The sequence below is a fragment of the Dasypus novemcinctus genome, chromosome 22 (genome assembly GCF_030445035.2).
Source record: "Dasypus novemcinctus isolate mDasNov1 chromosome 22, mDasNov1.1.hap2, whole genome shotgun sequence".
Taxonomy (NCBI): Eukaryota; Metazoa; Chordata; class Mammalia; order Cingulata; family Dasypodidae; genus Dasypus; species Dasypus novemcinctus.
Window position 1 is genome coordinate 50,608,463 of NC_080694.1, and position 288,358 is coordinate 50,896,820.

The 288,358-nt window shown below is 41.6% G+C and overlaps 1 protein-coding gene and 1 long non-coding RNA gene across 8 annotated transcripts; one reads left to right on the forward strand and one right to left on the reverse strand.

Annotated features, from left to right (window-relative positions):
* Positions 1 to 8,668: 8,668 nt before the first annotated feature.
* RNF144B (ring finger protein 144B) lies at positions 8,669 to 229,574 on the forward strand. 7 transcript variants are annotated; one of them, XM_071210992.1, is made up of 9 exons: positions 8,722 to 8,832; positions 38,627 to 38,763; positions 159,374 to 159,573; positions 187,067 to 187,171; positions 196,965 to 197,025; positions 218,014 to 218,218; positions 220,040 to 220,184; positions 224,783 to 224,872; positions 226,040 to 229,574. In XM_071210992.1, the coding sequence occupies exons 3-9, from the start codon at positions 159,409 to 159,411 to the stop codon at positions 226,178 to 226,180; spliced, it is 912 nt and encodes a 303-aa protein (XP_071067093.1). In that variant the 5' UTR covers positions 8,722 to 8,832; positions 38,627 to 38,763; positions 159,374 to 159,408; the 3' UTR covers positions 226,181 to 229,574. The 7 variants fall into 7 exon arrangements, with proteins under 7 accessions (XP_058141278.1, XP_071067093.1, XP_071067094.1 ...); XM_058285294.2 differs by lacking the exons at positions 8,722 to 8,832; positions 38,627 to 38,763 and adding exons at positions 144,759 to 144,982; positions 159,182 to 159,281; XM_058285295.2 differs by lacking the exon at positions 38,627 to 38,763 and having other exon boundaries at positions 8,669 to 8,832.
* Positions 229,575 to 259,215: 29,641 nt separating this feature from the next.
* Positions 259,216 to 264,560, reverse strand: LOC131275337 (uncharacterized). The gene is made up of 2 exons (XR_009182770.1): positions 264,331 to 264,560; positions 259,216 to 263,237 (listed from the first exon to the last, which is right to left on the reverse strand). It is a non-coding gene; the product is annotated as an uncharacterized lncRNA (long non-coding RNA).
* Positions 264,561 to 288,358: the final 23,798 nt, after the last annotated feature.

The window sequence follows — 288,358 nt, forward strand, 5'->3', positions numbered from 1 at the left end:
AATATCTGGGAAAGGAAGGAGGAGGAAGCATGCCTGGGCAGAGGAAGAAGTTCACCTGTGAAGCAGACCCAACAAAGCCTCAGCCAACCCCAGGAGGGAGCTCTGGAGTGAGCTGCCCTGTGGAGTGTCCTGCCTTGGGCCTGAGTGGCTGGGCTCTGAGGGCCTCCCCTTGCCCAGTCATGGCCTGCAGGCTACCCCAGGAATGGCAGGGCCTTAGGTGAAGTGACTCTACAGCTTTGGCAGACCCCGAAGGAGCTGCCAAATGGAGGCCGTCAGCTGACCGCAGTGTCTGAGCTCAACACGGGCTTTTGTTGGCTCACCTCCATGGCCACCACAGAAGATGAGAGGAGGTGGGATCTAGTGCACAGGCCTTGGGGTTGTCCTTAGATGGGACAGTGGGCAGTTGCCACCTAGTTACAGGAGGAAGGCAGATGCTGGGACTGGGGTTGGCAGTGGGATGTAGGAGGAGTTTAAGAAGTTCTTAGTCCTTCTAAGATTTTCAGTGAATCAGGAGCAAGATCACTGACCGTGGGTGACTGTGGGAGAAGACTGTCAGGGTTTCAGGAGAGAGGAAACACGAACCAGTCATGTAGGAGGAAGGGAGATGAATGGATTAGCGAATGGGCAGCCACAAGGACCCACTGAAATTAGTGGCTATGAAGTCCAAGTGGCACCGGTCAGCATTGTTGTTTTTCTTGAGCCATATTTAGTGACCTGGGAGTAGTTGCCAAGAAGGACAAAGAAGGATCTAAAAGGCTGGACCTTTGCCAGGGTAATATGGAGAAAAGAGAGAAGGGGATTTCAGATAAAAATGATCCTGGCCCTTTTTCACTAAGTCTCACCTTTCTCATATCCTTACTTTCCTCCTCACTCAGCCCAAATTCTATGATCCATCATTGTATTCACTTGCTGAATGAATGAATACAAACCAAATAAATTCTTATGGCAAGGCAGAACCGTTTTTAATTAAGATGATGAGAAAGTGTATTAGGAAGGAGAGGCTTTTTCACTGACTTAACGGCAGTTTATTTCTTGCTCTATGAAGCCATCTATCAGTTCAGGGACATCTTCCAGGGCTGTTTGCTCTCAATTTCCTTTACTGGTTGCTCCAGGCTACTTTGGTCTGGTAGATCCACTGTCTCAGCACTGTCTTTCATGTTCCAGAAGGGAGCAGGAAGAGAACCCATATGCTTCTTATGGTGCTCCTCATGGGCCAGTAACCAGGTCAGCCATGGGACCCTACCTAACTGGAAAGAATCTAGGCAAGGGAGCAGGGAGGTGGCGGGCAAGGAGAGAATGCAATGATGGTCCCTGCCCTGGAAGGGACTGATCATTGCAGCCGTAGCTGGTGTAATTGGGACGCAGGCCGACTGTACCTGGAAGTGTCTGTTGGTTTCATTTTGGAAATTACTTAAAACCCTGGTTTTCAGAAGGGTCTTTGGGAAGTTTTTACAGACCCTGTCCACACATCTTATCTTTCTCCTACACATATCCAGCTCCTACGTGCACATATCTGTCTTTCCCAGACTTTCAGCTTCCGGGTCAGAGGCCATGTCCATACTGTTTATTACTCTCTCCCAGGGCTTGGCATAGTGCCTGAACACAAATAAATATGTTCCACATATTTAAGTGAAATGTACCCCTTTGGGTGCATAGACAGTGGCATGAGTCTGTTGTTTGGATGTTATTTAAAGAGTTTCCAGCAATACCAACTCAGTAAATTAACATAGTTTGAATAAGCCAAGGACCAGAATCTTTTTAAGACCTGGTCATAAATATAAATATAGTGACACATTTGGTTCTTCTAAAAACAAGATACCATACTCTATTTTGGTAGAGTTAGCCAACGTACGCGGTTTAGTAATTTGAGATTAGGTTTGAAAATATCAACACACAATAATATCTCGTTGGTTGACAGTAAGCTGGAGACACAACAAAACAGGGAGCAGAGGTGGCTCAAGTGATTAGGCACCTCCCTCCCACAGGGGAGATCCTGGGTTCAGTTCCGGTGCCTCAAAAAAAAAGAAGGCAAGCACATGGCAAGTAGACGCAGCAAGCACAAAAAACGTGGCGGCGTGGGGGAGGGGGAATAAACAAATAAAATAAATCTTAAAAAAAAAGATGCAAACTCCTAATAATGTATTTTTGGAAAAATACATTTGTTATGTCTCTCTTCCATCTTAATCTCAGTGTAATGCAGTAGTTTTCAAGAGGAGGGAGACACTTGCCCTCAGGAGACATTAGCCAAAGTCCAGAGACAGTTTTGGTTGTCACAACCTGACGGTGTGTGTGTCATCTAGTGGGTAAAGGCCAGAGATGCTGCTAAACATCCTACAATGCACAGGCCAGCCCCTCAACAGGGAATGGTCTCATTCAAACTGTCAACAGTGCTGAAAGTGAGAAACCCTGATCGAATGCAATGTACTGTCTTTACTATCCCTCCACTGAAACTGCTCTCATTAAGACCAACGATGACCACAGGGCCCGATGGAATGGCCACTTTGGAATACTCATATACTATTACTTGGTTTCTCTGCAGCATTTGACATTGTTTACCATCCTCTTCTTTCAAAACCTCACTGTCTTCACTTTCGTGATGTTGCTTTTCTCTCTGTTCTTTTCTTTTGCTGGCTGCCTTGCATCTGTTGAGCTCTCAAGTGTTCATGTTCTCCAGAGACCTACCGGAGGCCCCTGGTTCTTTCCTTACACGTGACTTTCCTGGGTGAGCTCAACCACACCAATGCACAGTACCAATGACCTCTAGATCAATTAAGTCTAATTCAGTGCCATCTAACGACTTAACTTCTCCTTGAGTACCATATTCCTGTCAACTTCCTCTTTGATATCTCCACTCGATGTCCTATCAGTGTCAACATACTAAAAAGCAAACCTATCATCTTCTCTCACGCATCTCTTATCTTTTTAAAAATTTTTAGCTTTGAAATACGTTCAAACTTACAGGACAGTTACGAAAATAATAACCCTATACAGAAAATTCCAACATACCCCCGCCCCTCCAGATACCCAGATCCACCAGTTTTAACAGTTTTCCCACATTTGCCATATCATTTTGTCTATTGTGATGATTATGCTAATGTGTCAACTCAGCCAGGTAATGTACCCAGTTTTTGGTCAAGCAATCCCTGGGCTAATTGTAATACAAGGGCATTTCATGGACTTTATTTTTTCTTTTCTTTTATTATTAGTTTTTTTAAAAAAGGATATTTAGATTACATGAATGTTACATAAAAAATATAAGGGATTTCCATATGCCCCGCTCCCCACACCTCCCCCATTTTCCTCCATTGACAACATCCTTCATTAGTGAGCTACGTCCACAGCAACTGATGAACGCATTTTGGAGCATTGTCACTAATCGTGGATGAAAGTTTACACTGTAATTTAAACTTGGGGAACAAGTGTAGCTCAGTGGTTTGAGCAGCTGCTTCCCATGTAGGAGGTCCTGGGTTCAATCCCCAGTACCTCCTAAAAAAATAAAAAGATAACAATTGTATATGAAAACTTCATGGACTTTAATCGTCAGTGAGTTGATTGCATATATGACTGGTTACATGTACAATCAACTGAGGAGATTGCTTTCAGCAACAAGTGATGTCTCATCCAATCAGATGAAGGCCTTAAAAGGAGGAGTGATTTCAGCATTCAGAGAGAGAAGTCCCATCTCTACTTTAGACAGCCCTCATCTCCTGGCCCTTCATCAGAGACCCTGGTTTGCAGCCTGCCCTACAGAATTTGGACTTGTGCATCCCCACAGTCTCATGACACAATTTTATAAAATCTCATGCTATTTATAGATATCCCCTGTCAGTTCTGATTCCCTAGAGAACCTTGACTAATATATCCATCCAGCCTTCTTTCTACCAATCCAACTGTCAACACATATTCTGAACAACTGAGTGTAAGTTGTATACATCATGCTCCTTGAACACTTAATACTGCCTTGTACGTTTCCTAAGAATAAGGATATTTACTTATGTAACCACCTTAACAGCACTTATCAAGTTTAAGAAATTTAGCATTGATATCAAGCCTGCAGTCTATATTCTAAGTTTTTCATATGTCCCAGTAATGTCCTTTTTTTTAACAAATCAATTTTGTTGATACATATTAATAAAGCATACAGTTTTTTGAAAGTGTACAATCAATGGTATTTGGTATAATCACATAGTTGTGCATTCATCACTTCACCAGTAAAGTCCTTTTGAGTCTTTCTCATCCCTTGTTAGATCCCATACAGGATCGTATATTGCGTTTAATTGTCACTGTCTCTTTCGTTGGTCTTTCTTCTTTTTTTTAATTGAGAACATATATGCAACATAAATTTCTCCATCTCATCCACACCCAAGCATACTATTCAGCGGGATTAATCACATTCACAATATTGCAGAAAACTCAGCACCTTCCATTACTAAAACTTTCCCATCTCTCCAAACAGAAACCCTCCACCATTAGCATGAACTCCCCATTGCCCTGCCCTCACCCTCAGCAACCTATCGTCTTATTTCATTCTCTATAAGCTTGTATATTCTTGGTATTTTCTTTGTAGTTACCAAGAAGCTTAAAGTTAAAATCCTACTGCCTGGCTCCTGGTCTGGCTTTCTAACACCCCCTTCAGACAGAAATGTATTTGAGCCCTATTTATAAACAACCACCCCCCTCCACACAGAACATCACCTGGAATTGCCCAGCACACTTTGGTCTGGAGCTGCTGGGCTGCCTGTCCGTGTGGGAGGAGCACTGTGCTTTGGTGGCTCCTGGGTAAAGCACCAGTTCTTTCTGTCGTCATTGCCTGGTGAAGGCTGGAGTTGCTCTGAAAGCAGTTTGCTTATGGATGATTATATTTGGTTTTTATTATTTTGGATCACCATTCTCCCTATCCCTTCTTGCCTCCCTCCCTCCTAAATATGTACAATAACTATACAGAGACTGCTACAAACTTGTATATAGTTTTTGGATCAAATAGCATGAGGAGGGGGAACCATAAAAAATTGGAACTCCTGCTCTCCTTTGCTTTGTATATTCAAAAGTGGGGGGTGGGGAAGAGGGATAGTTAAAATGTTTACAAAACTTTAAGCTCCCTCGGAACTTTTGCCAGTGTGGAGGAAAATAAAAAAGAACTTAAATAAAAAAAAAAAAAAAAAAAAAAAAAAAGTTAAAATCCTAAATCTATAAGTCTCATTTGCTTTGATACCAACTTAACTTCAACAGTGTATACAAACTATGTTGCTATCCTCCTGCTTCCCCCACCTTTATGTAGTTCTTTACACAAAATACATGTTTACGCCTTATGGGTCCATCTCCTCTACTTTTATTTACGGCTTTGGTGCCTGCATTGCTGCTCATGCTTGAATATTTGAAGTCGCCTTTGACTGCTCGTTCTTCCTCACTGTCTAGATTCTAAAATTCTCTCTCTCAACTCCACCCCATTTGCTCTCAGGCCATATCAGCTCTCTCCAGTGTTATAATCGCCTCCCTACTGCTCTCTTTGCCTGAAGGCTCATCCCTTCTCTTCCATATGAACTACTGGTTCATCAAACAATAAATCTTTCAAGTCCTACAGACCAGCTAGTGTGTTTTTCTGGCAAACACAACTTCATCTTTTAAGACTCAAATAAAACATTGCCTTCTTTGTTTTTGAGCTATTGGGGCCGGGGATTAGACTTGGGACCTCATATGTGGGGAGCCGGCGTTCAACCACTAAGCCACATTGTCTCCCCTGAGTTGGCTTTTTCATTTGTTTTGCTTGTTGTTTGTTTTTGTTTTTAGGAGGCACTGGGAACCAAACCTTGGAACTCCCGTGTGGGAGGTGGGTGCTCAACTGTTTGAGCCATATTCGCTTCCTCCAGGGTTTCATTTTGAGGTGAGGAAAATATTTTTGATCCAGATGGAGGTGGTAGTTGCATTGTGAATATAATAAGTATTACTGAATTGCTCACTTTAAAATGGCTAATTTTGTGTTATTTAAATTCATTTCAATAAAAAATGTTAAAAATAAAATGGAGAAGGGAACTGAAATATGCCTGCTATTAAATAGTAAGAAATTGGGGTGTATATGTGAAAGTGACTTCTGTTTGTGAAATTTTCCTTTAATTTATTCCACTGCTCAATTATAGATCAATACCCTTTTTATCCTTGCATTGTGCGAGGTAGAGTTACCATATAAAGAAAATATTCTGAACAAATAAAAAAATTAAAATAAAAAAACATAAATAAAGTATTCTGGGGAAAAAAGCCATTTTCTTTTTACCTTTAATTTCTATTTACCTCTATGATTCCAAGTTGATTACCACCACTGACTTTTCTCCCTGCACACCTTCCTTCCCGGAAACCTTGTGTAGGTCACACTTATTTTGGGATTGAGCTTAGATTCTTCAAAGGCATAAGGATCTGTAAATTGGTGTCCATTGATTAAGTGCTCTTTTAGAGCTCTTCTCTGATTTGTTGAGGTCATCCTCATCTCTTACCCTCATTTGTTCTCCACCCCCAGCCATAGTCTTTCTCAAAAATCTTTTCTTGTCTTTATCTAAGATTTTAATGCCTCTCTATTGTCCATGGAATAAAATGCTTAAAAACAACAACAACTAACCAGGCTTAGAAGGCTCTACAGGATCTGGCCTCTCCTTATCTCCCTCGTCTGTCTCTCCATCCTTCCTCCCACCCTCCATTTACTCCCCTGGGAATGGATCCTCCTGCCATAATGAACTTCTTTAAAATCTTGAATTGCCACGCACTTTCTCACCTTTGCTTTTTCTCCACGCTGCTCCCCTTATCTGCAGAACTCTGTCTCCCCCCTTCTCTCCTGTAGCCAGTCCAAGGACACACTCTTCAGGTCTCAGCTTAAAAGTCACTTCCTCTAGGCCTCGTGCTTACTGCCCCTAGACGCACCTGCTCGTAACAGCCAGTTCCCATGAAGCTTGTTGAAGGCAGGGATGTTGTCTTTCTTGTTAGCTCTTCTATTCCCAGCACCCCGCAGTGTCTTGCACTAGTGGGCATTCAACAAACTTTGGCAGAATGAGTAGGCCTGCCAAAATCTTTGTGCTACCCCAACTTGCCCCTCTCCTCCTTCACCTAGCCATGTCCATTCAGTTGCAGTAACCTGCTTGATCTATTTATCTTTCAATACCTACTTCCTGCCCAATATCAAAACCTCGCAGTTCTAGTAAGTGCCCATTTTTTTTTCCAGCCCAGTGATTATAAAGTCATCTGATAAAATTTTAAAAGATAGTGGATTACCGTGGAGTCTCTAATAGGTATTTGCGTTTTCCAGGGCTCTGCTATAAACTGGTAAAGAAGTTAATTCCTGGCCTTCTTTATATTATAGCATGTCTGACTAAGAATAACTGCCTCTAAGCTACTGGATACATACATATTGAATTGATGGGTAAATGAATGAATGAATGAAGTGCCATTTAACAATTCACCTTTCATATTCCCTGAGGGATTATGTGGCTCCCAGCTCCTGCATGTTAGAGATACGCTGATGTTGTCATGAATCCCTTCTCATCATCCTTAGCTTTTATGTTGTTTCAACGGTTTTGCCCATTGCTACTGCATTTTCCATTAGAACTCTCTTCTTTGAACAAATCGACCTGCTCCTCCCCGAACCTGGGCCTGAGGACTGGGTTTCTCGTACGTGAGGCTCCAGGCCTGCTCAGGAACCAATGCCAGGGGGCTAATTAATGCCTCTTGCATTCACCTGGGGCCTTGACAGGTGGCAGGTATCAACAATGCAGGCAAAAAAGACTTGCCCTGTCTTGTGCAGCTGAATATATCCTTTCCGAGGCCAATCGAAAATCCTAGCAACCTAAGTGTAACTAGTGGAGATGTGTACATTAAAATAATGGAAGGAGGTATAGTGGGATAATTCAAATGACTTGCAGGAGATTCCCAGAGCTCAGTGTTTACAAGAAGTGCTAAGTGCTCTTCTTAAGAGAAAAGAGGCTGGAGGCCAGGAACAGAGGTCAGTGGTGCCCCATTAAGAACCTCACTGGGCAGATGAAAGATTTTTTAAAAATTTGTCTTTATTTTTTTTAAAAAAATAAGACACATAGATCATAAAAAATGTTCCATTAAAAAATATAAGACGTTCCCATATACCCCACACCCCCCTTCCCCACTCCTCCCACATCAACAACCTCTTTCATCAGTGTGGCGCATTCACTGCATTTGGTGAATACATTTTGGAGCGCTGCTGCTCCGCATGGATTGTAGTTTACTTTGTAGGTTACCTTCTCCCCCAGTCCATTCAGTGGGTTATGGCAGGATATATCCAGCATCTGACCCCGCAATATCCTTTAGGACAACTCCAAGTGCAGAAAATGCCCCGACATCGCATCTCTCCTTCCCTCTCCCTGCCCCCAGCAAATCCCGTGGTCAGTCTCCACATCAATGCTACAATTTCTTCCATTGCTAGAGTCACAGATCAAAGCTTTTTAAAGAGTGTTCTCAAGCTGTCCCAAGACCCCTCGCGGTCCCTGTGCCAGGTAGATGGCGCCCGTGGGGAGGCGTGCGCGGGGGCGCGCCCCGGGAGGCGGGCAGGCGCGCGCGAGGGGCTCGGCTCTCCCGAGTCAGCAGCCGCGGGAGAGGAGGCGCCCGGGGAGGCGAGGAGCGGGGGAGCTTAGGAGCGGGGGGAGAGGAGGCCGGGCAGCTCGGGCGGGGGGCGGGGACGAGCGGGCAGCGACGCCCCAGGGGCCGGTCGCCAGGGGACCCGAACGCCTTTGGTGGCTGCAGCCGCTGCTCCCGGGAGCTGGCAGCCGCACCCCCGCGGGGCGCACGCCCGCGCCCTCCCAGCTCTCGGCCCTCGGGCGCAAGGTAAGGAGGGCCCGCGGTGCCACGAGCCCGCTCGGCCTCCCCTGGGCGGGCACCCCCTCCTCCCTCCCGAGCCCCTCTCCGCGTTCGCGGGGGCGCGGAGCTGCCCCTCACGGCATTCTCCTCAGGGGCGCCGGCCCTCGGCTGGGGTGCTCTCCACCCCGCGTCCCGGGGGCCCGGCTGCGGGGGCAGAAGGTCCCTCACCCTCTCCAGGTGCGCGGGGCGGCCGCCAACGCGCCGCTTCCCCCTGCGCAATCTGGGCTCGTTTCCAGGCGGAACTATCACAACGCCTCCCCTGCCAGAACATCCCTTTTATTTTCTTTTTTTTTCCGTTGCTCCCCGAACTTTGGGGGGAGAACCTTGCCTCTTGGCCGCGGTGAATGTGCCGTCTTCCCTCGTGTATCCGCTCGAGGCAATAGGTCTCCCCCCTCCTTAAACACGGTGGCATGTCGACAAGGTATTTGGGGAGACTGGGGTGCTGGAACTTTTATCACAGCTTTAGCAACAGCTCTTGCCCAGGTTCTGGAGGAAAAAAATCCGGGTCCCACCCCTGGGACCCTCATCCAGAAGCTCTGGGGGCTTGTGCCGTGCGTCCCTCCCCCGCCCCTCCTAACCTCTTGAAAGTATCTGGAAGGGTCCCGCGGCGGGGGGCACCCTCCAGTTGGTAAGCGGCGCCTGGAAAGGAACTGTGCGGAGCAGGAAAAAGGAGCGACAGGCAGGAGCAGTCCCCGCGGGCTTCCCCTCGAGATGCTGGGCGGGTGGCCGTGTCACTGCTCCTGGCGCTGCAATTTGGGGACTGGAGGGTTAACTCTCCTTAGAAACTCAGAGGGTGGTGAGCCAGGCTTCCGAGAGCCCCGGCTGGAGTCAGCGTTTGAACATCCGTGTTGTAAAAGCGAGAATTCCTTCCCGGGGCGCCGGCTCTTCGGAAGGACTGGGGCGCGTCCCCATGGGAACCAGAGAACCTCCCTCCTTTGTGCTGAGGACCTGAGGCAGACCCCGGGCGTTTCCACAGGTTGCTCGCTTTCAGGCGAAAGCCCCAGCCGAGTCTTGTCTCTAGGAACCGCGAGGAGGGACGATCCCCTTCCTCAACCGAGGTCCCGCTTACGCTTGGAGTAACTTGAACCAAGCGCCTCTCCCCTGCACAGGTAAAGAGCAGGTGCGGCCAACCCTGTCAAGTATGCTTCACACTGAACTGTGTGCTTCAGAGTGGCCAGATGGGAAGTGTGACCATGTAGTAAGAAGAGGGCGCCTGCAATCTATATGGTGTTTGGGTTTGCGCCTTGTCTAGATGTCCACCTGCTGCTTTTCACCTAGATCCCCGTATGTACTGAGCCATTGTGTGTGCCAAACTATCACAGAGTAATACCAGAGGAGCAGTTACTTTTATTTATCTGTATTCGGAAAAGTGAGGTGAAGAACTAATAAAAAAAAATGTATCATAAAGTGGGTATGATATTAAATCAGACATTGATGAAATGAGAATCCTATTATGAATAGGGATGACATATAGGGAATTCAAGACAACCAGGAAGCCGTAAAGCATTTTGAACCCTTAAGAAAAGAGTCACTGTATAGTTGTTGAGCCAACGTGGTGTGTTTTCCTGGCAAACTTTTTGTCCTTTCTAAAATTAACATTTCCCCCCCCCCCCCCCCCCAATCCGGGAAAAATAGTGCAGATGCACATGCAGTCAACCAAATCCAGAAAATTCTGTGTTGGAATTTTAAAGTGACTTTAATTTATCCCCATAGAGCAAGTCTTATTAGCCTATGCTACAAAATATGCAGAAATATTCATTGCTTGCTGACTTTTGCAAAGCATTGGCTTAATGAGGGTAGTTATGGGCAGAACACAAAATTACTTTATGGGTTTCACTGGTTTGGGCAAAACTATTATTATTTTCCTAAGGTTTTTGTGTTTGTGTGTGTGCTCTGAGACTTACATAATTATGTACATTTATGTAACACATGTTTTTAATAGGAACACAAACCCACAATATTTTTCTTTGTGACAAAACACTGTAAGCATTAGGTTTTGATTACTTTTTCATGGAAATTTTAATGACAGAGCTAAAAGCTTCAAGGAAATAGCTCCATAAAGATCTATTAGGAAATAGAAGGCCTTTTTAATAAAAAAATGTTTGAAGCCCTTAGCTTGTATGTGTAACCCATGTAGAGCAGTCCTTTGTGAGTGAACAAGGGTGGTAGATCCAGTTCTGGCAGCCTCAGACAGTGGGTGATTAGACCCTGCCACTCTTCTCCAGGCCTTTAATTTGGTTTGTAACTCGATGCTTCATTCACCCCATACTCTCCCTGCCACGCTAGCTCACAGAGGAATTGCTGGCACTCTAGGTTGCATTTTTTCCCCCGGGTTGAATTTTTTTCCCTTCCCATCAATTAGAACATCTTTGCACAGATTGCGGAAGGCAGTTACATTTTTAGCTCAGTATTCTAAGAAATACCTTTGGCCATGAACTGAGTAGTCACAGTGTAGCCTAGCTCACAAATTGCTTTATATCATTCTGCTAATGTTAATTTCCCACCTATTCAACTATGTAGAAATTGCTGGAGAAAACAGTGCTTACTGGAACATGGAGACTGATATGACCACAGGCAGAGAAAGAATTTATTGAGAAGCTCTCCCAACAGAGGGGGGTCTGAAGAACAGACTTCAGCCCCCCCACCCGCATGGTGGGAGTCTGAAGAGAGACTTCAGCCCACTCCTGGAAGGGGGGAATTTGAATTTATACAGAACTTTCCTAGGCGGGGAAATGATAGTTAGTGGGAGATGGTTGAGGGCTCGAGTGAGGTGCAGGGACCAATAGGAAGCCCTGGAGGTGAAAACTTTCCCTGATAATGACTAGAGGATAGTGGGTTAGGGAGTTATGGTTTCTTGGAATGCTGCAGGAGCAGATGTTTCTTTAATCTGTAGGGATTAAAGGGTTTCTTTATCTCCCTCTGGTATACAGGTAGGGAAGGTCTCCACTTCCCTTTACTCCCATCATTTCTACGTGGTTTCTTTGTGCTGTGTCCTTGGACACATAGGCTTATGGGGGATGGGGTTAGCCTTTCCCCAGTGCATATCAGGGGAAACTGAGCTACAGCTTGTTAATTACTGCAAACCTGTAACAGAAATAATAGAGACAAAGTATCAAAAAGGGAAGGTACTTTAGAAGTCATCTAGGTTCTAATCCTTTCTTTCTACAGATGAATATTGAAGTCCTCATAGCCACAATCCAAACTTTGAGAAAAGACGTTCAGTTTTATGTTCTTTCCAGTTATTGTAGTGATGAGAATTTTGTTCACTTGCTATGAATTTATGAGAGTGCAATAATGTAGCGATGGCAGCAATGTGTGTTGCAAATCGCAGCTAGATTTCCAGTGAAACAATGGGATGATAAAAGCAAGCAGGTCATTTATAAAAGCAGTGAATTATTTTACCCTACTATCCAAGGTTTCCTATTACATTAGGTGGGGACCACTTCAACTGGCTGACAATAAAAGGAGTACACTAAGACAGATGACTATAAAGAGAGGGCAGAGGAAAGTAAAGGCTTGTAAAGGGCATGACTTACTGAGTCAACAAATCATTCAGCATTGGTTAGCCTTCAGGCCCATCCCCAGAGATTTTTTTAAATTTTATTTTTTAATTTTACTTAGATTACACAAATGTCACATAAAAAATATAGGGAATTCCCATATGCCCCACTCCCCACACCTCCCACAACATCCTTCATTAGTGAGGTACGTTCATTGCAATTGATGAACACATTCTGGAACATTGCCACTAAGTGTGGGTTAAAGTTTACATTGTAGTTTGCCCTCTCTCCCACCCAATTCTGTAGGTTATGACAAGATATATAATGGCCTGCATCTGACATTGCAATGTCATGCAGGACAATTCCCACGTCCTGAAAATGCACTCCTATTACATCTGTTTTCTCCTCTCCCAGCCCTCAGAACCTCCAGTGGCCACTGCTTCCACATCAGTGATATAATTTCTTCCATTGCTAGAATCACAATAAGTCTATAGTAGAATACCAGTAAGTCTACTGTAGGCCATAGTTCATTCCCCAATTCTGAGGATTCTGGTATGGTCATGTCCATTCCACCTCTAATTGAGAGGGGGCTTAGATCCCATGGGGCCAATGAATGGGACTCTCTTGCTTGTAGTTGTAAACTTTCTTGGTTCCTTGGTATGGTAGTTGTCCATCATCATCTCCTTGTTAGTTGTCCTGCCCAGGTATTTTAATCTGAAGTACTGGAAACAATCTTTGGAGGTTCTAGCCCTCAAAGTTCTACAAGTTAGGCCTGCCTTTTGGAAGCCCCACTTCTGGATGCTTCTATCTTTCAGTGTCTTTTTTTTTCTTAGGATTTATTTTTTATTTACTTCTCTCCCCTTCCCCGCTCCCCCCTGCCCCAGGTGTCTGCTCTCTGTGTCCATTCACTGTGTGCTCTGTGTCCACTTGTATCTTTGTCAGCAGCACCCAGATTCTGTGTCTCATTTTGTTGCATCATCTTGCTGCGTCAGCTCTCTGTGTGTGAGGTGCCATTCCTGGGCAGGCTGTGCTTTTTTTCCCACTGGGCAGCTCTCCTTACAGGGCACACTCCTTGTGTGTGGGGCTCCCCTACATGGGGGACACCCCTGCGTGGCAGGGCGCTCCTTGCGCGCATCAGCACTGTGTGTGGGCCGGCTCATTACACAGGTCAGGAGGCACTGGGTTTGAACCATGGACCTCCCATGTGATAGGCGGACGCCCTATCCGTTGGGCCAAATCTGCTTTCCTCAATGTCTTTCTTGAAGATCTATCATCTACTATATATAGGCACTAAGAAGATTGAATCCAGTCATATAGAAACTAGAGAAGGGAAGCAGACATGCCTCAACTGATAGAGCATCCGCCTACCATATGGAGGGCCTAGGGTTCAATACCCAGCGCCTCCTGACCTGTGTGGTGAGCTGGCCCATGTGCAGTGCTGATGCGCACAGGAGTGCCATGCCACAGAGGGGTGTCCCCCGCATAGGGGTACCCCACGTGCAAGGAGTGCGCCCTGCAAGGAGAGCCGTCCTGCATGAAAAAAGTGCAGCCTGCCCAGGAGTGGCGCCACACACATGGAGAGCTGACGCAGCAAGGTGATGCAACAAGAAAAGACGCAGTTTCCCAGAGCTGTCTGACAATGCAGGTGAACACAGAAGAACACACAGCAAATGGACACAGAGCAGACAACAAGGGGGATGGGGATAGAAAGAAATAAGAATAAATCTTAAAAAAAAAAAAAAAAGAAACTAGGGAAGTACTCTTGCTTGTACTACAACTTGTTAGCATTTATCAAGGTACTTTATACACATTAAGGAAACATCTTCGCAGCTCTAACAGGTAGCCATTAAATATATAAATTTCTGAATTGGATAATTAAGCATCTTAAACAAGGTGACATACCCTTCAACACCCACACTGCTTCCTTAAGGAGAGCAAGTTGTTTAGTCTACAGCTGATGATATACTCATCTGGGAATGTCTGACAAATTTCCTAATTCTGAATAGACTTAAAAATTTTTATATTTCAACTTAAATGTATTTAGTGTGTGGAGCATTCTTTATCGCTGGTTTTAATGATGAAGTCAACTACTGCATTTAAAATATGTGTTCCAAAGTTGAATTAATCCTCAACAATCAAATCTTTAAAAACTCATTTTGGGAAGTGGATGTGGCTCAAGCAATTGGGCTCCTGTCTACCATATAGGAGGTCCAGGTTCGATACCCGAGGCCTCCTGGTGAAGGCAAGCTGGCCTGTGTGGCAAGCTGGCCCACGTGGAGTGCTGGCCCATGTGGAGTGCTGCCCTGTGCAGGAGTGCTGGCCCGTGCAGAGAGCTGGTGCAGCAAGATGACGCAACAAAAAAGAGACACAGAGGAGAGATAATAAGAGACGCAGCAGACCAGGGAGCTGAGGTGGCACAAGAGAATGATTACCTCTCTCCCACTCTGGAAGGTCCCAGGATCGATTCACAGAGCATATGAGAACACATGCAGACTCTAATGAGAATACAAGCAGACACAGGAGAACACACGGCGAATACACAGAGAGCAGAGAATGGAGGGAGGAGGAGAAATAAATAAATAAATAAATCTTAAAAAACAAAACAACAAAACACATTTTATTTCTAGTTTCATGAAATTTTGTCATTCACAAGACATCTTTGATATGACTAATTTGCTACACTTTTCCATTGCTCTCTGCAAGGGAGTCCTGACTGTACAGTACCATTTCCTTCTATGGCTTTTTGGAAATTTCATCCTCTAGTGTAGTCAGTTCTACCACAGCAGGTGTAAAATGCAATCTACTTTATTAGAATTTGTTTTCTTTTGTTCTTTATATTAAAGGTAGGATGTTAGATTTGTTTGGTTTAGAAATTATGTAATTCGGTTATATTTTTCCATGAATTTCATTTCAGGATAGTAAAAGGGTGACTTACAAAATATTTGTCATAAAAATGATCTTGAGCCTGTGTTAAAGGAATCTATGGTCACGTTCTGAAATAAAGGTGAGCATTGAGTCTGATAGGGTTGAGAATCATTGCTCTATAAAAGAAGAGTCTTATGGAATCTGAGACAAATATAACTAGGTAGCAGAAAAATCTTCAGTTTCATGAATTAATATTTAATGTGTCTTTTGGCTTTTGTCATTTAAACAGCTTGAGTAACATTAAGCCTTCTTACTTAAAGGTAACAGTTGTCTCATTAAAGTTGAATCTTGTATGTAGAAGCTTGGCCAGGAGAGAGTCATTTTTAATTTTTTATGTATTTTAATTAATTTTATTTAAAAATGTCCAAAATTTGCAAAACTGTACTAACCAAGCAACAACTCCCTATACTGCCCTTCCCCCTTCCCCTGGCAACCACTAACTACTTTCTGTCTATGAATTTGCTGTTTCTACATATTTTGTATAAATGAAATCATGCATGCATTGTTCTTAAGGTCCTTGCTTATTTCATTCATTATAATGTTTTGAGGTACAGCCACGTCACAGCATGACTCAGAACTTCATTTCTTCTTAAAGGTGGAATAATATTCTGTTGTATATATGTACAACCTTTTGTTTTTCCTTTCCACTGTTGTTGGACACTTGGGCTATTTCCACCTTTTGGCTATTGTGAATAATGCTGCTATGAACATTGGTGTACCAGTATCTGCTTGAGTCACTGTGTTCAGTTTCTTTGGGTGTATACCTAAGAATGGAGTTTCTGGGTCATATGGTAATTCTGTATTGAACTGTTCGAGGAACCACCATACAGCTTTCCATAGTGACGGTACCATTTTACACTCCCACCAGCAAGAGTACAAGGATTCCAATTTCTCCAAATGCCCCCCAACAATTATTGTTTTCTACTTTTTGAATAGTAGCCATGCTAGTGGGTGGGAAGTGGTATTTCATTTTGATATTGGTTTTGATTTCCCTAATGGTTAATGAGGTTGGACATCTTTTCATGTGCTTATAGACCATTTGTATATCTTCTTTGGAGAAATCTATATTTCAGTCCTGTGTCCATTTTTTAATTGGGTTGTTACTCTTTTGGTTGTTGAGTTGTAAGAGTTCTATATATATTCTGAATATTAAGTCCTTATCAGATCTATGATTTGCAAGTGTTTTCTCCCATTATGTTGGTTGTCTTTTCACTTTCTCAATAATATCTTTTAATGTCCAAAGGTTTTAAATTTTGATGAAGTATAATTTACCTCTTGTTTCTTTCATTGCTTTTGCCTTTGGCATCACATCTAAGAATCTATTGCCAAATCCAAGATCATGAAAATTTGTCCCTATGTAGTCTTCTAAGAGTTTTATGGTTTTTATCTCCTATATTTAGGGCCTTGATCCATTTTGAGTTAATCTTTGCATATGGTGTGAGATACGGGTTTAACTTCATTTCTTTTGTATGCAAATATCCACTTTTCCCAATATCAAGTATTGAAGAGATTATTCTTTCCCCTTGAATGGTCTTGCCACCCTCCTGAAAAATCAATTGGCCATTGTATTAGTCAGCCAAAGGGGTGCTGATACAAAATACCAGAAATTGGTTGGTTTTTATAAAGGGTATTTATTCGGGGTAGGAGCTTACAGATACCAGGCCATAAAGCATAAGTCACTTCCCTCACGAAAGTCTATTTTCACGTGTTGGAGAAAGATGGTTGCCGATGTCTGTGAGGGTTCAGGCTTCCTGGGTTCCTCCCTTCCAGGGTCTTATTTCTCTCTGGATTCAGGGTTCCTCTCTTCCTGGGGCTTGCTTCTCTTTTCTCTGTGTGCTTACTTCCCAGGGATCCAGCTTAAGGCTTCGGCATCCAACTCCAACATCAAAACTCCAACTTCAAAAACCCTCAACTCTGTCCTTTGCCATGTCTTTTATCTGTGAGTCCCCACCCACCAAGGGATGGGGACTCAATGCCCTAATGATGTGGCCCAATCAAAGCCTTAATCATAACTTAATCACGCAAAGGTACAGACCAGTTTACAAACATAATCCAATGTCTATTTTTGGAATTCATAACCATATCAAACTGCTATAGCTGTAAATGTGCTATTTCTTATATTTCATTGGTCAGTTCCATTGGAACTGCCATTATCCCCGTTCTACACTATTTTGATTACTGTAGCTTTGTAGTTTAAAAAAAAATCAATTTTATTGATAGATATTAATAAAGCATACAATCTATCCAAAGTGTACGATCAATGGTATTTGGTATAATTACATAGTTGTGCATTCATTAATTCAGTCATTATTAGAGCATCTTCCTTATTCCAGTAATAATAATAAAAAAGACCACAGACAAAAGAGCGCTGCCCCTTAATCACTTCTCAATCTCTCTATGCTTCCCCTGCTGTACATAGCTGCTATTCTGTTTCTGTATTTCTAATTTATTTGTGTTTATGTTTTGAATAGATGAAACAATATATAGTACCTTTTGTCTAGTTTCTTTCTCTTATAATATTTCTTTCATTTTTTTACCCTTAATGGAAGATTATTATTTAATAATATATTACTGTACACTACTGTCCTTATTTTGCTTTGGTTGTATTTTGCCTGATTTTAATATCTTGTAATGTTAACTTACATTTGTTCAATTTAAAAGAAAAGCAGTCTTATATCTGCAATATTACCCATATTCATATTTCACATGAGGTTTAACTGTGCTATAAAATCCATGTTATATTTTTTCAGTTTTCCTTCTAATATAAATGTACCTGATCTTTGATTTGTCCTTTCAACCACTGTCATATCCATGTATTAGCTCGGCTAGTTACAAACACCATGAGGTGCTTTCACCATTTCTATTCATTTCCAAAGATTTATGAACAACCTTTTTACCAATTTGGCACAGATGAACCCTCAGCTTTCCATTCTCTACCCTCCTTCTATTTTCTGGTGACCTATATTCTAATTATTAACTCCATGTGTTTATACAATGTACTTAGTTCATAATAACAGTCATACAGTATGTGTCCTTTTGTGTCTGGCTTGCTTCACTCGACATAACGTCCTCCAGGTTCATCCATGTTGCCATATGCCTTACAAGTTCATTTCTTCTTACATCTGCATAGTATTCCGTTGTGAATACACCACATTCATCAGTCGATGGACACCTGGGTTGTTTCTAACTTTTGGCAAATGTGAATAGCGCCACAATGAACATCAGTGTGCAGATGTTTCCAGGTATTCTTGCACAATTATTTATTAAGCAGTTTTATTGAGGTAATATTCACATACCATATGATCTATCCAAGGTATATAATCAATGGCTATTAGTACAATCAAAATGTGCATTCATCAGAAACAGCAGCTATGGACAGCAGGGAAAGCAGAGGGAGATTAAAAGGTGAGGAAATTTCTTGTTTGTCTGTTTTTTGTTTATTGTTTTTGAAACAATGAAAATGCTCTAATAATGATTGATGTGTTGAACGTACAACTATGTGATTATACCAAATACCATTGATGGTACACTTTGAATTAATTGTATGCTTCATTAATATGTATCAATATAATTGATTGGTTTAAAAAAAGTTGGGCATTCATAACAAAAAATTTTAGAACAGTTTCATTACTCAAAATGGAAAAACTCCACACCACTTAGCAGTCCTTCCCTAGCCCTAGATAACCACTAGTCTCATTTTTATAAATTGTTTAATATTTACATTTTATATAAATGAAATCATACAATATGTAGTACTTTGTGTCTGGCTTCTTTTACTTAGGATGTTTTTTTTTTTGGTCTGATATTAACATCTTATAGTATTAACACATATTTGTTCAGTTTCAAAGACAGTTTTTATATATGAAATTTTACTCATGTTCATATTTCACATGTGGTTTTACTACACTATAAAGTCCCATGTTACATTTTTTAGCTTTCCTCTTAGTAATAAACATGACCTTAGACTCTCCTTATTTATTTGTTTTTAAAGATTTATTATTTATTTCTCTTCCCTTCCTCCCCCATCTGTTGTCTGCTCTCTGTGTCCATTCGCTGTGTGTTCTTCTTTGCTTGCATTCTTAGCAGCAACTGGAATCTGTGTCTCTTTTTGTTATGCCATCTTGCTGTGTCAACTCTCTATGTGTGCAAAGCCACTCCTGGGCAGGCTGCACTTTTTTCATGCAGGGCAGCTCTCCTTGAGGGGTGCATTCCTTGTGAGTGGGGCTCCCCTGACACGGGGGATACCCCCGCATGGCAGGGCACTCCTTGTGCTCATCAGTACTGCATGTGGGCCGGCTCACCACATGGGCTAGGACGCCTTGGATTTGAACCCTGGACCTCCCATGTGGTAGGCAGATGCTCTATTGGTTGAGCCAAATCCGCTTCCCTTAGACTCTCTTTAAACCACTTTAATACCCACATAATAGTACTGCTAATTACTAACAATATGTTGGGTTTTTACCTTTTCTAGTCATTTCTGAAGAGTAACTCACATCCTTTTTACCAATTTGGCACAAGTTAACTCTCAGCTTTCCATTCTCTAATCTCATTCTATTTTCCGGTGACCCATATTCTAGTTGTTAACTCTATGAGATTATACAATGTTCATAGTAGCACAATCATACAGTATTTGTCCTTTTGCATCTGGCTTGTATCACTCAACATAATGTCCTCCAGGTTCATCCATGTTGTCATATGTTTTACAACTTCATTTCTTCTTACAGCTGCATAATATTACATCATGTGAATACACCACATTCATGGGTTGATGAACACCTGGGTTGTTTCCAACTTTTGGCCATCATCAATAAGGTTGCTATGAACCTTGGTGTGCAGATATCTGTTCATGTCACTGCTCTCAGTTCTTTTGTGTATATACCCAATAGTGGTATTGCAGGGTCTGGTGGAAAATCTATATTCACCTTCCTTAGGAACTGCCAAACAGTCCTCCACAGTGACTGTACCATTCTGCATTCCCACCACCAGTGAATAAGTGTTCTGATCTCACCACATCCTCTCCAACATTTACAGTTTTCTGACTTTTTAATAGCAGCCGGTATGGTAGGTGTGAAATGATATTTTGTTGTAGCTTTGATTTGCATTTCCCTAATCACTAGTGAAGTTGAACATTTTTTCATGTGGTTTTCACCATTAGTATTTCTTTTTTGGACAAATGTCTCTTCAAGTCTTTGCGCTCTTTAAAAATCAGATTGTCTTTTTATTGTTGAATTGTAGCATCTCTTTATATATCATGCATAATAAACCCTTATCAGATATGTGATTTCCAAATCATTCTTCCATTGAGTTGGCTGCATTTTCACCCTCTTGACAAAGTCCTTTGAGGTACAAAAGTGTTTAATTTTGAAGAGGTCCCATTTATCTGTTTTTTCTTTTGCTGCCTGTGCTTTGGATATAAGGTCCAAGAAGCCACCACTTACCACAAGATCTTGAAGATGTTTCCCTTCATTTTCTTCTATTAGTTTTGTGGTCCTGGCTTTTATATTTAGGTCTTTGATCCATTTCGATTTGATTCTTGAATAGGGAGTAAGATAGGGGTCCTTTTTCATTCTTTCAGTTATGGATATCCAGTTCTCCCAACACCATCTGTTGAAGACACTGTTTGATCCCAGAAATGTGAACTTGGTAAGTTTGTCAAAAACCAGTAGAGGTGAGGGTTTACTTCTGACTTTTGATCCTATTCCACTGATCAGTGTTTCTATCTTTATGCCAATACCATGCTGTTTTGACTACTCTAGTTTTGTAATATGTTTCAAGGTTAGCAGTGAGAGTCTTCCTACATCACTCTTCTTTTTAAAGATGTTTTATACTATTTGGGAGCCCTTTCCCTTCTAAGTGAATTTGGTAATTGCCTTTTCTATTTCTGTGAAGTACACTGTTGGAATTTTGATTGGTATTGAATTGAATCTATAAATCAATTTTGGTAGGATTGACATCTTCATGATATTTAGTATTCAAATCCCTGATCACAAAATGTCTTACCATTTGTTTAGGTCTTTTTTATTTCTTTTAGCAATGTTTCATAGTTTTCTGAATATAGGTCCTGTACATCTTTGGTTAAAGTGATTCCTTGGTATTTGAGTCTTTTTGTTGCTATTGTAAATGGAATTTTCCCCCTAATTTCCTCTTCAGATTGTTCAATACTAGTGTACAGAAACATTATTGATTTTTGTGTGTTGACCTTGTATCCTTCCACTTTGCTGAACTTGTTTATTAGCTCAAGTAGCTTTGTTGTAGATATTTCGGGATTTTCTAAATATAGGATCATGTCATCTGTGAATGGTGAGGGTTTTATTTCCTCTTTTCTGTTTGGATGCCTTTTTTTTTTCCTTGTCTAATTGCTCTAGCTAGAATTTCTGGTACAATGTTGAATAACAGTGGTGACAGTGGGCATCCTTGTCTATTCCTGATCTTAGAAGGAAAGTTTTCAACCTTTGCCCATTGAGTACAATGTTGGTTGTGCGTTTTTCATATTGGCCCTTTATCATACTGAGAAACTTTCATTCTCTTCCTATATTTCAAAGTGTTTTTATCAAGATAGGGTGCTGTCTGCATCAATCTAGATGATCATGTGTTTTTTTTCCCTTCAATTTGTTAATGCAGTGTATTTAACATGAATTGATTTTCTTGTGTTGAACCACTCTTGCATACCAGAAATATGTACTTGGTCCTGGTATATAATTCTTTTAATATGCTGTTGGATTCTATTTGCAAATATTTTGTTGAGAATTTTTTTTAGGAGGCACTGGAGATTGACTTCAGGACCTTGTACATGCAGAGCAGGCACTGAGTTACACCCGCACCACTGCTGAGAATGTTTGTATCTATGTTCATTATTAGAGAGATTGGTCTGTAATTTTCTTTTCTTGTAGTAGCTTTGGTATTAGGGTGATCTTGGCTTCATAAAATATGCTGGGTAATTTTCCCTCCTCTTCAAATTTTTGGAAGAATTTAAACAGGATTAGTGTTAATTCTTCTCAAAATGTTTGCTAGAATTCACCTGTGAAGTCATCTGGTCCTGAACTTTCCTTTGTTGGGGGAGTTTTGATGACTGATTCAATCTCTTTAAATGTGATTGGTTTGTTGAGTTCTTATATTTTTTTGTTGAGTCAATGTAGGTTGTTTGTGCATTCTAGGAATTTATCCATTTCATCTAGGTTGTCTGGTTTGTTGGCTTACAGTTTTCCATTGTATGCTCTTATGCTTTTTATTTCTGTGTGGTCAGTCATAACATCCCCTTTTTAATTTCTGATTTCATTTATTTTCATCTTCTCTCTTTTTTTCTTTGTTAATCTAGCTCAGGGTTTTTCAATTTCATTGATCTTCTCAAAGAACCATCTTTTGGTTTTGTTGATTTTCTCTATTCTGTTTTTTTCCCCCCTCAATTTCATTTATTTCTGTTCCCATCTTTATTATTTCTTTCCTTCTGCTTACTTTGGGAATGGTTTGCTGTTCTTTTTCTAGGTCCTCCAGGTGTTCAGTTAGGTCTTTGATTTTAGCACCTCTTTTTAAATACAGGTGTTTAGGGATGTAAAGTTCCTTCTCAGCACTGCCATTGCTGTATCCCATGAATCTTGATAAGTTGTATTCTTGTTTCATTCATTATGAGATATTTCCTAATTTTTCTTACAATTTCTTCTTTGATCCACTGATAGTTTAGGAGTGTGTTGTTCAGCCCCCACACATTTGCAGATTTCCCCCTTTCCTGTCTATTATTGGTTTCCAGCTTCACTCCATTATGATCTGAGAGGGTGCTTTGTATCATTTCAATCTTTTTATATTTATTGAGACCTGCCTAGTGACCCAACATGTGGTCTATCCAGAAGAAAGATCCATGAGCACTTGAGAAGAATGTATAACCTACTGTTTTGGGATGCAAAGTTCTGTATATGTCTATTAGGTCTAGCTTATCATGTTGTTTAGTTCCTGTTTCCTTCTTGATCTTCTTTCCAGTTGTTCTATCTAATAATGTGAGTGGTGTGTTGAAGTCTCCAGCTATTATTGTCTAGAGTCTATTTCTCCCTTCAGTTTTGCTAGAGTTTGCCTCACATATTTTGGGGCACTCTGGTTAGATGCATATTTATGACTGTTACTTCTTCCTTGTAGATTATCCCCTTTGTTCATAAGGACCTTCTGCATCTCTTATACATTTTTTGCATTTAAAGTCTGTTTTGTCTGATGTTAGTTTAGCTATAACTGCTCTGTTCTGGTTACTGTTTGCATGAGATATCTTTTTTCCAACCTTTCACTTTCAGCTGATTTGTATCCCTAGATCTAAAGTGAGTCTCCTGTTAGCAGCATATGGATGGCTCATGTTTTTAAAAAAATCTGTTCTGTCAGCTTATATCTTTTGATTTGGGAGTTTAATCCATTCACATTCAATGATATTATTGTAAATGCATTATTTATTTCCACTTCCAGCATTTATTCTTTGGCTTTCTTGTGGTTTTCATTGTCAAATATGGGTCTTTTATTTTTGTCTGTCTCTTTTTTCTTTTGGATATCCTTTCTTTTTTTTTTCCCATCTGTCTTTTTACTCTTTTGGCTATTCTTTTTTTTTTTTCTTCAAGTGTCACAATGTTTATTGATAGATAGAAGTATATAAAATATATAAAATCATGGCATGAACATAACTTGGTAAATTAAGTAGACAATTTCAATACTATAATGAGGAAGAATTCAAATTCTCACCATTTGTTTCACACCCACAAAAAACCACTTCAGTGGCATTAACAATCTCTCAGAACTGATCAGTTTTGTGCAAGTAAACTATGTTTCTTTTAGAAAGACTTGTGCACTTGCCCAGGCTCGAGAGTATTTTATAATCCAGCACATAAAGCACATCACTAGAGGTAGAAATACAGGCAATATCTTATTATGGCAACAACCATCAATTACAATTAAAATTTTTTCTGAAACAATGAAATGGATAATCAAATATTGCAAGAACTCAAGTATTCCTGAGCTAAGTGCATTTCTATAGTCAGTATTCACTTTTCTGATTTAAAACAGCCGAAGATAACTGGCAGCAAAGAATGTTCTTGCAATAGCCAGCCTCTGCTGAACAACTTATGATGTAATTATTGCATGCTGCTAATGTACTATCTAAATCGTAAAGATACTCCTAAAATATTTGATGGTAGACTCTGATTAAGACATTACAGTACCAGAAACCATATGCAGGAGGAAATCTTACTGATGTGTTTCTGCTTTAAATATTGTGAAAGCACTGGACTGAATTTTCACAGTGGTTAGGTCAAATGCAGTTATATCATGGCAATAGTATGTTTTGCACAATTTTAGGCGTTAGCTGGTTCTTTAGTCAGCTTCTTCCTCTGATTCTTCTTCAACCCCTTCTAAGCCAGGCAGCCGTCTCAGTTCACACCCTGGTAGGAATGTGGGAATGTGTTTCCTATAAGAATGTGAAAGAGGATCTTGCCTCCAGGCTATTCAAACCTTGCAAATCAAACTTTCTCAGAGACAGTTCTCCAACCTTTATGGGCAGCCCCTTTCCTTTTCCTGGGTAGAAATAATTCTACTCCCCTCTGTGTCCTCAACAACCAGTCCCAGTCAGTATGGAGGGTGCTTGAGAGAGTTGGATCTCTTTTGTCCCCTGCCACCTCCCTGGGCAAACAATGGTGCAATAGTGCCGCCCCACCCAGCCTGGCAGGGCTCCTGGGACACAGCCCTTAGGCTTCATCCCTCGTTCTCCCTGTTCCTGGGAAGGTAGACCCCTGAGGCCTCTTTTTATCTGTTGCTGTTGCTGGCCAGAGGCCAGAGAATTCAAAGCTGTCTTCTCCAAAGGGGGGTGGTAGTGGTGGTGGTGGTGGTGTGGTACATAGGCACTGGCAGGTGCAGCTGCAGTTTTTACTAATGGAGTTTTCTCATCAAGATTCATTTCCTTTGCCCTGATATCCAGCCTTCCCCTGATGCCTTAAACCCTAAAACATTTTTTTTTTTTTCAGGTCATTTCTGCCTGTCCTTCAGCTATTTTTCTGGGAGAGAAGTGAGCCCCATATCTCTCTAATCCTCCATCTTCCTGAAAGTTGTAATAAGTTTTGAAATCAGAGAGAGTCCTCCAACTTTGTTCTTTTTCAAAATTGTTATGGCTGTTTGGGACCTCTTGCAATTGAATTTGAAGTTCAGTTTTTCCATTTCTACAAAGAAGGCTACTGGAATTTTTATAGGTATTGCAGTGACTCTGTAGATTGCTTTGGGTGGTATTGACTCTTAAAAATAATTGTCTTCTAAGTCATGGATGTGAGATGTTCTTCTTTTTATTTAAGTCTTTAAATTCTTTCAGCAGTGTTTTATAGTTTTCAGTGTACAGGTCTTTCACCTCTTGGATATATATATTCCTAGATTATTTTTTTCAGATGCCATGGTTAAATTTATTTCTAGATATTTCTTTTAGATGCCACTGCTAATGAACTACTTTCTTTTTTTAAATTTTTTTTAATTTTTTTAATATTACATTAAAAAAAATGAGGTCCCCATATACCCCCCACCCCCTTCACCCCACTCCTCCCCACATAGCAACAATCTCCTCCATCATCATGAGACATTCATTGGATTTGGTGACTACATCTCAGAGCACTGCTGTACCTCATGGTCAATGGTCCACATCATAGCCCACACTCTCCCACATTCCACCCAGTGGGCCATGGGTGTCCGGTAACTGTCCCTGCAGCATCACCCAGGACAACTCCAAGTCCCAAAAATGCCTCCACATCTCATCTTTTCCTCCCATTCCTCACACCCAGCAGCGACCATGGCCACTTTCTCCACACCAATGCCACATTTTCTTTGATTACTAATCACAACAGTTCATGAATAGAATATCAGTAAGTCCACTCTCATCCATATTCTATTCCTCCATCCTGTGGACCTTGGAATGGTTGTGTCCACTCCACATCTATATCAAGAGGGGGCTTAGATTCCACATGGATGCTGGGTGCAATCCTCCTGCTTTCAGTTGTAGGCACTCTTGGCTCCATGGTGTGGTGGTTGACCTTCTTCAACTCCATGTTAGCTGAGTGGGGTAAGGCCAACAAACCAGAAAGTAGGAGCTGAAGTCTGTTGAGGCTCAGAGCCTGGCTATCATATGGTCAGTCCAGAGATTCAGATCCCTTGGGTATATATTAAACTCCAGCACCAACTACAGTTCTGGTAAAAGTAACAGGAGAAGCTTGTGAAAAAAGATCACATCTGAGTCCAGCTCCACCACACAGAAACACAAACTCCAAAGAAGGGCCAACTGACATGGCACTGAACTCCATCTGCCATGACCATAAAACCTCTGGGTCTCTGTAGCCCTCAGAAGAACCAATACCTGGGGTTGTATCTCCTTTATCTGTCTCTGGGACTCTGCTCAGGTGTGCATAAGGGCAACCCCTCTGATAACCTCCCAGCTCTTTTTCAGAGACTCATAGCCATATAATCTCATTTGTCCTTTCCATTTCCCCCTTGATTCAGGTCAAAAAGCATTTTTAACTCCTGGTATTATATGTAGACTGAGATATTCTGCTGGTCCCAGTTGACCTTTTTATTCAAGTTACATCATCAGCTGGTATTTGGTAGTAATCCCTCAGCACCAGGGAGGCTCATCCCCGGGAGTCATGTCCCACGCTGGGGGGAAGGCAACGCATTTACATGCTGAGTTTGGCTTTGAGACTGGCCACATTTGAGCAACACAGAGGCTCTCAGGAGGTAACTCTTAGGCACCCTGCAGCTCTAGGCTTTGTTCTTATTTCAGGTGTACAGGCTCACAAGTATAGTCATTAGTGTCAAGGGCTCATTGTTGGACTTTCATTCTTTTTTGGTCATTGTTGTTGCACTTGGGGGATTGTTGCTGTTCCTTTAGGGACTGTGATAGAGCTCCCCTGGCTAGGAACTCAGTACTCCCTCAGTTGTTGTTTTTAATTGTATCCAGTATGAAAATATCCAAACACTTTTTATGTGCCCTGGATATATGCCCTGTTGAACTCCCTGCCAACCATGTGTCCCCTGTCAATAACATCCCACACCAGTATTCCTCTGCTGCCATTGTTGAACCTTTCTGTGATCCTAAACTTCCTGAAAAGTGAAGCCCAATATATTGCCAGGTTCCCTTAATAGTAAAATGGAAAATAGTGATGAGTTTAAAGGTTAGATATAGAATACATATTAATTTGGAAAAATTAATGTAAAAATAAATTGGGGTATCAAAAAATTTAAAAATGCAAAAGCTTTGCTTTTATGTTTTGCCTTCCATCACTGCAATAAGTGTTGCCTTGTGTGCAAATTGGCAAGGCAACTACTTCGTCTTTTCCTCAGTGTCTACGTCCTATCTTTTTCTTTTTTCTAATTATTAAGCTTATCTTCACAAGAATTTTAGATCACAGTAATTCATATATACAATATACAGTAGTCCCACATTTCCAACAGAAAACCTTTTCCCTTTCACAGCAATAATCTTTTTACATATTCATACTATATTTACTGGAACTGATGTATAGATATTAAGACAATAGCTTTCAAACAAGGTAACATTTGTGTTTACATTGTGGTTTATATTTCAGACTATACAATTTTCTAAATTTTTAGTTGTCTTATGTTTTACATTATGATTTACATTTTAGCCTATCAGCCCCTATATATTTTTGGTGTAATTTTACATGCCTTATATCCATCCTTGCATACTCTTGTGGAACACTTCTATTGCCCACACAGTTACATTGGTTCCATCTATTCAATACCTCTTTCCCACTCCCTTTAGGGCCCACAGTGACAGTCAATCTTCATTGCTTGAAGGGCCATGTTCAGAGATACTTGCAACAGTGTTGAGGGCTTAATATGCTCAACTGCCCTAATGCACTGGGAGCCACTATTTCTCTTGAAAGATACAATTCCCTCTATTTGATGGCATCAGTCCTCCCCAGGATGTGGTTATACCTTCACTCTCATTATATGGGTCTCTATCCCATGATATAACCCGCTATGGCAAAATGAGCATTCACATATTCCCTAGGAGCCTGTCCTGCGTCAGATTATCCCCTTTAAGCATCTTAAACAGGTAACTTTCCTAATTATATTTTTGAAAAGGTTTTCTCAGCATTATACTCTCAACCAAATACCTGACAATCTCCTATGTTCGTATGTTGCCCCACCCTCCCCCCAATTTCTTGGACAATATAACCCATCCTCCCATCCCTAGCCCCCCTCAAGCCTGCAAAGCCCCACCCAAAGATAACTCTATGCCCCCATTTTATCCCTTCCTTGTACAAATACTTACCTCCAGCTTATCATAGATTTCTCCCATGTAGGTGTCAGCTTACATCCTTCCTCTACCCCCCAATTTGCTGTAAGCCTATCACCCAGTCTCTAGCTCTCTGAGGCAGCCTGGTTTACTTATTTCATATCATTGAGGTCATGTAGTATTTGTCCTTCAATGCCTGGGTTGCTTCATTCAACATAAGGTTCTCAAGATTCATCCATGTTATCACATGTGTTTGTAGTGTATTTGTTCTTAAAGCCGAATAGTATTCCATTGTATGTATATACCACATTTTATTTATTCATTCTTCTGTCGATGGGCATTTGGGTTGATTCCAACTTTTGGCAATAGCGAACAATGCTGCTATGAACATTGATATGCATATATTGCTTTGTGTCCTTGTTTTCAGTTCTATTGGGTATATACCCAGCAGTGGAATTGCTGGGTCATATGGCAAGTCTGTGGCTAGTTTTTTGAGAAACTGCCAAACTGTCCTCCAGAATGGTTGGATCCTTCTGCATTCCCACCAGCAGTGGATGAGTTGAACTACTTTCTTAATTTCCTCTTTAGATAGTTCATTGCTGGTCTATAGAGCATAATTTGATTTTTGTGTCGATCTTTACAACTTTGCTGAATTTGTCTAGTAGCTTTTGTTGGAAAGAAAGCTGCACCTGTAACAAAACAAAAGCTCACCCGATTGTGCAGGAGAAAAGAATTTTATTAATGATTTTGCAAGAACGGGCACATGACCTGGATAAAATGGCCGGCATGCCAAATAACAAGAAACAGTGATATTTATAACCTAAACCTAACATGCAGGTCCCTCCCCTGTTCCCCACTGATTGGGTACTTCAAAGGTAACAGCCTATCCGAGAGATCTAACTAACTTACGTGGTTCCGTTCTGATTCCCTGATCCTGTATTCCTTACACTCCGTCGGGCTGGGTGGGCTCTGCACCGCTTTTACTCCTGGCCCGCTTTTCAAATTTGGTGCCACTTTCACTACTGGCCCCACTCCCAGCACTCACCATTGGCCCTCCCTTGTTTCAGAGCTACTTTTCAAATTCTTAGTGGGCCAAAGCCGCTAGAACCCCTACCCTCCCTCCCTGAACAGCAGAGCGGGCTCCAGCTGCCCCTTTGTGAGAATTGAACTTAGCCCTTTCCCACTCTTTCTTGTGACTTCCTTTGGATAACTATTTATAGGGTTATGTTGTCTGTGAATAGAGATAATTTATTTTTTCCTTTCCAATTTGGAAAATGTCTTGGGGCCTGGAGAAGGCTGTGTTCCTTTTTGGTCACCATTCTTCCATTGTAGGTACTTCCATATTTCCAAAAGCAGAGGTTATTCTCTAAACTAGTAGATTCATAGGAAGCCTTTGTAAATATTTTGAAAGACTCCACTGGCAGGTCCAGATCATACAGCATTTGACCCATGGCCACACCCTCGGCCCAGCCTAGGTCCCAGTTTTGCAGCTTGGGAATGTTGCTTGCATACAACTTGGGCAGAATGTTTGCCCTTTCCATCCCTTCCCCTCCCTGTCCCTGAATAGTTTCTTAGAGAGTGTGTAATAAATGCCTTGTGGAATCTTGCTTTAAACTTTCAAGTAAGTTCTCTGTTAATACTTCTAACTGATAATACTTAGACTTTTTTTTTTTAAGTCAAACTTTCCATTAGCATCCTTCAGAAAGTTATCACAATTAAAATGTTTTTTTGGAAACCATGTGAGCAGAAAGAGGTAATAGTATTAGGCTTATCATATATAAAATTATTTATAAATATATTTAAGTTTATAAAAAGGCTTATTAAAAAGATTAATGGGTATCAGGCAACTGACTTATTTTACATTTTGATTTGGGAAAATACAGAGGAGTGTAAAGATGAATATCAAAATCATCTCTATTCTCACTACCCAGAGATAATCCCATCTAACATTTTGGTATAACTGCCTATCCAGTTTTTTTTTTTTTTTAACTATTTGTGTATCTATCAATTTTGCTGTTATAGAATTGAGGGTGTTTTCCCCCATGCGTTCTGTTTTAAAAAAGTTAACAGTATATCATAAGAATTGCCTATATATGCTGTTACACATTAGTATTATTTTTAGCTATCTGGACTTTTTTTTTTTGCCTTAAACAATAAGAATTTATTGGCTTACTGTTTTGAGGCTAGGAAAAGTCCAAAATAGTGTGATAGCAAGGCGATGCTTTCTCCCCAAATCTGTAACATTCTAGTGCTGGCCGCCAGCAGTCCAAGGACTCCTTGGCTTGGATCCCTGGCTCACATCACTTGATGATGTCCTCTCCTTTTTCTTGCAGGTTCGACTGATGCCTCCCCATATATCCTTCCAACTCTGGCTTCCAGTTTCTTTCTTCTTATAAGGCCTCTAGTGATCTGAATTAAGACCCAACCTCTTTCAGTTCAGCCATTCCTTAACTTAAAATAACACCTTCAAGAGGTCATATTTATAATGAATTCACACTCACAGGAAAGCAGATTAAGATTTAGAGCATGTATAAATTGGGGCCCATAATTCAATCTACCACAGTCCACCCTCTGGACTCCCAAAAGACAGATTAAATACATCCACCCAAACCCAATATCCCAAAGGCCTTACATCATTTCATTAACAGCTCTATGTTCAAAGTCTCATCAAAATAAATTATGGGTGTGTTATATCCTGGGGCAAAATTCCTCTCCTTCTGATGGGCTTGTTTGCTAGAAAAAAGTTATCTGCTTCCAAAAATACAATGGTGGGATAGGCATAATATAAACATTTCAATTCCAGAAGGGAGAAATTGGAAGGAAAGTAGGGGTCATAGGTCCAAACAAGTCTAAAACCCAGCAGGGCACATTCCTTTAGATTTCAAGTTCTGAGAGTCTTCTGTGGCTTGACACTTCATCTTCCATGCTTCTCAGAACAACAGCTCCACCCTTTCCAAGAACTGGCGTGGCAGCCACTGGCCCTAGGGCCCACCCTCTCTGGGGGCTGAACTCTCTGTACTATTTATTATTTGCTCATTTTCCATACAGTGGATTGAGAGGTAGATATCATATATTTTAAAATTAATTTATTGACATATATCACTCATACATAAACATACATAAACAATAAGTATATAATAATAGTTGTGAACTTATAGATATCATATTTTAAAAAATCTGCTACTGCTGCCTTTGTTTTGTTTTATACATACATGTGTAGTCACACACATGTATATACTTGTTTTCTAATCAGGGCTGGGAAGAAATTGTCATCTTACATGTCATCTGTAAGATGAGAAATTTGGCACATTTACTCTCTCTCTCTTTCTCTAGGTCTCCCATTTCCTAGTGTTTGAAGATAAAATTTAGGATTTTTTTTTTCTATTAATAAATGCTGAAATGCTTTATCTTTTAATACCTTATTTTTGACATTTTCTTTGACGTTTATGTCCTTATTCACAAATCTTATTTAGATTTAATTCTATTTAAGTTGTTCTACTGTTTACCACTATTTCAATACTATTACAGTGTCTGTAGTCTTAAATTCATATCTTAACTAATTTAAGTATATATTCAAGTAATTTTTTTTAGGAGGTCATGTATAGCTGAAACTGTTTTCAATAAATTTTCTTTCAGGAGCTCTTGTATAGCTGAGAATGTTTTTCTCTTTTCCTTGCTGTATATAAAATACTTGGGTCGCGGTCTTTACCTCAATGCTCTCTAGATATTGCTCCACGGAATTCTAGCAATTATGGTTATAGAATAGAAGCTTGAGATTTGCCTGGATATGATTCCTTTGTAGATAATCTGTTTTTCTCTCTGGATGCTTAAAGCATTATTTTCTTTTCTCTAATATGAAATGCTTTTACTGAAGTGTATAATGGTGATATTCTGTTTTGTTTTTCCAGGTATTCTTTGAGTAGTTTTGATTTGAAGATTTAATCTTTTTTCATTTCAAGGATTAACTTTTTTCCCTGATGATTTCTTTGTTGATATTTTCTTTTGGGATTTAATGCACACATGTATGTCTTCACCTCTCCTAACTCATCTTTTATTTAATAAATTTAATCTCCTATTTGCTCTTTGAATACTGGCGGAATTTCTCAGATTTATCTTCTATTTTGTCTAGATTTTTTTGGGATTTAATGCACACATGTATGTCTTCACCTCTCCTAACTCATCTTTTATTTAATAAATTTAATCTCCTATTTGCTCTTTGAATACTGGCGGAATTTCTCAGATTTATCTTCTATTTTGTCTAGATTTTTAGTCATGTCCAATCTGTTACTCATTTCTTCCATTGTAACTTTTTATTTGCCCATGATTTTTTTTTATATCTAAGTGTTCTTTCCTAACCTCAGCTCCTTCCTGCTTTATGATTACTTACTATGGTTTTGCACTATAATGTCCTTTTAATTCTCACTGAGTCCACTCAATAGAAAATTTGTAAAATCTTCTTCTGTGCAGCACCTTTATTTTATTAGGCATCATTTGTGGTAATTCTTTCGAAGGGTCTCCTTCTATTGAAGGAGTCTTTTTCTCTGCCTGGTGTTTTTTCTCTTTGCTCTCTCTTAGCAAGGTAATCCGTGTGAGCCCAGAATTAAGAGTTAAAGAGGTTGTTCGTTATGGTGTAGACCTGCACTTGACTACGTGGTCAGATGAAAGGAGAAGGGAAAAGTTTAATTATATTACATTCTCAAACACCTTTTTACGGTCTAATTTTATCCTTGAAACAGTTATTTTAGAGTCAAAGGAACATTGCCTTTGGATTCAGAAAGCCGTGAATTGAATATTTTCCTTAACACTAATAACATTTGTAACCATTTGCAAATTACTTTCGTTTTCTTGGTCCCATTTCCTTTACCCAGAAAAATATACTATTACCTCATGGAGTTGTAAAGATTACACAAGATAATTATATAGGAATTGCCAGAACACAGATGGTGGTAGAAAGCATGGATGAGCTAGCTCAGAGAGACTGTGGGGCAAGAAGAGGCTCCAATAATGAAAGCCTGAGGGACACCGAGGACAAGGCAACAAAAGGCGATGGAGAAGGAGTGGCGCAAGTGTAGGAGAAAGACCTGGGAAAGTAAAGCCGAGGAACAAAGGGAATATAGAGGTTTAAGATGACAGGAACATTCTTTCACGTGTATTAGGAGGACAAAGAAGTTCCCATTGGTTTAGGCAATTTGGAGGTCAGTGGTGGCCTCAATCCCAGTTTCAGTACAGAGATTCAGCAGAAGCAAAACTGCACTGGAATGATTAATAATTTTGGGAAGATAGGAAAGTGTAAACTGCTAATAAGAATGTTTCTCTTAATAACTTATTATTATTAAAGGGAAAGGAGAAAGATAGGTCAGTAGCTAGAGGGACAGTCAAGACAGGAGATTCTGATTTAAAGGAACAATAAAATAAAAAATAATTAGGGAGAAGCAGATGTGGCTCAAGCAGTTGGGTACCTGCCTACCACATGGGAGGTCCCGGGTTTGGTTCTGGATGCCTCCTAAAAAAACAGATGAGCAGACATGGCATACAATGAACACACAGTGAGTGCAAACAATGAGGAGGAGGGTAGAAATAAGTAAATAAAAGAAATCCTAAAAAAAATAATTAGGAATGGAAAGTTTGTCAAGTTTTAATTTTTTTTTCAAATAAGGACATTAAAAATATTAATACTCCCATCTAATATCTTATTTCATACAGGAAAGAAAATTTCAACAATTAAACATTTGAATCAATTTAGCTTTATGAGAAAGTCACTATCTCAGAAGTAAAGTTTTTCATTTCTACCTAAGATGTGCCTTTTCCCCTAGTTTCAAGTTTCCACCTCACCTTCCCTTCAGGGATCTGGCTTCATCAATGATCTTCTCTCTCAAATATTTTAAATCTCTTCTTCTCTATTGACTCTTCCATTAGCAAACAAACATGCTCCACTCTCCTATCTTAAAAAACAAGAGGCAAAATTTCATGAGGAGTTAAATTAAAGTGGTGGTAGAGGAGTTGAGAAGAGGAGCAAGATGCGGGGATGTTTTGTGAATAGCATTAAGAGCACTTGGTGATGGATTGGATGTGGCTTGTCAGGAAGAGGGAGGAGTCTACGGTAACTCCAGTCTGTGTGGTTATGTTGCGTGTGATGTCACACAGGAAGTGCAGGGCTGGGGGTGAGGACTCATGACTTCAGTCCAGTGTGTGGTAGGGAAGACGGGTTGTGTATTCTGAGTCTCTCCCCGAATCCTGCGCCAGTGTGCTTTAACCGGGCCCCCACCCCACCCTGACAACCCGCCTCGGCCATTGTCACTTCACCCCTTCGTGGTTGGCCCTTCAACCTTGAATTGTGGAATTATTTGGCTCTTGGGCACTCCAGTCTTGCTTCCAGGAGTCTGTGAGCCAACAGAATACAAATATTTCTACGAACCGATTGGTAGAAACACGAGTGTGCGTGTAACAGGATGTTAAAATGGAACCTTTTTAGTTTCGGGTTTTGCTGAGGCCCCAAGCAATAGGGGCACCAAGGTGATAGAAGCCACGCTCCAAAGTCTGATATTAGACTTCAGAGCAGTGCTTGGAACAGCAAGTCCAGGAGAACCTGTTTAGCACCGTTCCTTTGCTGTTAGCTCGCCAGCCATGGCTAGCCCATAAATGAGCCTGGGGATGTCCAATGAATAATGGTTAGAAGATGATTTTTAGAGAGCTGTTGGGGGGTTTGGGAATCCCCTCTGGCCTCCATGAGGGTGAGGTGTTAGGCACTTGTCCTTTCAACTCAAGTCTAGAGCAAGGGACTTTATGGAGGTCTTTTGGAATATTTTAATGTGTGGCCGCTGCCGATTGAAGGCATAGTGGATCAGTGATTCAGGCCATAGAAATGGAAAGGATTTACCTCTAAGTGATGAAATGCTCATCTGATAGCTAGCTCCTCTGATGGTGAAGCAAAAATGATGTCGCTGCATTGCCCCATCGTTTGAAGGAGCACAACACACAGGACTGTTTCCCAGGGACCAAAGTTGGACAGCAGGTTGGCCCGGGGTCATCTGAGGTCATGGTAAGGGAGCGAACTGGAATCCCAGTAGGGCCACTGGGAAAAGAGCCATAAATAACCATCTACGAAAAGGGCAGTGCAGGTGAAACATCCCCAGTGATGGGGGTGGGGTGGGAGGTTCTCCTAGGAATGCAGGGACCCCTTATTTCTCACCCCCCCCTCACCAAGAGAGTCAGCTTTAAGTACCCACCAATCCTGCAGACCACCGCATTGGCATTAGATAATCATGTCAGTATTTGTCAAGGAAGAACTTTCCTGCTTGCCTCCTCCTCCCTCCATGTCATCACCACTTGGGTACCAGAAACTGGGATAATCTAGATTTGCAGGCTGGGAAAGCGAGAGGGAACTTTCCATGTCCCTTTCCCAGGGTAAGTGGCTGGTGCTGTGCAGGCCATGGCCAAAGGAAGGCAGATATTTAAGTGAAATTAGAAGATCTTGAGTATTATACTAGATTTGGACTCATACATTACAGAACTGTGAATTTGGAGGGCTTAGAGTGACTTATGGTAACTTCATTATTTAAGAGTGATTAGAGGGGAGTGGATGTGGCTCTAGCAGTTGGATGCCTGCCTCCCACATGGGAGGTCCTGGGTTTGGTTCCTGGTGCCTCTTAAAGAAGATGAACTGATTCAATGAGCGGACACAATGAGCAGGGTACTGGATGTGGCTCAAGCGGTTGGGCATCCACCTCCCACATGAGAGGTCCTGGGTTTGGTCCCCAGTGCCTCCTAAAGACAACAAGCAGTCACAATGAGCAGACATGATGAACAGACAGACGAGGGAGCCACTGGGGGTGGGGAGGGAAGAGTGACTAGAAAAGTCATGGTAACTGCCCAGAATTTCATCTATGGACAAGGAAAGTCCCAATCAGCAAGATAAACTTAAAGAGGCAATGGTGAAAATGAAGTAATGATCTGATTGTATTCTCACAAGCCCTGTTTAATTCAATATATATATATATATTGAACATATAAAACCATCTGTTGTCATACAGTGATACATAATTGACAAGAGGATGGAAGGGATGGCAGAGACAGTTATTATACGAATTAAACTTATTTACAGAAATGTCGCAGTAATGATTTTCATTTCTTAAAGTGATTCTAGGAATATTTTAACTAATCAGTTAAAAATATATAAAATAGGGAAGTGGATGTAGCTCAAGGATAGAGCTTCTGCCTACCATATAGAGGACCTGGGTTCGATCCCTGGGGCCTCCTGGTGAAAAAGAAGAAGGGAAAGTGTGCCTGCATGGCAAGCCAGTGCCTGCGCAAGTGCCCTCATGGTGAGCTGTGTGCCCCATGCAAGTGAGTCACACAGCAAGATGATGACTCATCAAGAGAGAAAAGGGGAGAGTCAAGGTGAAGGGCAGCAGAAACTAGGAACTGAGGTGGTGCAATTGACAGGGAACCTCTCTCCCAGTCAGAGGTCTCCAGGATCGAATCCCAATGAATCCTAGAGGAGAAAAAATGAGAAGAGAAGACAACACAGACAGCAAAAACAGCAGGGCAGGAGGAGGGGAAGGGGAAAATAAATAAATAGATATAAGGTTTGCAATCTGTTCAACAGCTGGGGAAATGTAGACATCTGAGATATTGCCTGTTTATAATAATCACATAAGACATTTCCCACATCTGTATACAGAGAACCACAGAAGCAATAAATGCCTCGGATTAATTGGTCTCCATTTGTAATCAGTCATTGATCAATTAAAAAAAAAAACATGCATTCCTGTAAAACAATGAAGTGATGCCCATAAACCAATAAACTCTAGAATAAACAAGAATCCTAATGACTTGTCTTCTCAGCTTTGGGAAATTTTCAAAGGGCTTTAAACTATTAGCATTCCATATTGTCTTCCCAGAATTTGTAACATCGTTTAGTCAAAGTCGTTGAATGCTAGAGGAACGACAAGGGGGCAATCAAAATAGCATTTCTATTAATGTATTCCTAAAAGTTGAACAAGACAACCTGAAAAACATGTGTGAATTATGCATCACATATTGTAGCAGTTTGATATGGTTATGAATTGTAAAAATAGATACTGAATTATGTTTGTAATCTGATCTGGCTTGACTGAGTTCTGATTCGGGCTTTGATTGGGCCAAGCCATTAAGGCGTTGATTCCCTGCCCCTTGGTGGGTGGGGACTCACAGATAAAAGGCATGACAAAGGACAGAGTTGTGGGTTTCTGATGTTGGGAGTTTTGATGTTGGAGTGTGATGCTGAAGTCTTAAATTGGAACCCTGGGGAAAGAGACAGAGCCCTTTGCCTGAGAGTCTACAGCTGACCTTGTGGACAGAGGCAAAGCCTAGAGAGCTTCATAGTCTATAGCTGACCTTGTGGAGGAAACAGAGTAGCTGAGCCCAGAGGAACCCAGAATGCCTGAACCCTTGCAGATGTCGGCAGCCATCTTGCTTCCAACACGTGAAAATAGACTTTAGTGAGGGAAGTAACTTATGCTTTATGGCCTGGTAAGTGTGAGCTCCTACCCCAAATAAATACCCTTTATAGAAACCAACCAATTTCTGATATTTTGCATCAGCACCCCTTTGACTGACTAATACACATATTTACACTGACAGAGAACAAGTGCAGTTTATCTCATCGAGCAGAAATTGGACCCAGAGATAGGCTGTTGGACTGAGCTGAAAGGATGGTTCAAGAAAGGTGATGATTCAGCATGGGGACATATCTCAGTCCTCTTTGACTCTAGAGGAAACCCTTGCTGTGCCCTCAGGATCCTGGGGACAGTGTGCTGTGTTGCTCCAGCTCTCTGCTAAATACCATGCACTCTTTTGCATAATGCTAAGAGCAGGAAGTGGGAGACTTGAACCAGCTCTGCCTACCACTTACAAGTTGTATACCCTTGCTTATATCTTCTAATATTGCTTTTTCCCTATAGTAGGCAAAATTCTAAGATGTTCTCTAAGATTCCCTCTGACCTGGTATATATACCCTGTCTAACCTGCCTCCTCTTGGTTGTGGATGGGACCTGGGAAGTTGTTGGGGTGTCACTCCCATGATTATGTTTCTTTATGTAAGCCTCCTCCATAGCAGGCGGAAGAGAGAGTCTCCTGCTGGTTTAGAAGAAGCCATGTTAAAAAAAAAAAAAAAAGAAGAAGAAGCCATGTTGTGATGGATCTCGTGGCTAGAATCCCAGAGCAACCGCTAAGTTTGTGGTAAGTTGTTACATAGCTATGAAAAACTAATACCTTCCCCATTTTCTGTAGTCTGTCCTCTCAGAATTATTCTGAGCATTTGCTGGAGCTTCTCATTCTACCTTCTATATCTCTTAATTCATATTTTCCATTGTTTTGTTTTTTCTCAGTTTTGTGTCCAAGAATTTCCTTGGATTTATCTTTAATTTTATGGTATCTCTTTTCAGCTGGCTGCATTGATCAGCTTTTGCTTTGAAAATTCAGAGTAACCCCTTACAACAAGCCATATCTATTTCTTGCTCACAGTTGCATATTAGTGGCTATAGGTTGGGTGTGGTGTAGACCAAGTTCAGTTTTCCCTCTGTGCCTTCTCATTCTGAGATCCAGGCTGAAGGAAGAGGGAGCCCCTTTCTGGGATGTGAGGCTCTCCTTGTTCACAAGATGCCTGCCCGAGACTTGCAATGTTCCCTAGAGCCTCTGCTTTCACCTGCTATGTCGTCACTTATGCCACTGGCCCAAACAAGTCAATGGCCAACCTAACATCAGGGAGATGGAGAGCTGGACTCCTCCCAGGAGGAAGATGAAAATGAATGCTTGGAACAACAGTGCAATCTCTTACAATGGTCTACTTTTTTTTTTTCTTAACTGATGAAGGTTTTCATTTCTAAATTCCTATTTGGTTCTTTTTGAAACCTACTTCTTCTTTATTTCATAATGTCTCATGTACTTGTGTGTTCCATTCCTTCCTTGATTTTGTTGAGCATTTTAAACACATTATTTAATATTCTTTCAGAATGCTTCGTTATCTTTTCAGTAAATTCTCCTTTCTGTTTCATCTGCTCCTTCTTTCTCATGGTGGTCTGCTTGTTCATGTGTCTTGTTATCTTTGACTGTTAAGTTCATCATCATGTGCCATCCTTGTGCCTTGGGTTGTGGACGTTTTCAATGGGACGGTTTTACAATTCATTTGGTGAGGCTTGCATGTTTTCTCAGTTTTGGATCCAGTTTCCAATCCTGTATAGTTAGAGTGCATTTGAACTTCTTCCTTGTGCCTTGAGCAGGCTTAAATCTCTAATATCCCACAGGTGACTCTTACTCCATCCATAACCCAGATGGAGTGGTGGTCTTTTGTACTGCTTCATTTCTGAGAGGATGGGGTTTTTCCAGCCCTTCCTACCTCTTGACTTTGTGTAAGGTGCTTAATTCTAGCTCCACCACATCCTAAGCTGTGATAAAGATCCAAGGTGAATATCCTATTCTCATCTTCCTACTGGTGGTTTGAAAAAAAAATTCATTTTTCATTTTTTTGATTTTTAAAGAAGCTTTAGATTACATAAATGTTACATTAAAAAATACACATGCCTCAATCCCTACTCCTCCCACACTTTCCCACATTAACAACATCCTTCATTAGGGTGGTCATTTGTTACAACCGATGAACACATATTGAAGCATTGCTGTTACTGTGGATTATAGTTTACGTTATAGGTTGCACTCTGTCCCGCACAATTTTATAGGTTTTGACAAAATATATAATATCCTATATCCATCACTACAATGTCATATAGGACAACTCCAGTGTCCTGAAATGCCCCCATGTTACACCTATTCTACCCTCTCCCTCCCCTCAGAACCTCTGGTGACCACTGCCTTTATATCAATGATAAAAGTTCTTCCTTTGCTAGAATAATAGGTCTAGAGTAGAATAATAATAAGTCTACTTTAGTCCATTGTTCATTTCCCAATCTTGAGGATTTGAGGATGGTAATGTCCACTCTGTTGCCAATTGAGAGGGGGCTTAGATCCCATGGGGCAGATGGATGGCACTATCTTGCTTGCAGTTGCAGACACTCTCTGTTCCTTGGGATGGGATGTTGTCCATCATCATCTCCTTGTTAGTTGTCATGGGTGAGTCCAATGCACTGGAGAGTAGGTGATGCAACTCTGCTGAGTGCCAGGGCTCAACTGGCACATGGACAGACCAAAGATTTAAGCCTCTGGGACAAGTATTAGGTTTTAAATTCCTCATCAGCATTGTGGCTTTGCATTCTTTTTTGTTTCTGGAAGGTTTCCTTTCTTGCTTTCTGTCCAGCTATGCATTTAAAATAATTTATTTTATTTGATCTAGTACTTATATATGTTAGCAGAGAAGGGTGTAGGGCAGGGCAAGGATGGGGTGGGCGTCCCAGATCAGCTCAGCATGACTGGAAGTCCTTAAATTCATTTTGTAACCTCTTCTCCCAAATTCCTATTGAATTTTTATTGGGATTGCTTTAACTCTGTAGATTAATTTGAAGAAAATTTGTATAGTTACAATATTGCGTTCCTCCTTCTATGAATTTGTTGTAATTCGTGGATGTAAGTCAGTGGCTTAGTGAGTATAAAGTGACTTAAACTCATCAGAATAATTCAGATGTTTAACATTTCCGTTCCTGAGTTTTATAGTTCAGAAACTTAAAATACATTTTCATGAAAGTTACGTGATGCACGAAAGTACAGGTTTTTTTTGGAAACACAAGCAAAGATACAAAGTCCTAACATAACACTAAGCTAAATTAATATGTATGATTTTGTTCCTCGAGGCATGCCAGGATCAGGGTTTGTAAAATTATTGGAAGAAAGAAGGAAATTTTGGAACTCTGAGCAGATGTAAACCTGTTCCTAGACTTGGAGCTCAACTTCAGGCAACAGACATTCAATGAGCTGGGGGATCTGCATTACTAGGATATGGGGGCAGTCAAACAGACATGGTAAATTCCTGAAGAGGCTTTGCAGAGGAGTCAGCAGAAACTTTGGCAGTGTAAATAACTATATATCCCAGTCCCAGGCACCCTCAAGTTTTTAAGGATTTGGCAAAAAGGCTTGTGAACATTCATTGTTTCTTTTTCTAAAAAATAGATATCTGGCACCACATATCAAGTGATATAAACATCTAAGGAGGTACTCCCCTTAGATTGCCCAGTCTAAGTTTAGGGTAAATCTTAAAATATATTAGAGGATTCTGGACTACAGTATTCTCTATCTTATCTTTAGTTATTCTGGTATACTTTGATAGCACCCTATATTAAAATTATCTCAGTTTAGAAAATTACACCTTTGCTACTTATTTTTCTTGTTGTTTTCAAACGATAGGAAAACATTAAAAAAATAAAGTCCTAAATAGACATTTAATTATGATTCCACAGAACTATACTTTGAGCACAGTATAGAGGTTCTGGGCAATAAAGGCTCAGTTTGTGATTTACTAAAGGAAAATGCATCAAGAAAAACAAATAGGGTATCTATTATGGAGGTAGGAACTAGTATAAGATATTATCATTACAAATCAATTTCTTATTCATTAACTATACTTTCTTCACATTGAGCTGGTTGGTTTTGTTTTTATTTTTAACTGTCTCCCGTCTCCCTTGTTATATGGGAATGAAGAAAGAAAATGAGTGAAAGCAAATCTTAAGCTTGTCACATCTGAGTAGCCCGGGTGAACCTCTCTATATATTTGTATAATATTAAATATTAAATGAGTAACTTTCATATCTATATCCCATGTGCGTCTCATGACATCCCTGTGAAGTAAATAGCGAGGATATATTAGTTTTCCAACCTTACACACAAGACAAGCCAAGGCCCCGAAAGATCGATACTGAGCAAAAGCAGGTTCTTTTCTCTTGAGGCATCTTTAAAGCCAATTCTTGAGACACCAGGGTTTCGAAGAGAAAAAAAGGTTATTTGGTTGCTCAAGCCGAGGAGGAAGGTGGCCTTAGAGGGCCCAAAATCTGCCTCCGTGATCTGCAGAAATGCTAATATTTTATAACGTCAGGGTGCTGATGAATGATTGGGGTGGAGCTGGGCACAGGTTCCCTCATTAATAAGCCTGAAGGGGTTGAACAAGCTGCGCCTTGAAGCGACAAAGTGACAAAGTTACAATCATTTTCAGAGACCAAGGTTCTGAGATAGGAAAGTACCGAGTAGACAGAGGTCAGTCATGAGCTTCTCCATACACAGAGGAGGGCGAGTGGTTACTGTGCCAAGAGTAAGCACACACAAGTGTGAGCTCAATCTAGAGTTATCATCCCAATAGTCAGCATATACAAGGGTGCGGTTACCAGCTACAGTAACTTCAGTTATTAACCTTTGCTATTTTATAGTATCATCTAGCATCAATAGCATCTATGTAATGATTTAGTAATCATAATTATTTTTTAATTCTTAACCCTTGGTTACAGGATGAACTGACTTGCCCACTTATTTTAGAAAAGCGAAAGAGTCTGACCTGGAAATAGAAATGACTAAAGTGGTGTATGGTCTAGGAAATAGGAAATAAAGTAGGGTTTGTGGATTATCGAGTATAATATTTCATCTTTCCCATATCAGTGTAAGGAATAATTAAGAATTGATAGCTTTCTCTTTAAATCAACGTGTTTTACTCGCTTAATAATGTGTAAAGCCTTTTAAAACACATGGAAAGGCTCAATTTAAGAGAAGTGAGGAGACAGTAGGAGGAAGTGCAATGGGTTTGCAATTAACATTTACCTACAGTCAAGCCAGCGCTAGGAAGGTATGCGTGCAGGCAAGAAAGGAATTTTTATTCCCATTTTACACATGATAACACTGAGGCTTAAAGAGGGTAAAGTTTAGTAACTAGTGCAAGTTTAGTATCCAGTTACTAAGTGAAGAAGCAAGAATTTGAACTCTGACCAAAGTCTATCTCCTTTTTTTTTTAAAGATTTATTTTATTATTTTATTTCTCTCCTCCCCTCCCCCACCAGTTGTCTGCTCTCTGTGACCATTTGCTGTGTGTTCTTCTGTGTCTACTTGTATTCTTGTCAGCAGCACCAGGAATCTGTGTCTCTTTTTGTTGCATCATCTTGCTGTGTCAGCTCTCTGTGTGTGCAGCACCACTCCTGGGCAGGCTGCGCTTTTTTCACGTGGGGCAGCTCAATGCAGGGTGCCCTCCTTGTGCGTGGGGCTCCCCTAGGCAGGGGACACCCTTGCATGGCAGGGCACTCCTTGCACATGGCAGCACCACGCATGAGCCAGCTCATCACATGGGCCAGGAGGCCCTGGATTTGAACACTGGACCTCCCATAAGGTAGGCAGACGCTCTATCAGTTGAGCCATGTCCACTTCCCTATCTCTTTTTTATACAAGTTTATCTATGAAATAAACATCTAATATTAAGACTTCCCAGCAACCATACAAAAAAATGGAGACTATGCATAGTTCTTTTAGTACAATGCCACTATGTGATCAATAAATCATTACTGCTTACAGGACATTATTGATTGAACTATGTAGAGCTCTTTTCTCTTTGGTGCCATTTAGCAGAGGTGTAAGGGGCGTCAGGATTTAGAATTTACTAACTAAAGTTACATATCAGAATCCTTTTGTGGAACATTTTCAAAATACACATGCCCCCTTCTGATTTAGTAGATCAGGGGTATGGGTGGGTATGTGAGTTTGGAAAAATTTCCTAGGTAATCTGATGTATGCTTTTTAAGAATCACTTCTCCAGTCGAACCCTTTCATTGTGTAGATTGTCTTGGAAGGACAAAAAATGCTTCTAAGTTAAGATTTCCTTGATGAACACAGGTAGTGAGGAAATTAAAGCATTAATGATTCTGTTTCTCCAGTTCATCCTGAGCTCATATTTCACCACCATCAAACTGTAATTTAGTTGCTGGTTTAATGATTTGGGACTTTAGATAGACTTTTATTTTCAAAATACATCTCTCTTTTTCTGTAATGTAGATGAATGAACCACACTCTCCGTTGTGTTTTGGGTTTGGAAATTGTGAGAAGCTCTTTAATTATAATAATTCAAGTTTGTTGTAAACAGCCGCAGTAGGGAGACAGCAGAGAGTGCTGCTGTGTCAAATATGGAAAACCGTACTGAGGTTTGAATAATGGATAAGGAATTAGACATAGACTTAGACCTCGGCAGGAAAATAATTTTTAAAAACCTACTGAGTTTATTTTACATTCACGCATACCTGAAGTGATAATAACATGTATGGTTAACAAGCTGTTATCATTTTTCCTTTGGATTTCTTTAATGATTTTTCAGAATCAGATTTTGAGACATGGTTCACAAAACTTGAGGTTTATGCAAGTATGAAACTTTACTTTTCTGATGCGTAAAGTAGGCTCCTGCAGACAACTGGAAAGCAACAGTGTGCTTTCTTTACATTGAATAGTTGAGGCAAAAACCCACAGAGGAACCTGTGATTTGTGCAAGAGGAAAGAACATAGTTAATTTTACCCTTAGTTGAGACCATCCACCCTAGCTGGTTACCAGCTAACTAAGGACTCTTTTTTAATTCCTTAGGCCACAAATTCGGCTTTCTTAACAACACAGATGAAGATATTATAAAACAGAAACTGAATTAAAGTATTTGGGGTTCAAATGACTTGCCTCATAGTCTACCTTTTATTAAAGCTGATTCACTTCTTAAAGGGAGCCATGTCTCTAATTTCCTATATTTCTTTCTCAAAGAGGCAGACTTATGATATTCTGTCTTCATATTATGTAAAACAAAAAATTTCTTTTCTGCTGAGATTCTTAGTGAGCAGGAAAAAAATATGAATATCCATATCTCCTGAAGTGGTTGAACAGAATAAACTTAGTTCAGGAAGAATGTAATGGGGTGATACCTGTAAGGAGAAAGCATAATGCTACATTACTGCCTTGTAATATTTAGAATTCTCTCCTTCGTATTAAAAAGGGGACACATAGGTAGAGAGAATTTAGTAACAAAAAGGTAGTGCATCTAAGCGTAGTAAACTGTAGTCAGGGCCCAGAATGAATGTTTGCCTTTGGTTAGGGAAATTACTCTTAGATGTTGTATATTTGTGGAAATATCATGCATAAAATATATAAAATACAGAGTTCCCATATATACTCCCCTCCCCCCTTTTTCCTTGAAGTGCCAGGGCTGGAGATTGAACCCAGGATCTAGTATCAGGAAGCTGGCGCTCAACCACTGAGCCACATCAGCACCCCTGAGTTGTTTTTTTTGTTAGTTTGCTTGTTGTTTGTTTTTATGTTTTTAGAAGGCACTGAGGACCTCCCATGTGGGAAGCAGGCGCTCAACCACTTAAACCACATCTGCTCCTACCCTATTATTAACATCTTGCATCAGTGTGGCACATTTGTTATAATTCATGAAAGAACATTCTTATAAGTGTACTATTAACTATACTCCATTGTTTACAATAAGGTTCATTGTGTTATACAATCATAGGCTTTTTCCTCTTTTATGTTTTAGTTTTTTTCTAAATTTTTATGATGCCAGAATTTAAAAAAGGATATTTTACAATATTCTATTGAAGGGATAATCCAACAATATTTAACTTTTTTATTGTTACTCGTATTTTTTTTTCTGCTACTGGTTTCTCTATAATCATGATTACAGTCACTAATGATATATTTATATATGATAATTGTTATAGAACTTCTACCTTTTACATTTCAGTAGAAATTAAAAGTAAGCAAATATAGATTGCATAACAAACAAACATAAATAACAAAATGAATGGAACCTGGAAACTTTGTAGAAAACTGAGAGCCAGTTATGCTAGTCATGGCAATGAATGTAATTGGACTGTACTCTCCCATTAAAAGATAGCAACTTCTATTTGGGTTAAAAACCCTACTAGATGCTGTTATATTGATAATAACCTAAAACAAATAATGCAGAAATGAATAAATAAAACAAGTGAATAAAGTTTGCTCTGGTATCAAATAAAATGGAAAGAGAGTAGAAAAATTGAAATCAGATGGTATAGAATTTGCCCTGTCTACACCCTAGCTAAAGCTGGGTATTGTACAAATTTTTTACAAAGCCTTCCAGTTAACAGCCAGAAATAGTATATTACATTAATTATATATTTGTCATTAGTGAACTTGAACATTTTTTCATATGTTTTGTTAAGACTTTTAATTATTTCTTTGGTGATTTGCTTTCCATTTTCTTTCCATACTTTCATATTAGGGCAAGTTGTTTTTGTGAAAGAACTTTAAAACCCCTTATGTAATTATATTGCTAATCAATTGTCATATACATTATAATTTTACCCTTATTTGTCTTGCTTGCACATTTTTGTTTATAATAAATATACATTTATTAATAATACATTTTTCATATTGGTGCATTACTTTATTATATAAAAACCACTCTGTGTGTGTGTGTGTATATATATATATATATGATCTTTGCAACAACTTTAAGGGGAAAAGGAAATTATGTCCATTTTATAGCCAAATCATCTGAAAGTCAGAAAAATTCAGTGATTTTCTAATGATGTTCTAATCCAATATTCTAACTAGGTATTTCTAGTTTATTATAAATCCTAATTAAACTGATTAAGAGATGAGTTGAACATTTTAAAGATGTGAGTAAATGTCCTAGTGCTGAGATTGTCCATTGACTCTGCATCATCTTATTACCATTGTAAGTTTTTTTTCACATGTTTTCAAAACATCCACATGTGATTGGCTATTATTCATTATGCACATATTTTTATTAATATTTTTTGTGACCGGGAAATTGAAGGTTTACAGAAATACCATGCATAAAATATATAAAATACAGAGTTTGCAAATACCACCCTATTGTCAACACCTTGGATTTGTGAGGGACATATAATTCATGAGAGAACATTTTTATAATTGTACTAGTATATATGGTCCATCATTTACAATACAGTTCGATGTGTTTTGCAGGCCTATGTTTTTTCTTTTGATTTTTATTCTAGTTAACCATATTCACATATATAATTTAGTGATGTTAAATATATTCACAATGTGGTACTGCCATCACAACCACCCATTAACAAAACTCTACAATCAATCCCAATAGAAATTCTGTACAATTTAAGCATTAACTCCCCAGTCCCTATCTCCAACCCAGCCCCTGGTATCCTGTATTCTAGATTCTGGCTCTATAAGTTTAGCTTACTCTAATTATTTCATATCAGTGAGAGCATACAATATTTTTCCTTTTGTATGTTTGGCTTATTTCACTCAACATGATGTCTTCAAGGTTCATGATGTTGTTATATGAACCAGAATATCATTCCTTTTTAATACTGAATAATATTCCATTGTGTGTATGTGTATTTATAGACCATATTTTGTTTATTCATTCCTCTGCTTATAGACACTTGGATTGCTTCCATCTTTTGACTATTGTGAATAATGCCACAATGAACATTGGTGTGCAAATATCTGTTTGCATCCCTGCTTTCAGTTCTTTTAGGTATATACTTAGAGGGATTGCTCTACTTAGTAATTCTCTCCTTTGCTTTTGAGGAACTGCCAAACTCCTCCCCAGCAGCTGCACCATTTTACATTCCTGTAAGCAATGAATGAGTGTTCCTATTTCTCTGCATTCGCTCCAATACTTGTAATTTTGTTTTAGTAGTAGAAGCCATTCTAGTGGGTGTGAAATGGTATCTCACTGTGGTTTTGATTTGCTTTTCCCTAATAGCGAATGATGAACTTTTTTTCATGTACTTTTTTGTCATTTGCATATCCTTTTTGGGGAAATGTCTATTCAAGCCTTTGGCCCATTTTAAAATTGGGTTGTTTGTCTTTTTATTGTTGAATTGTAGGGCCTCTTTATATATTCTGAATATTAAATGCTTATCAGATATGTGCATTCCCAATATTTTCTTCCATTGTGTAGGATGTCATTTCGCTTTCATGATAAAGTCCTTTGCAGCACAAAAGTTTTAATTTTGATGCGATCCCATTTATTATTTTTATTGTTATTGTTGTTGTGCTTTGGGTATAAAGTCTAAGGAACCATTGCCTAACACAAGATCCTGAAGATGCCTCCCTATGTGTTCTTCTAGGAGTTTCATAGTCCTAATTCTTTATATGTGGGTCTTTTATCCATTTTTTGTTTGTTTTTTGCTTATTATTATTGAAATAATGAAAATGCTCTAGTCATGAGTGAAGGGATTAATGTACAACTATGTGATTATACTAAATATCTTTGATCCATTTTGAGTTAATTTTTGTATATGGTGTGAGATAGAGGTCCTCCTTTGTTCTTTTTTTAAAAAAAGATTTTATTTATTTATTTATGTACTCTCCCCCCCCCCCATCCCCATTGTTTTATGCTCCCTATCTGCTCTCTGTGTGTTCTTCTGTGTCCGCTTGTCTTCTCTTTAGGTAGCACCAGGAACCAATCCTGTGACCTTCTGGAGTGGGAGAGAGGTGCTCAATCTCTTGTGCCACCTTAGTTCCCTGTTCTGCTGTGTCTCTTATTGTCTTTCCTCTGTGTCTCTTTTTGCTTTGTCATCTTACTGTGCCAGCTGTTTGCAGGGCCAGCACTCCTGTGCAGGTCAGCACTTCTGCATGGGCCAGCTCTCCTGCATGGGCCAGCACTTCTGCATGGGCCAGCTCTCCTGCATGGGCCAGCACTCCTGCGTGGGTCAGCACTCTTCTTGGATCCACTTTCTCCTCAGGCCAGCTCACCATGCAGGCCAGCTTGCCTTTTACCAGGAGGCCCTGGGAATTGAACCCTGGACCTTCTATATAGTAGATGGGAGTCCAATCACTTGAGCCCCATATATTTCCCTCCTCCTTTATTCTTTTGCATATGGATATCCAGTTCTCCCAGCACTCTTTGTTGAAGAGACTATTCTTTTCCAATTGAGTAGACTTGGTAGCATTGTCAGAAATCAACTGGCTATTAATGTAACTCTCAATTGGATCCCATTGGTCTATATGTCAGTCCTTGTGCCAGTATCATGCTGTTTTCACCACTGTAGCTTTATAATAAGATTTAACATCTGGAAGTGTGAGTACTCCTACTTCATTCTTTTTCAAGATGGTTTTGGCTATTGGGGCCCTTTACGCTTCCAAATAAATTTCATGATTGGCTTTTCCATTTTTGCAATGTAAGCTGTTAATAATTTGATTGGGATTTCATTGAATCTGTACAATCACTTTGGGTAGAACTGACATCTTGAGAATATTTAGTCTTCCAATCCATAAACACAGAATGTCCTTCCATTTGTTTAGGTCTTCTTTGATTACTTTTATCAAAGTTTGTAGTTTTCCATGTATAAGTCCTTTATATCCTTGGTTAAATTTATTCCTAGATATTTGATTCTTTTAGTTGCTTTGTAAATGGAATTTTTCCCTTGCTTTTCTCTTAAGATTGCTCATTACTAGTGTATAGAAACCCTACTGATTTCTGTATATTGCTCTTGTACCCCACCAGCTTACTGAATTCATTTATTAGCTCTAGTAGATATTTTGGGACTCTCTCTATATAGCATGATGTCATCTGCAGATAGAGAAAGTTGTACTTCTTCCTTTACAGTTTATATGTCTTTTATTAATTTTTCTTGCCTAATTGCTCTGGCTAGAACTTCCAGTATAATATTGAATATTAGTGGTGATAGTGGCCATCCTTGTCTGTTTCAGATCTTAGAGGGAAAGCTTTCAGTCTTTCACTATTGAGTCTAGTGTTAGCAGTAGGATTTTCATATATGCCCCTTTATCATGTTGAGGAAGTTTCCTTCTATTCCTAGTCTTCTAAGTGTTTTTTTATTGAGAAGGGTGCTGGATTTTGTCAAATGCCTTTTCTGTGTCAATTGAGATGATCATGTGTTTCTTCCCCTTTGTTTTGTTAATGTGGTATATTACATTAATTGATTTTCTTATGTTGAACCACCCTTGCATGCCTGAGACAAATACCACTTGATCATGGTATATATTTCTTTTAATGTGCTGTTGGATTTGATTGGCTTGCATTTTGTTGAGAATTTTTGCATCTATGTTCATAAAAGAAATTGGTCTGTAATTTTCTTTTCTTGTAGTATCTTGCTTTGGTATTAGGGTGATGTTGGTCTCATAGAATGAGTTAGGTAGTATTCTCTCCTCTTCAATTTTTTGGAAGCATTTGTGCAGTATTGGTATCAATTCTTCTTGGAATGTTTGGTAGAATTCACCTGTGAAACCATCTGGTCCTGGGCTTTTCTATGTTGGGAGGTTTTTGATGACTCATTCAATCTCTTCACCTGTAATTGGTCTGTTGAGATCCTTTATTTCTTCTAGCATCAGTGCAGGTTGTTTGTGCATTTCTAGGAAGTTTTCCATTTCTCTAGGTTGTCTAATTTGTTGGCATACAGTTGTTATAGCATCCTCTTATGATACCTTTTGTTTCTGTAAGGTCAGTAGTAATATCCCTGTTTCATTTCTGATTTTATTTATTTGCATCTTCTTTCTTTTTTCCTTTGTTAGTCTAGCTAAGGGTGTATCAATTTTATCGATCTTTTCAAATAACTGATTTTTGGTTTTATTAATGCACTCTATTGTTTTTATTCTCTATTTCATTTATTTCTGTGCTAATCTTTCTTTTCTTCTGCTTGCTTTGGGTTTAGTTTCTATTTTTAGTTCCCCCATGTATGCAGTTGTTAATAGGTCTTTGATTTTACCTCTTCTTTTTTAATGTAAACATTTAGGGCTATAAACTTCCTATCACCTCAGTCTTCAGTGCACCTCATAAGTTTTCATATGTTGTGATCTCATTTTCATTCATCTCCAGATATTTGTTATTTCTTATTTGACTCATGATTGTTTGAGTATATTATTTAAGTTCCATATATTTGTGGATTTTTCACTTATCTGCCTGTTATTGATTTCTATTTTCATTCCACTGTGGTCAGAGAAGATGCTTTTCATTATTTCAATGTTTTAAAACATATTTAGACATATTTTGTTACCCAACATGTGGTTTATTCTGGAGAACCATCCATACACACTTGAGAAGAATGTATATCCTGCTATGTTCTGTGTAAGTCTGTTAAGTCTAGTTCATTGGTTATATTATTCACATTCTGTTTCCTTATTGATCTTATGTCTAGATATTCTATTGATGAAAGTGGTATATTGAAATCACCAGCAATTATTGTAAAGTTGTCTATTTTTCCTTTCTGTTTTGTCAGCATTTGCCTCAAATTTTGGGGCACCATGGTTTTGTGCATGTAGCAGTTTGCTATTGTTGATGAATTTCAAAAAGAAATATTGGATTATGTTTGTAAACTGATCTTCTTCTCTGGGCATATTACATTATATTGGATTCATAGGTTTACTTGTTTAAGTAATTATGTAAACCTCTTGTGCCAGTAGGGAATTGAGTCCCCACTTTTTGGTGGGTGGGGACTCACAGATAAAAGACATGGCAAAGGACAGAGTTGAGGGTTTTTAATGTTGAAATTTTGATGTTGGAGTTTGATGCTGAAGCTGGAGCCCCAGGGAGAGAGACAGAGTCGTTCACCTGATAGTCTGCAGATGACCTTGTGGAGAGAGGCAAAGCCTAGAGAGCCTCATAGTCCACAGCTGACCTTGTGAAGAAAACAGAGGAGCTGAACCCAGAGGAACCCAGGAAGCCTGAACCCTTGCAAACATTGGCAGCCATCTTGCCCCAACACATGAAAATAGACTTTGGTGAGAGAAGTAACTTATACTGTATAGCCAGGTATTTTTAAGCTACTATCCCAAATAAATACCCTTTATAAAAACCAACCAATTTCTGGTATTTTGCATCAGCACCCCTTTGGCTGACTGATATAGTGCATAAATATTTATGATTGTTATTTCTTCTTTGTGGGTTGGCCCTTCTATTAATATATGGTGTCCTTCTTTGTAACAGCTTTTGAATTAATATTTATTTTGTCCAAAATTAGGATAGCTACCCCAGCTCTTTTTTGGTTATTCTCTTTGTCTAAGGTGAGTCTTTTGTAAACAACATATAGTTGGCTCATGCTTTTTTTATCCTTTCGGCCAATCTGTGTCTTTTGATTGGGGAGCTTAATCCATTAACATTCCGTGTTATTACTGTAAAGGCAGTATTCACTTCAGCCATTTTGTGATTACCTGGAGTTTATATTACACAACCTATGTTTATAACCTGCTAATTTGAAAAAATTCTATAACATACACCTTCTCTGCTCTATTTCCCTTCTTTATATTGTGTATGTCCCATATTATCTCTTTATATTTTGCATGTCTATTTCAGGAAATATCACTTTTTCATGTTTGTGTTCTGACTCTTAGAGGGAGTAAAGAGAGGAGTTATATATTAAAAATACAGTACTATTCACTTTTGCATTTACCCTTTTAGCTACCTTTACTGAAGATTTTCACTTCTTCACACTATTCCAAGCCACTCTTTCCTGTCTTTTCCTTTCAGCCTGAATAATTCCCTTTAGTAATTTTTGTAGGGTAGGTCTTTTACTGATGAACTCTCAGTTTTGATTTAACAGTTAATATTTTAAACTTTCCTTTATTATTTTTTAAATTTTAAAAAACTTTTTCTTTATTTTGCGAGAAGCTTTAGATTACATAAAAGCTACACTAAAAATATAGTGGATTCCCATATACCACCCCCCCCCCCCCACTTTCCCCACTGACAACATTCATTAGTGTGGTATATTTGTTACAATTGATGAACACATGTTGAAGCACTGCTACTAATCATGGTCTATTGTTCATCTTATGGTTTAAACTTTGCACTGCCCAATTTTTTAGGTTTGGACAAAATTAATAATTGCTTCTATCACATTCTTTTTTTTTATTTTAGGAGTTTTTAATGGAAGTTGTACATAAGATTCTTTTATTCCTGCATCTTTTCAATTGTTTCTTCCTTATATTTGCCCTTTTCCTTTCCTGCTTGGTGAGATTTGGTTTTATGTTTAAGGATCTTTTTGTGGTCTTTATCCAGTTTTAACCTAGTGATATCCACCTTGCTGGGGTGAACGCCCACATGGACAGTGGTGCCATTAGCCTTCTGCTGCACCTGTTCACTGTAGATGACAGATTTCTTCCTGTAAACCTGGACACTTTGCCAATTTTCTGACCTTCATAGAGTCCTTGCACAACCTGAACTTCATCATCTTTTTGAATAGGCATGGGTCAAACATTATGTTTCTGTCTCAGCTCCTTGGAAAAAGGGGAAGACATAATCTTCCTCCAAATGTGGGAAGGTGTGCTGAAATGCCTTTTATGGTTTTTGCTCCAATCAGAAGTCACAAAGGGATTGAACTTCATTTTGGCTGCTGCCACTTCAGCAATGGCCAGAAAAGCCATTCTTTTAAAAAAGATTTATTTTTTATTTACTTTATTTTTCTCATATTTATCCCCCTTCCTTTCCTCAGATGGTTCACTCATCTGTCTACTCATAGTTTGCTCTCCTTCTCCAGGAGGCACTGGGAACTGACCCTGGGACCTCCCACATGAGGTGAGTGCCCAGTGGACTGAATCACATCTGATCCCTGTGGGCTGCAGTATCTGCTGGCTTGTGGTCTCTGCTTGTTGCTCCTGGGGTGGCTTCTAGATCGTTGTGGTGGGAGGTGGCTTTTAGCTCATTGTGGTGGAGGCAGTGTCTGCTAGCCTTCTTTTAGGAGGCACTGGGACCTGAACCTGGGACCTCCCATGTGATAGGCGGGCGCCCAAGTGGTTGAGCCACATCCACTTCCCTATCGCCTTCACTTTTGAAGGACAGTTTTGCTGGATAAAGAATTTTGGGCTGGCAGATTTTCTCTTTCACTACCTTAAATATATCATACAACTTCCTTCTTGCCTTCATGGTTTCTGATGAGAAATCGGCACTTGTCTTATTGAGGATCACTTGTATATGATGACTCATTTTTCTCTTGCTGCTTTCAGAGTTCTGTTTTTATCTTTGGAATTTGACATTCTGATTAGTATGTTTCTCAGAGTATGTCTATTAGGATTTATTCTGTGTGGAGTATGTTGCACTTCTTGGACATGTATATTTATGTCTTTCATAAAAATTGGGAAATTTTTGTCCATTATTTCCTCTTATATTCTTTCTGCCCCTTTTCCTTTCTCTTCTCTTGGGACACCGTGACACATATGTTTGTGCACTTTGTGTTGTCACTGAAATTCCTGAGGCTGTGTTCAATTTTTTCTATTCTTATTTCTATCTGTTCTTCTGACTATGATTTTAATTTCCGTGTCTTCTAGTTCACTGGTTCTTTCTTCTGCCTGTTCAAAACTGCTAATGTATGCCTCTAGAATATTTTTAATATCTTCTATTAGAACATTCATCCCCATAATTTCTATTATGCTTCTTTGTAAACTTTTTGTTCTTCTTTGTGACTGCATATTGTCTTCTTATGTACTTTAGCTCTATGCAAACCATTAGTTTATTTCTATCCATATTTTCTGTCATCTCATTAAATTGATTAAGGAGATTGGTTTGAACTTTCGATTAGCTTCAAATTTTCTGTCTCCTCCAAAGTTTTAATTTGTTCCCTTGACTGAGCCACATTTTCCTATTTCTTAGTATGGCTTGTAATTTTTTGCTGATCTTTAGGCATCTCATTATTTTAATGTTTTATCTCTGAAGATCAATCTCTCCCTCTTGCCTAGAGTTTTATTGTTGATTGGCTTTGTGTTAAGGCTCTTCTTTGAGATGTGGTCCAACTTATTCTGGACCTTTAGAGTAGCCTGTGTTTAGCTGTTCACATTTTCTCAGCACTTCTGAATATGATTCTTGCTCTGGATATGCAGTACAATTTTAAAGGGAGTGCCCTTTCTACGTGCAATTGTTTCACTTCCAGGAGAAAGCTTCTTTTCTTCTGTTCCTTTTCCAGGAATCTTAATATGTTCTGTTTGTTTTTTCACAGAATTCCCTCTCACTACTTCCCCCCTGCCCCAGCTATTATGATTTGCTTAAATTCTCTTCTTCACTTTGCATCCCCTTTTCATTATACTTTTTCATTCTGGGACCCATTCTGTCATACAGCAGTTCAGTCCCCTCCCCCCTTTTACTTTTTTTGTGAGGATTTTCTGCCTCTGGTTTCTTCTTCATTTGGGTACCCTGGCCCAGGCACCCAGATAGGGTCAGTCTAGAAAGGTCCATTTTACATTTAGGTGGTCCAGCAAAGAGATACTCTATGTACCTCTTGCCAACAGTTCTCCTTTTCAGTCTTTTTTTTCTCTGAGGGCATTTTTTTTTGTATGTGGCATTCCTCAGTCACTTATGTTCTACCCTGGGTCTCTGCAGATTTAGGTCCATGTCCCTGGATATGCCTGGAGCTCTAACTTGCTGCTGTGAGTGGCTATATAGTCTGCCTCTGTGAGAGAAGGCATCTGGGCCATGCTGCCTCTGTACAACTCCCATGCTGCAAAGGTCCAAGCATGGGAAAGGGGTCTGGACTCTTATGTCTGGAATGCAAATCTCCTACCTGATTTCAACACCCCCCCCCCTTTTTTTTTCTGATTCAGCACTTGTGGAGTCCCTCTTCAGTCTCTATTGTTCTCCAGAGATCCAAGCAAGTGGAATTTTATTGTTGATTTTGATGGAGAATATTTGCAAGGGATGCCTTACATCACCATGTTGTTGACGTTACTCAACCCAGTATGAATAACGTCAACAACAAAGGCCTGTATGACCTTTTGAAATTAAGACGTCTATATCTGAATGTAGCATTTTCAAGAGAAAATATCCTGAGTTTAGCATTGCTAAGAAGTCTTTTTGTACATATTAGTGATTTCATTAAATAAGGATTATAGGTATTATAAGCTTGTGAGACCTTAGAGGTTATCCAGTCTCAACCCCATTATTTTATAAATGAGGAAATTGATGTGGCTTGCTAGGGACATTTATTTGGTGGCAAGACAAAGGTTATTGCCTGAATTTCTTGATTCTTAGCGGCATGCTACTGATTTAAAAATTAGGTACTTAATAAAGTACTATATAAAAATTCACTCATAAAACGTCAAGAGTCAATATTTTGTTTTTCATGTTTTGGAAATATAGGTGAGCAGTAGACATTCATACTGTTCTCCCAGTATTTCTGGCTTTCTGCCTTCAGACACTGCATTTCCTGATGCCCATGTGGTCGGATGGGATTATGTTGCTAGTTTGATCAATGACTTGTGAGTAGAAATGTGTGTCTTTCTGAGCTGGAGTGTTTAATCCATGGTATGAGACCCTCTGGGGGCCTATCTGGTAGTAGTTGCTCTGTTGTCCTGTGTTTTCTGAATGGTGATGTACAACAACCCCTGCTGGCTCAGAAGAGGCTTTTAGCTTGAGTGAGAAAAATCTTATTTAAGCCACTGAAATTTGGGGGTTATTTGTAACTAAAGGCTGTTCAGTAGATTTGTTTAGTAGATTTACATCTACTAAACACCCTACTAAAGGGTGTTTTCTTATAAGGAAGAAAATGATTCTAATATAGGCTATGGCGTTAATGGGAAATGAAGAATTTACATAAACATTTGATAATTTAGAGCAAAGGGAGTGATATGAAAGTTTGCTTATTGACATTGTCCTTTTTTGGGGGGACGGGGAAGGGGAAGGTTCTGTATCATTATCTCAATTCTCAACTTCAGTTATTTTTTATGACCCAAACTATTAAGTTAAGTATGGAATGTCTGCTGCAACCAATCTAAAATTTTTTGAACTGTTGTCATTTAAATTCACAGCTAGAATTCAGTAAATTAACTAGGAATCAAGACCTCTAAGTCCTTCATGCCATTGCATGACCTTGTACCTGTCTGGGTCTCAGGATACTCATCTATAAATAGGTGTTGAATCAAATCATCTTAAATATCTTTCTAACTCTGTTATTCAGTAATTCCAGGAATCAGAGTAACATGCTGGTAGCCTTTTGGGTTAGGGATCCTATACCAAATTCTAAAACATAAGAATCAGGTTTAGGTATATCTTTAGTATAACAGTTCAGGGAATAATTGACCGTTAAACCATCTAAAATTCTGTCCCAGAATGCGATGTATTACACTTTCAGAGTCCTAGTTTTGTGTGTGTGTGAGTACTTTCTAAGATTTTTTAAAGATATATTTTCCAGATTTTTCTGACATTTTAATGTATTTTCCTAGTGTTTAGGAACTTTTTAGTCTTTAGCATTCAGAAAAAGTTTTCCAAGAATTTAGGGGGAGCCATGCCGCTGTTTGTTTAACTTGCTTTTTAGTCTCTCCAACATTTCTTGTAGAGAGAAGGTTGCCAAGATCTTTGCTACTTTTTCATGAGATTTTTCAACTTTACCTGAATTTACCTTGCTAATCCTGAGTTTTAAGACCTTGGAAAAATATCGATAGGGTCAGCATTAGCCTCTCCTTTTATGGAAGTGCAACAGTAGCTACATTTAAAAATTCAGCTACCAAGTCAACATTTTGTTTGTAGTCGACTTTGGACGGAAGATTCAAGCCTTTAGGATAGATTGCCATGTGTCCTAAATGGTGCCACGGGTGCCTTGCTCTGGTTTTTAGACAGTCTTCTCAGAGCCCAAAGCAAACTGACCATGGAACCGCAAAACCAAAGCTGCTGGCCTGCAGGGTGCTTGTCTAAGTCATATTCATTCCATTGCTGTCCTCTGGATTGCTAAAGGGACTAAGTGATCTATGAAAGCCAGACCAAATGTTTCTTTTATATTGACATTCTCTGGTACTGGATGGTTCATTTTTGCTTATTTTTTGTATTACAGTTAGCTAATATAATTAGTGTTACATGTGATGCTCTTTCCTTAGGGATATTTCAGATGATGGAGAAAGCAACCTATAATGATTGTCATTCTTGTAGGTTGAAAAATATAATTCTAAGAATCAGAAACTGGGGAGCTGGTGTAGCTCAGTGGTTGAGCGCCTGCTTTGCATCTAGGAGGTCCTGGGTTCAGTACCTGGGTCCTCCTCAAAATAAAAAGAAACTGCCTTCACATAAATTGTCCTGAGCCACAGGCACACTTCAACAGCAGATAAAAATCTTTTTAGGCAAAACTCATCGTTTAGGAAAGCAGAGGTATAACATTTTCACCGGTGTTACCTATTCTGAATTCCTAAAACATAATTTTCATTTTCTGCTTCCATGTGAATCTAAAATTAGAAACAGTTTTGGTGAATTTATCCAAAGAGTAAAAGCAACTTAAGATGATCACAAACCTCAGTCATGAGAATTCTTGAGTGAAGTGCTTTGAAATCCCTGGAAAGGGGGATCTTGGAAATACAAACTGATCATCTTTGCCTAGTTCTCTTCTCTGATCTTACATATTGGTTATTTACAATACAGTGCAAGAGTAGATGAGCCAGGATCTCCAAATCAGTGGACTTAGAGGAATGCACATGTCCCCAGGGCTTACACCATGCCCTGCATTTGTGAACCGCAATCTTGGAGGCCCTTGGAAGGTATGGGAGGTATGTAGGTGAGGTATTTTGCTGATTCCTTTTTGCTGCCAGGCCCACAGCAGTCAACTGAGCTCTGCCAGAATCCACATGTCACAGCTTGGGTGGCTTAACTGGTGAGCGGTGTGAAGGAGATGGAATGCAGTAACCCAGAGAATGTCCTGAGAAGCCTTCAAATCCAATGGTATGATTTGTACATTTTGCATGATTATTTTGGGCTGAACACTTGCTTTATTAGACATTCATTTTTAGCCTGCAAAAAAAACAAGTAGTGTTATTTTCCTAATATGTTATCGTAGCTCTTTCTCCAGAGCAGATGAGCCTCCAATTTAAGTTATTTGCAAATTAAATAGAAAGCCTGTGATTTTTATATATCAAGGTAAAATGTTTTTATGTAATGGTGGCAAAGAAAGGGCTAATTGGATCATTTGAAGATGAAAGCAAAATTATACCTAAAAATAATAATTTGTAAGAAGAAGATGTTGTGAAATAGACTTACATTTTCTTTATTGCTGGCTTGTACAACATGTTTATGTGAATGCAGAAAACTTTTGGATGTATTGACACTTCTGTAGTTTTACTCATAGCCATCTTCAACAATGTTTTGCCCCTTAATATCTGAAATGGTCATTTTCAGTTCTGAACATTCCTTCCTCTGTCTGTGTTATTGTACTAACAGCCATCCAAGGTGGAACCTTGACCCTGTCTTTGCATCTTCTCGCATTAACCCCAGAGCTAATCAGCCTCCAAGGCTGGCTGAGTCTTAACCTTATGCTACCACCCTGCTCTTGTTTGGGCTCAGAGCATCACTGCTGGGCTTTTATTTATATATTTAAAATTTTATTCTGGAGACATATATACAACATAGCCTTCCCCACTTTAACTTCTTTCAAGTGTACAGTTCAGTGTTGCTGATTATAGGCACAGGGTGGTGCTGCCATTCCCAAAACTGGACCTGTGAACTGCCTCCTCCTTGGGCTTCTGACTTTGACTGTGGCTCCTCTCCATTCCACCCTGCACTCTCCCTTCCTGGATCACTGTTCCCACCAGAACACTTCAGCGGAGGATGTTGGTGTAGAAGCGTGACTTAGAGGGCGCGCTCTGGAGTCAGACCACCTGCCTCTGCTGTTTCCTGCCTGCAGACCTTGAAAGGGGCTCCTTAGACCCCTTCTCCACAATGTTCTCATCTGTAAAACTGGAGTGATAATAGAACCTACCTCAAGGGGACGTTGTGAAGTTTACATCCGATAACACCTGGCAAGCTCTTTGCGTGTGCCTGGCACATAGTAAGTGCTCAGTAAGTGTTGACTTTGCTTGTTATTTTATTATTTCTGGGGGCTGTGGAGGTGGTCCCCACTAAATAACACCCTTCTTCCCCGCCCTAATTCTAAAGGAGTTGAGAAATAAAACGAGTGAATAAGGAGGCCCAAACCCCACATTATTATAGATAGAAGCCTACTGGGATGATGGAGCATAGCATGGAAATCATGTGATCTTGCTAGGAGAGCTCCAGAAGAGCAAAGCCTGGCCAGGTAAGGCTTAGGGCACAGAGCTACTGAGAACTTGTATTTCTCACAGCAGCCTGCATCCATCGTGCTCATTCTTCCTAATTTACCACGCAGATAAGTCCACCTGCCTCCCCAGGGCAGAGGGAGAAAAGTATCACCTCAGTGGAATTTCCTCACTCGGGAAGGAATTATGGAGAATAAAAAGGAATACCCCAGTGCATTATTGTGGTGGTGGTGCTATCATGGAAATACCTTGAACTGGTATTCAAGGCCCTCTGTAGTCTGGGCTCTGGTCCTAAGTTTATTTCCCAGTTCTCTCCAACCTGAGCTGGTGGCCCCAGCCCCGCTGGGCCTCTGCATTTTTTTCCTTTGCCCGTGCTTCTTTCATTCACCCTCTGAGAAATGCCTTCCTTCCTTCTACCAACTATCGAAACCTCACCCATCTTTGAAGACTTGGTTCCACAACCACCACAGAACTTGGCGACTTTCCATCTTCAGAACTCTTTCTACATTTACTTACCTCTGCCTTGTGCTACTCAACATTTCATAGGCATTTATTCATCCCACTCAAGATCCTTGACTGCAGGAATGATGCCGACATGGTGCTTTACGTAGAGTAGTGTTGCTGAGTATTTCTGAATTCCTCAACTTTTTTTTAAATTGACTTTTTTCCCCTCTTTTTGTTATGGCCAATTGCTTTTTTTTAAAGATTTATTTATTTATTTCTCCCTCACTGTTTGCACTCACTGTCTGCTCTTTGTGTCTCTTCTTTGTGTGCCCATATTTCTTTTTAGGAGGCACTGGGCAGTGAGCCTGGGACCTCCCATGTGAGAGGGAGGCGCCCAAATGCTTGAGCTACCTCTGTTCCCTGCTTGTTGTGTCTCTCATTGTGTTTCCTTGTTGCATCATCTTGTTGCATCATCTTGTTGTGCCAGCTCACTGCGCCAGCCTGTTACATCAGCTCATTGTCTTATTGTCATCTTTAGGAGGCACTAGGAACTGAACCTGGGACCTCCCATGTGGTAGGTGGGCACCCAACAGCTTGAGCCACATCTGCTTCCCTCCTTAACTTTTCAAAATAGGACAAAGGCAGCTTGGAGAAGATCCAATTCTGGAGTCAGGGAACCAGTTCAGATTTTGCCATTTACCTACAAATCATTTACCTTTATTTGCTTTACTTTCTTTTGAGTCTGGGTAAAATTACCCTGCCTGTTTTTCAGGGCTATTGAAAGGATGGAGAGAGAATATATAGGAAAGGGTATTGAAAATAATAAATTGCATTACAAGTCCAGCTGATAATGTTTTCAAAGTCTTAATAATTACATAACTCTGGCTTACCATCAATAAATCCGTAAGAGCTCACCAACTATTCTCAGAGGGAATGAGCTATATTCTTAAAGTACTTAGCGTTTGATCCAAGTGCAGATGTTTTTTTTTCACACTTGGCTTTTTTTTTGTTTTTCAGTGCTCTTAAGTAACTGTACCTGGCATACCCTAGGGGGATGTTGACAATGATAGGTCTGAGGTTTGAAGTCATCCAAGTAAAAGCAAATTAAAGAACAAGGGAACAATAATTTTCACATGTTTAAATCAACCTGTCTCTGTTAGGCAAGAGTGAGCCATTTCTGGGGTGGAGAGCTGAGTGCCTGGCTTGCGTCAGCTGCTGCTGCTAAGTGTCAGTTATGTGGGGCGCCTGACCCGCTTGCATTTCAGAACGGGAATAGAACCGACTATAGCATCAGGATGCAGTGTGTTCCAAAATATATTTATTCTGAAGTAGTAATCTCCTCCACATCCTGCAGAGCAACCAAGGAGGACACGTTTTTGCCACTTAAAATATTTTTGACGTTGGATTTGAAACTCTAAACCTCAATTGCTGAAAAAAAAAAAAAAGTTAAAAAAACCCAGTCTGTATAGAGCTCACATCTTATGGTCATGAACCCCGCGAGACCATCCAGGTTCTTTTACTGAATTGGACTCTTGCTTTGTTAAAATGTCCTCAAAATAAGGAAACCAGTTTTAGAGAGCTTCTTCTGACGATGGTATTTGCCATGTGGCCTTGAGTCTGTATCCACATCCCACCCGAGGCCAAATCATAAACTTGATAAAGGTCGCATCTATTTTCTTCGTTTTCCTTGCCCTTTGAATTTTCTCGCCTGCTCAGTATCCTTTCCCCTCATCCCAATAAACTCCCAGGATTGGTCAAAGCCCCTCCTTAACCTCATAAAATAATGATTTTCAGAAGGAATTTTAAAATAACGCACACAAAGATCTAATCTACCCATAATAATGAGTAGAAATGAGAAACCTCCAACTTTCCCTCATTCAGCAGGAGGGAAGTTTTTGTAGTTTATACAGAATTCAGGCCCTGGAGACCTGGTTCTGCTTCAGTCACTCTGCCAGCACTCCATCTTCCTCTGCTTTAATTTATATCTATTCCTTAGGGACAAATTCTGTGTCCTCCTGCAAAGGGCTGTAACGACTCTACGAGATGGTGGGCATGGAAAGGTTTCATAGCACGTAAAGCACTCTGCCAGTGTTAGTTTTGAACATTTGTTTTAAAATCACACTGAGGTTGGGAACCCTAAATGGGAAGTCCTTAATCTCTGTGACCTTGAAAAAAAAATCTTCTCACCTTGCAAGACCTGTTGCCTTGTCATAAAAACAACCTGGTCAAACCAGAGTATCTCTGTAGTCCCTTCCAACCCGAGGCATTTTACAATGACATGAAAGAACATTCTTTTTAGAGAAACCAGAAGGTGGCACAATTTGAACCAGGAGGGAAGGGGATGTGCAGGAATTTTGACTGGTGGAGGAATAAAGGAGGTGATGATGATGGGGGCATCAGGGTCAAGCCCCGCAGAGGAATGCCGATGGGCGCTGTAGAGCAAGAGGCAGTTGGGGTCAGGTGGATGGATTCACAGAGTTTGGGGTGAAGGTTGCAGGGATGTTTGGGAGCAGAGCGAATAGGGACTATAGGATTTTGGGGTGCAGTGTTGCCAGGTGGGGAGAATTGAACCCCCTTAATTGCTTCCCACCCTCCTCTAATCTATGGGCCGGTGAGAGTGATCTGCTTAAAATGTACTCAGATGACTTCCTGCCCTACTCGAAATTGTTTGATAACTTCCATTGTGTTGAAATTAAAATATAAATTTCTTATCATGGAGTTTTAGGGCTCCAGGGAATTGGTACGTTCTTTCTCTCTCTAATCCTAACCCTCACATCCCTGCCTACCTCTCCCATTTTACTCTGTTTCTTTGTCCCTGAATTCCAGCCACACAGATCTGCGAGAAGTCACAGAAGACATCCTGTACCAGGACCTTAGCATGCGCCATTTCCCCACCATTCCTCACCTCGTTTGCTTTGATTCTTTGAAAGCTTAGTTTAAATATCATTTTGTTCTTCCCATGGCCCGCTGGATGGAACGTGGGAGAGTGTCGGCTATGATGTGGACCATTGACCATGAGGTGCAGTGGTGCTCAGAGATGTATTCACCAAGTGCAATGAACGTGTCATGATGATGGAGGAGAATGTTGCTATGGGGGGAGTAGTGGGGTGAGGGAGGTGGGGGGTACATGGGGACCTCATATTTTTTTGAATGTAATATTAAAAAAAATGAATTAAAAAATAAATATCATTTCTTCAGATAGGCGTTCCCTGACCCATGTAAATAGTAATATTTTCCCATTGTCTAAGCCCTTTATTTGTTTCCCTGACAGCAATCACAATCTCTAATTATTTTACACTGCCACAGTATCTGACCAGCGAATTCTTTGTCAAATGATTGAACGAGAAATTAACATTCTCTTTTTCTCTTCTCTTCCCATATCTTCTCCCAACTTCCTATTTTGTCTTCCTCTTCTTTTTTTTAAGTCAGTATAGCTTCTATTAATTCTTTTTTGCTTGAAAAATATTTTATTTGTTGGTGGTGAGGGGGAAATAAGTGTAGAAGCACATATATAATAAATGTGATTCTACTTCCAAGTAGCTAACTAGAAAACAGAGTTCTCATCTACCTCCACGTAGTTTCCTCTATTGTTAACATACTAATTTTTTTTTTAAGATTTATTTTATTTATTTCTCTCCCCTTCCCCCCTTGTCTGCTCTCTGTGTCCATTCACTGTGTGTTCTTCTGTGTCTGCTTGCATTATCTGGCAGCACTGGAAAACTGCGTCTCTTTATTGTTGCATCATCTTGCTGCATCAGCTCTCCATGTGTGCAGTGCCACTCTTGGGCGGGCTGCACTTCTTTCATGAGGGGCGGCTCTCCTTACGGGGCACACTCCTTGCACGTGGGGCTCCCCTAGTGGAGGCACCCCTGAGTGGCACAGCACTCCTTGTGCGTGGCAGCACTGCGCATGGGCCAGCTCACCACACAGGTCAGGAGGCCCTGGAGATCGAACCCTGGACCTTCTATATGGTAGACGGACACTATATCAGTTGAGCCACATCTGCTTCCCAACATATTAATTTTTATAATTACAAAAGGAGTACATATTTATGCCAAAAATTAAATAAAAAAAAAAAGAAAGAAAATCCCTGAAATTCTATCACCCAGCAATGCTTTCAAAGCTTTTCAATGCAGGTAAAACACACACACACATACACACTTAGCTCACACACAAGATGTGTTCGTGATATATATGCTCTTTTGTAGCTTTTTTTTCCATTTAGTAACATATTTCTCTTATTAACTTTTTCCTTCTTTCAAGACTCATTCCTTTAATAGGCCACAATGGGAAGCTAAAGTGTATTTTATGATTCAGCATATTATTGAAATAAATATTTGACCAATAAATATTTATTGAATACATAGTTAAATATTTAAGCTATTATCCAATTTTAAAATATTGGATAAATATTTATTGAAGAGTTTTAAAATCTGGTTAAGACTTAAAATGTATAGCATTTCTATACAAAAATATCTGGTTTAAAAAGCCGTTGAGAACAATTTTTTCCCCCAAAGTGAAAGAACCCAGCTGGCTTACATACTTTCATTTTAAAGGCTCTCAATTTAGTCAAGTCTGTGTGTGCATCTGTCCCAGAAATCTTTTCTTCCTCTTTGCAATCAGAGGTATTTTTCTCTGCCTATGAGTTAGGCTGACCCTGCCTTTTTCAGGCATAATCTGGCATTTATGTTTGGTATAAAAAGTAACTGTTAACTCTTGTCTTTCACTCCGGCATTGCAGATGGGGGCATTTAAATGCCTTGGATTGTGTATTTGGAGAAGCCAACAGCTGCATGTGCTATTTCCAATGCACTTTAAGATCCACCCAGGATGTCACCATGAGAATGCTTGTCATTTGGGGGTGGGGGTGGGGGCCGATGAGGGGAATAGATGTAAAATTAGTGAGTGACACCCAGAAGTGAAAACTAGGTGAGCAATTGAACAGATTGTAGGCTTGCCATCTGATATCTGGATGCAAGTGCATTCCTTTGAACAGCTCTCACAAGGCTCATCCGGCTGGACTTGGAAGTACCATGCATGGCCAATACTCTGGAGAATCAAGTAACATCCATATTTCTAAAACAAACAGACAAACCAGCAAGCAAACAAAGTCCACTCTCTTGCTTTATATATATATTGGAGAACAGTGCTGTTGCATAGCTGGACAGCATGAAATAAAACAAAGCAAGTGAAAAACCTTGATTTTCCTCTTTATTTGGATCAGTTAGGGGGCAATGGGCAAGTTCCTCCCTCGTGTGGAACTGAATTGCATTTCGGGTTATTTGCGTGCACCCGGAGCTCAATCAGAAAACGATTCATTGGCAGTGTTTTGGGATCTGGTTAGGCTGAGAAATCCTTGCTATATTTTAACAGGTCCAATTTTTTGGATTTTCTCAAAAAAATATTTGCAGAAGTTTAACTTTAGTCTTTTTATATGTCCTTTTCTTATGTTAATATTAACATTATTTTAGGTATTTCTAGAAATAATTTTTGTTTGGGAAGGATTGTGTAAAATTAGAAAGTTTTTCCTTGGCTATCATGGTGGTTTGATATTATTTATGAATTCAAAAATAGAGATATTGATTATGTTTGTAAACTGGTCTTTTCCTCTGGGCATGATAACCCTTTGTATTAGATTCAGCTGAGACGTCTGATTAAATTATGTTAAGATTAGGGCTTTGATTCATCCATATCATTAGAATGCCACTCAGCTTTGAGTCCCAGCCCCCTTGGTGGACTGATAAAACAGACTCTCACAAGGAATTAGAGACACAGAAAAAAGAACACAGAGGAAGAGAGACAGCTCGTTACACATGACAGAGGCCCGGGGAAGAGAGAGGAGCCTGACAGTCTACAGCTGACCTTGTGAAGAGAACAGAGCAACTGAGCCCAGGAAGAAACAAGCCCTGGGGAGAGAAAAGAGCCTTATGCCAGCCATCAGCTGAGATCTGAAGAAGTTGGGACCACGGAGCCTTGAGAGGAAGGAGGAAGGCTAAATCCTTGTAGACATCGTCCACTGTCTTGCTTCAACATGTGGCCAATGACTTTGGGTGAGAAAACAGGTCCTATGGTACCTTGAGTGGGACTCTTTAGGACCTTGTGACTGTAAGCTATTACCTCAAATAAATACCCTTTATAAAAGCCACCAGAGTTCTGATACTTTGCATCTGCACCCCTTTGACTGACTAATATGGCTATAATTTCTTTTTTTTTATTCCCCCCTTCTTCTCCTGCAGCTTTTTGCATACTGTCTGCTTTCTGTGTCCATTTGCTGTATGTTCTTCTGTGCCTGTATTTTTTTTTTAATTTATTTTTATTTCCCCTCCCCCCTTGTGGCTTGTTTGCTGTCTGCTCTCTCTGTCCATTTGCTGTGGCTCTTCTGTGTTCTTGCTTGTGTCCTTTCTCTTTTTTGTTGCATCACCTTGCTGAGTCAGTGCTCCATGGTGCTTGCGGGCCGAGGGGCGCTCTGTGGCATGCAGGTGAGCCTGCCTTCACAAGGAGGCAACGGGACGTGAACCTAGGGCCTCCCATATGGTAGACAGGAGCTAAGTTGATTAAGCCCAGCCACTTCCCCTTCTCTATTACTTTTTAAAAAAAAATTTATTGAAGTATATCACTCACACATAAATATACATAAACAATGAGTATATAGTAATAGTTGTGAACTTACAAACATTTGTAACATCAAACAAGACTCTCATAACTCATCCTACCACCAATACCTTGCATTGTTGTTAAACTATTTAAACTAATGATTAAAGAGCATTGTCAAAATATTGCTACTAACCAAAGTATTTTCCCCCAACCCACCTATTTTATTATCTTTATATAATTTACATATGGACAGACATAAACAATAAGTGTATAGTAAAAGTTATACACTTACAAAGCAAACATGCATAATATCATACAGGGGTCCCATACATCAACCCTCCACCAACCCCTTGCATTGTTGTGAGACATTTATTACAAATTATGAAAGAATATTGTCAAAGTCTTACTACTATTTATAGTCCTTATCTTACATTTGGTGTGTTTTCCCCTCAACCCACCCTGTTATTAGTTTTCAAATATATTTTTTATGACAAAAGTTGTAAACTTATAAAACAATCAAACACATGTGCAGAATTCCCAAGCAACACCCCTCTATCAACACACCACACTGTGGTGGAACATTTGTTACAGATAAGATAATATCATCCAATGGTTACCACATCCTAGTGTGCATTTGGCTCACATTTTCCATACTGCCCCATTATCAACACAGTACATCTTTGGCATAGTTGCAAGAATATTATATTATTACTGCTAGCCACAGTCCATGGGTCACTCTAGGTATATTTTTCCCATGCTTCTCCATATTCCCTCTACCTTGCAGGAGTGATGTGCATTTGCTCTAGCTCACAAAGGACACTCTTGGATCTGTACCATCAACCACAATTCTCATCCACCTCTTAGTTTACTGTGCTATTCATTTCCTAGACTATTCTCTAGCATTCTGTCAATTAGCATTTACATACCAAATGACCATTTTCAGCCACATCCCCATTTATAAAAGAGCTGTTACTTACTGTTTGTGACTATCCACTCTGTACATTTCCACACTTTTACAGTAAAGCTAATTAAAACTTCTACATACATTAAACATCAATAGTCCATCTCAGTCCTCCTCTTATCTCCTTTAAGAATCCACCACCTACCACCAGGGCTTGAAGATATTTTCCTACAATTTCTTCTAGAAGCTTTATGGTTCCTGCTTTTATTTTTAGGATTTTGATCCATTTTGAGTTAATTTTGGGGTAAGATGTGAGACAGGGGTCCTCTTTCCTTCTTTTGGTTATGGATATCCAGTTCTTTCAGCACCATTTGTTGAATGGACTGTGCTGCCCGAGCTGTGTGAGTTTGACAGGCTTGTCAAAAATCACCTGACCATACATGTGAGAGTCTGTTTCTGAACCATCAGTTTGGTTCTATTGGTCTATGTGTCTGTCTTTATGCCAGCACCATGCTGTTTTTACCACTATAGCTAGGTAATATGATTTTTTAAAAAAGATTTATTTTATTTCTCCCCCGCCCCCATTCCCCCCATTTTCTGCTCTCTGTGTCCGTTCACTGTGTGTTCTTCTGTATCTGCTTGTATTCTCATTAGGCGGTCCCCGGAACCAATCCTGGGACCTTCTGGAATGGGAGAGAGGCTATTAGTCTTTTGTGCTACCACAGCTCCCTGTTCTAGTACGTCTTCTTCTTCTCTCTCCTCTGTGTCTCTTGTTGTGTCATCTTGCTGCACCAGCTCTCAGTGTTGGCTGTCACTCCTACGCAGGGCAGTGCTCCTGCATGGGGCAATATTCCTGCATCGGCTGGCACTCCGCTTGGGCCAGCTTGCCCTCGCCAGGAGGCCCTGGGCATTGAACCCTGCACCTCCTATATGGTAGACAGGAGCCCATTGGTTGAGCCACATCTGTTTCCCAGTAGGTAATATGATTTAAAGTCTGGAGATGAGGGTTTGCTTTTCCTTTTTAAGATGTTTCTGGCTATTTAGGACCCTTTACTCTTCCAAACAAATTTGATAATCTTGTTTTCAATTAAAAAATGCTGGTGGAATTTTTATCAGGATTGCATTGAATCTGTATATCAATTTGAGTAGAATTGGCACCTTAATGATACTTAGTCTTCCAATTGTGAGCATGGAAAATTCTTCCAGTTATTTAGGCCTTTTAAAATTTCTTATAACATTGAGTTGCAGTTTTCTGAATACAAGTGCTTTACATTGTTGGTTAAGTTTATTCCTGACTGAGTTTTATCTGTTATATTTTATTTTCACCATTCTTTTGACACATTTAGTTACTGTTACTGATATAAGCTTCATTTCTAGACTCTCTTCCAAGCCTCCCTCTCTTGTCTTTTCTTTTAGGTGTTAGCACACCCTTTAGTATTTCCTGAAAATCTTGTCTCTTATTTAGAAATTCTATCTGTTTCTGTTTATCTGTGAATATTCTAATCTTGCCTTCATTTTTAGAAGACAGTCTTACTGGATATAAGGTTTTTGGCTAGAAATTTTTCTCTTGTAGTATCTTAAATATATCTATCATACCATTGTCTTCTTGCCTCCATGGTTTCTAGTGGGAAATTGGCACTTAATCTTATTATGTATCCCTTATATGTTATACTTTGCTTTTCTCTTACTGTTCTCAGAATTCTCTCTGTCTTTGGCATTTGACAATCTGGTTAGTATCTGTCTCAGAGTTGGTCTAGTCAGATTTTTTTGGATGAGAGTATGTTGTGCTTCTTGGACATGGATATCTATGTCCTTCAATAGGGTTGGGAAATTTTCTATGATTATTTCTTCAATTATTCCTTCTCCCTCATTTTCCTTCTCTTCTCCTTCTGGGACACCCATGACACATATGTTTGCATGCCTTTTGCTGTCATTAGGTCCCTGAAACCTTGCTCAATTTTTTCCATTCTTTTCTTCATCTGTTCTTTTGTATGTTCACTTTCAGGGGCATTTCTTCAAGCTCATGAATCCTTTCTTCTGCCTCCTCAAATCTGCTATTATATGATTCCAGTGTTTTTTAAAAATTTCATTTATTACACCTTTCATTCCCAGAAGATCTGTTATTTTTCTGTGTATGCTTTCATATTCTTCTTTGTGCTCATCCACTGTCTTCTTAATATCCTTACTTTCTTTAGCCATCTCACTGACTTTATTAAGATTTGTTTGAACATCTATGACATCAATTCCTTTATGTCATCTGGAGGCTTATCTTTTTCCTGTAACTGGGCCATAGCTTCCTGTTTCTTGATGTGGGTTGTAATTTTTTGTTGGTGTCTTCGCATCTGGCTTACTAGAGTATTTTTTCTGGGCGCAGTTTTTCTCTTTAGTTTAAGGCTTCCTGCCTTTTCTCCCTTGCTGGTTGTGCAGTAGGGGCCAAGGATGTAGTTGGTGTTATATGCTGTGGAGGTTCAAGCTGCCCTCCTTGCACCAGGGACCAATGAAGCTTCTCCCAGCTTTCTCCTTTGCCAAGGGTAGGACAGAGTCACCCTGTGTGGAATAATCCAAGTCATGCAGGCCTAGACTGTAGCTGCCCAGTGATACTGATGAGGCTTGGCACCCCTTTCTCCCCTGCCTGGTGCAGGGATGGAGCTGTCATTGTGTGCAGCAATCTCTGCAGTGTGAGTCCAAGATGACTGCAGTTGCCTTGGTAGACTTTTTTATTTTTTTAAGATTTATTTCTCTCCCCTCCCTCCCCCTCCCCCAGCTGTCTGCTCTCTATGTCCATTCGCTGTGTGTTCTTCTGTGACCGCTTCTATTCTTATTAGCAGTACCAGGAATCTGTGTTTCTTTTTGTTGCTCATCTTGCTGTGTCAGCTCTCCATGTGTGCAGCGCCATTCCTGGGCAGGCTGCACTTTCTTTCGCCCTGGGCAGCTCTCCTTATGGGGTGTACTCCTTGCGTGTGGGGCTCCCCTATGCGGGGGATACCCCTGCGTGGCATGGCACTCCTTGTACACATCAGCCTTGTGCATGGGCCAGCTCCACATGGGTCAAGGAGGCCCGGGGTTTGAACCTTGGACCTCCCATGTGGTAAGCGGATGCCCCATCCATTGGGCCAAGTCTGCTTCCTTTGGTAGACTTCTGATTATTCAGTCTATGCCAGCCAAGGTTACCTGCAGTTACCTGTTTAGGCTGGTGCAGGGCCCGTCAGCCTCCGCCCTGCCAGAGGTGGGGCTAAGGCCTAGGCTAGGGTTGCAGGCCGATGAGGGTGAAAGAAACCCATTCCTACTGTCACTGTGATCTTAGGTCAGCCCTGCCTCCCCTCATGCTGGGGGCAGAGTCAAAATGGCGGCCACCAGCTAGTTTCTGATTTGGGCAGATTGACTCTCCAGTGGTTCCTAGCGTTATACTTTAGCCAAGTGAGTTGACTAATCAATAACTAGAGTCTATGGCTAACTGCCTCTCTTACCCTGTTTTTGGGAAATGGAGCTTCCAATTCCAGACACAGAAGCACTCCTGGAGCGGCTTTTGTTGCCAAAGTAGGATGATCACTGGCCTCCATGGCTTGGCTGGTAATTTCCTGGAGAGGCTGGCGCAGGTTCCCCCAGCTTCCTCCCCACCAGAGGTGGGGAGGGGGCCTAGCTAGAGCTACAGTCTGACCTGGATGGAAAGAAGCTAGTCCCCACTGGCCCTGTGATTTTCAGTCTCCCCCCTCATGCCAGGCACAGAGTTAATATGGTGGCTACCAGCCTCTTTCTGACTTTGACAGGCTCAAACTTTAGCTGTTTCTAGGATTATACTTTAGCCCACCAAATTTACTCATCAGCAACTGAAGTTGGTGCCCAACTGTCTCTTCCTCCCCTGTTTTTGGGAAGTAGAGCTTTCAATCCCAGCCATGGAATGGCTCCCGAGGTGGCTCATGCCTTCAGTGGAGGATGAGCACCAGCCTCTGTGGCATGGAGTGCTCTACTTATGACTCTTCTCTGTAGATGGGCCATCTCCTCCTTCCATTCCTTCAAGGATGTTGTAGGATGCTCTTCTGGTCTTCTGGAGCCCCCAAACAGGGGCTTCAGCTTGCTCCAGAGAGCTCTGGGCATTTACTGACTGCCCTGTAGCAGGAGCTGACTCTAGGAGCTACTTAATCTACTACCATCTTGCTGGTTGTCCCAGCTGTAATTACTTTTAAAAAAATTGTTAAGTAAAATAAGCCTGACACCAAAATTCAAATATTGTATGATCTTACTCTCTTGAAACAATTAGAATAAGGAAACTCATAGAGTCAGAATCTGGAATATAGGTTACCAGGGAATAGGGTGGGAGTAGGGAATGGGAAGTTACTACTTAAACTGTTCAGGGCTACTATTTGGAATGATGTAAATGTTTTGGTAATGAATGGTGGTGATGGTAGCGCAACATTGTGAATGCAGTTAACAGCACTGAAATATATATCAGAATATGATTTAAAGAGGAAATGTTAGATTGTGTACATGATAGCAGAAAAAAAAATCTGTGAAACTATACTACACAGTGCAGCACCCTAAGTTAAACCATGGACTTTAATAGATACAATTATAAAAATGTGCTATCCATTGTAACAAATATTCCATACCAATGCAAGGTGTTAGTGGTGGGGTGGTGTATGGGAATCCTGTATTTTAGGCTTTTTTGTTCTGCAAATCTACAACTTCTTTACTAAAGAAAAATATAAGTAACAAAACAAAAACAAAAATTTCACTGCTTGAGTTTGACTATTGTTTGCTTCTTCTGGTGGTGGTGGTGGGGGAGAAAGCAGTTGGCCTATTCAGCATTTGCCTAATTATTAGAGTTTATTTTAAGCTTGGAAGTGTATAGCAGATGCTGTTTGTGTAGACCAGGGGTTCTTAACATTTTTTGTTCTGTGGACCCCTTTGCTAGTAAGGTGAAAACCACAGACCCCTTACTAAGTCCACACTATACTGTGTATTATTTAATAAATATATCGTACCCACACCAACACGTCCCCACAATAATAATGCTTTTTTGAATTTCAATTCAAGCTTATGGACCCTTGTTAGGAATCCCTGGTGTAGACCTTATCATTCCACTGTGCTTCAGAGTTTCAATCAACAATATCTAGAAATTCTCAGGAATTAACACTGTCCTCCCAGAAGCTCTCCATCTATGCCTGATGAGAGTTGGGGTATAATTGTTTGTGGCAAAACTAGATGACCTGAGTGGCAGAGAAACCCAAACGGCACTCAGAGAGGTGAAGGGATAATTTTATTACATGCAGGCCCAGAGGAGAATCACTCTCCGAATTCTGAGCCCTGTCTTATAGTTTTCACAGGTTTATATAGGGTTTTTTTAAAAAAAGATTTTTATTTATTTATTTATTTCTCTCCTCTCCCTTCCCCCCCAGTTGTCTGCTCTCTGTGTCCATTTGCTGTGTGTTCTTCTGTGACTGCTTCTATCCTTATCAGCGGCACTGGGAATCTGTGTTTCTTTTTATTGCATCATCTTGTTGTGTCAGCTCTCCATGTGTGTGGCACCATTCTTGGGCAGGCTGCACTTTCTTTTGCACTGGGTGGCTCTCCTTACGGGTGAACTCCTTGCACATGGGGCTCTCTTATGCGGGGGACACCCCTGCATGGCATGGCACTCCTCGCACACATCAGCACTGTGCATGGGTCAGCTCCACACAGGTCAAGGAGGCCCAGTGTCTGAACTGTGGACCTCCCATGTGGTAGGTGGATGCCCTATCCATTGGGCCAAGTCCGCTTCCCTATATAGGGTTTTGTGTAGAATTAACATGGCTCTAACTAATTGGCTAGTGCATTGGTAGGCAAATTTTCTACTGTAATATGCATGCAGGGTTACAGAAGCAGAAAGCAAGAGTGGTCAATTAGATAATTTCTTGCAAGATCATGTTTTTCACGGGAGTTACAGAAGCTGAAGTCAGGAGTGGTCCATTAGATAGTCTCCTGCAAGGTCATGCTCTCCTATTTCTCCACATTCTCCCCTTTGATGCCCTTATAGTTTTTATAGAGTGTCACTCATGCTAAGTGGCTTATATTCTCTTAGGGCCAGAACTCTTGCTGTTGCTCTCTGGATTACTGTTGTTTCAATGAACCTGATAAGGGCATTGACTATGCAGGGGCCAAATGTGATTAACATGAGTAAAGTGATCAGGGGGCCTGCTAGGGGCAGGAGCCAAGAGGACCATTGTCCCAGATTCCAGCTCTATGAATCCTCTAGTTCCCTTTTTCTTTTCTGGATCTGGTCTCTCAGCTCTTTTACTTTGGTATAAACTATTCCTGATTGTTGACATAGTAACAGCATTCTTCCCTGAGGAAGATGGATGTTCCTCCTTTTTCTGCTGTCAATAGGTCTAGAGCTCTTCTATTTTGCAGGGCTACTGTAGCTAGCAAGTTGACTTGGCTCTGGAGGGAGATTAAGAAGTCTGCAACTCATTCTATGTCTTTGTTTAGTTCTCAGGAGAGTTTGTAACAAAAGTTGAAGGAAGAACCCAATCTTTTCAGTCCAGTTCCTACTCCTGTGATTATACCTGGTCCTATAAGGGTGGTGGCAAGCACAGCTCATCTGGCCCACTCTTGGTGCAGGCTTAGGGCTTGCTCTAGTTCATTTTGGTATATACCAATACTTCTGGTGTTAAGAACACCATGATGCATCTCCTTGTCCAGTTGGCTTCTAAGCATCTATATGCAGTGCTTCCACATAGGAAGAACAATCCTGGGAGGCTACACTGGATCAGGTTGTTTGCTAGGGTTTTATTGGCAGTACGTAGGTTTGCAGGAATGATCCTGACCGATTCTGATGTAAGATAGGAGTTTTTACACAGATAGCAGGTTATATTGTTTTTCCTGCCTTCTGAGAGAACTGGCTGGACATTGAGGGCCTTGGGGCCAATAGGGGCAGTTTCATTTTTAATTTTAGTTAAGGTTTGGTAGGGGTCCACCCTGGAGGAGATGGGGTACCTATAAAGGTTTTCCTCAAGAGGGGCAGGCATCTGGGTGAGCGTTAAGGAGGAGGATGTAAATGGTGTTGACTAGCCATTCCACCTGCCAAATGGGGATTATGAGCTGAGTAAGTTGGTGGAGTCCTGTGAGGTATACCCACTGATATTTGGAGCCTTTGGCTAGTCAGATGAGTTTGGCATGGACCTGTTCTAAAACTTTCTCCTGGGCTTGGTCCTGTACTCCTCCTCCATTGACATGCCTACTCGTGGGAGATAGGTCCAGCATACAGTCTCCTTTGGGTTACCCAAGGTTTTGCAGTTGTCCTAGTGTTTTATTGTGCCCATGAAGAACTTTTGCCCATTTTCTGAACATAGGGTAACAGTTCGAATATTATAACATTTTGCTGGCACATAGGTGTAATAGATAAAGTGGGGACAGGAGACTATTGTCCCTAGAGATGCTTTAGCCTCTTTATAGCAGTGTATATAATGGCCTTGTAGCACCCGGTACAGCGGGGGTAAGGGATGGTGGTGGCCCCAAGCCACATGAAGAAAAACAACTTAAGGTGGCAAAGCATCCTACAAGACACAAGTATGTTATTAAGATTAGTATATTTTCAACTACACTCCAGTCTCTGGGACTTGTAGCTGCTAGTCCAGTCCCAAACTGTAAACTGAGCAGTCCGAAGAGGAGCAGGAACCACAGGGAGCGGGATTCCATCTAGTTAGGTGATGGCGATTCTCGGTGGCTTTGAATAATTTGGACTTTCAAGGGATAGTCAGGTACAGGCTGGATTATCCAGTCATCTTGTTTTTTGTTGAAGTGTGCCCTTTTAACTCTGTTATGATGAATCCAAGGTGCTATACCTGGAACTTTGAGAGCAGTGGGGGTTACAAGGATAACAGTATGTGGGCCCATCCAGGTGAGCTGGAGAGGCTCCTTTTTCCAGTCTTTTACCCAAACTAGATCTCCAGGTAAGTGTTGGTGTAAGTGGTGTAAGTGGGTGGCCTAATGGGATGGGATCCTGAAATAGGACAGTTTTGTGTATTTGGGCTAGGGTTTTTCCCAATTGCTGGAGGGTGGAACTTTGACTGGTTTCTCCTAGGAATCCAAGATTTCCCTTGTAGGTCCGAATAATTGGGGGTGGTTGCCCACACAGAATTTCAAAAGGTGAATAGCCCAAGGGTCCAGGGGAGCATCTGACTCTCAGGAGGACTAATGGGAGCAGATCCACCCACAGGAGGCCAGTTTCTTGACAGAAATTGACTAGGGTGGTTTTAAGGATTTGATTTATGCATTCCACTTTCCCTGAGCTCTGGGGCCAAATGCTATGTGGAGCTTCCACTTTATTCTTAACATTTTTACTAGCTCATGGACAATGGCTGCTATGAAGGCCAGGTCAATTGTCGCTGCCTATGGATAAGGGTATCCCATGCCAGGGAATTGTTTCTTGGAGTAGAACTTTAGTTACTTCTCTTGCTTTTTCAGTGCAGGTGGTAAAGGCTTTGACCCAGCCACAGAAGGTGCACATTATTACTAGTAAGTACCTATACCCTTGACTTGGTTTTATTTCTGTGAAGTCCATTGTTAAGTTTTCAAAAGGGGAAGTTCCTATGTGTTGGACGCCGCCCAGGCCTGGGGACCTTGGGAGGGGCTGTTTTTAGTGCAGGTCTGGCCTCAGCTGCTAACGGTGGTGCAGAGTGAGGCCATCTGGGCAATGTAGTACTATTTCTCGGACAGGGCTCCTAAAGCAGTCTTTCCCAGGTGGGTGAGCTGGTGGTATTGTTAAATAAGGGTGTAGTTTGGCCACCCAGGAGTAGCCAGTTTCCCTCTGGGGAAGGAGGGCACCAGACCCCAGTCTTGGATGGGTCGATATCCCATCCCATCAGGCCTCTTTACGGCAGCAGCGGAGTATTTCAGGGCGACTGGCGTTTGATTAAGATCCCTTCTTTGCTTAGGCAGTTTCTGTGTTCGACCATGCCCAATTGCACCTCACGGGGGATTGGGTATTGCCTTTGTTGGACCGGTGAGGCCCCAGCTTTTAGGTCTATGATGAGAGGGGCATGGTTCTGGGCCATTCCCGGTGAATTTTTTTCAGCCCAGATCTCAGGGTACAGTTCTAATAGTCTGTCCAGATTTTGATTGGACATTTCCTCTTTGTGCAGTCTCCATTCCTTGCTCCGGGGAACAGTGACAAGGAGGGTGAGGTCAGTCCTGAGGCTTAAACTTGTTGACCCCTCAGGTCTAAAGGTGATCTGGGCTCCCAGTTTAGTTAGAAGGTTCTGCCCAGCAGGGGGACTGGACATTCAGGTAGATACAGAAATTTGTGGGTTACTGTGGCCACCCAACTGGCAGGTTCTGGACTGGCAGAAAGGCCACTGACTGGACTGATTTCCAGTTGCCCCCACAATGTTGGCTGCTTTTCCACTAAAGGGGGCAACTGATGTGGTTACTACTGAATATTCGGCTCCAGTATCTACCATGAAAGTCATGGCTTGGCTCCCAAGGTTTACTTTGACTGTGGGCTTGTGGGGGCTTAGTTCTAGCAAGCCCAGTCACCCCTATTTGGAGTCGAGTCCCGCGATCCTAATTAGGTGGTTTTGGGGTTCAGGCCGGTATTGTCCTCTGGGAGCATTTCCCTTGTTAGTCCGGCCTTTTTGTGGACATTCGTTCTTCCAGTGTCCCATTTCTTTACAGTAGGCACATTGATCTCTTGCCATGGGCGCTCTCTTGTAGGTATTCCCCCCTTTTGGGGATGGCCCTCCTCAATTGGTCAGGTCTGGATTCCCTAAGGCTGCTTAACAGGGAGACCTGCTGTTTCATTTCCTTTTTCACTTCCCTTTCAGCAGTTTCATCCTGATTGATGAATACTTAGCCATTTTAAGGAGCTGGTAAATGTTCATCCCTGAGAACCCATCTAGTTTCTGAAGTTTCTGTCTGATGTCTGGCACTGCCTGGGTGATGAAATCTGCGTTGACTATCCTCTGGCTTTCCAAGGCCTCTGGGTTGAAGGGGGTGTAGATCCTGAAGGCCTTACAGAGTCGTTCATAGAAATCTCCCAGAGGTTCTTTGCAATTTTGAGTGACAGAGGTCGTTTTGGACATGTTTGTGTTCTGCCTCACTCCTTCCGGTACCCCTCTGAGGAGGGTTTCTCCATACTGCTGAAGAGCAGCCTGTCCCTGATCTGTGTTAAAGTCCCAGGCTGGTTAGGCTTCCAGTGCCACCTCTTGGACCCATTCCTCTGGCTCCAAGACACCTGTGGGGGTCTGTTCTCCCAAACACTTTCTGGCCTCCATGAGGATCCAGCATCTCTCTTTCGTATTGACTAGGGTCAGGAGGAGTTGGTGGCAATCAGCCCAAGTGGGGTGGTGGGTTGGAAAATGGACCCCATAAGGTCAATAAGAGCCTGGGGCTTTTCTGAATATGAAGGGGTGTGGTGCTTCCAGTTTAAGAGATCTGTAGTTTTGAAAGACTGGTAAAACAGAATTGGCCTCCCAGGTTGGACTGTCTTGTCTGCCCCCATCTGGGCTGGACTCTGTGTTTCATGGAGGGGCATCTGAAGTGCAGGCTGTGCGGGCCGGAGTCTTTTTGCCAAAAGGGTCTCAGAATCCCCCATGGGGGAGGCTGATAGGCGTGGGGAGACTGAAGGTAGAGGAGTCTCTGGGAGATCTGCTTGCAGAGGCTCCAGGGCCTGTGTCCTGGAATGGCTGGAACATACAGCAGGGGTAATGTGTCTTCCTCTGGAGAACCTTGCAGAATAATAGGTTTTCAAGGTCTGGCCATCTGAGTACTAGGACCCTACTCTGACCCTTCCTTCCAACACAGAATCGAACCCAAGAGGGCAGGGTTTGGACGATTCATAACCAGGAATTGATGTAGGTAAACTGATCAGTGTGACCATGACTGGGGGTCCCAGTGACTACATGCCAAACTGCGCAAACCTTGGTTACATCTAGGGTCCCTTCTGAGGGCCAGTCAACACCAAACGTGGGCCACTCCAACTCGCACAAGGTCTAGAGAGTTCCAGGGGACATATGGGCACTATAATCCCTGGAAACGCCTTTCTTGAAGTCGTTTAACATACAATCTAAGATCATGAGTTTGGATTGTGATGATCCCATCCCTGAACCAGTGTTGCAGGATGAACAAAGGAGGGGAGCCTCTCACAAGGCCACTCGGATGCCCGCCTGTCCGTGTCTCTCGTGAGAACTTAAGCTCATCTTAGCTAAGGCGTCCATGTAGAGTCTGGACTAACTATTATGCCGTATGACATATCCGCAGCGTGCAGGTTGGGGCCCACTCGGACTCTGGTAGCGCAGCCTGTGGAGCCACAGACTGGATCAGCAGAGGCAAGCCCTGCAGTCCCCATTCATTCACTCAATCACTCAGAGGTTACACAGTCCCACCCAAGGAACTACCCTATCCTGGAATCTCAAATCTCAAGATTTTGGGAGGTGATTAGTCTCCCCTTCCATCCAGAGATGGGCCTGACTAGGATTCAGAACCCTGGGGTCTTACCTTTCCGGCGTCTTCATATGTTGTTCAATCTACCTCTCCACTGAGTCAGGCCAGGTTGGAAGGCGCAGCCCACAGGGATCCCTTCCCCAGAGGAGACCCTGTCAAGGGATCGGTGGCGCTGCCTTGTTTGTGTGCAGATCTCCGCCAGCTGCACCTGCCAATCCCAAACCGGAGGCTCAAAGGGCTTGCTCAGGTGGGTTTCCTGGTCAGGGAACCAAATGTTGTAGCAAAACCAGATGACCTGAGTGGCAGAGAACCCCAAATGGCACTCAGAGAGGCAGAGGAGCAATTTTATTATGTGCAGGCCCAGAGGAGACTCAATCTCTGAACTCTGAGCTTCGTCTTACAGTTTTTACAGGTTTATATAGGATTTTATGTAGAGTTAGCATGGCTCTCACTTATTGGCTAATGTGTTGCTGTGTTGGCAGGCAAATTTCTTATGTAATATGCAATTGGGATTACAGAAGTGGAAAACAAGAGTCATCAATTAGATAATTTCTTCAAGGTCATGTTTTGCAAGGGAATTACAGAAGCGGAAGGCAGGAGTGGTCCGTTAGATAGTCTCCTGCAAGGTCATGCTCTCCTATTTCTCAACATAATTACCTCAGCTCCTTGCCATCCCCCCACCTCCCCTTCTGGTCTTCAGAGTTTCCTGGTGGTGTTAAGTTCTAGTCATTGACTTTATAAGCCGCCCCCCCCCCCCTTATTAGATACCTTCCCTTTTTTGCTCCCCTACCTGATTCCTTTTCCTTCCTAATAAACTGTCTGCAAGCAGACCCTTTCTCAGGGTTTGCTTTGGGGGATACTTACCCTAAAACAAGCTTCTTATCTTCAAGCAGCATTTGAATCCATTGTCCTAGATAGATAAAAGATAGAAATTCTTGGTTTAATCTGCTTAGCGTGTCTCTTAGATATTTTCACTGTCTGGTGGCACATATTGCTAGTTATCTGCTAAATAATGCCTTTATTGCTATTTTTTCTTTTTAAAGGGAAAGGCTTTGGACATCTAAAACACAGTTTAAATAACTAACATACAATGAAAGCATCTGGAAAATAAGTACCTAAGTTATACATAACCATATTTTAGGAGTTCCCAATCTCAGTAGGGACACTTAAAGACAGAGCAGAATACCCACCAAGTGCTAATTCAGTGACTAAACTTATAATTATATTTCCATTATTGCTTTTCATAGCGTCTTCTGTGTTATAGGATAGCCAAAGACTTGTAAAGACCTTGTCATTTTAGCAAAGCCAAAGTCTGAGTTAAGATGCTATTTAATTCACATTAATGTAAAAGCCATAAATTGTGGGTCATCCTTAGGTGCCTAAGATACCATCCAGTGCAAAATGAAAGGTTTTGCAGGACTGGAAAATACACATGTGAAAGCCACTTGCGCCTTAAAAGACATGGGATGACTGTGACTTCTTTAGGTTCTGTTAAGCATTAATTGATTGGGATTATAGCTCTCATCTGGCCCCCTAAATGTGCCAGCCTCCTTGCAAATGCATGGCCTTGGCAATAGAATGATGGGTTAGAGGTCATGATGGGATCAGAGGTCAAATTCGTAACTGCAAGCACATTTCACCTGTAGGGGCCCAGTGGTGAGTCCTGTTAAGGTGTGAGGGAAGCAGCAGAACACAGAGACTGGGTAGATGGACTGACATGGGTTCAAATCCTCCCTCTGCCATTTACTCTGGCACCAGGTGGAGTCTTCTGCAAAGCAAAATTAACTCTAACTCTTCCCGTGAACAAATTAAAAAGTTTCTCCTTATGTGGATATATTGAAACAATGACCAATTATAGAATTTGAAAATTAGATCTTGGACATGATTTGAGTACTTATCATTTCATTTGTTTGACTTCTTCCTTTGCTTTGGTTGGGAAAAATTGTATTTTTATTTTCACTTTTAATGTAGAACTTTAAAATTAACTAAAAGTCACAATAATGTCAGATGCTTCATCTATACAGAATAAATTTTGGAAAGCTCTACTTTGCATAAATTGGATTTAAAAATTAGCAACATTGAACAGTTTATAAAATTCTTCTGCTTTTAATACCAGCATATTATAGCCTTTGCTTCACTTTTTATACATGAAAAAAGACAACTTGAAGTTTAAAAATGGGCAAAGTAAATTTAGAAGAAGAAATAATAGACGGTATTTATAGACAGTATATATGTATATATATAGACAATAATAGACAGTACTTCTTTATCCATTTTGCTAGTAGGGGTCTTTTGATTGGAGAGTCTACTCCATTAACATTTGATGTTATTATTGTAATGGCAGTACTTACTTTAGTCATTTTTTCTTTACATTTATATATATATCACATTTTTTAAAATTTCTCTTATCATACTTTTGGTTACTCTTGGTAATAATGTTCCTTTCTATAGTCTCCTCCTACCACCTCTTTCCTGTTTTTTCCTTTCAACCTGCATAATTCCCCTTAGTATTTCTTTTTTTTAAAAAAGATTTATTTATTTATCCCCGCCCCCTTTGTTGTTTGTGCTCACTGTCTGCTCTCTGTGTCTGCTCATTGTGTACTCTCAGTGTCTGCTCATCTTTTTTAGGAGGCACCAGGATCCAAACCTGGTACCTCCCATCTGGGAGGGAGGCACCTAATTGCTCCAGCCACATCTGCTCCCTCCTTTAGTATTTCTTGAAGTGCAGGAATCTTGTTGACAAATTCTCTCAATTTCTCCTTATCTGTGAATATTTTGAACTCTCCCTCATTTTTGAATGCCGGTTTTGCTGGATACAGAATTCTTGGCTGGCTTTTTTTTTTTTTTTTAGCACCCTAACTATGTCAATAGTTAATGTCTATAAAAGACAATAGTCAATGTCTTCTTGCCTGTATGGTTTCAGATGAGAAATCAGCACTTAATCTTATTATGTTTCCCTTGTACACAATGGATTTCTTTTGTATTGCTGCTTTCAGAATTCTCTCTTTGTTAAGAGCGTTTGGTAATCTGATGTGTCTTCGAGTAGTCCTGTTAGGATTTATACTGTTTGGAGTTGCTGGGTTTCCTGGACATGGACATCCATGTCCCTCAAAAGAGTTGGGAAATTTGGGGCCATCATTTCCTCAAACACTCCTTCTGCCCCCTTTCTCTTCTCTTTTCCCTCTGGGATGCCTATAGTGCTTATGTTTGTGTTTCATTTTTGTCTATCTGTTCTACCATCTGTGCAATTTTGGATGCCCTATCTTCAATTCTTTCCTCAAATCTGCTTCTAGTGTATATTTAATTTTTTGCATTGTGACTTTCATCACCATAAGATCAGTTATTTTTTTTTGTACGCTTACAATTTCTTCTGTATGTTCTCCCAGTGTCTTTTTTTAAAAAAAAAGATTGAAATATATCATTCATACATGAACATACATAAACAGTAAGTATATAGTAAAAGTTGTGAATTTACAAAACAAACATGCATGACATACAGGTATCCCATACACCACCCCACCACCAACACCTTGCTTTGTTGTGAAACATTTGTTACAAATTATGAAAGAATATCATCAAAATATTACTACCAACTATAGCCCATATCTTACATTTGGTATATTTCCCCCCCAACCCATCCTGTTATTATAATTTTTAAAAATACATTTTATTGCAGAAGTTGTGAACTTACAAAACAATCCTGCATTTGTGCAGAATTCCCATACAACACCCCTTCACCAACACATCACACTGGTGAAACATTTGTTATAGATTATGAGAAGTGTACATTTGGCACACTTTTTCCCTCCCCCCTCCCCATTATCAACACAGTACATCTTTGGCATAGATGCAAGAATATTACAGTATTGCTGTTAGCCACAATCCATAGGTCATACCAGTTGTATTTTTCCCACGCTTCTCCCCCCTGTATCTTCTTAATAGATTTATTTATTCCCCTCCTCCCTGTTGTCTGCTCTCTGTGTCCATTTATTGTGCATTCTTCTACTGTGTCTGCTTTTCTTCTCTTTAGGCAGCACTGGGAACTGATCCTGGGACCTTTGGAGTGGGAGAAAGGTGCTCATTCTCTTGCACCACCTCAGCTCCTTGGTCTGCTGTGTCTCTTTTTGTCTCTTCTCTATGCCTCTTTTTGTTGCATCATCTTGCTGCACCAACTCTCCACTCAGGCCAGCATTCCTGCATGGGCCAGCACTCCTGCAAGGCCCAGCTCACCTTCACCAGGAGGTCCTGGGAATCAAACCCTGGACCTCCCATATGGTAGTTGGGAGCCCAATCACTTGAGCCACATCACTTACCCCCCAGTGTCTTTTTAACAGTCTTTATATCTTCCTACATTTCATTGAGTTGATTATTTGTTTGGACATACTTGAATAGTTGTTCCACATTCTATAGTTCCCCTTGCTGTTTAGTTTGTTCATTAGATTGGGCCATGTCTTCCGGTTTCTTAGTATGGCTTGCAATTTTTTGCCGATGTCTAGACATCTGTGTATCTTGATGGGCTATTCCATTGGTCAGTTCCTCTTTTTAATCTAGGGTTTATTTCCTTGGGTTTTGTGTTGGGTCCTCATTAACACTTGGTTCCACTTATTCTATATCCTTCTATTTGCCTGTGTTCAGCTGAAAAAATATTAGGTCCACAAAAAAGGAAAGAAAGAGGAAGCACAAAAAGAAAAATAAAAAAAAGAAAGGAAAAGGAACAATAAAAGAGCCAGAAAAATATAAGTGAGTGAAAAATAATAAAAAATATAAAGGAATAAAAATTAAGAAGGTGAAAAAAAAAAACAGGAAAAAAATAAGATAATGTTAAAGACCAGAAAAATGAGAAGAAATGAAGACAAAACAGGAGAAGGCAGAAAGAAAGAAAAAAGAGAAAAGGAAGAGATAAAAAAGAGAAAGAAGAAGAAAGAAAACAGACCCCTGTCTCAGACCACCGGCAACCGTCTCAGGCTGCCTGTGCCCACCAATCACCCCCTTCCCCACAGGTACCCAGAGGGAGAGGGGACTAACTACCCAAAACATCTCCGTGTAGGTTCTGCTTGGTGAGGCTGTTGTCCCTTGGTGGCTCCCCTGCCCACCCACCGGTCACTCTCCCAGCTTCCCCGTCCTCTGGACCACTTGGGTGCCTGTCAGCCCCCGGTCACTCCCCAGGTTCCTCTCCCCGCTGGAACCAGCTGGGCAGGTGTCATCCTGCCCAGTCAACCTCCCTGCCCCGTCCTCCTGTGCCTCCTGGTGATCCCGCAGTTTCCCTCTTCCTGAGAGCCGGCTCGGTGCCCGCAGTGTGCCCAGTTGCCCGCGGGTGCCCTCCCCTCGATAGCCTGCAGGGCCCTGGCCACCTCACTCTCCTCGCTCTCCGCCACCTGGTGCTGCTCTGCCAGCCAGCTCACCTCCCCCCTGTTCCACTCCCCTGGAGCCGACTTGGTCCCCCAGCTTCCTTCATGCCAGGCAAGCCTGCCTACCTCCCCACGGCTTCTGGAGGAGTGCAGCCTGCCGTCCTCTACCCCCCCATCTTGGCTCTCTAGAAGAAGAACTGGATCTAAGTGTCACGAAATAATTTCCATGGTTGCATTTTCTAAAGGGTTCTTAAAAGAGGTGCTAATTCTTGATGGAAATGAAGCTTTGGTGGATTTGTGTCTCCAGGTTTTCATGTGATCTTTGATGCCACCTCATCCCCTGTGGCCTGGGGGGAGGGGGGGGTGGCAATGGTGTCATTTTGTACAATTTCATATCCAGCTTACCCACGAGTGGGCAATTCGGTACTTAATTTTTTGTTAAATATAAAATTCCAGTTTTGAGGTTGCATTTATTACGAAAGAGAAAACCTTACCAAAACAACGGTATAATGAATAGTGATAGATTTGCATCATGTGATAAAGAGTGTCTCTGTAGGCTCTGGGATAGCACTGAGCCTCTTTTCCCCATAAAGATTTCACTTACCCCTAATGCATGATTTCCCACGTTTTCCACTGCCCCCACCCTCTGAGCCTTGGCAGCCCCGTGCATCTAGAGGGCCCCAGCTTTGGCCGTGGCACCCCTAGCTTGTCAGTCTGGAGGTCCGCAGGACAGCAGTTCTCTCTCCAGCCCCCAGGACTGGGAGGGCTGCTCTCCCTGGTTTGCGTGCCATTTCCTTTGTAAGCCAGTGCCCTGCTGGCCTCGAAAGGAAGGTGTTAGTTACACCGTGTGGGAAAAGGATTGAGGAAGTAGAGGTGGGTCATCTCTGGTTATCTTTCAGATTTCCGTACACGTTAAAGTGAGAACTCGGTTCACTGTCATGTGTCTCACGCAGTGCTTGACCAGACCAAGGCAGAAGCTCAAAACCCAAAGAGCTCTTTTTATTTTTGTTTTTGTTTTTCTTTTATTTATTTTTTTAATTAAAAAATTTTTTTTTAGTTCTCTTTTTTTAAAATTGTTTTTCCTAGCTTATGTTAATGTGGCTCCCAGTAGTAATTCTCCACTAAAGTGGAAAAAATTGGGAAAAGGCTAACTCAAACAGGATGGCCACAATAGGCCTAATTATCCAAAAGAGAACTGCTGTCACTAGGAAGGCAGCACGCTATCTTGAAAGAAGTTTGCACACAGGTCCACCAGAGGGCGCTTGAGACTGTGATTCAGAATCCTTCTTTGATTTACACAACCGGGAAACTTCCTATACCAGATTGAACGTCATAGGGAATGGTTTAGAAAAACTTAGGTCAACCCGATCAAGTTATTCAGATATTCCTCAAACACGACCCAATTCAATACACATGTTTTGGGGTGTGTGTGTAGGTTTTTTGTAGATGCTGGAGATTATGAAAATCCTAATTTTTTATTTACTTCAGAATGCCTCTTTTATTTTCAAAGAGTGCCTTAAGGTTAGATAAAGACTGGACTGCAATTGAGGCTTTTGGGGGGTGGGGTGGGTGGGTAATTATTCAGGCAACTGAAACAATTGGGTCATCGTCCTCCTTTAGAGATGAGCCTCATGGCTTTTTTAAGGTACACGTGGCAGCCATTGTTCTTATTTTAAGTGTTGATAAGTAAGAGGCGATTGTTAAGGCAAATACTTCAGGGAAGCAGTGTGGCACAGTGGGAGAAAAGGTGTTTTCAGGGCATGGGGTCTGGAGCCTGTGCTTTTGGGTTTCTACCTCTGGGACCCTGGGCAAATCACGGAATCCCTCTGGGCCTGTTTCTTTGTAAAGTGATGGGGTTGAACTAACTGAGTCCCAAATCTTTTTCAAGTCTGAAAATCTAATTCTGACTCTTATGCTTAACTTTGATGAGTCCTATATTTGCATTTTCATAAGGGGGGGGTCATATCTAGAAATTTATCTTCAGATCACATCATGAAGTCAGTGACCTTGTGAAAACTTGATTCAGGAGAAAGTGGGAGGGAGGTGGTTTGCTGTTTTGAGGCCCTGATCAAGTTCTTTATAACAGCTCATTTTATATCAGAAACGGACAGTTCTTTGTCACCTGCTGTTAATACTCTTGCAGGCACTGCTGCCCAATCTCAAACTTCCCTTAAGGTAGGGGTCTTCACCTTTTTTGTTCCACAGACCCCTTTGCCAGTCAGGTGAAAACCAAGGACCCTTTACTAAGTCCACACTGTACTGCGTATTATTTAATAAATATATCACACCCGCACCAACACGTCCCTCAAGAATAATGTTTTTTGAAGTTCAATTCAAGCTCACGGGCCCCTTGTTAAGAACCTCTGTTAAGGCAAAAAACAATGGTCAAATGTTTTTGTTTCATCGACTTTCCTGCTAGGACTCAGACTAGATAAAAAGCAAGAGGCCAAAGATGATTAGGGATTTCAAACTGAAGCTCCTTAGTTTATCCTTGATAGACTCAAAATACCCGAGATAAATATTTGCCAGATATAAGTCCCATCTGCTCTCATGTAATTGGGGCCAACCTGTTTAGTGGTCAGGTGTTTGGTTGAATATTGTCACTACAGTTTTCTGACTCCTGAAGTATGCTCTGGCACTCTGAGTTTCTACTTCTAAAGGAAATGTATTTTGGAATGGTGTAGTCTCTACATGGAAACATATGTTAACAATGTACATCTCGGTTGGAAGGAAAATAATCTGGTTGACAGACACATGCAACTCCATGCAGACAAAAAGGATTTGCAGCACAGTTCTAAATGTGTTATTTTTTCAAGAATCCTTTGTGTGTCTCTGTGCTTGTCTGCGTGTGTGCGTCTTCATGTCTGCAGGTGTGCCCTGTGTGGGCATCACCTGTGCAGTCATTTACAATTAGTAACTCCTGGATGACACTAGTTTTATATCTTGAAAGTTTCTCCACACTTTACTGTTGCCCAGCTGTCATGGTGAAATCTGAATTAAGGCGATTGTGAAAGGACCTGCTGTCACATGACAATTCCTCTACGACGCGTGAGGTCAGACCTGAGCCTTGGTAGCAGCAGACAGAGCAGAGTCGGGGACAGAAGGACACAGAGGCTGAACCAACAGGGGAGGGTAGAGCAGGTGATGTGGGGTTTCTCATGCTAGGAAACTTGGGCGGGTAGGCGAGCAGCCCGTCCAGCCTGCTGGTTGACTGCAGGTAGACGTCTAAGAAGGTCAACGCTAGGGAAATTCAACTCATTGTCCATCTTCCCTCTCTTGAGTGCCTACTACATGCCAACTGCTGTGGTTAGTGAAGTGAGAAATGGAAATGGATGTGAAATTTTCTTCCCTCAAGCAGGTTAAGGAAGAGTGGGTGTATTAGACACAGAAATAAACCGGTACAAAATCGCAAATGCTAAATGTAGTGCCATGGGAATCCCAAGAGTTGAAGCTATGGGCAGGAGAAGGTCTCACTCGGGAAGTAATGCCTAGTAGCTTCCAAGGGAAATCAAGGGCTCCCCAAGTAGACAGCAGTCCTTGCCAGGTGGGAATGCAGGGTAGCCGCAACCCCCTCCTCTGTACAGTGTAGGAGGGGACCATGTGTGTTGGAGAAGGAAGGGCCCTCAGGAGATGGAGCTGTCGGTTCTTTTAATACTTATAAAGTCTTTGATTAATTGGCTGGTTTTAGTTCAAGATGGTACTTTCTAAACCCGTTTTTGCTGTTCTTGACAGAATCTTCATTTTTTTAAAGGAGTGCAACAATTTCCTTAGGCATTTATCAAAAATTTGTTATTACTCTTCAATAAAAATATGTCAAAAGTAACTTTGGGGGGAGAGAAAAATCAAATGACTGTCAATATTTCCACTATCATTTTTACAGATGAAAGCGATACCTGCTTGAGGTATTTGGTCAAGAACCAAATATCTTAGAGTTGAAATTGACCGGAACTCCATTCAAATTTAGGGATGCAAAAATGGGATTTGTCAGCTCACACGATCAGGAGGTCTCAGGGAGTGGAGGCAATAAAAAAAGTCCAACTCTGACAATGAGTTGTGAAAATTGAGTGTGATAAACTGACTCAGATAATAATAACAATTAACTTTAATTGAATGCTGAATACATGCTAGGGCATCTTTCCTAAGCCTTTCCTGTGTAACTCATTTAATTTTCATCATGATCCTATGAAATAGACACCACTATAATCTGTACAGATGAGGAAACTGAGGCCCTGGGAGTTGAGGTGATTGCATAAGTTCATACACCTAGAAAATAAGAGTTTGTTTTCAAAGATGTGCTCTTAACCATTATACTGTGCAACACAGCTGCATGGCATAATAATGAACGAATAATTTCTAACACTAATCCATGAGTAAGTGCTGTTTCACATAGCTATCAAACAAGGTAAAGGAGGAGAGAGTATCCCGTGACATCTTCATTCTTTTTCCCCCAGCAGCTTGCCTAATTGTCCAAATCCCACCGCAGCTCCCAAGGGTCTAGTAGAGTCTACTCAAGGCTGAGGTTAGGGATGGATTTGCCTGGGGCACAGCAAACCTTAATTGAAAAGAGTGAATGTGGGTTCAAGTTCACCCACTAATTCAGCCCTCAGGAGTTTGGCTGGGGATGGAATAGAGAACATGGAGAAGAAGGGGGTGGAATGGGGTCCCCTTCTGGAGAGAACAGGAGAAAAGCAAGGGGAAGGGACATGCTTGAGCGCTCATGGCAGCCCTGTCCTGGAGCACCAAGGCACAAAGTGGGCGACTGCCTGTGGGTCCCTCCAGCACCCTGGAGCCTGGCTGTCCTGGGACTCAGCATCCCTGGGTTGACAGCAGTGCCCACCCCTGGTGGAACCAGAGAATGGACAGACACTGAAGGGCCTGAAACTGGTTTCAGTGAGGGGAGGTAGTCATGAAGTTGTTCCCTCTTGTTAAAATGTGAAGAATGGAGAAGAGACGGCTGAGGTGGACCTGGCTTGAACTTCTTAGAGCGGGCGCGATTATAAGAAGTTGCTGTCCCTCTGCTGCTTCCTTGCCAACTTCCCATGGCCAGTAAGTGGTGTGATTCACCAGGCAACAGCAAAACAAAACCCAAACCTATCCCCACATTCCTTCACCAAACTGAGATGCGGGGACCAGGAGATGGACCTAACAGTGTAAAGGCCTAGAGGGTATGAGGTGGAGCGGTGCTGTCAATTATTCACGCTTTATCAGCATCATCGGATCCTTTCCCAGCGGCCCTAGCAAACCAAGTCAATAGAAAGGATGGAGTTGGAGTGGAGAGTAGAGAAAAGCTGATGTGTTGGAGCTCACGTACTGTGCAACAGGCTTACGGTAGCCAACACTGAATTCTGTGTGCAGCTGGGAGACAGGATGGAGCTTTCTAGGTCTTGTCAGCTGAGTCCCAGACATTTGGGGAGAAGGCGGAGGAGAAGAGAAACCCGCAAGAGAGCCGAGAAGGCTGAGGAGCCTGCCTTGCTCTTAAGGTCTTAAGCAGGGCCGACGGGAGATGCCCCCTCCCCACACCGTAGCTGTCATTTTCTGCCTTGAGGGTCCCTACCCCCTGGAGTTTTGAAGGCCGGGGAGAGAGCTGGATTTGCAGCCACCCTCCCTCCTTTACAGATTCTCTGGTGATAGAGAGGTGGAAGAAGTTTCCAAGGCTGGCTTTGGGTCCAGCAGTGCCAAACAGTGTTTCTTTGTAGAGCCTGTTTATGTTAGATTCGGCGGCACCCACATCCTCCCTCCCAGCTCCGTGACCAAGGCTGCGCCTGAAAAAGCTGCCACTTAGTTTACATAACCGGGCCCGCTCAGGAAAGGAAGGGTGTCCTCTCACCTGAATGTTGTTCTTTCCTAGCTGTTTGACGTTGGATTGGCTGAGGGAAAGGAAGGCGACATTGGATGCTGTGTGGAGCTGGGAGACGGGAAGGAGGTTTCTAGGTCTTTCAGTCCTGCTGACCTAATTCTGCATTATGTTTTCATTGAATGAGTTGATGATTATTATATCATTTCCTAAGTGAGTTACCATCATTACTTTCATTTTTTCCATGTCCCAACTTCCAGTTCTTTACCACAGTTTACATGCACTTGAAAATTTACTTCTCAGGCTATTTCTCAGGACAAACAATACTGTCTGCTTATGACTTGACCAACAGCCTTGCTGCCGGCATTATAAAAACTCTGGTCTTACACGTAATTTGTATGAGGAATAAATTAATAGTTGGTGTCCAGGCTTCATTGGAACAGTGTTCTTTGTGTTTGTTGCATTTTCATATTTAATGTACCGATGGAATCTTTTTCCTTAATCACCTTCCTTGGGTGATTAACTATGCGTCACTTAGACCTGGCTTTCACCAACCCTGACAACTGGCTCCTTGTTGAACACGTCAAAGTGGGTTACTTGTTTCCTAAAGTTACGTGCACCACACATTTTAGTGTTGCCTAGGGTGTTTCAAGTTCAATGAAAAGCTGCAGACAAAGCACTTTAAAAAACATACCTTCTCTTTGCATTTTGAAGCTTTAAGACGCATTGTTATCTTGTGGTTAGGTTGAGCATTCGAGAGATGTTCGAAATCCATCTTCCCAGAAATGATGGTTTCCTTGTTCCTAAAACTTGTCTAATTACGCCTGATTTCTACTGGTATGCCATAATAAAATCATTCCTTTGTCTTGTGTAAAGGTAATTTTGTATCCCTTTCCTATTTTTCAAGTAAACTTTGAGATTCTTTTCAGTCTGAAAAATGATGTGGCAATAGTAACTAGATTATGCATGGCTTTGGGGTGGGGTGGGGGGGCTTCTTTAAAAAATTTTACTGGTTTTTAAATGCTTTAAAAATTTTTTGTCCTTTTTTATCTTTATTTATTTTAAAAAATATTTATTTATTAGGTCAGCATTCTGCTTCTTCACAGTAAATGTTTTGCCATAGAAATACAGCACTACTCAAAACTTCCCATTTTAAGCATTTTCAAGTATACAAGGAATTACATTCATACTATTGTACTACCTGCATGCTTTTGAAAAATTTAATAAAATATTTCCTTTATATTTAATAGGACATCATTGTTTGAAAATTGTTTTTTTTTTCAAAATTAGGACCATTCCAAAAAGAATCACTTTTGCAGCGATATTAATCTCTCCATGTTACATGCATTGTGGGTGCGATTTATTTATTTATCTGTATGAAGACTATGTTAAATGTACATATGGGGAAGCAGATTGGGCTCAACTGATAGAGCATCCACCTACCACATGGGCAGTCCAGGGTTCGATACCCAGGTTCTCCTGGCCTGTTTGGTGAGCTGGCCCACCCATAGTGCTGCCACGTGAGAAGAGTGCCGTGGCATGTAGGGGTGTCCCCCACATAAGGGAGCGCCATGCACAAGGAGTGCGACAAAAGCATAGCCTGCCCAGGAGTGGTGCCACAAACATGGAGAACAGCAAAATGATGCAACAAAAAGGGACACTAATTCCCAGTGCTGCTGACAAGAATGCAAGCGGATACAGAACACACAGCAAATGGATGCAGAGAACAGACAGTGGGGGGAGGGAGGAAGGGGAGAGAAATTTAAAAAAAATGTACATATGTACATTTAGTAAATCCATAAGGGACAAATGCTACCTTCCCTTTGGTAAAAATACATCAAAAGTAACTTGGGGGGAAGAGAAAAATCAAATGACTATCAGTATTCTCATGATCTTTTTAAAAGATAAAAGCGATACCTGTTTAAGGTGATTAGTCAATTTCAGTTGAAATTGACTGAAACTCCAGTTAAACTAATGTTTGCAAAAAAGGGGACTTGTCAGCTCACTTAATTAGGAGGTCTCAGGAGTGAGGCAATAAAAAAAGTCAAACTCTGACAATGAGCTGTGAAAATTACGCATGATAAACTGATTCAAATAATAATTTGATTTTAAACTGAATTAGTTGAGGCTGCTACAAAGATGAACTATGTAATTAGAGCAATCTACACAGTTAAAGATTTACAACAGTAAAGAAATAGAGTTAAGGGCAGAGACCAAAACACTTTTCTTCTGCTTTATCCACTAATTTTTCTCTTTAGAAACAAGGAAATACAAATACTGTATACCCATATATTCTGCCCCCAAAATGGAAGACATTAAATGCTTTTTATATTATATTTCTTACAAAATATTAATTTTATCACCTGTAAAATAAATGTATCCTTCCCCCAATAGAAAGGATTAGTCTTAATCAGCTCAGCAGGAAGAACTGACAAAGTTGGGATACCCCATCTTTGACCTCAGCATAGCAGTTGGTCTTTGTGTATTGACTCTTTCCCTCCCCTCTGTTCTGTTCTTCCCATTTCTTCTACACATACTTTAAAAACAATTGGGAATGTTTGGCTGTCCTCTCAGCTTTGGAAATACATTTTCTTTGGGTTCAGTCCATTGGGTTCATTTTGTCCTGCTGTTTTCCTACTGTGTTCATCAGAAAGGCCTTAAGTGGGATGAAGCACATGAAGTATTATCTTGAGTTCCTTCTTGAGTCATCTCAGCTGCAGACTTTCTCTTCCTTTTGCTACTTAGAAAACTGGGGGCTTTGGAGGCAGGGATTCCCCAAGCCACAAAAGCTCCATCAGTGCTCAAAGCCCTGCAAGATCAACATCTTTCTACTTTCCCATGTAACGCCAACATTTGCTTTATGAGAGGAAGGGCCTCTGGCTTAAGAAGTTACAAGCAGGAAACTGTAAGCTCAAATTCCACAGCATAGCCAAAAGAGACCATAACTCTGTCCACTTGAAGATTTTTATTACGTAGAGAAACAAGGGATTGTATGTCTAAACCAATAGATACACAGATGATTTATAAAGAAGACATTTAGATCTACAGATGATTTATAAAGAAGACATTTGGAATGGTGATTCAGGGCAGAATCATTGGCAGTAGATAAACGTAGTTCAAATCCTGGCTCAGCCATTGACTAGCCAAGAGACCTGGACCTATTTCAGAGTGTTTTGTCTGTAGAGATAATATATAGTGTTTAGGAGGTATTATAGAATTAAGATACTGATAGTGTTATCTAACACAAGCTAAGTCCTCAGTAAGTGGGCCATTTATTCATAAAGGTATTTATTTTTTCATAAGTATTTTGTCATGTGTATACAGAGGGAGAAATAGATATTACAAATGTCTTTATGACTGTCTAATTGAAATAAGAATGATGGCCATTGTCTTCAATTTTAAATATCCTCATGGATAAGATAATTTGACATGACATTTACTCATTTTTTAAAAAAGATTTATTTATTTATTTCTCTCCTCTTCCCCCCCCCCACCCTGATTGTCTGTTCTCTGTGTCTATTTGCTGTGTGTTCTTTGTCCGCTTCTGTTGTTGTCAGTGGCATGGGAATCTGTGTTTCTTTTTGTTGCATCATCTTGCTGTGTCAGCTCTCTGTGTGTGCGGTGCCATTCTTGGGCAGGCTGAACTTTCTTTTGCGCTGGGCGGCTCTCCTTATGGGGCGCACTCCTTGCACGCGGGGCTCCCCTACGTGGGGGACACGCCTGCGTGGCAGGGCACTCCTTGCACGCATCAGCACTGCGCATGGGCCAGCTCCACACGGGTCAAGGAGGCCCGGGGTTTGAACCGTGGACCTCCCATGTGGTAGACGGACGCCCTAACCACTGGGCCAAGTCCACCGCCCGACATTTACTCATATTGATATACTGGAGGCAATTCTCCTGCGTCCTGCCTGGTGAACTCCTGATTGTCCTTTAAAACCCAGCTCTTTTTCACCTCTAGGGAAAGCGGTCCCTGACCCTCCAGTACTGAAAGCTCTCTCCTCTCCTCGGTGTTTCCCTCGTACTCTGGCCTCTGTTCTCTTAGTTCCTTTATCTCAGGTTTCCTGCAGTCTGCTCTCTGGATCGTGGGCACTTTGAGGTGCTGATTTTCTTAACTCACCACCTCAGTGTCTAGCACAGGGTCTGGCACGGAGGTAACTACTAGTTGGGTCAAAATGACTTGAATTTCATTGACTCATACACCTGTGTGGAAAACAGGTCCATACAAAATACTTTGGACTCCCAAGGCTGCTTCCAGCTCTGTTTGTGATTCCAGGAGGCAGTTTAGCAACAGATGACACATCACACTCCATGCCATCCAGGTCTGCAGTCACCATTGTCGACACACCCTGGGGCGTCATGCAGCTGCCAGCAGATGCCAGCTTTCCCGGGGCTCCACGGTTGGATTTTCTGTTTTCTGAGATAGGGGCAGCCAAGGGCTCAGTCTACTGAAGTAAGAAAAAATTGCCAGGGACAGTAGGAGTAAGGACTCAGAAATTGTGCTTCCTGGAGAGACTCGAATGGATTTAGTCCTGTGTTTTTAACCTGTCAATAGAAGCATCTCTTTATTTGTAGTCTTTCTTGATACACAGGTTTCCTTGGGCAGAACGTTCAGTGTGGTGCCCTTCAGAAATCTTTTTAATAAAATGGGACTGTTATTCTACTTGTGATGGCAGTCAGGAAGAGCACTGACGGTTATATCTGTAAGGATGAAAAGTATCCGTTTGTGCCATTTTTATGTACAAACTGTTATTTGAATTGCAGTTAAAGTATAGAGTTCTTTGGGATAGTTTGGTATTCTTGAAAGGAAGGTACACTTTAAATATAGGTTCTTCTTTACTCTCCTTTTAGTGAGTCTATATTTCTAAACTTCTTCAAAACCCTTTTTTCCCACAGCAGTGTCCTCGCAGGAGTGGTCTGCCCTGGGTGAATGCGATAAGGAGGTGGATTGTGTATTTATAATTTTAAAACAGTAATAAAACTAAGAGTTGGTCTACTTTTTATTATCGTCACAGACAGCAGTTCTAAACAAATGTTAGTGAATCCTCTTTACTGCAAAAATTCTTTTGTTGCTCTAAGTTCTAAGAGTTGCTGTGCTTACTGTTGAGTTTGTTTGTTTTTTGTAAATTTCTGCATAAAATGCAGCTGAGATTTTGATAGGGATTCTGTTGAATTTGTATTGATTTAGGGAGTATTGCCACTTTATTTTTTTTTTTAAGCTTATGGTATGTTTAAACTAGTTTTAATGCGAGTTTTAATAATACACATGTAAGTTAATAAATAACACATTCTTGTTACCTACTCTTTAATAAACAGTATTTCTCCATGGACGTTAATTCGGAGAACTTCCACGTATCCAGTTGGCTCCAAGACATATGTGCATTGAGCTACACCCAAACTTTTTCTTTTTTCTTGTCCCCCCCCCCCGGAGTTGTCTTTTCTCTGTGTCTATTTGCTGGGTGTTCTTCTTTGTTCACTTCTGTTGTCAGTGGCACGGGAATCTGTGTCTCTTTTTGTTGCGTCATCTTGTTGTGTCAGCTCTCCGTGTGTGTGGCGCCATTCCTGGGCAGGCTGCACTTTCTTTCACGCCGGGCGGCTCTCCTTACGGGGTGCACTCCTTGCACGTGGGGCTCCCCTACGTGGGGGACACCCCTGCATGGCAGGGCACTCCTTGCGTGCATCAGCACTGCACATGGGCCAGCTCCACACGGGTCAAGGAGGTCCGGGGTTTGAGACACGGACCTCCCATGTGGTAGACAGATATCCTAACCACTGGGCCAAGTCTGCTTCTGACACCCAAATGTTTTGAGAGTAAGTTCCTAAAAGTTCAGAATTGTTTGAACTCACTGGGGTGTAATTAAGTTTCCAACCCCTGTGGTATTACATAGTTCTGTATTCAAATGGTAGATTTGAAATAAACAATGATAGCACAGTGATGTACAGATAAAGAAACCAGCTGTAGTTATTTCAATTCTATCACTGTTTGTGATCATTTGGAGTTTTTATTTATGTTTAAAATTTTAAAGATTGAAACAATGCAAACTTCTGAAAGATGGAGTATTTTTATTTGTAGTGTAGATCATATATTTAAGTGTAGATTTCATACATCCATATATTTTATAGAATTTGAACATCATTCAAATTAATTTTTCGCTTTATATTCTTGTTTATTTTAAAAATAAGTAATGAACGAGCAGATAAAATAATTTCATCTGTAAGATTTAATAGTTAACAAAATAGTAACTTTTGCAGACATTTCATTTTTATTACAACTCACTTATTCAGTTACAATATTTTTCATTATATGTAGATAGGCAAATTCATACTTTCATTATTCATATATATATATAGATAGACCATTGTATTTGGACATTGTTTTTTTTCCCTTTTTATTCTGAAAATACATTAAAGTAATTAAAGGATATAGATCCATTACTTTTTTTTTCCTTTTTGAATGATGTGCTTGGTGGTTTGAGTCTGTTATGGACCCCAAGAAATCATGTTCTTAAAGCAAATCCAATCCTGTGCATGTAACCCGTTGTGGGTATAAACTATTGTTTGGACTGCTTCTGCTGGGATCCTTGGTTGGATTCCTTCAGTGAGGCGTGACCCAGGGTAGGTCTTGGTCCTCTTGCTGGAGTCCTTTAAAAATGGAAGACAGAGACACACAGAGAAAACATGGTAGAGACGGAGAAACCCTGAGAGGCTGAGGGAGAGGTCCTGGAGCCCAGAGGCTGGAGTCAGCAGAGTACAGAGGCACGGAAAGAGGCCCCTGAGAGGCTGAAAGAGACGAGGCCTGGAGGAGAGGGGCGAGATGAGCCATATGCCTGATCACCATGGCTGGGCTCACGGAGAGAGCTTCACTTGATGCCTTGATGTGGGCAGAGCTGCTGTTATGCCCAGCTGATCACCCACAGCTGAGCTGGCAGAGCAAGCATCTGTAGATGACACTGCCAAGTGCCCCACTGTTCTTGCTCTGGTTAAAATGAGCAGAGTTCCCTTTATCCCTGAAACAACTTTGTTCCAGCCTCAATGATTCTCCCTCATGAATTTCCCAAGTGTGTTTTCAGAAGAGCTCTTTTAATAGAACTCTGTAATTTACTTTAAAAAATTTTTTTTAATTTTATTTACTTATTTCTCTCCCCTTCCCTGCCCTTTCCCCTCCCCAGTTGTCTGCTCTCTGTGTCCATTTGCTGTTCTTCCATGTCCGCTTATATTTTTGTCAGCAGCACTGGGAATCTGTGTCTTTTTGTTGCGTCATCTTGCTGCATCAGCTCTCTGTGTGTGCGGCGCCACTCCTGGGCAGGCTGCAGTTTTTTCACAGGCCAGCTCTCCTTATGGGGCACACTCCTTGCACGTAGGGCTCCCCTACATGGGGGACACCCCTGTGTGGCACAGTACTCCTGGCATGCATCAGCACTGTGCATGGGCCAGCTCATCACATGGGTCAGAAGGCCCTGGGTTTAAACCCTGGACCTCCCGTGTGGTAGGTAGACACCCTATCCGTAGAGCCAAATCCGCTTCCCTGTAATTTACTTTTAAGTTCAAAATATGGAAAAGATACCCAGGCTTGTGGGGGAGGAAGAGAAGGAAGACAAGGGAGATTAGACAGTAAGAGAAGGCACAGTAGAGGCCAAAGGTAGTAGAATCAAAGGATATCTGAGCTTAAGAAGTCCTTCGAGCTGTTGTAGCACAAACACCTAATTTTAAAGACAAGGCAACCAGACGGGTGCAGAGCTGGAAGGAGAACTAAGTCTGTGTTAGCTGAGAAAGGTGCATGTTGATGAAAACAACCCCAAAGGATGTCCAACGTCAAAGTTAGTGGTGACTTAGACTCTGGAAGAATCTACCTCAAGGAATTTCCTTGGTGTAGTAAGCATCGCTGGTGGGCAGGAACCAGGGGTAGATAAACAAAGCACCTTCTACGAAGTTAATTTATTCATTAGTGTCTACCCAAATGGTTTGCCATCTGGATATCCTTGTCATACACGGGCTGGCCAGCCCTCCAGTCCTTTAAGGTCCCTCTGCTTTGTGTGGTGCAGGTGAAACCTCTTTGGTCTCCTCCCCCAGAGTCCCCTTTCTGCCTAATGATGGTAAGTATTCATCAGATACACTCATATGTGCCAGTGCATTAGCCTAAGAGTGTGTCATTGTCTCAGCCAAAACAAAGACACATCTGGAAGACAATTAAGGAGATGTGAATTTCAGGCTAGTGAGGGAAAAGTTGCAAGATATTTTCGGGGACAGAATTCTGGCTTCAGCATTAGAAAGATCAGGGTGTAAATCCGGAGTCCTTAATTTATTAGCTGGTTGATCTTGGGCAAATGACTGGCTTTTCTGAGACTCAGTTTCCTCATCTCAAAATGGGGACTCTGATACTGATTTGCATGGTAGTTGTTTGGATTAAATGGGGTAAAGGATGGTAGAATGCCTAGCTCATAGTAGACTCTGTGAATTGATAGTCATAATTATGATGTGTCCAACCATGTTTGGCATCTCTGAAGCTATATGCTGTTCATGAGTTTCTGCCTGAACAGCTAAAACTCTTAGTTGAAAATGGCACCCAAACACTTGGGAATTATTAATCTTGATGGCTTTTTTAATGATTTGCTTTGCGTGGGTTGTTTTATTATTCTTAAATCATCTCCCGTTGGGTTTATTGGCGTCCCTTCCAGTAGAAGTGCTGCTGATCTCAAAGCAATTTGCAAGTTAAAAGGGAAAATGCATTCATTTGGCGGCAGGAACTTCTCTTAAAAAGAGGGTCGGAATTTCCCTCTGAAATGTCGCCTCTCAGAAAGAGGCTCATTTTATGTATGGTCACAATAAAGGTGAGAAAATATTTTGGAGGAGTCTGTTAAATTTACATACCGATTATAGTGACCCTCCCAAGAGGGGCACACAATTATAACTTGATTATCTGTTAAAATGGTAAACCTCAGAGTTTTCAACCTAAAGGGGAAGAAAAGGCTGTTACTTTTCCTTAAATGAAAAACCCCAATTGAAATATTAAGGAACTGTAGAAGGTGAACTGGACGAGTTAACCTGTTAATCCAGTGTACTGCATTCCTTTGGGCTAAGGAGGAAAATTATTTTTGCTTCAAAAAAAGTAATTTCCACATCAGAAGGAAGACTTAGATGCTGGTATCTATTTATAATGAATGAACAGGAGAGCTGGGAAAGCTGTTTAATTTGCCTGAGTCACTTTCTTCCTCTATAAAATAAGGGAGTCAGGCCAGGTGCTCAGACCCTCTTCTGCTCTCATTTTCTCTGCTTTGTGGTACAGAGCCCAGCGAATGAACAAGGTGTGAACACCTTGTCACCCCATACCTTTTAAATGAAGGTTGGCTGAGCTCTGGGAGATTATACACTTTTAGCATTGGAAGGGAAAGAGGTGTTTGGATTTTTAGAAATGTGAAAAAAGGCAACGGGGGAAATTTCTGTTCTTCACCCATTTTGTTTTTCTTGCCTACCAGCAAGTCATTGCTTCTTCACTGGAGTTAAATTAATGCTTCCGTTGGGGATTTCTGCGCGGCTTCTCAGGGTTGTTGTGCTTTGGTCTGAGAGAATATGCTATGTTGAAAACTTTTTTTTTCTGCTCTGGAAATTCTTAAACTGTGCTCAATGCTAGCCACACCATACTGTTTTCTGTAGGTTTTGTTACAAATTTGCTTTATAAAACCTAGAAATGGAAGGCTCAAGTCACCAGGTAATAATGTTTAGTGACACTTAAGTTCAAACTTCCTATCAAATTTCACTTTCTCTGCTGTTCTTTAAATTTTTCTCAGCTCTTAACTAGATATTTTGGTAGTAACTTTGAAGAGGAACATCTACTCTGTAACTCCTCCCATGAATTTAAATCAAATTAGCACACATATAACTTTGATAGTTTTTTTGTTTTTTAAAGATTTATTTATTAATTCCCCCCTCCGCCCATTGTCTGTTCTCTGTGTCTATTTGCTGCGTCGTCTTTGTCCGCTTCTGTTGTTGTCAGTGGCACGGGAATCTGTGTTTCTTTTTGTTGCGTCATCTTGTTGTGTCAGCTCTCTGTGTGAGCGGCGCCATTCCTGGGCAGGCTGCAATTTCTTTCGCGCTGGGCGGCTCTCCTTACGGGGCGCACTCCTTGCGGGTGGGGCTCCCCTACACGGGGGACACCCCTGCGTGGCACAGCACTCCTTGTGCGCATCAGCATTGCGCATGGGCCAGCTGCACACGGGTCAAGGAGGCCCGGGGTTTGAACTGTGGACCTCCCATGGGGTAGACGGACGCCCTAACCACTGGGCCAAGTCCGCCGCCAACTTCAATAGTTTACAAGGTGCTTTACTCATATTTAAACTCATTTAATCCTGAATAAGCTAATTTAAGCCTCACAACCTGCTTTTAAAGTTAATAATTGTTGAAATTATCAAGTTTTTATAGATTGGGAAGATGAGGTTCAGGAACGCTAAGTAACTAGCTGGGCATGTTAATAAAGAAGACTATATCCTGAATTCAACTTCTGTAGTCTTCCCACTTCACTGGCTCATTTGAATCACCAACCATGCTATAACACACCTCTTTTTGCAGTTTAAGATGTTCTAGGAAGAGGAACCCAAAGAATGAATTTTTAAGGGTAGTTGTATTAGTCAGGGTTCTCAGAACCAACAGGAGATATCTGTAAATAGTAAGAGGTTTTATAAAATTTTCTCTCTCGACTGCGGGGATGCAAAAGTCCAAATTCCGTAGAGTAGGCTATAAGCCAGGGACTCAGATGAATTCTTGTTCCTTGTTGAATTCCAGGAGACAATGGCTGTCTGACGTAGAGATCAGGCTTCTCTCTCTGAATGCTGAAATCACTTCTCCTTTTAAGGCTTTCACTGATTGGATGAGATTTCACTCATTGCTGATTACAGTCTTCTCAGTTGATTGTAGATGTAGCCAGCCATCTGTGCAATCAACTCACTGATGATTAGAGTCCATGAAATGCCCTTGTATTACAATTAGCCCAATGCTTGCTTGACCAAACAACTGGATACCATTTCCTGGCTGAGTTGACATATGAGTCTAACCATCACAGTCCAGTCCTTGTCAACTTGGCAGCCATACACATTCACCTTAAACCATACTTAGTCTCTAAGTAAAATAATAACATATAAATAAATATATATATATTTATATATATTTTTCTGCTTAACAATACTCAACTCTCCTGCATATAACTAGAAACACATTAAGTTCCCCCAGAATAGGGTTCAAGTCCTTGGGTAATATTCCCTCTTTCACTCTTTTTTTTTCTTCTCCCCCCCAATCACCCCTTGTTGTTTTGTGCTCACTGTCTTCTCTCTGTGTCCATTCCCTGTGTGTTCTTTCCATGTCTGCTTGTCTTTTTTTCTCATCTTTCTCTTTAGGGAGTACTGGGAGCCAATCTCAGGACCTCTGGTGTGGGAGAGACGCACTCAGTTGCTTGAGCTTTCTCATATTCCTAGTCTACTGTGTCTCTCACTGTCTGTCCTCTGTGTCTTCATTTGTTGCATCATCATCTTGCTGTCCAGCTCTCCATGGCATGGGCCGCCAGCTCTCTGTGGCACAGGCCAGCTTTTGCCTTCACCAGAAGGCCCTGGGAATTGAACCCAGGGCCTCCCATAGAGTATAGAGAAGCCCAGGCACTTGAGCCACATTGCTTCGCAATATTCACTCTTAAACTTGACATCCTTAAATACTATGACATGAAATTAATACAATTTATGTCATATGATAAGGGGAAGAGATAGGGAAGAAAAAAGATATTTGTTTTAGGTACATATACAAACATGCTCATAACAAAACAAGGAAGAAATACTCATGGCCATTACAGTCCTTGTTTCTATTACTGGTTACATGATAGACGTTCATAATTATCACTACCTTCTTCCACTACCCAGTCCATATTTCCTTTCCCTCAGCAAATATGTCAGCTGGGCATGGTCCTTTGCCTGGTGTGGTGACCAAAGTTTCATTCCTGAAGATTCTGAGTCATTGTTAGTCCTGCTTGGATTGGGTTGTTACAATTTTCCATTGACTTTAATCACAGGTCATGGCAGTACTAAGAGATGCCCTAGAGGATCTCCTGTATTCCAGGCAAACTCTTCTTTATGTCCATTGTATAAGTGCAGTCCTATTTCCCCTTGATAGTCAGGATCAATCACCCCAGCCAATACAGTAATTACACCCCCCTTTTTTTTTTTTTAGTAATTCCCTTCTTTGTCTGTTGATTCAGAGGTGTGAGGAGCCCAGAGTGGCCAGGTGGCAATCTTAACTTCCAGTTCAATGGAATTGTTGTGTTCCTTGGTGGAAGCACTCCTCCTTTTGGCACTACCCTGTAGACTAGCAGAACTTAGGTTTTCAGGGACAGGAAAAAATTTTTTCCAGTGCATCACTAGCGATAATAGTGAGTGGTGTCACTCCCATTTCTACCCCTTGGTTCCTGGACCCATGAATCCTAGAATGGGAGAAACAACACCATAGAGTTGATGCTGATTTAGAACATACACAGCCTCTTGGAGAACTTTAACTTTAGGGTCCATATCATACCAACAGCCTCTTCAAAGCAATCTAGGCCTTTTCCATCAATCATCTCACAATTCCTCCAAAAAATACCCCTTACCCATTTATAAGCCATTTGGTAATTGTAGGCAGCATGACCCCTCTCCTGGTACCAACTTCTGTTTTAGTTTGCCAAAGGGCTGCCAATGAAAAGTACCAGAAATCTGTTGGCTTTTATAATGGGGATTTATTTGGGCTAAAAGTCTCCAGTTCTAAGGTCATGAAAAGTCCAGATTGAGACACCACCCGAGATGCTGTCTCACCAAAAGTCAGTTACTGTTGATCCTGGTTTATTGCCACATGGCAATACACCAGTAGGATGGCTGTGGATATCTGCCCAGGTTTCTCCTTCCCTTTCAGGCTTCCTCTCTCAGGTTCAGCTGCAAGCTGATGTAGGGCTTGTCTCTTAGCAGTCTCAGCTGTTTCGTTTTCTCCCCAAATTCAGCTGTATGCTCTCAGGCAAATGGCTTATCTCTCCCCATGGCCTCAGTTGTTTGAGCCTTCTCCTTTCTGAGACATTGCAGAATCAAAAATGACAGAGCTTTCTCTTCTTGTGTCTGTGTATATGAGTCTCTTTATATCAGACCCAGTAAGGGGGTAGAGATTCAACCTGAGTCAAGCTTTACTGAAAGTCAAATCAAAAGTCCTCAAGCAATCTTAACAGGTAATTTAACCAAAGCCCCCTAAACTGCATTTAATGCATAGTGTTTCCCACCCAGAGGAATAGATTAGTTTACAGGGAAGCACCGAGGCTTAAGTGATAGGGCCTCTGCCTAACATATGGGAGGACCTGGGTTCAATCCCTGGGACCTCCTGGTGAAAAAGAAGAAGAGAAAGCGTGCCTGCACAGTGAGCTAGTGTCTGCATGGTGAGCCAAGTGCTTGAGTGGTGAGCCAGCGCCCTCGCAAGTGAGTCACACAGCAAGATGATAATGCAAACAAAAGCGAGATGAAGGGGACAGTCAAGGTGAAGTGCAGTAGAAACCAGGAACTGAGGTGGCACAGCTGACAGGGAACCTCTCTCCACATCAGAGACCCCAGGATCAAGTCCCAGTGAATCCTATTTGAGAAAAAGTGAAAAAGAGAAGACAAAAAGATAGATACAGAAGATCACACAGCAAATGGACACAGACAGCAAACACAGCAGGGCGGGAGGAGGGGGAGGGGAAGGGGGAAATAAATAAATCTTTTAAAAAAAAAGATTAGTTTACAAACGTAATCTTTCTCTTTTTGGGATTCATAAAATAATCTCAAACTGCCACAGTAGAGTTTCAGTTATTGTGACACTTTGGACAAATGGACTTTTTCTAATTCTTTATATACTATGTAAGTCACTCCTCATTCTTTACTAAAGGGGGCCTGTAAAATACATATAATACCTTTTTAAAATTAAGAATTTCAACATGTTCAACTTGGGAGCACTCCATAGGCCAAATTCGAGTCATTCACTCAACAATTAAATTAAGGTCCACTCTTCTAGGTGCTAAGGGAACAGTGGGCCAGGGTGGAGAGAAGGACAATAACACAAAGACGGTGTCTTTGGATGGTGATATGTGTGCTCTGTAGAGAATTAAGGACTTGCAGTTTGTTTTTTTGAATTGTAATATATTGAGAACATAATCTTTGCCATTTCACCCTTTTTAAGTGTACGGTTTAGTGGCATTAATTATATTCATAATGTTGTGCAACCATCACCACTACCTATTTCCTAAACTCTTTCATTACTCCAAACAGAATCTCCATACTCATTGATCAATTAACTCCCCACTCTTCCCTCCCCCCAACCCGTGGTAACCTCTAACCTACTTTCTGTCTCTATGAATTTGCCTATTCTGGAAATGTTAACAAAGTACCCCTTGTGCCTTGCTTATTTCGCTCAGCATAATGCTGTCAAGGTGCATCCATCTCGTAGCATGTATTAGCACGTCATTCCTTTTTATTGAAGTATATTCCATTGAATATATGTGCCACATTTTGTTTATCCATTCATCTGTTGATGGACACTTGGGCTGTTTCCACCTTTTGGTTATTGTGAATAATGCTACTACAAACAGTGGGGTACCAGTATCTGTTTGAGTCCCAAGCCCCTGCTTTCAGTTCTTTGGGGTGTCTACCTGGTGGTGAAATTGCCAGGTCATATGGTCATTCTGTGTTTAATTCTTTGAAGAATTGCCCAGCTGTTTTCCACAGCGATGACTGTACCATTTCACATTCCCACCAAGAGCGTAGGAGGATTCAGATTTCTCCATAGCCTCGCCCACACTCGCTATTTTCCGTTTTGTTGTTGTCGATGATAGCCATCCTGGTGGGTATAAAGTGGTAAGGGTCGGCAGGTTTAAACAGCAGGACTGAGAAGATGACACTAGAGCACAGACCTGAAGGAGGGGGTTAGCCAGAGAGCTTCTGGATAATGGGAGAAGACTGCCTGATGGAGACAGCAAGCGTAAAAACCCTGAGGCGGACTCACTCCTGGCACATTCCACGAAATCTTTGTAAGAGAAGAAAAAGAAGCAAATGAAAACCCCCAACAGTGTTTGCATTAGGACTTTAGCATGTGCTAAAGAGTTTCATGATGCTCTTTGTGCAAAGAGGGGAGAGGATACCCATCCCCCCAGCTCTGACCTAGAGGATAGTTTTATTGCTGATTTTTGTCAACTCTTGTAGTGATTTCAGATGAAAAGTTTTTAGTGTATTTTCCTGAACATGCAATACATTCATAAAGTACAAAGTTCAAGGAAAACAGAGGATCCGTGTGTTAAGAGTATCCCTTCAGTACCCAACCAGTTCCTCCAAGAATAGACTATTGCTACTTCCTGTGGTGTCTAGAGACAATCTAGGGTCGTAGACACAAATATATCCCAGGAGTTGGTGGCACCAGCTTTGGAGCCAGGTTGCCCGTGCTTTAGTCTCAGCCTTGGCACTCACTACCTGTGCGGCCTTGGGAACATGTCTAAAGGCCTACATTTCCGCATCTTTAGAATGGGGGAAATAATCATACCAACCTCCTAGGTTGTAATGAGATAATGTATAAAAACACTTAGCACCACTTCTAGCAAATAATAAACACCCCATAAATGTTATCTATGGTTATTATCAACATAGTTAATTCTCACAGGGAACGTTTAAGGTCATCCCACTTGAGAGGTGAGAAGAGTGAGTCTCAGAAAAGTCAAGAAATTTCCTAGGAAAACACAACTAGTAGGCTATCGCCACAATTATGCTAAATGGGAATTCTGGTACTGCACCCCAAGGTATCCTAGACATGTGCCAGGAAGTGAAAGTCCCCTCTTGTGCCCTCTTTCCACGAAAAAAGGTGTACACAAGCCAGATGCATGTAAACATGGAAGTGCTTGCTTGAGAGCCTAGTCAAGTCAATATCTTTTAAGTAGCTGTAGCCGTGGAGTTCACAAATATACGCAAGTTTTGTTTTTACCTTAGGCAACTTACGTTGTTTTCCACAAACGTTTATTGAGCATCTATTGTGCTGCATGCACACCAGGCACAAAGTGTGAACAAAACAAAATCTCTGTGTCCAAGATTGATTACTGTTACAGGAGAGACATAGACAAATAGAGCTTTAAAATACCATGTGCTACTTGACTGTAACTGTGTGGAAATGGCTAGAGTTGAAGGTAACACATTATGGTGAGTAGCAGCTGGTTTATAAATGGGATTGTGGCTGAAAAGGGTAGTCTAGGATATAAATGTCAATCGAAAGAAAGCTAGAGAATAATCTAGTGACTGAATAACAGTCAGTGAATAAGAATTGTGGTTAATAGTACAAATGCAAAAATGTCCTTCTGTGAACTAGAATAGATGTACGTCACTATTGTAGGGTAGTGGGAATATGGAGAAGCATGGGAAAAATACAATGAATGTAACCAAAGAACTCTAGTTAAGAACAATATTGGAATATTCTTGTATCAAGGGCAAAGATGTACTGTGTTAATAATAGGAGGGAATGGAAAAAATATGCCAGATGTATGCTGTGGTCCATAGTTAGTGGCAATAGTCTGATGGAATTATCTCATAATCTGCAACAGTGTTCCACAATGGTGTGGTGTGTTGGTGAAGCGGTGTTGTATGCGAATCCTACACGTGTGCATGATTGTTTTGTAAGTTCTCAACTTCCATAATTAAAAATATGTTTTTAAAAAATACCAGGAGCTATTTTCTCCCCTAGGAATTTGTCCAATTTGGGGAAAGATTAATTTCCTTAAGCCAATAGATGTTTTAAAAACATTTTTTGATAATTCACCAGGTTTATTGCACATGGACCTACATCAAATGAGTCTTCGAAACAATCAGCTTGTTTTTCATTTGTTCTGCCTGAGAATGTACTAAACACTTGGTATTCTTTCTTGCTTTGAAGGTTCAGTGGGTGGCAAGCAGGTATTATATTGTTTGCCAACTGAGAAGTCATTATCAGGCTAACACACAAAGAGGATTATGACTTTATAGTGTACAAAGGAAAAACAATAGGCATGAATTTTAAATAGAACATATTAAAGGTGGGAAATGTGAGTGCTGTCTCCTGGAAACAATGTTAAATTATAAATGTTAGAAGCTATTATTTCTTGGATGGAGGAAGCCAAAGAAAACTTGAAGCATCGATTCTGGTTTGCCTGGTGTATTCAGTCTACTCAGCCCTGCATGCCCAGGGGAAATGAAACACATAGTGAACACTTCGAAAAATAATATACTCGTCAATCAGGCTTTTTTTTTTTGGTAATGCTTGTTTCACAAATTTGCTGATAAATCATAGTAAGGGTGCAATAAAAGAACAATGAAGTACAGAATGATTTAAAATATTTACTTCTCTTATTCTTACTTTTTTCTTTTCGCAGTACTGGGGTTGGGGATTGAACCCTCGACCTTATGTGTGGGAGGCTGGTGCTCAGCCACTGAGCCACAGTGGCTTCTCTGAGTTGGTTTCTTTAGTTTGTTTGCTTGTTGTTAGTTTTTCTTTGTTTTTAGGAGGCACCGGGAACCAAACCTGGGACCTCCCATATGGGAAGCAGGCGCTTAACCACTTGTGCCATGTCCACGCCCCTTTTAGTTTTTTGTTTTCAGGGAAAGTCATTGTATGGGGCTGCTTTTGTTCACTGGACCCTCTTTTAGGCATTATTACACACTGCCTCCTTATCTCCTCTCCTCACTCCTGTCATCTGTCGCTCACGTGTATCTACCTAACCTCTTCTTGGCCTTGAAATGGAGCACATCTCTTGTAGAAATCTTAGCATCTCTGTGTTTCAGTCATGAGTAAGACTCACCTGCAGAGCTTGGCCTGTCTTTAAGTTCCAGTTTATACCTTGGGACCCACAGCTGTCCAGAGCCCACTGTGAAAGACCGACGAGCTCACGTTTAAGAGAGAGAGCTGTACAATTCTGAATTTCCATGCAGATTCCTTGACAGTCTTCTTGCCGGCCTGCCTATACCTGTCTTAGCCAACCTCTCTGGACTTTATCTTAGTGTATTTGGACCCTGGTTTCTTTAAGACCCTTTCTGTTAAGCTGCTCTGCAGAGAGATCCAGTGCTACTACGACCTCATAGTATGAGGCTCATGGGCCTCATAGCTTGGCAAATAGCATCGGACCTTTGGAATTCTGTAGGCCAGGCTCATTACGTTGAGGTGGAACTCTAGTGTGATTTTCCTAGCCAGGTGCCATGCTTGGGACTGGCCATATGTGATGTCCCTAAAAAGATAAAGACAGGAAAGATGTGGCCCTTAGCACCTACTCACCATTGCTTTCCCTAAAGACACGGGCAGTCTCTCCAAGGCACTTGCCGAATGCTTCAAGTCCTCAGAGTTAAGGCTCTGGACTTGCCATCCCTTTTACCCTTCCCATACTACTATTCAGGGAACCTGAGGCAGGATAAAAGGAAATGCTGTTGTGTTTCCCTGCATGGGTTGGAGACCTGAGATTTTCTTCAAAGGCCTCCTCCTCGCATTCCCCAAAGTGGGTGGACCTCAGCCATTTGTCCTGACTTGTTAAGATTTGCCCAGAGAAGCGGTAGCCTGAGTGAAATTCCTGTCCCCTCCCAATCCAGGAAGCCCTCTCCTTTCTCTGAGTCACACGTCTCCCAGGGCTCCACTTTCTTCAAAAGTCCTTCCTCTTAAAATTTTTAAGGTAATATTTTTTGTGATCTATGTACCTTTTTAAAAAACAATTAAATTTAAAAAATTTTAAAAATAAATAAAATACATTTTTTAAGCCAAAAAAAAAAAAAAATCCTTCCGTAGCCAGCCGTAGTCACTCTCTACCCAGCCGCCTCTTGCCCCAACATGCATTTCCCACAACTGGCTCTTTAGTCTCCAGCCTGTGAAATCCACTCAGAAGATTTCCTTGGCTGCTTTATTTTATTTTATTTAATTATTTTATTTAATTATTTTATTTTATTCTCTTTTATTTTATTATTTTTGCATTATGTTCTACAAAGCGTTGACTCTTTCCATCACTGGGAAAAGTGGTGTAGTGTAGTGTGCCCTGACAATAGGCATTACATCTGACTCAGATTAAATGAAATGACAGACATACAGCCTCTCACCCAGCACCTGGCCCACGTGGTAGGATGCAGGAAACAGCTTTCTGGATTGTCTCTGTTCTTTTGCTGGTGCATCTTCAGCTTTGGCTTGGTGGGCAGCATGATAGTGTTATAGAGTAGACTTTGGTTCCTCTGCTCTTTGGGTTGACATTCATGCTCTGGGTGCCTTTGGACAACGTAGGCAATTTGCTTAAGTTCCATGGCTCAGTTTCCTTCTCTCTAGAGTTAGCCCTGAGCGGAGTTCCTAGTCATAACACTGTGGTGAGGGTTAAATAAGTTCATGTAAAGTGCGTGTAAGACCATGCGACTGGTCCATGGTGCTTTGAAAATGTCAGCTCTTACTAGTTGTAGTATTTGAGTCTGGGAGAAATATCCTGTTTTATGAGCAACAGGAGGAGGGCTGCAGAGGCATGACGGTGTAAAGCAGTGGGCTTTCGTTGCTGTGCAGCAGTCAGTGAGGTGAGTTCTATATGTATTTTTGAGGAGACCCAGGTTGGGTTGGGGCTGAACACAGGAACAGAACCTCTGAAGCTGGGGTCAATCCAACAGGAGCTGGTGTAGCTCAGTGGTTGAGCTCTGGCTTCCCACATTCAAGGTCCCAGGTTCAATTCCCAGTGCCAGTACCTCAAAAAATAAAATAAAATAAAATTCAAATTCAAAAAACCAATTTAAAAAGGTGCAAAGGACTTGAAAAGACATTTCTCCAAGGAAGATATACAAATAGCCAATAAGTACATGAAAAGAACCTCAACATTTTTAGTCATCGGGGAAATGCAAGTCAGAACCAATGAGATACTACTTCCCCCCGACTAGGGTAGCTATTCTTTAAGAGTGAAAAATTAAAAGTGTTGATGAGGATGCAGAGAAATTGGAACACTTATATATTGTCGGTGGGGATGTAAAATGGGGCAGTGGCTGTGGAAATCATTTTGGTGGTTCCTCACAACATTAAACATAGAATTACCATGTGACCTGGCCCTTCTACTTCTAGGTATTTACCCCCCAAAATTGAAAGCAAGGACTCTGACACATACTTGTACACCACTGTTCATAGCAGCATTATTTACAACAGCCAAGAGGGGGAAGCAACCCAAGTGTCCACAACTGAATGGATAATAAATGTGTTATATCCACACAATGGGATATATTTCAGCCATAAAAAGGAATGGAGTTCTGTTACAGGCTGCAGCATGGATGGACCTTGAAAACATCATGCTGGGTGAGCTAAGCCAGTTACCATGGGCCGGGTGGGGGCTTACAACGGGGAGTTATTGCTTAAGGGGTACAGAGTTTCTGTTTGGGGCGTTGAAAAAGTTTTGACAATGCTGGTGGTGATATTAGTACAGCATCTGTGAACGTAATTAATCCCTTTTAATTGTGTACTTGAAAGTGATAAAAGTAGGAAATTTTGAGCTGTGTATAATCTATACGTTACCACAATAAAAAGTTAAAAAAGCAAACCAGCGCAACCTGTTCAATGACTCACCCCTAACCGACAGGTATTTCAGAATAATGCTCCTCACTTTCTGTTACACTATGTTCACTCCTTTGCTGGAATCTGTATTCTTTCCCTATTTCTTGTTTGTTTCTACACAGTAAAAACAGATTGAATTAAAAAAACAACAACAACAAAAACGTCATTTGGAGCTAGTACAATGGGGATGGGAATTTTTGACTCAGCTAAATAAGCTAGACACATTTCTCAAGCTCAGTCTTAAGAATCACCTAGGGCACTTGTGGAACACGTAGATTCTAGGGCCTTGCGCCAGGTCTACCGCATCAGAATCTTCAGGGAGGGTCCTTAGAATCTGATGTTTAACAAACAACCCAGGCAAATATTACCACCTGGAAACACTCAACCCTAAATCACCAGGGAGGCTTTTTAAGAAACAGGAATGCCTGGATCCCAACCACTGGAGAGTCTGATTTAATTGATTTGGGGTCTTGGCATAGGGGAATTAGGATTTTTTTTTTTTAAACTTCTCAGATAATTCTAATGTGAGCCAGGGTTGAAAATCTATTAAATTAGAGAGACTCAGGCTTGAGTCAGTATTTCTAAGAGTCAGCTGGAGTGCGTGTTCAAAATGCAGATTTATCAGCCCCAGCCATGGCCTGCTGACTCTCTCTGTAGAGATCGGGGTGAGAGTGGGGTAAGGGGAGCGAGAACCTGGAATCTGTAGTCTAGACAGGCTTTCTGGACGATTATTCTGCAGGCTGAGCTTTGAGAACCACCCCACTGAGTAATATTTTCCCTTAATAGTCATGTGTGAAAGCAGCTAAATGCAAGAAATGGAATCATTATTTCCTTTTCATTTAATCCATATTGTTAGAAATGTGCTTATGCGTGGACTGTTTGTAAGTTTACTACATGCAGGTGGTTTCTAGGGAGTTGTCACATTTTTAATGTACTTTAACTTGCTCTGGCAGAAACTCATGGGAGATATTTCGGGGTTTTTGCATGGCCACATGAATGTAATGCCTTAGAACAGTCAACAATTGACTGGTTGGACTGGTTTTATTTCAGCATAGGGTGGCTGTGTCTTGGGCACAAAGGATCTGCACCAAGTTGTAGCTGATTAAAAGGAGAAAGTAGAACTTTATTGGATTAAATGGCTTATGTTGTTGTTCTAGAGACAGAAAACACCTGTGCCCCTTTTCTCAGCAGGTGACCAGACAGGAGGGTGGGATGCCACCTGCTTTTACTCTCTATTGCTCGGCTGGTGCCTAACCCGGTGTTTGGCATGTTATTGGAGCTCTGTAAATAGTTCAGGCATCAGTTCTTTCCACTAGGGTCTAACTGTAGCCTTTTCCTTTTGCATTAAGTCGAAGGGAACTAATCTTTGAATTTTACACACAGTGGGCTAGTGCAGAGATTTATCAAGACTCCTATGTTGGTAAAACCAGTTCATCAACTAATTGAAGGCATTTATTAGCACAAATACTGATTGTATTGTTACTCTCATGGGGGTGGGAGGAAGGAGGTTAGATGTGGGAGTACAGATAAGAGTTTCTGCAGCTACGTATTGGCAGTACTAGGCAAGTCTTGTCCAGGGGAAGGATGCACTGCCCAGATAATACAAGATAGTAGTGGTTGTATCTCTACTGAGGAAATCAGCACAACAGGCAACCAAAGGCTGTTGGCATTAAATGGCTAAGTGGTTGGCATCTCCCATAATCTAGTTCATACACAGCTCATTAATCAACTATTACTTTGGTTTCCCATGTCACTTGTTGAGACCTTTGCTCTTCAACGTGTGAGTTAGGGACCAGCGTCACCTGGGAGCTTCTTAGAAATGTAGACTTTCAGGCGTCACATGGCCAAGCCCAGACGGTTAGGTTTGCCTAACAATGCAGCATTCTGTGTTTCTATGAGGAACTCACAAGTTTCTAATTAATGTGAATCGGCATCCGTGAGCTTGATAAACCTCAGGATGCTGATGAGCCTGTAAGGCTGAGAGGCCACCCTAGGTGAAGGTGAATCAGCAAGGGACTGCCCCTGGGCAGGTGACCAGCCCTCAGATGATCTCCCTTGTTGTAGAGCTTTTGAAATGCAGCACTGACACCTGCTGCAAGGTGCCTCAGATAAGAGTATGGGGCTTGTCTCCATTTTGTCACGTCCCTCTTTTCTCAGCAGCATGACCATCCTTTCTCAAGGTACTTTGCAGCCAGCTAGAATTTTAGCAGTTTCTAGGAATCTTTGTGGGTAGTGAAGAAAGAAATCTTAATCATTAAAATCCTACCGGGCAGGAAGCAGATGTGGCTCAAGTGATAAGGCCTCCACCTACCATATGGGAGGACCCGGGTTCGATCCCTGGGGCCTCCTGCTGAAAAAGAAGAAGAGAAAGCGTGCCTGTGCGGCAAGCCGAGTGCCCGCACAGTGAGCCAAGGTCCCATGCGGTGAGCTGAGTGCCTGTGCAGCGAGCCGAGTGCCCACATGATGAGTCAAGTGCCCACACAAGTGCCCGCATGGTGAGCTGAGTGCTGTGTGGTAAGCAAAGCGCCTGCATGGTGAGCCGACTGCCCGTGCGGTGAACCAGTGCCTGCGAAAGTGAGTCACGCAGCAAGATGACGACACAACAAAAGAGAGACAAAGGGGAGAGTCAAGGTGAAGTGCAGCAGAGACCAGGAACTGAGGTGGCGCAATTGACAGGAAACCTCTTTCTACATCAGAGGTCCCCAGGATTGAATCCTGGTGAATCCTAGAGGAGAAAGAAGAGAAGAGAAGACAAAAAGAGAAATAGATACAGAAGATCACACAGCAAATGGGCACAGATAGCAAAAACAGCAGGATGGGGGAGGGGAGAAATGTGAAAAAAAAGGTATATGATTGGAAAAGAAGAACTAGATGGTCATTATTAATAGATAACACGATTGTGATTGTTTATATGTAAAATCTAAAAGAATAATAAAAAAAGAAAATCCTATAGGGCACTTTTTTTTAAGATTTATTTTTATTTATTTCTTTCCCTCTCCCCGTTGTCTGCTCTCTCTGTCAACTCACTGTGTGTTCTTCTGTGCCCGCTTGCACCCTTGGTGACACCAGCAAACTGTGTCTCTTTTTTTGTTGTGGCATCTTGCTGCGTCAGCTCTCCGTGTGTGCGGCCCCACTCCTAGGCAGGCTGCACGTTTTTCACGCGGGGTGGCTCTCTTTGCAGGGTGTACTCCTTGCGTGTGGGGCGCCCCTGTGTGGGGGGCTGTCTCGGGGGCTGTGTGGCACAGCACTCCTTGCAAACGGCAGGTCTGTGCATGGGCCAGCTCACCACATGGGTCAGGAGGACCTGGGGATCGAACCCTGGACCCTCCCATATGGTAGACTGTTGCTCTATCAGCTGAGCCATGTCCGCTTCCCCCTATAGGGAACATTTATCTCTAGTTTTTTATTTTCTTATTAACAAAAGTCCAGATTTTGACTCCTTTCATGTTTACCAAATGACCTTTTTCTGTTTCAGGATCCCATCTGGGAGAACAGATTATATTTAATCATTAAATTTTAGTCTTCTCATGGCTAAGTTTTTCAGGCTTTCCTTGTTTTTGATGATCTTGACAGTTTTGAGAAGTCAGGTATTTAGTGGAATGTCCTTAATTGGGATTTGCCTGTTTCTCATGATTATACTGGGGTAATAAGCTTTGAGAAGGAAGACCACAGAGTTGAGCCATTGTTATCACATCATAACAAGGGTACATAATCAACACAATTCATGACTATGATGCTGACCTTGAGCACCTGGCGGACCTTGAGCACCTGGCGGACCTTGATACCTGATTGAAGTTATTTCTGTCAAGTTTCTTCTCTGCTTCCAGTTACTCTCCTTCCTCCGTCCCCCCTTTCCATACTGTACTCTTTGAAAGGAAGCTGCTTTTTGTAGCCCATACTTAAGGAGTGGGGAGTTATGTCCCACCTCCTCGAGGGCAGAGCATCTACATAAATTATTTGGGATTCAAACACATGGGAGATTTGTCTATTCTCCATCCTTTGTTTATTCAACCACTTATTTATATCATTATGGGCTCATGGATATTTATTTTATTCTTTGTGTTATAAGTTAATGCTACTTTATTTTGTTGCTCAAGTAACAGATTTTTCATGTGCATATCTATTAGGACTTGCCTTGGCCCCAGGCCCACCTGCACACAAAGTAGATAACTGCTTAACTGATATGATATCAGTGGGGTTTACCACTAATTCCAGCGTTGGTGCTCATTGAAACTAGCCCTCATCACAGGCCTTTTTTAAAAAAAATGTTTATTTATTTATTATTAAAAGATACATAGATTACATAAAATGTTACATTAAAAATATATAGGGGATTCCCATATGCCCCACTCCCCATAACTCCCACTTTTCCCACATTGACAACTTCTTTCATTAGTGTGGTACATTCATTGCAATTGATTTACACATGTTGGAGCATTGCCACACAGCATGGATTATAGTTTACATTGTAGTTTACACTCCCTCCCACCCAATTCTGTAGGTCACGGCAGGATATATAATGTCCTGTATCTGTCTTTGCAATGTCATTCAGGACAATTCCAAGTCCCAAAAATGCCCCATATTATAGCTCTTTTTCCCCACCTTCAGCAACTCCAGTGGCCACTGCCTCCACATCAATGATAAAAGTTCTTCCATTGCTAGAATCACAATAAGTCTATAGTAGAACACCAATAAGTCCACTCTAGTCCAAAGTTCATTCCCCAATCCTGAGGATTCTGGGATGGTGATGCCCACTCCACCTCTCAAATGAGAGGGGACTTGGATCCCATATGGCTGATGGGTGGGACTCTCTTGCTAGCAATCGTAGACTCCCTCGGTTCCTTGGTGTGGTGGTTGTCTATCCTCACCTCCTTGTTAGCTGTCCTCTGTGAGTCCAATGAACCGAAGATAGGTGTTGCAACTCCTCTGAGGCTCAGGGCCCAGCTGGCACATGGACAGCCCAGAGATTCAAGTCTCTTGGAACTACTAACTCCAGTGTCAAGGGCCTTTTGGATAAAGAACACATTTTCCCCACACATTAACTAGAAGGGGCAATCACTGGTTATGCTCTTTAGTTTATCTAGCTCAACTATGATCTCTGTGAGGCAACAGCATACTGCTCCCAGGTGGAACTGAGGCACTGGGCCTGAGGGGCAGTGTGGAAATCATTTGCTTTGCAATGGGAATACTATGATGGAGGACCTTCAACTGTGGGCAGCATGAGGTCACTGGGTGTCTGACTGAGAATGGAAGGAGTGAGGGAAGTTTTAGGGCAAGTTGCGTAAAGGAGATAGGGGCCCCCAAAATAGGAAGTTTGGAGTATCTCATGCCCTGTGCAAAAATGTTCTACCATTCTTGAAAAGCATCTTACTTTTAGTTGTTTGATCACACACATGTCCTTTAAGAATGGTGTCAGGGTCAAATATATGTAAGAAAATTGGGAGATTTATATTGCCAAGTATGGCTACCTCTTTGAATTGCTACTACTTAGTGTTAGGTAGGAGAATCTCTGTGTTCTTAGCTTCGAGTTCTGTTACAAAAGGCCTCCTGGCTTGATGCACACCTTGCCCAAAAGGAGGATGGATATTATATAGGGAGCACATATTCTTTGGTCCTATACTCAGCCTTTGAAGCTACCTGAGCTCCTCGTGACCTTATAAATAACAGATCCTGCTAGTGAACATATTTCCATATCTTTAGCTTATTAAATTATGGCAGAAGGTAATGTTGTTAAGTTTTAGTACTTCATGTTTCATGTCATACACTTGTCTTCTCAGACCGTTAACAACATGGTTGATTCTAGCAAATGATAGTGAGCTTAAATAGAGAGCGCCAGAACCATGTTGCTGATTCTTCTTCCTCTGCAACAGAGGCACTTCCCAGATTCCAATTTCAGCTTCTCCTTTAGCAAGAGAACTTCAGCCCAGTTAAAGACTATACTTCCTAGCCTCTTTTCCAACCAAGTGTGGATGCAGGATTAAGTTCCAGCCAATAAGATATGTGTAGAAGTTTTATGGGGACTCCTAGAAGATTGTTGAAAAATAGAAGATCCATCTTCTTTGCTCCTTTCTCCTTTCTTCCTTCTTCTGATCTCAGTTATGATGGCTGGATTTCCGGGAGCCATCTTGGAATATGAAGTGACACCAGGATGGGGTAGAGCAGAAAGAAGGTACTCACGTCCTGAATGACTTCATGCAGCTGCAATACATTCTTACTACCTGTAGACTTTCAAAAAATGATTTTTTTTTAAATTCAAAAGAGAAAAATCCCTTCTACCTTAAGAGATAGCTATTTTTTTCCTATTACATGTAGCCAAACCTAATTCTTTCTTATTCTTGGGTGTACATTAAAATAACTGGGAGGGGGGGGATTTATTTAAAATTACTACTTACCCTGGGTCCTGCACCCAGAGATTCTGATTGAATTAGTTTGGCATAGGACCTAGGCAAGTTCAGCTTCTGAAAAACATGCTAGGTGATTGCGCTGTATGGCCAGGGTTGGGAACCACAGTCCTAACGTGATATACCCCTCTCCTCCAAGTAACCACTCTCTTTCCAGAACTGTGGTTTCTTTTTTTTTAAAATATATTTTAAATTTATTTTTAAAAGATACATAGATCATACAAAATATAACATTAAAAAATATAGGAGATTCCCATATGCCAAACTCCCCATACCCCATTTTTCCCATATCAACAACCTTTTTCATTAGTGTGGTACATTCATTGAGTTTGATGAATACATTTTGGTGCTCTCCTGCACAATATGGATTATAGTTTACATTGTGTTTTACATGCTCTCCCAGTCCATTCAGTGGATTATGGCAGGATATATAATGTCCTGCATCTGTCCCTGTAATATCATTCAGGATGACTCCAAGTCCTGAAAATGTCCCCATATCACACCTCTTCTTCCCTCTCCCTGCCTTCAGCAACTCCAGTGGTCACTGTCTCCATATCAATGATATAATTTCTTCCATTGCTAGAGTCACAATAATTCTCTAGTAGAATACCAGTAAGCCCTCTCTAATCCACATTTTTTTTTAAGGTTTATTTATTTATTTCTCTCCCCTTTCCCCCACTGCTGTGTTCTGCTCTCTGTGTCCATTTGCTGTGTGTTCTTGTGTCTGCTTGCATTCTTATCACATGGCACCAGGAATCTGTGTCTCTTTTTTTGTTGCATCATCTTGCTGCGTCAGCTCTCCATGTGTGTGGCACCACTCCTGGGTGGGCTGCTTTTTTTGCGCTCTCTTGTGGGGTGCACTCCTTGCACGTGGGGCACCCCTACACGGGAGGAACCCCTGCATGGCATGGCATCCTTACACGCGGCAGCACTGTACATGGAGCAGCTCACCATATGGGCCAGGAGGCCCTAGGTATCGAACCCTGGACCTCCTGTATGGTAGGTGGACACTCTATCAGTTGAGCCATGTCTGCTTCCCTCTAATCCATATTTTATTCCTCCATCCTGAGGACCCTGGGATGGTGATGCCCACTCCACCTCTCACTTGAGAAGGGGCTTCAATCCCACATGGCTGATGGATAGGACTCTCCTGCCTGCAGCTGTAGACTCTCTTAGTTCCCTGGTTTGGTGGCTTGTCCATCCTCATTTCCCTGTCAGCTGACCTAGGTAAGTCCAATGAACTGAAGAGTAGATGAGGCAACTCCACTGAGGCTCAGGACCCAGCTGGCACATGAACCCCAGAGATTTAAGTCTTCTGGGCATACACCAATCCCAGCACCAACCACAGTTCAATAAAAGGGACAGAAGAGGCATGTGTAGAGAAGTCACATCTAAGTCCAACTCTATCACACTCAGGAACAAAAATTCCAAAGTAGGGCCCACTGGAAAGGTACCAAACTCTACAGCCATCTTCCATGACTGTAGTACCTGGGTGTCTCTATAGCCCTCAGGAGCACTGTCTATGAGATTCTGCTGAGATGTGCATAAGAGCGACCCCTCTGATGACCTCCTGACTCATTTGAATGTTCTTAGCCATATAAACTCATTTGTCCTTACTGTTTTCCCCTTTGAGTCAAGGTCTTTTTCCAGTTGCATCACCAGCTGGTGCTTCATAGTAATTCCTTGGTGCCAGGAAGGCTTATTCCTGGGAGTCATGTCTCATGCTGGGGGGAAGGTAATGCATTTATATGCTGAGTTTGGTTTAGAGAGTGGCCACATTTGAGCAACATGGAGGCTCTCGGGAGGTAACAGGCACCCTGCAACACTAGGCCAAGTTGAAATTTCAAGCACAACAAGTTCATAAACATAGTCATCAGTATCAAGGGTCGATCATTGGACCATTGTTCATTGCCCCTGCACTTGGGGGATTGTTGCTGTTCTGTTGGGGAATGAGACAGAGCTCTCCAGGATGGGAAACCAGCACTCCCTCAGTTGTCATGTGTAACTCTACCCACTATGTAAATACCCAACGAACATCCGAACATATCTATATACCCTATATGCATACCCAGATGAACTCTCTCCCATGCATCCCCGATCAATGACACCCCACACCAATGCTCCTCCCCTGTCATAGTTGAGCCCCTCTGTGATCCAAAAGTTCTTCAAAAATGAAGCCTAATACATTGCCAAATTCAATTAATAGGAAAATAATAGTACTGATAGGTTTAAACATTAGAAATAAAATACATAATAATTTAGGAGAACTAAAATTAAGTAGAAAAAAATTTGGGTATTAAAAAATGAAAAAATTATAAAACAAGTTTTTGACGTTTTGCCTTTTATCACTGTAATAGGTGTTGTCCTGTATATACAGTGGCACTCTCTTCCATTTCTTCCTTAGTGTCTTACCTTTTTTTTTTTTCCATTATGTCTTCGAAGAAGTTTTAGGTCACAGTAAAGTCACATACAGATATAGGGGACTCCCATATACCCAACATCCTCCCCCTTTTCCTTCTTCCCCACTACTGATCTTTTTACTTGTGAATGTTACGTTTGCTACAACCGATGTACAAATATTGAAACATAGCTACTAACCATGGTCAGTAGTTTATATTATGGTTTACATTTTAGACTGTACACTTTTATACATTTTTGGTGAAATTTAACATGGCCATGCTATCCATCATTGCACGATCAGGCAGAACACTTCCATTGCCCCCAATTAACCCCTCTTCCATCTATTCTATTCCTCTCTCCCTCTCCCCTTGGGGCCCACAGTGACAATCAAGCTTCACTGCTTGAAGGACAAGATTCATAGATACTTGCAACAATGCTGAGGGCTTGACACCCTAGTCTCTCCTCCCCCATTAGGAGCCACCCGTACTCTCAAGAGACACCCTCCCCTCTGTTTGAGAACATAGGGCCTCCCCAGGATGGGAGTACAACACCTTCCCGCTCATTATATGGGTGTCCACCCACTGATATAACACACTATGGCAAGATGAGCACTCACACCCTTCCTAGAAGCCTGCCCCAGGTGCAACCTGTGCCATATGCCCCCCATTCAACACCCTAAACCAGTAACCCTTCCTTATTATATTGTCAAAAGAGTTTTCTCAACATTATAGTTTCAACCATGTACCCACCAATCCCCCATGTACACCTCCTCCCTCCCCTAACCCTTCCCCTAGTTCCTTGGACCATCTGACCCATCCTCCCAACCCTAGCCCCTGTCAAGCCTGTACCACCCAAACCAGTAGTATCCCTATGCCCCCGTCACATCGCTTCACTGTACAGCTACTTACTTCCACCTTATCATAGATTTCACCAGTGTGGGCATTGACTCACAACCTTCGTCTCCTCTCCTATTTCCTGTAAGCCTATCTTCCAGACTCTAGCTCTCTGAGATGGCTTGATTTGCTTAATTCATATCAGAGAGGTCATGTAGTATTTGTCCTTCAATGCCTGGCTTGCTTCACTCAACATAAGGTCCTCAGGATTCATCCATGTTACCCCATGTGTTAGTACTGTATTCCTTCTTACAGCTGAGAGTATTCCATTGTGTGTATATACCACGTTTTGTTTATCCATTCATCTGTTGATGGGCATTTGGGTTGATTCCAACTTTTAGCAATGATGATTAATGCTGCTATGAACGTTGGTGTGAAATGTATCAGTTCGTGTCCTTGTTTTCAGTAGAACTGTGGTTTCTGATGTCACTGTGGTACTTATTCTATTTCTGTAGCTCTGCTAAGGAAGGGACTAGTGCTAGGGAGGGATACTTGAATAGTATGAAGGATCTCAACAGGTTTTAAGAACTCAGAAAGCATCAAAATGATAACGCTATCCATAAAGGCTGTCCAATAATAATGAGGAAATACATGAAATCCTAGTCTTCCGTGCTTCCCTTCCTACCACTAAATTAAAGTATACTTTCCCCCAGAGAGTATGAAGTGTTTAGCAGCAGAGGGCTGGGGAGGTGTATAAAGATGTTTCTCTTGTAGCTGAGATGGGTTGAGGGGGAACATGGGCAATTAGAAATCTTTTTCCCTACAAAAAATTTATATGTTTTTATTTACCATTTATTGAATACTTCCTATATAAAGCATAATCCCAGAAATAGAAGACACATTTTCTGCCCTTGTTTGCATTTTAGTATGGGACACTCACAAGTAAGCCTGTAATTAAAATATAGTAGAGTAAATGCTATAGTAGATTATGTAAAGGCTACCTTGGGAATATCCAGATCTCTGACCCCTTGCCCCCACAAGTGGGGGAACCTGCTGCAATACATTTCAGCGAGGGGTTAGCCTGGCTGGGCCCGGGGTGAAGGCAGATGCTCTCTTTTTGTGGGTGATAGTATATTGGTCCTAGGGGTGGATTCTGAAAGGTAGCAAATTGGAGGAAAAAATCAACTTTATCAGACTGTTCAATCCTTGGGAATTTATGGATGATGTTCAGCAGACCATAAACACCAGAAAATGTGTAAAACTTTGTACTTGTGTATATATCTTCTGACTATTCAGAAGTATGAATCTTCTGAAGTGAGAGCTCCTTGTGTGGTCCCAGGCTCAAAGGGGCCTTTAGTGCCCACTTGTATAAGGGCTATTGCTCTCATGTATAAGCAGATGGGGGAAGAGGGATGAATTGATAAAGAAGTGATCCTGTGGTTAGGTAGAGTTGCTGCTGGGGTTTCTCTTGGACTTTCCCCATAAATACAGAAGTAGCCTGTGGTAGATGATGCATGTAAATAAAATATTTAAAAATCAAACATTACTTGACACATAGTAGGGGAACTCATGACGTAAAGTAACAGGGGCTGAATTATGTTGCTCCATCAAGAATTAAGGATATATCTTTATATATTCATAACTTCTGGGTTTTGTCAAGGTATCTGTGGTAATTGCATTATTGCCACCGTGACTACTAATTTGATGAGTTCTACTGGGAGCTATCATTTAACTCAAGGTGGTTGTGAGCCACAGGCACTACATGGTTTTTTTTTTTGTTTTTTTTTGTTTCAATTTTCATAACTAGGGAAGCTGACTTGGCCCAAAGGGTAGGGCGTCCACCTACCACATGGGAGGTCTGTGGTTCAAACCCCGGGCCTCCTTGACCCATGTGGAGCTGGCTCATGCACAGTGCTGATGCACGCAAGGAGTGCCCTGCCATGCAGGGGTGTCCCCCGCGTAGGGGAGCCCCACGTGCAAGGAGTGCGCCCTGTAAGGAGAGCCGCCCAGCGCGAAAGAAAGTGCAGCCTGCCCAGGAATGGCGCCACACACACAGAGAACTGACACAACAAGATGATGCAACAAAAAGAAACACAGATTCCTGATGCCGCTGATAATGATAGAAGTGGTCACAGAAGAACACACAGTGAATGGACACAGAGAGCAGACAACTGGGGGGGAGGGGAGAGAAATAAAAGTAAATAAATCAATCTTTAAAAACAATTTTTCCTAACTGTATATGGCAGCTATTATCTTATTGTTATTTTATGTTTGTATTTTATTATTATTTTATTGGTTAGGAAACTAAGTCTCAGAGATGCTAGGAAACTTATATTCAGTGGAGCACAGCATTAGTGAATTCAAAGTCTATGTTCTTTTCAGAGCATGATGCTGATTTACTTTGTGATGATGTGGTTTAATCAAGGTTTTTCTGTTCAAATAAGTGAACTAAATTTGAATTATTTCTTGTTCCCTTGAACAAGAAAAGGGAAAATGTCATTATAAGGACAAGAAGTGTCTTGAGAAACCTAAGATAGGAATGCAGCTGGATCCTAAAAGGAACTGGAATTGAGAACTGGAAAAATGTATTCTCTTTCTGTGGCTCGTATCTCACCTCCTCTCTAGCACATCTGCATTATTGTTTTCTCTCTGGTTTTCTCTGCTGCTCATATAGATGATGGAACATGGCCATGGCATAGCTTTAACCATGGATTAGCTTCTCCCTAAATCCAAATTCCAAATTCCTGGGAGAGAGAATCTAATTGGCTTCACCTGAGATGGGCGCCCATGCTGGGTCCAATCAGCTTTGGCCAAGGAGGCAGAATTACATCATGCAAACATGGCTGCCAAGGAATTTGAAGGAGCCATCTTTGACTGGTAGGAATGTCTGACTCAAGTCTTCTCTCACATGTCTGATTTGGTCCCAGCCCACTCTGAGTGCTCTAATTGTTTTACAGAGAAGTTTAAGAGTTTCCCTCCAGGTTTGAGAGACAAGGACAGACTCTTGGGCAATACTTTGTGGTGTCAATGATTTCCCCCTTTTGAAGCACATCATCCTTGTCTCATTCCTTAGGGCTTCCTTGCCTTTACACACACAAACACACACACACACATTCTCTCTCTCTCTCTCTCCCCCCCGCCCCCCCCCAGAGGACTAGGATCACAATATCTACTTTGGAACTCAGCTTTTGCCTTGGGCTACAGGAACAACAGCTCCACTCACTCTCTTTGCCAATATAAAGTGATTAAAATCTTCCCCAAACTTGTCTTCATGATGATCTTAGGAGTTTTTCCCTCTATAGTCATGGCTTACCAAGAAGTGGGTCCAGTTTTTCTCATTTGGCAGAGAGGGAAGAGTAAGATCACCAAAGAGTCTCAGGAACAAATGGTGGTCACCAACTTCTTTCTCAAGTGAAGCACTTTCTAAGTAAGGAGAGGAAATCTCAGGACCCAGTCATTACATTTATATTCTATTTTCTTCTACAGCTGTGAAGTGAAAGAACCTGGAGAACAAGTTCGTTACATTTTTTTTATAGGGACCCAGCCTTATGAATGTTTGGTGTTCCAAAAGTTTGTTTACAAGTCAGTTGTTTAGAACTTGGAATTCATTTTACCATAGAAACAATACTATACCTGCTAGTTTAGGTTTCTAGCATATTACAAATGATCATTTGATCCACAACATAGATGAAATGGTCATTGTGACCTTGTAATTTTCCTCGCCCTTAAAACTGGAGTCTGAACTCTTCTGTGTCAAAGCCCCTACTTCCCTGGCCTCCTGTAAACTAATTCCTATCAGTTGCTCTAATGTTTGATCCTTGAGCTCCTGCAATACCCATTTCTCTTACTCTAAAGGAGGTACGGAGAAGCCCTGGAGATGTGTGGGCGGATGGTGGGTGTGGGCTTCAGGGATTGAAAGATGCAGGGGTGGTAGATGGCATCAAAGGGAGGGAGGAGTGGGGAGTCGTGAAGTTGATGTCTTTATTGATTCCCACAGGAAAGATAAGGAGATAGGGGAGGAAGGGGAGGGAGGGAAGAAGAATGAACAGCTGCAATTTTTAACAAGTACGTATTGCCATTGGTTAGTCAATGTTTGCGCTGAATGTATGAACTAATTGTTTTTTTCTGGTATACAGTTTTTTGAGTTGTTCTTTCCCCTCCATTAGCCTGCTGTAAATTAAGAATGAATTCCAGAGCATCTCCCGTTTGTTTAACTGGATCCCTGAACACCGTCTCCCTGGGTGAGGCATCATGACCGCAGAGAAGTTCAGTTAGGTAGCGGGTAGATGTGGACAAGCGCTCGTTGCACACTGTACCATGTGATTGCAGCGTGCCTTTGTGGAGTCTCTGCATACGTGGCTTTAGCAGATGATTTCATCTCTTCTGACATGGCTCCAGACAACTTTACATTCTGAGCAAGCAGATGGACAACAAGGTTGAACCAGGATTTGTACTGAAATAGACTTTGAGTCATACTGTTGACTGTTCATGCTTACAGGAAACTTACCCCTTTCTTCTTGCAGAAGACCAATGCTAAGAATTCAAAGTACTCAGCGTTGTTGGATTCTCTCCCCAATATATGTTTTATATTTTTCTTCTTGATCAAGACTGGGATTTCGCTAATGTAGGAATATTGTCTAATTTGTTTTGGCAGAACACCTGATCTCTTGTACTAAGTAGATGTTTAAAAATAGCATCAAACATTTTGCTTCAACCTTCTATTTTTGTCCTCCTTCCATAAAAGGTCCTGATAGGAAAACAGGGTGAGCTCGATTTCACCTATTTATTTGGGAAGTAATGGGGCTTTAGTGGAAATTTACTGGATTTGGTCCACGGAGTTCTAGTGTTTGTTGTCCCAGTAAGGGCCTGGGTCACTTCTGGAAAGTCAGTTCATCTATCATGCTCACTTTCCTCATCTGTGAAATGGGAATGGAAAAACCTAAACTGAAGTGCTGTGAGTATATAATGACATGATGTTTTTGAAAACACCCAGAAGTGGTCACATTGCTATCTTAATATAGATTTTGATTAGTTTTCAGAGATTAGACTGACCCTCATACAATGAATAAAGAGTAATTAGCTTAAAGAGTTACTTATTCTAAATCATGTATATTGTGCTTAAGACCTTTTATTCAGTCTGTTTCAGTGAGCTAATAATGTTCACTCCTTTGTAATTTCATCTCCCATTTTATTTTTTTAATGCAGTAGACAGTGTAGTATAACCCCCCCATCTTTCCTAAGAGGAATCCTTATCCTAACTTTTAGCACCATATAGTAGATTACCCTAGTTTTGATTTTATATAAAATGAAGCATATATAACATGCATTATTTTCTTTCTGGCTTTTTATCATTCCCATTATAATTGTGAGATTTGTCCATGCCAACCTGAGAGGCAGTAGTTTATTTAATTTCAATGGTGTATAGTATTCCTTTGGTAAAGAGACCAGATATCATTCATTCATTCTAATGCCGATAGCCATTTGGGCTGTTTCCAGATTTTAGTTATTTCATATAATGCCCATTCTAATATCTAAAAGAAAAATACAGTATAGAATAATTCAGACGATAGCACCTCTCCATCCTGCTCATTTGGGGATATTTATTAATTATCATGTTATCTGGTAGGAGGCATAAACTGGTGTGATATCAGAGGAACATCATTAGCAATCTGAACTGTTAAAATGAAACAATCAGCAGGAGATGGGCAGGTGGCCACCCAAGGTTTCAGTGTTCTTTGGAGGTTAATTTTGTCTGATTTCTCCTTCCTTCTCCCTCTCCTAGTTTGGTAGTCACAGGAATGTCCTGCAACTGTTATATAGGTTATATGTGTTGTCCAAGGTCCCATGCAAAAATTGTGCAAAAATTGCAGGTTGAAGAGATGGGAAACTTTTTCCTGCAGAATTTAAGTAAGACAATATAATAACGATGTCACTCAAAAGTTTTGTCTCCATTGGTCAACTGATCTATTGCATCTACCAAAAGAAGATGAAGTTTTGGATCAATTTCCATCATAACCTGAGTGTATGAATTAGGTTGTAAGAAAGGAAGACAGAGGGATCGCTTTGCACTAAGGGTTCCATCATTTATCTGGATTCATCCTCCCGTTCCATGGGGAGGTGAATATGTTCTCCTCCTCACCTCATTGCACAGTTTGCTCTGTTGATGACTCCCATGACTGAGCAATTTGCCTTCATTAGCCAATACTTACCAGAGTCATAACATACCCATTTTCTCTTTAGAAAAGTTTTGAAAGGTTTGTGTAGTGCTACACATCACTAATGTACCTCTTTGGGTTTAATAAAGCTCTAGTTATCAGTAAATAATTAGCAGTCAAGTTAGAGTTGATTTTCTGTGGTTGTTTTTTGCTTTTATTATAGCTTGAAAAAATTTATAAAGGATCAGTTTTAGATTTTTTTTTAATCAAATGCCTTAGTTGCAGAAAGCGTATTTTCTGTCATCAGCAAAGCTTACCTTTTTCCCTTCTCTCTGCTTTTGCTCTTGCCGTTCATTTTACCCCCGAGGCTCTTCAGCCCTTTAACCCATTAAATCCTCCGAGTCCCGTAGGACCGGGCAGCAAAGCTGCCTTCCTGGCTTTCGGGGTCTGGCGCTGCTCTCATTGGTTATACAACTTAAACGTCTTATGTTTCATTTATCTTTGTATTCCCAGCACCTAATAGAGAACCTGGGGATAATAGGCGCTTAATAAATGCTTGTTGAATGAAGGCATGAGTGCTGTAGCAGGATAAGAGCATGGTACGAAGGCAGGAAGCTGAGAAGGGGTGTTCCATCACATGGGGGACGGGGAAGGTGGGTAGGGGAAGCAGCCCAGAAAAAACATACCTTGAGTCACATTTTGGCAGGTGAGGAGCTATCAGTCAGGTGGAAAATGCGAAGAAGAATGTTCTTGGTGAATGGGAAAATTTGGGATACCTGACAAGAGTTTAGTATGGCTGGAACTAAAATGCAAAGTGAAAAGAGCAGAGAATGAATCCAAATAGGGAGGCAGGTAATATGTTACTTTGAATTTAAAATTCCTTTAGGTTATTAGCCAGAATTACCTCTGGGATGCACTGAACAATTGTATAAAGTCAGGTGGGATGAGATCTCATGGGATTGTCTGATCAAAAGAGTTTAAATATTTAATTAATTTTTATGTAACAATTACTTCAGAGTAAATGGATAGTAGATTGGTCTGTGTTTGACACAAAAGTTTGCTGATATCACAAACTGAAATCTTTGAAATTTTGAAGGGATCCTTCCTGACTTAAAGGTAAAAAATACCAGAGTCTCAATTTTTTTTTTTAAGATTTATTTTTATTTATTTCTCGTCCATTCCCACCCCTCCCAGTTGTCTGCTCTGTGTCCATTCGCTGTGTGCTCTTCTGTGTCTGCTTGTATTCTTGTCAGCAGCACCGGGAATCTGTGTTTCTTTTTGTTGTGTCATCTTGCTGCGTCAGCTCTCTGTGCAGCGCCACCCTTGGGCTGGTTGGATTTCCTTTCGCTCAGGGTGGTTCTCCTTATGGGGCACACTCCTTGCACAGGGGACACCCTCGCGTGGCAGGGCACTCTTTGTGCGCATCAGCACTGCGTGTGGGCCAGCTCCACACCGGTCAGAAGGCCTGGGGTTTGAACCCTGGACCTCCCATGTAGTAGGAGGACGCTCTATCCATTGAACCAAGTCCGCTTTCCGGAGTCTCAATTTAACTTTAAATCATCTATATTGTAGGACAACTTTATAACTGAAGCTATGTTTTAATGAGCCTCTTCTGGTTTATCATGTATTAACTGTTTAAAAATATGATACTTATAAAGAATATGTGAGTACACAAACTCAGATTATTTTCTACATTGACTACTCTTGTGAAGATTGAAGAGATACTATATGTAAAAACAGCACCAAGTTCCATTCCTGGCACACAGTAGGTGCTCAATAATGAAACCTCTTTCTTCCCCCAGCTCTTTAGAGCTGAGGAAGTTTGCACTTAATCATTATGAACTTTCTGAAAAACACTTTAAGAAAACAACGCCCTGGCTCCAAGTGTACCCTTGCTGAAATATCCGTCAATTCTTTTGTAAGAGTCTGGAATTTCCTTGGTGGTTTTAAACAAGATTTCCTATCTTCAGTGAACATTGTGTGAATCTTAGATCACCAAGGCTGATCTGATCTGAAGTACAGAATCTTCAAAGCCTCAGTTGGTCTAAATATTTCGGTAGCTACTTGTGTTTGAAATAGTGCTGGTCCCTTTCACCTCAGGGTTTCAGCGAATCATGCTCGGGCATTCTTGACCTGTGAGACAAATGTTTTTCTCTTGGATTTGCGGGGGGTGGGGGCGGGGCAGCAGGTCTGCTTTGGCTGCTACTGCCGAGGGGGTAGCAGAGAATTGAGATACCAGGTTGCAAAACAAAAGCTTAAACCAGGGTTTTCTGGGTACAGTTCAGGAGTATTACATGCCTTCAGTTTGTCTTGGATAAATTCCAAGGTGACATAATCATCTGGCTGTTAAAAATAATTAATTTTACCTTGTTTTCTACTTAGAGGTGGCAGGGTTCCAGATTTGCAGGCTAGAATGCATTTTGAAATGGGACAGTGAAACATGAGCAGTCGTGAAGATGATGTACTCTTTAAGCAGGCAGGGCATATCACCAAGAGGCACTTCAGAGAGCATTTCTTTGAAAATGTGCTATTTTCCAACCCCCAATACTAGAAATAATAGAACTATTAACACACTTGGCCAAAATAAAGCAAAAATATAACAAACTTAAAAAGAAGAAATTTGTAGATCACATTGCCTTATCATTATCCAATTATGTTAGAAATCAGTACTTAAAATATGACCAGAAAATAACTACTTGGAAATGAAGAAACGCTCTCCTAGTTAAACCACTGATCAAAGAACAAATCATGGAGAAATTTAGGTTTGGTAGAAGTCAATATTAAAATATATTTTGTGTCGAAATCTTTAGGGCATAGCAAAAACTTGATTCAGAGGAAAATTTATAACAGTAAATGCTTTATTATTCAACAGGGATTGAAAAATAAACTACGGCATTTTATAAAAAGATCAGCAAAACATCACCCTACCCTTTAAAAAAAAAAGTCAAAAGGCTAGGAAGAAGAACTGATAAAGCTAAAAGCTGCAATTAATGGAATAGAAGAAAAATAAGACTAGAAAGGCTAAGTAAGATAGACACAAACAAACTGGAAAAGGAGAGAGTAAAAATATACAAGATTAGGGATGAGGAAACAGACACAACCAGAAATACAGGAGAGGTGAAAACAATTATCCATGAAGACTATGGACAAATTCTATCAAAACAAATTTGAAAATATAGAGGGCAGGGATCATTTTTTAAATATACTTTTTAATTTTTCTAAAAAGGATACTTAGATTACATAAATGTTACATAAAAATTCAGGGTATTCCCATATGCCCTGCTCCCTCTCCCTCCCACGTTTTTCCACGTTAACAACATCCTTCCTTAGTGTGGTACATTGGTTACAATTGATGAGCACATCTAGAGCACTGCTATTAAGTGGGGATTATAGTTTACAATGTAGTTTACACTCTCTCCCACACAATTTTGTAGGTTATGGCAAGAGATATAATGGCTTGTCTCTGTCATTGCAATGTCATTCAGGACAATTCCCAAGTCCTGAAAATGCCCCCTTATTACACCTGTTTTTCTCTCTCCCTCCTCTCAGAACCTCCAGTAACCACTGCCTCCACATCAATGATATAATTTCTTCCATTGCTAGAATCACAATAAGTCTATAGTAGAAAACCAGTGTGTCTACTCTAGTCCATCATTCATTCCCCAATCTTGAGGATTCTGAGATGGTGATGCCCACTCACTTCTAATTGAGAGGGGCTTAGATCCCATGGGTCAGATGGATGGGACTATCTTGCTTGCAGTTCTAGATGCTTTCTGTTCCTTGGAGTGGTCGTTGTGCATCATCATCTTGTTAGTTATCCTGGGTGAGTCCAATGAACTGAAGAGTAGATGTTACAATCTCTATTGAGATTCAGGGCCCAGCTGGCACGTGGATAGCTGAAAGATTTAAGTTTCTTGGACCTAACACCTATCTACTTTAGCAATAACTATAGGTTCAAATAGAAGGGACAGAAGAGCCATGTGTAGGGAAATGAAAGGGACAATTTATAAGCCAAATACAAATGACTAAAGTTGACCCAAGTAGAAAATTCAAACAGAGACATTACTATTAATATAAAAGTCCCAGTCTGTGTTTGTTTCCATGTCCCAATTGACAATAGTTCTGGATTTTTTTTTTTACCTTAAAAAAATTTTTTTTTTGAAGTATATCACTCATACATAAACATACATAACCAGTAAGTGTATAGTGGTAGTTGTGAACTTATAAAACAAACATACGTAACATCATACAGGGCCCTCATACCTCGCCTCATCCTACCACCAATACATTGGTTATTGTAAAACATTTTTAACTAATGATTAAAGAGGATCCTTAAAATATTACTATTAACCAAAGTTGCTTACATTTGGTGTATTTTCCCCCAACCCAACCTATTACTAGTATTATTACTACTACTACTACTTTATCATTTATACATGAACATGCATAAACAATAAGTGTATAGTAAAAGTTGTGAACTTACAAAGCAAACATGCATAACATCATAAAGGGTCCCATACATCAACCCTCCACCAATGCCTTGCATTGTTACGAGATATTTGGTACAAATTATGAAAGAATATTGTCAAACTCTTACTACTAACTATAGTCCTTATCTTACATTTGGTGTATTTTTCCCCAACCCACCCTATTACTATTTTTTAAATATGTTTTTATGATAGAAGTTGTAAACTTAGAAAACAACCACACACGTGTGCAGAATTCCCATACAACACCCCTCTATCAACACACGACACTGTGGTGGAACATTTATTACAGATTATGAGATAATATCATCAGACAATTACCAGGTCATAGCTTCCATTTGGCTCAGTTTTTCCATATTCCCTCATTATCAACAAAGTACATCTTTGGCATAGATACATGACTATTACATTATTACTGTTAACCACCATCCATAGGTCACTCCAGTTGTATTTTTCCCATGCTTCTTCACATCACACCACCCTGCAGTAGGGATGTACATTTGCGCTAGCTCACAAAGGACACTCTTGCATCTGTACCATCAACCACAATTCTCATCCACCTCTGGTTTTACTGTGTTAGTCAGTCCTTAGATTATTCTCTAGCTTTCTTTCAATTGGCATTTATATCCCTAGACTACCCTTTTCAGCCACATTCAAATTTATAATATGAACCAGCTGTTACTCACTATAATGTGCTGCTATCAACTCCATACATTTCCACACTTTTATAATAAAGTTAATTAAAACTTCTGCATGCATTAATCATTAGTAGTGCATCTCAGTCCTCCTCTTATCTCCTTTAAGAATCCACCACCTACCACCAGGTCTTAAAGATATTATCCTACATTTTCTTCTAGAAGCTTTATGGTTCTTGCTTTTATATTTAGGTTTTTGATTGATTTTGAGTTAGTTTTTGGGTAAGGTGTGAGATGGGGTTCCTTTTTCCTTCTTTTGGCTATGGGTATTCAGTTCTTTTAGCACCATTTATGGAATGGACTGTTCTGCCCAAGCTGGGTGGATTTGACAGGCTTGTCAAAAATCACTTGACCATAGATGTGAGAGTCTGTTTCTGAATCTTCAATTTGGTTCCCTTGATCTGTGTGTCTGTCTTTCTGCCAGTACCATGCTGTTTTTATCACTGTAGCTAGGTAATATGATTTAAAGTCTGGAAGTAAGAGTCCTCCAACTTTACTTTTACTTTTTAAAACTTTTCTGGCTATTCAGGGTAACTTTTCCTTCCAAATAAATTTGATAATCATGTTTTCCATTTATTTAAAAAATGCTGGAGGAAATTTTATTGGTATTGCATTGAATCTGTATATCAATTTGAGTAGAATTGACGTCTTAATAGTATTTAGTGTTCCAATCTATTAGCATGGAATGTTCTTCCAATTATTTAGGTCTTTTCTTATTTCTTTTAACAATGAGTTGTGGTTTTCTGAATACAAGTGCTTTATTTACATCATTTGTTAAGTTTATTCCAAATTATTTGAGTTTCATCTGTCATATTTTATTTTCACAATTCTTTTTAAAATTTTATTTTTGTCTCTCTAAAAAAGATATAGATCACAAAAAAATGTTACATTGAAAAATATAAGAGGTTCCCATATACCCCACCCTTCACTCCTCCCACATCAACAGCCTCTTTCGTCATTGTTTCACCATTCTTTTGACACTTTTACTGATATAATCTTCATTTCAAGACTCTCTTCCAAGCCTCTCTCTCCTATCTTTTCTTTTTAGACTGTAGCACACACTTGAATATTTCCTGCAAAACTTGTCTCTTGGTTACTAACTGAGTTTCTGTTTATCTGAATATTCTAAACTTGTCCTTAGTTTTGAAAGACAGTCTTGCTGGATACACGATTCTTGGCTGGAAGATTTTCTCTTGCAGTATCTTAAATATATATACCACTGTCTTCTTGCCTCCATGTTTCTGATGAGAAATTGGCACTTAATCTTATTGGGTATCCCTTATATGTTATGTATTGCCTTTCTCTTGCTGCTCTCAGTATTCTCTCTTTGTCTTTGTCATTTGACATTCTGGTTAGTATCTGTCTTGAAATTGGTCTATTCGGATTTACTCAGATGGGAGTACATTGTGCTTTTTGGACATGGATATCTATGCCCTTCAATAGGATTGGGAACTTTTCTACCATTATTTCTTCAAATATTCCTTCTGCCCCTTTCCCCTTCTTTTCTTTTCCTGGGATACCCATGACATGTATGTTTGCATGCATTTTGCTGTTGTTTAGTTCCCTTTGAACTTGTCAATTTTTTCAACTGTTCCTTTGTTTGTTCATTTTCAGGGGCCATTTCTTCAAACTCACCAATTCTTTCTTCTGCCTCCTCAAATCTGCTAGTATATGATTCCAGTGTATTTTTAATTTCATTTTTTGGGAAACTTTCATTCAATACATTTGCTATTTTTCTATGTATGCTTTCAAATTCTTCTTTGTGCTCATCCAGTGTCTTCTTAATATCCTTAAAATATTGAGCCATCTCATTGAATTTATCAAGGAGATTTGTTTGAACAGTTAGGATTAGTTGTCTCAAATCCTTCATGTTATCAGGAGGCTTATCTTATTCCTTTAACTGGGCCATATCTTCCTGTTCCTTGGTGTGGATTATAATTTTTTGTTGGTGTCTTGGCATCTGGCTTACCAGATGCATTTATTCTGGGTGCAGTTTCTCTCTTTAGTTTAGGGCTTTCTTGCCCTTTCTCCCTTGCTGGTTGTGCAGCAGGAGCCAAGGATGTAGCTGGTGCTGCAAGCTGTGGAGGCTCAAGCTGCCCTCATTGCCCCAGGGGCCAATGAAACTTCTCCCAACTTTCTCCTTTATCAGAGGTAGGGACAGCTGAGTGTATTAATCCAAGTCATGTAGATGTAGACTGTAGTTGCCCAGAGAGCCTGATGAAGCTTCTTGCCCCTTTCTCCCCTGCCTGGGGCAGGGATGGAGCTGCAGGTGTGGGCAGCAATCTATGCCATGCAGGCTCATGACTGCAGTTTTCCCAGTAGATTTCTGACTATTCAGTCTGTGCCAGCCAAATCTTCCTGCAGTTACCCAGAGAGGCTGGTGCAGAGTTCACCAGCTTTCTCCCTGCTAGAGGTGGAACTGAAAACTTGGCTCGGACTGCAGGCCAATCTGGGTGAAAGAAATGGGTCTCTACCATCACTGTGATTTTCAGCTGGAGGTGGGGTCAAAAGCGCAGCCACTGGCCTGTTTCCGACTTAGACAGGTTCAAACCTTAGCTGTTCTTAGGGTTATACCTTAGTCAGCCGAATTTACTCATCAGTAGCTGAAATCGGTGGCCAGCCATCTCTTCCTCCCCTGTTTTTGGGAAATGGAGCTTCCAATTCCAGCTGCAGAACAGCTCCCAGGGCAGCTTGTGCTGCCAGAGTAGGATGATCACTGGTCTCTGCAGCGTGACCTGTAATTTCCCGGAGAGGCTGGCGCAGGTCCCTGCAGCTTCCTCCCTGCTGAAGGTGGCACTGGGGCCTAGGCTAGAGCTGTAATATGATCTGGATGGGAAGAAGCCGGTCCCCACCAGCACTGGAATTCTCAGTCTGCCCCGCTTTCCCCTCGTGCCAGACGTAGAGTTAAGATGGCGGCTCCGGCCTCTTTCTGGCCTGACAGGCTCAAACTTTAGCTGTTCTCAGGTCGATACTTTAGCCCGCTGAATTTACTCATCAGTGGCTGAAGTTGGTGCCCAGCCATCTCTTCCTCTCCCATTTTTGGGAAGCACAGCTTCCAATTCCAGTTGTGGAATGGCCCCTGAGGCGGCTTGTGCCTCCTTGGAGGATGGGCCCCGGCCTTTGGGGCATGGAGCCTCTACTCATGAGTCTTCTCTGCAGATGGGCAGTCTCCTCCTTCTATTCCTTCAAGGATGTGGCAGGATGTCCTTCTGGTCTCCTGGAGCCCCCAAACAGGTGCTCCAGCTAGCTCCAGAGAGCTCTGGGTGTTTGCTAACTGCCCTGTAGCAGGAGCTGACTCTAGGAGCTCCTTACTCCGCCGCCATCTTGCTGGTTGCCTTGCATTTTTTTTAGGGAAGCATTATTATTAAAATAAGATGGATGGTAGACCTCTACTTTGCAATACCAGATTTTACTGTGGTCTCGTCGGGTAGTGTGTGAAATGAGTATGTCATGTAAAGAGATTTAAATTTTAATGTGAGCTTGTATTTGCAAAAGGAGAAATACAATAACTCTTCTCTTTTCCCAGTACCCTCCAAAATCAAGTTAACTTCTCCCTTCAACATGCAGGGCACTTGCTGATAAAACAAAACATGCTTCAGCACTGGTGGCCAAGGATGGCTAACTCATTCCAGTCCCTATGGTACTGAGAGAAGCACTCCGTGCTGCTACCCCATCAGCTACTTGATGTTCCGGTGTCTTGTGCCACCGCCCCCATTGGAGGCTGCAAAAGTCTGACGCTGTCAGATGGACGGTGAAGTCAGTTGGAAGTGTGGGAAATCTGAATGCCCTTGGTATGGTGGTTTTGGCATTTTTGTGTGGTGTAAATCTGTAACTATTTATTTTGTTATTTAACAGCTTTAAAAATTATTTTGGAGTAATCCCCTTGGGCTGAAAATGAGCGAAAGAAGTACAAGCTTAATGAAAAATTAAGCACTGAATTTCTGTTTCTCAAGAAAATTGGTCATGAATGTATAATTCACAAATCTGCTGAAGCAACAGCACCATCGCCTTCCCAAGTGAGCAGTTCTTTTAAGAATACTTTCCCCAAAGGCGATTTAGCACATGCAGCCACAGAAGGTGTCATGCCATTCCATTCTCTGAAGCATGGCTTTCCATTTAGATCGAATACTCTTCTAAATTGATTCCACTCATTTTCGTTGTCAATCTGAAGTTTTCTTTCATGTATTTGAGAAGAAAAATAATAGCTGTTAATATTGACTCCATTAGCAGAAGAGGAGTTATGCTTGTTTTATATTATCAGATGTTTCAAGTACAATTTCAGTTAAATTTATTCCATGAATGGTTTGACATTTTTCATCTAATTCATGGAAAGTAAAGCTTTTAGAAATATCACTTTACTGTAGTTTAAATATTTAAAGTTACTGTGAATTCTCGTATAAATTTGGTTAAAAGGTTCCTCACTGAAAAGAAACAAATTTAACAGCTTGATTGAGATAAAGTTTATGTATCAGAAATTTCACCCATTTTTAGTGTTTGATGACTTAGTAAATTTACACAGTTCTGCAGCCATCATTACCATCCAGTTTTAGAACATTTCCATAACCCTGGAATGTTCTCTTGTGCCCTTTGCTGTCAGCCCTCACTTTCACACCCAGTCCCAGACTGAAAAGGATTTGTCTTTTTAGTGAAAATACAAATAAGAAATTTAGTGAGGCACAGTGACCACAAAAGAAAGGAATTACTAAAATAATAAATCCATGTGGCAGAAATCTGCTTAAGTAATTGCACATATAACTCATTATTTCTTTTGAACAAGCTGCAAGAGAAATAGATGCCAATATTTACAAATACTTTTTATGTACTACACGTAGCTGAACTACAAAGTGTTTGTGAGGAAGCTGATGTTGAATATTAAAAAAAAACTTTTGGTATGCAGTATGCGTTTTCTCTCTGTTGCTATGACCAAGTAGATTTTAGAAATGTTTTGAGTCTCTGAAGAATGACTCTGGAAATGCTAAAATTTGCTAGTGGTATTTTTGGAGGAATAATGGACAAAGTGTACTGTCTTACACAGCTGGTGGAAATGTGAACTGTTACAGTCTACGTGGAAGGGAAGTATAAGCCAAACCCTAATAAAATTAAAAGAACATAAACACTTTGAACCAGCAATTCCACTTGTGGGATTTATCTCGTACAGAAATTCAGTACTTAATTTTTTATTAAGTTTGTAAAAGCAACAGTACAGATGCCACATGTACTTTCGAACAAGTAGGAGAGATTGAATAAATGACAGCACAGCCACCATATACTGTTTACAGTCATTAAAAAGGACAGATATGCAAGGTGGTGATGAGTGAGGAAAGCAAAGCAACAAAAGTATGTATTATGTGATGCCAATTTACAAGAGAGTGCCAACCCTGTGTCTGTGTTCATGCGTATGTATGTATGTGTGGTTATGTACAGTACACATCAGAATGACTAAATGAGCACAGAGAAAAATGTTTCACGAGATGCCCTAGGCTGTGGGTGAGGGAGGGGCTGATGTAGGGGAAAAGTTAAAAAATAATATTTTGAGCACTTACCTGGCAGTCTGCTGAGGGAGAGAGACACGTAAATAATCAGATTACTTTATAAGTGCTGTAGTGGAGGAATAGAGAAAGGGCTGGTTTAGAGGGGAAGGAGGGAGAGCCTATAGATCTGAATAGAGAGGACCCTGGGCAGTAAGTATTTTCTTCACTACTGGCCTTAAGAGCTAGTTGGGGAAACGGATGTGGCTCAACCAATTGGGCTCCCGCCTACCATATAGGAGGTCCAGGGTTTGATGCCCAGGGCCTCTTAGTGGGCAAGCTGGTCCATGTGGCTAGCTGGCCCACATGGGAATACTGCCCCACGCAGTGCTGGCCGACACTGAGAGCCGGCGCAGAAAGATGATGCAACAAGAGACAGGGAGGAGAGAAAATAAAAGACATAGCAGAACAGGGAGATGAGGTGGCGCAAGAGAGTAATTGCCTCTCTTCCACTCTGGAAAGTCCCAGGATTGGTTCCTAGAGCCACCTAATGAGAGTACAAGCAGACACAGAAGAACACACAACAAATGGACAGAGAGAGCAGACAACAGGAGGAACAGTTGGGGGGGGGGGATGGGGTGGAGAAATAAATAGAATAAATCTTAAAAAAAATAATAAAAGGCTAGTTAATTACTTGCAACTAGTAACAGTGATCTTCATGAGAAAAAAAATGTGGCTATGCTTGTCAGGCACAATATGAGTTTAAAAATTATTGCAAGGCCCTTGGAAACAGGCACAATCCACAGATATGCCATGTGACTGCAATTGTTACTTATTAAAAAAGATTTTCAGGAATTTAATTTGAATATGATTCTTCTCCAGGGGCCAGTGAGTGCAGACAAGCGAATGAGAAGGAGCTACTTAAAGAACCACAGTTTGGAAGAAGAGTCTCTCTGAGATTCTGTTTTCTTGATGATGCCAACATTGTGGTGCACAGTCTTCAGACCTTAAAACCTGGCACAGTCCTGCAGGCTCGTTGGGCTGGATGGGGATGGGCACCCCATAGCAAGTGCTGGAGTAGAATAGATTGAGACAACAGCCCACAGTTTAAGACATCTTCTTGGGAGGACTTCACATGACAAGTGGTGGCATAGAAGGGAAATAGACTTTCCCAGTATAGTAGATTTCTTTCCTCTTGCAGACTAGAAAACAGATCTCTTACTCTCAAGGAATCTTCACTTCTCCATGCAACAGTGATTGTTCCTCTCCACTGAGCCATGACTTCCATGGCCCTAATTTTGTTTCTTTGATTGGTTGCCATTGGTGGCATTTGTCAGCTCCATCTGGCTCCTGGTTTCATTAGGGACTTTGTGATTCACTGTTTTTGGAGAAGACAGGGGACATGGAGAAGGGGGGCAAGGAAGAGGAAAAGAAGGGATCTGGCTTTCTAGAGCATAGAGAAAACTGAAGTTTTTCAGGTGCCTTTCAAAATAAAGATCCACTGGGAAATTAGCATCTATAGATTCCCCTCTATGAGTAATTTGGCCCCTGGAGGGAGTAGTCTTAATCCCAAGGTTGAAGTTCCCCATCCTTTAAGCCAAGACATATTTTGGACTTCGGATTCAGTTGAGTACTTTGTATTTATGATGTGGATGTAAATTGACACCTGCATTTCCTATAAGCCATGAGTATACTGTCTGGGATGACTACTGGTGGACCATTGTTTTGGGATTTTTTTTTTTTTAAATGATGGCCTTCTGCAGGAGTTTGAAGGAGATGGTGATATTAGTAGAATATTAATAGAAATCTTGCAAACGTAAGGATTCTTAAGATTCTTTCATTTTACTTTCTGGTGGGGAATCTTAATTCAGGACTAATGCAGTGCCACTTTTTCAAGAGAGAATTAGGTGATAGAGATGAGGAACTCCGTTTTCTCCTGGATGCCTTCAACCCAGCTTGCTCGTGCTGTTAAGCAGAAAATGAAGACTCAGCCACATCCTCTGGAGTCTTGCTCTCCTGTCCAGGTCTCCACCCAGAACAATTATGGGCTTTCGTGTGGCCTGGTGGAAGTAGAAGTTAGATTTTTCTCACCCACATTTTCTTGTTGGGGTCCGGCTAGTTTCTACTTGCTCTGTCAGGTGTTGAGATGCTTCTCATATTTATGAAATAGTTTCTTGCTTTGTAGAACATTTGTTATCAAGTTTGAGGTAACTGGGTGATCATTACTGTGTAATATTTTGAGTTTCCATCTAGTCTGAGCCTTGCCACCCTGAGCATGTCTTCGTATTGTTCTTACTCTTGTTTCTATTGTATCTTACTCTTATGTCTATCCTCAGTACCCTCAATGAAAGCTGAATGAATACGATGAGCCTCCTTAGATGCAATTGATAAATGCAGATGAAATGGTAGCAGCTTGGAAATGGGAAATGACCAAACTGCCAGAGGCAGGACACCATGACCTTTGCCTTATATTTTTTCCTGTGGAGAGAGAATTGCACCTCTTGCAGAAGGTGGTTTCCCAATACTCATGTTCTTCCATTTGCTTTTTCGTAACTAATCAAACCGTTTTTTAAAAATTGTATTTTAACCACAGGACGTAATTAAGATGTCAAGTTGAAGGTATGGGTTACTAGTTTACAGAGGAAGGAAGAGTGATTGCAATAGCACAAGAATGAATGTTGATTTTTCTTTATATTAATTAAAGAGAATAATTTTCTGAAGAAAAAAATCTACTTGATTTTCTTCTTAGGTAGGACTGTAGCACATTTTATATCTTATATTTTAGCAGTTTGATATAGTTATGAATTCCAAAAATAGATATTGGATTATGTTTGCAATCTGGTCTGTACCTGGGCATGATTAAGTTTTGTTTTTTTTTTTAAGATTTATTTTATTTTATTTCTCTTCCCCTCCCCGCCCTCTGCCCCGGTTGTCTGCTCTCTCGTGTCCATTCGCTGTGCATTCTTCTGTGTCTGCTTGCATTCTTGGTGGCACCAGGAATCTGTCTCTTTTTGTTGCATCATCTTACTGCATCAGCTCTCCGCGTGTGCAGCGCCACTCCTGATCAGGTTGAGCTTTCTTCGTGCAGGGCGGCTCTCCTTGTGGGGCATACTCCTTGCGTGTAGGGCACCCCTATATGGGGGACACCCCTGTGTGGCATGGCACTCCTTGTGCGCTGCAGCACTATGCATGGGCCAGCTCACCACACGGGTCAGGAGGCCCTGGGTTTGAACCCTGGACCTCCCATGTGGTAGGGAGATGCTCCATCAGTTGAGCCACATCTGCTTCCCATGATTAAGTTATGATTTGGGCTTTGATTGGGCCACGTCATTAGGGTGTTGATCCCCACCCCTTAGTGGATGGAGACTCACAGACAAAGACATGGCAAAGGACAGAGTTGAAGCTTTTTAATGCTGGGGGTTTTTGATGTGGGAGTTCTGATTTTGGAGTTTGATGTGGAAGCCTTAAGCTGGAGCCCTGGGAAGTAAGCTCACAGAGGAAAGAGAAGCAAGCCCCAGAAAGAGAGGAACTCTGAACCCAGAGAGAAGCCTCAGGAATGTAGGAACCCAGGAAGCCTGGACCCTCACAGACATCGGCAGCCATCTTGCTCCAACACATGAAAATAGACTTTGGTGGGGGAAGTAACTTATGCTTTATGGCCTGGTATCTGTAAGCTCCTACCCCAAATAAATACCCTTTATAAAAACCAAGCAATTTCTGGTATGTTGCATCAGCACCCCTTTGGCTGACTAATACATATCTATTATGAATTATATAGATTATATTATAGTATAATATGTTGTGGATTATTATAGAAGTATCTAGATTATATAGAATCTAGAGTCATACTTTTATATTAATTTTGGGGGCCTCATATTTATGGCAAATGGAGTATACTGAGATTTGTTTTTATTTTGCTTTTATCTGAATTTAGGCAGATTACAGATTAATACAATTATTACAAAAGAAATAAAAAATTAAAAAAATACAATTACTATGGTGTAGGTTATTTACCATTAATGAGAAGATTATTTGTCTTTTCTTTAGGAAAATCTCTAATGTATATTAGGTAGTTATTCTCCATCATGATGCAGTCGAACATGATTGCCTTCCCTGGTGAGCAATTTGTAATTTCTCAGAAAGAGGAAATCTGCTTGTAGCTCGAAGTGGCTGGATTTTTATTTCTCCTTTTGAGATACCAAATATTTGCATTCATTTTTGCAGTCTACAAGAAGCAGTTCCTTCTTATGCTTATTGGCGCTCTCCTTTTATCCACCCTTTAAATCTCCATCTTCTCGGGTTTCTCCCTTCTGACCCCTTTCTTTTCCTTCCTTTCTCAGAGGAATAACTTTGACCGTGCTCCTGTTGTGTATGAAGACCAGGGCAGCTCAGCAGCACCTTGCTGGCTGCTTTAGAGACTTCTTCTTTACCCTCACAACAACCTGTGAAATGAACATTAGCTTTCCTGCTGTACACATGGGAAAAATGAACTTTGGGTATGTAAGATCATTTGCTTAAGGTTTCAGCAAACGAGGGAGTGGTTGAATTGGTCTGGATCCCAAACTCCTGCTTGTCCATCTACACCACGCTCCTTTTTGTGGTTGGTAATCTCAGCCATCACTGCCACCGATGGTCATTCCCCAGTGACTCTGTCCACCCCAGGTCTCTGTTTATAGCCCACTAGACAGTTCTGCTGGTCTGTCCCAGAGGCACCTCGATTCTGCAGGCTTTGAATGGAATCATTTCCCCCGCGTCTGCTCCTGCTTTATTCCAGCTCTTAGAGCGTGGCATGGACAGCCTCCATCCCTCTGTCTCCCTCATCCCACCACGTTCAGTTCAGATACCAGGTCCCGTCAGCTCTGTTTCTGAAATCTCAGGTTGTTCCCTTCCTTTCCTGCCCGTCTCTGCGTCAGTGTAGGTCCACCTTCTTTGATTCTGCATGCATGCTTTCTGCATCATGGGAAGCACCCCCTGAAGTCTTCCACGCCTAGTGCTCTGCACTAGCTGTATTCTCTGCCTGGTTTACCCTTCTCCGCCTTCCCTACTTGGCTACTTAAAAACTCAGTTTTCAGTCACAGTCTCAGGTGTTAGAAAGAAAGCTGCACCTGTAACCAAACAAAAGCTCAACTGATTGTGGAGGAGAAAAGAATTTTTATTAACCATCTTGCAAGAATAGACGCCTGACCTGGATAAAATGGCCGGTGCGCCAAACAGCAAGAAACACTGCCTTTTATACCCTAAACCTAACATGCAGGTCCCTCCCCTGTTCCCCATTGATTGGGTACTTCAGGGGTTACAGCCTATCAGAGACATCTAACTAAGTTCCCGGATTAGCTCTCAGTCGCTGCTCTGGTGCTCTCTACACCCGGGTGGGCTGGGTGAACTCAGGGCTGCTTTCACTCCTGGCGCGCTTTTCAAATGCGGTGCCATTTTCACTATTGGTCCCGCCCCCACCTTTCACCATTGGCCCTTCTCGCTTTGACCCCGCCCCCAGCACACACCATTGGCCCTCCTGCGTTTTGGCGCCACTTTTCAAATTCCTGGCAAGGCCGCTAGAACCTCTTTCCCTCCCTCTTCAGCGGCAGAGCCAGCTCTGGCTTCTGCTTTGTGAAAATTAAACTTAACCCTTTCCCACATCAGGGAAGCTCCTTCCTTTAGTTCAGTTGTTCTCCCCAGTGCTCTTATAACACAGCTTGTTATATTATTTATCCTGGTCCCCTGATTGCTTGTCCGACTCTTACCCTGGACTGAGAGGTCTTTGAGGACAGGGGACTGTATCTAACTTCTCTTTTTTCTTCCCAGCACCTAATAGCTTGTGTGGTTAGAGATCAATAAATGAACAGGGAATGAATGAATGTTTACCATGGACTCCTTAGGCAGATCTGAAAGAGCTGTTTACATAATACCATATGTTCATTTCAATTCATTAAATGTCAGAAATTTAATTTTTATAATCTTGCACAGTTGAAAATAATCAGTGGTGACATTGTTCAATGATCCAAAATATTTTTTCTTCCCTCCTCGCCATGTGTGACACCTGGCGACATAATTATTGCTTAACCTATGTTTTCATTCATATTGGCGGCAGTTGCTTCTCTTATCCTGGATAAGAGATTATATTTTAATTGCATGGTAATTTAAAAAGTGGACTCTGTGTTGAACTTTGGTTCAAGGCACCCAAGTTTTGTATAGACACTAAAAAATAAACTAGTGTCTTAGAAGATGCTTTGTTTATCTATGCCTGGTTCCTGTCCATTAACAATGCTTACCACACCAAGGAAATTCCTTGAGGTAGACTCTCCCAGAGCCTAAGCCACCACTAAATTTGAAGGTGGACATCCTTTGGGGTTGTTTTCATCAACATGCATCTTTCTCAGCTAACACAGTTCTCATTCCAGCTCTGCCCCCATCTGATTTTGGCCAACCACTTAAATCTCTCTGGATATCAGTTTCCTTGTCTTTAAGATTAGGTGTTTGCACTCTGATAGCGCAGGACTTTTTAAGCTCAGATATCCTTTGATTCTATTCCCTTTGGCCTCCACTGTGCCCTCTCTTACTCTCTCAACTCCCTTGTCTCCTTGCCTTCCTCCCCCACAAGTAGGCTCATCCTCCTGCCGGGTTGGCCTCACAATGAGAAATGCACTGTGTTCTCCAGCACTTGGCTTTGACCTAGAGGTTTGCTTCAATGCGGAGAGCTGAGAAGCAGTCTGCTTGTGTCCCTTGGAACGGTGCCTCCCGCTGCTACTTCACTGGCAGGCACAGATCCCTTCCACAAAGGGCTTGTGACTCCCTTCCTTTTAGGAAGCACATTCCTGACTGTGGTTGCAAATGTGGAGTGAGCTTGCCGAGAGTAGTGATATTTCTAAAACGCAGTATCCGACAGATTTTGGAATCGAACTGCCAGTTGTGACTTACTGGGGTGTGGGGAGTGAACAGATAAGTAACCAGTTATAAATATCGAGCAAATTAAGCCTGCAAGGTTTTCGACTGAGGAAGGCACACCCTAGTACCACCAGTCTGTGGATTATTTTGGTACATTTTCTTCAGTTGAGGGTTCAGTAGCCAAGTTTCTGCCCGCGCATGTCCCCTCTTAATTTGTGGACAAATCACCTCCATCAGAATCATTGTCTCATAAAGCCATGGCTGCATTTTGTGAGAGAAAACTCAGGCTGTCCTGCTTTGATTTGCTGGAATTCTAATTTTACCATTAGACGCCAAAGGACACATCAGGTCTGAGGTGTTTCTGATGAGCCACGCTTTGGCAGTGTTTCTGTAAAAACAGTGTTCCGGGGAGGTGGGAAGACAGGTCTGGGCTGTTAGAAGTGGAAGCAAGAAACTGCCAGAGCAGGGAAGGAAGAGACAAGGCTGCGTGGGGATGTGCGCGGAGGAGCGGCGAGCTCTGCGGGCAGGAGGTGCCATTTCCCCGGGGTGGGCGGCGGGAGGACTGGGGGCGCTGCTGCCGGGGCGCCGGGCTGCGGGTCCCCGTGCTCGAGGGGGGGTCCGCGGCGGGCCGGGAGCCGGCCAGGCCTCCACCTGCCGCCGCAGGGCGCCCCACATGGGAAGTAGGAAGTGCGGCGCCCGGGCTTCCTGTATAAATACCCGCGCGCGCCGGGCGCCCTGCAGGCTCGGCGGGCCCCGCCGCCGCTCCGCCTCCGAGAGCCGTGGGTGCGGGAGGACGCGTCCTGCCGCCGTCCTCGAGAGGGTAAGGCCGGCGGGCGCCGGGGACGAGGGCGAGCGAGGAGCAGCGGCTCTTTGGCGGGGCGGTGCGGGCGAGAAGGTCGTGCGGGCGGCGGCTGAGCCGGGAGCCGAGCGCTGCCGCCCATGTAGGGAGCCCCGAGCCTCTCCAGGGGCTGCGGGACAGCGGTGGCGAAGAGGACGGGGGGACCATTGAACTGTGCCAGCAAGGTTTTTTTTTTTTTTTTGCTTTATTTTCTGCCTCCACTGCTTCAGCCAGACAGCATTGCATGAATTCTGAATGCCTTAAACACCTGTTAACTTTCAAAAATAGATGCTTTTGGAAAGGTAAAAAAGAAAAGTCATTTGATTTCTCCCAAAAGAGATTCTACAGGAATGTTTCATGAAGTTCGAGATGAAATGAAACCTCCCCGTGTCTTAAGAGGAGACCAAAAGTTGGCATGCTCTCAAATGTTTACCTTCCATTATTTGCAAATGCACATCAGTGTATTGACATGCCTAACAATGGATAACCATGGAATCTTGGCCGTGCCTGGTGGTGATTATTTTATCAGATAATTCTTGATAATGCAGAATGAACCTCTGATCCTCTACTGCTGTTTCAAATTTAATAATATGAAACTGAGTCTTAGCAAACATTCTGTTTCCACTGGGAAAGGTATCTTTTGTTTACCAGACACCTTCCTTTTGCTTTTCTTATTCGCTTCAGGGATTCTGCTGAATTCCACTCCTGAAGTCTTCTCACCTTCAGCTTTCTCAGAAAGGCATTCCCCTTTCCTTCTTAAAAAGCTCCCTTACTTCATGCCGCTGCCTGCCACTCTCAGTTCTTTCTGCCACACATGATTTATCAAAATATTGGCAGGGGCTCTTAATAGGACTATCAGTATTCTTCTAATTTGGCGTTTCTGGATGCTTATTTGAACATCATGAGGTAGGAATTAAAAGATGAAGTATTTAACATTTCTGAAACAGCAGATTGGGGTGTCTAGGCCCAGAGCAAAGTAAATCAACTTTGAAATGACTCAAGTTTTTAGGGTGTGGGTATGAGGCAAAAGGAACCTAGCCGGTCTTAACTGAGCTGCAGGCTGGTTAGGGTATCTGTGAGCTGCTGGCTGGTTAGGGTATCTGTGAGTTGCTGGCTGGTTAGAGTATCTGTGAGTTGCTGGCCGATTAGAGTATCTGGTGAGCTGCTGGCTGGTTCCAGTATCTGGTAGCTGCTGGCTGGTTAGAGTATCTGGTAAGCTGCTGGCTGGTTAGAGTATCTGGGAGCTGTGGGCTGGTTAGAGTATCTGAGCTGCTGGCTGGTTAATGTATCTGGGAACAGCTGGCTAGTTAGAGTATTTGGGAGCTGCTGGCTGGTTCTAATATCTGGTGAGCAGCTGGCTGGTTAGAGTATCTGGTGAGCGGCTGGCTGGTTAGAGTATCTGGCTTTTGCAGCTTTCACTGAGAGGAGCCTCTTAGTCCTTTCTCCTTTGACATCTAATTCCTTTGCTGCTCTCTCCTCCTCCTCACTCTGCCTTCCTTTCCAACCCTAGCTCTTTTCATGGCTGGCATTCCCTCTGGTATTTCTAAAACTAACTTGTGGAGGAGAGAGGGGGAGAAAAAGAAAATCTAGAGCTGCTCTACAAAGTCGTTTGGCGATAACTGTATTATGAAAGCCAAGAATTCTGCTCCACCCACCTCCTGCCCTGCCCCTGCACACCTTGGACTGGTATTTTATTCTTTGTGTTGGGCAGAAACTTAGAAAACTTGTGATGTAAAGGGAAAGGAAAAAACTCTGCTGAAAAGTAGGCTGATTAATTGAAACTGTCTTGAAGAGCCAACAAATGCCAGGTAAACATGCATAGAGAGTGTAAAAGAGATGTAGAATGGGAGAATGAGGTCGCTTGGGTTTTTATTAAAAGCAAAGAGAAAAAAACTCCACAAAAATCCCCCTAACCAATCACCCTAGATAACCAGCCTCTCCACTACTGTGCGGGAAGTAAGGTTTGAATGTGGTCAAACAGTGGCCATTTACCCAGGGTTTTACAAATATTTACAGTCATCGGTGCCAAATATCTTTGTGCTTAGACCCGAAGAACATTCTCAGCATTCAAAAGCCCCATTCTCATGAATGATTCCAGTTCATTAGCAATTTAAAGGCATCTGGGCTTCCAAACTAGGTCAGCTTAAGAAATGTCTTTTTAAAATAATCAGTTTTTGGTTCTCAGATTATGAACGACGTTTTAGGAGCCAAACTCCACAGCAGAGAGAAACATACGCTCTCTCTAGAAAGAAAGAAAAAAAGTGTTTTGTCTACGTAGGGAGAGCATTTAGCTCTCTGGAAAGTATCTTTCTCTTCAAAAATATCACACTTTTAAACTTTCTTTCTGGCAGAGTAGTTTTAATATTTGAGCTGTTTAGAATCATTTATAGTCAATGCTTCATTCATTGCAATCATTTCTCTGTGGCGGTTCTACTAACCCAGACTTCTGTGTTGCCCCTGGCCTTGACTTGGGACATGACTTTCTTGTTCAGTCGTGTTTGAAATCGCCAGTTTGAGGTAAAGGTCAGGAATCATGCTGAACCCAGATATTGGTGGCTGAACAAAGTCCAAACAGTTTTGGGACTAAACCTCCTTTGCCCAGCTCGGGAAAGGAGCCAAGCTACCACAGAAGCTGCACTTTCCAATTTGGGCTCTGGAGAGTAGGTGACTCAGCCACTCCTTCCAAAGACCGAGACTTCCCTCTCACCGCAGGGATGCCACCTTAATTTATAGAAGCTCCTGAGCTACAGAAAATTATCAATATTTTTAGTTTCTGAATTGATAGAGTGCAGACAGAAGAGAACCATGCCTTTAATAGGGTCTCTCCTCCCAGAACATTTGGAAAAGTTACTCCCTGTACTGGGCGAGCTCTGCTCTCCAGGCACTGTGCTGGATGCTGCGGATGTAAAAATATAGGACGTGGTGTCTGGCCTCAAGGAATTTGCATAAGCTAGATGTTGATTTACCCGAATATGAAAAATACTTTGACATTCGTCATCTCATTCATTTTTTTTTTTGAAGCGTTTCCCTAATATCATCTGAATATTAAGTAACTTGGAGAGGCATAACAGCACCCAAGTTAAGTTGGGTTTTTTTTTTTTTGGTCTTTTTTCATGTGTGTGTGTTATTTTACGGTGTGTTTTTTTTTTTACATTTTAATTTATTTTTATCTTTAGGCATTTGTCGGAGGTCCTGGACTTTTTTTTTTTTTAAACTTTGTGCTTTTGCTTGGTCAATGAATACTTGTAAACACACTGCATCATTCTGTAGTAGTTATTTTAAAAAACAGAAAACTATGCATTAACTATACACTAAAGAGAGCAAAAACGTTCATGGCATAACTGCTTCTGCAACATGGAATGAGAAATTTCTAACCTATGATCGATCCCTTTCTTGAATTGAAAACACAAAAATCTAAGTGAAGTGCACATCTCTTATTCATAGCTGGAGATAACTTCTGATTACATGGCTTGTAGTATCTATTAAAGAACACACTTTGAAAGCCATATCTGATTGGGTTCTAATTTCTCTACTGTCATGAGTCTGTTTCCTAGCTCTTAGTCAACTGATTTTTTGTCTTTCTTGGGCAGATAGAACAAGACATCTCATTTTTCTCTTTACTAGACTTGTGGCTGAAGCCATAAACCCACAAATTGTCATGTAACCATTTCTTGACAACCTCCTCATCTAGTTTACCCTGTGTAAGTAAGGACAGGATTTAATGTGTGTGGAATTAGGTTCTTCGTGGGGTGACTTTGTTTGTGGCATATAGATTCCTGTTATAAGAAATTGATTTGGCAAATACCTACCCTGCTCCTTGCTTGGCAGCGGAGGAAGGAGACTCCTCTTCCAAACTGGCTTTAAATTTGTTTCAAATTATATATTCTGTATGGAGCTTTTAAATTTGTCAGGTAGTAGTAACATTTACACATGCTTTGATTCACTTGGGGGAAAAACCAATTGATTTAGGAATTTGTGCTTTAGCAACTATAATTTCCTGATAACGCTGTGACCCAGGAAGCCAGCCTATCTCTTGGCTCAGTGGGACTTTCTAAAGTACCATTTCTCCTTGATCTCTTAATTACATCATTGTCTGACCTGCTTTTACGTGGCGTTCCTTCCTACTTCTGTGCTTTGTTGTTATGCCAGGTTAGGGGAAGAAAATTATTCATTAGGGCTCCACGAATAATTGTGGGAGGCAGGAGAACCAATGATTAAAAAAGGAGGTGGGCAGGAGCACTGTGTAGTTGTCAAGAAGGGAGCTGACACGATGACTGTAAAATCACAGTGCTGAAAACATTGAGCTGTTCTTCTCATATTCACTCCAACCTTCTTTGATACGTTTATAACGTTGGGGAAGTGCAAATGGATTTTCACCTCTTGAGTCTTACTTTGTAGTGATAATGAGAGCATGGAAAGAAGGCAAGAAAACAGAAAAGTCCTGTTGAGAAAAAGGAACAGCATTTTTGCAAATATTGAAACTTGTCATCCCAGATTTTTTTTTTTTCTAAATTCAGTGTAAAGTTGTAATATCACAAACCATATCCATCCCCTGTACTATATAGGGCTTAGAGCTAGCTTATCACAATGCCATTTTCTCATATCTCTCCCTGTATATATTTTTCAGGAAAAATTAGGTCTTATTGAAACAGTTGTGATAGCTTTTTTTTGGGGGGTTACGGGGAGGTCTGGGGATTGAACCCATGACCTCATACATGGAAAGCAGGTGCTCAACCATGTGAGCTACATCCGTTTCCCTGATAACTTTTATTCATAACCTAATTTCAAAGGGCAAAGAGACTGTTTAGAAAACAGTTCTTGCTAATATTTAAGATTCTTTAATGGATTGCGCTTTTCATGAGCAAAAAAGGCTGAGGGATATGTGTGTACATCATTTCCAGTTTTAGAAGGTAATGGCTCATGGTTGAAGTATCATAATCTTATTGCCATCCGAGAAACTACTGGGATTAAGATGGTCAAGTGAAGAAATTATAATCTGAAGTTTCTTTCATTTCTTGGTTTCCTCTGAAGGAGTCTGTGAAACCGTGAGAGGAGCATGGAACTTGCCTTTCCTAGCATGTGAAGTAAGGTAAACACGGGGACAACATTGCTACTGCACAAAGCCCAGCAGGTGGATATTGGATTTACTTCCACCACCTCTAAGAACCAGATATACCCTGTTTATTTGTTTGTTTTTCCTTGCTGGACAGTGTTTTCTCATCTGTTTCATGTTTTTGAACAATGATGAAGCATTCCCACGTGTGATTCCCTGTATGCACCATCAGTTGCTCATTGGCCTTAAGCGTTATTATTTTAAAAAAATAATTAATAGAAAATGTACTTGAGTGATTTCATCTCTCTGATTCCTAGTGCGGCTGCCTCTTAGGGCACAGATTAGAATTGTTTTTCCAATATTAGCAGCTGTCCTTGGCCCCTGAACGACCAGAAGCGCCATTCAGAGATGCAGCAGGGAGCAGAGGCACGCCCTGGCCGGAAGGGAGCTCCACACGGGCTCTTGCCTTCCTGAACCCCAACACTCAGCCTGGCGCCTGCTCCCGGCCATCAGGCCCATCTTCTCTTCCAGACCAGGATGGACCGTCAGTAAGTGGCTAGTGGCTGATGATGGTCAGCGCTTGACCCGACCCAGCCAGTGCCATTTGAGTCACTCCTGGCTTCTATTGAGAACGTGAACCAGCAGCCAAATAACTCACTAGAGGGAAGAATCGTCAAAGCCAACACAACATACTGATTTTCAGATAGTGTTGAGGGCAAGCTGATTGCCTGGAAAATCTTTCTGAAGCGGTCTATTTCTTAGAAGGGAGAACTTTCCGAACATGGCAGAGGTGGACCTTGATCTTGCAGTTGCTCTCCACTCTGTTAGACATTGGCTTCCTGAGAATAGCTCTCTGTTATAATAGGTATCACTTCAGTCTTCCTTCCTCACCATATTCCCTTCCTGAGAAAACTTGCCTCTGCTAAATCCCTCCTGTAGTTATACATCCGTATCTGCTAGTCCAGTTTCCCCACAGCGATGGCATGGTATCTTGCATGGATATGTAAACATTTTGAGAATAGTCATGTGTCTTCTGTTTTGTCCCTTGTTCTCGAGTAGCTTTAGATTTTCGTAGCATTGCCTGGAATTAAGGCCTCAGTACAGAGCAACTTGAGTTTTACTTGCACTGGTATTCTGTTACATCACTAATACCCAGTTGGCTCATTTTGGTCGCGTTCTAAAGTAGTGTTTAATCAATTTATCTAAATGTTTAAGTTTTTGCAAGATAGTGAAAAATTCCTAAATGACAGGATAAGTATCCTACTAAATCATTACCCTTTCCAATTACATTATATCTTTATGCAAAGGGATTTTAGATAGTGAAACAGGCATAAACTCCATTAGTTAAAAAATACTTCGAATGTTAGGCGCTCCCACTCTCTGCATTTTTTTTGGAGCAGATTTCTTTCTCAGGCTGCCAGTGGAATATGAAAATTCCTTATGTATCCTGTGCTTCTAGCCCAGCTTCTGAGGTGTTCCTTTCATTGGCAATTCTAACGAAAACACATGAGGGGAAAAAGTGACTTTCCTGTTCTTTCCTATCAGATAGTACTTGCTTTTTCTTCTATAATGAAGACTTTATAGTGCAACAGACACTCAGAGAAGGTAGAACTGCTGGTTGTCCTTTCCTGGGAGTGGAGTGCCAGGGCGATGCTTTCCAGTGGCTTTCCTTCCCTGCACCCCCCAGCTGTCCTGAAATACAGTTAGGTGTGTGTGTGTGTGTGTATAACTATATATATTTTTATATATATATATTTTTTAAATTTATTGAAGTGTATCACTCATACATAAACATGCATAAACAATAAGTGTATAGTAATGGTTGTAAACTTACAAAACAAACATACGTAACATTCTACAGGACTCTCATAATTCACCCTACCACCAATACCTTGCATTGTTGTGAAATATTTTTAACTAATGATTAGAACATTGTCAAAATATTACTACTAACCAAAGTATTTTCCCCCAATCCAGTCTATTATTATCTTTATATCATTTATATATGAATATACATAAACAATAAGAATATAGTAAAAGTTGTGAACTTACAAAGCAAACATGTATAACATCATACAGGGGTCCCATACATCAGCCCTCCACCAACACCTTGCATTATTGTGGGAAATTTGTTACAAATTAAGAAAGAATATTGTCATAATCTTAGTACTAACTATAGTCCTTATCTTACATTTGGTGTGTTTTTCCCCCAGCCCACCCTATTATTATTTTTTAAATATATTTTTTATGATAGAAGTTGTAAACAATCATGCACATGTGCAGAATTCCCAAACAATACCCCTGTATCAACACACCACACTGTGGTGGAACATTTGTTAGAGATAAGATAATATTATCTGATTTTTACCATTTGACTCACATTTTCCACACTGCACCATCATCAACCCAGTACATCTTTGGCATAGATACAAGAATATTATATTATTACTGCTAACCACAGTCCATGGGTCACTTCAGTTGTATTTTTCCCATGCTTCTCCACATTCCCACTACCCTGCAGGAGTGAGGTACATTTGCTCTAGCTCACAAAGGACACTCTTGGATCTGTACCGTCAACCACAATTCTCTCCCACCTCTTGGTTTACCGTGCTATTCAGTTCCTAGATTATTCTCTAGCATTCTGTCAGTTGGCATTTACATACCTCGACTACCATTTTCAGCCACCTCCCCATTTATAAACTAGCTGTTACTCACTGTGTTTTACCATTCACTCTATACATTTCCACATGTTTACAGTAAAGCTAATTAAAACTTCTACATACTTTAAACATCAATAGTCCATCTCAGTCCTCCTCTTGTCTCCTGTAAGATCCACCACCTACCATCAGGTCTTGAAGATAATTTCCTGCAATTTTTTATAGAAGCTTTATGGTTCTGGCTTTTATTTTTAGGTTTTTTACCCATTTTGAGTTAATTTTTGGATAAAATGTGAGAAAGGGGTCCTTTTTCCTTCTTTCAGCTATGGATATCCAGTTCTTTCAGCACGATTTGTTGAATGGACTGTTCAGCCTGAGCTGGGTGTGTTTACCAGGCTTGTCAAAAATCACCTGACCATACATGTGAGGGTCTATTTCTGAACCATTGGTTTGGATTCATTGGTCTCTGTGTCTGTCTTTATGCCAGTACCATGCTGTTTTTAACACTACAGCTAAGTAATATCATTTAAAGCCTGGAGACAGGGGTTTGCTTTTCCATTTTAAGATGTTTCTGGCTATTCAAGATACTTTACCCTTCCAAATAAATTTGATAATCATATTCTCAATTTTTTAAAAAAGGCTGGTGGGATTTTTATCGGGATCACATTGAATCTGTATATCAATTTGAGTAGAAATGACATCTTAATGATATTTAATCTTCCAATCCATGAGCATGGAATGTTGTTCCAGTTATTTGGGCCTTTTTAAATTTGTTTTAACCTTGCATTGCAGTTTTTTGAATACAAGTGCTTTAGATGGTTGGTTAAGTTTATTCCTGACTATTGAGTTTTATCTATCATATTTTATTTTCACTACTCTTTTGACACTTTTACTTACTTTTATTGATATAAAAGTGCTCTCTTCCAGCATTCACTCTCCTGTCTTTTCTTTTCAGGATCTAAAACACCCTTTAATATTTCCTGAAAATCTGGTCTCTTGCTTACAAATTTCTGTTTATTTGTGAATATTCTAATCTCACCCTCATTTTTGAAAGACTTTCTTCCTGGATATAAGATTCTTGGCTGGAAGTTTTTCTCTTGTAGTATCTTAAATACATCAGACCACTGTCTTCTTGCCTCCATTGTTTCTGGTGAGAAATCAGCACTTAATCTTATTGGGTATCCCATATATTTTATGCATTGCTTTTTGCTTGCTGTTCTCAGAATTCTCTCTTTGTCTTTGGCATTTGACATTCTGATTAGTATCTGTCTCAGAGTTGGTCTATTCGGATTTATTTGGATGGGAGTACATTGTGCTTGTTGGTCATGGATATCTGTGTCCTTCAATAGGGTTGGGAAATTTTCTACCATTATTTCTTCAATTATTCCTTCTGCCCCTTTTCCCTTCTCTTCTCCTTCTGGGACACCCATGACACAGATGTTTGCACGCATTTTGCTGTCATTTAGTTCCCTGAGACCTTGTTCAATTTTTTCCATTCTTTTCTTCATCTGTTCTTTTGTATGTTCACTTTCAGGGGCCATTTCTTTAAGCTCATCAGTCCTTTCTTCTGCCTGCTCAAATCTGCTATTATATGGTTCCAATGTTTTTAAAATTTCATTTATTGCACCTTTCATTCCCATAAGATCTGCTATTTTTCTATGTGTGTTTTCAAATATTTCTTTGTGCTCATCCAATGTCTTCTTAATATCCTTAATCTCTTTAGCCATCTCATTGAATTTATTAAGGAGATTTGTTTGAACATCTATGATTAGTTGTCTCAACTCCTTAATGTCATCTGGAGGCTTATCTTGTTCCTTTAACTGGGCAATAGCTTCCCATTTCTTGGTGTGAACTGTAATTTTTTTTTGAAGTCTTGGCATCTGACTTACTAGAGTATTTATTCTGGGTACATTTTTCTCTTTAATTTAGGGCTTCCTGTCCTTTCTCCCTTGCTGGTTGAGCAGTAGGAACCAAGGATGTAGTTGGTGCTATAAGCTGTAGAGGCTCAAGCTGCCCTCATTGCCCCAAGGACTGATGAAGCTTCTCCCAACTTTTTCCTTTGCCAGGGGTAGGGACAGGGTTCCAGCTGTGTGGAATAATCCAAGTCATACAGGCCTAGGCTGTAGTTGCCCAGAGAGACTGATGAAACTGCACGACCTTTTCTCCCCTCCCCAGGGCAGGGATGGAGCTGCAGGTGTGGGAGCAATCTATGCAGTGTGGGTCCAAGATGACCGCAGTTGCCCCAGTAGACTTCCAATGTTCAGTCTGTGCCAGCCAAAGGTATCTGCAGTTACCTGGATAGATGGTGCAGGGCCCGTCAACCTCTTCCCAGCCAGAGGTGGGGCTGAAACCTAGTCTAGGGCTGCAGGCTGATCTGGGTGAAAGAAACTGGTTCCTACTGTCACTGTGATTTTTGGTCAGCCCAGCTCCCCTCATGCTGGGGGCAGAGTCAAAATGGTGGCCAGCGGCCCCTTTCTGACATGGACAGATTCATACTCTAGCTGTTCCTGGTTATACCTTAGCCAGCCAAGTCTACTAATCAGTAGCTTTAATCGATGGCCAACTGTCTCCTCCTCCCCTGTTTTTGGGAAATGGAGCTTCCAATTCTAGCCACAGAACAGCTCCCAGGGCGGCTTATTCTGCCAAAGTATGATACTCACTGGCTCCTGTGGATTGGCTGGTAATTTTCTGGAGAGGCTGCTTTTTGAAGCAGATCCCCCAGCTTCCTCCCTGCTGGAAGTGGCCCTGGGGCCTAGGCTGCAGCTGCAATCTGACCTGGATGGAAAGAAGCCGGTCCCCACCAGCACTGGGGTCCTCAGTCCACCCCGCTTCCCCTCGTGCCAGGCGCGGAGTTAAGATGGCGGCTCCCAGCCTCTTTCTGACTTGGACAGGCTCAAACTTTAGCTGTTCTCAGGACCATACTGTAGCCCACTGAATTTCCTCATCATAGCTGAAATTGGTGCTCAGCCGTCTCTTCCACACCTGTTTTTGGGAAGTGGAGCTTTCAATTCCAGCCACAGAACAGCTCCCAAGGCGGCTTGTGCCTCCTTGAAGGAAAGGAGCCTATACTCATGAATCTTCTCTGCAGATGGTCAGTCTCCTCCTTCCATTCCTCCAAGGATGTGGCAGGATGCTCTTCTGATTTCCCGGAGCCCCAGACAGGTGCTTCAGCTAGCTCCAGAGAGCTCTGGGTGTTTGCTGACTGCCCTGTAGCAGGAGCTGACTCTAGGAGCCCCTTACTCCACCACCATCTGGCTGGTTGTCCTGATTTCCTCAGTTAGGTATTTTTAAGCAATTGATACTTTTGTAATTTGGGTGGTGTCTGGTTATGCAGCTCTCATCTTCACCACCCACCTGCCAACCCTGTCACTGACATTAGAAACCTGAAAGCAGCTGTCAGGTTTCTCTTCTTCCCAATAGACACCTTTCATTTTGTCAAAATTCTCTTCATTCATTTTTAGAAGGTTCATTGGTTTACTTTGCTCAGAGTGAAAAACCATAGCGCTGTTTTTCAGATTGTGCGTGGGGGAACCTGAGGCCTCTGTGCCCATGCCTGGGGGACTGCTGGGGACAAGGTCAGGAGGACGTGGCCCTGGGCCGCCTGCTCCTGCTGCAGCCAGCACTGGTCTGTGTTATCTCTTTTAGACAGTGGGGGTTTGCGTAACATTTTGTGTTCATTCAGAACTTTCTGCTTTTAAAAGTTTGAAAGCCACCACTTTAGGGAATCAGTGTTATTGTGCTCAGAAAAATAAATTGCTTCTTTTCAGTTTTTTATTGTAACATATACAACATAACATTTCCCATTTTAACCACTTTCAAGTACACAAAAACGTCACTTCTTTTTGAAGAATCATTTTGGATTGTTCACATCTCAAAGAGATGAAATATGTAACTTCTTTCCTCTATCCCACTGAGTCACAAGTACTGCCTGAGCCTAATGCTCGGAAGCTTTTTTTTTTTAAAGAAAACAAAGTGGACCACTGCTATGTAAAAGGTTTTTATGTCATAAAAAGATCTTTTTTTTTAAAAAAAACCACAACTTTGATATCATAGTCTATAGGGATGTAACTCACAAACGAAGATGTGTAAACTTATATATAAGGCAAGAGACAAAATTATGTTTCAGATAACATCGATTAACTCAATTTTTAGTTCTACCATCAAAAGAAGACAGGATATCCAGTTATGTCTTTGTGTCTTCAAATTTGGCCTCTGTTATGTGTCCTTCCAAAAAATAACATGGGTTGAGACAATGAGAGAAGTATTTGACTGCCTTGACCAATATGCCAGTCTGTTGTCGGGTTGGAACAACAGGGTTAGCTTTTTTGCAGCAGGTACCTGCAAGCATGCTCAACCTCAAAGGTGTAACTGAAATTTGTGAAGTGTAGATGGCTCTGGCCTGTGCTACTTCCTTTTTCCCCAGTGAGAAAGCATCTTCTGGCTACATTACTTCTCATTTGAATTGTGAGTTCTCCTTTTTGTGGGGGAAAAAGAACTCAGAATATGTTGTCTAGACAATGTTGAGAAAATACAACAAGAAGAAGCAACAGAGGAGGTTGGGGCCGTGTGAACTCTGGAACTGGGAAGTCTTGGAGGAGAAAACTAGTGGTAGTTGTGTTAAGCATAAACTGGGAGAAGGGAAGAGGTAAAATCACTCACTTCTACTCCTCCTACACTGGCCCTGAAAGAACCCTGAAGAGGGTTTTTTTAAAAAACCCCAAATCCCGAATTGGATGTACAGGTTGATTTGAATTGAGTTTGTTCTTGGATGATAATTCATCAATAGTTATTCAAATAAAAGGCCTGTGGCGTGAACCATATTGGGCTTTTGCCAAGAAATATCATTAGCCTTCCATATTGGAAGACTGAGAAATGATTCTGTGTAATGCTTCCTGTTAAATTTTAATTCAGCTTTTTACTACTTCTCAGGGAATAGATGGAAAAACCTCAAATACTTCAGATTACTAGACTTAGTAACTGTTGACTCTTCCAAGGTAGTTTGGGAAAACTGACAGGCAAAAATCTCATATATTTTTTTTTCTTTTTCTTTCTGTCTAATTCGGTGCTTTCCCCTTTGTTTTAGTACTTGATACCTATGTACTGAGACGTAAGCCATTGTGGGGCTATGTGGCAAGTGCCATACATTTATAGTAATTTCTTTTGTCTAAAAATGGGGAGGGAAAGAATTTGGTTCTTGGAAATGGGATATTTACAATTAATTCTATGGCAGAATTTATTAGAATTGGCCAGTCTTTTGAAATTAGTAAGAACTTTAGGATCTTGCTTTTATTTAATCTGAACGTGTAACTTCCTGATGTGGAAATTCAAATATTCTGAACAAAAACAATCTAATGGGAGGGCTTCAGTAGTAATTTTAATTTTTCTGGATAGGAAGATCTTTTCCTGTAGTCACGTTATGTGAGGAGACAGGTTTTATTCCTGTATAGCTTCAGTGGTTTTTGGGATGACTGTAGCCTTCGGTGTGAACTCTCTCTCTCTCACTCCTCCTCTCCCTTCTTTCTCTCTACCTGCTCCAGCCGTCCACATAATATCTAATTTTGAGAAACCTCTGGCATATTGGACTCGGCACTGGGGTTGACCTCAGAAGATGGGGATTTGATTTCTGCTCTGCCATGTATAAGCTCTGGGAACTTGGGCAGCTTCTTTAATTTCTCAGAGCCTCAATTCATCTATACGATGAAAAAAATAATCATCATTGACCCCCTGCTTATGAATATTTGTTGAGGCGAGGTGACTCCTAGATAGAATGTTTGCTCATAGTGGTTTTTCGATTCCTATAGCTTATATGCTATGAACCAGGGTTTGAAGTCAGCTTATATATCAGGACTCCAGGAACACACTGCCAGTGTGGCAGCCTTTATAGTCCGTGGTTCATTGAAGGTGAGGACTTGCTCTTCTGGAGTGCAGACGTATTGGTTAAACAAGGGCTACATCAATGTATGTAATCTCTTCTGCTTTGGACTTTTCTATAGGGATTGAGGAGCAAAAGAATTATCCAGAGAGGCGGATGGGCTCCGCTGGTGGCCTCCACTATCTCACCATGACCACCGGAACCCCGACGCCTGGAGACCTGGCTCTGGCCCCCCTGGTCACTTGCAAACTCTGCCTGTGTGAACATTCTCTGGACAAGATGACTACGCTCCAGGAATGCCAGTGCATCTTCTGTACAGCTGTAAGTCCTCCTCGATGCTTTCATTGTGAGGAAATACAGGGAGATGAATTGTAAACATCCAGGATACATTTCAGGGGCCCACTGAGAAGTTAAGGTTGACTGAAATGGGGTCTGCTTGGTGAAGCAATCCCACTTTTGGATCTGTTTCCGAATAATACCTTAAATGGTAAATCAAATATTTCCTGGTTTTGAGCAAAGTGTAATGTGTGTGTGAGTATATGTGTGTGTGCATAAAATTTAATTATTGGTTAAATAAGCAGAGTCTCTTCCTAAGATTCTAGCTAAGGAACAAAATAGAGGACTTTCTAACGTGTCTGAGTTAACTACCATCTATGAGATGTTCACCAGGTTTGTTTTTTTTAAAGATTTATTTATTTATTTCTCTCCCCTTCCCCCACCCCCGCCCCAGTTGTCTGTTCTCTGTGTCCATTCGCTGCGTGTTCTTCTTTTTGTCCGCTTTCTGCTGTTGTCAGCGGCACGGGAATGTGTGTTTCTTTTTGTTGCGTCATCTTGCTGTGTCAACTCTCCGTGTGTGCGGTACCATTCCTGGGCAGGCTGCACTTTCTTTCCTGCTGGGTGGGTCTCCTTATGGGGTGCACTCCTTGTGTGTGGGGCTCCCCTATGCGGGGGACACCCCTGCGTGACAGGGCACTCCTTGCGTGCATCAGCACTGCGCATGGGCCAGCTCCACACGGGTCAAGGAGGCCCGGGGTTTGAACCACGGACCTCCCATGTGGTAGATGGACGCCCTAACCACTGGGCCAAGTCTGCTTCCCCACCGGGTATTTTGAATGATGGAGAGATCAGATAGCACACTGAATTTTCTTTTCCATACTTGCTTATGTCCTACAAAGCACATGGTATACAACTATTTTACTTTATCATATCTGCTTTTATTATATATTCACAATATTCTGAGTGCTTCTTAGTCTACATAACAAAGAGGACCCTAAAGATCTCCAGGAGTGAGTTTGTCTCGTTTATTCTGACATTTGGTATCAACACCCATGCCCTTTAGTACCGTTTCCCTGAAGATTGGTTGGTTGGGGTATAAAGATAGGAAATAGCCTGGTGAGATCAAAAAAGGCTGCTAGATACATGAACCATGAATTTCCTCGTGGCCTTTATTTAAATTTTCATTCAAATATTTATGGAGGGAAATGACGTGGCTCAACTGATGGAGCGTCTGCCTACCATATAGGAGGTCCAGGGTTCAAACCCAGGGCCTCCTGGCCCATGTGGTGAGCTGGCCCATGCGCAGTGCTGCCATGCACAAGGAGTACTGTGCCACACAGGGGTGTCCCCCGCATAGGGGAGCCCCACACGCAAGGAGTGCATCCCACCAGGAGAGCCACCCCACATGAAAAAAGCACAGGCTGCCCAGGAGTGGCGCCACACACATGGAGAGCTGACACAACAAGATGACGCAATAAAAGAGACACAGATTCCCGGTGCTGCTGAGGGTGCAAGCGGGCACAGAAGAATACGCAGCGAATGGACACAGAGAGCAGACAACAGGGGGGAGGAGAGAGAAATAAATAAAATAAATTTAAAAAAATTTTTTTATGCAGTTCCTACTATGTGCCAGGCACTTTTCTACGTGTTGGGAATGTAAAGGGGAATAAGCTGCTTCTCTGTAGGGAAGATGGACACATGGTGGAGTTGGTGCTGGCTGCACGTAGCAAACGACAAGAGAATCTCACTGACTCGGGTGGTGGGAAGGGGGCTTCCCGGGGGCAGTGATCTCCAAGCTGCGGCTTTAAATTAGGGATTGCAGACTGATGGACCATAGGCTGAACTTGGCCGCTAAACACTTTCGTCTGGACCCCAACTGGGTTATTTCAAATGATGAATTTTAGAACTTCCTCTTGAAAAGTAGGGCTGCTTTCCCACCTGGTGAGTCTTAAATGGTCCTGCGTGACGTGTGCCCTCTTTGGAAGGGGGCATCCACCCCGAGGCTCACCCTGATCCCCACCACCCTGCTGTCTTTGCCTATTTTTAAAACCTGCCTTCCCCCCAAATGTATTTGAATTAACTACACTTTAAGACTGAGGATGGTCTATGGTGGAGGGGACTGCCTGATGCCTAAATTGCAATAATCACTACTTTTCTCTACTTTGGTAGGCCTTGTATGAGCAGACTGTTAATACTTATTGTAAAATCAGTACCACAATTACTGGACAAATGTGGGTTTAATGCCCTGACCATTGAAAGAAGTTGAAAAGCTTAGTTACAGTGATCAGTGCATAAATCGAGGGGACTGAGGAGAAAGGAAAGAGACAGGAGGCAGAATCATTTATTGTTTTTTAACAGATAACAAGTGAAGGTGAAATAAATTCAAACTTAGCCTTTTGTCACTTAATTTAATCACGTGTTACGTTTTCAAGCTACTTTATATCGATATCCTTCCTCTTTTTTGGATTAGGATTAGGGTGGGGAGAAGCCTTGGGATGATTTCTTTGTAAAAAGGAAAGCGATTAAAAGCCTTTTCTTACGCCTTGAGCCACGGCGTTCAAAGACGGCGATGAACAGCTTCGTTTGTCCATTCATTCAACAAATATCGTTGAGCAGCAACCATGACCCAGAATTATTCTAGGCACCTTAGATTTCCCGTTAAAGAAACAAAACCCAACAAAGGCCCTTGTTCCTGTGGCGTTTGTAATCCATCAGAGGAAGAGACACAATAAACAATAGACATGATAAATAGGGGAATTACAGCATTGGGTAATGGGGCGGTAGAGCAACAGTGGAGCAGAGTGTGGGGCTGAGCTCAGGTTGGGGGGCAGGCTGGACCGCCCAGCACTCCTTCCTCATCTTGTGTCACTATAGGAAGTGAGGAAATGGCCTAGTAATTGCACAGCTGCTTGCGTTTCCTTCGGGCTTGCTTGGTTTCTGAATGCTGTGTCTCCAATTGTTATTTACCTTTCTCACGTGTTTAGGATCCCTGCTAATCCTTGAACCAAATGAGGCGGAAGCAACATTTGGTTAACATTTTTGGCTGAGGTTACTGGTGTTTAAAAGTAGGATAGAGAATTCCATCTTGGCCCTGAGATTTAGTAGTGCAGCATTCAAGAACGTGATAAAGGCAGTGTGTCAACTTTGGTAAAGAATACACAAGCACCACTGGGTTGTATTTCCTAGTGAGAAGGGGCTGACAGGCCTTGATGTCCTATTGTTGAAATAGCTCTTAGTTCCTAATTAAAAACAGCACAACTGCTTCTCATTTCTCAAAGGCCAGCACTGTGAGAGTGGGAGTTGGTACAATTAGATTATTCTGTCATCTGGGCTCATACTTCCTCACGTTTGGGGGCTGCTCAAAAGCAAAAAGTTAAATGGCATAGTATTTTTTATATCCTTCCACCTTTAGACTAAAAATATTAACCTTCCCTGGCTCCCTGTTACCCTCTTACCTATTATCTGCCCAAATAGTAAACTTGCCTGTTCAATTACAGGGATGCCTGCAAATTCGCATTTGGAATGAGACTCACCTGAAATACAACTCTCTTATTTTGTTAGAGCATCTTTTTCTTTTCTCTTTTCCTTTCCTTTCTTTTCTCTTTCCTTTTTCCTTCCTTTTGAAACCTGTTTAATTCACTCCCCCCCACACACTTTAGTTTGCATTTGAATTAAAGATATCAAGTGTGTTTTGGGTTTTCAAGGCTGAAAAGGAATTTGTAATATTTTCTGATATGCCGTATACTGGCCTAGTTTTAAATGTGACTGGATGACGCTCCCCAGTATTTGGCTGAGAAAGCCTCCTTTATATTGCTTATTTGAAATGGTTTTGTTGAGGTAGCTTTTGTGTTCCTCCGGGGGGGAAGGTCTAAATGTAATGGTCCTCCTGCTTCCGAGTTGCTCAGCTGGTTTATTGTCATAGATTTAATAAAGCTTTTTAAACATTCCGTCCTTGTCCTCCCCATGGTCATATTGCTTAAGCCCTTCTGGTTTTCCAGTTCACTCAACTCCAGGTCCAGCTCTGCCACAGCCCAGCTGTGCAGTTGGGCAAGTGATTGCATTTCTCGGGGCCTCTGATTTCTCCTCTGTAAAATGAAGGTGCGAGCACCCTTCCCAGTACTGCAGGTCTGTGGTGCAGTGGGCTGGGGGCGTGCAGAATGGACGGTGTTGGGCCTCTGATTTAACCCTTGACTATTAGCCAGCTCACTCCCAACGTAAGGGACGCCTGGCCTTTACGGAGGTCCCCCCCACCCCACGGTGCTCCGTGGGACACTGGCTACGTGGAACAGAGGTGATCCTTGAATAACGTGCTCCATGTCACGTGCGCTGCGCAACTGCTGTGTTCTCTAGGCCTGTCTTGGAGGGATGCTTGTTTCTATTTTAGAGGCACCACAAATCCTGTGGTTAAAAGGAAAACGGGGAGACCCTATTTCACTTCTCCTGACAAAGCATTTCCATTTGAGCAGCCACCCTTTCCCAGTGGAACACCTATTAACCCCTGACCACCAGTGCTCCAAAGAATCCTGCTTTAAATGATTCCATGTAGGTGATTCCTGATTTAAGTGGCATCTCAAGAAAAGAAGGTGAGGGAGCAGACGTCGCTCAAGTGGTTGAGCACCTGCTTCCCATGTGCAAGGTCCTGGATTCGATATCTGATACCTCCTAAAAACAAACAACAAACAAACAAATGGAAAAACCAACTCGGGGGGGGCCAGTGTAGCTCAGTGGTTTAGTGCTGGCTTCCCACATACGAGGTCCCAGGCTCAATCCTTGGCCCCAGTACCGAAAAAAAAAAAAGGAAAAAAAATGTGATGGGCATTGCTTCAAATAATTCAAGTGATGAAAATATCTAGTTTCTTGTTAAAGGAAACCTAAAACGTTTCATTTGTGAAAATGGTTTCTGTTAGACCTCTTGGGAAACTCTAATATACAAAAGAAAGTATAATATAAAACAAGGGAAGTTGAATAAACAGGTTAAAAATGGTATTCTGGAACTATTGTGATTAGTGATGAAAGTAAATGTAGCATTGATGTGGAGAAAGTGGCCACGGTAGCTGCTGAGGGCAGGGAGAGGGAAGACGAGATGTGATGTGGGGGCGTTTGCAGGACTTAGCGTTGTCCTGGGTGGTGCTGCAGGGACAGATGCTGGACATTGTATGTCCTGCCATGGCCCACTGGGTGGACTGGGAGAGAGTGTAAACTATGATGTGGACCATTGACCATGGGGTGCAGCAGTGCTCAGAGATGTATTCACCAAGTGCAATGAAGGTCCCATGATGATGGAGGAGGTTGCCATTATGGGAGGAGTGGGGTGAGGGGGTGGGGGGTATATGGGGACCTCATATTTTTTGAATGTAACATTAAAAAAATAAATAAAAACAAAAAAAAATGGACATAGCTCTCACTAGCATGACTAAAATCATAGGTCACTGGGTATGTTATGGAGCCAAAGAAGGTGTTACACAATTACTTGTCCTTTTTTTTGAGGTACGTGGGCTAAGGACTAAACCCGGAACCCCGTATGTGGGGAGCCAGCACTCAACCACTGAGCCCCATTAGCTCGCCTGAGTTGGTTTTTCGTTTGCTTTGCTTGTTGCTTTTTTAACATTTTTCTGGGTGGCACCAGGATCCAAATCTGGGGCCTCCCATGTGGGAAGCAGGTGCTCAAGTGCTCGAGCCTCATCTGCTCCCACGTTTTCAATTCTGAAGGTTAAGTATCTTGGGCTGTGGTCTGCTAACTAAAGCTGTGCAGGTGGTTTCTGTCTCTTTCTGTCTTTTGCCCATAGAATTACATAACCAAGTAGGAAAATTCGAACTTTCCTTTTCGGCTTTTGTAACCCCTCTTTCAGATGATACCACACAATTGTAATTCAATCGAAAGAAAAAAAAAATTCTCAGACGTCGGTTATCAAAGCAGTAAAAGCTGGTGGGTTTATTTCCTTGTGAGCAGTTTTTGTCTCTCTGATTTATTTTGGAAGCTCTTTCTGTCAGTCATGAATTAATGAATCATGAATACGTGGTTGTTGCTTGTTTTTATAACCCAGATAATTTCACCTGGAAAAAAAACTGGTATGTTGAATGTGGCCTATTTACCTTTCAGGTTAAAGACAGGATGTGCTGAGCAAAATGAAAATAAAGTCCAGCCGTATCCTTGCCCATTTTTCCATTGCGATTTGTTGGCTCTAAGTAGTTAGAACTCCCTTTACAATTTTTTTCCTCTGAGCCAAATGGGTTTTCCAATGTTTTAAAACTGAGAGGAAATATAAAACTTTTTAGACCAAGCCCTTCTTTCCCTTGAGGGCTGTTGGGTGACCTTTAAGAAAAGCTTACAGGCCGGCGGGGAAGGCATGGGCTGTCGGGGAAGACTGCAGTTGTGTGTGTGTGTCCGCAAGCACGCACCTTCACGCTCGGTTTAGAAACTTGGAAATGAAGCAGAGAAACTGCAGTGGTTCTTTCCTGGACTCTCACTGATTTCCGCAGTAGGAAAAAAGAAAGTCTTTTCCTTGCAGTGTAGCATAGTGGCGAAGAGCACAGATGTGGCGACAGGGACACCCAGGCTCCAGTCTCGGTGTGGCCACTTAGCGATGTCTCACTTTAGACAACTTCCTAAGCCTCAGTTTCCTCGCCTGTAAAGTGGGAGGAGAGGTTGACGACGATACTTCTCACGGAGGGTGCTGAGAATACTTGTCTCTGAATTCTTATCCTCTCAAATGAGAATTCCAGTAAAGCATTTAGCCAGAGTGCCAAACCCACAGTAAGCTGGCATTATGAGTATTCCTTTCTTTTCTAAGTTAAATGAGTATACTGAGCTATTCTAGTTTTCAAATATGTTGCAGAGAAAGGAAATCCTATGAAGTCCTGCCTGGCTTCCTCTTTAATGTTTTATAAAAAGATGATTATATAGGGGACTTGAGCCCCCCCTACTTTTCTGGGACACGCACATACTAGCAGTTAGAATAGAGAGAGACATTTCTTTGTTGGATTTTCCCAAAGTATGGCTCCAACTGGATGCTTAAAGCTCTTAAAAAAAAAAAATACAACCTTGAAGTTAAATTGATGAGCACATTGATGGTTGAAAAAGATTAAAATCGAAGAGTATTCTGAAGCTATTATTCATTTAAGAGCTTCTTAAATGAAGAACATGGTAATGTAAGCTCTTGTTGGGTTGACATGTTTAGTTGTATCACTTTAAGTACCTTTTACTGAGAACTCTCTGAAGCTGCAAGAACTAATGAGGCATCTTACTTCAGGCCAATGTCCCAGAACAGTTTTCTGTGTCTTCTGGTGTCTATCTTGCCATCCTTTCCTTGCTTGAGGCTTTCAAATTCTTCAGGTCTCTGAATTCTCATTTCAAGTATGTAGTCTTCTATTATTAATAAATGCACAGAAATAAATTCCATCAGTTCAAAGCCTTCTACTACCTTTTGGTTTCTGACATTAAAATCTACTGTCTTGCAAGGTTAGTTTTATGCTTTCCCTTTCCTTTGTCTTTGGAGATCAATAGTGAGTCTGGGAGCAGATGTGGCTCAAGCAGTTGAGCCCCCGCCTCCCACATGGGAGGTCTCAGGTTTGGTTCCCGGTGCCTCCTGAAAAAAAAACAAACAGCAAACAAAACAAATGGAAAAACCAACTCAGGGGAACCAACGTCGCTCAGTGGTTGAGCACCAACTTCCCACCTATGAGGTCCCAGGTATATCCCTGGTCCCTGGTACCTCAAAAAAAAAAAAAAAAAGTGAGCCTGTGAATTTGTGTTTGTGAAATGACTTCACCATATTCACTGCTTATTATTTAAAGGCTTTAATGATGAGGACTGTGACAACATTCGTATTTATCAGGCCAGTCACTGGTCTAAAAGGCCAATTTCGAGACGATGTTTTTCCACTGACAAGCGAACTGCTGCAGGGTCAGAAGGCATCTGAAGAATATAATATCAGCATGAGAAATTGATTAGCAATGACTCAGGGAGGAGCTGGCTTCCTGGACCTGTGATCTCACCCACGCCTTATGCACACCACTGACTAATTCAAGGAAAGTAGTAAATGTGGCATGAGAGACAGGGGTGGCAAAAGAGCTGCACTGCTGTGTAGCACTGGAGTTCTGGAATTGGAAGGGACCTTAGGTCTGCCAGCCCCGACTCTCCTCGTGAACGAAGGCCTTTCCCCGATGCCAGTGGGGTGCAGCGTCTCAGAGATGGGTCTCGCGTCTGGCTGCTGGGCCTTCATTTATTTAGTCAGTATTTACTGTTTCACAGAGGGGTCTGGTGGTCTGGATACAAAGGTGAACAGTCAGATCAGAGCCAGGTTTGCAAAGAGTGTCTGTTCCCTGCACTGAAATTGAAACTGACAAGTCAATACGGAAGTCAGATGATGAAATGTTCTGAGAAAAGAGGGCTGTGGGGGGTGCTGATGGTCAGATGGTCAGGGGTATCAGATGGTCAGGGACTGTCACTGATACGGTGTGCTCTGAAGGAAGTGAGGGAGCAGCCATAGAGATATCTGGTAGAAAATGTTGTTAGGCAGGGAAACGGCTATGGCTCAAGCAGTTGGGCTCCCGTCTACCATACAGGAGGTCCAGGGTTCGATGCCCAGGGCCCCCTGGTGAGGGCAAGCTGGCCCACGCGGTGAGGAGGCAGAGTGCCGGCCCACGCAGGAGTCCCCCCCTGCGTGGGAATGCCACTCAGCGCAGGAAGGCCGCCCTGTGCAGGAGTGCAGGCTGATGCTGAGAGCTGGTGCAGCAAGATAACACAACAAGAGACACAGGGGAGAGAAAATCAGAATACATAGCAAATCAGAGAGTTGAGGTGGTGCAAGAGAGGAATCACCTCTCTCCTACTCTGGAAGGTCCCAGGATCGGTTCCTGGAGCTGCCTAATGAGAAGGCAAGCAGACACAGAAGAACACACAGCAAATGGACACAGAGAGCAGACAAAGGGGGGAATGGGGGCGGGGGGGGGGAGAAATAAATCTTAAAACAAGAAAAGAGCATTCTTAGGCAGAGAAAAGCAGTATGGGGGGCTGAGCTGGGAGTGCGAGTGGTGGGTTCAGACACAGCACAGAGGCTGTGTGGTCGGAGGGCGTGTGGAGAGAGCAGGGAGCAGAGAGGAACCGCCCCTGAGCACAGAGAGCCTCGTGCGGCCGCTCTGAGGAGGGTTTTGCCTCTCGAAGTGGCCCCATCTGACAGTTTTAAGTGGATCAGCCTGCCTGCTGCATAGACAACAAGCAAGGACGAGAACAGGAAGTCAGGGATGGAAACAAGAAGACTGGTTGGGAGGCACATATGGTGATCCAAAGCAGAGACGATAGCAACTCGACCAACAGGTGGTAGCATTAATGTCTTGGAGCAGCGTCTTCCAAGGGGATAATCATAAATTATCATAATAAGTCAATGTCATCTCACAGCTCATCCCATTCTGATATGTGGTTTGAAAAGTTCAACTTCGGCAAAGGTATACTTTTTAAAAAGGGGTCTTTACAAATGTCTTTACCTAAATAAATCATCTCACAAGGTTATAGAGAATATTCCAGTAGCCTAGAATCAGCTAGCGTACCTAGCTCCACTGGTTTTAGAGTGACCCTCCAACTTTTGCTTGAAAACTTCCAGAAATGGGGCATACCATACACTGGCTGTTCAATTATTAGATGTTCTAATTCTAAGCTAGCTTTCCTTCTACTAAAATCAGGTTCATTTAAAGCCTGCTTCTATCTAAATTCTACTTCTTAGTGCTACTTCTGCTCTTGAGTACAAAATTGATTGAAATCTATTTTTAATTCCCTTTACTAGCTCTGTAATATTTAAACTGATTTGTATTAATAGGCATTAATTTGTGATAATTAGATTTATTATTGAGGTATAGGTTAGTGTTAATTAATTTGTATTAATTGAAGGCACAGAGCCTAGGAAGAGTGACATCCTGAGGAACTAAACTAAAAGCAGTTCCTGGAGCATGTTGTTGGAAGTGTGAGGTGTACTTGGGAATGAGGCTGGCAAGGTGAGCTGAGCCTGGGTTGAGGACCTTGGGGGCCTAAAAAGCACTATGCAGGGAAGTGGTTGTGGCTCAAGCGATTGAGCTCCTGCCTATCACATGGGAGGTCCCTGGTTTGATTTCCAGTGCATCCTAAAGAAGACAGTGAGCTGGCATGACAGGCAGACATGGCGAGCTGTTGCCAGAAAGAGACATAAGAAGAAAAACATAATGAGAGACACAACAAAGCAGGGAATGGAGGTGGCTCAAGTGATGAGGCACCTCCCTCCCACATTGGAGGTACTGGGTTCGGTTCCCAGTGCTTCCTAAAGAAGCAAGGACAATGAACAGACACAGCAAGTACAAACAGTGAGGGGGTGGGGAGAAATAAATAAATAAATCTTAAAAAGCATTATGGAGCAATCGAGAGGGTTTGCTTGGGAGTGGGCTAAGGGGGATGGCTTTGGCACGGGGTGGAGAATGGACTGACAGTGGGCAAGACAGCAATGGGATGGAGGCAGGGAGGGTGGGAGAATTCGGAGAATTGTTTACTGGTGCAATAACATTTTTGGATTTGTGCTTCCAGATTTTGTGGCCCACTCAGCCATGCCAAGGAAATCATTCACCTAATTGCCAGTTTCTAGAATTATTTGGGATAGCCAGATCGCTACTCCAGTTTAACTAAAACTGTTTCTGCAAAGTTCGCAGTAACTGAAGAGTGGTACGTGTAGGATTCAGTCCTCTGTTTATCTCTTGGGAGAAATAGGAAGCCAAAGACAAGTGAAAGAGCCCAAGAGAAGAGTTAGAAGGAAAGGACACCCGGCTGAGTTCTTTCTTCCCTTCAACTGCCAACCCCAAATCATTTTTGGCCCCAGACTGGCTTTGGTTAAACGGAAAATTCTGGGTGGCCAATTTCATGCACACTGATGGGGGGTTGAAGAGTTCAAGATACAGTGAAACCTCAGTGACCTGTTTCTCTACCTCTTTTCCCTTTGACCCAAAGCCTGGTGTTTCTTTTTTTTTTCCTCTCTCCTTTTTAAAGACAAATTTTTAATTGCAAATGGAATATAGGCTGGCTTTAAAACAAAACAAAAGCCCTTCAAAAATACTGAGTTTATGGATAGTTTGCCTATCCCCCTGCCAGAGTCTTTAGCTGTATATAAATAAACACTTAAACACGTGTGGACATATGTTAATACACAATGCTCAATGGAGAAATGGGATCTTCATCAGGAGACACTTTTCTTTAGCTCGAGTTTTACAATTTAACGTGTTGTGGGTATGTTTCTATGGAAGTATATACAGCTCTAACCCTTCCTTTTTAAGTGTGGTATAGTGTCCCATGGTATAGTTGTAGCAACATTTATTTAACTAGACTCCTCCTAATAATGAGCTTTAAGGTTGTTTCCAGTGTTTGCTATTCTAAATGAAAAGATCTGTACTTGTATAAATGTGAAAATCCCTCTCTAGAATGAATTTCTAGAAGTAGAATTGCCTGGTTGAAAGCTACGTGCATTTCAAGTTGCTGTGTGTTGACAAACTGCTCTCCCAGGTTCTTGCACCGGCTACAATCCCAGCCGCAGGTAGGAGAGCTTCCTCTCTTGGCAATCTCGGCGTTTTCAGACTTTGTCACCTTCTCTAATCTGACATGTGAAAAGAACATATCTCAGTGTTCAAACCATGCTTCCTCTTTTAAGGAGGAAGTAAATGGTAACAAAACAAGCTCATCTCATGAATTTATCTTTAAAAACATACGGTCTGTCCGATGCTAGTGTAATTTAAGCTGGTCTTAACACCTTAATATTCACAGAACTAAGAGAAATGGGTCACATCTAGAGCAGTATGCTACACAAAGTAGATGTGACTCAGTTAATAAATAATGCTCAGAATCATGGTTCTAAGGCGGAGAGGGATGTTTCATCACGTAAAACAATTTATGTTCTGTGACAAGATGTTACTAAGCCAGAAAAGGAAATTCAAAACATTTATGTAAGTTGATGACAGACAGGATTTGAGTTAACTAAAATTTTGTTTAACTTCTAACATCCCATTTCCCAAACATCTGATATCACCACGGTTCGGTTATGTATGGTTTAGGTTGTGGATTTCATAGGTGCGAGGTACCTCTTTGAATGAGGTTAGACATAGCCAGTGGTCCGTTTCCAAAGAAATTGTCTGTGTTAACCAAAATCCTCAATGGTTTTTAAAATTATTTCCCACCCCTCAGTGAGGAGGCTCTTTCGGTTTGACTCTTCTGGAAAGTGCGTGCAGATTACTAGCTGCATGAATTTAGGGTGTTCATTCAATCTCTGACCCTTGCTTTACTCATCAATTTAAAAAATTAAGGCAGGGAAAGCATTTCAGTATTCACCATGTAATTAGACAAGGAGCCTAATTTTTTTTTTTCCCATTTACTCTTACCCTCCATTATACAAATAACCAGGTGCTAAGTTGTGTAATTGGCCCAAGATCTATGCTCTTGATTCCCGTAGCACAGAGTTGTTTGGATGAAACAAGACTAACCTTTGTCAAAGTGCATAATGTGTCATCTAGGGCATAGTATGTTGCTCCTTAGCTGTCAACATGAAAAATGGATGATGGCCTTTATTGGGCTGTTATGGTCCTACCTGTTGTTTTCTAAAGCTTGGCAGTGAATGGACCATGTAAATGCAAGACTAACAACTGGTTATTGTTTTTATGCATTTGAAAAGAAGATGTAAGGACCAACTGATGAAGAAAATCCAAGGATTCCATGGAACAGAGAGTGTGTAATCTGAAGATCCTGGTGGCATGGCTGAAATTGAAGGGAATGAGCATCTACTATGTGCTGTATATTTTTGACTGTGTGACTTCAGGCAAGTTATCTGAAGAAACTAAGGCTAAGAGATTAAAAGGTCTGGTTCGCACAACTAGAAGCTCCCAGTGTATATTCAGATTTTGATACTGAAGCCAAGATTTTGGCTGAGGCCCCAGTCGATGCTCTCTTGAAATCTGCTCCCCTCACTCTCCACATTGGGTTTGTGGAAGTTACTGATGTTCCCAAGAGGACCTTGGTTTGGGAATTGTTTCCACGGGGTTCTTAGGTGCTGTGGGTAATTCACGGGTGACTCTGTAGCTTAGAGACCTTTACTGCAACTGGAAAAAGTGTTTTTCTAACTGTCGTGCCTGCTTTTCCTAGGTAGTGTTAAATATGGGTTGTTGTAATATGGAATGTTGTCTAGATTTTGAAAAAATTTTATGGTTGATAGTATTGATAACCTTCAGAAAAAACAGTGTTTTCAGTTTGGAGATTCTAGGATTTTCTCACGCTTTAGTTCTAGCAACATGGAAATTACTGTGATATATTGGGAAAACAAGCAAGGGCTGTGTCTCAATTAAGCTTTGGTTTAAATCCCAACTTCTATATTTATTAGTCATGGGAACTTAGGACAAGTTACTAAATTGCTTTGTGTAAAATGGGGACAATACCAGTCTCAGAGATGTAATGAGATTAAATGAGATCATTTAGAGACATACACCATAGCCATCATAGAGCTTGAAAAATGTTTTCATTTCCATCATCTTTCCCCCTCCCCTTGCTTCCCATATAATGAATATTTTAATTTTAGGTCAGCGGTTCATTCTCAGAGTGTGGACCTTAGACCAGTAGCATCAGCACCTCCTTGACCTTGCTACAGCTATTAGACCTACTGAGTCAAAAACTCTGGGGATGGGGCAGGTGTGGTTTAGTATCTCCTCCAGGTGGTTCTGATTCACTGGTCTAGGGTATGTGCAGAGCACTTTATTGGTGAAGCATATATTAATTGCTCACTCTCATGCATTTTGAAGTACGTATGTTCCCTCTGCTCTTCTAACAAAGAACACACTTGTGCATCAGCTGGTCACATGGATTTGATTTATGATCTTTGCCTTGGTACTCTAGTGTATTGGAATATGGTGCTATACGAAAACATTTGGAAAGTGGCAGTTCAAGGCTAGTAACTAGGTTAGATTTTAACGAGAGAGTCAAGAGTAGCCTCGAATAAGTAAGCACATGGATTTGCTAAAAGAAAGGGAAAGACTGGCTCAAATTATGGCAATTAGAATGAAAAAAAAAAAAAAAGCACCACCTGTAAAGCCCCCTGATTTGTAGGAACTTACTTTTTAGGAAATGTCCAAAAAATAAACATTTTTGGAAGAATAAAACTCTTGGAGGAAAACCACGAAGTAGGGAATAATCTCATTTTGTTGCCCTCTAAACTGTTTAAGTAGAAAGATATTCTGACTTTGCTATGGAGTTATTGAATAAAATTATTTTATTTTATTTATTTATTTAAACATTTGTTTATTTATTTCTCTCCCCTCCCCCCCACCCCGGTTGTCTGTTCTCTGTGTCTATTTGCTGCACCTTGTTTCTTTGTCCGCTTCTGTTGTTGTCAACGGCACAGGAATCTGTGTCTCTTTTTTTGTTGAGTCAACTTGTTGTGTCAGCTCTCCGTGTGGGTGGCGCCATCCTTAGGCAGGCTGCACTTTCTTTCGTGCTGGGCGGCTCTCCTTACGGGGTGCACTTCTTGCACGTGGGGCTCCCCTACGAGGGGGACACCCCTGCGTGGCACGGCACTCCTTGTGCGCATCAACACTGCGCGTGGGCCAGCTCCACACGGGTCAAGGAGGCCCGGGGTTTGAACCGTGGACCTCCCATGTGGTAGACGGACGCCCTAACCACTGGGCCAAGTCTGTTTCCCCCTGAAAAAAATTATTTTAGATTAAATTAGAATAAAATAGGGCTCCTCATAAACAACTTTTCTATTTTTTTCAGAATCCATGTTTCTTAACTCTAATAGATTCTCAAAATGTAGCCATGAAGGAAGTCTGTTTGAGACTTAGGTCTATTCTAAACTGATAGTCCTCGTTCCTAACCATCATACAAGGTAGAGGAGCAACTGCCACTTGAGGAAACTGTAACAGCATCACTGTTGTACAACTTTTGGTTCATTGATGTGAGATGTTTTGTATGTTGGCTTTACAGGTTCTATCCCTTAGGGGAAAAATGTACTGTATCATGAGTTAGCTTCCTTCTCTCATTTACACAGTGTATATATACTTTTAATTCAAAAATTTAGATTGTAATGAATTAGTATTACTATCATTAGTTTTGATTAATAAGATTTTATTTTGCTGTAATATATTCAGATCCTATCGTTAGTAATTAGTATGATTTTTTAAAATTATAATTTATTAAAATACTAGTTCATGTACTATTTCTGATACTGGGATTTTATTTGAAAAATTACAGAGATGAGTCCTGCTTTAAGGAGCATAAAATCTGAGATTTGGTGAACGGTGTCTTTTTTTTTTTTTTTCTTTTTTGTTTTGAAATACCTCTGAAAGTTTTCCATGAACTTTTTCCAACCTAAAGCAAAAAGTGAATGAATTTTATAGTGACTATCCATAAACTGACCACCTCTTAGATTCATAAAGCATTAATTTTTTACTCTCCTTTATCACATATATCCATCTATTTAACCCACTATCTTTGCATGGTGTAGTGCTGACACTGTGAATTCTCTAGTAGACTGTAAGTACCCAGTGTGTTTGATTAGATTATATTGAATGGTTGCATTTTTAAGCAGATAACTTGCATAGCCCTAAATCATGTCTGGAGTGTCTTGACCCTTTATTAATTTGGGTTTTGTTCCTTTCTATCTTGCTGAGACTCTGCATGCACTCTGAGAGATTCAGAGGGGATAGCTGAGAATTCAGCTAGCTCTCCCTTTAGGTGTACCAGGAGAGGAAGTAAATTCAGTGGACCCTGCCTATGCTTAATCTGCCACGTGCATGCTCTCCCTGCCGGCGCGGGACCTGTCTCTTGGGGCCACGGTGCCAGCTGAGTATTAGCAGTTCTCAAGTCTAATCTTTCTTTGGAGGAAAGGGAAGGATTTGAACCTGACAGCCCTTCTTCTTTTCTTTCTCCTGGAACATTGGTTGCTTTTCGGGGTCTGATAGCACCTGGCAGATGGGTCTCTTTGGGACTAGTCTGAGAATTGCAGCCTCTCTCTGTTAAAAGGCAAAGCCCCTGAAAGGTCAGTAGAAGAGCTATTGAATTGCTCATGTTGGAGGCAGAGCTTTCTGATGCTGGTGCCTGTTCACGGTACTGATTGAAATGGTTTTCCAGTTTTGCCAACTTACGTGGGTGTTGTTGTGAGAACTGGACCAGGCCACAGCGTCTCCAGTGACTCCCTCTTCGGAGCTATTTCTGTCACTGGGTTTCTGAATTTAGATGTTTCATGATCACTTGAGATAAAGATAGAAGTGTTTGATCCCTCTTGCTTGGGAGAAACTCGAGGTACTTTTGATGGGGGCCCAAATTTAATCTCCCATATTGAATGACTGTTTTCAAACTTACAAGTTGGACCTGAGTACCCTTTTCCAGAGAAAGTAGCAGCAATATTTTGCATTAAAATATTGAAAGGCTCTCATTCGGCGCTTTAAATTTTGTACACATAATTTACCCAAAACTTGCTTTACTATATACCTCTTCAGCAACTGGCTATATGCATTTATTCTCTATATAGCAATATTGGTTAGAAAAGAATCCTACTTCCTCTGGAGCTCAGGGTGGTTCAACATTAATAAATGACTTAAAAGTCAGTGATGATAGACATAAAAGTATCTTCCCTGATTAAAATTGAAGATCTCAATTATGTATTCACCTAGTTCTTCTTGTACTTACTTGTACATTAAAATCACTTGGGTAGTTTAAAAATAGGGATGGCAGTTTAGCAAGGTTGCAGGGTACAAGATCAATATTCAAAAATCTATTGCATTTCTATATACTAGCAAGGAACAATGTAATAATGACACGAAAACATTCCATTTATTGTAGCATCAAATAGAACAAAGTGCTTAGGGATAAATTTAATGAAAGAAGTATAAAACTTAAACTGTGACAACTATAAAACAATGTTGATATAAATCAGAGAACTACTAAATTAATGGAAAAACATCTCATGTTCATGAATTGGAAGACTTACTATTGTTAAGATGGCAGTACTCCCCAAATGGATCTGCAGCTGCAATGCTATCCCCATCAGAATCCCAGCTGAGGGAGCAGTTATGCTCCTGTCTCCTGGGTTTGGTTCCTGGTACCTCCTGAAAACAAAAACAAAAACAAACAACGAGAAAAACAAACAAGAAAAACCAACTCAGGGAAGCCAATGTGGCTCAGTGGTCGAGCGCTCGTTTCCCATATACGATGTCCGGGTTCAATCCCTGGCCCCACTACCTAAAAAAAAAAAAAAAAAAATTCCCAGCTGGTCTCTTTGCAGAAATTGAATTGACAAACTGATCCTGAAATTCATCTGGAAATTCAAGGGACATAGCATAGCCAAAACAATCTTAAGAAGAACAAAGCTGGAGAACTCACATTTTCTGATTTCCAAATTTACTGAAAAGCTACAGTAATCAAGACCATGTAGTACTAGAATAAGAATAGATCAGTGGAATGGAATTGAAAGTCCAGACATGAAATTTCACATTTTTTGTTAGTTGATGGGGAAAAGAGTCTTTTTTAAAAATAAATCTTGCTTGGGCAATTAGATATCCATAATCAAAATGAAGTTGGACCCCTACCTCATACAGTAGACAAAAATTAATTCAAAAGGATCGTAGGCCTAAATATAAGAACTAAAACTTTGAAGAAAATACAGGAATAAATTTTTGTTGACTGTGGATTAAGCAAAACTTTAGATAAGAATGTAAGAAAATCTTAGAAAAGAACAAGTGACAAAATAAAAATAAATTGACCTTCATCAAAATTAAAAATTTTTTCTTCAAATGTAAACTATCAAGAAAAGGAAAAGACAATCTACAGAATAAGAGAAAATATTTCCAAATCATGTATCAGATAAGGGGCTTATATCTAGACTATATAAAGAACTCTTACAACTCAATAATAATGAAAGCCCAATTAAAATATGGCAAAGGATCTGAATAGACATTTTTTCAAAGAAAATATACAAATGGACAGTAAGCACAGGAGCAGATGCACATCATCATTAGCCATCAGAGAAAGGCAAATAAAAACCACAGGGGATACCAGTTCACACCCACTAGAATGGCTAGAATAAAAAAAGATAGGCAATAATAAATGTTGACAAGGATGTGAAAAATTTGGAACCCTCATATACTGCTGATGGGAATGTAAAATGGTTCAGCTGCCTTTGGAAAACAATCTGGCAGTTTCTCAAAAGGTTAAGCGTAGAATTACTATTGACCCAGCAGTTCCACTTTTAGGTGGATAGCCAAGAGAAATGAAAACATACCCATGTGAAAACATATACACAAATGTTCATAGGAGTATTCATAATAACAAAAAATAAAAACAACCCAAATGTCCATCAGTTAATGAAGAGATACATAAACTGTGCATACCCATACAATGGAATATTATTCAACTGTAAATTGGAATGAAGTTCTGATACATGCTCCAACATCAATGAACCTTGAAAAAAAAATGCTAAGGGAAAGAAGCCAGTCACAAAGGACCACATGTTGTATGTTTCAGTTTATATGAAATGTCCAGAATAAGCAGGTCCATAGAGACAGAAGGGAGATGGTGGTTGCCTCCGGTTGGTAGGGAGAGGGTTTAGGGGAAATGCATAGCGAATACTAGTAGGTACAGGGTTCCTTTGGGGGTTGATAGAATTTTCTAAAATGATTGCATACCTCTGTGAAGAAACTAAAAACCACTGACTTGTCTGCTTTGAATGGGTGAATTATATGATATGTCGATTATACCGCAACACAATTTTTATATACAAAAAATTACTGTTGATTGGGTCCTTCTCTCAGAGAGTCTGGCCTGGAACAGGGCCTGGGAATTGGACTTTATAACATCTCTCCAGGTGATTGTCTTGTACAGCCAATATAGAGAATCTTTATCCTAGATCTTGCTACTCAAAGTGTGATCTTTATGCCAGTAGCATCAGCAAGATCTGGGAGTTTATACAGAATGCAGAACCATAGGCACCACCCCAGATCTACTGAAACAGATCTGCATTTTTAGCAGTGATCCAACTTCACATCTGAAAAGCATTGCCATACACAGTATAGTTAGACAGGTGAGTGCTACCTTTGATGTTAGTTACTGTTCTGTTTTTGCGTCCCCTCACCCCACCTACCCAGGGCTCCCCTGTAAGCCTGCCCTTCCCAAATAGTGTTCACTAGTTTCCAGCATTTTAGATCTAGAAAAACATATCTGTCTTATATTGCTATTTCTCAGGTCCCTGCCCTCTGCTAAGGAACCACTAGCCGATTTAACTAAACTATATCAGCATATTTTCTTACTATAATTACTTGTGGATGGTGATAGGAACTTGCTTAGAGGCAAAGTTTTAAGAAATCAAAAGTTTGAAATTTATGGTTGGGGAAAGTGTGATTTGGAAGGGTACATAATCATGTACACTATTTAACCCCAATCATAGTAAGTGCTAGAAAGGAGAAATAAAGAAAGAGTACTTATAATTATGAGGAGGTTTCGAGCATTTGTGAGAATGTATCAGACTGAGATTTTTCAAAAAGCTCCTTCTGTCTGTAAGGTGGAGAATTAATTAGAAAGAGGCAACAATAGATGCAGGACAACCAGTGAATGGGCTAAGGCAAGAGGTAGTGGCAGTTGGGTCTAGGGTGGTGGCCAAAGAGGCAGTCTTAAGCAATATTTAGGAAATGGGATTGATAGGACTTTTTCCAAAAAAACAGAACCAACAGAATATATGTGTGTACATGTGAATAGTAAGAGATTTATTGTAAGAATTCGCTCATGCAAATGTGGGGATTGGCTGGTCTGAATTTGGTGGGGCAGGCTACAAGGATTGGGTAATTGATGGTGCCATTTACTGAGATGGCGAAGCCTGAGGGTGTGGGAAGCAGGTTTGATAGTATGTTGGGGAAGGTGGAATCAAGATTTCTGTTGCAAGATATTTTAGGGCTCTGTGCCCCCATAGAAGCTTTGAACAACTAGCAAAAATGGGCAGACACGTCTTTTCTCAAAGTTCCAAAGAATATTTAAATGACTACAGTAACAGGGCAAGTGCTGAATCAAGAGAATGGCCACTTAGAAGTGGTAGGATCTCAAGGTACCCTGGCTGGCCCCTCCACCGCCCCTTGCTGGCTTGGCACAGAGTCAGCTCATGCTCGGTGCAGGTCCCTGGTCCCAATTCCAGAGGGAGCAGAGTAACCCTTGTGCACATACTGGGAGCAGGTACATCTGGACTAGTCTGTCTGGTGCTGGCCTGAGGAACTCATTGTCCCAGAATTAGAATCCAAAAAAAAGTGGTCCTAAGAGAATAGGTGCAACATGGGGGCATTTTGAGGACATTGGAATTGTCCTGCATGACATTGCAATGATGGGTACAGACCATCATATACTTTGTCAAAACCTATAAAATTGTGCAGGGCAAAGTGTAAAACATAATATAAACCATAGTTCTTGGTTAGTACAATGCTTCAATATGTGTTCATCAATTATAACGAATGTACCACACTAATGAAAGATGTTGTTAATGGGGGAAAGAGTGGGGGAGGGGTAAAAGAGAATTCCCCTATATTTTTGATATAGCATTTATGTAATCTAAAGCTTCTTTAAAAATAAAAATAAAATTAAAAAATTTTAAAAAGTTGCCCTAAATATGTTCAAAGAGTTAAAGGAAAATATGGGCAAAGAACTAAGGGAAATCAGGAAAGCGACAGATGAGCATAAAGAGAATAGCAGCAAGAGAATTAAAAAATTCCCTAGAGTGTTCAACAGCAGATTGGAACTGGCAGTTAAAAAAATCAATGAACTTGAAGATAAGATGGTTGAAATCACCCAATCTGGAATGAAGGAAGAAGAATGAAGAACAGTGAACAAAGCCTGAGGAACTGTGGTACACCATCAAGCATAACGTATGCATTGCGAGAGGCCCTGAGGAGAAGAGAAAAGAGAGAAGCAGAGAGAGTGTTGAAAAAATACTGCCTGAAAACTTCCCAAATTGAACAGAAGACATGAATATACAAGGCATGAATATATAAGATGATTAACAAACTCCAAACAAGATAAATTCAAATAGACCTTTACTGCACCATGATATAATCAAACTGTCAAATGCCAAAGATAAAGAAAAATTAAGAATTCTGAAAGCTGCAAGGGAAAAACAACATGCTACATACAAGGGAACCTCAATAAGATTAAATGGTGAATCAGAAACCATGGAGGCAAAAAGGCAGTGGAAAGAGATATATTTTAAAGTGCTGAAAGCAAAAAATTGCCAATCAGGAATTCTATATCCAGCAAAATGGTCTTTCACAAATGAGGGAAGGATTAAGACCTTCCCAGATAAACAAAAGCTGAGGGGCTTTGTCACCACCATACTGGCCCTACAAGAGATGCTAAAGGGAGTTCTGCAGGTAGAAAGGAAAGGACACTAGACAAATGAATGAAGCCACATGAAGAAACAAAAATCTCCAGTAAAGATAATCACATGGGCAAATATAAATACACTACTATTGTAACTCCACTTTTTTACTTCCTATATCATCTAAAAGGCAAATGCATAAAATGTAAAGTTATATCAGTGGTTTTGGACTCATAATGTATAAATATGTAATTGGTGACGAACTACATAAAAGTAGGGAAATGAAGGGGTTTAGGCACATAGTTTTTGTATGTTTTTGAAGTTAAGTTGCTATCAAATCAAAGAAGGTTGTTTCAGATATGAGATGTTAAATTAAGCTTCATGGTATATCAGAGAATATGCAAAGTCATAGAGAAAGAAGGTAGAGTACAGGTTACCAGGCAGAGGGAGACAGAGGCAATGGAGAATTAATGCAAAATGATTGCAGTCTTTCTGTTAGGGGTGAAGGGAAAGTTCTAGGAAAGGATGGCTGTGAGAGTACTGCAACATTGTGGATGTGATTAATCCTACTGAATGGTATGCTTGGGGATTGGAATGAGAATGTTATGTTGTATATATGTTCCCACAATTAAGAAAAAGAAAGCGCAACTAATGAGATAACTAAAGAGATACTGACAATCAAATGTGATACATAATTGTTCTAAGAATGGAAGAGAAGAGGCTTGAAAAGGCATAACTGGGACATAAGAAAAAAATTGAAATATAGGATATAAACTTTATACCAATGTTACATTTCTTGAACCTGGTAACTGCACTTAATGTGATGCCATAAGTGAATATCCTTGTTTGTAGCAAGGGTTCGTGTATTCAAGGATTATGATGTGTCTAACCTGCTTTCAAGTTTTCAGAGAATAGAAAGACAGAATGATGTGGCAAGAGTGGCAAAATGTTAAAATTGGCACGTCTCAGTGTCTGGAAAGATGGGGGTCTGTATGGGGTTTATGTTATTTTTGAAGCTGTCTTCTGAATTTGAAAGTATTTTAAAATAAACAGTTAATTTTTTAAGAAAAGCTCCATCAAGACCGGTTAAGTTTGACATAGTTATGAGACAGCTGGCAAAGATGTCTAACAGGCATTTATTGGATGTAGAGGGGGAGGAGACAGGGTGTCAAGGATGACTCGCAGTGTCTGGGTTTACCGCTGGGAGGATGGACTTGCCTTTCATGGAGATAGAAGAGTCAGGACAAGGACTGGATTTGGAAGGGAGGATCGTGAATTCAGTTTCCTGTTTAAGGTTGGGGTTCCCGTGAGCCATCTCAGGGTAGGTCTATCAAGTAGCCAGTTTGAAGTACAGATTTGAAGCTCATGGGAAAGGCTTGGCCTGGATGCATAAACTGCAGATTCACTGACATATCGACTGGGGTTCAGCCAGGAAAGCAGAAATCACTCTGGGTCTTTTAAAAAGGAAGTTTAATATAGGTGATTGGCTACAATGATGGAAGACTGAGAAGTCAAAGAGAGCAGTGAAGCACCTGGATGTTAGCAGTGATGGGAAGCCACTACTACACCTGGAAAGAGTCCATTGTCCATCATCATAGGCTCTCAAGGTTGGAAGAGACAGGAAAAGTCATCTGGTCTACCAGGTTAAACCCCCAGTGGGTCTTTGACACTTGTGGAGTGGTTTTGAGGAACAATTCTTGTTAGATATGACACTGCATGACTTAAAAAAAGTCCTCCTGTTTTCTTCAAACAAATTAAGTAAAATGTTGTTCAAAAGCAAAAGTATTTCTTTCTCTCTAGGATCATCTGGATTTTTGAAATGTTCTCTTTGAGACATTTCCCTCAGAATTTAGTCACTGTTATGAAAATTGCATATTTAGGTATCTTTTTAATGCTATGTTTAAATGGAATGTAATTGTAAAATGTTATATTATGGTATTTCACTTTCCTTCTCTCTCTCTGTTCCTGTCTTTAGGTATAAGCTAGATGCTACTTTCTCTGAGAATTGTTAACCATCTATCTATGTTTGGTGTGTACAACATGCATGGGGATTGATGGGAATGTTTTCAGATCTTTTGTGCTTTAGCCAGCGGTATTGAAGAACAGGGGGAGGGCTTGAAATTAAATTTTTTAGTGGAAGTTCATGGAAGGCACATAATGAACCTGAAGTACTTGAAAATTCAATAAGAAGTTATAATTAGGACCGGTTGTTTTCCCAGTTGCCTTTGAATAGAAATGTATACCTGTAATGAAGGGCTGCCAATGTGTGTGCTGTAACATCACTTAGCAGTGCACACTTAAGAATCTGTATGTTCAACCAGTGTTTCTTAGAATGAAAAACAGAGGGTGTATATACTCAAACTCTCTAGTTAATGTATACTGCTCTACTTATCTACCCAAATTGTGTGCCACATAGCATTGGGGCCAGGAAAGTGTGGGAAGCTTCACAATCCATTAGATTTATCAATTGAGGTTTGACTATATCAAAGAGCATTACTTTAGAAATGGAAAAAACATGCAGACTCTTGGAGAGACTTATGATTTCAACTTTGCAGATTTACAGTATAAGTGGAGATGAAATTTTTTTGCCTATAAAGACTCACAGTCTCTTTAGTTCGTATTAACTCTAAACTTTTCTGTAGACCCGAATTCCAAGGAGACGCTCAAACAGAGGCATGTGGAATGTTCTGTCTACACAACTCCCACCCTAAGTGGCTTAACTGGTTCCCTGCAGGAAGTGGGCAAAAAGGGCTACTCTCAGAAGGCCACGGATTAACATTTCCGGACTAAGTCGTTGATAAAAATTCTAAGATCAGGTGAAGTGGAGTAAAGATATGACCTAATGCTCTGCAGTTTGAGAATTAATAAAGGGCTTCTTTATAAAAAATTTCAGATGTATGTGTGTAAGAGTTCAAAACCTTCGTGAGGTAACCCAAACAGGTATGTTTAATCCCATTTAAAAAAAAACAAAACAAAAGGGAAAGAGCCTGGATCAGAGGTTAAGTAATTTCTCCTACTGTCACCTGACAGAGTCGAGCTGGCGGTAGAACTCAGATACTGGGATTCTAAATTCACCGCACTGCCCATTTGTTTCCCTCAAGCCTAGAGACCCTACCTTTTCAGAGTCGTCTTTCTGGTGGTAACACTGGAACCAGAAAGAAGGCTGACAAGTCCTCCAGAGTGGAGCGGGGTGGACTGGCCCTCACACTGTTTATTCCTTTCGCCCTTGCTATGCCACTCCTTTTCATGAACCTCTTGTACTATCCTCACGTTTCTCTTGCCAGCCACACTGCTTCTTCCCCGTTCCCTCATTGCTGTTCTTTTCTCCCTGGTACCGCTCCTGGATTGGAGCCAATGCCTGCTGCAGCACGTCTTAGAGCAAGTGACTGGTCACCCATCTTTTGAACAAGAAAGTGATAATGTAAATGTCTGTATTGAGGTCAAGCATCAGGGAAGAGTGACTTAAGAGGGCCCCTATTCCCAAATATCCTTACCCTGCACCCCCCTGTTCATGCTAAATCATGAGCATTTTCCCAGGTCTTTAAATAGCATTTGAAAACATCTTTAATGAATCTGCAGCATTCCATTTCTGAATTTTGTATGATTTAAGTGTTCTTCTATTTTAAGTTATTTTCTACTGTTTGTTGTGATGCACATCCTGGAAAAACTTGACTCCTGGGAGAAGGGAATTGCTAGCTACTTGAAGAGATGCAAATCTGGTTTACATGGTTTGTCCTAGTCATTGATATATCAGTATATTGCAACAGTCCTTTCAATCAGATAAATACATGCTTATTTTCCTGAAGCAATGCCATAGTGATATTATTTTCAGATCGGGAAGATGAAAAAAGGTGATCAGGGAAAGGAATAGATCTCACACTTATGTCATCAGTACTCTGATTATAGACTTTATTTACTGGTTTAAACCTTTATAAAAAGGCTGATGCAACAGCAGTATTTTTTGTTGTTGAGGTATTGGGGATTGAATCCAGGACCTTGTACGTGGGAAGCAGGTGCTCAACTGCTGAGCTACATCCACTCCCCAGTGAGAGTTGTTTTTTTCCATTTGTTTTGTTTTTAGGAGGTACTGGGGATTAAACCTGGGGCCTCGTATATGGGAAGCAGGTGCTCAACCACTCAAGCTACATCCGCTCTCCATCAGCAGTATTTTTTTGTTAGATTCTTTTTTCTTCTCCTCCCTCCCTCCACCCTGCTGCTTTTTGCTGTCTGTGTCCACTCACTGTGTGATCTTCTGTATCTATTTCTTTTGGACTTCTCTTATTTTCTCCTCTGGGATTCAATCCTGGGGATCTCTGATGTGGAGAGAGGTTCCCTGTCAGCTGTGCCACCTCAGTTCCTGGTTTCTACTGTGCTTCACCTTGACTCTCCCCTTTGTCTCTCTTTTGTTGTGTCATCATCTTGCGGTGTGACTTGCTTGCACAGGTACTGGTTCACTGTGTGGGCATTCAGCTTGCTGCACGGGCACTGGCTCACCACGTGGGCGCTTGTGCGGGCACTCAGCTCACTGTGCAGGCACTCGGCTCTTTGCATGGGCACGCTTTCTCCTCTTCTTTTTCACCAGCAGGCCCCAGGAATTGAACCCGGGTCCTCCCATATGGTCAGCGGAGACCCTATCACTTGAGCCACATCCACTTCCCAGCAGTATTTTTACTCTAGCAGTTTGATACATGAACTTATCCACTGAAAAATATGAACCCAATTGTAAATAATGATTACTCTGTAAGAGTCATTACTTTTGTGATGAGTTAATATATTTCTGGTGGGGTATACTTATATTTGGGCTAAACTTTTCTGCATCAGGCATACAGAAAAGAGCCTACCAATTATCAGTGGAAATTGAGGAGCCAGCTTCTGTGTGTCTTAGAATTTTTTTTTAAGATTTATTTAATTTTATTTATTTCTCTCCCCTTCCTGTCCCCCGCTCCCTACCCCAGTTTTCTGTTCTCTGTTCTGTTTGCTGCATCCTCTTTGTCTGCTTCTATTGTTGTCAGCAGCACAGGAATCTGTGTTTCTTTGTGTTGCATCATCTTGTTGTGTCAGCTCTCTGTGTGTGCGGCACCATTCCTGGGCAGGCTGCACTTTCTTTCGCACTGGGTGGCTCTCCTTACGGGGCGCACTCCCCGCGTGTGGGGCTCCCCTACGTGGGGGACACCCCTGCGTGGCAGGGCACTCCTTGCGCGCATCAGCACTGCACATGGGCCAGCTGCACACGGGTCACGGAGGCCCGGGGTTTGAACTGCGGACCTCCCATGTGGTAGACGGACGCCCCAACCACTGGGCCAAGTCCGCCGCCTGTCTTAGAATTTTGTCTGCTGGAACTGCTGCCTTCAGTTTTCCTGTGGGACTTGGGGGTGGGCTGGGAGGGAGACGCTGTCTGTTCCTTACCCACCTTCTAAGTCAGGCTGTCGATCCACAAGCTGCTGAAGACCCAGGCGGGACCCGCAATGAGTAAACACAGTCTGTCGTTGGTGTCCTCCTCCTTCTCTCTGGGTTCTTTTTTTCTATCCAATTTCTTCTTTCACCAGGTGACCATTGCCTTTTTTCTACTCAACCCTCCTCCTCATGGCACCCGCAAAGGCCCCTGTTTTGGGGAAGGTCTCGTTCTCCCAACTTGTCTTTGCTGTCCCCAGTCAACAGACAGTCGCCCGATCTTCCCGGTTTGACTTGATCTTTTCCAGGAGCATTTGCCTTTTAAGAGCGTTCCTAGAGAAGACATGATAGAATATGTCACCGCCGTAATCTTACTTCTGCTTGGCCAGCCAGGGTGAGGGTCCCAGAATTCTATTTTATTTCCAGACACACTCTGAAGGGGATGACCAGTGGGTAAAAATGGAACTGGGAAGTCACCTAAGTTTTTGGCTGATGTTTACAAAAGGGCCTTTGCCTTTAGTGCAAAAGAGGGTTTCTTCTTTTCCCAGTCTATGGTGGAGGAAATTTTAGCAGGCAGGAATTTGACTTGTTGGCTTGAATAAACTCAGGAGGAAATCATATACATAGCTAATCCTCTGTGACTGTCTTCTTTCCAAAGAGGTGGCTTTGGTATTCACTCTTGTGATACTTTATGTTTCCTGAGCTCAGGACTGTTGGTTAAGGAAGCAGAGGCAGCCGTGGTTCTGGTATGTTACGAGCCTTTGTGCTCCTGAACTGTGGTGGTAATCATCTGTCCTTTTCTTCTTTCCATCTAGTGCCTGAAACAGTACATGCAGTTGGCAATCCGAGAAGGATGTGGGTCTCCCATCACCTGCCCTGACATGGTGTGCCTAAACCACGGGACCCTGCAGGAGGAGGAGGTATGGAGAAACGCTACCCTCCACCTTCCCTTCCTCCCCGTTGACTCCGCACGTGCCTGCCAACCAGGAGTCCGAGACAAAATACAGAGGTTAACGTGTTTAAGGGAGTATTTTATTGCCGCTTACCTTTGGTACATCTCTACCTCTTGATACAGATGGTTAAAGCTGTTATCTGCCTTGGTTCTGTTTATAAATGCTCTCTCAATGTGGAAGGAGCTCTAGAATCGGTGACCATGCTTGAAATCAAATTTACCAAAGGTGAGGTTTGGAGGCTGAATGGTGAGGGGTGATCTTTAATGTTTTTAAGTGATTCATGGATGAAAAGAAATTAAAGTGAGGAAAAATTAGGTTAGCTACAGAGAACACTGCTGATCTATGCACCTTTAAAATGGTTTTTAAGGGGAGCAGATATAGCTCAAGTGGTAGAGCACTTGCTTCCCATGTGCAAGGTCCTGGGTTCAATCCCCAGTACCGCCTAAAAACAAACAAATGGAAAAACCAACTGGGGAACAGATATAGCTCACGTAGTTGAGTACCTGTTTCCCATACAGGAGGTCCCTGGTTTGTTACCCAGTACCTCCTAAAACAAAACAGAAAACTTAGCTAAAATGGTTTTTAAAATGAGGCTTAGGTGTCAGGAGCATTTCTCTATGCTCCTTCTGGGAAAGATGATTTTTTTTTTTCTCACTTCTCTGATGTCTGATGGGTCGACAGGTGTTTTAAGAATACACAATATGCTTTTTAGGCTGGGCTAGAGAGGTGAATTAGTCAGACCCAGTGCCTGTCCTCATAGAGTTTCTGTTCTAGCAGAGAGGCATTAAACAGATGAGGCAGATAATTATAAAAGCGAAAAGTACGAGATGGGCCAGGCAGCAAGAGCCGCGTCTGGAATGAAATCTTCTTTAATTCATGCATGCAAAATCTGATCAACACAAATGAAATGAAGAGTTTGGGAAAGTTTCAGAAGAAGCCTTTGACATTAACTGCACTCTTGTATTCTGGAACTGGGCTCTCCCAATTTGGTAGCCACTAGCTGGAAGTGGCTATTTAAATTGTGATTATTTAAAATTTAAAATTCAGCTCTTCTATTGCACTAGCCACATTTCAGGTGCTCAGGAGCCACGTGTGGCTGGTGACTCCTGGGATGGACAGGACAGAACAGAATGTGTCTAGACTTAAATAAATGGTAGCCACGAGCCGCTGACATTTTGGATATTCAATGTTAGGGTTAGTGTTCACCAAGCAGGTGGAGACAGGCATAGTTTGCCTCACCATTTTTTAGGACAGAGTTTTCTAATTTTCTCTGTATGGACATGTTTCCCCTCCATTTCTCTCTCCTTTTTCCCCTCTATCCCTTTCCCACTGTACTCATCCCCATATTCTCACCCACACTTTTCTGGTTTCTATGTGCCCAATTTTACTTTAGAAATAATTTTACTTTCAGGCTGTATTAAAGCTAGCCCATCAGAGCCCTTTAAACATTACAAAAATATATTTGAAAAAAATATTGCAAAGATGTATTCCAAATAGAACTAGAGTATTTCTTAAATCCGCCAAAGTCTGTTTTCCATTACCTGAGTAAGAAGACACTGCAGGGCACTTCTGTCCTCTTTGGCTTTGCTAAGAACCCACTTAAGAATGTGCATTAATGTACAGCAATCAAATTTCTTAACCAACTTGCCACCTTTTTTTTTTCCAGAATAAAAAAAATGTGGTAGGTAGTGGTGATTTTTCTCTCATTTCAAACTGAGAAATTAATAGCAGGTTATTTAAAAAATATTGGTAGCTTCATCACTTTACTGCAAAAAAGGGACTACTTGCAAAGCAAGTGATACACACATGAACTGAGCCTCTAGTATCTAGTATCTGGCTTACTTTACCTTAGGTTTCCCCCATCTGTAGTTGTGGTTATAATATGTAGCTTTTAATTGCGGTATTATTGAGTTTATTACAGTGGGGTATATACACTGTGTTTGGCTTGGTTCTATCTCTATGACTACTTCTTCTGCCTTTTAAAAATACATTTAATTACGGAAGTAATTTATGAATACACTCTGCTTATTAAAGATATTTCTGAATGAAGCTAAAGTTCCCTTTGAATTGCTGTGGTTTATGTCACAATACATGGCTCTTCATTGGTTGTCTCATAAGATGCACTGACACATACCATTTCTTCATCTTCAAAGGAAACCAGGAGCTGAAGCTCTCTGCTCCTAGAGCTTTTTGCATCGGTCTAGCTCAACAGTTACCTGTGCTCCATGTGTCTGCCTCCTGCTGGCTTTGGGCTGGACCTGCCTTTTTTTTTTTTTTTTAATTTTTATTTTATTTAATTTTTAAAATTTTTAAAATTTGTCTCCCCTTCCCCCTTCCTGCCCCAGTTGTCTGTTCTCTGTGTCCATTTGCTGTGTGTTCTTCTTTGTCCGCTTCTGTTGTTGTCAGCGGCATGGGAATCTGTGTTTCTCTTTGTTGCGTCATCTTGTTGTGTCAACTCCGTGTGGGCGGTGCCATTTCTGGGCAGGCTGCACTTTCTTTTGCACTGGGCGGCTTTCCTTACGGGGTACACTCCTTGTGCGTGGGGCTCCCCTATGCAGGGACACCACTGCGTGACAGGGCACTCCTTGTGTGCATCAGCGCTGCGCATGGGCCAGCTCCACACAGGTCAAGGAAGCCTGGGGTTTGAACCGCGGACCTCCCATGTGGTAAATGGACGTCCTAACCACTGGACCAAGTCCACTTCCCTGGACCTGCCTTCTTGATTATTCCAAATTGGTTTGGCTGTGGCTCTGCCCCTTGCCTTTCATTTACCAGGAAGGGGCCTTGTCAGAGAAGCATGTAAAAGCCCACTTTAAATACTGTTTGCCTGTGTGGGAAACAACAGAGAATGGTAGCTTCGCCTTCAGTGTCCCAAAAGCTGGTAGGAGAGAGTGATTCTCTAGACTGTGTGACTAGAGGTGAACCTGCCACGAGCCAGGGAAAAGTAAAACGTTCCCTCATGGAGTCAGCGAGTACTTGCAGCTGTTGCTTTGTAGAGCTTTGCCAATGTACTTGATCCAGGGATCCTGTCCAACATGGGATTATGAAAAGCAGGACACAGATTGTATGACTTTAGACAAGGCCCTTGCTTGCCCGAAGTTAGTTACCCTGCCGAAAAAGGCACAGCCAATTTTAAGCTGCTCCCCTACAGTGGTTATGGAAGTAGTGTACCACCACTTACTGCAGGGAGCTGGAAACACTGGTCATGGGTGTGAAAACATTGAGTGGTGAGCACAGAACCCATTTGAATAGTACCTACCATTGCACAGCCCAAGAAATTGACCGTTTTCCATGGCCAGCAGGCCGTGCAGGGCAACAGAGAGCTTCTCACCCACCAGCCACCCTTCCCAGAGCTGGGGCACCAACGTGACCAGCTGGGCCTCTGCTGCTGCCACCGCAAAACCTACCAGAAGAAGGGTGGTTGCAGATGCTTTTGCCAAGAGTGATGGTTCCAGTATTTCTATGGGAGGGGATTTAGGTAGTCTGGAGGACTGGGGTATAGGGAGAGGGGGAATACTATGTAATTTGAAGCTGTGTTTGCAAAGTAAGCACCGTTTTCACTTAGCTTGTGTGTTTATGTAAGGTGACTTTGTGAAAGGCTGCTCAATTAATGGGGATCTCAGTGGCCCCCCAAAGCACCCCTTAGCTGCCTTCACTTGCCTTTTCTTCCTTTAACACCCTTCCTTCCCATGATCACAGCCCGAAAGATAATGGAAAGATGAGGATGTGCAAGCAAGTGGCCCTGTTTCTGTTGTTGTGGCTTAAGGTTCTGGAAGGGAAGTGTGTATGGAATAACCTTTGGCTGGAGAGTAGTCCAACTTAGGGGTAACAAAAGATAGCCTGCTAAGCCAGAGTGAGTAGATGATTTTGAGGTTCCCAGATCAATTTTTTTTTTAAAAGATTTATTTATCCCCCCCTTCCCGCCCTGCTGTTTTTGCTGCCTGTGTTGTCTTCTCATTTCCTCTCCTCTAGGATTCACTGGGATTTGATCCTGGGGACCTCTGATGTAGAGAGAGGTTCCCTGTCAATTGGGCCACCTCAGTTCCTGGTTTCTGCTGGTTTCACCTTGACCCTCCCCTTGTCTCTCTTTTGAAGCATCGTCATCTTGCTGCGTGATTCACTTGTGTGGGGCACTGGCTCATTGCGCTGGCACTCGCGCAGGATTGGCTCACTGTGCAAGCACTTGCGCAGGCACTGGCTCGCGGTGTGGGCACGCTTTCTCTTTTTCTTTTTCACCAGGGGGCCCCAGGGATCAAACCCATATGGTAGACTGAAGCCCTATCACTAGAGCCACATCTGTTTCCCTCAATTTTGTTTTAAAACTTGTTTAAAATGTTGTTTTACAACTGCTTACGAGTCGAGAATATTTCTGAGCTGCTTTTTAAACTAAAGGCAAATTTAAGAAAACGAAGCAGCAGTGGGTTGACTGCGCCCCGTGGGCAGTCACATAGATGAATCAGGGAGATAAGGCAAAGGATGACCAAAGGAGATGATTCCGGGCTACGTGACCCAATGAGGTCTCTGCAGAACACGTGAAAACAGAATAGCAGAAGCAGCTGTTGACGAGCAGCAGTGACCTTGGCATTGTAGTTCTCCCCTGTCTTTCACTTCCTCAGTGGACTCTGCCTTCTGGTCCTTGAATGGTGATGGCTCTCTTTTTTTTTCAGCCAGGATTTTTTTTCTCTCATATTTAGGTGATGAGACTTTAGCCTGGGCTATTTCACTCATGCGAATGTGCTGGGACCCTACCCCCACTCCCCGTAAGAAGAGGAGGTCTTGGGTGGTGGACTTGGCCTAGTGGTTAGGGTGTCCGTCTACCACATGGGAGGTCCACGGTTCAAACCCCGGGCCTCCTTGACCCATGTGGAGCTGGCCCATGTGCAGTGCTGATGTGCACAAGGAGTGCCCTGCCACGCAGGGGTGTCCCCCGTGTAGGGAGCCCCATGCACAAGGAGCGTGCCCCATAAGGAGAGCCGCCCAGCGCTAAAGAAAGTGCAGCCTGCCCAAGAATGGCACCGCACACACAGAGAGCTGACACAGCAAGATGACGCAACAAAAAGAAACACAGATTCCTGTGCCGCTGACAACAACAGAAGCGGACAAAGAAGACGCAGCAAATAGACACAGAGAACAGACAACTGGGGCGGGGGGGAGAGGAAGAAATAAATAAAGAAATAAGTCTTTGAAAAAAAAAAGAGGAGGTCTTGTTTTCTGAGTTGAGATAAAAAACATTCTTAGTGTCTGTATTTCATGCATTGAGTGAGAGCCCTATCTAAAGGCTTGTACTGTTTCTTCTGGCTTTAATTTTGCAGGTCATATCACCTAAAAAAATGCCAAAACCTTGACATGCTCCATGATCTAGTGGTCGGGGCCATCTGTGAAAGCGGGCTCTACTGTCCCCTTTCTCCTTTGTTTTTGGGTTTTTGGTAGGGTTTAGTCTCAATGACTTTAGATCTCTGTAGGCAGTAGGTGTGTTTGCTCAGATATCACGGTCATACTTCAATAATGAAAAGCAAGCATGTGCTTCAGTTTTCCTAGGTGTGGCTGTTAGGTCCAGCCACCTGGCTGTTGCGTGTAACGATCTCAGCACCCATGAAGGGGCATACTCTGCCTCGCCCAGTTGTGCTTGGCAGACGGGTCGAGTGGAACAGCCGAGTGGAAACTGGGTATTTGATGAGTATCCCCAGGCTCAATTTTACCAGGAAAAAAAAAAATGCAGTGATTATAGGCAATTAGCAGCTTTTTGTTGTTGTTCTAACATTATTGTTCTTGTTCTACTAAAATGAAACTGAATTTATTTTCTCTTTGAATTAATTTTCTTCTTTTGGGGAGGAGGGGAAGAACTTCCAGGAGGATGGTGAGAAGGAAAAGTGGTCTGTTATGCTTGGATTAGAGGAGAAAGAAATTTCTGTTTAACAGGTAGACTAGCACAAATTTCGAGGAAGAGAGGGGAACAAATTTACGTTTAAATCAAGTGAAGGACTTTGTACTTTTTCCTAGTCTATTAGGCAAGAATCATCGATGGGTAAAAAATGAGTGGGCAAATGTGAAAAGCAGGATATTTGTGAATCTCAGTCTCAGAGTATGTCTCTGTGGAGCACGTATTGGTTACAAAGGTTCGAGAAACGTGGCAGAAGCCCCAAGTTAAAAAGTTGACATCACCAGTGAGGAGACACGTCACACCTTTTTAAAGGTTTATTTTTCATTTATTTCTCTCCCCTTCCCTGGCTCCCCCCTCCAGTTGTCTGCTCTGTGTCCATTCGCTGTGTGCTCTTCTGTGTCTGCTTGTATTCTTGTCAGTGGCACCGGGAATCTGTGTCTCTCTTTGTTGCATCATCTCGGTGTGTCAGCTCTCCGTGTGTGCAGCACCACTCCTGGGCAGGCTGCACTTTTTTTGCGCTGGGCAGCTCTCCTTACGGGGCGCGCTCCTTGTGTGTGGGGCTCCCCTACGCGGGGGACACCCCTGCATGGCATGGCACTCCTTGCGTGCATCAGCACTGCGCATGGGCCAGCTCCACATGGGTCAGGAGGCCCGGGGTTTGAACCGTGGACCTCCCATGTGGTAGGTGGATGCCCCATTTGTTGGGCCAAATCCGCTTCCCTGCTGTGGTATTCTTATCAAAGATGCCCAGTCTCCATGGACTCATGAGAAAGCATCTGACAAACCTGAATGAGGGAACGTTGTATGGAATATCTCGCCTGGGCTCATCAAACTTGCCAAGGTAATGAAAGGCAGAGAAAGACTGAGGAACTGCCCCAGGTTGTAGAAGATGAAGGAGACGGGACAGGTAAATGCAAGGCGGACTGCATTGGATCCCAAAAAGGACACTTTTGGGACAATGTGGGAAATTTGAATAAGGCCTGCAGATTAGTTACTTGTGCCTATTCCTAACTGTACTATGGTGAAGTACGATGTTAACCTTAGGAGAAGTTTGGGGGAGTGGCAGATGGCAACTCTTCACAAATGCTGCAACTTTTTAAAATCTAAAATTATTCCACAATAGAAGTTAAGAAAGAATGCTGTGATACTGTTTTTAGGTTTTTGGAATTTCATTGTTGGCAGAAAGAGGGTAATTGTTTAGAAGACATTTCTTTATAATCTCCTATTTTTCTCTAGGATTTTCACTCTAGCAGTCAGTTCTTGATTCCTTGTGATTCCTCCAAGCAGGAAGTGTAGCCCTTATAACTGTAGCCTGACTGAGCTTTCCAATAATCCTCCCAACACAATTATTTCAATTTCATCATTGTAGAAATAAAGGCCTTGATCAATAGCAACTTTGCTCCATATACTAGTGGAACCAGGAATTTACTATTTTGGATCATCCTTTTGCCAGGTCCAGCTTTTTCTCATTGAAAGCCAAAAGTATGATAGAAACATTTCTGTAAATTAACTCTCATCTGTAAAAGCCAGCACAGGACAAGATCAAGGAGTGGGGTTAGGAGTTTTTCTTAAGCTCATTTTATTTATTGCCCTCCCTGTAGTATAATTTCCTCGAGGGCAGCTTCTTTGTCTCCTACCTCATTGTATCCCCAGGAGTCCAGCCAGTGCTTTACCCATTACGGGCAGTCAACGAGTAGAGACTGGTGTTCCCCGGGGGTAATCTTAATGCTAAAGGGTCAGATGGACTGAGATGGGATGTAAGTAACTTTATTCGTAATCACAAATGTCAGTAGAACAATTATTTTACTTAATTCCATCCAAATGTTTGACCCATAAAATAATAAATAGGAAATTCAAAGGACTGTAAGGGAAAAAAATATTTCAGAGACCTGTGGCTTCCCTGTCTGCAGTAGTCTGTACTCTGGTAAAATTTATATTTCTAATTTAAAAATTAAACATCCATCTCTGCTGTTGTGACTTTTTACTGCATTAATTTCTGTCACTTTTTTCATCAGCATTTCGTCTATGTCAGAGTTGTCTTACCTCCTGCTTGCTTTGTCTCCCATAAAACTGGGCTTGGCTCTGCTAGTTTATAGATTGCTTGTCATTGACCTTAAATCAGAATTCCTGGGGGTTAATTTTTAAGTGTTAGAAGGTCTTCATCAGTCCAGAAACTCTTTTAGATGAGGGCGAGTGGGTTACAGGATTGTCCTGTGTTCTCTCAGAGGGTCAAAGACCTCAAATAACTGTTTCTTGTTTTAATTGTTAAAGTAGATTTCTAGAACATCACTGAGGTCTCTGGGGCCTGATGATATCATCCCCAAGTCACCTTGGCCCAAAGGTTGAAGTCACGTTAGGTTATTTTCCTCCACCCACAGTGAATCAGGGATAAACTCAAGGACTGAACTCTGACTCCTTAATGCTTCCTATCTCTTGCCTGCTTCTACTTTCTGTCTCCAACTCTGCCTTTTATTTATTAGACACCTTTGTCTTTCAAAAAAGATGTCCAAGTAGGATCATAACAGACGCAACAAAGCTGACTTTCAGTATAATAAAATTCTAGCCATGTATGTATTTTTTTATAGTGATTGCCAAGGATTTTTGGTATTTTTTATTTATGGTACCAGATGACAATGCAACTTCCTTCCCACACCCCGCAAGCTGGAGAAATGTTTTTAAATTAAATTCCATCTGTGTTTCACCATATTTTACTAAGAATGGAGAACTCTGAACTTGCCTGTTTTGTGGTTCTTCATACCTTTTAGCTAACTTCATTTAATGCATTTGCAAAATTTAAAAATGATTTTTTTTGTGAGGGGGGTTTAGACAAATATATTTTTAAATGTATTGGTTAAATACAACTTTAGCTATATATTTTCTTAGTTTTATCAAAGCAGATACCTTTTCCTTTCATTAGCTACAAGAACTTCCATCTAGATATATTTTATGCCCTGCCCCACCCCCAAAAGAGTATTACTTTAGAGTTGGAATTGTCAAGGCAAAGATTGTGTAGTGTACCAACTTGCTCAATGCCTGGAAGCCTAATAACAAATCCTTTGATTTTCTCAGTTGAAAACCTTTTAAAGAACATTAATATACTTACATCTTGACGTCAATGGAAAAAGTATTTTTAGAATGTCAGTTTAAGAACAATTAGCTTTTCCTGCATCTGCCTTTGAAAGCCATTTTTAGATTGATTAATCCAAAATGTCATTTGGTTAAACATGAATCACTGCTGTATACTAATAAATCTTAGGTTCACATCACCATCACAGGACATGGAAATGCAGCCTAGCGGCCGAGAAATGTATTTGGTTTCCTTTTTCTACCAGGGCATGGAATGCCGATGCATGATAACCAAGACTTTGGGGCCCTACCAAGTGATTTTTGTCAGAAGAAGTCATTTTTATATTGCTTAAGAAGATACTCTTTCCTAGATGGCATATGGAGTTTGCATCATTCCTAAGGCACTGTCTAACCTAATTTGAGTTTTTAAGGTTCTAAAGCTAGAGCTATAACCTGTTCTAAGGTTTCTTAAATGAATTTAGAGAGAAAAGTTGCTTCTTTGATATGCGTACACAGATAATTTGGGAAGTCCAAGTCTTGAAATTTGGTTGTCTGGTCACTGATAAAAGAATGGAATGCAAGCAATGACCTGGTGACTGGTGTTTGGAGCAGTGATTCCCATCCATGGAATAGGGATGGAGACGATGTGGGAATTGCTTCCGGTTACCATATGGATGGCATGGAGCTAGAGAAGTTTGCCAACCACTAGTCTAGAGAGGACAGAGTGAGCAAAACAAGGAGAACCTTAAAAGGCTGGTAACTCAGGGCTATATGGTTACTGAAATCTCACCTTTCCAATGTCTCTCGTTTCAGATTGCCTGTTTGGTGCCCGTGGATCAGTTTCAGCTTTATCAACGGTTAAAATTTGAACGAGGTATGTGCTCTTCTCTTTATCCTGATGATTAATGTGATTTTATCTGTGTCTTTACACTAGCCTGCGTGGAAGAGTCAGGCAGCTGTGGGCTGTCAACAAAGCCACCAGGCACCCTGAAAGGGGAAAACTGTAATTGCAACATAAAATTTCAACTCTCAGGCACTGCCAGAAAAAAAATGCAGGCTAACAGGAAATATAACTTTCCTATGTTTGTTGTTTTGTATTTTTAAATTGGCTCATGTGAGCGAGGTTCTGCGAAAGATGGATAGTTTCACAATAACAATAATACAAATGAAGTTGAGACTCAGAATGGGTTTTACCCATGATTTTCCCATGTTCAAAGATTACTTCAAAACATTAACCAAGCCAATACGTTTTTACTGGTCTTTATACTATTTATCATTTGTCCTCATGTTACTACTATTAAAATCATCATGATGGTTGCGAGAGTTTGGATGCTATGTCATCCTAATGCTATAAATATGCTATTTATTACACTGATTTCCTTTCTGATCTTGGACTTGGGGTAATTTATATAACTTTTCTGTTCATAGCACCTATTTGTGAAAATTAGATTTTTACTTCTTTTGGCCTCAAATTGATCTTTTTAGGAGCCCTTTCCCTCCTGCCACACTCTAGTATATTCTTGAACTAAATGTTCTATTTTTTAGGATCTTAGAAGTAGAAGAAATGTTTCCATCAAAATTCATAGGACTGCTGTAGTCTCATTGATTATTAAAATGAACTCTAATTTAGCATGAGCATAGTTTTCTGTTTGCTAGCCTTTAAATCTGGTGTAATAATAAGTCTAGAGGTAAGGATAGGAGAACAAATGAACATTTAACTATCCCGTGCCAGTGACTTTGGTAAGCACAACTACATTTATTTTTCTTAATCCTTGTAAGTACCTGAAAGAATTCTTACAGGAAAAAAAGAAAGGAGAAAACCATATAGAGCGGGAAGAGGAGTTGAGTAGGAACACTCACAGGGCATTGAAAGCCGACTCATTTTTTTCAGCAAGGCAAAACCAGATTCATCTCTCATGGGTGTATCACTTTACACTCCCAAGATTGATATGTATGGTTGGAATGTATTTCTTAAAAAATCCCAAGCTAGATTACTTGAATTTCAAGGGGCTAGTACATTTTTGCCCTATAGGAAAATCGAGATGGGTAGACAGAAACAGAATGCTTGATGAGCATGGCATCAGAACCAGTGGAGTCAGGTGAATTTTAGGTATCATGGTTGAAGAAATTGCCTGATATATCTGTCCCCTTCCACATCCACCAACCCCGGGCTGGTTAGATTGAGCGTGGGAACACCAGGCATTTATTTACTGGATGTATAGACAAAGATGATAAGAGCGTCAAGCAGCTGCCCTGCCATTCTTTTTATATTCTCCATTTTAAAAATCAATTGTTATTGGAATAGAGACATTCTAAGTATTCACCCTACGAATGGCTATGGCTGCTGGTAAGTGCAGGCTCTTACTACGGGAAAGCTAAAGGAATTAGGTTGGTTTGAGACTTCTTCCTAAAATCTGCTTTACTGGGCCTGCTCGGTAATTGGGGCTCAGTCTGTTTATAGTATCCCTTACCCCGTTTTTGTACCTCTCCTCTCCTGTGGCCCCCCACCTCCACCATCCCATGCATCAGCAGCAAGCCTCTTTCCTCATGGTGTACATTTCAGGAGACATAATTATTAGCTCAAATGCCTTTTTATAATTAGACAAATGTTAATAGTAGTGGAAATTAGACCTTCCTGTGGGTTGGTCCTTACTGATGAACATAAAGTTTCAATGTAATTTAAAAGTTAATGGCCAGGGGAGCAGATGTTGCTCAAGTGGTTGAATGCCTGCTTCCCATGTACAAGGTCCTGGGTTCAATCCCCAGTACCTCCTAAAAAACAAACAAACAAATAAAAAAACCATCTGTCATTGGGGAGCAGATATAGTTCAGTGGTTGGGCACCTGCCTCCCATGTACAAAGCCCTGGGTTCGATCCATGGTACCTCCTAAAAACAAGTAAAAACAAGTGAAAAAAACTATCTCATTGGGGAGCAGATGTAGCTCAGTGGTTGAGCGCCTGCCTCCCATGTGCAAAGTCCTGGGTTTGATCTCTGGTACCTTCTTAAAAAAAAAAAAGTTCAGGCTCCAGCACTAACCAGCTGAGTGACCTCGGGCAAGTGACTTGATATGTCTGTACCTCGGTTTCTTCATCCTAAAAGGGGATAATAGTCCCTATAACATAGGGTTGGGATGAGGATGAAATGAATTAATATGTATAAAACTCTTATTGAAGCTTCCTATGTCTCAGAGAGAGTTCAAAATATTAGCAGTTGTTGGCAATAAAAATGCTAATAACTTAAGAGTAGCACCTTTTACCCTAAAGCAAGAACAAAGTGTTCTTGTTCTATCCCTTTTTTTCCAAAATGAGGTAATCATAACATTCTTTAGGAAATACACTCATTTTGAAACAGATACTGTGATTGTCTTGCTGCCAATGGGACCAGACCTCTTGGAGTTAGTTGGGTCACATCCATCTTTACAGTAGAAATAACCTTGACATGGACAAGGGAAAAAAATGACATGGAAAAGGTCATTGGCCAAGATATTCTTTCCACAGTAGTACTTGGATGGATGTTACCAAACTTTGCTTTGTGACTCTGACGTTTTGAGGTTCCCTTAGCGTGCAGCCCTACTTCTGACTGGCTTCTTTCTTTATTAGTTGTGCTAATATAGTCAATCTGGTTATAATTAAGTTGGACAGGCCTCAGAGCCAGCGTGATCTTGTACATCTCTGCTCCAATTCATTATATTAATAATTTGATTGAATAGTCTTATTCATTCATGGAATATAATTTTCCTCACTTAGACATCCCGGGCAGATGCTGCACTGTAGATGCCATGAACTGACCATGGGTTTTCTTATTGCTCTTTTATAGATGAAGAAACAGACTTGGAGAAGGTTGAGATTTATGTCGGATCATGTAGATCGTGTGCTAAGCTTCCTCATCTATAAGAGTTTTCCTCTGTTTATCATTTAAATACTAATTTAATTAGGCCTTTTACTATGGTTCAGCACTGAAGTATGTTAAATTCGGGGACCATTTGGTTGTTCCTTCTAGTATTAAAAAATAAGGAAACTGAGGCCCCAAGGTTTCAGTCTTCGGCAATTTTAGAAGGCAATTTATAATCATGTGCTTCTTCATTATTAGCTGTTATAAGAATTGGTTATTATTGAAAAATAGACATTCCCAATAGGAGTAAGTTTAAGTTAAGACAGTGCTATAAAATGAAATTTTCTGATTGGGGATAATCTGTATCTAAATTGTATACCTTAAACTCTGTACAATAGAGTTTCGATCTACCTATCACACTTCTACTAGCTAGATGACAACGGGGTTTATACCATGAAAATATTTTACATGGAACTATTTATGAGGGAAGTTTGGAATGAGCTAAATGCTCACTGATATTGTGAATGGGGTAAATGACTTAACTGATTAAAAGCAAGTCTCACTGGCTGGGTGCTGAGACAGAGCTGAGAGACTGCCCTCACCCTGGGAACATGTGGACTCAGACTAGAGAAAGCCCTTTGTCTTAGTTACCAAAATTATCCCTTCAGTTTTGTCCAATTCTTATTGGCTCCGACATTCTTTTTCTCCGTGTTAATTGTTCCTCTGCTTTATGTGACTTACATCTTTGATAAGATTGCATTTATATCTTGGTCTTGTCTGAGACTTGGTGGGGAAAAATGTTTCGAATAGGAATGGGCCAAGATCATTACTGCTAACCAAGCATTGGTCGGTTAATCCATGATTTCACTTTCTTCTGTCCTCTGTGATTTTCCCTTCGCCTACTTCTATGTTTATGGACTTTCTCTTTCTCTGTCAGTCTTCCAATATTAACAAAGAAAAGGGAGTGCTACGTTTGGCATGTATTAGTGACCACTGCTTCACTTTCTAATAGTTCTCAAAGCACATGCTTAATGATTAATGCTAGAATTTTGCTTGTCTCTTGTTTCCAGAATCTACTGTTTCAAAATAGTTTTTTGAAAATTTGGGTTAAGGTTATCCGTCTCTAGTTCTTAAGCACTTTCCTATTTTTCATGACTCTCTTTTACTTACTGTAACTGCAAGTTGCTTCACTTCCCTGGTAGATCTGTTCTTGGATATTTGCATGACCAGGTAGTGATTAGGAACTCTTACGAATGGCACAAGTATTGTATTGTTCTCCTTATTAAAAAAAGTGAAGAAGACAGGATATTTTCTTGTTGTTACCTGCGAATCCTCCTGCATTCATTCATGTTTGCAGTATATACTTATGTATGGACTGAGGAGCTGTCGTGTGCCAAGTGCAGCTCCGGGAGCTTCTTCAAGCTCTGGTTCCATCTTTCTTTGTCTTTGGCATTTTTCACTAGCCTCCCTTTATTTTGGTTCTTAACATTTATGGTTTCACTCTTAGAGTTTCTCCTCAGTCTTTTATTTGTCCTTGGTGAAATGCTCCCCACCCCCCACCCCGTCCTTTGCAGGGGTGGTTTGATCTTACCAGAGCTCCCTGCATAACTATTCGGTTTCTTTACATGGTACATGATCATGGGTCATCTTCCCTTCAGAGTTTCTAATTACAAACCTATTCTCATCATCTGTAGTTGTAGGTTTTATTTGTGTGTTGGTCTTTTGAGCCTGCTTTTCTGGTGTTTTGTGGTAGATGTATAACTAGGTTTCCTTCCTAAGCATTTTTTCATCTATAAGAACGCTTTCTTCTCAGATTCTTGCTTCCTCTACCAGCCAGATCTTTTTTTTTTAGAGATTTATTTTGTGCAATGAATGTGGCATGAAAATCTTTAAGGGGAATTATTTAATTAATTTATTTATCCTTACCCCCTTGTTGTTTGCATTTGCTGTGTCTGTTCATTGTGTCCTCGTCTTCCTTAGGAGAAACTGAACCTGGGACCTCCCATGTGGGAGGGAGGCACCTAATCGCCTGAGCCACCTCCACTCCCTGCTTTGTTGTGTCTCTCATTATGTTTTCCTTCTTGTGTCTCTTGTTGCATCATCTTGCTGCACCAGTCCATTGCGCCAGCCCGTTGTCTTGCTCATCTTTAGGAGGCCCGGGAGCTGAAACTGGGCCTTCCCATGTGGTAGGTAGGAGCTCAATTGCTTGAGCCCCATCCACTTCCCCAGATCTTTCTTGTTAATCAGTTTTAATCTAAAAACAGCACCCTCTAGATGCTTCAGTTTCTCTCTGGAAAACTAAAGTATCTGCAGGATAATTTATCAGCAGTTAGAGCAAGATTTTCAAAAGGGACCCAAGTGACAGGCACAGTGGTAAGTATGTCTGCCTCTCCCTGTGTGGAATTCCATTTCCTCATCTATAAATTGAGGATATTACTGGAATGCATGCTTACCGTAGGGTTGTTGTAAGGAATGAATGTGTTAATATTATGTGCCCATCGGAGTGTGTGCTCAAAAAATATCACTGCTCTTATTATTATTGTCACTTTATTATTCATTACCACTATCACCAAATCTTACTTCTTTCCCATTTTTCTAACTTGTGTTAAGAAAGTATCTTTCAGAATGTAGTTCATACTTCGGGCTGAGGGTTCTGTTATAGAGCATGATAATACCATTCTTGTTTTCTTTTCATCTCTGCCTACATATTTTCCCCTTTGTTTCCACCCTCATTGTCGTAGGCACTTGATAGGCGGTGCTCAGCCCTTAACCCATCACTCAGTTTCCTTTACTACCGTCTATACCCTTCCTCTAAGGATGAATCCAGCTTCTCTGACCACCTCCAAGGAGATCGTGGCTTGCTGATTGGGGGCATCCCAGGTGGCTGCTCTAAAGAGAAAAAATTCCCATGGCGATCGTGGAAATGGAAATGCGTTTAATAGGATGATCCTGTTTTAGCACGGAGAATGCTATTCTAGGAGTGAAAAAGGCCTGATCCCCTTGCATCTCCCCTCCCAGTCCATGCCTCACGCAAACTCCTGATTTCTGTGGACCTCAGTATAACAGCGCTTTACTAGATAACCCTGAAGATTGTTTCCAGCTTAGAAACCCTGTGCTTGGAAAGTATTGTCCGGCTGTCTTGAGAGCTCTCCCTCTGACGGTGGCCCCCTCTGTAGGGTGTATTTGCTACAGCAGATGCTAATCCTGATCAGTTTAGTCTAATTGCATTTTAACTATCTGCAGAAGACCTTTGTTCTTTGAAATATCAGGAAGCAAATTAACTTTGGCATAATTAAAAATGCAGTGGGTCATAAAAGTTAACATGGTTTGATTTATTTCAGCTGACGATTAAATTAGTTCAGGCACATGGTATTTCCCTCAATAATAAAAATTCATGTGGTGCCTTTTTGGCTTGGCTCACAGTGGTGGAGGATGGCAGAAAAACTACTTGTCAGTTGAGAGAATATGCGACAGGATAAGAGTGAACTCCACGTATTTTATACTAGTGAGGTCAGGTGGAAAGCAAGGGTCTCGATTCCGTTCCTCAGCGCTGGAAAGAAACCGTCATTGGGGTCAGATGCGGTCATTAAGTTTCATGATAGTTTTATTTTCTCAGAATGTTTCTATTTCCCAATAACTGTCAGAACACAGAAGTAGGAAAATAGTTTTAAAGAGCATTTCCTGTCTTGCATAATTTACATGATCAAGCAGAGTATTAAGATCAAATAGCACGGGGTTTTACTTCAGTCGTCGATTCTACTTTTCATAAGTCAATTCCAGTTCAAGTCGGTGAATTTACCTGTTTTTTTTTTAAATGTAAATATGTTACAGCGAATCACTTCTTAACCATGTTTTTATTAAAGTCTTGGAGGCACTCTTATTTGGGGGCTGATTTGTAGGGATTTCTAGTTTATCTTTTTCTGGATTTTTCTAACTTTTTTCCCATCTAAAAGTTTCCTAATGCTTTCAGCACTGCTAATGCAGAAATGATTAGTTGAATATGCATTAGTTCACTTTCTTCCTACTTTGGAATAGAAATCTGAAGGAGAAGAAACAAAACATTAAAGTTTTTGAATAATTGAGCATTTTGTTTCTCTCTCTGTAAGTGTGTTTCCCAGGCCAAAAACCAGGAGGCAGAATTGAGTTCACAGTAATAATAATTAAAAACATTGTTTTAAAAAATATATCCCATCAACCCTGTAGGAGCTCTACCAAATTAATAGCTACCCAGTTGTAGGAGTAGCAAGTATGCATTTGAGCTGAGGGGTATCTGTTACAAATTAAAAAGTAGAGAAGGTAAAAAACTAGAAGAGAATGCCCTGAAAAAAACTAATACGCAGAGAAGAAGAAAAAGATCTTAGGAAATAATAATAGCAGTGTTAATTTTTAAGTCTCAGTATTTACCCCAAAGAATGAAAATGTTTATTTATGTAAAAACCTGTGTGCATAATCAATTGTCCTTCAGCTGGTGAATTCATTCTTAATTAAATCTAAACTGTGGTGTATCCATTACAATGGAATACTACTCATCAATGAAAAGTAACAAATTATAAATATGTATAATAACAGGGAAGACATTTTAATGCATTGTGCTAAATAAAAGAAACCAGATTTCCAAGTCTTCATACTCCAATTCACACCCACCAGGATGTCAATTAACAGAAAATAACATGTGGGCAAGGATGCAGAGAAATAGAAACCTTAGTATATTGCTGATGGGGAATATAAAATGGTACAGCTGCTGAGGAAAACACTTAGGCAGTTCCTTCAAAAATAAAACGTAGAATTACCATATGTGACCTACCAAAATTCCTCCTGTAGGTATATGCACAAAAGAATTGAAAGCAGGGACTTGGACAGATACTTGTACATCAGTGTTTATGGTAGCATTATTCATAATAGCCAAAAGATGAAAGCAACCCAAGTACCCATCAACAGATGAATAGATAAATGAAATGTGGTACGTACACAAATGGGATATCATTCAGGCATGAAGAGAAATGAAGTACTGATACATGCTACAACATGGGTGAGCTTTGAAGACATCATTTTGAGTAAAATAAGCCAGGCACAAAAGGAAAGTATTATATAATTTCTCTTATATGAACTACTTAGAAAAAGCAAATTCATAGAGACAAAATAGTAGTTGACAGGGGTATTGGGGAGAGGAAGGAATGAGTATGAGTTTTTCTTTGGGATAATGAAAATATTCTGGACGTAGAGGTGAAAGATACACAAAATTGTTAATGTACTTAATATCATAGAATTGTTCAGTTAAAAGTGATCAAAAGATTTTTATATAAATTAATTTAAAACAAATAAATGTTATTAATATATATTAATGAAGCATACAGTTCATCCAAAGGATACAGTCAATGGTATTTAGTATAATCACATAGTTGTGCATTCACCTTATGCTAATAATACTTGAAGTGATGAATGTTATATATATTTTACCACAATTAAAAATAATTAATTTAAAATAAGAAAAAAAATCCATGAAAACTTATGTGGTTAAAATGAAAAATGTTTTATTTTAGGTATGTTTCCACAATAAAAAGTGTTAAAAGTAAATAAAATATGATCAGAAAAACAAAAGCAACTTTAGGACAATCTCAAGTACATGTGAGAAGGAAAAAAAAATCTATGCCCCAAACCAAGCCTTACGTGAAACAAGAAGATAATCATATTGCTATTGAAGTTGTCCTTTTTTATTGCTGGAAATTTCTCCATACTTTCATCATGTCAAATTATAACTAGCAGTGCTTTCTTATTTATTTAAAATATTTAAAAGGTTGATGTGATAGAAAGGGCTCTTATTTGAGAGTAGTAATTGGTTTAAATTCATAGATATCTGGTCTCTTTTCTCCCTGATCCTCTGTGTGCATAATAGGAAAAAATTTGATTCACTTGGGTTGATGGGTCCATTCTGAAAACCTCTGTAGCAGTTTGATATTATTGATGAATTAAAAAAATATATATTGGGTTATGTTTGTAAACTGGCCTTTTCTTCTGGGCATATTGGCTTATATTGGATTCTGAGGTTTACTTGATTAAATAATGATTAAAGCTTTGATTGGACCACATGAGTAGGACTTTGCATCCCTGCCCCCAACAGAGAAGACAACGTAGCAGAAGAGTAAGTCGGAGTTTTGAGCTGGAGCCCCGGGAAGTAAGCATAGAGAGGAGCTTGATTGTAAGGAAGGAGAAAGGCCCCAGGAAGAGAAACAAGCCGTTTGCCTGATAGTCTATAGCTGGCCTTGTGGAGGTAACAGTGGAGCTGAGCCCAGAGAGAAGCAAGCCCCAGGAAGAGAGGAACCCAGGAAGCCTGAACCCTGGCGGACGTCGGCAGCCATCTTGCCCCAACAGGTGGGGAGGAAAGTAGTTTATGCTTAATGGCCTGGTAACTGTAAGCTCCTACCCCAAATAAATACCCTTTATGAAAGCCAACACATTTCTGGTATTTTGCATCAGCACCTCTTTGGCTGACTAATACAGCAGCCCATCCGGTGGGTACCGTGAGGGGTACTTCAAACGTGATAGGGGGTTCCAGAAACATCTACTGTTGAGGTGCCGTTATTCAAAGTGGAGGAACGGCTTCTGCTCTTGGGCAGCTCCCACTGGGGTTGACGAGTGTGGGCAGATGTCCAAGCAGCCGTTAATGAGCAGTGAGTGGGCGTGTATAACCAAACGCCAGGTAGTCTTTAGAAGAGGACGTGCTCACACGTGTGATTCCTTCAGGTGGAAATACCTACCTGCGTATAAGATGTTCAGGAAGTGGGAACGGTTGGTCAGCAATATGGCTAAGAGAACCGGCCATTTCAGGTTCTCTTCTAAGTTCTGCTCTTCACATGTCCACTGGTTGAGCTCCACCGTTGGCTGTGCTGGATGTGGGTTTTTTTTCATTGATGCCTTTACTCTCAGTTTGGCTCATGTTTATTGATATGATGGTAAACAAGTGCTCTGGGGGAAAGAAAAAAGAAAAGCTCTAGCTTGCAGGGTTTGCCAGTTTCTGTGGGGTAAATGCTTTCACACGGCCAATGGCAAGCTTCCAGCCATGAACCCACGAGAGTCCATTCCAGGACACCTCATGCCCCTGTGTCCTCGACTTTCAGAATCTTTATTCTAATATTTAGGAGATTGTTTACTCCCTTTTACACTTTCCACATGCTGACTGCCCGCTAGAGTGTGAATACCCAGGAATTTTTAAAAAATCTGTTTATGTGGTGCTTTTGTTCTTTCTAATCTAATCTCTTTGTGTTTCATCTCAGCATGTGTTCTCATCTTTGTATTGGGATTGGGAGGAACACATTTTACTTCCTGATTTTAGAGTTGATTAAAAGAGAAAACTACATTGTGGATACTTGGATTACAAAAACACAACTATTAAAAAACCTTCTGTGTATAACCATTACCTCCACTCCTAAGAGCTGCTCATAGGTATTTGTTAATAATTCATTTCTGTTATCTTGTGAGATGTGCTGTCACTTATTAAATTGCATTGTTTGTTTTAAACATCTCTTTCACTTTTAATGCTGTCAGCTTTCTTAGGAGCTAGGACTCTATTTTTTCACCTCATCTTTGTATGTCAGGGCCACTAACTGGTATATGAAATCAGCCATTTGTTGAATGAACCATGAGTAATACACATTTGCCTAATTTTCAGTCTTATAATTACAAGAAGTCAGGCCTGAAGAAGACATTTGGAATAATCCAGATAAATGGGAGAGTTGAGGTTTAGTCATGGCATGAGTTTTATGCATAAAATATGGGAGAAATCTAGGAATAAGTCTTAGATATCTTTCATAGTTGGGAGCAAAAGAGGCAGTAGTGAAGGTGAAGAAGAAAGGAAGACTGTTGGGGGCAGGCCAAGGGGCATGCAGGGCCCTACATGTAGAAGACAGAGTTATAAGAAGAGTATCAACTATAATGTGGATTGAGAAACATTTGCTGCATGTGGCCACGGGAATGCCAGTTGACTTTCATGATTTTTTTTTACATGGTACCAAGGATTGAACCCAGGACCGGGTACATGGGAAGCAGGTGCTCAGCCACTGAGCTACGTTGCTCCCCATTAAGACTTGTTCTTTTAGTTTGCTTGGTTTGGGGTTTGGTTGATTTGTTCTTAGGAGGTACCGGGGACGAACCTGGGACCTCGTACATGGGAAGCAGGCGCTCAACCATTTGAGCTACATCCACTCCCCCCCGCTGACTTTTAGAGAGTTGTTTCTAAATATGCAGGGAGTCCAAGCTTGATTTCAGCCTGATTAAGGAGGATAGGAGCGAATGGGAATGAGAATCGGCAAATAATGCATCTTGTCACCTAACGCTTGAGAAGCAAAATAGATATTAGTTATAGAGAGACAGAAAGACTTCTGAAGGGATAATTATTGTTTGTTTTCATGCTAGAAAGCTTTTCATCATTGCACTTATTAGTGACATTTCATTATGGAGCTTTAATTTTGAAAGTGCTAGATGAAAATTTCTCTCTTTTGCCAAGTCGACATCTTTCCACACAGGGAGAACAGCAGCTGAGGTGGGTGGACATCTATGGTCTAGTCTAGATCGTCACACCCTTTCAACGCCAAGGATTAATATTGGATTATTTTGTGACTTAATACACTGTTCACATCTTTGATGAGAGTCCTAGCAGAAAACAGAAATAAATCCCAGTTTAAGGCAGTTCAAGATGAGATTACTACTATGTCAACTGTTTTCACAGAAGAATACCTATGCTTTTGAAAAACCCCAGAAAAATAAACAGAAAAACCCATCACTGCGTTAAGAATATTAGAGCACACAAATAGAATAAAAAACAATCTTTACCTGCAATCTAAAGCAGGGGCTCTTAACCTTTTGTTCCATGGACCCCTCTGCCAGTCAGGTGAGAACCACAGACCCCTTACTAAGTCCACACTATACTGTGCATTATTTAATAAATACATCACACCTGCACCAACATACCCCCACAAGAATAATGTTTTTTTGGTTTTTAAAAAATTTCAATTCAAGCTCACAGACCCTGGTCAAGATCCTTTGGTCTAAAGAGAGAAAGGCCATCTCCATGAAATGAACAGAGAACTGCAATTAACAAATGCTAATGCACTGTCTCCTCCCCACCCCCTAATAAGCCCAGCACATAATAGAAGTGAGCCTTCTGAGAAAGGATAAATTATGATTTGATTAAAAAGAAAGCGATGTTTCAGGGGAAAGGAAAACAGCATGAAAATTGTCCACACGGAGAAGAGTGTAAAACAAAGAGGACATTTGAATATATTTCAAGATAATAACAGTTAAATGATTTTCCAGAGGGCAGCTTAGATCCAGAATTATTTCGTTAGTCTGTTGCTCATAGGCCAGATTGAAACTTTCTTAAACTAGGTTCTTCTTAAAGTATAAGAGTGATGTTTGCTTTTTCTTTTAAATTGAAGTATAGTAATAAAATAAGTCTTTGCTTCCCTTCCCAGCCCCTGCTTTCTACCCAAGAGAAACTATTGTGTTTCTTAGATCATCTTCTGGAAGCATGGACACACATTTCTATAATATATACATATTTTCATAAACATGGTCCATCTGTATTGTTCAGCAGCCTCCTTTTTTCCATTTGGCAGTATATCTTGGACATCCTTCCATATTGACCCATTTACCTTATTTTTTAAAGCTACATAGTGTTCAACTATATGGATATCCATTATCTACTCACCTACATAAAAACCTCATGGATCTTGCGTCATGAGTTAACTTTATAAAGGTATTTTGGTGTAAAAGGTCATCTACAGGATAATGTATATGGGTATATATTTCTGCTTCTATCCACACATGTATTTGTTGTGTATATATACTTTTTCTTGGCTAAAATTTCTATGTGCCTCACCCATAGAAGGATAAAATCATTGGGTTAGAAAAAACTTGAAAGGTCATCTTGAACAGTGCTTTAATCCCCTTTATAAAATATCGCCGTGTGAGAGGAACTGAGAGTTTGAAGTGACTGAGGTGCTCACCATTAGGAGAGCCATCCTTATCAACTTGGATGTTTTCACCTCAGAACAGATGAACTGCCTCAACATGGCTTAAGTAGCAAGGGCACCTAATCATCTCACGCACCGCAAGTCCAGAGGTAGTTGAGTTTAGCAGCTCCATTTCTCTGAGTCACTTAGCTTTTTCCTTGAAATTACAAGATTGCTCTGATGGTTCAAGCATCACAGCATCACTCAACTGTATTAAAAAAAAAAAAGGACAATTCTTCCCTGCATGTCAGGGAGGAAAACATGTCCTAGAAGCCCCTCAGCAGATCTCCCTCCTTATCTCCCACTGGCCAGAATTGTGTCACATGCCCAAGCTTGTGTGGGAATGCAAGGCTCTGGAATATTTAGCCACTGTAGCCGTCAGTGGACAGGTGTTCTTAGCAAGAAGGATTGAAAGGACTTGGGGAGAGATGTTGGATATTTACTCTCCAAAGTTTGTTAGAGTAGCTCATTTCATTTTTGGATTGGGAACCAAAATCTATATCTTAGTAACTCTACTGTTGGTCTTAGCTAAACTCTTAAAGCCATCCCTTAAGAACAAGACGTCTATTAAAACAAATATGTAGAAAGAATTATAAAGTCTCCCTTCACCCCTGCCTCTACACTTTTCTGGTCTGTCCTTTATATATTGTCATGGTGGAGAGAAAATATACAAGATCATTGTTTTCTGCTTTTGAATTTGACTGTCACAGCTGTACTGCATACTGAGGTCTTTTCTTTAAAGGAATTCATCAAAATCTATAATTGCTTCTATATTTATTGTTTCTGCTTCCATTGTGCTACCCCAAATACCTGAAATAAAAAGCTGGAAAAAACAAATGAGTCAGAACGTCTGTCAAGTAATTTGAATTGAGTAGTTATGCAGATGTGTTTCATCCTTTTATCTTTTTCAGATGATCATTAGGGATGCTGTAAATTTTACAGTAGTAGCAATCTTAAACTTCCCCCCTTTTTTTTCCTTTTCCTTTTTTTCATCATACTTTTAAAAGACCTCTGGTTCAATTTGGATGGTAAGTGAATAGTTGGTGTGGGAGTCCTTATCTCTAATTATATACAAGCTTTCATTTCTTTGGGTTTAATATTTGTCAAGTAGTTAGAACAATTTGGAAGAAAATATAAATGGTATGAAAAGAAAAGGTCAAGATCATGGAGCCTGTACAAGTGTGATGGCTTGAAGCTGTATGTATCCCAGAGAAGAATGTTCTTAAAGTTAATCCATTCCCGTGGGTATGGACATATTGTAAGTAGGATCTTTTGATGAGTAGGATCTTAAGTTAAGATGTGACCCACCTCACTCAGGTGGGTCTTAATCCTTTTTCTGGAGTCCTTTAAAAGAGAATGACATTCAGACAGAGAGAAAGCCACAGAAGTAAGAAGCTGGAAGCAACAAAACCTGGAAGAGAAGGAAGGGACCAGCAGGTGCCTCCATGTGCCTTGCCATGTGACAGAGTCATCCAGGATCACCAGCAGCTGGTTTTCAGGAAGGAAGCATCGCCGGATGATGCCTTCATTTGGATGTTTTCATGGTCTCGGAACTGTAAGCTTGTGGGCTAATGCATTCCCACTGTAAAAGCCAATCCATTTCTGGTAAATTGCTTTTGACAGCCTAGCAAACTAGAACAATAGGCATACCTTGTTTTATTACACTGTTTTTTTAACATATCACAGATGATTGCTTTTTTTTTTTTTTTTAACAAATTGAAGGTGTGGCAGCCCTGCATTGAGCACGTCTTAGTGCCATTTTTCCGACAGTATGGCCTCACTTCATGTCTCTGTGTCACATTTTGGTAATTCTTGTCATATTTCAAACTTTCGTTATTATAATATGTGTAATGGTGATCTGTGATCAGTGACCTGTGAAGTTATTGTAATTGTTTTGATGAACCAAAAATACGCTCAAGTAAGAGGCCGAACTTAATTGATAAATACTGGGTGTGTTCTGACTGCTCCACCGACCAACCGTTTCCCCATCTGTCTCCTTCTCCTCAGGCCTCTCTACTTCCAGAGACACAACAGTATTGAAATTAGGCCAATTAATAACCTTATAATGGCCTCTAAGTGTTCAAGTGGAAGGAAGAGGCACATGTCTCTCACTTTAAATTAAAAGCTAGAAATGATGAAGCTCAGTGTAGAAGGCATATCAAAAGTTGGGACAGGCTAAAAGGTAGGCCTCTTGTGCCAAACAGCCCAGGTGAGAATGTAGAGGCAAAGTTTTTGAGTGGGATGAAAAGGACCAGAACAAGGCCCTAACTCTCTTCAGTTCTAGGAAGGCTGAGAGAGATGAGCAATTGCAGGAAAAAAGTGTGAAACTAGCAGACGTTGGTTCATGAGGTTTAAGGAAAGAAGCCATCTTCATAACATCAGAGTTCAAGGGTGAAGCAGCACGTGCTGATGTAGAAGCCATAACAGGTTATCCAGAACATCTATCTAAGATAATTTATGAAGGTAGCTACACTAACAACAGACTTTCAATGTGGACGAAACAGCCTTCTATTGGAAGAAAATGCCAACTAGGACTTCCTTAGCTAGAGAGAAGTCGATGCCTGGCTTCAAAGCTTCAAAGGACAGGCTGACTTTTGTTAGGGGCTAATGCAACTGGTGACTTTAAGTTTAAGCCAATGCTCATTTACCATTCCAAAAATCCTAGGGCCCCTAAGAATTATGCTAAATCTGTACTGCCTGTGCTCTCTGAGTAGAACTACAAAGAGTGGATGACAGCACATCTGTTTACAACATGGCTTATTGAATATTTTAAGCCCACTGTTGAGACCTAGTGATTAGAAAAAAAGTTTTCTTTCAAAATATGACTGCTCGTTGACAATGCACCTGACCACCCAAGAGATCTGATGGAGATGTACAACGAGTTTAATCCTGTTTTCATGACTGCTAACACCACATCTGGTCTGCAGTCTATGGATGAAGGAGTCATTTCAACGTGCAAGTCTTATGATTTAAAAAATACATTTCATAAGGCTATAATTGCCATCTATAGTGATTCCTCTGATGGATCTGGGCAAAGTAAATTGAAAACCTTCTGGAAAGGATTCACCATTCTAGACGCCATTAAGAACATTTGTGATTCAGGGGAGGAGCTCAAAATATCAACATTCGCAGGAGTTTGGAAGAAGTTGATTCCAACCCTCATGGATGACTTTGAGGGGCTCAAGATGTCAGTGCAGGAAGATATGGTAGAAATAGCAAGAGAACTAGAATTAGAAGTGGAGACTGAAGAAGTGACTGAATTGTTGCCATCTCATGATAAAACATGAACTGATTAGGAGTTACTTCTTCTGGATGAGCAAAAAAAAGTGGTTTCTTGAGATGGACTCTAGTCCTAGTGAGGGTGCTGTGAACATTGTTGAAATGACGACAAAGGGAAAGCAGTGGCAGTGTTTAGAGGTTGACTCCAATTTTGAAAGAAGCTCTACTGTGGGTGAAATGCTATCAAACAGCATCACCTGCTATAGAGAGATCTTCTAGGAAAGGAAGAGTCAGTCGATGTGGCAAACTTCATTGTTGAATTATTTTAAGAAATTGCTGCAGCCACTCCAACCTTCAACGCTACCACCCTGATCAGAAAGCAGCCATCAACATCGAGGCAGGACCCTCCACCTGCAAAAAGATTACCGCTCACTGAAGGATGATGGTTAGCATATTTAGCGGTAAAGTACTTGTAAATTAAACTCTGTACATTTTTTTAGACATAATGCTAATGAACACTTAATAGGCTACAGTACAGTGTAAACATAGCTTTTATATGCACTGGGAAACTAAAAAATTCATGAGACTCATTTTATTTCAATATTCACTTTATTGTGATGATCTGGAACCGAACCCACAATATCCCTGAAGCACTGTATGTGTTACTATCTCCTTGACTTTTTTTTTTTTTTAATTCCCCTTTGTGGCTTTTTTTGCATGCTGTCTGCTCTGTCTGTCCATTCACTGCAAGCTCTTTTGTGTTTTTTGCTTGTCTCCTTTTTTTGTTGTTGCATCACCTTGCTGAGTTGGCTCTCTGGCGCGTGTGGGCTGTTTGGCACTCTGCAGCATGCGGGCGAGCCTGCCTTTACAAGGAGGTCCTGGGACATGAACCCAGGGCCTCCCATATGGTAGACGGGAGCCCAGCTGATTGAGCCACAGCTGCTTCCCTTTCTTGACTTTTTTTATCCAGCATGTCCCAAAGTTTTAGGGATCTTAGACGGTCCATCTCTCTCGGGATCTGAGGGTTTGTGAGTCACCGGCCTTGCCTTTTGATCATTTCTGGCAAGGACCCATCGTTCTCTACCCACACTCTCCTGATTTATTAGATAAGACAGTATGTTCAAGGATACTATCTTTGAATGAAAGCCTATAATAAGGTTAGATGCAATTACTGCATTTTCCAGGTGAGAACATCAGTGGAGAGTGTTTAGTGGGATGTTTCAGACTTTTTTCTTCCAGTTACGATTTTGCAAAGCTATCGATTTTAAAAATGAAATTCCTACTTAAATCCTTTATTTCCTTTTTGCACCATCCTTTGGATATGTTTACCATATTTGTGTATAAATTCCAAAGAATCATAAGCCATGGGAGCTTAAAGCTAGAATTTTACAAGTTCAAAGTTTGCAAAATATATTGGTTCAAAGAAAAAATGGGCCATTCTACCCCTTGAGTAACATCATTTTTCACATGATTCATTCCCTTAAAGGTCTCATTATATGGAAGTACACTGGGTCTGTTGTTAAACAGAATAAAAGAGAACTACGCAAGATTTGTAAACACTTGAACAGAAAGAGAGTTTTCTACCCCACCCCTCCCCATCTTCCTTCGAATAGAAGGCATGTATGCCGCGTGGATCCAGCTGATGTGGGTGACTAGTGATCATTTTACAGTTCATGAAAGTCCCTTTTGTTTTGAAAGCCTGTGGGCCTTTCACAGGTTTTTCCTAAGGAGCCCATTGGTAGGGCAGCAGAATTGATAGGTAACCTGACTTCTTGGCTAAGCCCCACCAGACACTCTGGTCCCTAAGTTGTGTTTGACTTGTCCTTATTCTTTAATTTTCCTCTGCAAAGCAGAGGAAACCTCACTGCCTATTTCCCCTTGCCCAAAAGGACAAAAGCTTTCATGAAAACTCCTGTTTTTTTTTTTTTTTTTTTAGCTTTGACATATGCTTAATAATTAATTTAATTCCACGATAGTAGCCAAAATAATTGTAGAAGAGACTTGGGATTTTTACTTGCTTTGAATATCCTCAAGGGCAATAAGTATTCCAAAAAAGTTGGACATTAAATTTTTTTTTAATAAACAAGTACTCCCCTCCCCCCACACCTCATTATCTGCTCTTTGTCCATTCGCTCTGTGTTTTTCTGTGTCTGCTTGTCTTCTCCTTAGGCGGTACTGGGAACCCACCCTGGGATCTTCTGGGTGGGAGAGAGGTGCTCAATCTCCTGTGTCGCCTCAGCTCCCTGGTCTGCTGTGTCTCTTATTGTCTGTCCTCTGTGTCTCTTTTTTGTTTTGTCATCTTGCTGTGCCAGCTCTCTGCTCAGGTCAGCACTCCTGCATGGACCAGCACTCCTGGGTGGGCCAGCTCTCTGCTCCGGCCAGCGTGCCTTGTAGGCCAGCGCTCTTTGTGGGCCAGCTTGCCACACAGGCCAGCTTGCCTTTACCTGGAGACCTGGGGAATTGAACCCTGGACCTCCCATATGGTAGATGGGAGCCCAACTGCTTGAGCCACATCTGCTTCCCTTCATTCTTTCTTACGGCAAAATAATATTCCATTGTGTATATGCACAACGTTTTTTTCACCCATTCATTTGTTGATGGAGGTTTTGACCTTGCGAATAATGTTGCTATAAGCACTGGTCTATAAGAATCTGCTTTTGACCCTTTTCTCACTTTCCTTGGGTCTATAACTAGAATTGGAATAGTCTGGTCAAATGATAATTCTCTATATAACTTTTGGGGCAACCATCAGTATTGCTTTCCACAGTGGCTGCACCATTTCACATTCGACTAACAAGGCACTAGAGTTCTAGTTTCTCCTCATCCTAACCAACACTTATTTTCCATTTATAAATAATAGCCATCCTGATAGGTGTGAATTGGCGTCTTATTGTTTTTTTTTTTATTGTGGTTTTGATTTGCATTTCCCTAATGGCTAATGATGTTGAGTGGTTTTTTTTTTGTTTTTTTTAATTCATTTAAAAAAAAATATTACATTAAAAAAATATGAAGTCCCATTCAACCCCACCGCCCCCACCCCCACTCCCCCCACAGCAACACTCTCTCCCATCATCATGACACATCCATTGCACCTGGTAAGTTGATGTTGAGTATTGTTTCATATGCTTATTGGCCATTTGTGTATCTCCTTTTGAGAAATGTCTATTAAAGTGCTTTGCCCATTTTTTTAACAGATCAATTTTATTGATACATAGTAATAAAGCATAAATCCACCCAAAGTGTACAATCAATGGTATTTGGTGTAATTGCATATTTGTGCGTTCATCACTTCCGTCATTCTTAGAGCACTTTTATTACTCTAATAATAATAAACAAAAAACAAACAAAACTCATCACCTCTCAATTTCTGTTTCCCCTGTTGTACATAGCTGCTATTTGTTTTTCTTCTCTCTAGCATATTTATATTTTGTAAAAACAGTCTTTTATATTCAATATCACCCTTATTTGTGTTTTGCATGAGGTTTCATTATCTTATACAACCCAATGTTACAGTTTTTACCTTTCCTTCCAGTAATATACATGACCTTAGACTTTCCCTTTCAACCACTGGTCATACCCATATAATAGTTCTGCTAGTATAAATTCCATGATATGCTTTCACCATTTCTATTCATTTCCAAAGATTTATAAACAAACTTTTTACCAGTTCTGTACCGATTAACCCTCAGCTTTCCATTCTCTACCATTGTTCTATTTTCTGGTGACCTATATTCTAATTATATTAACTCCATGAATGTATACAGTATGTTTAGTTGATAATAGCGCAATCATAGAGTTTTTGTCCTTTTATGTTTGGCTTGCTTCAATCAACATAATGTCCTCCAGGTTCATCCATGCTGCCATATGCTGAATGACTTAATTTCTTCTTACTGCTGTATAATATTCTGTCATGGGTACACTCCACAATTTGTTTATCCATTCATCAGTTGATGAACACCCGGGTTGTTTCCATCTTTTCGCTATTGTGAATAACGCCTCAGTGAACACTGGTGTGCAGATATCTGTTCATGCCACTGCTCTCAGTTTTTCTGGGTATATACCAGTAATAGTATTGCCTGGTTACATGGCAAGTCTATATTCAGCTTCCTTAGGAACTGCCAAACAGCCTTCCACAGTGGCTGTACCGTTCTGCTTTCCCACCAACAGTGGATAAGCACTCCTATCTTCCCACATCCTCTCCAACATTTACAGTTTTCTGGCTTTTTAGTAGTAGCCAGTCTGATAGGTGTGAAATGATATCTCATTGTAGTTTTGATTTGCATTTCCCTAATTGCTAGTGATGGTGAACATTTTTTCTTGTGTTTCTTCGCCATTTGTATTACTTCTTTGGACAATTGTCTCTTCAAGTCTTTTGCCCATTTTTCATCAGCCAGTTTGTCTTTTTATTGATGAGTTCTATGATCTTTTTGTATGTCATCTTTGCCTATTTTTAATTGAGTTGTCTTCTTGTTGCACAGTGAAAGTTCTTTGTATATTCTGGTTATTAAGCCTTTATCCAATATGGTTTGCAAAAAATTGTGCATTTTGGTTAGTGATGACGCTCCTTATCTGTTCACAAGGGCAGTGCTGACCTCTTCCTTAGTATCTACCTTGAGAAATGTGGCAGGGCTAAGTGGACTCTAGATTTGGATCCATCATGAAGACCAATAGTAGAAGTCATTGCCCCTGGTTGCACGGTCCTTCCATACGTGTTAACTGAGGAAAGAGAATAAATGAGGGGGAGAGGCCTCAAATTTCATCAAAAGACAGATGAGCCATCATATTTTCTTTCTTCTCCCTTTAGAAGTTCACCTGGACCCCTTCAGAACATGGTGTCCCGTTGTGGACTGTCAGACCGTGTGCCCCGTTGCATCGAGCGACCCAGGACGGCCCGTGCTTGTGGAATGCCCTTCTTGCCACCTGAAGTTCTGCTCGTGTTGCAAGGACCTGTGGCATGCAGAGGGGTCCTGTAGGGACAGTCCACCTGTCAACCTGCCGACAGAACATGGGTAAGAAAGCAGACTTTGTCTTTGGGAGTCTTGGCTAGTTTTCTTAGAAACCCAACATATGTCCCTTAGAGAAGAAGGTGGCTTGTGATGGCATAGAGAGATTAGTTATTCCCCTGCTTAACTTTCCTGAGAAGTGCCTCAGAATTGGCAAGTTGCTAACAACCAGAGAAGCATATCTCAATGGAGTTTAGGTATTTGCAGCTGGAGAATCTTCCAGATATTACTGAAGTTAAGGTTTGTGTAGGTTTCGCTTTCTCTCTTGGTGAAGAGGCACCATGGTCCTCTGGATCTCAGTAGGAAATTGTGGCTTATCCATAGCTATTTGCTTGGGTACCATGTTCGCCTACCATTGGCATACCTCGTTCTTTCTGTTTGAAAAGGGGGACATAAATTATTATATTAAGTCACTAAATTGCCAGCTTGTAAGGTCAGCTAATCGTATTAGAGAAAACATAGCAATTGAAACAATAGTCCTACAAGGTGGTATAGTTGTCACATCTTGGGTAATATAGGAAAAGAGCTCATCTCTTAATACTTTATGCTCTGAAAAATGGTGCCAGTGCTGAGATTTTGTTATGATAAGAATCAGTTAAATCTGTACCTTTAGGATGAAAGAGTTTTTATGGAAGCAGCAGTGGCCAGAGTGAGAGACCTCTGTGTTTGATCTCTCGCTTTGCTTGAGGCAATGGCTGTTACACATTGGCAAGAACAGAAACACCAGTGTTCTAGTCCAGTCGGCTTAATCACACAAAGCCCTCGGAGCGTGTCGAGCCATTCTTCAGGGGTACTAATGCTACCTGGCTATGATGCTGGGCTTGAATCTCAGGCCACACACACCAAGAGGGAAAGAAGACCTAATACACATTACAGACCTGTGGCTGCTTAGCCAGATTTCCACGTTTTTCCGACCACTGCAGGATAGTCTGTGGGTGGCATGGGCAGTGCCAGCAACTCAGAGGAAGAGGATTTGAGTTGTGACAGCCTGTCACTTGGTATCTGCATGACATCGGACAAATCACTCAGCCTCTTTGAGTGATTAAAATAAAAACTGCCCCATCTACTATAAAAGGTTATTGTTAGTAACAAACTAGCCCATAGATTTGGCAACTCTTTGTGAACTTGATGTCTGAGTGCTGAGTGGTAGCTTTGATGAATAGGAGCTAAAGTAAAACCCAGAGCTAGTCTCACCTCCTCTTCCCACCCATGCAATTGGTTGCACTTATGATTTTCTATGCCCCTGCAGGCTGTGAATGTGTGATGGGCTGTCAGTCTATTTGGAGCAAGCTTCTAAAGTATTGATTGTCAAGTCCCCCCCCACCATTTGTTTAAGGAACAGATCATTACATAGAGTATATATGCCCAGTTTGAACCTGCTGCATAGCAGTCTTCTTATTCAGACAATGTGTGCTCAGAGAAGGAAATATTAATTTGGCAAAATAGCGAGCTAAGTCATCTGTGGAAGTACAATTATATAATCCACTCAAAGCAAAAGATAAATAAATTAAGATTCTTTCTTGTTTTCAGTTATCTGAACATCTAGGTGGTCTGTGTCTCTCCTATTTTTGCCCCTACCTTTTTCCTTGGTAGTGAATAAAGCATGGATAACTAAGAATTAAAAACCTACCCATGGGGTATGCTGGAAATCCAGATGATGATCATTAAGTTGAGTCTAGAAGGGAATTGACAATTAATTAATCGATTGATTAGGTTCAGACCACTCTTTCTGCCTCACTTGTTAGTATGTGTTCTTGTGCCCCCCCTCCTTTAATAAGACACTATTCCTGATCCCTATCCCACAATTTCTCATTCATTTGTTTCCAGGGCCTTGTTTGGGACAGACATAGAAGCCCTCATTAAGCAATGCCCAGTTTGCCAGGTTTATATTGAACGCAACGAAGGCTGTGCTCAGATGATGTGCAAGAACTGCAAGCACACGTTTTGCTGGTACTGCCTCCAGAACCTGGACGTAAGTTCCCCTTGGAAGAGGCTTAGTGTCTGGTCTTTGTGGGGCTTTCCCCATACTGGGTCTGAACCATAGCCAGTATCCTACAGGGTTTCCTTGGACAATACTGAGCCTATTGTTGTCCTGCAAAAGGAATTTACTTTTCTTCGTGAGACTTCCTGAGCCTCTTTAGCTTGCTCACCTTAGTTGTATCCCCTTGGCTTTGCAGGCATGCCTTTGATATAGGGCTCTATTTCCTACTTTCTCTTCGTCTAGGTTAAAGGACTATTAGTGTGTTCATGTGATACGGTCATATGCCAGTTCTGCAGACTAGAAGTCTGACATGAATCTCATGGAACTAAAATCAAGGTTTCAGCAGGGCGGTATCCATTTCTCAAGGCTCTAGGGGAGAAGTTGTTCACCTTTTCCAGTTTCTAGAAGCTGCCTGGGTTCCTTGGCTTGGGGCCCAGTTCTTTCTTCCAGCCAGCAGCGTTCCATCTCTCTGATGCTTCTTCCATGGCCATGTGGAGAAGAGGAAGTCCTTTTTTAAGGATACATGATTAGCTTGGGCCCACCTGGTAATCTAGGTTACTCTCCCCCATCTCAGGGTCCTTAACTTAATCACATGTAAAGTCCCATTTGTCACCTAAGGTGACATAGGCCCAGGTTCCTGGGATTAGGATGTGAACATCTTTGGGAGGCTTTTATTCTGCCTACCACAGTTGGGCTGTTTGCACTCCTCTTTTTGAATTTAAAGAAAATAAGAGCTGTTCAAATTGATGGTGTCTCTTAAATAGCTCTCTCTTTCTCTCACTCATTGGCCAACCATGGTATTGCTGCTATTTTTGTTCCCGTCTCAAATGAAGGGGTCTGGCCTAATGTCATTGCCCCTCACCATCCTTGAAGCATGTCTTCTCAAGGTCAGCCGTGGTTTCATGTGGCCCTTTGCCAAGGGTACGGTAACCTGAGAGTTAAAGGGTGATGTGGAGGGTATCAGATTTGGCCCAATGGATAGGGTGTCTGCCTATCACATGGGAGGTCCAGGGTTGAAACCCAGGGCTTCCTGACCCGTGTGGTGAGCTGGCCCAGGCGCAGTGCTGATGTGTGCAAGGAGTACTGGGCCACGCAGGGGTGTCCCCTGCATAGGGGAGCCCCATGCACAAGGAGTACATCCTCCCCACACGAAAAAAGTGCAGCCTGCCCAGGAGTGGCACCGCACACACGGAGAGCTGATGCAGCAAGATGACGCAACAAAAAGAGACACAGATTCCCAGTGCCACTGACAAGAATGCAAGCAGACACAGGAGAACACACAGCGAATGGACACAGAGAGCAGACAACTGGGTGGGGTGGGGAGGGGAAGAAGGGGAGAGAAATAAATAAAAAATAAATCTTTAAAAGAAAAAAGGTGATGTGGAGAGCTTGGTGAAAAGGTCTTACTTCAGTTCCAAAGTTTTAAAGTTTGAGTGAGCATAATTTTTTGTAGATATTCCCTATTTTTGGAAAGTGGACCTGTAACATCCATATCAGTGTGAGCCCATGGTCATGGTTGGGTTGCTGTATTTTCCCTCAGCTTTTCCTTTTAATTGCTTGGCTTGCTTCAATTTGGTAAGCTGTTTGCACCATGCCTTAGTGGCATATGTAACTCAGTGAGTGTGCATTGACATGGGATGCATGTTGATCAATATATGCCTGCTTTTTAACTGAAAATTAGATATATTGTTAAAGATGACATCCATGAATAAAAATATATTTTTTTTAGATTTTTATTTTTTTAAATTTATTTCTCTCCCCTTCCCTCACCACCCCCGCCCTTGTCTGCTCTCAGCTCCATCTCAGTATTTTGAGAAGAGCCATCAATTGGGTAGAAGAGAAATGACATTTCAGTGAGTCTAACAGTTCAGCAGCTCAGGTTAAAGAAATATTCTTCATTGCTTTTTGAATAATGGATTCAACATAACTCCTTGAATTAGTTATGTTTGATATTTGAGACCTACCATCATTCCAAATGAGTCATACTCTGGATGAATTGCATGCCCTTCATACTTCACAAATGAAAGGAATTTGTTTCCCTTCAGGTTCAGCCAGAGTAAGAATTGGGTTCATGCAGGGGAGGAGACTGAGCCCATGAGGTTCTCTTTAGGAGGCAGGAGCGTCACGGAGTTAAGATGTGTGCCAGAGCTCTCCATCCTGGGCCTGAAATGTGTTTGGGGTATGCCTTTGCAAAGAACACACTGTTCTGGCACTCCAGATGAGATGGTGCAGACGTTAACCAGCTTCACATGTTGAAGCATCTTGTTGTCGCTGTGGGACCTCGTTTGCCCTGCTCTAGCCAGGGGCCTTGGCTCCTTGAGCACCGTGTTTTCCTCTAGACAAGTGATCTGTGTCAGATGACGGTGGCGATCTTGGTTTATAGGAATAGTTTTAGAACACAGGGACAAAAGAGAAGGGTGATTGTCCAGACTCCGAGCCTGAGACACGTGATACGGAGTCCTTCTCGGTTTTCCTGGAGTGCTCTCCTGTATTGATCCTCCTCCCTGCGGTCTCGTCTTCACCTTCTGCTTTGTGATCCCCTTCCCTTCCATGTCAGCAGGGACTTGGACCCTTCAGTTATCTCCTTTCTCCCCTGTGCCTTCAGTGTCTGCCGTCTATTCTCTCAGCATATCCACATGTTCAAGTTCGTCCCATTTTAAAATAAGCAAACCTTTTCCCAAGCCTGCACCTTTCCTTCATTACCCCTCTTTCTCTCCGTCCTCTAGAAACCACGCTTCCCAAAGCACGATTCCCCCTTGCTGTTGACACTTCCCTCCCATACATTCCTCTACACAAGTCACTCTTATACCCAGGCTGTGTTCTTTCCAAGGTTTCAAGGGATTTCTTTTAGATTTACTTATTTATTTATTTCCCCCTTTCCCCTCCTCCCGGCCTGCTGTTTTTGCTGTCTGTGTTGTCTTCTCATTTTCTCTCCTCTAGGATTCACCAGGATTCACTCCTGGAGACCTCTGATGGGGAGAGAGGTTCCCTGTCAATTGCACCACCTCAGTTCCTGGTCTCTGCTGCGCCTCACCTTGACTCTTGCCTTGTCTTTCAATGCATCATCATCTTGCTGTGTGACTCACTTGTGCGGGCACTGACGCACCACGCAGGCACTCCTGCGGGCACTGGCTCACTGCATGGGCTCTCACCTGGGCACTGGCTCACTGCACAGGCACGCTTTCTCTTCTTTTTTCACCAGGAGGCCCCAGGGATTGAACCCGGGTCCTCCCATATGGTAGGTGGAAGCTCTATCACTTGAGCCTCACCTGCTTCCCAGGGATTTCTTATTGGTAAAATCCAAAGGTACTTCAGTCTTTATCTTACCTTGCCTCTGCTGCCTTCAACATCTTGAGAGCTCTCTGCACCTTCCTTTCAGGAATACTGTCTCTTCTGCTTTCCTTTCTGCCTGTCTGGCCACTTCTCAGGGTCCTTTCTAAGCCCGTCCTTGACCCATTCTTTAAATATCTGTGTTCAACAGCTATTTTGCTTCTTGCTGTACACAGCTCCCCTGGATAACATCCACTTCTGTGGTTGCTTCCACCTCAAATGCCCTGATACCCACATCTTTGTTCTGGATTCCAGATCTGTATGGTTGGCTGCCTTTTGCTCAGTGTTGCTTGGTTGCCCCAGATCTTCTCGCTCTTGTGTCGACTGCAGGCATCGTCTTCCCAGCGACATCCATTTCTATACGGTGGTGTTTCTTTCGACAAAATCTTTTTTAAGATTTAAAAAGAAAATTTATTTCTCTCCCCTTCCTGCCCTCCAGTTGTCTGCTCTCTGCATCCATTTTCTGAGTGTTCTTCTGTGACTGCTTCTATCCTTATCAGTGGCACCAAGAATCTGTGTTTCTTTTCGTTGCATCATCTTGTGTCAGCTCTCCATGTGTGTGGCTCCATTCTTGGGCAGGCTGCACTTTCTTTCGCGCTGGGCGGCTCTCCTTCCGGGGCGCACTCCTTGTGTGTGGGGCTCCCCTACGTGGGGACACCCCTGTGTGGTACGGCTCTCCTTGCGCGCATCAGCACTGTGCATGGGCCAGCTCCACACGGGTCAAGGAGGCCCGGGGTTTGAACTGTGGACCTCCCATGTGGTAGGCGGACGCCCTAACCACTGGGCCAAGGCCGCTTCCCAAAGCCACTGTCTTTTACCCAGTGTGGTTTCTTCTACCTTTTTACCCCCCCTAGTCAGTTATCTTCTTAACATATCATGACTGTGTTTTCTCTCTTCCATCCTCAGCCGTTGGCCTTTTTCTCCCCTGGTGTACCACAGTAGCTTTCCAGCTGCCCTACCCTCTCTCCTCCTGTTCCGTTTGCACCTCCCCTAGAACCTTCTTTCTGAGATAATTGAACAGGTGACTCTTTTTTTAGAATCAATCAAGAGTCTCGTTTATTATGGGCTGATTTTACTTGATGATGTACAAAATTCCCAAGATATGTTCTAAGGACGACGGACTTGAATTCCTAGAGGCCATCGTTTTAGTTGCTAGTGGGAGCTTTTGATACCAATAAGGTGATCTGATGTGGTCTGCAGCCTTCTCTCAATTCAGACCTGCATGTTCACTAAGATTCTTTTTTTTTTTTGCTTCTCAGAATGACATTTTCCTCCGACATTATGACAAAGGACCATGTAGGAATAAACTTGGCCACTCCAGGGCATCAGTGATGTGGAACAGAACGCAGGTACCCGCGCCTTCACGGGAGCTGGACGGGAGCCCACCCAGCCACCCTCCCCACTCCAGCACCTGTATTCCCCTCCCAGCCCGGGAGGTGCTGGGGGTGCTGGGCAGGGCTCGGGGAAAGGTCTGGAGCCACTGCCAAGGCTAATTCACCTGCAGCGGCCCCTTGCGGACCAGAGGCGGTGCAAGGGTGCCTGGAGCAGCCAGGCGCTCAACAGCGACCTGCAGAATGGGCGCGGATGTTCCAGCCGGCACGACCGTGCTAACCCCTCTAAGGCCCGCTGGCTATACCAGGCCGTGCTCTGAGCAAGTACGAGGCCCTGCCGGGGCGGCGAGTCCTCTCTACAGGCCATTGCGCATTTACGTGGCAGGTTCAGAGGGAGTCATTTGTTTATTTGTTTTTCCTTTTTTTATTTTAATTTATTGAAGTATGTCAGTCATACATAAGTGTGCGTAAACAAGCGTAGAGTTATAGTTGTGAACTTACAAAACAAACATACGTAACATCATACAGGGCTCTCGTACCTCACCCTACCCCCAATACCTTGCATTGCTGTGAAACATTTGTAACTAATGATGAAAGAGCATCCTCAAAATATTACTACTAACCAAAGTAGCTTACATTGGATGTATTTTCTCCAATCCAGCCTATTGTTATTATTATTACTGTATCACTTATGCACGAACATACATAAACAATAAGTGTGAAGTAGAAGTTGTGACCTTACAAAGCAAACATGCATAACATCCTACAGGCCTTCCATACGTCAGCCCACCACCAACACCTTGCATTGTTGTGAGAGTGGTTTATTTTCACTAAAGCCACGCTCTCACCTTCCCTTTAAGGGAGTTGATGTTAATATCCCAGAAGTCATTAATAACATCGCTTTGAGACTTCAAGGAAACCCAAGTAGTGAAAGAGCCAACACCAGCCGCTCGTAATTAAACCTGAGCTCTGGCAGAGCTGGAGTTAGAATTTCGGTGGTTCTTCTTGCTTGGTTGAGTCCTCTGTACCTCGCTGCTCTGGATCCGGTTCACATCATTGCTGGGCACCGACCACGAGGTCTCAGAATCGTAACTAGGTTTGCACACCTGAGCACGGTAGGGGACTCCTAAGTATATTTATCGGCAGATCTAACTGCTCACATCTGCTCCTCTTGTGTGTTTCCAGGTGGTGGGGATCCTTGTAGGACTGGGCATCATTGCCTTGGTGACGTCTCCCCTGCTCCTCCTGGCTTCCCCGTGTATTATCTGTTGTGTCTGCAAGTCCTGTCGGGGCAAGAAGAAAAAACACGACCCATCCACAACCTAGAGATCTCCGTTGAGGTCCACGTGCCATGGACGCCTGGGCTGTATGAGACAGTACGCTGATAAAGCCCCACGTAGTGAACTCGCCTCCTTCTCCTTGCCAAACTTTGGAAGTGCCTCTCGTGTCTGAACTTGGAATTTGCCTGCCAGCCTTCAGGAAACAGAAAAGGCTAACCCCTGGACTGTGTGTCCTATGTAAAGAGCACTGGGTTCTCCAGGCCAGGCTGTGTTAACGGAACGTGTCTGGAAGCTTTGGAGCCACTTGGGAGGCATGAGCGCGTCGTCATTTTGTCATCCAAAGGATCCCACGGGACTGTTCAACTTCCAGCAAGGCTCAAGGAGCCGGAGTGAACATGCAATGTAATAAATGTGTTGTCGTAGTTGGCAACATGCACGATAACCGAGAAGCAGGAGACTGCCCTGTGTTCATTTGGCCGCCGTGAGATACGTGGGGGACACCCCTTGGATAGGACTGTTTAAGGGAAAATTTGCAGAAGGGCTCTAAAGCAGGATGCTTGCCTCTCCTGGCTACGGGGTGTGTTGATCTCCACCTTCCCACCGTGACTTGGCAGCTGTACAATAGGTTTTTTGTTGTGTGAACTCAGCTCCAAGCAGAAGGGATTGTTCCTTTCTGATAAAAGGGTTGCACATAAAGCAATATGGTCTAATTGAGTGTCCCTACCTTGGCAAGCATAACTTTCCCAAAGTGACCAACTCTTCTCTTACAGGCAGTAGCTGTGCTCTAGAAAATTACTTTATATGAAATATGGGCAGAGTAGGACAGGTTCAAAACTGTCCCCATAGTTAATACACTTTCCTTGGGATCTGTGTTTCTACCCCAAGAGATTTAGAATTGGACCCAGAAGTACACACCATAAGCCAATATTAAAGTCCATTTGTACATCTTAAGCCCAAATAATTTGTAGCCTACCTAGAATTTGTATCCGTTGGGCATGCATGGATATGCTCAACAGTACACACAGAACAGGTGTTTACTTAAAAACCATTTTATCTTTCCTTCCATGAACAAAATGGTTTATTATCAGTCAACCTAAAGATTTTTTTTTACATATTATATATGTGAATTTTAGTTCAAGTTCATAACTTTACCCAAGGGATAAATTCATAAACATAACTCTTCTAAAACAGTAAATAATGTGCCATCTCTGTTTGTAAGAAACCAAATTGGTCATCAAGTTATTTATATATTTTCCAACAATTCAGAGCAGCTCCATTATCATAATTTAGTATTGCTCTTTCAGCACCTATTAGGGCAACGAGAATACTTTCTGTACAAGGCACTGGCAAAATACAAATAGATAAGAAATAAAATGTAAATGCTTTCTCTATCCTAGTTTGGATTTATATCACCTCATTGTGACTTATTTTTCCCATCAGACCATTAGTCAGCTTTTGAAGTGACAGAACCTTTTTCTCCAGTAATGTAATTACATCAGCAATGTAGCGAGGTGCTTTGTGATAACTGGACTAAATGTTAATGGAGAGCTTTCCTGGAAAGCAGGGGTACAATATTAGGAACTGCCAGGACTTACTGTCTTTTCTGAGTTAACTGGGTAACTAGTTTGTTAAATTGCTGCTATCCTGAACCTATAATTAAAGGGTAATGCTTTGCCTGTATAGTGAAATGTATACTACGTGGGGACATGCATATTTGAAGAACATGTATATATTGATACTTGGTATTTGTATAGTACATTTATTGGTCACGTACACTTTATTTACAGTTTGTATAGAACATAGATGAGAACTCTGGGAAAACTTTTGAATGGCAACCAACCAAAAGCATTTTTAATCACTTACTAGAAAATGTTTCAACTCTTGTCTTTGCTTTCCTTCTAAACACTTCAGAAAAAAACCCTCCTCTTTCAATGTCTTTCATGTTAGTATAAATATAAGTGTACTTGTATTTGAGTAGTTAATATGCTTTTTCATGCATATAGCCTACTGCCTCATTTTATGGAAAAGGGCATTTATAACTGCTCAGGGGATCATAGAGACTCAACTGAAATTGAAACCAGAATATCAGAATCTCCTCCGTTAGTTACCTCTCTAAGTTTGGTTCTACAAACTACCGTTACATGGGAGGTGATTTCAGAGTAATCTGAAATGCCATGCACTCAGAGGGAGAGCTCCTGAATTTGGAGTAAAGGTAGAAGAAAATATCTATTTCCTTGGAAAAACTGAAGGAACCTGTTTTCTCTCAGAGATACAACAGAATCAGCTGCTTTGGTGGGAGGTAGGGGTGTCCCGACAGGTTTTTTTTTTTGTTTGTTTTTTGCCAAACAGATTTTAAGTACCTGGATTTAACTTGTAAAATGTTGAAATGTGCCTGTAAAAAGGTGACTTCTTTAGCTGTATACGTTGCCCTGTGTGACATCAAAAGAATCCTCAGGAACGGGTTGGTAGGTTACCCCCAAACATCTCTGGGGCCTCAGAAGGCAAGACCCACGGGTTGGGTTGTAGGGGCTTTGTTTACCTGGAAAGCGCTGACAGCTTTGATACCAGAGGCTGATGTTTTCGTTTTGGGTAATTGGCCAGTGAAGGAGTTTAACCTTGTCCCCGTCCTCTGTCAGCTTTAACCTTTCCTAGTTATTCTCTTTCTGTTCTAGGAAGAAATATCGGTCTAGATAAGAATGTTTGGATGTTGTGGCAAACATCTTTTGGAGTCGTATAGGCCATTTTTTATAGAACTCAAACATTCATCCAATTTTAAGCTGGGTGTAATAGTCTGTCATCTAGAAACACTAGTGCATGTACCAGCACACTGGTCATTGCTCTGTCAAGGAAATCTTCTCTTGTTAGAGAAATAAGAAGGAAAGCCCACACGGAAGCACAGTTTCCAATCTCAGGCATCAGTTGGTTGATTTGTGCCATGAGTGTTTGCATCTGACTTGAAATCCATGTTTTGAAAGTGGCCTTTGAAAAACAAATGTCACAGTGTGAATTTTCTTGTAGCCTGCGTCATGAAAATCTTACCTATCCAGGCTTGAAAATCCACAAGTTTATTTGAATGTAAATCACTGTGACTTTGAATCCCAAATTTTCTCTTAAAAATTATTCAGCATCTAAATATGTATTATTTTAGCCTTCCCTACCCAGGGCTTCTAAAAGCCTTTTCTTTCTGATTATGAATGGAAGCCTTTATATATATGGAATCGTGTATCTGTGTAGCTGTAAGGACAATTTCAGGAATGCTTTAGATGAATGAAATTTTATAAAGCTGCCAAAATTGATATCTATAGGCTATTACATCTTGTGTTGATTAATGAGCCAGAAAGTTTGGTTATATATTTAAGAAATTGCTATTGTATGATGTTTTTCAAATTTTTCGGGAGGAAAATAACTCTCTCCCAATAAATGTGGAGCAGGAGATCAAAGCATGTTAACTTGTGTTCTTTGCACATGTTTCTAGACATATTCAACAGCATCCTCCAGGAACTAGCCAAATCACTATTAAATCCTAGATTCGCAATTTACAAAAACCACAAAGATCTGCGATACCATTTTTGGAAGTAACTCTTGTTACCTCGTTTGTTTCATAAAAGAGACAGGGCCAGTGAAATGCCTTTACTTGCTGCAGACTTTCTTGTTTGCATGATATTTCCCACTGCACAGAAACTGGTCATTATCCAGAGAACCAATCCAATAATAGAGGTCTTTGGCCATTCTAATAAAAAAAGGCTTCCAAGCATCAAAGCCATTGTTTCTGTAAACTGGATTGGACTAAGGTCAGTTCTAACTTTCCAAAAGTCTATTAGAGAAATGTATTTCCTTGTTGTAGTTTTAAACAAAGGATTTACATTGCTGCGTTAATTTGAGGTCATTTTCATTTGATTAGTATTCAAGGCAGGACTCACCTACATTTGAGTGCCAGGAGTTGGTTAAGAAGTGGAACTGAGGTCTACAAAAGCAAAAGCTCACAGGACGCTCCTGTCCTGGAGTGATTGTTATTTTTTATTTACTATTAGATGCTCTAATAGTACCTGAGTACAAAAGCTTACAATTGATATGTAATTCAAATTTCATTTTTAAAATCGGAAATCAAGATCATCTTTAAGCATTTTTGGGTGGTGCTTTCTTAATGTTCTTAATCATCTAGAATGTCAACATTATTTCATCTTTTTAAAGTGTGCTGATTGTTTGCTTTACTTGAATTTGCACTTCCAAGGAACTTATACCACAGTGAATTTAATCAATACCCTAACCAGCAGAATAATTGCAGTGTAAATTATGAATCTCATGAATTTGGAGAATTATATAATTAGGCCTTTCTGTAATTCAATTATTTTTCATCTCTTGCATAAATCTAGTTTTTCTTTACACTCTCAAGAGAGCGTCCAGTTCCATATTATGAGGAAGAAATTAATTTCTTCAAATAGTTTAATAGCAATTTGAAGATATTTTTTTTTTATGTAATTTTACTTGCGCTTTTTAAAGAACTTTTGAGAATAATTCCTTGAGGTAAGTGAGCAAATATTACAGCCATTTCATAAAGGATGCAATGGTTTTTTGTTCATGTCCTGCCAAGGGTCACATATCTAATGAGTGGCAGCCAGAAAAAGAATGCAAGACTCCTGAAAAGCAGTTCAGTGTTTCATTAGTCACTACTTCTGAGCCTTCCTTCACTCTCAAATCTGTAAGTCCCAAGAGAATGCTCTCCTGTCTCAATTATCCACATCAGTGGCATAGAGGAAATTCTTATTTCACATAATCGTGTAAAATGTGTTTTGTTGTATCTGAGAGCATGCCTATGGCTGAAAGCACTCCCTGAGCTCAGCCAGAGTTCCTTCCCGGGTTCAGCTATAGCAGTAGGGCAGGAAATGGAGGGTGATTCATTAGAGCCATAACGAGGTGGTGTGTATCTGCCTTGCTAATATTGGAACTGGAGTATAGCTGAATCCATATGTCACAGCGCTTGGCCCTTCCCCAGAAATACAAAGTACATTCTTACAGCTTCCTTTGAATGTTGACAGTCAAGATTCAAGGCAATTGTTAACCCAGATATCTATTTAGGGCCTATCATTCAGTCAATCAAAAGACGCTGGAAATGGAGCTCTCGGTGATGAATTTACTGAATTAATTACCGGATGTGCATAAAGAAGTTATGCTTTGAATTCTGTTTTCTGCCTTGACCTTTTTCAATTTCATCGGTGCAATCTTTGTCCTCAGTTTTATCTTTTCTTATTTGGAAGCTGGAATTCAGGCTTTCGATAAGGAAATGAAGTCTAACGTCACACATTTTATCTAGCAGTTCCTTGGCGAGCTGGCAGGATTTAAGAGGGCACGTTGTCTCAGGGGCAGCGGTCAGGTTGAATACTGTTGAAAAGGTTCAAGTCAAGTGAACACAAAGGTTTTCTCCAGGCAAGCTGTGCGACTTCTGACTACTGGTGAGCCTGTGCTTGGTTTTTGAAGCCAAGCCAGTAGAATTGAAAGCAAACAAGTCCAGAAAGCCACACGCCGCCTGCGTGGCGTGTCCTGGAAGCCAACCTGGCCCTGGGACTTTGGCACCGCCAGGGCATGTGAACAGAGGGGGTTGGCAAATCTGGCGTCACCCCGGGCACAGGACAAGTGTGTAACACCCCGTTCTCCCTGCCCTCTGCCAAACCAGAGGGGCCGGGTGGCCTGGGGCTGGGCACGGCCCCCGGGCTGCAGCAAGACGGCCGCAGGGCCAGGCCCGGCTCTGCCCTGGGCAGGTGGCGGGTTCGGGGCCCGCCTTCACCGCACAGTGTCATTTCAGCCCCCTCTTACCCTCGGCTTAGGAGAACGGGGTGAGCTCCCCAAAGTGAAAGCGTGGAGGTGCTATTTGTTCGGAGCTGAGGAGCAGGAGCCGTGGAGCCGAGCATTCAAAGCCAGACACCGTTCCTCAAGGAGAGTGGGAATTGGTGGGGCGGGACCCCAAGAAACATTTCAAGCTTGTGAATGTGTGTGGTAGGAGGCATAACCCCGTCCATAAATATACTTTTAGATTTAAAAGATTCCTTTAAAGTCACTTTTCACTGAATTGTTTCAGAAAATTAACTTCCATCTACTTGTATGACGGGGTAGAGGGTACAGAGAGATGCAGAATTTATATAAATGTAACGATTTGGGGAAGGTCATTATAAAAATGTACATTTATATGATGCCTTACCGTGTGCAAAGTGCAAACTATTACTCCTCATACTACGCCAGAAAGGAACTTTTTTTTTTAAAAGATTTATTTATTTATTTCTCTCCCTTCCCCCCCTCCCCCCAACCCAGTTGTCTGTTCTCTGTGTCTATTTGCTGTGTCGTCTTTGTCTGCTTCTGTTGTTGCCAGCGGCTCGGGAATCTGTGTCTCTTTTTGTTGCGTCATCTTGTTGTGTCAGCTCTCCGTGTTTGCGGCTCCATTCCTGGGCAGGCTGCACTTTCTTTTGCACTGGGTGGCTCTCCTTACAGGGCACACTCCTTGCGCGTGGGGCTCCCCTACGCGGGGGACACCCCTGCATGGCAGGGCACTCCTTGCGCGCATCAGCACTGCGCATGGGCCAGCTTCACACCGGTCAAGGAGGCCCGGGGTTTGAACCGCGGACCTCCCACGTGGTAGACGGACGCCCTAACCACTGGGCCAAGTCCACTGCCCAGAAAGGAACTATTAATACTCCCTGCACCCCAACTTACAGATGGGAAGTGAGGTTCGAGGTTGAGGGGACGTGGCAAAGGTCATTCAGTTGGGTAGTGGCAAAGCTAGAATTTGAACCCACATCTTTCATGAACCATGACAGGGCCTTTTAGCATTATTTTAAAATGTTTTTAAAGCAGCATAAAGCAACACGCATTTATTATTACCTCACAGTTTCTGAAGGTCAGGAGTCTGGCACAGCATGGCTCGGTTCTCTGCTTGTGTCTCATCCAGCCAAAAATCAAGGTGTTTCCAGGGGCCGCATTCTCCTCTGGGACACGGGGTCCTTCTCCAGACTCCCTGGGCTTGGCAGGATTCATCTCCTCCTCACACTTCCCCTGGGCCCCTTCCACCTTTAAGCCAGCAAGGGCACACCGAGCCTTTCTCGTCAACTTCCTCTGCTGTCATATCTCTCTGACCTCCATCTGTTTTAATTTTGTTTAAATTTTTTTAGGTACCGGAGCCGGGGATTGAACCTAGGACCTCATATGTTGGAAGCCAGTGCTCAGCCGCTGAGCCACACCAGCTCCCCTGAGTTGGTTTTTTCATTTGTTTGCTTGTTCGTTTTTTCCTGTTTTTAGGAGGCACCGGGGACCAAACCAGGGACCTCCCATGTGGGAAGCAGGCGCTCAACTGCTTGAGCCACATCCACTCCCCTGTTTTAAAGTGTCTATGGCTGCATGTTTGCTTGCCATTTTCAGGAAAACTCACTTTTTGCTCTTCTATTTTACTGCTCTGTGAAAGCAAAGAGTTTCTGTATCCATGACAGAATCGGCCTGAAGAATTCACATCCTCAGAGAAGTGCGAACAGCAATATCTGGTTTCCTCCACGGAAGCTGTTGATCTAAAGCAGCAATTGAGCCCAGGACGGCCAAGACCTTAGCAAGATTGCTTCTTGCTGGTGTCACTGGGAGATCCGCTTGGCCTTCACACAGGGCAGAGTCCCCCAACTAGGCGCAGAAGGAAACCTGATCTCATCTTTCCAAATCAACATGCCGAAAAAGGGTGTGTTGGACTTAGGAAGGACAGCTCATTTCAGGAACTAATTTAAACAACAAAATTTCTTTGGGGAATTTCCAGGGTAGCTTTCCTCTAGCGTCTGTATTTAAAATATCAGGCTTCAGCGTCCTTACCTGAAGCACACGATGGATTGTGTAATCTGAGGTGTCAGCCTGAGGCTTCTTTTCAACATTCGGTTGCCTGCTATTAATATTTCTCTTTTTTCTTGGTACACATTGTATATTCTATGAATTGAATTTGAATTCTACCCTTAACACATATACATATGTACCTTAAATTTGTGATATATATGTATATGTGTTAATGGGTAGTGTGTGTGTTTGTGTGTATGTGTGTGTTAATGGGTAGAATACACACATATTGATTTAAGTTGGCAGGGTCTTAGGTACAGAGAAATTTTTATTCAGGCTTAAACAATGAATTTCATTTCCAAAAGTCGAACAAAAAAGTAACTCTGATTCCAAAAGCAGTAAATAGAGAAACAAAGGTTAAATATCCAAAGAATGCTTTAAAAAAAACTGTTTTGATTTTTGAACTAAATTTGCCTATCTTTCCATGTAATTCCTGAAACCCACCATCGAATTCTTCTTAGAGATAATTGCTCCCATTTGTGACAGTAAGTTTTCACTTAGGGTTTGTAATATTTGAGTAATTTTATTTTTTACTTTATTTTATTTTAAGATTTATTTTTTATTTATTTCTCTCCCCTCCCCCCCTGCTCCCCCAAGTTGTCTGCTCTGTGTGTCCATTCGCTGTGTGTCCTTCTGTGACTTCTTCTATCCTTATCAGCGGCACCGGGAATCTGTGTTTCTTTTTGTTGCATCATCTTGTTGTGTCAGCTCTCCATGTGTGCGGCACCATTTCCTGGGCAGGCTGCACTTTCTTTGGCGCTGGGTGGCTCTCCTTACGGGTGCACTCCTTGCGTGTGGGGCTCCCCTACGCGGTGGACACTCTTGCGTGGCACGATACTCCTTGCGTGCATCAGCACTGCGCATGGGCCAGCTCCACACGGGTCAAGGAGTCCTGGGGTTTGAACCACGGACCTCTTCTGTGGTAGGTGGACGCCTTATCCATTGGGCCAAGTCCGCTTCCCTTGAGTAATTTTAATAGCGCTTATATGAGAATCCATTCTTAATATAAATTGTAAATATGTCTTGTAACCTAGTAAGTAAAAGCAAAATCTTAAAAATTAGGGTTTAATTCTGTTTCCCATTTTAATGGAAAAAAAAAGTTGATTGTGTCTTAAAATGAAAGTGATTAAAGAACAGAAATTTCCCTATTACACATTCAAAATCTACAGGGTGTTTCTCAAACATTTCACAAAAATAACCTTAACTGCTATAAGAACATGAATTTACCTCTAGAAAGAAGAGAAGGTGACCTGGAAGAATTACCCAAAGTAAAATGCTGAGGGCTAGAAACTTGCTTGAAGTCCCCTGTTTTATTTTTTACATTTTAATGTCTTTAAAATTCATTTAAGATTATAATCTACTCCACAATACTTAATTTTATTGTAAACAGAACACTGTAGCTTGCTTAAGTAAAATTAATCTCTTAAAGATGCTACATCTTCACCTTGTATTCCCTGGAACCCCCGGTGTACCCCTGGAATATTTAACCTGTTCTAGAAGTGTGGGTTTAAAGTTGAACACTGAAAAAGAAAGTATAGAAGGTTGCCATTCTACTTACTAAATGTTGATTAAGGGCCTATTTTGTACAAACAAATGTCAAGCTTTGTTTGGCTTAAGACTGTATATAGTCTTCTATAAAAAGGAATTTTTATGGGGTACTGCCTGATAAGTGCCATGTGAGTGGCATTTAAAGGTGGCTGCATATTGTTGAAACTTTTGGATTAGGGCTTTACAGAGATGGTAGAGGGGCAGGTTCTCAGAAGATTGCTAGGACTGTGATCAACAGAGAAGAGGCAAGGATATTCCAGAGAGGGGCCTTGGGAAGAGACTGAGTCTAATGAAGCTGAAACGAACTGCTTGCAAAATGAGTGGAGGCCAGGAAAGGGTGACCCTAACCTTGACTGCCCGGCTCAGGGGTTGGTGGGCTTTGTTCTTTTAGCTGTGGGGAGCCATGGAAGGGTCCTGAGAGGTGATAATGGGCACAGCTACAATTTAGGCAGATTAATCTGACAGCAGTGGGATGGTTGACCTGTATGGGAGAAAGCTGGAAGTAGCATGCCCAGTTAGGGGACTACTGCACGAGTCCAGGCATGATTTCATGAGAGCCTGGTCCAGAGCCGTGTCCACAGGGAATAATAAAAAAGAGCCAGTGGGAAATACGTCAAAATCACCAAAGGTCTATATATTTTTAATAACATCTATAGAATAATTCTTTTAGTTTTGCATTATACTATTGTCTTCTTACTCCAACTATGACTGTATCGAATCTTAAAACCTCCATATGTTTGCTCTCGGTCTTTGCCTAGAGCCAGCTTGGCGAGGGTCTTTGCTCATGTGAGCCTTCCTCAGAGGACTCACCCTTAAATTCTTTTTGGAACAAAGAAAATTACTCAAAGGGCATAATGAAGGAGCAGCGGGATTGAATGTATAAACCCTGACCAGGAGGAGATGCATTTCTTCTTGTACAACTTTAGTCAGTTCTTAGGAAAGTTGGGGCCACAGGAGAGCGTTTTCATCCTAACAAATTCATTTATGTCTAAGAGACGCTTTCAGTCCAACTACCTTCTCCTATCGGGGGAAAAAGCCAGGAATGTTGAAGTACACGCAGCTTGACAAAGACGGGAAACGAATCTGAGCTCTGAAAATGCTTTGAGGAAGTTAATTAAGGACGCTGTTGCCCTTTGCTTGGAAAGGAATTCCCCTTGAAAGTGCAGTGAGGTGTGTCTCTCCCCAGAATAAGTTGCCTCTCTGCTAATAAGACAAACCTGATGTAATCCTATGTACTTCTGTCTCGTATGGCTAGAACTGAAAGAGTAGGGATCCCACTTAACACGTCCGTGCTCTAATTCCTGATTAGCCCATTCTCAGAATATTCCTTTGCCCTATGACCATGGAAACCATTTGCTCTCTCGGTCTGATAGAGTAGCTGCGGGAACTCGGCTTAATTCAGCTGAACACAGAGATTAGAAGGGAGAGGGGAGGGACATGTATTCTGGCCAAACTGGCCTTCTGTTAATCAATGCCCATTATTTTAGGAGGGAAAAAAGGAACAGCTGCTTATAATGATCAGGGAACAGCGTGACCCTGAGCGTAACAAATGGTACAAGAAGCTCTGGGCCCCCTGGGTATGCGGAAATGCTTTGACAGTTTTCCTACTCTCTTCCATGGATATTAGTATATGCAAATGCTCCTCTATCAATTCTGTTCATACTTTTATTGTATTGAGAGGGTGACATTTTTTAAGAACTGAGTCACACAGAGAAGATTTTTGTAATTTAAAAAAAAAAATCTCGAAATGATGTGTTTATCTGGTTTCCTCTCAGTTTTCCTTAATTATCTTTGCCAATTAGTTTGTCTATTTTCTTAGTCTTTTCAAACAATGAGCTCTTGGATTTATTTTACTTTTGCTTTCTAATTCATTCATGTTTTCAATCATTATTAATTTTCCCTCCTGCTTTTCTTAGATATTTTTTAATTGCCTTTTTTACTTTTGGGTTGAATGCTTCACTTATTTTCACTCTTTCTTGCTTAGTAATAAAAGCATTTTAAACTACTGATTTTCCTTTCTACAGTTTTTTTAAATTCCCTTCTCTGCCTCCCCCGCCCCCCATGGCTCCTTCAACTTGTCTGCTCATCTTCCTTAGGAGGCACCAGGAACCAAATCTGGGACCTCGCATGTGGGAGCTTGAGCTACTTCTGCTCCCTGCTGCTCGCGGCATCTGCTCATTGTGGCGTCTGCTTGTCTTCTTTAGGAGGCACTGGGAACCGACCCTGGAGCCTCCCATGTGGGAAGTGGGTACCCAATTGCTTGAGCCACATCCGCTCCCTATATAGTTTTAATAGCCTCCAATAATTTTACTAAGTAATGTTGCCATTGTTGGTACTTTCCCTGTAATTGTTAGTTACCATATTGAGTTCTACTTTCATTCTATTATGATTTTGGTATGTTTGGTTTCCAATTATATTTTGTTTATCCTTAAAAATATGACAAACTCCTAATTTTGTTTTCTAATTGGAGTCACATAATCTGTACACTCTCTCCCTTGGGGGCTTTACCAAGAATTTCTTTGGGAAAAAAAAATTTGAATATGCTCCATAAACAGAAGTATTTTCTCTGACAGGTACAAACTGGATATATGAACATCAAATCTTATTAGTTTTATTATACAATTCTATTGTATCTTGCTTGCTATTAGTGTACATGAACTACTTGAAAGGAAGGTGTTAGTTTCCCTTTAAACTCTCCATTTTATGAATTTCTCCGTATTTTACTAATGGTCTTTGCGTACCTGTTCTTAAAATTATTTTATCTCAATCAAAGTGACAAATTCACAATCTAATATATCGTTAATACATATTGCTAACATACATATAAAAATGTGATCGTATAGAGTAAAATGGTAATTCCTGTCCTCTCCCCGCTGACTTTTGTCCACTCTCAAGCAATACCTTTTAACTATCTTGGTCTTGAGTACAGCAGGTGGTACCTCAGTGTATCTGGTAATATAAATGTGCTAGTCAGGGTTTTCTAGGGAAACAGAACCGACAGGAGGTATCTGTAAATAGGATGAGATTTTAAAACTGTCTAATGCAACTGTGGGGATGCACAAGTCCAAATTCCATAGGGCAGGCTGTGAGCCAGGGTCTCTGATGAAGGTCCTCATGGAATTCCCAAGAGACGCTGGCTGTCTAAAGTAAAGATGGGGATTCTCTCCCTGAATGCTGAAATCACTTCCCTTTTAAGGTCTTCAAATGATTGGATAATACCTGTGGACTGCTGTGGATTGTTGTGGACAAACTCTTCAGTTGATTGTAGATGTAATCAGCCATCTATGTAATCAACTCACCGATGATTAAAGTCCATGAAATGCCCTTGTATTACAGTTAGCCCAGGGCTTGCTTGACCAAACAACTGGCACCATTACCTGGCTGAGTTGACACATTAGGCTAACCATCACAATATGTATGCTACAGATTCTTGTTCAGAAAATTCATTTTGATATAACCACAATATCTATTTGAGCTCACCTACACAAACTCCTCCTTTCTACCCCAAATCCTCCCAATAATGTTACATCATTTTATTCCTCTTAGGTTACCTTTGCAAACTTAAAAACTAAGACCTTCATTCCTCTTTCCATCAACTATAGATAGTATCTCTTGACACCCTCTCCCTCACTTTACAAAATAAGGCTGTTAGCATCCTTATGCTCTCATTTTCCTCTCCTTCCATCTCCCCTCCATTTTAATTTGTCAAATTCATTAGTGGTTATTTTAAGGTTATTTCTAAATTCAGTCTCTGGTACAGAGTAAATGCTCATTAAATATTTGTTATTATTTTTATTAGTATTGATACATTTCAAGGTAAATAATATTTATTTTCTATTTTGGTTCTTGCTACAAACATAGTCAATGGGTTGATTTTAAAAGTTAAAACCTAGTAAATGTCATTTTCATTTTTATGACTATTTAACTATTTTCATTATAGAGCCAAGCTGCATGCTATACTTCATTAATTAAAGAGTCACGTAAAAGAGAGTGTTCAAGTGAATTGTTCTTTCTTACACTCCATTAATTGTTCAAAACAGTATTACATTTGTTTGTTTGTTTTAAAGATTTTATTTATTTATTTCTCCCCCCCCACACTCCAGTTGTCTGTTCTCTGCATCTATTTGCTGCATGTTCTTCTTTGTCCACTTCTGTTGTCAGCAGCACGGGAATCTGTGTTTCTTTTTGTTGCGTCATCTTGTTGGGTAAGCTCTCCGTGTGTGCATTGCCATTCTTGGGCAGGCTGAACTTTCTTTCATGCTGGGTGGCTCTCCTTATGGGGCGCACTCCTTGCGCATGGGGCTTCCCCATGCAGGGACACCCCTGCGTGGCAAGGCACTCTTTGTGCACATCAGCGCTGCGCATGGGCCAGCTCATTACGGGTCAGGAGGCCCCAGGGTTTGAACCGCGGACCTCCCACGTGGTAGACAAACACCCTCTCCACTGGGCCAAGTCCGCTTCCCCAATATTACATTTTTGGACCATGGCTTCCTTGAACAGTTTGTTTATCCTGGAGTTTCTGATTGCCTTTTCTTTTTCTTGTTGGGAAAAGAAACACTTATCTTTATTATTTGATCCTTATCATTTTTAAGATTTGGACTCATTCTCCATTTTGCCTGAAACCTACTTTAATATTTATTTTGGTGCTTACTGAGGTACAGTTCTAATTTGGTTAATTTCTTTTATATCGTCACCATGGCTTTCTAGTACTACTTTTTGTTTTCCGGAGCATATTGTCTTTCTTTTTTTTTTGCACTTGTGATTTTTATAATGTATTCAGGTACTTCCTCTGCTCAAATCCCATTTATCCAATAGTTGCCCCCCCTTCCCTATGAGTTCTTTCCCCCTTCTTCCTGCTTTGACCTTTACCTCTAGACCTGCTCCATAGCTGTTATGCTGAGACCTCCCTTCCCTGCTCTTAAAATTCTGAGCTACTGTTTCCTATACCCCATGTCTTATTTTCTTGGCTTATTCCCTTATTTTGTTGGAAAAATTATCAACTGAAAAATGTATATGGAAGGTAAGCTTTCTGTATTTTTGATTGTCTGGATATTTTTTAAGTCTTCCCTCATATTTGCTTTCTGATTTGGATAAGTGTCAAATTTTTCATTGTAAATGATTTTCCCTTCAGAATTCTAAGGACATTAATTCCATGTCTTCTGGTATAAAGTTGTTTTGCAGGGGATTTGTTGTTTTTGGTTTTTTCTCCATTCTTAATATTCAGAATATTTATAACTTTGGGTCTTTTCCCTTCATCCTTAGTATTAGTTGGTAAATCTTTTAAAAAATTTATTTTTAAATCCTGGGAAATTTCCTTCTATTATTTCTTTGTCTTCACTTTCTATTTCTAATACTTCTATTAAATATCAAACCCTCTGAACTGATCCTATGTGTCTCATCTTTTCTTTCATATTTCCCATCTCTTTGTGTTTTTGTTTTCCTTTATAGGAGACTTCCTCTATTGTTACCTTTTAACATTGTAATGTGTGTCTTATCAATCCTGTTTTTAATTTCTGAGAGTCTTTTCTTATTATCATGTTGTCCTTTTCCATAACACCCTGTTATGAATTAGATAACTATTCTAATCTCTCTATGGGTACTAATTTTACTGATTAAAAGTGTGCCACAGTTTCTTTCTTTCATGCTGCAAGCTTCCCTCAAATGTTGGATGACTCTTGGTTGTCCGTTCATATTTATGAATGAGTGAATACAATGGTTGGGAGCCCTGTGTATTATGGCTGAGTTCTGTTTTTCCCTCAGAGCTAAGTGGTCAGGGAACTGCCTTTTACACTGTAATCCTCTAAGTGCCACAATTAGTAGGGATTTCCTCTAAGGCGCCAACACCCACGCTAATTGCCCTACTTCTCCTCAGACATTCATTGCCTTTCTTTAGAGACAAATCCTTTTCCTTCTTTATTTTTTTGGAGGGGGGAGTCTGGGGGCACAGGCCTTGTTTTAGTTTCTGCAGGTAAAGGAAGGGAAGGCAGAGAGGGAGCCGTGGTTGGCTGGTCTTTATACAGGCCTTCAACCAATTCTCCTGTTCTCAGATCCAATTCTCATTCCCTGCATCTGCTGCACATGCTGCCTCTGAGTCCAAATCCTCTCTGTCCTTCTGTCAAATAGGTTGAATCCTTTCATTGCATAACCTTCCTCTCCTTTGTTTATATACTAAGTAACTACCTCCTTTGCTCTGCTTCATCCTTCATTCAACTCTTTTCCCTCCATGTTCTATGTTCTGAAAATTTAGTGAACTCTCTAGTCCATCAATGGCTAATCCCCTGTCATTACTATTTGTTTTGGGAGGTTTGTACTTTTAAAGAGTACTACTTTTCCCTTAGCAAAAAAAAAAAATACATATCCTCAGGTCTACAATTTTGAATGGAATTCTGTTTTGTGTAATTAAACACCCATGCATATACTATGTTGTTTGGTGCAAAAATGTTAATATCTGTTATGTCTACATTGTAAATTCTACCTTATACAAAAATAAAGTCACTTTTGTTGTACTGTTTTATGTTTTTTGTCCTGAATTTAACTTTTATATTAATACTGCAGCTTCTATTTTACTTTTTTTAGCTGCTTTACTTGTTAAAGTAAATACAATAAAATATTAAAATAAACACAAAATCTGATCAGGGTGGAATATGCTTTTAAGAAGATAACCAGAGAAACTTAAGTAATAGTTTTAACATGTAAGAATTAACCAAAACTAATTTAAAGGAAAAGTCTGCTATTAATAAAAGAGAAGACCTACTATGTTACCCACCCAGAGCTATTTTAATTATAGATGGTCCAATTCCTTCAAAATTTAAAAGATAAAATGTTACTATAGCCTTGAAAATATAATTAAAATACATTGGTTTTGCAATTAATTAGTTGCCTTACCTGGGACAATTACTCATGAAACTCCTATTTTGTGCCAATCCCTTTGCTTGGGTACATGGAATACAAAGACAAAGTATGAGCAATGCTCTGAATATGCTCTAAATTTTTTTTCTTTTAGCAAATTAAAAAAAAATTTTTTTAAAGATACATAGACCACATAAAATGTTACATTAAAAAATATAAAATGTTCCCATATACCCCACTCCCCATCCACCTCATACACTTCCCACATCAACAACCTCTTTCATCAGTGTGGCACATTCATTGCACTTGGGGAATACATTTTGAAGCACTGCTACACTGTATGGATTACAGTTTACATTGTAGTTTACACCCTCTCCCAGTCCATTCAGTGGGTTATGGCAGGATATATAATGTCCTGCATCTGTCCCTGAAATATCTTCCAGGATAACTCCAAGTCCTGAAAATACCCCCCTCTCACACCTCTTCTTCCCTCTCCCTGCCCTCAGCAACTCTCATGGCCACTGTCTCCACATCAATGATACAATTTCTTCCATTGCTAGAGTCATAATAGCTCTATAGTAGAATACCAGTAAGTCCACTCCCATCCATATTTTATTTCTCCATCCTGTGGACCCTGGGATGATAATGTCCACTCCACCTCTAAATTGAAAGTAAGCTTAGGTCCCACATGGCTGATGGATGGGATTCTCCTGCTTGCAGCTGTAGACTCTCTCCATTCCCTGATGTGGTGGTTGACCATCCTCACCTCCCTGTTAGCTGACGTAGGTAAGTCCAATGAACCAGAGAGTAGGTGTTGCAACTCTGCTGAGGCTCAGGGTCCAGCTGGCATATGGACAGTCCAGAGATTCAGGTTTCCTGAGCATACACCAACCTTAGCACCAACCATAGGTTCAGTAAAAGTGACAGAAAAGGCATGTGTAAAAAGGACATATCTGAGTCCAACTCCAACACACTTAGGAGCACAAATTCCAAAGTAGGGCCCATTGGCAAGGCACTGAACTCCAGAGCCATCTGCCATGACTGTAGAACCTATGTGTCTCTATAGCCTTCAGGAGGACCAGTACCTGGGGTTGTATCTACTTTGGCTGTCTCTGGGATCCTGCTGAGATGTGCATAAATGCAACCCCTCTGATGACCTCCCAACTCATTTTGAAGTCTCTTAGTCATACAAACTCATTTGTCTTTACCATTTCCCCCTTTTATTCAAGGTTTTTTTCTAGTTGCATCACCAGCTGGTGATTGGTAGTAATCCCTCAGCACCAGGGGGGATCATCCCTGGGAGTCATGTCCCATGCTGGGGGGAAGGTAATGCATTTATATACTGAGTTTGGCTTAGAGAGTGGCCACATTTGGAATATGTTCTAAATTTAACACAGTACCCTAAGTGCAATAAAATAATGTAGTCTAGGTAGAGTGATGGTACAAAAGAAGGTGTGATCAGTTTTCCTTGAATGGGTCCAAACAATTATGTAAAGCTTCAAGCAATTGTGGCTGTAATATTCTCTCTTGATTGCAAAGATTCTTATAATTTCTGATATGCTAGTTCTATAGTACTATAGTTGGAGAAATGCTTTATATCCCTAAAACGGTGGTCTTTGTACATCTGTGTGAATTCACAGATGTTATCCAGGTACATAAATCAGAGCCCAACCAGAAGATGGAAACCACACAGCAATTTGAATAAGGAAAGTTTAATATAAAGAACTGCTAACCATAACAGGGGGTTAGAATAAGGGGGAATTGGCTAGTAAGAAGAAAGCTCTAAAGAATTAAGGAATCTGATACAAGGAACAGCCTTTATCCCTAGAACTGGGATTGAGCACCCAAGGAAGAGTTTTCTCTCCTTCTCAGGGCTGAGATCCAGACCTTGTTGGAGTAAGCACAGCAGTGGCTCAGTGGATAGAGGAGTAGTCACTGGGGTGCTGGCTTGTGGAACTTTCTGGAAATCTGTCTGAGGTGCTAGGGAAAGCCACAGGGAGGTGCTATGCATGGGATTTTACTACAAAGCTGCCTGGATGGAGCAGGTTTCTGGGGAAACTACTGGCCATTGAGTGCTGCTGGCTGTTTGTTCTGCTGAAGGCAGTCACTCGAGAAGGTGTTCACTGCAGGATCATTCTCCATAGGATTCAGAAGACGGAGAAGGGATGCACTTAAGAGTCCAGTACTGGAGAAACCCAGGGCTGTAGGAGCCTGGCAAGAGGAGCATCAGATCTAAGAAGAAGAAAAAAATCTTTCTCCTCCATAGTCCCTCCTTATCTGTCCACAGTCAAAGCTTGACATGGTGCCAGCTGGTGAAGAAAAAATTATTAGAGGGCCCTTTTACATTTTCGCAGACCAGGAAATGAAGGGTTGATTTGGAGCTGAGAGGCAAATAAAGTGATAACTGACACAAGAGGATAGATTTTTGTGACTCTCTATTATGGTCTATCTCTTTGAAAATTCACTACACATTTCTTTGTTCATCCTTTACATTTTACAAATGGTTATTGGTTTACTTTCTTCCAATGTTTGCCTAGAAAACTTTTTACATTTCCATTTTGACATTTCTCTTGAGGACTAAAATTAGAGACATGCCTTACTTGAAGGTGCTGCTTCTCTACCCTTATTGGGGTTTTGTGATTTCCTATTTATGGAATCCTGGATTTATGGTGACGTGGTTAGCCATCCAACCTCTCACCCATTCCTTCTATAGCAAGCCTGGTCATCATCCATATTTCCTTCATCTTTCCTTTTCAACATATGCTGTATCTTCTGTGCTCTTGACAGTCCAAGGAGCCTGGAACTTCTTGTGGGTGGGTTTTGGAATTAGTTTTATAGCTCCCCAGAATTCATTTTTAATATTCTAGAAGTATTGTGCAGAATGGAACACATTCTAAATATGGTGTCTGGCATTGAATATTGTAAATTACCTGGCAGTTGAATTTCAGGTCTTTTGGATCTATGAACTTTAAGTTCCTTGGTTTCAAGGAAGTTTAGCAGGTGATGTTGTATAGTGTTGAGTCATTTGTGTGTTAAAAGCTATCTTGTGATACAGGAGATTTAGGTGATGGAGAGTTGAGTGGGGAATCCGCAGTTGGCAACTTAATAAAAAGGGATTTTATTTTGACAAATAGAGTAGCCAAAGCATTGATGTCTTAAAATAGGGAAGATTGGCAGCCCCTGAAAGGAAACAGTGGCATTCATGCTGAAAGAACCATCTTTTTTTTTTTTTAAAGATTTTATGTATTTATTTATTTATTTCTCTCCCCTTCCCATCTGCCTCCCCAGTTGTCTGTTCTCTGTGTCTATTTGCTGCATCTTCTTCTTTGTCCACTTCTGTTGTTGTCAGCAGCACGGGAATCTGTGTTTCTTTTTGTTGCATCATCTTGTCGTGTCAGCTCTCCGTGTGTGCGGTGCCATTCCTGGGCAGGCTGCACTTTCTTTCGCGCTGGGTGGCTCTCCTTACAAGGCGCACTCCTTGTGCATGGGGCTCCCCTACACGGGGGACACCCCTGCATGGCACGGCACTCCTTGAGCGCATCAGCACTGCGCATGGGCCAGCTCCACACGGGTCAAGGAGGCCCGGGGTTTGAGCCGCAGACCTCGCATGTGGTAGATGGACGCCCGAACCACTGGGCCAAGTCTACTTCCCTGAAAGAACCATCTTAATCAAGGAACAATTCAACAATGATCAATGGCTATTAAAGGAAGACCCAAACCAGGCTGGCAGAAGAGAACCTGGCACTGTAGAATTGAGCCCAACCCCGTCACTGGCATGCTCTTGGGAATTATTTGGTAATAGATACGTACTCAGAAAGAACAGGAATTTTATAAAACCTATTAGCAGTGATACATAATCTGAAGAATTAATGCTTGCATTATAATCTTATTTTTTCTCACAAATGGAATTAATGGATAATGTCTAAATGCTTTGGCATTACCATTTATACATTAGTGACCACCATTTACAAGTTGTATGTAATAATAACTTTTTAATGAGAAAACCAGGTCTACAAAGTTTAGATAAGCTGGGGGAGTTAAATGCAGAGTCAAGTTTTGAATGTGGGTAGAAATGCTGTGAAGGCAGGTATCTTGGCTATTGTGTTCACTTGGTTTCCCTGGTGCTTTGAGTCATGCCTTGCCCATGAGAGCTGCTCAATAAAAATTTGGTGAATGAATAAATGATTGAATGGATGATTCAAATACCTGAATACTTTCTACTACCTCCTTTTTTTTTTTTTAATCATTTTCTATTAAGATTGTTTAGGAGTCTGGGCCATGGCCCTACCAGGTGTGTATAGCATATGGAACCCTGAGGGATCCATGGGAGATTTTTCAGAAAGTCTGCCAATACTGAAATGGTATGCAAAATTGTGTTTGTGTATGATTTTTCTGGGGAGAAAGTTCAATTTTCAGGGGCTGTGACACTATACATATTAGTAATGTTTAATGGGAGAATACTTATAATTTAACCTCCTGTGGATATGTATTTCTGTGTAATATTGGAATTAGAAAGAAACATTCTTTTTGTTGGATTTTATTAAAAGGAGAAATTTCTTTTTTTCTCCTATGACTAATGGATTTTACAGTGTTTTAATTTAAATATTAGTGGCATTTTTACTGTGAGGATTGTTTAAAAAAATTCCTGTTTAAGGACCTCATTGTGATGGGTTGTGAATGCTAGGCTCGGGATTTTATCTCATAGGCAGAAGTGTGTATGAAGGGAGTGTCAGGGAGAATTTTTAAGTAGAGTCCTAGTTACTTTGGTGGTTATGGGGAGGTTGGACTGGTGTGGGAAGTGATTGGGGACATGAACAGAGACCCATGAATCTGTTACAGTTGTCCTGGTTAGAAATAAATTGGGCTTCAACTGGGCAGGGTAGTGTTGTAGAAATTGAATGATGAAGACTTGATAGTAAAACCCAACTATACTAGCCCACTTCTCTTGCTGGGCTGGTAGCCCATGAAATAGGCTGTGTCTGTCTATCTTAGTTCTCTTCTGTTAGGTAATGAACTTTCTCCAAACTTAACAGCTTTAAATCAACAAGCAATTTATTTGTTCATAAAATCAGTCTGGGCTCAGCTAGGACAAGGAGGAAAGCACATTCCAGGTAGTGGGAAAAGCAGTAAGAGAAGCACCCAGGCTCACGGTATGAGCAGGTAATACAAAAATTCCTGTTTTAAGTTACATAATATATATGTAACCATCATTGCTGTAAAAGTTTTTCACTAAGCTTAAATGACAAAGAGGCTCAGGCGAAGTTAGTAGGTATACATTATCATTTCATTTAGAAAATAGAAAAATTCATTTTGTTTTGAAGCTAGGTCTTAAACTGGAATAACTATTACATCCCAGGGGACATCCTTTGTTGTTTAAGTCTTTAGAATCTTTTTAAAAAAGATTTATTTTTTTATTCATTTCTCTCCCCTTCCCTCCACTGCCCCCCCCATTGCCTTCTCTCTCGTGTCTATTGACAGTGTGTTCTTCAGTGTCTGCTTGCATTCTCATCAGATAGCATGGGACTCTGCGTCATCTGGCTGCGTCAGCTCTCTGTGTGTGTGGCGCCACTCCTGGGCAGGCTGTGCTTTTTGCGTGGGGTGGATCTCCTTGTGGGGTGCACTCCTTGTGCATGGGGATCCCCTACACGGGGACAGCCCTGCGTGGCACAGCACTCCTTGCGCGCATCAACACTGCGTGTGGGCCAGCTCACTACACGGGTCAGGAGGCCCTGGATTTGAACCTTGGACCTCCTATATAGTAGGTGGATGATCTATCAGTTGAGCCACATCCGCTTCCCAAATTCTTTAGAATCTTAATTGCTTTTTTAAATCCTGAGAGATCAAATAGTAGACTTAAGAAAAACAAAGAAAAGAATTTTGTAACTAAAATTTTTAAATAAAGGTTTTTTGAAAAAGTATTTTCAGTTTTAGTTGACATTTTTGAGCTTAGGGCTGGGAATAATTCTTACTGAAAAGCCCAAGTCATTCATTACATTGCAGCCCAGAAGAGAATATTAATGACTTTCCAATTTATTTGGAGGCAGGATGAAAATACATCAGTCTTTCCTTTTGGTCACCCAAGCTGCCAGCTACTCTGAATGCTTTTTCTTGTTCCTTCATGTTTTGGATCCAAGCTAGTTAAGTCAGGGTCTTCTAGAGGTTTTCTCTAAATAAGCTAGTGAGTGCTTAACCTGTTCCTAAACAAAACCCACAGACTTCCCTGTCTAATTCTGGCAATCAAAGCCCCTTGGCTGCTAGCAACTTGGCTTCTGCTTTGATCTAGGACATGTGGAACACTGTATTTTTTGGCTGCTCTAAAGCAGTTGCCAATTAGATCCGAATGTGTCCCGCAGACTCTGAGAGGGGGCTGGGGGCCAAGTTCCCATTAGTGGTTACTGCTGATTGATGCCTGTGGCATTGTGTTCATTTAGAAATAGGAACCTGTTCTCATCTTTAGTCTTGGGTTTGGGAGTGGAGATAATGGGAAGGAGAAAGTCCTGGAACACAATGAAATTTCTTGGTGTTTCTCAACTTTTAACTTTTGTTTTCCCCTTCCACCCAGAAAAAACTCAGCATCTTAGGAGGTTAGGCTTTTCTCATTCAGACTTTCAGGCATAGAAGAACAAAAGCAAAAGAAATAATCTATATTTATTGAAAAGCAAATATGGGGAAGTAGATGTGGCTCAAGTGATTGAGCTCCCACCCTACCATATGGGAGGTCCCCGGTTCAGTTCCTGGTGCCTCCTGGAGAAGATGAGCAAGACAGCGAGCTGGCAGGACAGATGGGCACTGCAAGATGATGCAACAAGATGATAAGACCAAGAGACATAAAGAGGAAAGACACTGAGAAGCTCAAACAAACGAGGGAATTGAGGTGGCTCAAGTGATTGAGCGCTTCTCACCCACATGGGAGGTCCCAGGTTCAGTTCCTGGTGTCTCCTAAAGAGAAGATGAGCAGACAGAGAGGACAAGACAAATGGACACAGAGAGCAGACAGTGAGTGCAAACAATGAGGGGGAGGGGGGATTAAATAAATAAAATAAATCTTTGAAAATAAAAGAAAGGAAAAGTAACTATGTGCCTGCAACTGTGTTAGATACTTTCACATGTGACCTCCTCTGGTCCCACCAGTACTTGAGAAAATAAGAATTCGTGTTTTTCATACTGATGAGGAAAACCAGGGCCAGTGCAGTTAAATACTTTCTTCCATATTAGGCACATTATTAGTGACAAAACAAATTCAAACAGGCATCTGTTGAATTTAAAAGCATGGATTGTTTCCACTCTACTGCACAATAATCTAAGTGGTTATGGTAAAGCACCTGGAAAGAGCTTCAGGAAAGCCTCGATTGCACAATGGGAATGGGGGCTATTAGGACTAGAAACTTACATCTGGATCATCATAGCTTACTACAGGAAAAAACCAAGACCTGGGACTGAATTTCTGGATTTCAACCTCTACATTTGTACTTACAAATGGGCGGGTATTTATTTTTCTTTTCCAGTCCTAGGTGATGGTTTCTTAAAATCAGATCTTTCTTCCAAAAAGTAAAGAGCACCAGGGGAAAGGATGGCAGAGGGGGAAAAAAAAGCAAACCTCTCTTCTTTGTTAATGAATCACATTATTTGAACTTGGTTTTTCACTGACACCAGCTGGGATCATTTTTTATTGTTGCCTGGTCTCCCAAAGAGGATCATAATGATGGTTCATGATGATTCAGGGGCCTGAATCTTATTTGTGGTACCAGTTAATTCTGGAAACGCAAAATGAATTCATTTGAATTCATGTGTTAAAAATTTTTCCCCTTGCTTATTTTCTAGGAAAGTACTTTAATATTGGCGACTCTATTACCCAAAGTTGGGGAAGCATACTTCACTACAGCTCTTCAGGGAAGGAAGGTATTATTATAAGCAGACTGTTTAGCTGTGGGGAACAGCCTAGAGCAGAGATTGGCAAAGTTTTTTTGTCAACGGCCAGATAATAAATATTTTAATCTCTGCAGACCATATGGTTTCTGTGGTAAGTACTCAGCTCTACTGTGGTGGTGGAAAGCAGCCATAGACAACACAGAGGAGAATGAGTGAGGCTGGGTTCCAATAACACATTATTTACAAAAAATGGGTGTGTATGTGCAGATTTGATTTGCAAGCCATAGTTTATGGAACTCAACCCAGAGAATATCTCAGGTTTTTCTATATATAAGGCACCCACTGTCAAGCACATAGAAAGTGATTGATACATTTTTTGAAAGACACTGCATGCATAAAGGAACAATTAATAGTGTTGCTTCCAAGATTTTGTTAATGCTGGTGAGTCTTAATTTGTCATAGGTTAATGTCTTTGGAAGAACTGAATTCCAAGTCTTCATTCAACACTGTAGACATCACTCTGTTCTTTTCATTTTGGCTAAATCAAGCAGAGCAAGAGGATGGGTGAATGTAAACTGTGTCAGACAAGGAGAAATGCTATCTGCAAAATTACATGGGTTGTGAAGGAGGGAGCAGGTAACTGAGCCTGGGACTCCTAGACAGAGGGATCCTGAACTAACCAATAGGAAGAGGGATCCTGAGTCAACCAATAGGATAAGAGAGTTTTCAACCAATAGAACCCATTGCTTTAATTAATAGTTAGCCAATCAGCAGCTCTCATACTCAGCCAATCAGCATCTCCCAGTCAGGCTACCCTATTTACATAATATGCTAATCCACTTTTCAAACCCTAACTGATATCTTTGCCTGGAACCAGTGATTGACCAATCAGAACATCACAACTGGAGCTCCACTCCCAGGGGTGGTCACACAGCTAGCCTCTATATCAAGAGGGCTCCAAAGCCCTGAGTGTGCATTCCATCTTTGCCCTGGTCAGAGGAACATCAAGCTGCGAACAGTGAGCCAAGCTGAACACTGAGCTGCAAGCCGACTGAACACTGAGTGAAACTCCCATGCTGAGCCTAGCTGCAACAGCAAATGTCCAGCTGTGAAACATGACACTGAGCTGAGCTGCAATAGGGAACATTGAGCAGCATGTCGAGCTGCAGCACTGAGCTGTGCGCTTCCATTGCTGCCTCGGTCAGGCTTGTGCCTTGGCCCAGGATGAGCTGTGACACTGAAGGCACTTCCAAAGGTGCGTCGGCCAGGCTTGTCCTTGGCTGAGGTTGAGCAGCAGCACCAGGGGGTGTCTCCATCATCACCCTGATCAGGTTTGAGTTCAAAACTGAGCTGATTAAGGAAACGGACTTGGCCCAGCGGTTAGGGCGTTCACCTACCACATCGGAGGTCCACGGTTCATACCCCGGCTTCCTTGACCCATGTGGAGCTGGCCCATGTGCAGTGCTGATACGCTCAAGGAGTGCCCTGCCACACAGGGGTGTGCCCTGTAGGGGAGACCCACACCCAAGAAGTGTGCCCCATAAGAGAGCCACCCAGCGCGAAAGAAAGTGCAGCCTGCCCAGGAATGGCGCCGCACACACAGAGAGCTGACGCAGCAGGATGATGCAACAAAAAGAAGCACAGATTCCTGTGCCGCTGATAAGGATAGAAGCAGTCACAGAAGAACATGCAGTGAATGGACACAGAGAGCAGACAATGGGGGGAGGGGGGAAGGGGAGAGAAATAAATAAAAGGGGAGGGGGGAAGGGGAGAGAAATAAATAAAAAATAAATCTTAAAAAGAAAATACTGAGCTGATTAAATAAAGTTTGATTGTACTGAAGTTGCGTTTCTTCATTCTGAAGTCCATCTGAACCAGAGAGTAAAAGTGGTGACAAAATTGGAAAATCAAGGTTTGACTGATTTCACAGTAGACAGTCTGACCCACTTAGAGCCCTCTTCACCAGTCTACCATCCACAAGCTGTGACTTTCCACCAGATGGTCAACAATATGCAGATCAGGGCTGTCTGCGCAGTTGGTGCCATATGCTAAAAATGCAAGGTGGCTCAGAACTTATTTGTATCACTCCGTCCACCTTAGCATGTCAAGAAATGCAGTCTCTTTGCAGACTTTATTACTACTGACTGTGATGTAAATTAATAAGTTGGTACGGATAGAAAAACAAAGTAAGAGAACTTAGGGCCCCAGGAAGTTGGAGGCAAAATCTTGGGTAGATTTCAAGCTCTCCAACTCTATTCAGCACTGCAATTTACAGAGTCCCCTTGGTCAGTACAAGTTTATATTATTTTATTGTTCTAAGGAAAGCTGCTTATTTCAAGGAGAATAACAATTTTTGCTGCATCAGTAAACTTTGTGTTGCAAGAGATAGAAAACTCAATCCAAATAAGCTTAAACAATACAGGGAATTTGTTGGCAGATGAAATGGAAAGTCTCCATATAAGGGTCTGAGGGCAGGGAGAGAGAAAAACAGGTACAGTGTGGGGGCATTTTCGGGTCTTGTGAATTGTCCTGAATGACATTGCAACAACTGATACAGGTCATTATATATCTTGCCATAACCTACAAAATTGTGCAGAAGAGAGTATAAACTACAATGTAAACTATAATCCATGCTTAGTGGCAATGCTCCAAAATGTGATAATCAGTTAAAATGAATGCACCACACTAATGAAGGATGTTGATAATGTGGGCAAATGTGGGAGGCGTAGGGTGCGGGGCATGTGGGAATCCCCTTTATTTTTTATGTAACATTTATGTAATCTAAGTACCTTTAAAAAATATTTATATGTATATATATATACATATATATATATACACACACATATAAAAGTCTCCATATAGTATGGACTCCAGGTAGGTTTGACCCAGTCATTCCAATAAAGTTACCAAGAGCCCAGCTCCTCTGCCTTTGTTCAGAGTGCCACCTGGTCCTCTTCGTTATCAGACTCCACCCTGCGGATCAGCATCCCCTAAGGTTTTTTGAGTGGAGAAAATGAACTTCTCTCAAACTTCTGATGACCTTGGGTAATTAAAGAAGTGGAGCTAAGATAAGAATGATCTGGCATGTGTCCTGGCTTGGGGGAACAGGATGAAATTAGGCAAGTCCTTGGAAAATCTGACTGGCTTGGAAAGTGAGAATGAGTTAGAGGGTAGATGGTCTCTAGAGAAAACACCTCTGGAGGTGTGTGCAGGAACCTAGCATGTTTGCTTAGCTCCAAGTCATTTAGAAGCACCGACAGCTAAGGAGAAGGTGGAGAAATAAGTGGAGGAGTATAAGGGAGGATGGACAGGGAGGGAAGAATCAAATCCTGGAGGAACTTATAAAGCCACCTGGAAAAGCTCAGCTGTCATCTCCAAGATGAACAGGGCATTACTGAAGAGTTGTGAGCAAGGGGGCGGTGGGATTAGACTTGAGTATTAGATGCAGCACTCAGCGAGCTTTGTGGAGGGAGGTGTGAGACATGTGGGGACTGATACAATCAGTGGGATATAGTACTCGGGGTCTTCAAATAACCGCTGGGGTGGATCCCGGAGGTGGGAAACGTCTTCTGTGTCAACCCCTCAGGCTGTTCTGCTCTTGGAAGCAGCAATCACCCCCGGGGGGTCCTGGTGAGGAGACTGGCAGGAGGGTTCACCGCATGCAAATGTCTTCAGCGCCCAGGCGAGGAGGGGACTTGAGGGGGACAGCTGTCCTGTGTCCATCAGGGAGGGGCTCAGCCAGTAATCACGAAGAGCACAGGCCAAACGGGCAGGGGCGGGATGGGGTGCAGGGGCAGGGTGGGGAGCAAGAGGGGTGAGAACTGAAAGGAGCTTGGGCATTGTCCCGGCCGTGGGAACATGTATCCGAACATGGTTCAGCCGCGGCGGACAGGTGCCCAGCATGGCTTTCCCGGCCGTGTCCTGTGAAATCGGGGACACCGGCGGCCTCTGGGGCAGCCTGCAGGCGGCCCGCAGAAGGACGGGGCCCAGAGCGGACAGGGTGGGCAGTCAGGGGCTTGAGGGCGCCGTGCTCTCTGCAGGGTCTCAGCTCAACGTGCCTCCAAAGAACCGAATGGAAGACACCGAGGGTGGGAGGAAAAGGCAACTACGGGCTACAGATTTGCTCTTTCCTCATAAAAGGCTTTTTCAGGTGATGGTAAAAAGGCTTCAAAACGGAAAAGCAGGGTCGTTCTCCCTTGAGATCCAGGAAGCCTGTGAAAGCTGCAGCCTTCGTGAGCTGTTCTTCAGGTAAAACCAGTCCTCGATCCCAGCGCAGCTTTGGGCAAACAGGTGGATGCGGCCTAACGTGCAGCCGGGGAGCCGACGGAAGCTTCTCCGCGTGCTCTCTAGCTTCTTGCGTCCTCCGGCCCCTCCGTTCCTTCCCTGCTATTAGAAATGCTTTCTCTGGATACTAGGGGGTACAGAGGCGGGCGCTGGAACTGGGTTTTGGGCACAAACCAACAACTCAAGTGGCGAGGAGAAGTCTGTTCAGCGCAACTCGACCACGCACTGGGAACGTGCGGGTGGGCCAGGCCTTGGGTTACGGGTGAGCGTCAGGGCCAAGGGGACAGGGACGCCCGGGATGTGTTCACGCTTGGCCCCAGGGGAGGACGGGCGTCTTTTAAAGTCAGACCCTGGGAAGTGCCCCAGGCAAGGCGTGCAAGGTGTGGAAATGACAGCGTGAGGAAACGTAAAAGGCAGACGTGTTCTGGCTGGAGAGATGGGGTATGTTTCAGGAGAGAGAGAGAGAGCAAGAGAGCGGCTGCGAGAGGCAGCCCTGTTGCTGGCAATGAACTAGAATATTCTGAGAGGAAATAGCCCCACACAAACCCTGCTGGGCTGGGTGGCCCAGCAGGCAGCCACCTACCACTGACTTGCTTCCCCTCAGAGTGTTTGAATTTGGGACAATCGCTTTTCAAAGCTAGAGCTGGAGACAGGCCGTGGGTGGGGCTGTGGGACGGTGGAAGTGTTTCCACAGGAAAGGACAAAACTCAAAGTCTCCTGACCCTTCGGGGTCAAACAGCTGAGCCAAAAAAGGGGAAGAGCGAAGTGTTTTCTTGATCTCTCTTTTTTAGTGAATATTTATTGAAAGTCCTTCCTGGGCACTATGGAAATTCCCTGATCACAAGGAATGTGTAGGCAGATGGAGCGCATGCCGAAGAATTTTTTGTTTTTGTTTTTACTTAAAATAGGAAACAGATGTTTTACCAATACCCTGAATCCCGAAGGCACTGAAACCGTCCGTCCATCGAAACATGTTTCTTAGGCCTCTACCATGTGCAAGGCAAGATAAAACCCAGTTTTTGATAAAACCCAGTTTTTGTTCGATGTGTTATCTGAGACAGGCATTTCAGAAAGCTTGAGTCAGTTATCGGCTCACCTCGTTTTGAATCAGTCACTGCTTCCGGAGATGAGCAGGGTGGAGTGTTAAGCAGCATCTAGTGCCGCTGCCTGACACTCTCCTAGGAAAGGGGGAGAAATGCAGAGTGCCCCACAAATCGCTAGACAGAGCAGGGCGCTTGAATGGGGCAGACGTTACCTTTATTGACTCTCTATCTACCAGGCACTCACCTGGGCCCTTGAGATGCAGCATTTGAGTTTATCTTGCTGACTTCCCGAGCTGGCCAGGTAACTGCTGACCTAGTAACAGGAATTTTACAGAAAGCACCAGAGCCGCTTTCGGATGAAGGACCCCAAGCCTCCTAGAGGTTAAGGAGCTGGCCCCAGGCCTGGATGTGGGGATGCGGGATGCCCCAGGCCACATGCGGGCCTTACGCTTGATTGAGAGCACAGGCGTGGCCTGTTCTGTCCCCAAACGAACAATGCTGTCCCGTCGTCGTGACGCCACCCGGGAAGGCGAAGGAGGGAGCCGTGGGATCCCACCAGCTCCCCTGCCACGGCTAGGCCGAAACTTTTTCAATGTTGTTGTCCAGCACCGTCGGAAGAAATGCCTTTTACAGGAAGACCTGGTACAGTTCTATATGTAAAATTTCAAAAGTTTCACGAAGCATTTCTGACATTTTCTAGGTGTGGAGTGCTCTGACATTTTCTATTAAAGCAGTTTAAAAAGCGCTGGTCCTGACCCTCCTCGTTAGGTGTGAAGAATTGGAATTCTGTTTGTAGCTTTGGATGAAGGAGTGTTACCAACCTCTTTTGCATGCACTTCTCTATCTAAGGACCCCTTGGCTCTGCTACCCTTTTATGACTTACTTTTCCCTTAAGGGCTATAAAAAAAGTGATTCTATGGCCCATAGGGTGAGGCGAGCTGATTGCCAAGAGCCCTTTCCCTCCAGCGTGTGTGTTAGGTTACACCACAGGGGATATTCTGCCTCTCACACCACCTAGGAACAGACGGCTCCATCCATCCCCAGATTGTGGGCACGTTTCCCATGTGAGGAAGCTGATCATGTCTGCTTTAAAAGATTTCCCCTTTGTCTAGAACAAGTCGAGAGATTCTCCCTTACGACTCTCACCTGTGAGTAAATCCAGGTTTTTAAACAGCACCCTTTTACCCGGACATTGCATGTTTTGCCAGAGGCGGTGAACTCGGGTGCCACCCCAGCTAATGCTTGAGGGGTTGCGGGGTGCTCCGTGAGGTGGACCTTCTGAAACCATGCACTTCGAGAAGTTGTCATCTGAGGAGCCCACTTCCCACCCGTGTGGGAAGGAGCCAGCGGGGACAACCTTTTTGCTACGAAGTGTGGGACAAATAGGAACAATTTTTGCTACTAGATGTGGTGCTGAGTAAGAGAAAACCACACTGGTGCCAGCCTTTCCTTGACATAAGCAGAGTCTGTAACGAATTGTTGCCCTTTACCTGACCACAAAAATTGCTGCTCTTTACTTGACGAATGAATCAAATATTTATTGATTTCCTATTGTATGCTAAGTCTTGTGCTAGGCTCTGCAGAGTCTAGAAAACAAATGAGAAGTGCCTGCTGCACTTTAGGTGTTAATTATTGATCGTCAGGGAGAAGAGAAATGGAGAAAAACAATGCAGACCATGAAAACCCCATGAAGGCATGTAACACAGAGCAAAACGGTGCCACAGAGCATGAGAGAAAACCCAAACGGCCAGACTAGCTCTAGTGCAGGGGTTCTCAGCCCTTTTTTGTTCTACAGACCCCTTTGCCAGTCAGGTGAAAACCACAGACCCCTTACTAAGTCCACACTATCCTGTGTATTAATTAATAAATATATCACACCCACACCAACACGTCCCCACAAGAATAATGTTTTGTTTTTTTTTAAAATTTCAATTCAAGCTCACGGATCTCTGGTTAAGAACCCCTGCTCTAGAGGAACTCAGACATGCCTTGTGGAGCCGACCTGGTGGGAACTCAGAGGGAGGAATGAGGAAGCAGCAAAGGTCTGCTTTTAAGGACAACTCTGCTCAATACTTGTGATCCTGGGGGTTTATTTGACCTGCTTTGTGGTGTTGATTGAACTCAAGGTCTTGGTAAAGAACTTGACGGAAGGACTGTGATTTCTGAGCCAAGTTCTGTGGTGAAACAAAGAGAGGGGAAAGCGTAATAGGGCTTCCACCTCCTCAGCCCCTTTGAGCTTTGCTATAGAGAGAAGCATCTGAAACACTCTCCTCCTCACATTTGACATGTTTGGTTCTTTCAAGGTCATTTGGTTCATTTCAATGTCTCTGTCGTATTCTAAACCGAGGTGCTGAATGTTACATTTGAAGACTGCCATAGGGGCATGCACCAATTTATATACTGAGATTAAGGCCTTTGTATGTACGCACTTAAGAAATGTGCTCTATTAGACAAATCATACACGATACCCATCAGCTTCCATAATTAATGGAACACATAGGTAGCAGAAAGGTCACTGCTCATTTCTCCCCAACTGATTTCTTTTCTTGACTTAATGATAACCAAAGTTAGTGGTTCTTTTTCCTCCTTGGTTCTTCCATTCAATATTTGCAGCAGCATCTTCCTCCCATTTCAGCTTTATTCTGTGCCTCTTCTTCCTTGCTCAGGAAGAAAGAAGTTAAAGTAGCCATGAGTTTGTTTGTCTCCTTATTTTTCTGCCTCTCTATGAGGGGGAGTGGAGCCTGGTATGTTTAGTTTAGATAAGCAGGACTGGGCTGTAATGGAATGTTTGTAAAAAAAGTTCCAAGGAACACAGAGTATGGGAGTTTGGATGGGGTGATTAGCCTCTGAGTCAGTATCACATTTCCTGTTGTGTTGGCAAGGTGATGCATGGACGATGCGGCAAGAATCCTCAACCTTGGTGATGGTCTATGGGTGGGTCCCTTGGCTTCTGTGCTTACCTTCCAAGGAAAGGAGGTTTCTGGGCAAATTCCAACTTGGCCAGCCCGTTTTGTCAACAGTAATTTTCCTTGGTAACATTCGGCTTCTTAAAGCGGTTTACCAAGGAGGCCCATGGAGCCAAGTCCATTGTTCTAGATGAACCAACCTAAGTCCCATCATTCTGGATATCGCAGAGACATGGAATCATAGACTCTTGTAGCCAGGGGGGGACTTTAGGGATTATCTAATCCAACCTTCTTCATGTTGGGTAAGGACAGATGAGTTATAAGGAACTTCATATGGAGAGACAGGTGTGGCAAGACGAGTGACACCAGAAATGTCTGAGAGGAGTTTTATCAGTACTCACAGGTCCAGAAGTGAGAAGGGTGGTTGGCCTTGCCGGGTCTCCCAGGAAAACACACCAGGTGTGTAGACTCAGTCAAGAGGGTAGAGAGCAAAGTTTACCCAGGGCCATGGGACTCGGCCTTTATAACGTAACATGGGTGGGCATGTGGGGTTGGTCAAGCAAGAGCGGGAATTGGGGAGTTGGTATCTCACTGTCATGGAGGTGCGATCTCAGGGAGGACACAGGGAGCAGAGGGGGAAGCTGTTTATCTTGTAAAAGCAGGCTTCCTGGATGGCCACTGAGGAAGCCTATAACAGGGTGGGAGTTGCTGAGGAATCATGACAGTGCAAAAGCCACTATTTTATTTCTTTTACTTTTTAAAGATCTTTTTAAAAACAAATCAATTTTACTGATATATATTAATAAAGCATACAATCCATCCAAAGTATACAATCAATGGTGTTTGATATAATCACGTAGTTGTGCATTCATCAATTCAATCATGATTAGAGCACTTTCATTATTCCAGTATTAATAATAATAAAAAACAAACAAAAACTCGCCACCACTCAATCTTTCTCTGCTTCCCCTGCCATACATAGTTACTATTCTGTTTCTGTCTCCCTCCTCTCTTTGTATTTCCATTTTCTAAAGATGGAGTCAAGCAATTTGTAGTACCTTGTGTCTAGTTTCTTTCCCTTAGTATTTCCTTTTATTTTTTAACCCTTACTGGAAGATTGATCTAGCACTATATACTACTCTCCATAGCTTGCTTTTGTTGTATTTTTGCCTGATATTAACATCTTCTAATATTAACCTACATTTGTTCAGTTTCAAAGACAAACAGTCTTACATCTGCAATGTTACCCATATTCATATTTCACATGAGGTTTCACTGTGCTATACTGCAGCGGCTTGCTCGGTCGGTAGAGGTGGGGTCTGGCTGCGGACGAGGGGTCGGTCCCGCTTGGGACGAGGGGTCGGTCCCACTTGGGACGAGGGGTCGGTCCGGCAGCAGACGAGGGATCGGTCTCACAGGGGTTGCGCGGTTTGGCTGACGGGGTCGCCCGGCGAAGCCGGCGACGAAGGGGTCGCCCGGAGAAGCAGGCGACGAAGGGGTCGCCCGGAGAAGCAGGCGACGAACTGGGGACAAGGGAGGCCAGGCCCTTGTCGGGGGCTCTCAGGACTGGAGGGCGCATGGCAGAAGAACTACCGCGGAGACAAGGTAAACACGCAAGTCCACTTTACTGAGGGAGAGGCAACAGTTTTATAGGGGCTGGGGAAGGCTGATTGGTCGAAGCCACGCCCTGTTCTGATTGGTTGCCGGCGAAAGGTCAGTGGGCGGTACTGGACAGGGGAGGGGTGGTGGTTAGGGATTGGCTGTCGCTGTTGCTGGGGGAAGGGGCAGGGTTTAGGGATTGGTGGCTGCTGTTGCTGGGGTGGAGGGCAGACTTGAGTTTCCCGCCCACGCCTGGCTGTTGCTGCTGTCGGGGGGAGGGAAAAGGGCAGACTGGAATTTTCTGCCCTGCGCCTGCGCAGGGAGAAGGAAGAAGAAGGGTGCTGCCCCACAAGGCATCGTGTGGCGCCATCCGGGAGGAGGGGCGGCCGCGGAAGCATGGCTGCCGAGAAGGGGAGACCCGTAGGGCACTCTGCGCCCATGCCGAGCTTCCTTCAGGGGTGGCGGTGGGTCCGACCAACCACCCTTTTATGGGGGCAGCGGAATTAGGCCTACCGCGGCCGCTCCCCTCGCCAGGCCAGCAAACCACACTTCAGCCCGAGGGGTGACCGCACTATACAGTCCCATGTTAACATTTTTTAGCTTTCCTTTAGTGATACCCATGACCTCAGACTTTCCTTTCAACTACTGTCATACCCATCTATTAGCTCTCCTAGTTAAAACACTATGATGCGCTTTCACTTTTTCTATTCATTTCCAAAGATTAGCAAACAACCTTTTTTTTTCTTTTAACCAATACTGCACTGATTAACCCTCAGTTTTCCATTCTCTAACCTCATTCTATTTCCTGGTGACCTATGTTCTAGTTATTAACTCTATGAATTTACACAATATATCTAGTTCATAGCACAATTGTACAGTATTTGTCCTTCTGTGTCTGGCTTGCTTCACTCAACACAATGTCCTCCAGGTTCATGCTTGTCTTATGCATCATAACTGCATAAGATTCCATCATATGCATATACCACAATTTGTTTATCCATTCATTGGTTGGTGGACACCTGAGCTGTTTCCATCTTTTGGCAAATGTGAATACCTCTATGAACACCTGTCTGCAGAAGTCTGTTCGTGTCACTCCTTTCAATTCTTCTGGGTATATACCCTAAAGTGGTAGGGCTGGGTCACGTGGCAAGTCTATATTCAATCTACATAATGTTGGCTTTGGGTTTTTCAGATATGCCCTTTATCATATTGAGGAATTTTCCTTCTATTCCTATCTTTCAAAGTGTTTTTTATCAAGACAGGATGCTGGATTTTGTCAAATGCTGTTTCTGTATCGATTGGGATGATCATGTAGTTTTCCCTTCAATTTGTTAATGTGGTGCATTATGTTAGTTGATTTTCTTATGTTGAATCACCCTTGCATAATAGGAATAAATCCCACTTGGTTATGGTGTCTAATTCTTTTGATATGCTGTTGGATTCTTGTGTTTGATATGCTGTTGGATTCTTATCCCCTGTCTCATGGTCTTGTTGTGAGAAAGTACTCAGCTCTGTGTCTGACTTTGCAGAACTGCCCTGGGAGAAGAGATTCTGCAAACCATCCCTCCTCCTCCCTCCCACATCTCTAAAGGAAAAGAGGGAGCCAAAAGTGCCAAATTGGGAAGTGGATGTGGCTCAAGTGATTGCGCTCCCACCTACCACGTGGAAGATCTTGGGTTTAGTTTCTGGTGCCTCCTAAAGAGAAGATGAGCAGACACAGAGAGCACACAGTGAGTGCAAAACAATAATGTGGGGAATGAATAATAATAATAATAATAATTAAAAAACAGTGCCAAATTGCTTTGCGTAATAAAATTGAAGAAATGTGAGCTTTCTTAGGTAGCAACTTGGTAGAAAGGTGTTGAGAAACTCTGAAATTATGGGAAAAGAATAGATGGTAGAAAAATCTAGTTGAATACAGCAACTCAGAAAACTATTCATGACTAAGGGAAAAAAACCAGCCAGTGGGAATTCCCTATGGCAGGGCTGAGAAACTTCATGAATGATGATGCCTAATATTCAAGGTCAATTTTTCTTTAGGAGCTGTAGTCTTCTAGCGAAACTCAGCTTTTAGTGCAAGTTTTGTCCCCAGGCAGTAGTGATGATAATGCTGCTTGGGGAATTGAAAAGGTTGGGAAAGTGGTGTCCAAAATTGAGAGGGCAGGATGTGGAAACAGGTAACAACTGCAGGAGGCAAGATGGTCAATAGGATCAGGAAATCAGCAGTAGTAGGAATTTTGAGTGAGATGAACCAGGAGAACACGATTCCTCAAAAATATGGGGGCAGGATATTGGACTTCTCACCATGTATTACACGGGGGCTTGTCATTTTCTTTGGATATTAGTGAAAAGGGCATCCCCTAGCTGGTAGACTTGGGGACACTGGATTGAATAAATAGAACACACACATTCTTACAGGCAAAATGATCTGGCACCATGTGGTCCATTGGATGAGGCTGCATACTCCCATGCAATCTAAGTTCATGGTTGCACATTAAAATGCCATGTGGGGCTTTGAAAAATACTTTGCCTTGTCTGTCCCAGAGAGTCTGCTGTAATTGGTCAGGGATTGATGTATTAGAAAAGATCTATGTAATATACAGGTAGGGTTGAAAATAATAGATCAAATAGTTACTTGAAGATGGGTGACATTCAGATCTTTGTTGCCCATTTCCATTTTGATTTTAATTATAGAGATAAAAGGCTATCTGGGGGGTATCGTCAGCAAAAATAATTCCCAAGATGCTGTTATGGGTTGAATTGCATTTTCCCCAAACACACGCTCAAGTCCTAACCCCTAGTCCTTGAACAGGACCTCATTTGGAAATAAGGTCTTTGAAGATGTGATTGGTTAAGATGAGGCCACATTGGTATCCTTACAATGAGAGGGAAATTTGGACAAAAGGGGGTAGAAGTTCATTTGAAGCTGGAGGCAGAGTGTCAAGTGCTGTAGCTGCAAACCAAAGAATGCCAAGGATGGCTGGCATTCAGCAAAAGCTGGGAGAGGTGAGGAAGGATGTTTTTCTGCAGGTTTTCAAAGAAGCAGGGCCCTCCTGGCACCTTGGTTTTGACTGCCAGCCTCCAGGACTGTGAGACAATACCTTTCTGTTGTTTTCAGTCACCCGGTTTGTGGCACTTTATTACGGCAGCCCTAGGAAATGAAGACAGATGGATTTATAAAACATGGAAAGTTTATATTCCAAATTATAGAAGGTCATTAAATGAAGTATATTGGGGGCAAGGTAAAATGGATGTCATCAGACCAGGAGTCTAGTTTTGATTCAGACCAGCACAATTTATTGGAAGTTTTAATTTCCTCACCTATCAAATAGGGTTAATAAGTAATACCTTACCAATCTACCTGATGGTTTTGGAGTGAAACAATATGGCAATATATGCAAAAGTATTTGATCAAGTTAGAAAGTTCTGTGCAAGTGTAAGGTGTTGTTATTCCTGTTCTTTGAAGTTCCATCAAATCTCATTCATGGGAATCAGATGTGGCTCAAGTGAGTGGGCTCCCATCTACCATATATAGGAGGTCCAGGGTTCGATTCCTGGGACCTCCTGGTGAAGGCAAGCTGGCCTGCACAGCATGCTGGCCCATGCAGAGAGCTGGCAAAGCAAGATGACACAACAAAAAGAGACACAGAGGAGAGACAATAGGAGAAGCAGCAGACCAGGGAGCTGAGGTGGCACAAGAGATTGAGTGCGTGTCTCCCACTCTGGAAGGTCCCAGGATCAGTTCCTGGAGCAGCCTAATGAGAAATCAAGCAGACACAGAAGAACACACAGCAAACGGACACAGAGAGCAGACAGTGAGCACAAAAGAACAAGGCGGGGGAGAAATGAATCTTAAAAAAAATCTCATTCATGAAATTCATGAAGGATTGTGTATGTGTGTGTGTCTGTCTCTATATACCATATACCTTGGGCCTTTGAAAGAAAGGATGTGTCTAGGGCAGGACTTGGCCATGCAGAAACCACCACCTGCAGGTGATAGCAAGTCCCAGGACAGCTGCAGCCTGCAGCTTCACCTTTGTACCCCCGAGGCTTCCCGATTTAATCCTAATGATGGCCTGATGAGCTTCATGCTCTGTTTCTGCTCCTGCCCTGGGAGGACTGCTGTGAAAATCACCTTCAGGTATGGGATACGGCATGAAGGGTCGAATGGGGAGAGGGATGTCATGAAGCTCCTCACGTGGAGGTTAGAAGAGATGGTTTAGAGGGGCCACTCAAGAACTTACTCTCAGAGTGCAGGTGGCCCTTCTCAGTAGCTTTCTTCAATTCTTCTAAATCCTAGTTTCCTTCCTTCCCCAATATTGAAACTCTCAGGAAAGGATTTCAGGGCTTGTACTCCCTGTTACAGGGAATCTCTTAGGAGGCCTTGGGCGCTCTCCCCAGGAGAATAAGGGTGTCAGCTCTCAAGAAGGACTTTCTGGGTTTGTGTGAGGAGGGGCTGGTGGGAGGGAGAGCCCAGCAGTTGTGCTGTTTTGGGAAGAGGAAACCCTTGTTAGAACTGTCAGAAGGGAGGGAGGGTTGTGGAGGGTGCACTAGCAGAGGATTTCCGGAAAAATGCAAAAGGTATGTGGTAGTTCCCTTCCAGCACAACAGCCCGAAGGCGCTTTTCACACAGACCCTCACCGAGGATGCCGCCATCTGTAATCAGGACTTTGGTTTCATTGCTCCATGTCTTTACTTTCTAGAACTCTTCTTTCCTTACCTCCCTCTGGGTTTTTCAAGGCATTCAAGGCTCACGGTTGAATCTGCGTTGGGGGAAAGTTACTCTGTGTTGTGTTCAGCCCGGAGTGGGGTTTGTCTTAAGTGTTTCAGGGCCCCTGAGAGGACTCTCGGCCTGAGCCAGTGCCATTCTCCTCCCCCCACCGCAAAAGCAAGGTCACCCACAGTGGCTGCAGATCTGAGCTGCCTTGGGTCCATGGCAGCATACTTCATCCCTCAGCTCATTTCCTATAGATTCCAGAAAGCACTTCCTGCTGGAAGGGAACTGTCTTTGGATTCCTGGGAGCCAGGGGCCTGCACTTGGGCCTAGAATTCTTTGCCAGTTAATACCGGACCTTTGGAAATTTCTGTGCCTCATTTTCTTCCTTCCACTGGTTAGATGGAAACTCCTTATCAGTGGTAAAATAGTACAAAGATTTAAAGTGTGGCTGTTTTGGGGCTGGCTGGCTTGATTTCTGTTGAGTGCCTGTGCATAGGGATGGGGGAGAACTCAACCTTCCCCCCCCTTTATTTTTTTTTAAATGTTACATTTAAAAAAATGAGGTCCCCATATACCTCCTCCACCCTCACCCCACTCCTCCCACATCAACCTCTTTCATCATTGTTGCACATTCACTGCATTTGGTGAATACATTTTGGAGCACTGTTGCAACACATGGATAGTGGTTTACATTGGAGCTTACACTCTCCCCCAGTCCACCCAGGGGGCCATGGCAGGACATACAACATCCAGCATCTGTCCCTGCAGTACCACCCAGGACAACTCCAAGTCTTGAAAATGCCCCCACATCACATCTCGTCTTCCCTCTCCCTACCCTCAGCAACTACTATGGCCACTTTCTCCACATCAATGCTACAACTTCTTCCATTGCTAATCACAATGGTTCCATAGTAGAATATCAGTAAGTCCACTCTAATCCACACTCTATTCCTCCGTCCTGTGGACCCTGGGATGGTTATATCCACTCCACCTCTATATCAAGAGAAGGCTGAGATTCCACATGGACGATGGATGCAATTCTGCTTGCAGTTGTAGGCACTCTTGGCTCCCTGGGGTGGTGGTTGACCTTCTTCAGAAAGAAAGGTCCTCTAAGTTTGAGAAGTGGGGTTGCTTACCGGCATGGAGAGAAGGAAGGAGCACAGGAGGTACATTTCATGGAGGATGGTCAGTTGCATGGACCAGAGGGGAGAAATTGGGAGGAGGGGGCAGCTGGCTGGGCCGTATGTTAAAAACGATGAAAAATTCTTTGCTGGTAGGTGGAGATGGCACCTTAAAGTCTCTCTCTCCACAGTGCCTTGCCCTGAACCCTTAAGTTTCTCCCTCTGAAGTGAATACCACACCTCGCCTCCATTCTCACTTAAAATACCGATGTTTCTGGAATGGAAATATGAGGCCTTCCTTTCATTTTCTTAGCAGACAGGGACAGCTTGGGTGAAAGTGATGGCACAGGATTATCTGGAGAGGCAAAGCTCAAATCAGGGCATGAGAGAGAGGCTTTGCAGACCCTCCTCACTTAGGTCGGCCTTTTGCTGTTCCTTTTGGAGTTTTGAGGGGGAGCTGAGAGGTCGGGGAGTGAGGCCCCAGGGCTCCTGCCTCAGACTGGACAAAGTCTGGGGTGACATGTTAACCAGGGAGCGGGCAGGGCACACCCCTGGTCCAGGGGACCCTGGATGTGCTCCGGTGCCAGAGGGAAATCTGCGCCCATCGGAATCAGGACCCAACCCACCGAGGTTTATACAAACCTTTCAACTCCAGTCAGGCCTTGGGTCCTCACACATCCCTCTCAGGGAGCCTGGAATTTGAGGTGAGGAAACGGGAACCTCCGAGTCTCTTTCTGGAAGGGTCGAAGGGGTCTCCGAGTCACGGCGCGCTCTCGCGCGCTGCATCACACCGTTGACGGCGAGAACGGCGGGTGCCGAGCTCATTGGCTTGTGTGTGTAGTTTTGGCTCTGCAGCTGTTCTATGAAGAAAAGGACACCTAAGAGGGCAAAACTGAGGCTTTGCGCGTGCAAGGCGGAGCTGCCCTGAGAAAGTGTTCCGGGAGCCTGGGAGGCGGTGCGGTGGCTCCAGTGTGGCAATGCCCTGCTGCCATCTAGTGCTTCGTCGAAGTAATGGCAGACGGTCATGCAAGGGACAGGGTTCTGCTCCAAGTGTGTCTTGAGGATGACAGAGTGACGTTTTTCTCACACCGGGGTCTGTGGGTCCTTGTAATTATTTCTGAGATTTGCAAGCATTTTCTTCTTTCCAGATAATCTTCTCCCACAGATATACCTTAGGATAGGAGGGGAGATTTGATGAACAAATTCACTGTCCTTTATTTACAAAGTGCACTGCTGTTGATTATGCCTGTGAGTAGTTGCATGTTAAGAGGGCTACAGAGAAAGAACGATAATTCACCCCCAAAAAGGGACCCCTCTGCTCTCTGAGCCACCTGAGGGTAGGGACTGGCTTAATTATCTCTATACTACCAGCTTTGCAAACAGCTGCCGCATAGTAGGTTCCGGTAAATAAATGTTCAATCCACCGCTGATGGCAGAATTAACAGGCACGGTGGCAGAATTAACAGGCATGGTGGCACCTGGATGAGGAAAATGGACACCCCTCTGCTCAGCAGGCTTCTTGCATGTTGAGTGAACTATAATATAATTATTTCCACAGAGGCAGTAGCGTGACTGTGGGGAACACTTACCTTCAAGGGCCAAATACCAACCGGCTCCTTTTTTAGAGACAAGGCTGGATTCTATTGATTCTATTTAAAGGATAGTTAAGAGCTATGGAATTATAAAGTGTATTGAAGGCATTAACAGGAGAGAAATCCGTTTGTAGTCCCTTCCTTGGAATCCAGGATTAAGATTAGAACCAAGAACCCTGGATGAGGGACGGAGCCCAACTTCTAAACAGTTTCCATTGCAGCAGAGCTTTCTGAGTTAAATATGAGTTACAGAAGAGATGTTTGAGTTGCAGAATGGATATGCGGAAACAGAGACTTTCCTCTTTAGGCATTTAGATTCTAGTCCTTGGTGATGTATGTAAGGCATCACCAGACATCCTGGCCCTAGATTTCACCTGGCTACTTGTGGGCGGCAGGAAGCTGTGTGGGGGTGCCTGCCAATGTCCACTCTTACACCCACAGAGAAAGGCATGTGCCTTGAGCCTTTTGGGGAGGAAATGGGAGGCAGTCTATTGAGGCAGGTCCAAAAGAAGAGTAATGCTGCTCTCCATTTCTAGTTCATTTTTTACTTACCTTTAGCACAGCTATGTGCGTGAAATATACTTTTAAATGTGACTATTTAAAGGAAACCATGGTTAATTCTTTTCAAAAGTAAGGAATGTTTTTGTAAAGTAAGTAATCACCACATGGTTCAACTTGATAAACTTTCAGTCAAAACATATTTGTTAAGGGCCTTTGTTGTTAAATACGTGCTACCTGTTTGAGAATACGCAGAAGTAAATATAGTCCTTGACTTAGACATAGATTGGTTTTTAAATCTTTACTGAGGCAAAAATGTGCTGTCCTTTATTTACAACGTTACAAATCATGGATCAGTTTCCAGAGCAACCAAAATCTATTAAACCCATAATTTGTTCAAATAATTAAATGTGTATTTGAAATAAAAAAAAATACTGCTAGAATATTCAAAATTATAAGGGAGATAATGAACACTAAACTGAGATATATTTTTATTTGTCATTAAGATGTTTGAGTAAATACAGTGTTATGAGAACCATGAAGATGAAAAAGAATTTCATAAAGCCTGAAGGGCTCCTAGAGGTTGAGATGCAAGTGGCACTGGTTCTTGTGTGGAGTTTGGACTCACAGCTTTCCTCTTTACTGGTTTACTTATCAGATTAAGCCATTACCTCTGCTCCCTGCTTCTTCCACCCAGAATTTAAATAAACAGAGGAAGAAAGAAGGTGAGAGATTTTTCCAGAGTTAGTGGATAAGATCTAGAAGATAAAGATGGAGAACGAGTGGGCTATGGTGTGGACCATTGACCACGAGGTGCAGCGGTGCTCAGAGATATATTCACCAAGTGCAATGAATGTCTCATGATGATGGAGGAGGTTGTTGTTATGGGGGGGAGCAGTGGGGTGAGGGGGTGGGGGGTATATGGGGACCTCATATTTTTTGAATGTAACAATAAAAAAAGAAAGAAAGAAAAGTAATAATTAAAAAAAAGATGGCGAACTAGAGTTTGAAAAAAATATATAGTGTGAAAAAGAGATTCTGAAGCTAGTAACTGGTCTGTGGGAATCGAGGCAGGCTTAAGAAAAAGCAACTTACAAGAGTTTGCAAACCTTGCCCAATATCTAAAGGAAGTGAATCTGTCTCGTCTGCTGTTTCCATGGATGTTGACAGTTATGTCTATTAAAAGGAGAATAATATTTTGCATGTTTAATGATTTTTGAAAATCACTTGCAAAGTTCTTTTTCATGTAACTATATAATATAGCAGTTTGGGAAACGAATTTCAATTCTGTAATTTTCTTCAAAAAGCAAAATGTGAACCCCCACTTCAGTCCTTCATTGGAGTTGCCTTTTTGGTTCCTATGCCAGTGGAGGCCTAGCTCGGACTTCTCAGGGTGACACCCCGTTACAATCCCACGGCAATCAGGTTTTTTCATGAAAGGCGCCCAGCTGGCTTTCTATCTCCACATGTGTCAAACCAGACAGGAGCTGTGAGTCAGTCACCAAATAGACATTGGGTCATTTATAAAGATGAGGAATGTATCTAAGTGTGTATTGACTTCTTCACTTCAGTCTAGGGTGAGGAAGTGCCCTCCAGGAACGCTGTGGGTTCTTAGAGCATGGTCCTAGGACCGGCAGGCTCTGCACCACCCAGGTGCTTGTTGGGAAGGTGGTTCTTGGGCCCCATCCCAGACCTACTGAGTCAGAAACCCCATGGTCCCAGCAATCTGTCCCAGGGCATTCTGATGCTTATGTTTGAGAACCCTGGAGTAAGGGTTGATGAGGTCAGGAAAACTGAGGAAGTAGACTCGGGAGGGAAGCCAGTTCATGGCCAACTCCCTCCAGAGCTCCAACCTTATTATACTGCTGGAAGAAGTTTGGGAAGAACAATAAGGGCAATCTTGGAGTAGCTAGGAAAGGAACCAAACAGCAGTTCTAGTGAGAGTGGAAAGGAGTGGTGGGATTACTGCTAAATTTCTCTGGGGGTTGAGGGCCAAAATGTTGGTTAATTGGGGAATTGTAGTGCTCTGATTAGCTAGCTTGAGTCAGGTGCTCAATTCTGGAGCTGAGTGGTGGCGTTGGCTTCATCCAAACCACATTCACTGACCATCAGAGAAGGAGAAAAAAGGCTGAGAAGGCAAGTTATTTAAGTTCATTCTTAAAAATGGAAACCATAATATGTATAGGGCATGTTTTGAGAAAAAAAAAAGAAAATTTACAACATATCTAACATTTGTCCTGGGCTTACCCTCTGCCAGGTACTTTTTAAAGCATCTTACATGCACCAACTCATTGAATCTTCAGAACCACGTTAGGAGATGGTCACCATTAAATCTCCAGTTTGCAGACAAGGAAACAGATTAGGTCATTTGACTGGTCATTAACCAATGAATGGAGGAGAAAAGATTCAGACCCAGACTCTGATGCAGAACCTGTGCTTGAACCATCTCACCTACTGTGAGAAAGCCTTGGGCCAAGTCAGTGCAGCAGGTCCCTGGTGCTTCCCTAGACCTCCCTGGGACCGTTGGCAGCTATTGGTCACAGCTGCGTTGCTCTCCTTTGCTTGCCCTCGGCTGAAGGAAGCAGCCCTGCCCAGGGTTATGCCCCATCCTTGGGGACAGCCTGCATCAGTGATTAGATGATGGAGAGTCCAATGGTCTGTTCTCCTTGCCTCTGTAGGGCCATGCTGGTTCCTGAGCTTCCCATCACAACAGGTGACGCCTCTGTTCAACTGTATCATAGGTCACCTCAGCTCTCCATCTCCTGCAGGTGGTGTTCTCCAGGGCCTGCCTCATGAAACTCCTGCACACAAATCTGTCTCAGAATCTGCCTCTCAGGGAACCCCACTCAAGACAGCTAATTGTTATTCACCTTTATATCTTCCACAGAGTCTAGCATGATGAAATCACTGTCTAAGCTACTCCAAAATGAATGAATGAAGATATGTAGGCATTTCTCCTGGGACGTTAGGATATTTCTTTTTTAAAATAAGCTGTATTGGCCCCATTCCCTTCCTGATATAAGGGCCCCAAAGTACATGAAATATCTTATTTAAGCCTCTACTTATAGGTAACTTTATTAGCAAGGTCTGCCCTTAACAGCCTAGAAACAATTCCATCCTCCCTCCCCATATTGTCACTCTCAATTCCTCTTACTCTGCTTTATTTTCTTATTATAATACTTATCAACAAATTTCTCTTTCTCTTTTTTATGGTTCTTCCCCTCCCCCTCTTTATATACCTTCCTGCTTCCAATAACAGTATATAAGCTTCATGAGAAGAATTTCTCTTCTGTTCACTGCCTTATCTCTAGTGTTTAGATCAATCTCTGCTCATATTGGGTGCTCATTAAAAACCTGTTGAATGAGTGAAAGATGAAACAAGTGAATTAAATAAGAGCGGGGGCAAAAGGGCAGCTCATAGACAGAACAAATTGATGGCATCAAGAACATCAGTAGCAGCACTGGGAACACAGAGCTGTGCCATGCCATGGGGTTCAGACAACAGCTGTGCCCTGCAGAGCCTCCCATGGTGCTTCCTAGCAAAGGCTTGCCCTGCTCAGCTCAACTCCTAGATCCCTTTCCTAGGAACTCTTGTATCTGCTGGTTACAAGGCATCTGATCTTAGACAAATCACTTATCCTTTCAGCCTTAATTTTTTTTAATCTGTAAAATGGGGATGTGTCTTACCTAATGGGGGTTAAATGAGATACCTTATATAAAGCTCTTAATAGACCATGTGCTCAACAAATACTATCTCTTATTGGTGGTGGTATAAGTGCCAATTCTAGAACTGTATGTTCTTTCAGGGGTTTTATAGAAGGGATTTCTGCTGTGGACCAGAGATGGGACAAGAAGATGGCTCAGTTCTTTATTAATTATAAGGTGACATTAGGTGACGATCAGAATGGAGTCTAATTTTCTTTTCTGAACAGAGCAAAGCTCATTCTTTGCTTTGATCTGAGTTGGGTATTTTTCCTTAGAAACATATGTAGGTAGTTTTACGATCTATAGCACAGTGCAGTGGTTAAGAGTATAAATCTGGAGCCAGATCCCTTGGGTTCAATTTTCCTCTCTACCACACACTAGCTGTGACCTCAGGCAGTGAGGAAACCCCTCACTGCCTTAGTTTTCTTGTCTATAAAATGGGGATACGATACAATAAGCCTGTGTCTACTGAGCTCAGTTTTCTTAGACCTCAGAGATAACTGTTCGGGCAAGCACAAGAAGGGTCATTCACCATCGTGTGTTATGTCCATCTAATACCTCTGGACAATAAAGCAAGATGGCACCAATGGGGTTGTTAGTGTACTAAGGACCTGATGTGGCTAAATAGTGTTAGATTTTATAGCTATTCAGAGTTTCACAGTGACAGGCCTAACCTCAACCTGCCTGCGCCTCAGGCCTGGCCCATCGCCTGTGAGAACCTGAAAAGCCTTGGGGATTCTCTCGCTCCTGGCAGCTCCACCTTGATGTTCTCTACCAACATTTGCTCAAAGTGTATTCTTGGGGGTTTGTAGTCAACAGAAGTCTTTAAGATTTATGTGTCAGGATACCCATTTCCCCCAAACTCCCAACCGGGACATTCTTAGGACATCTCAGTTCTAAGCAGTTCTGGACAATTACATTTTTCTTATCTCTCTCACCACCTTTTACTCACCCTTGCCAGAAGAAAGTTGGGTAGCTGATTAAAAAGTACATTTCCTGGGCCATGTTACAAGACGATGGGTTAGGCTACTATGGCTCCAAAGCAAGGATCTAACTCTGCTCTTTCTCTGCTTCTCTGATGCATCTGTAAGAAGGGCAGGGGGAGAGGCTTAGCACTGCCTTTCTGACATGAGCAGCTGAACAGGCTTCAGCCGATCCACCACCAGGCCCAGCTATTTTCCAGCACCTGATGGGTTACATCAGGGTGACCTTGACTGCAGCTATGGCCATGGGCATTTCAGGGAGAAGATGGAAAGGAAGTCCAGTCTTAGTCTTAGAGCTATTTTAAAAAAAATAAGGTTAGCTGGTCAGTCATTAGTGAAGCTGATTATCCATGGGACTAATGAACTTTGTGTAGATTCTAGTAGGTTAGAATAGTGAGGAGTGGCCATGGGGGAGAAGGGGCTACCAGTTCTCTAATTTTGAGCAATCTGTGGTATACAATTTCTGTTGTTTTTTTCCATTAAAGAAGTGGTGAGGCAAATGCAGGTTGGCGAAACAATTTATAGTGAGGCTAGCTCGTAACACGGGCATTTCTTTGAAAGGGAAAAATGTTCTGTGACTTCGAAGTTCCAGCTGGCCTGTGAGCTGCCTGAAGGTCAGTGGTGTTGCTTCCACTTCTCCTGCAAGAGCTGTGATGAGAGCTAGGAATATGTAGGTGGAAATGGGAGGAACCCCCAGATCCGAGGGAGCAGAGGTGAGCTGAATGGGTCCCCACCACCGTCAATGATTCAGGACCTGATTCCGGGGGCCAGGGGCATGCAGAAGAGGGAAGGCGTCTCTCCTTCCGTTGACGATTCTGTGACTTCTCTTGAAACCAAGTCTGTCTTCACGGATCGATTAGTTCAAAGTCATTGTGTTTGTATGGTCTCTGCAGGCAACACTTGAGTAGTAAAAGTTAAAAAAAAAAAATTAATAAAAAGCAATGTCTCCAAAGGGCAATATTATTTCAGAAGGTGAAAAGAGATTTTTCATGCATTCCACGGCAGTGGAGCGGCAGTGCACTGTAGCTTGCTTTTAGAACTGCCTGGCACCAGCGGCCAAGGTCAAACTGTTCTTGCCATCCTTCAGTGCACATCAAAATAGTGCACAAATAACAATGACCTCAGTTGCTTGACTAACCCCAGCTTCACCCTGGACTTCTGGGGGTAGAAGGCAAGAGGATTTTCAGCTTTCCCTGGTGCAGTGGGATAACCTCCATTCCCCACAAATTATGGCATATCAGAAGGAGGCAAGGATTTGTGGCAGATGAAATCACAGCTGAATTAAAGTGACTATGAAAGGAAATTATTTCCTAAGCTTTCCTTTTTATTCTCTTTCCTTTAGCTTGGCATGGCTTCTTCTGATATCTTTCTACATAGCCATTTCAACTCGCAGGCCCAAATTTCCTCTTCATATTCAATTATCATTAATTTAAGCATTCAATACTTATCATGTTTATAGTAAACATAAGATCTTTGAAATTCGTCTTTTAATTAAGAATTTAAAAATTAAAAAAAAATTTTAGAGGCTTTAGATTACATAAATGATACATAGAAAATATAGGGGGATTCCCATATACCCCACCTACTCCTCCCTCACACTTTTCCCCATTAAAAATATCTTTGATTAGTGTGGTACATTTATGACAATTGATGAACACATATTGAAACATTGCTACTAACCCATGGTCAATAGTTCACATTAAAATTTACACTTTCAACAGCACATTTTTTTTTAAAGACTTTGATTGTAATCATTTTTTTATTTTTTTACTCGAGTTTTATCAGTTATTTTGTTGGAATCATTAAAATTATCCTGGGATTGCATATTATTTCCTTAAAATGTTTATTTATTTTTTGAAGATACATACATCACACAAAATGTTACATTAAAAAAGTATAGAAGGTTCCCATGTACCCCACTCCCCATACCTCCCACTTTTCCCACATCAACAACTTCTTTCATTAGTGTGGTATATTCATTGCATTCGATGAATATATTTTGAAGCACTGCTACACAGCATGTAGTTTATACTCTCTCCCAGTCCATTCAGTGGGTTATGGCAGAATATATAATGTCTTGCATCTAGCTCTGCAATATCATTTAGGAAAACTCCAAGTCCAGAAAATGCCCCCACATCTCATCTCTTCTTCCCTCTCCCTGCCCTCAGCAACTCCTGTGGTCAGTCTCCACATCAATTCTACAATTTCTTCCATTACTAGAGTCACAATAATTCTATTGTAGAATATAGTAAGTTCACTCTAATCCATATTTTATTCCTTCATTCTGAGGACCCTGGGATGGCAATGCCCACTCCACTTCTCAAGTGAGAGGGGGCTTCGATCCCACATGGCTGGTGAATGGGACTCTCATGTCCAAAGCTGTAGACTCTCTTGGTTCCTTTGTGTGGTTGTTGTTGTCCATTCTCACCTCCCTGTCAGCTCTCCTGGGTAAGTCCAATGAATTGGAGAGTAGGTGCTGCAACACTGCTGAGGTTCAGGGCCCATCTGACACATGGACAGTCCAGAGATTCAAGTCTTCTGGGCATATATCAATCCCAGCACCAATCACAGTTTCAATAAAAGGGATAGAAAAGGCATATGTAAAGATGTCACATCTGAGCCCAACTCCATCACACTCAGGAGCACAAATTCCTAAGTAGGGCCCACTGGCAAGGCACCAAACTCTGGAGCCATCTGCCATGACCATAGTGCCTGGGTGTCTCCATAGCCCTCAAAAGCACCACTACCTGGGGCTGTATCTACTTTGGCTGTCTCTGAGATCCAGTTGAGACATGCATAAATATGACCCCTCTGATGTCCTCCTGACTCATTTTGAAGTCTCTTATCCATATAAACTCGTTTGTCTTTACTATTTCCCCCTTTTATTCAAGGTCTTTTTCTAGTTGCATCACCATCCAGTTTGGTTGTAATCCCTCAGCGCCAGGGAGGCTTTTCCCCAGGAGTCATGTCCCATGCTGGGGGCAAGGCAATGCATTTATATGCTGAGTTTGGCTTAGAGAGTGGTCACATTTGAGCAATATGGAGGCTCTCAGGAGGTAACTTTTAGGCACCCTGAAACACTAAGCCAAGTTCAAATTTCAAGCACCATAGGCTCATAAACATAGTATCAAGGGCCCATCATTGGACCATCCTTCTTCACTGGTCATTGCCATTGCACTTGGGGGGTTGCTACTGTTCCACTGGGGAATATAACATAGCTCCCCAGGATGGGAACCCAGCACTCCCTTAGTTGTCGTGTGCATCTCTACTCACTTCAACAGCACATTTTTATATGTTTTGACTAAATGTATAAAAGCCTGTATCTGTCATTGCAAAGTCATTCAGAACAATTCTAATGTGCCCCAAATGCCCCATGTTACACCTTCTCTTCCCTCTCCCTCCCCTCAGAACCTCTGGTGACCATCTTTATTTCAATGTCACAAATTCTTCCATTGCTAGAATAATGATATCTACTTCAGTCCACAGTTGCATTCCCCCCTTATGTTTGCTCATTCCTCAATATTGAGGATTTTAGGATGGTGATGCTCACCCTGTTTCTGAATGAGAGTGGGCTTAGATCCCATGGGGCAGATAATGGAACTGTCTTGCTTGCAGTTGTAGATACTCTGTTTTTTTGGCATGGGGATTGTCCATCATCATCACTTTGTTAGTTATCCTGGGTGAGTCTGATGAACTGGATAGTGGGTGTTGCAACTCTGTTGAGATTCAAGGTTCAACCAGCATGTGAACAGATTGAAGATTTAAGTCTCTTGTACATATACTTAATAATTATAATGTTAATTATAGGTTCAAATAAAAGGCAGAAGAGCCATGTATAGGGAAATTATAAATGAGTCTAACTCTGTTACATTGGGGAAAATATATTCCAATGTAAGACCCACTGAGTGCTGAATTCCTGAGATTGTCCTGCCCACAGTGTCAAGATGTCTCCACAGGAGCCCCCCTGTTTGAGGCATTGTTTACTGTGGCATTCTATGAGATCCTCCTGATATGTACATAAGTGTAACCTCTGGAATGACATCCTGACTCACTTTTTGAAATCTCTTAGCCATGAAAACTCATCTGTATTTAATGTTTCCCCCTTTTGTTAAGGTCTTTTTCCAAATGCATCACTAGTTGGTGCTTGGTAATAATACTTCAGTACCAGGGAGACTCATCCCTGGGAGTCATGTGCCATGCCAGGGGGAAGGTAGTGAGTTTATATGTCGAGTTTGGCTTAGGGAGAGGCCACATTTGACCAACAAGGAGGCTTTCAGGAGGTAACACTTACGCAATATATAACACTCAGATTAGTTTCAACTTCATAAGAACAAGGTTCATAAATACAACCATCAATGTCAAGGGCCTGGTGTTATTGTTCTGTCCTCCTTTGCTAGGCATTGCCCTTGTATTCTAGGGATTCTTGCCACTCTATTAGAGAATGTAGCAGGACTTCCCAGGATGGGTATTCAGTATTCTTTCAGTTACTTCGTGGGTCACTGACACAATACTCCATGACCATTGAACATATTCATATTCTATAAAGGCAAGCATTTATTTCTAAAATAATATTTTTATTATGAAAGGATTATATGATCATTATAGAAAATTTGGAAAATGACAAATCATAAAAAAGAAAACAAAAACATCCAGAAACCTAACATCAGTAGGTAGCTATTGATAAAATTTTAGTAAATTTCCTTCGAGTCTCTTTGCTTTGTGCTGACAGTCTTTTTTGTCGTTTGTTTTCCTTTTCTCCCCAAATTGTCATCATACCGCAAAAGGCTTTGAATTTTGTTTTCTAAAAACTTAATAGTAACATGTTAGAATTTTAAATTAGTAAATTTTGTCTAAACATGATGTATCATCAATCTTAGGTGCTATTACGTTTGTTACTGTAGTTATTACCACAAATCTACCAGTTACATGTCACTATCTTACACTACTCTTTATCTGTTCCATATTAATTACAGGAATACTCTTACTTTTACTTCTGGTACTGATGCTGGGATTGTTATATTCTTGTCCAACCACAACCTAAATAATACTTTTCTCAAATATGCAAGAAGAGAAGATTTTATCTTGATGTTTTGAAGAATATATAATAAATTAAGAAGCTCATGTTTTGAAGAATATTTAATAAATTAAGAAATTTCTAACATGATAATATTAAGTGGAAGAACACTTGGAAATGGAGAGATGACACTTTTAAATTCAATGGTAATCCACAAAAAATTTGTGGTTTTGAAAATATTTTTTTTACCAAGGAAAACAACTCTAGGCTTGTCTTTGGAGGAGGTAAGTATTTATCAGAGTAGGACATGGTGGAGAAGGAGATGAGTAGGCAGGCTAGCGGCACTGAAAGTAAAAATCTAAATAACTCATCAGGATTAGGACAGCCCTGGAATTTTTGCTTTTGCCCTGTTTGGGTCTATATTTACCAACCAGTTTGCTCTCCTCTTGGGAAAAAGGACTTTATTTTAGGTATATTAATATTACTGCACTTAGCACCTTGAAAATATATTACCCATAGTTCCACTTGAGGGCAGGAATAATCTGATTCTCATTTTTTCCCCCTCATAAATTTAATTAAATTATTTTTTTAGCAGCTTGTTTTTGGAGGTATAATTGACATACAAAAAATCACACATTTAAGGCATACAATTTGATGAGTTTGACATTATACATATATCCATGAAACAATCACAGCAATCAAGTTAATGAACATAACTCCCACCCCAGAAGTTTTTTCCTGCCTCTCTCTAATCCCTTCGTCCCTTTCCTCACTTCACATCGCTGTCCCCAGGCAATCGCTGTTTTCTGATCTGTGTTTTGTCACTATCAATTAGTTTTCATTTTTGAGAATTGTATGCAATTAGAATCAGGCACTTTCCCTCAGAATAATTATTTTGAGTCTCATCCATGTTGTTGTGGATATTAATAGTTCATTCCTTTTTATTACTGAATAATATTCCACTATAAGAAGATATGACAATCATTTTTTTTTATCCCTTTACCTATTGGGACATTGTCTTGTTTTCAGTTTCTGGCTATAACAAATAAAGCTGCTATGAATATTCATGTATGTCTTTGTGTGGTCTATTCTTTCATTTCCTTCTAGGTGGAATGGCTAAGTCATATGGTGCATGTATGTTTAACTTAAGAATCATTACAATGTTTTCCAAAGAGATAGAACCATTTTACATTGCCTCATGCAGTATATGAGATTTCTAATTGTTCCACATCCTCAAAAACATTTGGTACAACCAGTCTTTTAATTTTACCCACTCCAGTAGGTGAGTAGTGGTATCTCACTGCAATTTTACTTTGCATTACCCTAATGACTAATGTTGTGGAATATCTTTTCATGTGCTTATTTGCCATCCATACTTCTTTTTTGGTGACGTGTCTGTTCAAATTATTTGCCTGTTTTAAAATTTTTTTGTTGTTTTAAGAGTTCTGTATATATTCAGGATACAAGTCCTTTAACAGATATATGCTGGCTTAACTTCTCTGTTTTTTAAAACAGAGTCTTTGAATGAATTCAATTTGCTTTTTTCTTTTTGTGTCCTCTTTAAGAAATCTTTCCCAAGTTAAGGCCACTAAGATTTTTCTTGTTTTCTTCTATAAGTTTTATAGTTTTAGCTCATATTTATTATTTATATGATCCATGTTGAGTTAACTTTTCATTAGGGTATGAGGTAAGAACCAAAGTTCATTTTTATGCATATGGATATCCAGTTGCAGAATCATTTGTTGAAAAAATGATCATTTTTCCTTTAAATTGCCTTTGCATGTTTGATAAAAATCAATTGACTATGTACATGTGGGTCTATTTATGTCTTTTCTCTTCTAATTCATTTGTTGATTTGTCCATTTTAATGCCAATACCACCCTGTCACTGACTTGATTAATCTAACTTTCTAATATATTTTGAAATCAGGCAGTCCACATCCTCCAATTGTGTCTTTCTTTTTCAAGTTTGTTTTGCCTAGTCTAGATCCTTTGCATTTCCACATAAATTTCAGAATCAGTTTGCTCATTTCTTCAAATAAACCTCCTGGGATTTTGATTGGGATTGTATTGAATCCATAGATCAGTTGGGGTGAATTAATATCATAACTATATTGATGCCTCTGATCTATGAACATGGTATATTTCTTTATTTAGGTCTTTAATTTCTCTCAGTAATGTTATACTTCAATTTATAGACTTTGCACATATTTTTTCAGGTTTATCTCTAAGTATTTAATAGTTTTAGATACTATTGTAAATCATATTAAAAACAATTTCTGTTTGTTGCTAGTATACAGAAATACAACTGATTTTTGTATTTTGATCTTGCAACTTTGCCAAATTCACTTGTTAATTCTAATAGCTTTTTTTTTGCAGATTCCATAGAATTTTCTATGGAGACAATCATGCAATCTGCAAATAAAGACAGTTTTATTTCTTCCTTTCAAATCTGTATGCCTTTCACTTTTATTTTTATTTTTTCCTATTGCATTGACTAGAATTTCCAGTAAAATAATGAATAGAAATGGTAAGAACAGATATCCTTTCCTTGTTCCTGATGTTAGGCAGAAAGCATTTCTTTTACCATTTACATTTTTATTGCTGAGTAATAGTCCACCAATATGGTGATAGCTATTCTTACCTATTTTTTAAAAAGATTTATTTATTAATTTAATTTATTTCTCTCCCCTTCTGCCCCCGCCCCCCTCCCCCGTTGTCTGCTCTCTGTGTCCATTTGCTGTGTGTTTTTCTGTGTCCACTTACATTCCTGTTAGAGGCACTGGGAAACCATGTCTCTTTTTTTTTTTTTTTTTTTTTTTTTAATTTTTTTTTTTATTGACTTTGTAATAATATTACATTAAAAATATATATGTGAGGTCCCATTCAACCCCACCCCCCCACCCCCCCTCTCCCCCCCCCCAACAACACTCGTTCCCATCATCATGACACATCCATTGGATTTGGTAAGTACATCTTTGGGCACCTCTGCACCTCATATACATTGGTTCACATCATGGCCCATACTCTCCTCTATTCCATCATGTAGGCCCTGTGAGGATTTACAATGTCCGGTGATTACCTCTGAAGCACCATCCAGGGCAGCTCCATGTCCCGAAGACGCCTCCACCTCTCATCTCTTCCTGCCTTTCCCCATACCCTTTGTCCATTATGTCCACTTTTCCCAATCCAATGCCACCTCTTCTATGTGGACACTGGATTGGTTGTGTCCATTGCACCTTTATGTCAAGAGGAGGCTCAGATTCCACCTGGATGCTGGATGCAATCCTCCCATTTTCAGTTGTAATCACTCTAGGCTCCATGGTGTGGTGGTTGTCCTTCTTCACCTCCATCTTAGCTGAGTGTGGTAAGTCCAATAAATCAGATTGTAGGTGCTGGAGTCTGTTGAGGCTCAGGATCTGGCTATCACATTGTCAGTCCAGAGATTCAAATCCCCTAAATATATCTTAAACCCCAACATTAACTGCACCTCCAGCACATTAGCATGAAAGTCTTATGAAGGGAGATCCCATCTGAGTCCAGATTCATCACACATAAACACCATTTCCAAAGAGGGGCCATCTGCCCTGGTAGTTAACCCCATCGGCCATGACCATGTCTCTTTTTGTTGTGTCATCTTGCTGTGTCAGTTCTCCACGTGTGCTGCACCACTCCTGGGCAGGCTGTGCTTTTTTCGTGTGGGGTGGCTCTCCTTGTGGGATGCACTCCTTGTGCGTGGGCGCCCCTATGTGGGGGATACCCCTGTGTGGCATGGCATTCCTTGTGCACATCAGCACTGCGCATGGGCCAGCTCACCACATGGGTCAGGAGGTCCTGGGTTTGAACCCTGGACCTCCCATATGGTAGGTGGACACTCTATCAGTTGAGTCAAATCTGCTTCCCTATTCTTACCTATTTTTGAGTGTGTCTTTCATATCATACACGTTCAGTAAATGTTTAATAGTAGAATCATGAATGGACTGTTAGGAAAGAGAATTAGCTCCTCCCCTCAAAAAGGGAATTGCATGATACAGAAATTCTGGCAAATTTTACAGTGCTTTGATTCAACACTAGATTCTCACATCCTATGCTATAAAGAGAGGTTATAATGCTCAACTGGAGAAGGGATTCATGAACTATCTCTTTGATCAGGCATGGTGTTTTACATCTACATTGCAGGGTGAGATTGTCTTGCTCAAGAAAGTCCATCTCTAACTCCAACTTTCTCCTGGGCAAGTCATCGAACATTATGAGGATACTGGTGTCCAATAGCTAGTAAGAAGGGATCTGCTTCATAATAATTCTAAGGGACATATTACTTGCATATATACAGATACTTTTTCCTCCCCCTCCCACCTACCCTGCTGCTTTTTGCTGTCTGTGTCCATTTGCTGCATGATCTTCTGTGTCTGTTTCTTTTTGTCTTCTCTTCTCTCTCTTTTGTCCTCTAGGCTTCACTGGGATTCAGTCCTGGGGAAGCTCTGATGTGGGAGAGAGGGTCCCTGTTGCTTGCACCCCCTCAGTTCCTGGTTTCTGCTGCGTCTCGCCTTGACTCTCCCCTGCGTCTCTCTTTTGTTGCATCATCATCTTGCTGTGTTGCTCGCTGTGTGGACCTCGCTCACCGCACAGGCACGCCTTTACCAGGAGGCCCCGGGGATTGATGACAGGTCCTCCTGAACGGTAGACCGAAAGCGAATTGCTTCAGCCACATCCACTTCCCGTATATACAGATATTGAGTGTAATGATGACAAATGGCAATGACAGGCAGGAAGGTTATGAAAAACAAGTTTGAGATAGGACTGGAGCACATTAGTTTCAAAGACTGATTAGTATCTCCAAATATTTTCTTGAAATGCCAGATATCTGAATCTCCTCTTAAATTTACAAGCTGCAAAAGTTTTGACCAAGCACAGTCCTGAAAAAATAACCTGTAGGCAGGTATTGCTGCCAATTGTAAATATTGCACATAGGTATACTAAAATGTTACATGAGGAAATAAGCCATACGGTAAAATGAATAAAATACTTCACCATTTTATAGGACTGGAGAAGAAATTTGGTTTTTCCATATCCTGCAGGTAACGTTTTTCAATGAAAACACTGAAGAAAAATGCTCTCTCAACAACTTTTCTTCTATGAATTAACTTTTCAAATTACACTTCTTAGGGAGAAGTCCACAAGAAGAACTGGTGAAAAAAAAGTTTATTGGAAAGATAAAACACGCTAAATTAAGCAAGAAGCATTTCTTAGACGTTGGTGATTGAGCTAACAAGGGTGGGTGTTGGGAAAGCAGGGTGGGTGAGCCTAGAACCCTGGCTACAGGATGTCACCACTGACTCCATCTTGTGCTGGGGTTGTTGGGTTGCTTAACTGCAGTGGGGAAGGGACAGTTTCAATCTAGAGCACATTTCATCCCCAGTTCTTTCTGGGATCAATGGAATGCATGCAAACAACAGCTTGCAAAACTGAAGAAGAGATTCCAAAGCTCACAGAAGAGAGGATGTTTTTTCCCTTGTTATAGGAGTGGTTTGAGCTATTTTGGAAAAAAATGTTAAAAAATAGGAAAGGGTAATCAGTAGTCCATGAGCCACGTAAACATGCAAATATGTACATATTTATAAAATACAGATAGCCACGTATTTTAAAGAAAATTATAACAAATATATGCATATATATTTATCGTTTTAAGCATGTTTCATAGTACACAATTTTACATATCCTGAAATATTCAAGATTATGATTTTCAATATTTTCATAACATTTTGTCAGATGTGCATAATTTATTTAACCGATTCTCTGTATTTAACAGTTAGGTTGTATCCAGTATACAACATTACAAAGGTCAGAGACATGGATATTTTCTTGTCTATTTGGATTAATTTCTCAGAATGGATTATCAGAAATGAAAATACTTGAAAAGGGTCAAAACAAATTTGGGATTTTTGCATTGGCAAATTGCCCTTGGAAAGTTTGAACCAATTTAGACTTCAGGTTTCTGTATGTAAGTGTACTCATTTAACTACCTACTTGACAACAGTGAGTATTATTTTTAAAAACACATTTGCCAGATTTATGGACTACAAAGTTACCTCTGTTTTGTCTTGCATTTCCTTTAATACCGGTGATTTGGGGCTTTTAAAATATGAGCATTTTATTGGTTGTTTGTATTTTTTCAATTATAAATTATCATTTCTTTTATTCAATCGATATTATTGACTTTCCACCATTTGTGAGGCGCTCTGCTAAATGTACAACATGCAGCAGCAAACAACAGAGAGACAATCCTTACTCTAATGGAATTTAAAGCTCAGTCATATCCTTTTGCTAATTTATAAAAATTGTGATGGTTATCTTCTCTTATTACCCGTAAGATCTCTTTATAGTAAAAATTTTAGCTCTGTCCTATGTGTTGCAGATATTTGCCTTAACTTGTCTTTTTTTTTAAAGATTTATTTTATTTATTTCTCTACCCTTCTCTCCCATTGTCTGCTGTCTGTGTCCATTCTCAATGTGTTCTTCTGCGTCCGCTTGCATTAATTATCCAGCAGCACTGGCAAACTGCTTCTCTTTTATGTTGCGCCTTCTTGCTGTGTCACCTCTCTGTGTGTGCAATGCCATTCCGGCGTGGGCTATGCATTTTTTTTTCCTGGGGCAGTTCTCCAGGAAAACTGGATGGCACGGCACCCCTTGTGTGTGGCAACACTGCGCGTGGGCCAGCTCACCACATGGGTCAGGAGGCCCTGGGGATCGAACCCTGGACCCTCCATATGGTAGATGGATGCTTTTTCAGTTGAGACATGCCTGCTTCCCTTTACTTGTCTTTTATATTTATGTTTCATTCATGGTGTTTTTAATGTGCAGAAGTGATATAGAGAAATGTAGGAAAATCTCTCTCTCTTTGATTTATTTTCTACCTTTAACATTTTGCTTTGGAATATTTTCCTAAGTTCTGGACAGCAAATTCACTTGTATTTCTTCTAGTTCTCTTGGGTGTATTTTTACAATTTGATCCATCTGAAATATACATTGTTGAATGTTGTGAGGTAGAGATTACTCCTCCCCTAAAAGAGTTAAACACTATCTTAGCACCATTTATTGAAGAATCCTTCCTCTGACTCTACGAGAGAAATGCCATCCTTGTCATATACTAAGTTGTAGTGAAAAAGAGTAGATATGTTTAGATTCCATTTTTAGGTTTTCTATTTGCTTCCATTGATGTCTGTCAATTTTTATGTGTGTACAATATTACATCATTGTAACATCATCATATGTTTTATTATCTGGTTGCATACCTTCACTATAATTTTGTGAGAGTGGCTTTATAGTGGATTCATATGGGATTTATTTATTTAATAAACATTTATTGAGTATCTACTTTGCACTAACCACTGTGTCACCCACCAGAGAGGCAAACGTTAATAAGATACTAATTAGTGAACTTACCAGTACCATTCTTTAACTCTGTGCTGAATGTAGAGAATGAAGGACAATCCAAAGGACATAGACTCATGCAAGCTTTAATTGAAAGGGACCATAAAACTCACTTAGTCCAATTTCCTAGTCTATTTATTCAACAGATGTTAATTGATTGCCTACTATGGGCCAGATACTACTTAAGGTACTTGGCTTCCAATATGGGAATTCCCTTAATTAATTTTTTCTACATTTGTTATACTAAAGAAAGACATTAAACTTGCCTTTCAAGAACTTTTGTGAAAATAAAGTGTGGTCAAATAAAGTTGAAAAATATCACCCCTTCTTGATACTTACAGTGAATGGGGCAGATTAAAAACCTTGAGATGCGCAGTTAAAAAGATTTTAATTTTACTTCACATAATATTTATTAATGTATTGAGAAGTATGGTTTCATAATGATTTGCAAAGTGCTATTCTACTGAGTTTCTGAAAGCTGTTTATCTGCCTGAACCCTCCCTGCAGTGGGAAACTGATTTCTTAAACAGCAACCTTCATAAATGGAGCCCAAATCCTTCTCCGTGTAAGTTCTACCCATCAGATCAAGTTCTACTTTCTCGCACCCCTGGTTGGAATTAATTTTCCTTTCTCCGGATTCCTGTAGAATTTTGTTTATTTTCCCACCATTGCACATTTGACATTCTCATTACTCTTAGAGGGATATTTTTGCACCTCTCTTGGTTTCCCGATAAGACTATGTATCCCTTGAGAGCTCATTTAATTCCATCTTTTTATACTCAAAGTATTAAGCACAGTGTTTTTCTATATTCTAGTAATTAAAATATTTGTTCAATGATCTATATATTATCTCAGTTTATGTCTGACTCAGTTCAGATTAGCTTTCCTTCTCCCCTACCCCAAGGTCATTGCATTGAGATAATTCTATAAAATTGGGCTTAATTCATTGCACACCACTGAAACATATTCACCAGGCATGGTTATTAGCATTATGGAATTCCTTATTGACTGCTTCTAGGACTTGTCAAGATGCTTATTCATTGAATTGGATGAATTTTCTGGATGATTGGACTGATTCCATTTTTTTTCCTTTTTTAAATTGAATCCTTGGGCATGGATGATTAGATTATCCTTTTGAACTCCCAAATATGATTAGTCTACTTGCTGTTAATCTGTTCTTGTTTCATGTGGACAAGACTCATCCATATCTTATTTACCTTTTTCTCTTCAGTACATAACACAATGGTTCTCACATAGTAGTTGCATGTAAATGTTAGTGTAATCAAGATAGAAAACAGGTCAGGTAGGGCACGTCTCTCTCCACTGATAAATCAGAGCATGTCTTTGGATTCTCACACATTTTAGAGAGTAACCAAACTTGTTTTAGTAACTGGAGTTCAGGTTGGCTCAGTGGGATTGTATAATTTTCGTGATGTCAATATAGAGGCATTATTATTAGATCTTTAACTTTTAAAAATGAACATTTCCCCTCTGACAATAATGTTTCACAGGCTTGTTGTAAAACTTTGGATAATCTAGAAAAGCCAAAGGAGAAAACAAAAATCACTCCAGTTCCATAACTGGAGAAAACCATTGAAAATATTTTGCATCGTATATGTTCAGCATGTTAGGTAGGCCTATGATACATATATTTTAGATCACACTGCAAGTATTATGCCTTTTGTTCCTAGTAATACCTCAGTGGAACATTTTCTATGTCATTCAATAGTTTTGGTATTTTAGAGCATCATTTTTAATGATTCATATGATATATACAATATATCATAATACATTTAATCCATCCTTATGATTATTTGCCCTTTTCTCCATTTTAAATGGTGCCATGATGACCACTCTTGAGTGGCAGGATAGAATTTTCTTCTTCCTCCCACATCTTCTTTTCCTTCTTTCTCCAGTGTTGGTGGAGGGAGTACTTTGGTAAAATGGAGAAAAGCTTACAGCTGTGATATAGTCTAATAAAGCATCAAATTTATCCCACGAGAGCTTGTCAAGAGCAGCAAGGAATGGTGCCATGACCAAGTGATGGAGTTCAAGAATGAATCTGAGTCTTGGCTTTGCCTTCCTAGCTGGGTTATCTTATCTGCAACAAATGGATAAATAGATTGTATGGTTGTAAGGGTTAAATGTAAATTTACTAGATGTGTGCTTGACAAAGAGAAAGTTTTAAAAAATCAGCATTATTATAACATTAGTATAATTACTAATATAGGCAAAAGGCAGTTCTTTTTTCCCTTGAGGATGTTTTATCGTGGAAACTCTGATGGCCTGAAAGCCTCCTTTAGAAATCTGTGCAAATTCAAGGTTCTGACATTGCTGATTAAAACTGGGGCCTGCGGGAAGGAGGAAGATCAAAGAGGTAAGAGAATTCCCAGGTAGGTATTTTAGGTATTGAACTTGGTATTGAAAGATGACTTGGTAGAGAAGCAAGGACCATTCTCCAGGTTTCACAAGTGTATGAGCGACTCTTTGATAATAGATTGACTATTCCTACATGACCTCCCAGTTGTTAGGGACATAATTAAGGGTTGTTATGGGTTGAACTGTGGCTCCCAAAAAGATTTGCTCAAGTCCCCACCCCCAAGTCCCTGGGACCATGAGCTTCTGGGGAAGAGGGTCATTGCAAATGGAAGTAAAGTTAAAATGAGGTCACACTAGAGTAAGATGGCCCCTTAATCCAAGACGACTGATGTCCTCATAAGAAGGAGAAATGTCATCACAGATAAAGAGAGGTAGAGGGGAGAAGGCCACATGGTGGCTGAGGCAGGGGACAAAGCCCACAGATGGCTGGCAATTCCCCCCAAAGCTGGGAAGAGGCCAGGTGGCCTTCTCCCTTAGAGGGCGAGGGGCAGTGTGGTCCCACTGACTCCTGGATTTTGGGTTTCCAGTCTCCAGAACTGTGAGATGATGCTTTTCTGTTGTATGAAGCCACCCAGTGTGTGGTACTTTGTCACGGCAGCCCTAGGAAGCTATGGCTGGTTTCAAATCTATGTGCAAGTATGATTATTTTATTTTTTTCTTTTTAAAAAATGTATCTTAAATTTGTTTTTAAAAGATACTTAGATTACATAAAATGTTACATAAAAAATATAAGGGATTCCCATAGGCTCCTCTCCCCACACTTCCCACTGTGCCCCACATTAACAACTTCTTTCATTAGTGTATACATTCATTGCAATCGATGAACACATTTT

Excerpts from the sequence above, each read along its gene's own strand:
- RNF144B (XM_058285291.2), top strand. The coding sequence starts at position 145,326 with ATGTGCGCGGAGGAGCGGCGAGCTCTGCGGGCAGGAG. Across the intron at positions 145,363-159,373 it reads GCGAGCTCTGCGGGCAGGAG|GGATTGAGGAGCAAAAGAAT; the intron begins GTGCCATTTCCC and ends ACTTTTCTATAG. Across the intron at positions 197,026-218,013 it reads ACGGTTAAAATTTGAACGAG|AAGTTCACCTGGACCCCTTC; the intron begins GTATGTGCTCTT and ends TTCTCCCTTTAG.